This window comes from Melozone crissalis, unplaced genomic scaffold (genome assembly GCF_028551555.1).
Source record: "Melozone crissalis strain CALT ecotype California unplaced genomic scaffold, PUWL_Pcris_2 ptg000002l_1, whole genome shotgun sequence".
NCBI lineage: Eukaryota > Metazoa > Chordata > Aves > Passeriformes > Passerellidae > Melozone > Melozone crissalis.
In genome coordinates, this window is record NW_026535780.1 from 4,451,354 (window position 1) to 4,739,711 (window position 288,358).

Below are 288,358 nucleotides of genomic sequence, written 5' to 3' on the forward strand. Positions count from 1 at the left end.
ATCAGAATTTTCAGGAAGTTTTCACATGAAGGTCAAGAAAATAGTGTGCTATTGTCCTGCAGGAAACAGAGACTGAAGAGGACTGTGATAGAGGCTTAATGAAATCATGGGTGATATGGAGAGTCAGGACAAGGAAAGATTGCATTCTAGCCTAATAAAGGTATTAAAGGTACTTGTTCAAGTAAAATGAACAAGTGCCAAATATGTAGAAGGAGTTGTTTTTTTGCACAATTTGTCAAAGTTTTGAAACTTGCTGTGGGATCAGCTTGTCTTAATTCAAAAAGGAATTGTGAATTTCATGAGGAAGAAATCTACTGAAGGTTGTTAAGTACCATCCTCTCATTTAGTAAGAAACAACAATAAAAATTACTGAAGCAAGGGAGATTATTATGGAGAGTTTTACTGTAGGTTCATTCTGTTTTTCTTTAGGAGTGTTCTATTAGCTACTAATAAAGTCAAGATTAGTGACTAAGTGCAACACTGGTCTAACTCTGTGGAGCTCTTATATTCTTCCAATTTCTAAATAACAGAGAGTACCCCACAGTCTCCAAAACCAATCAGTAAAATCATTCTTGTGGCTTGCCACTCTGCCAAGTGACCCTACCGTCCTGCCCTAAGGTGTCTGATGTTCACTCTGTGAAATTCAACCGTCTTTAAGTGCTCCTTCAAAAATATGTTCTTTCTCCTCCCAAATTTTCCATCTGTTCATATTTTACATTGTGTCTGAAGACCAAGCTGTTCATCACTCAGCTGTTTGGTGCATTGATATGGACAAAAAAATCTTCAAAATTGTTCTTCTCCCTGCTTTCACCTTGACTCATCCTTTCTTTCTGATAGGACAAAACTTAAATTTTTTTTCTACCTCTTTTCTTTCAAAATGTCTCCTTTTTTTTTCTCAAGACTTCTCAAATTACATCATCTAATGCGTTAGTATTTCCTTAAAGGCATCAAAAAGAAATACATCAATATTTTCAATTTAAAAATGTATTTCATATTCATAGGGGTTTTTTGACCATATTGCTCATTCTGTAAATTCTCAGCAGCTGGGTGCAAATGTTACCATCAACATTGACATTGAGTTTTCTGTATTTTCAAGTCCAATGGAAAGGAAAAAATAGGCTCTGCTTAGTAAATATACTATGCATGAGTTATGGATATCCATGTAATAAATTCAAATATTATTTCCCTTTGACCACATCACCAGCTTGATATTCTTTAACCTTTTTTCTCGACTAATTGCAGTATTTCAAACCTAGAAAAAATACCAGTCAGTTGCCATTTAAATAAGTTTTCCTGTTTATGAATTTCTTCTTCATCTCTCAAATTTAATCCTTAAATTTTCCTTCTGTATTTGTCTTGGCTTGAGGCAATAAATAAGCTATATTCAGCCTGGGTCATTATTTTTGTCTTCTGTATATAAAAATCTACAGAACTTTATTTTCTGGAAGTCATAGGAGAAGAAATTTGACTTTATCTTCAGATAAAATGTGATTTTTTTTTCTTCTCAATGGGACATAAAATATAACTTACAGACCTAGGAGCTATCAAGATGCAAAATTATTCCCAGTGGAAAGTTATTTCTGCATTGGAAATATTATGTTGCATTGAAAATATATGGAGAAAAATGTGTCAGAAATATTTCTGGGCTTTTAAAATGACTTCACAAAGAATGATAAAGAAGGGTGGTGTAAGAATGGGAAACTGTGGTGGAGAGGATGAACAACACCAGCCTCCAACCATTTAACAAAATATCAGCTGAAACACTTATAGAGTGCAGAAAGGAAATAGATGATTAGCACTTGCTTGGGCTGCCCAGTTTCTTTATATTTTGAATTATCCCCTCATCTAAACTGTACAGTGAAAGGTTTTACACCCCCAGCACTCACCCTCAGTGTCTCCTTTGTGTCTGACATGCATAGGCTCCCATATCTGATTTACTCCTGCCTTGCTGTGGGCGAGCTCAGTTGCAGGATCTCCAGTGTGGCTCTGGAATTAGGCAGGGGTGCCCAGAACACGAAGACATTTCACTGGTGTGGAGCTGTTGCAGGATATATCAGAGTCCAGCTGGAGAAAAAACCATTTCAGACCAACTGCTTGAAAAGGGTCTTCCAGCACAAAAAGCGTCACACTGCTGACTGAGCTATCAGAATAAATTTCTGTTCTTGTAGGTATTGTTGCAAGGTCATGAGTGATGTCAAGAATCGTGGTCATGGAATCCTAGAATGGCTGGGATTGTGAGAGACCTTAATGATCATCCAATTCCAACAATCTGCCATGGACAGGGACATCTTCCACTAGACAGGCTGCTCAGAACCCCATCCACTCTGACCTTCAAGGCCAGGACACAAGGTCATCAAACTGGTTAACTGTCTCTTTAAAAACATAAATTTTTTATATGTCTCCTTCTTCTTCTTCTTCTTCTTCTTCTTCTTCTTCTTCTTCTTCTTCTTCTTCTTCTTCTTCTTTGTCGTCTGCTTCTTCTTTGTCGTCTTCTTCTTCTTCGTCTTTGTCTTCTTCTTCTTCGTCTTCTTCTTCATCTTTGTCGTCTTTGTCGTCTTCGTCGTCTTCGTCTTCTTCGTCATCTTCTTCTTCTTTGTTGTCTTCTTCGTCATCTTCTTCATCTTCATCGTCTTCGTCTTCTTCTTTGTCTTCTTTGTCTTCTTTTTCTTCTTCCATCTTCTTTCTTCTTCGTCTTCTTCTTTGTCTTCTTCATTGTCATCTCTTTTCCTAGGTAACATTGTCAGAACCAGAGGAAATGTCATCAAGTTGCACCAGGAGATGTTTAGATGGGATATTTGGAAAACTTCCCAAGGGTAAGGGTGACCAAGCATTGGAATACAGTGGCTGGGGAAGTGCTGGAGTCACATCCCTGGGGGCACTTAAAGCCATGTGGATGTGGCACTTGAGGACATGGTCTAGTGGTGAACTTGGCAGTGCTGGATTAATGGTTGGACTTCATCTTAAAGAGCTTTTCCAACTCTATTATTCTATGATTCTTTAATTCTTGCTCCTGTTCTGCTTGTCTCTAATTAAAGAATAACTCTGATTTCAATGGAATATTAGCTCTAAAGTAATAGACAATATATGTAAAAGCAAATTTAACTAGAGAGGCAGTGCATAGTCTATCTTTTCACTCAGTCTGTGTTACATTATCAAGAAGAGAGACAAAAAAGTAATTCTGCTCATGTTTAAAGGTGAAGTGCAGACAGCAAAGGATTGGTGATGTTCAGCATTGAGTTCTGTCATGAGCAAATGTTGATGATGATGGGATCTTATTAAATACTACATTTTTATATGGTTTAGGTATTAACTTATAAAATCAAAGAATAATATTTCATAAAATGGGGGTTTTTATAAAAAATATTGTAAAAAAATTATAAAATGTAAAAAAAAATCATCAGAAGTTGGTGACTGAGAGATGGATAAACATAAACACTGTGCTTTAGAGAGATGGAGAATTATGAGACTTCTCTTATATAAGTCAGGAAACAAGAAATAAGGATTATTTGTATGAGTTATCATTGTTCTTACAACCATTTTATATTAAATGGGATTTGGGTATATCTGGGGTTATCAATACAGGCACAAACTATATGCGACTCAAGAGTCAGCTGGTTTTTCTGAAGAGTAGGAAGGAAATACTGAAAGCTTTTCTCATGATGATGGTAGATTTTTCCATTTTTGTTGCCATTTTTCTTCAATCTTGAAGGTGTTATTCCAAAACTTACTGTAAGATTAGAAGAAATTTTATTTGTTTTTAAATAAAATTTATGAGTATTTCCTTCACTATAAGAATTCCATAATTCATGACTTTGTAATTTGCAACATTGGATGAAAAGTTGTATGCAATGTTCATCCCACAGAAGTCATGTCAGGATTTAGAAATTTCAAATCCTGTAATTCACTAACAACAAGAAAGTAAAATAAGAACAAGACCAAAACAGAATACTGTCATGATACATGAGTCCTATAAAACCTACAGAAACTAAAGTGTGACATGCAGCCCAATGACATAAAATATATTCTTCTGCAGAATTTAGTCTTTTCCTTTCATTGCTCTCAATGGGTTTTGGCATAGAAAATTTTACACTTCAGGGAAGAGAACATTTCTTTGCTAGGTAGATTTTTTTCTTAAAAGAGACCATTTGGATCTGCTTCATGCCTTGAAATGTAAGCCTTTAGGGACTATAACACACAATGTGCACAAGAGAATGTATATAAAGATAGAAAAGGCACAGGAGTATTCCCCAGTGATGCAAATCCTTGTTTCCTAAGAATTTATGAGTTGCCAGCACACAGCTACTGATCTGAGCCTTGACAGCACCAGAATTTTCAGGGAATTTGTGTAAGAAACCTGTCAGAGCCCTGAGACACCATTAACTGGACAGAAAGAAATACCATTTATATCTGTGATCAAACTGGATGTTACAGGAGCAAAGGCACTGTGATTTGCAGACTGCATAATTCCTGGGAGTGAGCTACTGCAGGATATGTTGCCACAAAACATTTGTAAGTAACATTTATCTGGATTCAAACGTGGCCGGTAAATTTACCAAAGAATAAAGGGCTGTAAGCAGCTGAAGTCACACACCATGACTTTGTGAGGAAATCCCTGTGCAACAATCACAGACTGAGACCCCATTCTTGAGAAGCATTGTGGAATGATTACTGTGTTCCTATACACCTGCTGAGGCATCTGTTCCTGGGAATGAGATATCAGGCTACACAGACCTTCTTCTCCATGCAGTACATCCAGCTTTTATATTCCTAACCCCAGGCTGAAAATGGAAATCAAAGGCTCACAATCAGAACAGAAAGAACTGAAAAATCGTGGGGAAATGGAGTTATGTATCTGTGCATCAATATTTGTCATAATCCCCTGAGCTGCTGATTTCAGTTTCCAGCAGAAATCCTAATAAGACAGCAGCTTGAATTGCCATCTACGTGTTTATGCTTCTTCCAGATCATTGGAGACAAAGCATCTGCAAAGAGAAATGATTCTGTTAATCACTTTGGTACATTGTAAAGAGAAGTAACAACTGAGCTTGCTGTAAGAATGTTGACAGATGATTATTACCTGCAGTAGATGAAATACTAACTGCTGCAAGATCTAAATACAAACCAGGCCACTGCTACAGATTGAGGGAGGATATTGGGCTTTCTTCATTGTACACAACACTCATCTGCCATACACCACTTGGTTTAATCTCTTACAACAGATCAAGCTATGTGACAGTGAGAAGATGCTTGTTTGAGAAAAAAATATTATGGGGAAAGTGAAGCTTTGGGAAGAAAACCATCAGCATCCCATAGGCTTAACATTTACATTTTATCAAATATTATCTTTACATCAGGTAAAGATAATATTTGATAAAATACTGGGTTGGAAAGTGAAGCAGCCTGAAGAAGAAGCTATGCAGAAAGCCAGAAATAAAACCAGCACTCTGCTATGGGAAAAATTTTGCTTTGCTGCTTCAGTCTGGAGCTGAGCCCTCCTTTTTCTTTCTATAGAAACATTAGGGTTGAAAAATACCTCTAAAACTGAGTGAAACCATTAACTCAGCATTGCCAGATGCACCAAACCATGTCCATAAGCACCACACCTACAGGTTCTGTGAGCACTCCCAGGAATGGTGATTCCACCACATCCTCAGGCAGCGTGTTCCAATGCCTGCCCACCCTTCTGATGCCATTTGAGAGGGCTGGAATGGGGTCAGTTGGAGACAGAGGATTCCTTCTCACTTTTATAGATGCATATGCAGCATTAAATACTTTATTTGCTTTCCATAGACCAATGATTTTAGCTGATTCTGATGGCAGAGATGTGAACAAACCATGCAACCACTCCAAAATCTGGGCACAGGTCAGCAAGGCTGTGAGTCCCCAACAAACCTCTCACCTTCCTGCACTCATGGATATTTTCTTTCATGCCTCTGAACAGATTGTCTAATAATCTGTGCCTAAAATGCAATCCTGTCAAGAAATTTTAAACAGCCACACAATGAACACAAACCTCAAATCCCAATTCAGTAAATACAGCAAAGTGCTTTGGTGGCTCAGGCTCTAACTTGTATGGAGGTAGAGATCCCTGAAGGAAACCTGAAAGGGAAAAGCAAAGGTGGTGATCCTTCAATATCCACATAGAAGTTGAAGAATGTGTTCTGTCCAAGGAGTGGAGGTACTGAGAGATTAACAGGTCTCTTAAAAAATGCAAAGGAAGACCATGAGTTGGTCTTAACATACAAAAGATAACAAAATTACAGTTTGTCTCATTGGCAGTAGCAGGGATGAGACTGGGCTGAGTGAACATAAAATGTCACTGGCAAGAGGGGTTATAGAACACACTGGAGACCTGCCTTTCCAGCCACCTGACAGGGGAGAAATCTGCTCCATTTAAGTACATTTCAACTTGAAATATATGTATAATGTTGAATGCATATTCCCAGCAAATTCTGAAGTTTAGCAAACTGAATTCAGTCAATGATTTCCCTTTGCAAAGCAGAACACTTTGTGGACAGGTATCTGCAGTGCTCCTTCAGCTTGAGGGTGAGGTGTAAGACAACAGAAAGGACTTTCTGTATTTGTTGCTACCGTGTGGTAGACAGACAAAAATCCCCATCAAACCTGCCATCTGCCACCAAAGCTGGGTGGGTTTTCATGGATCTGAGCAGCCACAAATCTGCTGAAACCAAAGGCCTGCTCTGGGACATTGCAGCAGAGACAGGAAAATCTTCATAACCTGGTCTAGATCCTGACCCACTGATCTGCTCTAGGTGCAACTGTGCTTATGATGGAATCAGAATGGTTTGGGTTGGAAGGCACCTTAAAGACCATTGAGTTCTAGCCACGGGCAGGGACACCTTCTGCTATCACAGGTGGCTCCAAGCCCCATCCAACCTGGCCTTGAACACTTCAGGAATGGGGCATCCACTGCTTTTCTGGGCAACCTGAGAAAAGACGTTTACTGTTATGTTAAAAAAACGCAGGGGCATTTTTTTATGCTTTGTATGTCCTTAAGGCATGATGAAATGCTTTGTACATCCTTTGGGCATGCTTTGAGAGCTGTGCTTTGGGGCAGACATCAGTTCCCTCTGATGGGCAGCTGTGAGGGGCTGTGCCAGGGCCGGAGCTGCGGGCAGCGGCACAGAGGGGACGGGGCCGTGTCTCGAGGAGGGTGAAGGAAGAGCGGCTCCAGCTCACAAGTCAGAGCCGAAATTCAAGCAAAAAATATCCCAGCTGAAGGCTACTTATTTAGACAGTGAGCTCAGGGAGGAGGTAAAAGCAGAAACCACCTGTTTGCTAAAACAGAACGGGCGTTTCCTCCCGACACGCCGGGGACTCGGCTCCCGATTCTCTGCCCTTCGGGGAGCACATTTCACTGCCCCTCGGGCCGGGACCCCCAGTGCTCTTCCCTCAAACCTGTCCCTCGTCGCTCCCAGCCCGTGTCCCCCAGCCCACACCCCCGGGCCGGTCAGTGCCGCCCCATCCCCGGTCCCCCCGCCCCCGGCCCGCAGCGGAGCCCGCAGCCCTGCCCGCCCCCGCTCCCCTCCCCTCGCTCCTTAAACCCGCGCCCGCCCTGCCCGGCCCCTCTCCGGCACCGCCGCCGGCCCGGCCCGGCTCCCGCTGCTGCCGCCAGCCCTCTGCCTTCTCTTCTCTTCTCTTCTCTTCTCTTCTCTTCTCTTCTCTTCTCTTCTCTTCTCTTCTCTTCTCTTCTCTTCTCTTCTCTTCTCTTCTCTTCTCTTCTCTTCTCTTCTCTTCTCTTCTCTTCTCTTCTCTTCTCTTCTCTTCTCTTCTCTTCTCTTCTCTTCTCTTCTCTTCTCTTTCTCTTCTCTTTCTCTTCTCTTTCTCTTCTCTTCTCTTCCACAGAGGATGCGGCATTTTGCCCATCCCCATCACTGACATGTCCCTGTGAGCGCGTGTGTGCTCGGGGGAGTGTGTCTGTCCGTGTGTGTCCGTCTGTCCGTGCGTGTCCGTGTGTCTGTCCGTGCGCTGCTGCCCATCCCCGCCAGGCTGACAGCTCCGCAGGGCGCGCCCGGGTCGGAGCCGGGCTCCAGGTGCCACTTGGGGTGGTGCGGTGTCTGTGCAGGTAAGGGGACATCGCTGGGTTTGCAAACCTGGGTCCCGGGGCACTGCAAATGAACACAACCTCTGCTATGTCTTTTTATTTTCATTTTTTCCCCCAGCAGGGAGGAGTACCAAATTCAGAGGGCTAATTTTTTTTTTTTTTAAACCATGAAAACATGTAGGAACAGGGTCTATCTTTTACAAAGGAAATATAAGAAGAGCCGTGTTCCATTATTCTCAAGCTGGATTTATTTATTTCGCCTTTAGTTAAAAAATTTTTCAGACCAGAGTGTGCTAGGTGAGTTGGTCACCTGCATCAGGTCTGGTGAGCCCTCAAATTGGGATTAGCAGATGCAGAAGAGGTCACTGCAGGTGAGAAAGCAGTGGCTGAGGGATGTGTAATGTCTTCATTGAGGAAAGCCAACGACAGGAGGTTGACAGATGTCAAGATTACACTGTAATCACTGCTTTCAGGGTTGGCTCTCCTAACACAAATACCTTGGGAGTTTGATGACATTACACCTTTTGTGTTCTGTCTCTGTGTTGGTGCAGTTTCTCAGTATGTGGGAATGCATTGCTGTGTTAACAAGGTGTTTTCTCCACATTTATTACAAATGTGCTGTGGGTCACCTTCTAGCTGTAGCCTATAAGTCTTCCTCTAAAGTGCCTAATTCATCAGCTCCTTCTCTTTAAGTTTTTACATAGCTGGAGTTCTTAAAAGAGTGTAGTGACTGCTGACACTTCACAGCATTAGCATGCACATGGTGCTGTGCCTGTTTGCATGTATTTTGATTAAAACCTTAAAATAACACAGCCCATCTGTGCAGTGTGGACACTTGTGGGATCATTCTCAGGAAGATGCACCTGCAAAATGTATCTGTGTTACTCAACATGCTCAATTAGCAACCAGAATTAGTGTAGATGCATGCCTGAATTTCCCTTTTCTCTTTGATGAATGACTGGTTAGGCATCTGTTTTGGGGGAGTTTGTATAGATACTAATTGATAAAATAATAGGGAGAAGTGTTGACAAATAGGTCAGGCAGACAATTGCAAGGTTTATGCCACTTCAAAAGCTAAATGGCTCCTTTTTTTTTTTTTTTTTTTTTTTTTTTTAATAATAGGCATTTAGTAGTTTTAACTAAATTTTCAATCCCACCAACTATCATACATATTTTCCATTAAGATGCTGCTATTCTGAATATACAAATGCTATTGTTTGGACAGCTGGGGCAGTGTCCTGAGTAACTTCCAGTTAGACATATCAAATACATGAAGGTAGATTTTATATCAATGAAGCGTTTATAGAATGTTATTGCAAAAGAATCTCCTGACTATGTGCTGTAGATTCACTGTGCATCCTCAGTAAGTGCATTGTGCTCTATTGCTTCTAGCAAGAGGCAGTGTTGGATGTTTTGGCCTCCTTGCTGAAATGGAGAAGAGTCCAATTCTGAGCTTAGGAATGGGCAGCCCACCAGCTGATGAATGCCATCTGGCTTTGTGGAGAATTACTCCAAGTAGCTTGCAGACAGGCAGCTCTCAGCACACTGTGGAGCAAAGGGAGGAAACCAGGTCTTTTGACTTTTAAACCAGCAGATGACAGTGCCTCTCTCTCTCCTGGGATCAGTTTGGGGCCAAATCTTGTTTGTTTCAGCGGAAAATAATATTCTCTCTGGTTTGAGTGATTGTTTCTTGAATGTGAGTGAGACCTGTGTCATGAATGAGCTCTTGGGTTGGAATAGCACATCTGATGGAGGACTCATTGCAGGGGAGGCATCTCTGACTCATGTTGCTCTGACTCATGGTACTACAGTGGAAGGAAACCTCTCCAATGGGGATCCAACAGAGGAAGAATGAGGTGGAAGGATTAGATATTTTTTTTGTCTGTGGGAAGGCTTTTATGAGCTCAGAGACCCAGACAATGAGTGGGTGAGCATGTCTATAGCACCTATACATATACATAAGTATTTTCTTACTTCTTCTTGCATTTCATACAGTTTTAAGGCAAACATCTTTGCTACATGCCTGAGATAGCTTTTGATTCTGGAGATTACGATACTGGAAATAATAGGACTAAAAGAACCTTGTTGTTTCCAGCATGTGATAACTGTTTTGCTAAAATATATTCCTGAGATTTGTTCCATAATTACCTTGGCTTCAAAGAATATTTCAATTTGTCATACTGTAATGCTTTCTTCTAAAACTTGTTTTGATTAATCAATGCTGAGTGATTGCAATTCCTCCTGTTTAAAGACCATTCTTGAATTCTCCCCTTTTCCCACAATGAGAAGAAAAAGCTTTAAGAAAAAACCTACATTATATTGACATCTTGTCTGTACCACCACACCTGAATTATACAGGTGGTACTGGGCTATTTCAGCTCTTCAGGCAATGCCAAATTCCCCAGTCATTCTTACATGAACTTTAATATATATTGTCTCCTATGACACTGAAATATCTCCTTCCAGGCTTCCCAACCCCATTTTCCATTGCAATGAAATGTAGTGGTGCATTTCTTCTTTAAAACTGCCTCTTTAGAGAAGAATGATTCCTGCAGGTCTTTCCATGGCTGACTGAGTCTAAAACCAGGAATGTTGGGTGGTGACTGGGTGCTGGTCACGTTGTTTTAGGCACTACCCACTGTTACCAAGATGTTTTGAAGTTTGAGAACTCAGATTTGGGAGAATGAGGGAAGGAGGAGACAGCATCTACAGAAATCACTGAACTGTAACTGAGGAACTAGGAATTTATTTTTTTTTTTAATTCTTGTAGCATATGTAGGAACAGCAGGAAAATGGACATATTGGAAATTGGTCCTTTTTGGACACAAACTCATTCTGGCAAATTTCCTCATCATGTGCTTTATTTTATTTGGTGTTTTCCTAGAGGCTTCTTCCAGTTGCTGCTGGGAGTTTAGTGATCCCCTTCAGTGGAAATCACATCAGGCTTCTGCAGCTGGCAGGAGCAAAGGTTGGCTGAGATGGCAGTCCCAGCTCTGTGAGCAGAGCCAAGCAGAGAAATGTCTTCTGCAGAAAGAAACTTCTGCAAAGATCTCCTGTTGTGCTTTTGGGAGACTTGCAGGTCTTAAGTCTTGAAATTATTTGCTCAATGTACACTTAGACTTGCATTCTCTCTTGCAAACAAGTATGAAAACTCGTAAGTCAATAATCATAACATTTATTTTACAGTCTTTGATTTCAAGTTTTGTTTAAAATATACTGCTGGGTTTTGGGGTTTTTTCAGTGGAGATGAGATCTTAGTCCTAATGTTCTTGACTTATAAATGTCATCAGGGGTCAGTAAATTACAGGTGAAATCAAGGATTTTTACCTTAAACTTGCAGCCCACTTGTGTGTGGTCAGGAAGCACAGTTTGAGGATGTTGCACTGGCAGCCTCTGGCAAGTCACTGTATCTGTGAGCAGTCAGTTCTTCCAGCTGTGAATAAGAGATAATATCAGAAGGAGGTTTTATATGAATTGTGACCTTAAGTTCCTAAAAATAGCCCAGACAAATCAGAAGGTTCATATAAGTTCAAAGCATCCTGATTTATTTTAATTGAATAATATTTTCTCTAACAATTGGCAAGATTTCTATAATTTGAGTGGTGAAGAGAAACTAGCTGGAGCTGATTTTTTGAAAAGTATAGAATCAGAGAATAATAAAACTGTTTAGTTTGGAAAAGACCCCTAAGACCACCAAGTCCAGCCATTAACCCATCACTGTCATGTCTATCACTAAACCCTGTCCCCAGTGCCACATGCATTTTAAATGCCTGCAGGGATGGTGACTCCACAGCTTCCCTGGGCAGCCTCTTCCAACGCTTTTCAGTGAAGAAACCCTTCATAGTCTCCAATCTAAACCTCCCCTGGTGCAACTTGAGGCCATTTCCTCCTGTCCTATCCCTGTCACCTTGGAGAAGGAACCAGCCTCCTCACAGGTCTTGTACTCAGAGATAATAATGGAGCACAAAGACCCCTCTAGCCCTCATTTTCTGTCTCAGGACTGCTCCTTTATGTGATCTCCTTTGCCCGTGGTGGTGCAGGCTGCCCTGGGGGTTCTGATCAGCAATTGCAAACCCTGGGCTGGAAACCACAGCAGAGGAGCTGGGGTAGAGGGAACCTGCCCTGATTTCTTCTCCCTGCTTCACTCCTGATGTCCAGCTCCACCAACTAGGCTCAAAAAATTTATCATGTGAATGTGAGCCATGAAACAGGAGGGATAGCTCTGCTTGTGGGACAAGTTGCTTATTCTTTTCTAGTCAAAATATGAGAGTGGGAGTGGGCTGATAATATTTATTTTTCAGCATCAGTAAAAGGTCAATTGAATAGCTCCTGCTTCACCTAGGAAAGAAAAAGCATGCACACACAATTATTGCCCTGAGAAAACTGTCAGTAGGTGGGTACTTCACCTACCTGGGACTTGTGTTATAGCTTAGAGATTTAATCTGGAGTGGGGAAGAATAAGAAACCACTCTTCTCTCTAAGAACCATTGTTGATATACAACAGGTATGTTTATTGTGGACAATTAATTTCACAAATCAAGTGATGCAAGTAGTGAGATATCTTTTGATTCCTTGTGCTGCTAGGTGCAACCTTAAAAATAAAAGGTTTGTTTATGAGATCAAAGTGGGCTGAGTTGCTATTCTTTATTACATTGAGGTTTTCATGGCAATTACCTCCTATCTTTGTGTGCACTAACAAGGGTGTTAGATTTACAAGGCTTCTTTCTGTAAAGCAGAATGAATTCTCTCTAAAAACTTCCCACTTCTTTACCAGTAGGGAGGAAATTCAGCAGTAAAGACTGGGCAGGTATCTGTGAGCTCTGGCACTCACTTGCAAACTGTTGCTCCACAGAAAAAAGCAAAGCAGCCTTTCCTGGGAGCCCACTGAGGAGTCACAAATCCCTAAATCCCTCCCCAGGGTGTGTGGGGCTGCCCAAAAAGTGCCAAACCTGGACCTGGTCTGATCACGTGCCACAAAGCTTCTCCAAGCTGTGTTAGCCTTGATTATTCATGAGGAATGAATGAAACTGAGTTATGGGTCATGTTTTGCAAGTGCTGTCAGTCCTGATTATGCGGTGGTGTAGATTTCCTGTGCTCAGGGAGTGCTGTTATCACAGAGCTCATCTGCTATGCAGTAGATGTAAGTTATCCTTCTCCAGCTCATCAGAATCTATTTACTTTGCATTGATTCAGTTCCTTAGAAATTATTCTTTGAGTCTTTGCAGAACAGAAGGGTCCCTTGAGTTTGGTTTAAGCAACTTGATTTGATTATTGTTATGTCCTGAATATTGATTCTTAAGTGACTTTAATAAGAGATGTCAAAACTGCCTTATTTCACTTCACATTTGAGGGCAAGTTTAAACCATTGACAGATTAAAATATTTTTGGACTGATGGTCTTTGTTCTAACCCTAGCCAACACTTGTTTGTTTGGTTTGACTATTTATTGCCCAAGTGCAATTTTTTCAGTGCTTAACCATGTTGAAGTATTTGCCAATTTTCAGCACCCAGGTATTTCCTTCCAGAGCAACCTGGTTAACATTGATTACCATATGATATTTGCATATTGATTGCAAAGATTTTCTTTGAGCTATAAGGTTTAGAGGCACTGGGGGATTTCTGTTGGCTCCATGCTAAGTGTAAAACTAATTACCTCTTGTATGACAAAACTTCACTGACTCCAATTTCAGCAGCAGATAAAGGCTACAAATAATCTATGTGGACTGTCTTGATTGCCAATGCAGTTCTTAGTAATGAAACAACGGCTGGTATCTGTTTTACAGCACCTCTTGTGGTGGGCGTTCCTGAAAACCTTTATCCATTTCAGTGGCAGGACGTGTTTTGTTCACATAACTTAAATACCTTATTGAATCTTCAAGGAAAGGAGCACAAGGTTTTCAGTCCTTTGCCATGCTTGATAAAAAAATGTTTTTCAGTGCTTATCTTTGCAAAATATACCAGAAAATCTGCAGCAAACCCCACAGACTAGGTCTAGACAGGGTGGTCAGGCACAGTGGGATTAAATTCTGACTGGGAAATTAACTCAGCACTGGCCAAGAGACAGCAAGGCACAGCCCTTCTGTAGCACCTGGAATTCCTCTGCTCCTGTGTGAGCTCAGATCTGCCTCATTTCCCTGATCTGCTGCAGAGGATGCTCAGTCTGAACACGGGACCTGATGGTGTGGCTCTGCAATGGGCAGTGACTGCATGTTCCTGCAGCAAGAGGAAGGAAAAAACCCATTCCTTTGTAAAGGACAGTGCTGTAACATAGATAATAAACCTGTTCTGGGAGGCTGGGGCAGGAGGGAGTTGCTCATTCCTAACAGATGGGTTGACAATCCTTGCTCAAGTCTGATATTTCATAAACCACCTTGAGTTGTTCCAAGCCAATTTCCCTTGTCCTGCTTTGCTGTTTAGTTATGGTACCACCTCTAGAGTGTTTCTGAAAGTGGTTTTTATGCTTTCTAGGGGCTTTTCTTAATTATATGGATAAGTACTTTTATGATTGATTCCTGAAATTAAAACAGTTTACAACTGGGCTTATATTATCTTCTTTCTTTGCCATCCCTTGGGTTTTTTTACTGCGTACATTTTCTGATCAGTTTGTACTCAAGCTATTTGTGTATATTTGACTACATTTCTTCTTCTTTTAAATTTGCTGTTCTGCCTTTATTTATTTTTATTGCTGCCTTTGATTTTTTTTCTCCTATTCAGTACATATTTCTACTGCCATATTTTCTTCACTTAGCATCCTTTTCACTTCCCTCAGCAGCTGTTCCCAGACTATGGGCCATGACCCCAGGCAGGCAGTGGCAGTTATGAGTGGGCTACAAAATTAAGTTGCTAATTTTGGATTTGGTGACACAGGGAAGTCAGAGAGTTGTTGGTTTCCTTCGGCAGTTTTCTGAGCTAAGACTGATAACACGCAGGAAAACAGATAAAGCATCAAGTACCCTTATACCAGATGCCACTGGGATGATAAACAACTTAAACCTATTTACTCTTGCTTCAATTTCTCCTCATTTCCATGTCAGTGGTTCTGTTCCCTGTGTCTCTCCCAGAGGGATTTTTTGAAGGCAATAACCTGCTGAGGCAGGTCCTGCCCAGCCAAGGAAGCCACAGAGGGTGCACTGAGTTTTGGGGAGATCTGGGAAGTCTATCCCTCAAATTGAAAGAGTTGCTGGCAGTTTTGTAGGTCTTTAGGATTCAGAAGGAAAAAAACCAAAAAAACAAACCAAAACCAACCAAACCATAAAACCCCACAAAACCAAAACAAAACAGATCAAGAAAAATCCCTCCAGAAATAAGCAAGAATAATTCTGGTTTAACCAGTGTCAGTTTTCCCCTTAGCTTGATGCCTTTGTATTTCTCTTCATTAATGAGCTGCAGATGCTGCAGATGGGCTCAATTCCCTTAAATAATCACAATGGCCCATGACATGGGTGGACACAACATGGGACAAAAGGCTGTGCCACTGGTTTGTGTGGCATTTAACCCGCCTGCCTCAGGCAGAGAGGCTGAGTGTGTGTGGAGATGGGACTTTCTGGCCCAAGATGTCATGCTGGGTCATCTCACCTTGTTTGAGATGTCTCTTGTTGATCCTCACTTTCAGCCAGACATCCCTTGCTGCCTTAAAAATGGTGGAAAAAATACAAAGTTTTAAAGGGTAATTCATCTGATCTGTTTGAAATAAATTACTGCCTAGAACTGTCTGTTTGTCTTTATGGATTATAGAGGGCTGGCAGGTGGTTTACTCAGATTTAGACAACTAAACTGTAAATCTCTGTATTGGTCAGATGAAACCCCATAATTTCAATAAGGCACACCAGAGCCTTGGCAGGACTGGTTCCCCATGGCACTGGGAGTGACCCAATGTCAGTCAATAAATTGAAAAGTTTTGCATTGATTAAAAAGCAGTTTGGGTGAGGAGGAGGGTATGGAATAGCTGCAGAGGGGTGATGTGACTATTTTATCCCAAGTATCAGGTTTTTAGGATCTTTCAGGATATGTGTGATGTGACAGTGATGTCACACAGCTCAGTGTCAGGCACATGTAAAGGTGACAGAGGGACCATGAGGCAGTTGGGCTGCACATCATCTTTAAAAACCTCTTCTCTCTCTTGTCCAGGCCCATGGAATAGAAGGGATTGCCCTGGTTTTGGGAAATACCAGCCTTTGGGTTGATTTAGTGCAACTTTAGGGACAATTCTGACACAAAGCCAGTGTTTCTCCTGCATTGAAACCCAAATAATTGCTGGGACATGGCAGGGAACAATTTCCTGTGAAACAGACACTTGCGTAAATGATCATTTCACTTATTCCTGTAACAAATAGGACAAGGTTTATTAATTCTCATTTGTCATTAAGAAGCTTCACAGACCATGGATTTTTTCTTTTGTCAGTCCGATTCTGCCTGCAAAAACTTGGCCTTTATATGCTCGAGTGTCTCAATTAAAAAGTGGCCTTTACTATGGAGTCTTTCAATTAAATAGCAGTATTATGAACACTCTTGATTCATGCCTAGGTGGGAGGATCTGTGCCATTGTGCAAACAGCTTTTCTGCCTCATTACTAGCTCTTCTTGTTTGGCTAACTTGTTTGCCCTGTTCAGATCAGATGATAAATGCTAATCCCTTCTCTGTTCTGTGACATGATGCTGAATTGGATGGCTGCAAAGCTCATAGAAGAGTTTTTCTCCTTCAGTACCATCAGGAAGAATGGGAGATTTGAGGAGGCTCTCAGCCCCTTGGACCTTTAATGCTGTATGCCCATGGGATTAGGGAAATCCTGTTTATTACAAGGTAAATCTTTCCACACGAGGATCAAGTCTGGCAATCAGGGCACCCTTTGCTCCTGTCCCAGCTGAGATGATGGGGGACAGGAAGGTCTTGCTTTGATGCACAACTTGGACAGCTGAACTGAGCTTAATTCTGGCTCTGTCACAGTAAATTTATACAAAATAAACCATAGAAATATCAGAATGGTTTGGGTTGGAGGGAACCTCAAAGATCATCTTGTTCTCACCTCCTGCCATGGTCAGGGACACTTTCCACTAGTCCAGGTTGCTCCAAACCCCATCCAGCCTGTCCTTGTACACTTCCAGGGATTGGGCATCCACAGCTTATTCATCTGAAATCCACCCAATTCCTCATTCCCATAAAAAAATAAAGTCATTTTAAAGGTGACAGGTGAAGAGTCTGGTTGTAACCCTATTTGTCTCACCACCTGCCTGCATTTTTTATTCTTTGCCTAAATCTCCTTTCTTCATGAAAATCTCCATTTTGGTTGCTTCTCAATTGCTTGGGAGATGAGACAATGGCAAGAGCAGCACCCAGACTCCTGAGCAGTGGCCAAGTGGCTGAGAGGGTCCTGTTGGTTTTACACCAGGTCCCTGCTGTCCTGCAGGGTTTTAAGGAGAGTCACTTATCAGCATTTCATGTTTCTGGAATTGCTGCTGCCTCAAGTGTGTTGCCTGCAGTCAAGAGCAGAGTCTTCTTCCCAAGAATTTGAATGGCTATTGGATTAATCATCATCTAAACCACCAAATTCACATCTAAGCAGCATTTTCACACCTGCTAGGACTTGTGAAATATTTTCTTTTACAAGGGATGGTTCTTTTTATCTTATGATTTTTCAAAAAAGACAAGCTTGTGGCCTTCTTGGAGAAGTCAAACTGAATCACAAAACACTCTGAATTTCATCCCCTGGAACACAAAATCACAGAAAGTGAAAAGAATGGGAGTCAAAAGCTAAAAATTGCAGAAGGAGCTTATAAAATGTTAGATACCAGGGACAAATTTTCAAATGATTGTGCCATTATTTTCTAGGAGAAAGGAGAAATATGATACCTGTTTCTTATTAAATGAAAAAAAAAATTAGTCTGATACCTGAAGGAGAGTAAAAACTCACATCTTCCACCAGTGGTCACAGAATATCTGAGCTGGAAGGGACCCACAAGGATCAGTGAGTCCAGCTCTTCAGTGAATGGCCCAGACAGGAATGGAACCCACAATCTTGGTGCTGTCAGCAGCAGGCCCTGGCCAGCTGAGCTCATCTCAGAATAGTGCAATAAAGGAAACAAATTCTGAAATAAAATAATTCATAAATTATAATGAAATAAATCCTGAAATAAAATAATTCATAAATTGTAATTTGAATAAATTCTGAAAACCCTGGAGAATGCAGGCACTGATCCCACTGCCCACTACTTTATATTCAACTCTATACTTAAGGCTCAAAATTTCTTTTGCTAAAGTCCTTCATTTTATCACCTGAATTTGGGGAAAGGCCTCTGACCCTGTTCACACTGATGCTTTCTTAGACAGTAGAAATCAATTCTTTTGGATCTGTTTTAAACAATCTACAAGCAGAATGGGAACTAGTGTTAAAAAAATTATTTAATCTTTCCCATGGGCTTAATGCTTTCTGGGAATAAATCCATGAAGCCTAAGAAGAATTCTGTCACTAGCAATTATTTTCAGTGATTTAAGGTTTCATCGGTGTCTTTGAAGTTATACAGACTTAAGTGGAAAAGGACTCTCGATTTATTGATGTTCTTATTGTGTTGTCTGTATTTAGGGACAGATTCTGTCATTCCAATAAAAAATTATGGAGTACTTTAATCTGCTAAGAGGTGTGCTGAGAGGCCAGTGGGATTGCCTGAACATTGATCCTTTTGTGAGCTGTGCTACTAAATCAGCAGAGCCAGTAAAGACTGAATCACATATCTCAGGGTGTGATATTAAAAAAAAATATTGTCTGTGTTGGCTTCCACTGATGTGGCGAATTCAGATGAAATGCCTGAACTATTAAAAATGCATAATATTTAAAATTCATAACTTTTAAAATGTATATATTTTTAATATTTCAATAATTGTCAAAACCTGTAGATTTAAAATTATGAGTTAATTTTTTTTAAAAAAATTATATGACAATATTGTGGGAGAAAAAAATGCCCTCAGACTGCTCTATGTGGCAAACCAGGTGAGCTGGAACATTTCTGGCCATATCCTTGCTAGGCAATTTCTTCAGGAAATACTTGAAATCACAGACTAGAACTCACTCACTGACCTGTGAGTGCCAGGCAGCATCTGAATTAAATGAGAATCTGCAAACACCAGAGAAGCCCCAGCCCAGGAGGGCTGATCCTGGCACCAGGACAGGCTCTGGAGGCACTCCCAGACCAGGAAAGGGTGTTAAGCTGTGCCCATGTGTTCCCCCGGGGCAGGCAGGAGCTGAGGGCAGCAATCATGGCAGGGGTAGCCCTTCCTTACCAGCCCTCTCTTCTGCATTTGTGGTGGCTCTGAGGCTACTTTGGTCCCTGGGAGGGGTAGAGAAGCTCCCAAGTTCTGCCCACATCCTGCCCGTCCCTGCCTGTTTACTTGCAGGGCTGGAGCCTGCAGGAGAAGCATTCCCAAAGGCAATCCTCTGCTGCAGGACAGAGATCAGGAATAAGGTAGGTCTGAAAGTGCCTCAGAGACACAGGGAGGGGAAAAAAAATCCTTTCTCCTCCTCTCATTCTTTTCCTAAAATCAGAAACAGGATGATACAATCCATTCCTAGATTAAATCTCTGAATTTCCCCTGGAAATGTTCCCTTTGTTGGGAGATTCACACTATGCAGAGGCAATGCTCCTATTTATAACTTGTGGCTGAAGAGAAGTCTCTCATTAAGTAGAACAATGTTAGAGTAACTGTTGAATGCATTTCAGTGCTTTTGTAACATTTATTTTAAGAGGTTGTCCTCTGCTGAAAGGTGGGTCAGCCTCAGCACCAGGGTCTGTGTGGCTTTATTCTTACTTTGCACTTGTGTATGTCCCTTGGAGTTTGGGTTTGCTTTTTTTCATATATATTATTTTTAGTTGTTGGTTGTTATCATTTTTTCTTTCTGATTTACACTAATAGAGTTGCAGCTGCATATCAGGATGGAGCCAGGCTCTGAGATATGAGAGCTTTGCCACGACAAAAAAATAATTGGTTCCTGCAATTTGGAATCTGATGAAACTGAAGCGTGTTAAGGTTGAATACTTAGCCTGCTCTTGCATGATCTTTCCAATAACTCATGTTCCTTTGAAGTCACTTCATTGTCCTGACTTTCCTGGGTTTGAATTGTTGCCAGTGAAACTGAGTCCTCCTGGTGTAATTCATAGGCAGGAATCATAAAGCTGACACTCCTGCATGTTGGTATGTGGGGAAAAAAATCCTTTTGCCCCTAGGATGTTATTAGGAACAAGATGACAACTTGTGAATATTTTCCAGGTATCATAATGTTTTAATATATTGGAAAGTTGAATAACATCAGTGATAAGATCACAGCAATGTGTGACATCGTGTTTCTGTTGTCCTGAATTGCAAATCTGTTCTGGCCTATGGTGAACATCAAAAGTTTTAATGCTAAAACTTTTATTATAGATTTTAATATTATTTATGTCTTTTAATACTTTGAACCTTACAAGGACTTTACTCATGAAGTACAGAAAAACAGGGAAAACTGTGGTCTTATGGATATCCAATGGCATTCCTATGGACATAACTGAATACTTTAGAAAAGTAATAGACTGGTTTTTATAAATAGCATCCCAAAGCAAATCTTATGGAAAAAATCTAATGGTCTATGAAGGATTTATTTGTGCATATTGCTTTGTTTTCCATGGTGAACTTTTCATAAATAGTGTAGTTACAAGCAAGGTAGACAAGCTGTTTCATGTGAATAAATGAATCAATACATCAAACTAAGGCAGTGGTGTGGAAAAGCAAGGAGTGACCTATTGTCAGTGAGAACAGACTTGGGGGTGTGAGGCAGGATATGCTTTTCAATTTGCTGCAATAAACATTTTTCCAAACACTTCAGAAGTGGAAGTTCAATATAAAGACTGAAGACTTGCATTGTGCTCTCAATCTTTTGTTTCGTACGCCTCAGAGGGAAATAAAATTCTGCCTTCTCAAAGGAGAGGCCAAATGTGAGGAGATAGAGCTGCTCTCTCTCAGACTTGAGAGTCAAAGCTGTGGTTCATGTGGATGGGAGCACCAAAGAGAAGAGTTAAACCCACACCAGTCTTCTGCTGAGATGGTTGGTTGTAATACAGGGACCCAGCAGTGCTCTCATCTGTCTCACAGACATTTCAAAGGTGGGGAAATCCCTTTCAACAGATAAATGTCAGACCTGTCTGTTGTACTGTATGGGGCCAGTCCTACACAGAAGACTGTGCCATGGAAAGACATCATTTATGTGAGATGAATTCAGTGCAGTGGCTCTCCAAAGCTTTCATACCCCATGTAATGTTGAAGTTTTGTAGCTTTGCAGCACTTGCTAGTGAGTAAATGCAGCAAGACCAGAATCCCCATGCAGCAAACCATAGAATACAGAGTGGTTTTGGTTGGAAGAGACCTTCAGGGTCTTCTGTTTGCAAACCCTGCCCTGAGCAGAGACACCTTCCACTAGATTGGATTGCTCAAAGCCCCATCCAAGCTGGAACACTTCCAGGGATGGAGCAGCCTCAGCTCCTCTGGGCAGCCTGAGCCAGGGCCTCACCTCCCTCCCAGGGAAGGATTTATTCCTAATGTCTGATCTAAATCTACCCTCCTTCAGCTTAAAGCCATACCCCCTTGTCCTCTCATTGCATGCCTTTGTAAAAATTTTTCTCTCCAGGCCTAGCAAATTGGAGTTCTTATAGATTATTTCCTTTCCCATCCCTGTTGTAATATTTTGGGGCATACAGCAGTTATTGCTCACAGTGTAATTCTCTGGGATGTCTGATTTGCCTGAGAGATGTAAGTATTTGTGCTGGCATGGGACTTCACTGGAAATGAAAGCCACAGTTCAGCAGTTTAGATTTAAGCCTGCTGAATTTTTGAAAGAAAATTCCTTCCCTGAATTTGGGAGTAACCCCAGCAACCCACATGCCATGAATGCCAAGGGGAAGAGGGGGTGTGAAGGCTGAATGGGGAGCAGGAGGGCATCAAAAACCCTGGAAGTTGGATACAAGATAGCAGCTGAAAAATGCACTTTCTTACCTAGCTTTAAAAAGTCTTTCCCAGTAAAAGAACAGTGAATGCAGTCACTATATCTACCAACAAGGTTTTGTGCAGAATTTCTTGAGGTACTTGCTGGGTAGTTGTACAAAAGTTTTTCTCAGTTTTAGGATAATAATATAATATAATAATATAATCTTGTATTTAGTTTTTCTCCATTTAACCAGGCACTGTTAAGCACCAGCTGTGTTTTCAGTTTCTGTTCAAAGCAGAAGAAGGCAAGGAGCTTGAAAATTTTTATTTTCTTTTTCTCTTTTTTGTGCAAGCAAAACATTGTTGATGCAGTTGAGCTAATCTGTTATTTAGTTTCTTACTTATTTCTCTGTTTGGGATTATTTTTAGGCAAAGAAACAGCTGATAGCATTGTGGCCTGTTTACCTTAGTACAGAAAAAATTAAAAAACTTTCATGATTAACCACCAGTCAAGCAACTTGTTCTGGGCCCTAGAAGTCAGGGAAGGGTTTCAAATTAAAACATGACACTGCAAACAGAAGAGGAATGCATTCATTTTAGAGATCAAGAGCATCAGGTGATGGTAGCTGAGCACTCAAGCAGCTTTCTAGTCCTAGTGAGGGAATGCTCTGTCTTAAATCAAAACAAATAGTTCTATAGATCAGGAAAAGTACTGCAACTTTGAGCAAGGTAGAGATGATATACCGGGATTGTTAGGAATAATTTTGGGTTTATGTTGGCTGGGAGGTGAGACTGCACATTATTGTCTCTTTCAGCTGCACTTATCTATAAATAAATGTTGGCCTCTGAATACATTGACATGAATATGACAAACTTTCACACATCAAATTAGATCTCATATGTATCTGTGGAAAACAAGTTATAACACCTGTTTTATCTCTTAAAGAACAGACTGTCAGTCTTGTTAACAAAGACAAAACAGCAAAACAAGCACAATCTCATCTTTTTTTTTTCTTTTGTTGTTTATTTGGCAACAGATAGATTAAAACAGTTAGACTTCAGACAGCAACTGTGCTGAAAATATTTGCTTATCTGAATATGATGTCAATTCCTGTGCATGTCTGCCCATGGCAATGTATTAGTTAGTATTTTGGTATTTTCCTTGGCATCAAAAGGAGAAGAAAGCAAAGAACCTTCTTGCTCCTGAGTGGAGCAGGAAGTCTAGTGCCAAAACAGGTGTAGAAAGGCCAAAGTGCTCAGGGTCTTTTTGAACCCTTTATTTTCTGGTGAGGGCTCCTGAGCCTCCCTGCAGTCAATGAGAGCAGAGCATCCCCCGCCGGCATTTGGGCCAGGTGAGCCTCAGGGCTGGCTGCATCCAATCCAATTCACAGACAGAGAAAACTCAGAGTGAAGTTTAACAATTTTAGGCAATCCAGAAGTGCCCTGTAGTTTTGGTTCCCATATCTTTTATAATTCACTTGAAACAAGACTAAACTCTGCACAGAATGTTCTTAAGCTCTCCCTGTGGAACCACTGCTAAAGTTCAAAAAGACATTGCTTTTCCTAGCTCCAATTTGGTTCTTCTTCCCAAACCTGCTTTTCTTGGATAATTTTCTTGGACAATCATTCAGGAAGGGGGGTTTCTGTTTAGAAGTTGTGCTTCTTCTGTTCCCCATTAGGCAAAGACTTTGCACTCAAGTCTACTCCTCCTCTGCCTCTGAGCTTGATAAAGTTTCCTATCATTACCTTTATCATCTTTAGTTGCTTTTGGCTGAATTTCTTATGTCACCTTGACCAGACAGACATTTGCTGAAATATTGGTATCTGTTGGAACACCAATATCTAAAGCTTTGCTCTTTGTCTAAGCTTCTTCTATTGTGTCTGGGGAAAATAATCACTTCTTGTGACTACTTAATTTATTTTACTCTTCCTCAAGAGAAAGAGATGAAATCAATTTGAGTATGGATTTTTTTTCTTTCTTTTTTTTTTCTTTTTTCTCTCCATGAACTTGAAAGGAGCTTAGTACAAAACCACACAAAATGTTAGTTAGACACCTACAGCCTAAACCTAATTGAGATAAATCTCAGCCAGAGCTCTGCTATGTCTTAAGAAAAAGAGTATAGTGTGAGACCATTTGAAACTAAGCTTTACAGTCCAAGAATGCACAGATTTAATTTGTTTTAAGTTCTAGCACTGCTGCCTAGTAGGCATCTCTTTTCCATTTCTACAACTTTTCCATGTTCTTTCTTCTCCTCCAAATTTTCTAATTTTTGTTTTGTTATTATTTTCCTGAAAACACTCAATGTACCAATTCATTTCAAAATATTCTCTCCCCATCAAATACAATCTTTGATACCTATATTATCTATGCAACAGCTCGCTTTTCTTTTAAAATAAAAATTCAGGATATTGTATAGGAAGAGGTAGGGAAAAGGGAATTAAGTAATTTTTGAAGTTTCAGGTATTTTTGAGACAGTATGAGCCACTTCCTCCTACAGTTAATTGTGAAAGCTTTAAATATGAAGGAATGATAATGTTAGGAAGACCTGAGTGTGATGTTTCATTCATGTGATCTGAAAATTCCTTTTTTTCTTTTTTCATCTATTCCCTTTTTGCTTTCTCTTTTCCCACTGCTGTTTTTGAAACTTGTGTGAAGAATGACAAGGAAGGAAGCAGAGTGGAGAGGATGGGACAGGGTGAGAGCTGAAATGGCCCCAAACCCTTCCAGCCAACACCAGAATTATTGATCTGATGCTGTCACACCCCTGGCCATAAGCACAGACAGGCAGACCCAGCTGTGTTTCAGGGGTAGCTGCAAATCTCTTATCAGTTCCTAAGTGATAAGCTCCCTCTTGCCTCTGTCAGCTGCCTGACATGAGAGCTGTGTGTGGGCTGTAGAGCACAAGCTTTGTATCTTATCCTTTCTGTGTGAGTGACAGTGGTGAAGAGAGCCCTTCCTGTAAGAAACTAGGGATAATTTATATGTTTTCCCCAGGTACATCTTTTCCTGTTAAATTTACAGCTGTCAGACCCTTATTTGCTGTACTTCTCTTCAGCATCTGCAGATCATCTCCTGTTTCAACAGAATCATAAAATGGTTTGGGTTGGAGGGGACCTTCAAGCTCACCTAGTCCTGACCTCCTTACCATGGGCAGGGACACCTTCCACTATCCCAGGTTGCTCCAAGCCCCTCCAGCCTGGCTTTGAACACTTCCAGGGATGGGATATCCACAGCTTCTCTGGGTAACCTGTGCCAGTGCCTCACCACTTCCAAAGCAAAGAATTTCTCCCTAATATCCAATCTAAACCTGCCCTCTCTCAGCTTAAAGCCATTATCCCTTGTTCTGTCACTACATTATCCTTGACAAAATCTCCCCTTCAACTCTTTAGGTGCTGAAAGACTGCTATAATATCTTCCTAGAGCCTTCTCTTTTCCAGGCTGAACAATTCCAATTATCTCAGTCTCTTCTCACAGGAGAGGTTCTCCATCCATCTAATCCTCTTTGTGGCCTCCTATGGACTCGCTCCTACAGGTCAACATCCTTCCAGTGTTGCTCTAAGTGGGGTCTCATGAGAGTGGAGAAGAGGAGCAGAATCACCTCCCTTGGCCTGCTGGCCACTCTGCTTTTGATGCAGACCAGGATATGGTCGAATTTTTGGGCTGCAAGTGCACATTGCTTTCTCATGTCCATCTTTTTTATCCACCAACACCCTCAATTCCCTTTTTGCAGCACTGCTCCTGATCCATTCATCTTATTCATCCATTCATCCATCCCATCTTATTTAGTTTTCCATCTTACTCACAGCCCTGGAGGCAGAAATGACAATAAAAGTGAAAAGGCAGAATTTTCCTGCAGGTCTCCTTCTGCTGGGATCATGGTGAAATCATGGAAGGATTCACAGTCAGTGATTTCCTGAGTGTCATATTCAGAAATTGAGAGGAGTAGAGCATGGTTTTTATCTCAGTCTTGGACTTAGGATCTCTGACGCTTGATAAACTCTGCTTCTGCTTGACTCCCCTGTTTTCCCCATACCTGCCTGTCCCATGCTGATGGACACAGTGGTGGGCAGAGATGGCTGAGACATCAAAAATCCAACTTGTCTTCACTCAAAACTGTCCTGCACTGAAGCCATGCTTCTTATGTGTCTCATTTTATAGCAGTCTGTGTTGATGGTGAAGACATTCACAATGCAGAACTTTGTGGTCAGAGGAGATGATTCTTCCGGCCCCCTCTTAGCCCAGCTCCTTTCATAAGAAAGAGAAACCTTTCAGAGAGCCATAAGGAGACTGGAGGCAATCACTTCCGGGATTTTCAGTCTTAAATTCTCCACGCAACCTCCTCACTCTGCAGACACCTAAGCTGGGTAAGGTGTCTAACCTTAGGGTTCTGCTGTTGAGGTTTCCAAGATTTTCCCCTGCCTTAAATGATTTGAGTTGTACAATTATGAGAAATTAAGTGGCAATCCTACATCAGTTCCAGTACCACCTTTTGTTTGGGTCCATTCTCAAAATGTTTTGTTGCAATGTCAGCTGTGAATTGCTTTCTACCCTGAGGCCCTGCTGCAACAGGTGGCAAAGACTGGCCTGTTTCTACAATACCTGGAGAGAAGGGGCTCCTTGCAATCTCCCTATATCTGTTCAATTGTCCTTTTTCAGTCCAGTGTTTTAAAATAGAAATGGTTGTGCCTGCTCTCAGTGAAGGAGAGCATGGAGATTCTCAGCTTGGGTGGGTTTCAGGCAGTGGATACAAAATCTGGGAGTGCTGGATGGAGAGGGAAAGGTTCAGAGCTGAGGATGCAACCCTGCTATCTGTTCCTCCATAAGTAATGACAGATACCTCTTATTTTCATGGCCTTTATTCACAGATCCTACACTTCTGCTGGTGTGTTGGTGTCCACAGCAGAGTTCTGGGTTTCATTACAGAGGTCAAGACCATGCAAATTTTGCCATGGAAAGGCTCTGCAGTACTGAATCTCTTAATCAAATGCACTTGTTGTTTCTGAACAAATTTTCATTACATTAGATGTCCATCATCCTTTTGGAACACATGGAGGAGGAACTCAGCCACGCGGTTCAAGAAGAAGGCATTTACATTCCTGTATTTGGGAAATTTTCTGCCATTTGGATAGTTCAGCAGGAATGTTGGGAAGTGGTAGGTGAGTGTGTGGTACACATCCAATTAGCATGGCCCTGTTAATAACCCTGAGAGTGACAGACAATGGGCATGAGCTCATTTCTGGAGTTTGTAGGGATTCTGGTTATCCAGGCCATTATCATAAGGCAGAGAGCAAGGAATGCACAGCAATTCTTCCTTGCCCCAGTTAAGAGTTCTGGGAAATGCGTTCACCAGGCTCCTCTTTGTTAGAAAGTATGTTGTCTATTTTCCAAATAGATTTAGGCTCTTACCCCATCCTGATTTCTTGCTCCAGCTCTGCTTGCTAACTATATAAAGCCATTACATATGGGTCTTTTTACTGACATAATCCTCGACTGTACTAAAAAAGAAAATATTAAATTTCATTCCAAGAGCTGTAAGAACTTCCATGAGGATATAAAAAGCAGGAAATTGGCCCTGTAAGAGTGGAGTACTCTCATATTGAATAGCCTTCAGGGGCTCAGTGTTAAAGGCTTCTTCCTAATAGCTAATGTAGGTTGGAACATTTTGGCCTCTGCTTGAGAGGAAATGGGATTTGTAGGACTTTGCCAGTACAGGTTTACAGGGCTTAGGCCAAAGGACTGGTGTTCTGTGACCCTGCACAAAATCAACATGCTCCATACATACACTCAAAGAGAGTTTGAACATGCAGTACTGAGGAAAAAAAATCTCAGGATTTTCCACTCCATCACAAACTGGTGCTACTGTAACTTCTGGACATCATTTTGGTCTTTGTCGTGCTTGTATCCCTCTTCTTCAATCTGGACCCCCTGGACAGATGTGGAGTTTAATTTAAATGTACAAAACTCTGAGAATAATGTTATTTATTACCCCAAACAGCCAGTGTGATGTGTATTACCTTCAGGTGATGGATTTTCCATTTCCAGGATGTCTGCTTGCTGCAAACCCTGCTTCAGCAACAACATGAGAGACATTTCAGCATTGTGCTAGGTTTAAAAGAAGACAAAAAAATATGGGCAAAGTTTTCTAGCTTAGCCTTGTGCAATACAGTCATTATTAGGGTGGTTGAGCTGTGCACCTGCTGCTTGGTAATGTAGGTTGGAGTGTGTTCTTCCAAGAGCATTCCTAAATTTTTATGTACCTAATAATATTGTGTTAATATCCACAAGATTCAAGTAAATTTGCATCCCAAAAGATGAGCCACTGCAGAGGCAGAAAATCGACCAGCATGTTTTGTAATTGACTTGCAATCTCTGGGACTTGAATTATATACTTCAGAATCTTTTGGGGGTAGAAGAGGATAGTGCAAATGAGATTATGACAAGTCAACCAACCTCTGAGTATCCTGTTCTGTTGCTAATTCCCTGGTCCATGCTAAAGAGGCTACAGCTTTGCAGAGGAAAGTAAGTAACAATTAAGGGGAAAATTTATCTGAAAAAATTCAAATAAAATGCAGCCCTGAGAAGCTACTTTGCTATATTTTTTTAAAGCATCTTGAAGTATTGAACCAATGCTTCAGTTTCAAGTTCAAGACATTCTTCCTGCCTTTGCCAGTGAATAAATAAACACAGTGAGAGAAGCTGTCAGTACAAGTGCTGCAGGTGCTGGTGCCTGGTTCTTGGGCATAGTCTGTTTCCAGGCACTGTTTTCCCAGATCAGATGTGCAAAGCTTCCCCTTATCAGCCTCTCCTTATCAGCTTTTCTAATCCCTTCTAACTCTGAGACACTTCCCATGGGTCTTTTACTTGATAACTATTTCAGTAAGATTTACCAAGATGCTTGAGCAACTGTGTTTTGTACAGAACCAGCCTTTTAGATGTAGAACTTCTATTTAAATTCAAACTCCTTGTTAGCTGAAGTGAGAAGGGGTCACCCTTTATGGGCTTGGCTGGTCCATAAACACATTAATTCATAGGATGCAGCGCAGATTTTCCTGACAGTCTGGTCAATGATGCCAAAGCTAAAGAGGGAGTCTGTCACAGATTTTGATTGTAGATTACCTTGGGGTTTCCTTGGACAATGAATAGAAAGATTTCTAAGCTTGATATGCAAGAGTACAATTTAAATCTGGAGTTACTTCCTCTGGGCAAAACACGGAAAAGTTATACTTGGGAATATTGCCTCAAGGTTTCAGCCTGCAGACACTGCGTGGCTGCAGCAGGCAAAAATATCCTGCAAAGTCTTCCTCTAGCAATGAGGATGTTTTAGAATAGCAGGGATTTGGCAGACAACCAGTAAGGGCTTGTTTTAAAGCGTCTGTGGTAAATGCATTTATGAGGGGTCAGCTTGTGGAATGCCTGATCCAAGCATAGGTTAAGGAGTCAAGAGTAGCTGTATTCTAATTCTGACCTTGCCTCAGGGCTCCTTGTGTGGGCACGTGCAGCACCACAGAGGTTAAAGGAACATTTCTCAGGCTGCAAATTAGGAAATGCCCATGTTGAGTTAATCCTTGGAGTGTGCTTCATGGCCCTCTAGGACTCTTGGCTACAATCCTTTTTGGGATTTTTTCCACTCAGCTCCTGTTTTGTTGTGTCTCCTGGACAGGTACCTATCACTTAGGGAACATCCATGTATTATTTTTCCCCTCCTAAATGATCAATTTGTACTTTATTTCTCACACAATCAAACACTTCCAGTTAGAGCAATATTAATCATTCATGGGCCTGGCCAGTTCCAGCACCAAGAGCCTCAGGGCAGTAATAGAGTTCAGCAAAGGCAAACAAATCGATGGGTGGAATGGTCTGCTGTCTTTCCCACTGCCCTATTTCATCTCCCATAAAGCTGAAAAACTGCCTTGGCTCACAATCATGTTAACCATCACCCTGCATCTGATCAGATTTTTAGACATTGGGGATGGAAGTTGCTCTTAAAATGGATGTAGCCCAGAGAAGCTGTGGCTGCCCCATCCCTGGAAATGTTCAAGGCCAGGCTGGATGGATCTCTGAGCACCCTGGTAGAGTGGAAAGTGTCCCTGTGCATGGCAAGGGTTGGAATGAGATCATCCTGGAGGTCCCTTCCAACCCAAACAATTCTGTGATTTTATCATTGCAAATGAAGAGAAGAGATGTCCCACTCCCTGCAGCCTCACCAGCATTTAAAGCAGATGTTGAAGAGATTTTTGCTAGCAGGGTGCATGAATGGCTTCATCTACCATACTGTGGGTCTGCTGATACTCTTCTCCTTGATTTCAGCAGACTTTGGCTCAGTTGTGCTTGAGCAAAGTACCTCAGGAATAGCTCTGGTGTTAGCAGAGAATTTTCTGCTCTATTATTCACATGGGTTTTTAAACAATGTCCACTGAAATCAATGTGCCTTTTTTCATTAACTGCAGTTGGCTTTGAATCAGGCCTGGGAAGATGCACATCTTCCAGAAATGCCATTGGACAATTTCTTTAAAAATCATCGAACAAAGATATATGACCCATGGGATGATCAGCAGGGAAGAAAGTCCCATCTCTCTTTTATACAGTTGGCTTCCTGCTCATATCAGCAATAATTTAGATAATTAAATTGCTTAGTTCAGTAGTTGGAAGAAGCACAATCAACAAGCTGACTCCACTAAGATGTCAGATGTATTAGTGTGCTGGGTTTTATATTTGGCTTTTTTTTTGTGTGTGTGTGTGAAAAGCTGTATAATTAGACACTGTCTTTTTCACCCCCAGCTAACCTCTTCTTCAGAGGAGCATACCAAAGACATTTAAAATCACATTATGAATGCCAGCATAGTTACAACATTTATATGACATATGGTGATGTTCAGTGGCAGCAGACGAATGGATGAAATCAAGCACAATAATAGAATCAGCCCCCCTTGAATTTAACAGTAAGACAAACAATTCAGTAGTATAATTTAGTAATATGCAAGCAAGAGCTTGAATATTTTAATGAGGAGTCTAAAGTACATAACTGGGCATACTTTTAACATTTAACTTTGATTCAGTGGTCTTTGTTCTGTCCCTGTAGGGTCTTTGAACTTTTGCTCACATGAGGTAGGAAAAGTTTTATTTAATCACACTCCTGAAATGCTCATCTTACTGTGACTCCAGGTTTATTTTGTTTTGTTTTATGAATATTTGTGGCTGAATCACTGCTCTGAAGAATGAAGGAGATCAGAGAAAGTGTTCTGTGTTGTTCCATCTCTAACTCATCTCTCAAACCAGGACAGAGGAGCAGTATCTGGAGAGGCTGAGATTGGGTATATCCAGAGCCAGTGCAAATTGCTTCTCCTAGAAGTGCCATGAAGTTTTCTTCTCTGCCACATTCTCTGTGTCTGCCCCCCTCTATGTCTTTCCTTTTATCTTTTCAAGATGCCACTCCTAAACAAACAATTTTCCTTCTCATTTTACACAAAAACATTTTTCATCTTGTTTTCTGAATTGCAGTGTTGAGATGAGAAATCCAAGTTCCCCTTTGGATGTTTTTTTTTTTTAATGGATGTTTTTTGCCCTGCATTCCCCAAAGAGTATTTGCTTATTGTTCAAAACTAAAGAGTCCTTACCATGGATTCCAAGTGACCTAAAACTCCACACTAACCCCCCCAAAAAGCCATCCTGAAGCTTAAAGTTATATAGAACTCATGCCTATGTTTTGCATATTGTTTGTTCAGCTGTGAGATGGTATGAATAGCTTTATGCTGTGCTTGTATTTTGAGTGTAGAGAGCTCACTCTAACATTCACCAACTTCCCAGCCAGGATGCCATTCCCACATCATGTTTGCATGTAGACAGAAGTATTCACTTCTTTCTTTTTTTCCCATTGAACTATTAAAAAGACAGACACAGAGTCCACAGTTCAGTAATAAACTCGGACGTGATAGCATTTGTCAGTTCTTTTTGCAATATCCCTTAATGCATCACAAGGGAATCCCAAAGTGATGTTTGTGAAATAAAAAGAAAATGGGAGATATTTTTAAATGATGTACATTGACTTAGGCCTCTTTGAGCAAAATTATTCCCACATGATAGGCTGAACTAAAAATAATAATAATTAAAAAAAAATCCATATTGGCCATTTGGAAATAGGGTTAAATATAGAGAATTTCTTAGACTTGGATCACTCTGAAAACTAAACTGTCTCAATTTTTGGCTCCTTTTTGACCTTTTCTCCTGGAAAGGGAAATAAATAGTGATCAGCTGCTGCAATTTCAAACTGGGCTCAGTCTCAAAGTGGCTGACTGAGGTGGGAAAGAAACAAGTGTGGAAAACACATAGCTAAAAATATTTTATTTCCAACCTTTCTTATAACACCTCTGAACACTTCATTGCCATGACATGAGTCCTGTTGATGTGAAAGGGGCAATTTCTGTCACTGGTATATTTGTACATAAAGTAGTTGCAAGTTAAGAGACTTGGTTCAATTCTTTGTGCTATAAAAGTGGATAAAATTATATATTTTTGCCTGAATAATATTGAACCATAAATGTGTATTAAAGCCACCACAAGTTATGATTATAGATTTTAAGCAGATGTTCTGATTTGATTTGTGGCTTTTTCTTCCCGCACTATTTTTAGCCTAAATGGCTGCTCTGAGACACCTTGCAGCACTCAAAATGCAGAAATGAGCCCTTGAAGTGTTCTGGCAAGGAGAGGAGATGAATGAGCCCTTAGAGACAGAGCCCTCAGGCCCGGCTGTGGAGGAAGTTCTTCTGCTGGGGTGGAATCTCACATGCACCCAGTGAGCCCCATCCACCCAGTGAGCCCCATCCACCAAACTGCATCTGCTGCTCACAGAGCCCGGGCTGTTCTGCTGACTGACACCAGCTGGTGCTCTGCTCCTTTTATCCTGGCCTGCTGTGGGTTAGCAGCTGGCCAAGACTGTTTTTAAGAGTGTATTTATAAAACTTCACAGTCGTGCAAGCCCAGATACGGAGCGAGGACGTTTTGAGCGTGGCGCTGGAAGCGCAGGATGTCTCCTGGCAGATCTGGTTTCCCAGCTCTTGCTGCTGCTGCCACAAACCTGCTGTCCCATCACTTGTGCCCAAAAACAACGTTTCCTAAAAAAATCCAGGGGAGCAGAAACCTTGGGCTGAAGGCTCCCATGGATATTTAAAGTCATGCCTGTCCTGATCACTCTGCTGATTGGTATTTCAATAACATGCTTATTTAGAAGGAAATTCTAACTCCTGTAGGGCACAGTGGTATTTTCATGCCTTTTTTACCCTGCAGCCTTTTCCAGCTGGCTCAAACCTGAACACCTCACTGTCTGGTAGGGACATCGTCTGGCTGAGGTGTAAACTACAGCACCTGATTGTGTCCTTTGTATTTAGGGTTGGTACATGAATAAATATGATTTTTTAAAAATCTTTCTTGTGTTTATATTCCACTGCTGGCAGATACTTCTAAATTTTATTTACAGTGAATGGTTTATTATATGTATTGCTTTTCTCCTTGTCTGCATAGGATACAGACTTCTGAAAATAACCTGGTTTTTATCTTTTGGAAAGAGCCTGTATTTTTTGTTGGGATAAGGATTTATAGTGACATCTTGACAACTTCATAAAGTTTTTTCCCCTTTTTAATTTCCTAAACCAGCGCAACATGCTGAGATACATGGTTGAGATAGGCCCAACATCTGAGTGATCAAAATGGGTTTTGAACAAATGCTGACGCCACCATTCTTCCTGTCTGTGATTCCCACAGAACCTTATTGCTTTGAAAAGAAATACCCTAGAAGGCATAATTGACTCTGCAGCAATGAACTACATCAGACAGTGTCCCCTTCATGACTTCTACCCAGCTATCAACAGTGAGAAGCAGACGTGCATGTTAAAAGACTGAGAAGGCACAACTTCCCCAAGAAAATGGACAAAAATCATTAGAATCCTTAAAGAGGAAAAGAAAGAATCAGGAGATGGGGAAAAGTTTTTGAAAATAATGCCTCAGGCAGTGAGAGCTGCAGAGTGGAAGCTGGTTGCTACCTTCTGGGTGTTCAAACAGTAGATCAAACTGCAATGACTTCATGATATAATAAAAAAATAATAAAACAAGGGCAATAACAGATTTTTTTTAAAGTGTCAATCTAGTGTTAGAAAACACAGCTTAACTTTTAAAAGCTCAGCTACTTTGCCTGGCTTCTTACAATACCTGCTGACTTCAGTGACTCCACTCAAAGTCAACCCAAACCAAAGACCTTATATTGAAGATAACCCTGAGCTTTTGTACATCTTAAGCTAAATAGTGGAAAGACATGTTTTGAAACTGCTGAGTTTACTCTTGCAGAGAAGGACTGATGTCAACAAATGCGTGCATGAAAACAGTGGTGTATTTTTAGCATTTGCCATTTTTGGGGCTCCAGAACTGAAAGCAGTGATGGGTGAAGTGGCAACGGGTTGTGTGTGTGATTTGTAGTGGTTTGTATCTGGGCTCTGTGTTGTGTATCTCCTAATGATGAATGCGTGGGAGGGCCAGGTCAGGAATGGTTTCCACTCCAGTGCGCTGATTGTGTAGTTGGCAGTGGACTCAATTAAAGTATAATAATCTGGTAATCTCTCTCCTGTTTCCATTCAGCTGCTTCACAGTGAATAGAGCCAGTGAACAAGTATAGCTTTTGAAAAGTAGGTGAACTCCTGCCTCTTTGTCTGAGCAGTTTATGTCTAGTCAAGTAAAATGACAGGCAGAGGAGGCGACTCTCCAGAACGTTGCTCTCATGCCTCGCATCATTACTGCCGTTGGCGCTGCTGTGCGATAACACTCGCTCTTTATTTCCCTTTCCAGGCTGCGGGTTGGATTTCCAGCAAGCGTCGCACCCCGGAGAAAAGAGGAGCTGATGTGAGAGAGGAGAAATGGATACGTCCATGGTGGGAAGGTGCCGTGTGCCCCAGCTCCTGGTTCTTCTCACGTTGGTGCTCAGCGGGGAGAGAACCACGGCACAGAGAGCAGGTACGCGCTCCGCTCACTGCCCCGGAGCTGCTGGGCTCTCCCATGGTGGGAACCTTCAGTTCCAGGAGGAAATCTATAGACAACCCATGACATTTACTGCTGGAAATACGTAAAACAGGCCTTAGGGATGGAGAAAGCTCAGGGGTCAAGGCTGTGATAGACCTGGGGTCTTTGGTTCTGCTGCAGGCGTAGAAAGTTTAGCTCAGCTGCCCACAGCAAGAGGAGCAGCTCAGCACAGCTTGCTCTGGATGTGCTCCATCTACCCCACACTGGCGTGGAGGTGATCACTTCTTCCACTGCCTCCTGTGGGTGTCAGAGGAGACCTGGTGAATCTTCTGCCTGGCTGGGACTTCCCTGTGAGCTAAACAGGGCCAGGGCACTCTTCATACCCTCCCCTGATTCCAGACACTTGAAGGATGCGTTGATGTGGTGCTTAGGGACAGGGTTTAGTGATGGACTTGACAATGTTGGGCTAATGGTTGAACTTCATGATCTTAAAGGTCCTTTCCAACCTAAATGACTCTAGGATTCTGTGTTTCTCTCTTGTCTGGTTATTAGCATGGTTTCTGGCACAGCTTTTGGCCTGGGCTCATGAACCCTCTCCCCCAAATGCCACTGAGTGCATTAGAGGATGGTATAGCTCAGGGACTGCTCTTACAGGGATCCTTGATAAGGACACGTTGGTTTTTGTGTGGCAGCAAGAAGAGTTATCTGACATCAGCGATGCCACATCTCAAATGAAAAATGGTTGTAGACCCACACAATTTTTTATAAGAGTCCAAAGGCATTGTGAGATGGAGGTTTTTTGTCTCTTTTTCTAGGAAACCTGGTATTCTCTGGGCTTGGGTAATTTATAAGAAAGGAAAGACTTTTTTAGACCTTTTTCAGTTTAAGGAATAGCTGCTTTACAGCTTTCTTATATGATCTCTCTATGTTTTTTTTTTTTTTGGGTGAAGTTTACCAGAAATAAATACCTAGTAACCAAACAAAGTGAAATCTCACTTTTTTTTTTCTGTTTCTGAGCCTGTCACAGGCAGAATATAGTGAAGCCATTTATATGTTCATTCTGTGCTTACTTAAAATAGTTTTGAGCTTATGGCTTGTTTGTGAACTATTTTTAAAGGAAATATTGCAAAACAGTTGATTCAGTGTCTGAGTAGATGAGCACAACTCTTTGAATCGTGCTCCCAGAGAGCATTTCTGCAATTACAAAACTGAAATTTTTCTTTCTGTGAGTTGTCTCCCATATTCCCTTAACATGAATGGAATTGTTTCTGCCAGTAAAAAGTACTCTTATGGCATTCTTGGAAAGCAATCCATTTTGTCTAGCAGTGGACATTAGAGTGCTGAAAATGTAGATTAATATTTACTAAAAGCAATTCTGCAGCATTTCATCTCACTGCCACCAAGTCTGTAAGCAAAGAATCACCAATGCCAAAAAAAATGATCCTGAAAGACCATGCTTTTCCTCCCTGCAATACTGCCTTGAATAGGCATCACTTTTTAAACCTTAACTCCCCCTTGTTTTAAGGCTCATTGCCCTTGAACACAGACAGGATTCATTCTGTCTGTTCTGTTTGTTTTGAAATTGCTCTTGTCTCACCTGCTGAGAGTCATTAAAATAAGTAACAGGAAGGTCTTGTGGGTGTTGCTCTCTAGTTAGTCTCACCTAATTAACATTCTTTCAGCCAGAATAGATTAATATAATAATGAATTTAGGAAAGAGGCAAGGTGGAGAAGTGTTAGCTTCTTTCTTACATTTTAATGTTTATTTTTTTTACCTTTTATATTCTCCAGAAATCAAGCAGAGCCACAACTGAGAGCCCAGCTGATATTCACAGCTGTAACTTGCATGCCATAACATAAAATGGTTTAAACCATCATCTCCACTCTCAGATTGCCTTTGAGAGAGTTTTCCCAGACAGACTTTTCTTGCTCTGGAGTTAGAGACAAGCACTCCCTCATTCACAAAATGCCATCACAGAACACGGTCCCACATGCAGGTTTTGGCTGGGACACAGTTAATTTTCCTCACAGTCGCTGCTCTGGGGCTGTGCTTTAGATTTGTGCTGGAAACAGTGCTGTTGACACAGGGATGTTTTTGTTACTGCCGAGCAGAGCTCACACTGAGCCAAAGCCTTTTTATTCCTCTTCCCACCAGCCAGGAGGCTGGGGAGAACAAGAAATTGGGAGGGGACAAAGTTGGGACAGCTGCCCCCAACTGACCAAAGGGATATCCCAAACCATATCATGCTTAGAAATAAAACTCTGGGGGTACACTTGGCTGGAGACTCAGCCAGTGGTGAGCAACTTTTTCATTTGCATCACTCCTCTTTCTTGGGTTTTATTTATATATCTCTGTTATTTTGCTCTTCATTACCACTTTTTTATTTAAATTTTATTTTATTTTATTTTATTTTATTTTATTTTATTTTATTTTATTTCAATTAATTTCATTTCAACTTTCTTCTCTCAACCCATGAGTTTTCCACCTTTCACCTTTCCAGTTCTCTTCCCCCCAGTCCTGCTGAGGGCAGTGAGCGAGGGGTTGTGTGGTGCTCAGTTTGCAGCCGGGGTTAAACCACAACTACAGGTTGTTTCCAAAGAGATCCCCTGTGGATGGGCTGGTCCCAATGTGGTCCCAATCCCATGTGCAGAGGTTGTTCCCACAGGCCCTGCGGCAGCTGGGATGTGCTGGGATGGGCTCTGCTACAGAAATCAACACAGCAGCAGGTGATGCTCCTTTCTCATCGCCTGCCACACTCCAGGTGTACATCAATCACTCTCATGGTCATCATGCAATGCCTTGAGCACTGACCTACTCTTTTATAACACTTTTTTCTGAAGGCAAATCCTCTCTGTGTAGCTGAGCTATCCACTCCCTCCTTTCCAGAGCCATGGGCTGTTGTGGAATTCTTCCATTCCAAGGCAGGGTGACAATCCTGGGATAAGCAAAAAGATCCAGAGATAATTTGTGTCAAAATCTGAGTGTGGGAGAAGAATCTGTGACCTTCCTGTAGGTTCAAATGCTGGAATTCAGTAGGAAATGTGTTACTCTACCACTGGTCAAACATCCAGTTGTACTTTTTGAGACAAGGTGAGACAAGAACTTCTGGAGAAGCAATGGTTGATAGCTGTGACAAAACTGACTTTGTGGAGCAGGTTTCAGTCTTAAAACTCTATGGTCTAAAATATTGTTTAAATAAATATAAGCATAATTAATATGCCTAATAAATATAAGCATATTTATATATATATATACCTTTTGTCCAGTTGGGGCATTATATTGATAACTCTTGGCCACTTTTATGGACCTTGTGCTTCCTGACTTGCGTGTATCCAGAAACAGCTAAAAAACATCTCTTGAGAGATCCCCTTTTTTTGGCAAGTGTCTGACAGATATGCAACCAGTCTGGATTGATATAGGGCAAGCAAGTTGCAATTAAAATAGCTTTTTGTTTTGGATTATACAGGCCTCATATTGCAAATATCACGGCTGGAGGCAAAGGGATGGTTGTGGGGATAAGTGAACTTTTCCCTTACAAAGTAGCTGCCCTTTGTTATTGAGGAACACATTCCAAAATTCAGTAAGTCATCCTTTAGTCAATAGGCAGTGGCAGAAAGCCTCAAATTTGAAATAATCTTGTTACAGGCCTGCTACACCAACATATCATGCTGGGCAAAAGAACTGCTTCTAGCTAAGCATAAATGAATCATAACATTAGTGCAAGAGGGGACATGAAAGCTTCATTACTCAGGGTCAGGATTGGCTTAGGCAAGGTCAGGACAGGGCTTTTGATCTGTCCAGGTCATTCCAGAGCACTGCCTGAGCAAAGGCGCTGCAATGAAGTCAGAGAAAAATATTTTCATGCAGGGGGTATAGCTGAAGGATTGAGCTGAAGTAGTTAGAAACAGAAAATGGAAAGGGTTTGCATTTCAAAGCTGAGTCTGTGCTGCTCTGTAGATGTCCTGAAACTGATGAGGTGAATCACAGGGAAGAAGAGCCTGGAATCTGCTCTTGCTCTGCAGGACAGGGAGAGGGTTTGCTGCCTCCTCCAAACTGCTCCCTAGGGAGCTGTGTCAAGGGAAGATTTGCTATGTCTGGTCCTCTGCGTTCATCTCCCCTTAACAACGTGTTCTACCTCTCCTGCAGGTTGCAAGAGCGTTCACTACGACCTTGTCTTCCTCTTGGACGCCTCCTCCAGTGTCGGAAAAGAAGATTTTGAGAAAGTTCGTCAGTGGGTGTCCAATTTGGTGGAAACCTTTGAGATTGGCCCAGACAAGACCCGAGTGGGGGTGGTGCGGTACAGCGACCGGCCGAGCACAGAGTTCGACCTGGGCAAGCACAGAACCCGTGAGGAGATCAAGGAGGCTGCACGACAGATCCAGTACTATGGGGGCAACACCAACACTGGAGATGCTCTCAGGTACATCACCACCTACAGTTTTTCCAAAGAAGCCGGTGGGAGACTTAGTGATCGAACTGTTAAAAAAGTGGCCATCCTTTTGACTGATGGAAGGAGCCAGGATTTTGTCTTGGATCCAGCCACTGCAGCCCATCAGGCTGGGATTAGGATTTTTGCTGTGGGTGTTGGAGAAGCCTTAAAAGAGGAACTTGATGAGATTGCTTCAGAGCCCAAGTCTGCTCACGTGTTTCATGTCTCTGATTACAACGCCATCGATAAAATTCGGGGGAAGCTGAGGAGGCGTCTCTGTGAGAGTAAGTAGAGCTTTCCTTTCTGCAGAATTAGGACAGGTTCAGTTAGCATAGATATGAATATTAGATATGCTAATTTCATGTAGATATGAAAAGGTATGATTTTATTCTTTCATGCTTATACTTCTTTATTTTCATGTCTTCTACCCAGTTCCACTCTGTAAGAGATCACTGTTCAAAGCCAGGTTGGGCGCAGCTTTGAGCAGCCTGATCTAGTGGAGTACTGCTTATGGCAGGGCTTTGGAATTAGGTGATCTTTAAGGTCCTTTCCAGCCCAAAGTATTCTCTGATGTTGTGATTTTATGATTTTACTACAGGAGATGTGATGGGTTTTTCTGGCAAGTCAGTACTAATTATAGGTCAGCTTCCAGAGTAAACCATGAATTCCCTTTTGGCTCTGATATAGTTCAAATACTTTATAATAATTTAGACTATTTAATACGAATAGTGACATCTTATTTATATCCAGATTTTGGTTTACTTTGTAAAGGACCCTTTCCCCCCTTATTTTCTGGCACTGTACCATGAAGAGAATGCTCTGAGTGCTGCTGGGAATAATCCTTAAGGAAGCAAAGGGATCTTTGTGCTTTTCTGCCTCTCAGCATCCCAACTCTACTAACTGGTGTTCTCTAGTGCTCTGGCTGCCAACAGCATAAGAATTGGTGATGTTTTGAATGACTTTTAAGGGAGAAAAGTGTGGGGATTTGCACTGCATAAATGACCCTGATTTTCCAGCTCCTTGATGAAGAGGATGGGAAGGCATTGTGGCTGCTATCTCCCAGCATTTTAATAGGAGCAGCAATCACACAGCCTGCTCTTCCACCACTGATAAATCACTCTCTTGTTCTTAGTGACTACATGAAAGCTGCCTGGTTTTGCTGCTTTTTGCAGTGTTTGTTGTGATTACTGTGAACAGGCCATGATGTTATGAAGATCTGTTATTGCTTTCTGGAACCTCCCTTTGCAAAATAAAAAAAAACCTCCCTTGGCTTATGTACAGTCCTTAAAGAGTGGCAAGTGCAAGCAGGCAGAGTCTAGTTGACATTGTCCAGCAATATCAAGATGTTTCTGCTTTTTTAGCCTAAACATAAATGGGAAATGGAGGGTGTAATCTCAATACAAATGGAAGTCATGGGGAATAATAACTGTAAACTATGCAGACTGAAGGAGCTTGGTAATTTTCTCTGAAAATCTTATGTAATCATACACACTGTGACGGTGTTCACAGGGGTCTTAGGATGAGGGAAGAGACAAGGATCTGACTCCATGTTTCAGAAAGCTTGATTTAATATTTTATGTTATATATTATTTTAAAACTGTACTAAAAGAATAGAAGAAAGGATTTTATCAGAAGGCTAGCTAAGAATAGAAAAGGAAGAAATAACAAAAACTTGTGTCTCGGACAGAGAGTCCAAGCCAGCTGACTGTGATTGGCCATTAATTAGAAACAACCACATGAGACCAATCACAGATGCACCTGTTACATTCCACAGCAGCAGATAACCATTGTTTACATTTTGTTCCTGAGGCCTCTCAACTTCTCGGGAGAAAAAATCCTAAGGAAAGGATTTTTCATAAAATGTGTCTGTGACATACACTCAATTGGGCTCTAGTAGAAAATGGCAAACCCTTCCAATTGGCACACTTGACCAACTCAACATCCTGTTGCAGCTGCTGAACACTATAAGTGTGATTTTCCTTTGCAATTCTCTCTCTTTCCTTTTCCAAATCAAGTGTTTACTCTGCTTTTTACCTGGGACATCATTTGTTGCCTGCTCAAAAAAATATTTTACCTGCCTGTTAGAGTACAAAACCATCTATCTGTGGCTTTCTGAGCCCATCCTGTGTCCACACAGGCCAGGATAACCCTTCTCCTTGGATTGCAAAGGATCACTGGAGCATCCTTCATCCTGGATGACAGTCACTCCCCAGGTGTTTGCTTCCACCTGCACTGGTGAGCTCAGTGAGAAATGGGGGCTGTGCTCAGTTCAGCACATCCCTGCTGCTCCTTCCTCCTGGGGGAAGGACTCCTCACACTCTTCCTCCTCAGCTCCTCCCTCCATGTGTCCACAGGTCCTGCCAGGAGTTTTCTCCACATGGGCTGGGTCACAGCCCCCTTCAGGCATCCCCCTGCTCCTGTGTGGGTCCTGCAGGGGCTGCAGGGGGATCTCTGCTCCCCATGGACCCCAATGGGCTGCAGGGGAATCTCTGCTCCCCCAGGAGCTGCAGGGGCACAGCTGCCTCTCCATGGGCTGTGCAGGGGCTGCAGGGGAACCTCAGCTCTGGCACCTGGAGCATCTTCTGGGCCTCCTTCTGTACTGGGGCTACTCCTCTCTCATGGTCCCACTTCTCACTTCTCACCTCTGACTGCAATTTCTCCTGCATTGTAACTTTTTACCCTTAAATACACAATCCCAGACAGGGAAGGTGTTCTTTAGCAGAATCAGTGTTATCATGCTTATTTAATTTATTGCTTTGCATGCAGAAAACTTCCAAGAGGCATGATGTCTAGACCAGGTCTTAAAAGCCATGAAAACATTGCTGAAACAAAGGATGAGCTAATGAGAGCACCTCCAGCAGAAATATTCTGTTAGAGATCAGTTAAATTTTTTTGTTGCCTGCATGTGTGAGGTAGAAATGTTTTGGGGGGTGAGAGAATGGAGATGGAGAACAGGACCTAGAGATTTCTTGCGCCTGTACCACTTTTAAATTCCATGTTAATGCAGTAGGAACAGGAAAGGAGTTCACTGTGATGGCTGGGCCTTCTACATGTTTAGAAGATCAAACTTTTAACAGCTGTTGCAGTTAACTTTGAGTGGTTTTAATGACAGCTCTGCATAAGACATGAACATACAAACCATGGGGTGGGTGGAAAATGTGACCAGGGCTGATGCCAAGCTGCTGTTTATTTTGTGCACATTCTGAGACAAAAGCATCTATTGCCACAGCCAGGCTCTGGTTTTAATAGACATAATCCTGTGTAAGCTCCAGGGAGACACATGAATCAAAGGGTGGAAATGGGAGGAAGATTTTTTTTTGTACTGACCACTGATGAGTCCTCCAGCCCTGGTGCTGCTACTGAAATGTGGAGGGTTGTGAAGTGCTGTGAATGCTGGATTTCATGCCAGCAGCTGTTCAGAATTGCTTGTCTCAGGTCTCCCTGGACATCTGGCCTAGACTGTCATTCATTTTGCTATATTTGACTGAATTTATTGCTAGGAAGATGTCATTGAGGGCATTAATGGCATTTTAGCTCTCATTTGATCTTGTGGCAGTAAGCATAGCATAATCAAAAAAAACCAACCCATGTCTGCTCAGTAGGACGTTGTGGCAGGGGGAGATATTTTTGCCACACATCTCCATTACATTCTGGACTATAGCTGGCTGGCAAGAATGGGTGATGCTTTCACAGGAAAGCAGGAGAAATACATTCTGCTAAAAATTCCAGAGATGCTACGTTTCCTAAATACAGTTCCTGTTTATATATTGTAGGGATAACAACAGGCAGCTATGGAATACTTAAAAATATACTAGACCAAAGGACTGTGATCACATGAATCTCAGATACTTTGCAAACAGGAGGAGATGAGAATGAATTCTTTCAATAATGAGTTGGTACCAATGGTTTGTCATTGATTTCTGTTGATTTAGTGATGTCTGTGATAAGATATCAAAAGCAGTCACATGTCCAGATGATTCAAAACATTTATATTTCTGTTTTTACACGTCTTTGTTGACTTTGGGTAGGTATGAAGTGCACAAAATATAAGACATATGCTACCCCTATTCTGTTACTGATGATGAAGGGCTTCCAGCCTTCAAAGCATCAGCTTGAACATCCATCAAAAGGATAGTCTGAAAGCTTCAGAAATGTCATTTTTTGAGGTTGTCTTTGCCCAGGTTCATGATATATTCACAGAAGAACAGTAAGCTCTTTCTTTTTGGCCTTTATTGCTAAAAATACCTCATGCACAGAGACCATGACAAAGGGGAGGCATCTGAATTGCCATATCTTGACTGACACTTCCTAACAGACTTATCAGTACAGTCAAATCTCACAAAAGTACTGAAATATTGGAACATATCAACACCTAAGGATATATTCCACATTTTGCTACTTAAGATGATGTCCAGATTAAGTGCAGGTACTAAGAATTTGACCATCACTTGAAAATCTAGTGGCTTTCAGATGGCTTTGGAAGCCTGTTAAAAGCTCAGCAGACAAATGCTGCTTTTTAAAAAGCTGCATCTGGGCAGTGACCCAGCTGATGTCACCTCTGATATGTCCTGCTGCTTCTTGATGCTGCACTCCCTCAGCTGTCCTGGTGCCTCTCTGTAACATCTCCATCTTCCAGCAATCACTCGTGGCACAGACCACAGGATCACTCATCCTTTCATCACCACATTTGCTGGCTAATTGCAGCTTCCTCTGAAGGCATGAAAGGTCTGTGACAGAATTTCCAACTGATTTATCCTTTCCTTGAAACTAAAGGGGAAAAAAGACTTTTCATGGATGTCAGGAGACAAAATGTTTGTTTAGTGGTGATCTTCTGCCATTTAGTTGAGGGACTGTCTGGTATCTTTTGGCTCCTGGAAGCACAGCACAGATACTCAGATATTCTTTTTCTCTTACAGAACCTTTTATTTTCAAATCAAATGTCTGGAACTCTCAGATCTAATTTTCCATTTGGTCCAGTCATCCCCAGCTTAGACAGAAAAGGTTCCAGAGCTGGTGTCTGGCAGGCAGCTTTGAACTCTGTGGATGAGCTGTGGCTGCTGGTTGTCCCTCACTTTCTCCACAGATCATGCAGAAGTGATTGTTCTCCCAGGTCATAACTACAGCTCTGTTCTGGCACTGTGTAATCTCCACATCATTTAAATGTTGCATGTCCAAAGAAGGGCATCAAAGCTGGTGAAGGGTCTTTATTGTGAGTCCTTTGAGTGGTGGCTGAGGGAGCTGGAAGTTTAGCCTGGAGGAGAGCAGCTGGGTTGGAATCTTATTGTTTTCTACAGCTCCCTGAAATGATAATGCCTTAAGTTTCTAGCTTTTATATTTTTCAGATTCTGTACTGCATTAATGTAGAACTGAACCCCATTTAGGGTGTTAGTAAGCTCTCTTCACATTTTGGTCAGACAAAATGATCCCTCCAGGCCTGACAGCCAAGGACAGCCCCAGCCTCAGACCCTGAAAAGCAAAAATAAAAGTGAATTGAGGGGAAGCAAACTGGGGGAATATGATTTTGTTACCTTAAGCTGTAACTGAACAATTAACCCCTGATATATTAATAGACCAAACCTATATCTGTCTGAAAGCCTTGTGACCATTGTCCATCTTGGATGGAGTCTCTGTGAGGCTTTTGCACTGCCTAAGGTGTATCTACTGAGGGCCTTTAATAAATATCTACTTTATTTTCTAAGGTGTATTAAGGTGTATCTACTAAGGGCCTTTATTTTCTAACTCTGTCCAGCCTCTGTTCTAGGCAACCATTCCAAGGCACCACAGCCATGTGGGGATTTGTCTCTTCTCCTGGGTAACAAGCAAGAAGACAAGAGGAAACAGCCTCAAGTTTCACCAGGGGAGGTTTAGATTGGATATTAAGAAAAATCTTTCACTGAAAGGATTGTCAAGCAGTGGAAGAGGCTCTCCAGGGAAGTGGTGGAGTCACCATCCCTGGAGGTATTTAAAAGACATGCAGGTGTAACACCTGGGGACATGGTTTAGTGATGGACCTGGCAGTGCTGGGTTCATGGTTGGACTCAATGTTCTTAAAGGTTTTTTCCAGCCCAAAGAATTCCATGATTCTAAATAAATTCTTGTTTTGCTTGGTACTCTGAAATTAATGGGTTTATTCTGAGATTTACAACAATGCTGTTTTATGACCAGCCCCACTTCTAAAAAGGAAAATCTTATTCTTTCTAACTTCCTTCTCCCATCTGTCAGCACATGCATCTATGTGGCCCCACCATGAACTATAGCAGGAAGCCAATGAATATTTTTGTTTCCTTTCCCAGATTAGTTTTTACTCAGATTTATTTCACCACGCTGTCCCAGGGGAAGAACTGACACAAGATGAGAGCAGCTAATAGGAGCAGAAGACCTGGATTGTGTCCTTTGGTGCAGTGCTAGCTCATATCAGCTTGATGAACTTTAGTTAAGGACTTCAGAAAATTGAGAAAAATCCTTCATGTGCTCCCAACGCAGACCTGAGCTGGTGTGCTCTGGTTTATGCTGTGCATAAAGTGGATTTCTGGGTGGGTTTTTCCTATTCAAACTCCACTTCTAGTCTTCTTGCTTCTCTTGAATAAACATCTTGCCTAACAAAAATATCCCACTGCAGATGGATCTCTTCAGGAATCCTGTCCCATTTTCCTCAGCCAGGCTTTCCAGCACACACAATTGTTGCTGTTTTACTGCTGCCTCAGCTGCTGCTGGTTCAGGGAGGGATGGCAGAGCTCTCTGCTCACTCAGGCTGTGTCTGGCTGGCAGCATCCTGCTGGGGGCTGTTGGTGGGAGGGATGAGCAAGCTGCCACCACCTCCACTTAGACACAGCCTGTCTGTCAGTGCCTCCAGGCAACACTTTGATATTTCTGTGCACTTGGGTAGCTTTTCTCCTCCAGAATGGATGTTAGCTCTGTTAGAGTTTCAGAGAGTGATTTATTGATTTATTTTCATTCCCTTGTACGTTGGAAAAAGCAATGTCTTAGACATTGCCTTCAGGTGATGAGGGCATTTCAGCATCTGTGGCCTGATTTCTTCTTTTTGCTGAGGGACAAAAGATATGAATCCAAAAGTCATCCAAAATTCAGAGTTTTAGAAATAAGTCTGGGACAGAAAATGGTTTTACTTCTTTTCTTTGATGCATTTTGTGAGAAAAGGAGTCTGTTCCATACCTGCAGCTTCATACAGACCACTTGGAATATTAATATGGGACCCTGAAGATAGGAATATAATAAAATGAGATCAATTAAACCTTTTTCACTTGCCTTTCTTATCTCTATCTTCTTTCTTTAGCAGTTACAGACAAATAGTAGCATCATAAACCACAGGCAATCACTTTATGTAAAAGAGTGAATCTCTGGACTGCCAACAACATCTTGTCTGAAATCACAAAATCTGTCTGGATGATAACATCTCCCCTAAATTGTAATAGGTTTTCTTGCATTTCAGACAAGAAAGCTCTCTGAACACTGTTTGATGCACAGTAAAAATAATTGTAAAGACAAAGACTCAGATTAAAGTAAGTTCCAGATTTAGAAAGAAATATTGAGACAATCAGGAAAAACTTGGGTCTCAAAGCTCTGTAAAAAAGTAATGTGCTATGGAAGCCATTTCTAAATAATGTAGAAGTGAAGGAGAAATACAGAAATAGGAACAGGCAAAAAGCTGGAACACATTCTTATATGCTGGAAGTATCTTGTTTTTCATCCCTTTCTGCAGCCCACATTGATTTTGCAGGAGCTGTGGATGCTCAGGACTTTCAATATTCAGCTGTGGAGCCCAAAACTTCTCCAGCTGCAGTCAGGAGGAGCTTTCTGTCTGCTCCAGGGGAGCCCAAATGATGGGGTAAAAGAGACAGCTCATCCTTGGGGCAGCACTGTCCCTCCTGGTGGAGCTGCTGAGGAATGCTCAGCAGAAAGAACAACCTCTGAAGATGCCAGATGCTCAGCAGGAGACAAGGGCAAGGCACTTAAAAACCTCTGAGGCTTTAGGTTTAGTTACAGGTTTTTCTGGCCAAGAAAAACAAAGCAATGAGGAGAAAACCCTTGGCATGTGGCCCTCACAAGTCTTAAATACTTTAAATTTCAGCAGATTTGTACAGTCAGGCTTTTCTTCCTCCTTCATTTACAACCTCTAAACTGACCTCACACTGAAAGGACACCAGTTACTTAAAGTCTCAGTGTTCTAAGCCTGCTTTGGGGTTAATTTTTATGCTTTATGTGACTATTCACATCAAAATCTAATGGTAAGTCCCAGCACAATCTGTAAATGGAATAGAACATTGCCTGCTGTGTTTAGGTGCACCTGTAAATTAAAGATTTCCTCTGCTCTCCCTCAGTTTGGGGATGTAGTTCTTTTTAGGATAGGAAAAGTCTGGAGTGGTGCCATGGAGATTAATTCCCAATTCTCCTGATGAACCTGGTAGAATTTATGGAAAATTATAGAAAAGGTTGAATCTGTATCAGAGCATGCAATGTAATAAAGATTTTATACTTCTAAAACCCAGTGGGTTTCCTGAAATCCCCAGCTTCTTATAAAATGAATATTTCTGTAAACCCATTATAGCATTGGTGAGCTTGGGCTCTCAGGGCTGGTGGTTTTTTTTTCTTTTGCTCCTGGCTCCATAAATTCCAGCCTCAAAGTGTTATGAGCAGTAACTGCAATGGGAGCTGCAGATCCTGTGATTCAGCCTAATGAGGGAGTCTGGAGGTACCATGGCAGGAACTGGATTTCATGGAAGGATGAAGTGTTTGCTGAAAATGGGCTGCCCGTGTCACCTGGGAAAAGGTTTGGCACAAAACCTGAGCTTTCTCTTCAAATAGATTAACCAGAAAATTTGTGACTTTTCAAGGTGTTGAGTCAAGTGCATCACCTGATAATTGAAATTATTTTGGAAACAGTTTCACAGGCAGAACAGAACTATAAGACAAATTATAACACAAAACCATGTTCAGAGCTAGATAAGCTGTCACATTAACACCTGGAACAAAATGGGCAGGACCACCTATTTTTAAGATCTGGAATGAAACCATTGCTTCCAGTTCTGTGTTCAGCTGAGCTTTCTTTAGAAGCCTGTGTTATTTATTTCTGTGAGCAAAGCAAAGCTGGGCATTTAAGTTTTAATGGCTTAATTTGAAGCTCTAGGTAGATCATAAAATCATAGAATGGCCTTGGAAGCGATCATCTCATTCCAATCCCCTTGTCATGGACAAGGACACTTCCCACCAGACCAGGCTGCTCAGGACTCCATCCAACCTGGCCTTGAACACTTCCAGGGATGGGACATTGGTTGAACAGATCTTTGATACCTTGAAACCTTGCAACAGAGAGATTCATGTTTTTGCTCGAGTTCAAACTCAAGTGATAGAATGATTTCTTATCCTTTGGCAATATGAAATGGTGTATCTCCTGTGGAAGTTTGTAAATGCCACTGAATTTCAATTTTTTTTTTCTTTTTTCTTTAAATAAACCAAGCCAACAAACAGAATTGAATTCTAATGCGCCAGTCAGTTGAGAATATTTCTTGCTCAGTGGTAGAGCTGCAGTGTGGTTTAACTGGTGGGCTATTTTTGTTAGTAAATTGTAGGGTTAGTGATTCAATCCCATCAAGTTCCCTACAAGTTATACCCAGATACCAAATTCCTTTTCAAATCAGTTAGCTTGTTTATGATGCAAAACAAAAACAGTGGGAGTGCTCTGACACCTTGGAGAACTGCTTTTTTGATAAAGTGCTAATTAAGTTCTTTAAAATGCAATTAAGAAATTGTTGCAAGCTCTGCTGTATTCGTGTACGTTAAAATGCTGAAGAATAGTTCTAAGTTCTGCATAAAATGCTTTTTGGCATGCTGGATACTTTGGGAACTGTGAGTACTGCTGCTAATCCTGGCCAGAAGTAGGGAAGGTACCTTTCAAGTGAGGTAGCTCAGTTGGATAAGGTGATTTCTGTCACTTGCTGTCCTTGTCTATTGAACAGCAGAGTCACGGGACATCAGATTCCTAAACTCCATTAATTTCCTTATGGATTATTCAGTTTGGCTATAACTTCATCTGTACTCTAGGAAACAAAGGAATTTATATATAAAATGCACATAAATGCATATATGTTTGGGTATGTGCATAAGACATATGTTTGTTTCTATATGTATAAACTCTGAAAAAGAAACCTGTGTCCTTTCAGCCTGAAGTATCAGCATTTTCTTACAGTGAGGTAAATAAAGCTATAAGATGTTAAAGCTCTAGAGAAGATGAAATACAGGACATTTTTACTGCAGATTACACACAATCAACTCAATCCACCACCTCTGGGTGAGACTTCATTGAGCTACACTGCCATAGGAATCACTGTGCTTTGTTCCTCCAGGGTTTTACAGAAAAATGGAAAGCATATATTAGTATGGATAGCATATTATCTATATTTTAGTTCTACATCTACTGTAAAAGTGTCTCTGATTTGGCACTGAAGATGCAACACCTCTGCTAGAGGCTGCAATGCTAACATGCCACAGGTGGGATGGTGCAGCAGAATTTTATTCAGTGGTGTTAAAGCCTTGTGGCAAATGACTCTAATAGCTTAGATCAAAGGGTGTTCCTGAGCTGAAGACTGAGGTTGGATCAGAACTGAAAGCCATAAATAGAATTAAACCATTTTGTATCTTTATATTCAGGTATCTTTAGTAGGATTCATATCATCTAACTGCAGTAGGCTGAAAATTGTCTGTGCTCTTTTGATAGTCAGTGGAAAGGAGCAGACATCTCAAGAGAATGTTTCATCCTCTTTGAGGATGACTGTTTGAGACAGGTGACATGATTCAACCTCTGAGCGCCTCTTTCTTTTCACTCACTTTTGAGAGAGCTTATATAACTTTCTCATTGGATCCTTTGCTTTGACAGCCAACAGCAAAAGAGTTGAACCTTTTCCTGTCACGTTCTGGGAATACAATAATGTTTGTTTCCTTGTGCCAGTAAATTCAGACTGCTGGAATTTATATTACTGATGGATATTCAGGCCAGTGTTGCAAGCTGAGGTGGATGTGCTGCAATTCTCACCCAGCTCCCTGGTGCTGCAGGGTTGGTGCAGTTGAAGGAGACAGTGTCAGTTTACAGAGCTGTTACCAAGTATTACCATATCTTTAGGGTCAAACATAATTTATTTAATCCCTAAGGGTCTACTCTTGTGAAAAGAATGCTTCGATCTCCCTCATCTTTGGTTTCTGCCTAAATCTTGTGATAAATTGGTCCTTGAAGTTAGCTGTGCTGTGATATTACCTGCTGCAGTCAGTTGACTCATTTATAGCAAGGAGATAATACTTTGAAAAACAAATAATGACTGCAATACAATTAAGAGTAACAGAGACAGCTTTTTAAATTGCTATTATTGAAAGATACCTTTGTTGCTAATAGCTTTGTTGTTGTTGTTGTTAATTGAAGCGTGAATCCACTCGTGCTTAATGATCTTTCCAGTTCTCACTGTAACAAAGTCAGACCCCAAACCAGACTGTGCTTTACTGGAACCAAAATGGGAAGGATGCCAGCTCAGACCAGCTTGAATGTAAATCAAACCCATGTCGCTGGTGCATCCTGGTTGTCTTCCCATAGAGACAAGCTAAAAATTCACTTGGAGGACCTGGTGAACAAACCCAGTGGAAGAACTGCTGTGATAAAGTCATCCTGCTATGAATGGCATTGAAAAGCTGACTTTGAGCCAGTGGAGTTCTGAGTATGGGTTAAGGTAATTAAACAATCTTTCTTATCAGATTATTATCTGATAGAAAAAACAGAAATGGCTTTAAACTGAAAGAGATTGAATCTAGATTAGATAGAAGGAAGAAATACCTTGAGGGTGGTGAGGCACTGGAACAAGTTCCAATGGACCAGAACTTTGGTGTAGCAGAAGCTGTCCCTGCCCATGGGAGGTTTGGAGCTGAATGATCATTTATGTTCCTTCCAAACCAAACCATTCTATGACTCTATGATTTATTCAAACTTTCATTGAATTCACTCTGAGTGCCTTTTGCCGAAGTGTCCATGTAAATGGCACCTCTGCAGTAGACTGCTGGTTTTGGCTGGGATGGAGTTAATTTTTTTCACAGTGGCTGGTATGGAGATATGTTTTACATTTCTACTGAACACAGCATTGAAAATGTAGAGATGTTTTTATTATTGTTGAGCAGGGCTTGTCTGATGGAATACAGAATGCCTTGTCTCAAATATTTTGACTTGTATAGAAACATGGCACATATAAGGATCATGTTAGAGAAGGGATGCGCTCAGGACTAACAATCCCTCAGGGGCTGAAATGATCCAGAGCAGCCTTTGAGTCACAGATTCCTGAAGGTCTCAGTGCTCTCTGGTGCAGCACACTGATCAGGCACTTTGGAAAGGTCACTTTGGGGTCTAGACAAGGAAACTGGATGTCCCCTTTTTTTGTCAGTTCCTGACACCATATTTCCCTATATATTTTGGCAGTGTCCAGCCCCAAGAGTTTTGCAAGAGGGCAGATGTTGGCCATAATGTTCCTTCCCTAGTCAAGCTTATTGACAACCTGCAATCACCACTCCCACTCCAGGGAAATAATCCCACTTCTACACCTGTGGCTCTATTGGAGCTCACGGCTCTAGTGAAAAGGGCAAGAGAGTACTAAAATAGAAGGAAATCATCATTATTCTTGCTAGGATATGAGTCTTGTTTGAATTGTGAGTGTATAATACTCACAAAATAAAATGTACTGGAAAATTTACTGTGTTAGTTTATTCAGGGATGTATCTGCTAACTGTTCCTCCAAGCTATCAGAGCTCTGTGCTGGAATAGTGAATCATGCATGTTGATTTTTGACAAAGTTGTTTAAGGACAAGTGTAACATTTACAGAGCCACAAATCTTTCAAAATTCAACATAATTTACACTGGCTGTTCTGATTTCTATTAGCAAGCATAGAAGCAGATGCCTGTCTAATTTACCTGCCTGATAAACTGTTCTTGTAGTGACCTTAATAATATCCTGAAGAATTAATTTCCTGGGCTAATATTATATTTATAATTTATTTATCACCAGCTGAGTATTTACGTGCTCACAGCTTTACAAGCTGTAAGACACTGTGGCTTCACACAGTGTAAGATGGTACACAGGAATCTCTTTAATGTATGACTGGCTCAGAATCAAGGATTTTCATCATCTATAATTAGGAGTTTATCCCAGTGGGTGGGATGGTTTTTTTCATCGTAAATCCTTTTGCATACTATTATTTAGTTAAAAATACTGTCCTGTGTGCTTGCTGACAGCAGAAGAAAGGAGAACAGGAACTGTAAATAAATGGAATTAGTGGATGGGTTGCTACACCCTCCCACTACATTCACCTCTGCAAACTATTTTTGAGTTGATTATAAATAATTTGGCTTTGGAGGTCGATATTTTTATTTGTTCTAGGTGGCCTGTAATACAGAAAAGTCTCTCAGCTTTTTACTTTGATTTCTGTGGGCGCATGCCTTGACCATAAAATGTTACGTGCTACTGAAATGTTGAAAAATATCTCTCACTCTCACAGGGCCAAGAAAATTCTTCTTTGTTCAGATCCTAGAGAAGGCTGTTTTTTCTTTTTTTTTTTTCTTTTTTTTTTTTTTTTTAGGTTCCTTATTTTGTCTTATAACTAGAGCATTGATTTCTATTTTGGAGCATTGAGTAGTTTCACTCCTCTGTATTTATGATCAGTAATATATTACTGCTAATTATTTTCCACAAACTAGTAGTGTGCTAGATAATAAATGTTTAATTAACCAAACACCTGAGTAAGTATTAGACTGACTTGTCACTACTTTTTACAGATATTTGCATACATCCTCAGTTGTTTCTAGTGAATCCAAAGGTTTTCTTAAGCTTACACAGCAGGGCACTAAAAGACCTCAGAAATAAACCTTGGCTGAACAGGTTTACATGTGGTGCAAATCCTTTCCTTGTGGGGTGCTCTGAAGATTCTCCATGAGAGGTTTGATGCACTCAAGCATAATGAAGATGCCCATTGGGTCACAGAGATCCAACTCTTAGTCCTAGAACTCCTGTCCTCCCAGCAGGGAAGGTATGAGAAACAACTGCAGAAATTCTTAGCAGATGGTTCCTCACTGCTGGCTGTATGCAGAGGTTTTGTGGGGAGTGGGGACAGGGGTGGGGTTGGGGATGTTCCTACACCTTTTTCCTGTTCTCAGCACAGCCCAGCTCTCAGGATGGACTGAGATGCTGTTTCTGCTCATGTATGTTCACTCCTCCCTGACAGGCACCTCCAGGCTGAGGCAGTGCTGGTGCAGCTCAGGAATGGTGCAGGAGCACTTGAGGCTGTAATTGTGCAAAGCTGACCCTTTCATCTTCTGTTCTTTCCTTTTTTCTGCTCAATAATTGTCTCCCCTTCACCACAAAATGCACAGGAGAACAGCAGCTTTTCAGGAAAACTGTTTTCTACCCGTAACTCTGTGGTGGAGTGAGAGGGAGAAATGCCAAGGCGAGGAAGTAAATTGATGTCAGTAAGTTCATAGTCACAGAAGTTGTTTTGTTTGTGTTTTCTCCTTCCCCCACCACCCCTCATTATGGAATAAGCTCCCAAGTAACCTGCTATCACCAGAACACAGGGGATTGAAGGCACCGAGGGCCCTGTCCCCTTCATCTGCTTTGTCCCAGGGGTTTGTGACTTTTCTCCTGTGGCTGGATGTGGGTTCAAACTGAGCAGGTTTGATCAATCACTAAGGGGAAGGGGCTGGCTGCTCATCTTATTGTGGATTTCTGGTAAAAAATGGTCACTGATGGAAGACTCCACAACTCCCATGGACTCAAGCATCCCACAATCCATCCTTTAAATAAGCCTCTTTTGGAGTACAGACATCCTTTACTTTCTTCTCTTCTGGACTCAGTTCTTTTTATAGCATCCACCTTTTTTTTTTTTTTAATGTATGTGTATGAACACACACATTCACATATATAACTGGAAGTGAATGGAGTGATTTTCTCTCAGTTAACACAAATAAAATCTAGGGAATGGAAACCACAGGGGTGGATAAACATGCTATTCATGCTGGGTGGATCTGTGCTCCCATGGGGGGAGGTGAGTGTCTTAATTTCAGAATAGCACAGACTGAGTTTTCATTAAATCAGTACATGTTTAATTATATAATTTTGAATGGGAAAGTGGAGAGTAAGGACATAGATCTGCAATGAATCTAGAATTATATTGTAATTTCTGTAGTTTTATTGGGTTTTTGGTGGTTTGGGCTGGTTTTTTTTGACATGTTGATGATTTTCCTAGGGTTGGTGGGACCCATGAAAAAGGCAATATAGAGAAAACATTGCATGTGTGTTTTCCTGCTCTTGGGCTGAGCTTTTAATTTCATTTTCATCTGGAATTCCAGGCTGGATGCTAAGTTTGATTCTCCCTACACTTCTGGGTTTGTAGGTGAGGAAGAGCTCTGCTAGCATGAAGAATTGTTTAATGTTGACTTTCACCAAGGAAAACAACATTGTGCTTGCTCCCCTGTGAGTCTGCCAAGCAGCATTTAACCTTACCTGCTGCATTCACTCATTCTGCTATGGCAGCTCTTTTCAATGAAGATGGGAAATAAAGTGATGAATTCCAGTTGTTGGATCCTCTCTGGGTTAAAATGAACCAGCTCAGGTGTGGTTCTAGTGAGGTACACCATGGCAGCATTAACTCAAAAGCAATTACATTTAGAAGTCTATTATAGAAATATGGAATGGGTTGGAAGGGACATTAAAGATCATCTATTTCCAACTTCCTGCCATGGACAATGATACCTTTCACTGGATCAGGTTCTTGGAGCTCCATTCAGCCCAGCCTTGAACGCTGAGAGGGATGGGGTATCCAGAGCCTCTCTGGTCAGCTCATCTCAGTGCTTCATCACCTTTAGAGTAAAAAAAAAATAAATTCTAATATCTAACCTAAACCCACTGTCTTGTAGTTTGAAGCCATTCCCCCTTGTTCTGTCCCTCCAGGTTCTTGTAAAAAGTCTTTCTCCATCTCTCAGGTGTTGAAAGGCTGCAGTCAGGTCACTCTAAAGCTTTCTCTTTACCTCCTGAAGAATCCAAATTCTCTCCACCTTTCTGCATAGGAGAGATGTTCCATCCCTCTAATCAACTTGGTGGCTTCCTCTGGACTTACTCCCACAGGTTGATGTCCTATCTACATATATAAAGAGGTTAATGCAAATAATCAATTGGATGTACATGAGCAGCTTTATTTTTGTCTGGGAAGATGAGTGATGGAAGCTTGGGCTTGCTCAGTATTTGTGCAAGATGTCAAGAGAACCATGACACTGAATCTGATCTTTAAATTACTCTTTTATTTGGACTTGTACATAATCCTGCACTGACTAAGAAAATTAATGTCATATTAAATTCTGACATTGGTAATGATCAAAACTCCCAAACCACCTGTGGAAAAATATGAGATACGACCATCAGTACTCATCTTGCCTTAGAAAAGTATGGAAACATGGAAATAGAGGGCACATCATCAGTGTTAAAATTTGTTGCACTGATTGTCTGAATCCCATCATCAAGACAAAAGTGGAAACTAGAAACTGCTTCTTAAGGGACATGTAAGATTCATTTTTTTCTAACTGAGCAGGTTAATGGCTGAAAAAAGATCACCTATGGGGCTGGAATAGTGTGCTCTGGCTTCTTTAAAATGCAGGCTGATGCCTTTTTAAGAGATGAGGTCTTGTTCATCTCTGCTGGCTTTAACAGCATTTTCTTCAGAGAAAGGAAAGATTATTTTCCAAAAGAGCAGATATTGCTGTGGAATATGAAATGTCTGATGTTGTGTGCAAGAGGCCTTGACGCTGGTCATAGTTTTCTGTAGATGTAAAATTTGTGAGTGTGGCAGACAGATGGAAAACAAGCTTTGTTGAGAGATCACCAATATATTTTCCTTGTGCTCTGTCCCAGCAAAAAATTCACCAGAATCTCTCTATTAGACTCTGAGCTTTCAGACCTTGGAGGAAGGATATTTTAATCTCTAAGTGTCTACATATATAGGAATGTTTGCAGCATCTTGGTCCTGGCATGGGTGGAAGATGGGAAGAAAAATAAGATGGAAAACGTGGCCTTTGATTAGAAGGCAAACTGTGCTCTAATGGAGGTGATTAGAGACAAACTGTAAACTTTGTCTGGCCATAAGGCAATAGAGTGATTTTCTTGTGTGGTGGCCTGGAAGGCTGCCAAGCTGCTTCCCTGTAACTGATCCCGAGTCAGTTATGGGCACAGAAAACAACACCACATATCCAACACTTTCCAGGGAAAGGGGTCAGACACTGGTGGTGGTGATCACTGCAGGGAACAAGTTTCCCAGCAGGAGCACCAGGTCTGTGTCACTCTCCCCAGCCCATCTGCTTCCCAGAGAGGCAGTAGGGAACAATTCAGGAGAAGCTGCCCTTGGATCATTATGGAGACAGTCAGTTCTTTGAGAAGCTAATGATGTGATGGCTTGTGAATGGCTGGGGAGAAACAGATCCAAGCTGGATCAAGTCTAACTACTAAAAGGGCTCAGGGTTTCCTTGTCTTACTTCTTATCTCATGTGAAAATTCCCTCTTTCTGTAGCACTGTATAAAAGTATGTCCTGCCCAAAGAAATGCACCTGTGTGGGCCTTTGTAAGATGGAGTCACTGTCGGGAAGTCATTCTGGCCACAACAGCCAGCACTATGAGCTTAAGTCAGCTTAAGACACCCTGTGAAGCTGAAACTATCAGTGTCACTAGTGACCATTGGTACATTCTTGTCTCCTTTGTGCTCCACTCTTATCATGGAATCGCAAAATGATCAAAATGAGAAAAGACCTCCTGGGATCATTGAGTTCAACTCTTAACCTATCACTGCCACAGCCACCACCAACCCTTGTCCCTCAGTGCCACATGTACACAATTTTTGTGCCCTTTCAGGGATGATGATTCTACCATTTCCCTCCGCAACCTGTTCAATGATTGATCACCCCTTCAGTGAAGAAATTGTTCAGAATATCCAATCCCTGGTGCAACTTGAGCCCATTTCCTCTTGTCCTCTTTGCTCCTTACTTGGGAGAAGAGACCCACCCCCTCCTAGCTACAACCTCCTTTCAGGGAGTTGTAGAAAGTGAAAATATCTCCCTGAGCCTCCTTTTCTCTCTGAACACTGTGAGCTCCCTCAGCTGTTTTTTATCAGACTTGTGCTCCAGACCCTTCCCCAGCTTCACTGCACTTCTCTGGACATGCTCCAGCAACTCTGTAATCAACACTTGAGTAACTCAGACAAATATCTGCTGGTTCTGGATATTTCCATATGAGCTCTGGGATGGAAGGAACCCCTTTGAACACCACAGCTCTCTCTATGGATGCTTGTGCTGAGCAGCAGTGATGGAGGAACCAATGCTCCATGTGCACACACAGTGCAGCCAGGAGAAATGCCACCCAGAGGGATGTCCTGTGTCAGCACAGGCCCTTGGATGCCACACCACTGCCAGCAAAAGTCCTGGGCCCTGGCACTGTCCCACCACAGCCCATGGGACACTTGGTGGGATGGGTTCACTCTGTGCTAATGAGCTTTTTCTAAACAATGACCTGACATGGTTCAGGGAATAGCAGAGTCCAGGCCAGGAGCCTTTCCCTAATGGGCACTGGGAATGTGGCATCCCAATTTTGGGTGGATGGGAGTAGGGAGAATAGTTTGGCTCTGCCTTCCTGCCCTCCTGGCCAAAGAATGAGTTTGGTTTGTATAGAGATATGGAAGTGCTGAGCATTGTGAAGCAGACAGGATGTTTGAATGGGGAAGCATTGGTCCGTACTACACTATTTTGGGCTGGGTGGGAGTTCCTCAGCTAGTCATAAATGCTGTTGCCAGTTTTTGTGTAGTGGCACAGATATCAGGTTTGTAAGTAGCTCTTAGGCAAATCACATTCTTCATATTGGTTTTGCTCCTCAGTGAATTAGGGATTTGGTACAGTGACCTGTGAAATCCCATCTGAGATATTGCTGGGATGACAATCTCAGTGAAATAAAGAAGTTCTGATCTCATAGCCAAAGCCAACAATGTGATAACAGAGTCAGAGAATCACTGAATTGCTAGGGTTGGAAGGGAAATTATAAGATCATCTAGTTCTAACCCCATTTAAGGGCTAGAGACACCTTTGAGTCAATCAGCTTGCTCGAAGCCCCATCCCACCCAGCCTTGAACACTTCTAGGGATGGGGCAGCCACAGGTTTTCTGGGCAGCCTGTACTAATGCCTCATCACCTTTATAATAAATATTTTCTTCCTAATCCTCATATCTAATCTAAATCAACTCTTTTCAGTTTGAAGCTTTTTCTCCTTGGCCTGTCACTACCTGCTCCTGTAAAGAGTTCCTCTCCAGGTTTCTTGTATCTGGAGGTTTTTCTCTGCTTACCAAGCCAAGGCTGTCCTTGGCCTCTTCACATAGGGAACTTGAGGGAGCTGCCTTTGTTTTCTGCTTTTATTTCTGTGTGATTTATCCAGGTTAATCTCTGTTCACCTGAATGGCTTCACATCCTCAGACTGAGTTTTGGAGGCTCACAAGTTTAACAGGACGCATTTGTTTGATAGCAGGCCTTGGTCATTAGGGATAGACCTGACTTTGAGGTGTTCTGTGCTGTGCTGTTAGCTTTGTTTCTTTGTGATCAGCAACAGCAGCAAATGGGTGTACACAAAACAAAACACCCAGCTACATTTCTCACTCATTTACATTGATCTAAAACCAGATTAATTTCACTGTAATGAATGAGCAACTAAGCAAGAGAGTTGCCCTATCACCATGCTTTGCACTAATTAGTATTTTTTGTGACCAGTGCCTGCAGAAAAGCCAATCTGTTTTGTATTCTGAGCTGAAAAACACCCTCCATGGTAATTTTCATCGCCGGCATGTATGTCATTCCTCTGGGCTTCCACAGCCTCTTAGAAAACCTGTTGCAGGGCAAAATAATTTCACCAAGCTTCTGGTGCTCAGCAAGCGTAGGGCACAGAGGGCTGGACATGCTCTCTGCTGTGGGGACTTTCCTGGAATTCCTGCTGGCCCCCATTTGCTCATGGCTGGGTTTTGTGGTAGCTGCTTTCCATGCAGAACAGCTCAGCTTTTGTGGCATCCCAGCGCAGAGCAGCGTGAGTGGCAGCTGTGCTCTGTGCTGAGGGGAGCTCTGCCTTTGTTGGAGGGGTGGGCCCTTGCTCCCAGTCATTCAGAGCCTCAATTAAAGCAGGCAAACCGTGGTTGTTAGTTGTGCTCACTGGGGCAGAGCACAATGAGGTCGGCTCAGTGTGCAGGGGAACCCCCTGGATGGCTCCAGCAGCCCAGGCCTCCCAAAGAGGGGCAAACAGGGAGGGGAGAAGGACAAAGCTTGGGGTGCTGGTGCCAGGCAGGGACACTGGGGCTGGAAGTGTCAAAGGCAGCCCTGCTCCCTGGAGGGATGAGGTCGATGCGTGGGAATGGCAGCGGTGCCAGCAGATCTTGGCAGTGGGGCTTTGTTCACCGGCGGGATTTGCTGAGCTGATGGATCCCATTTCCACTGCCCCGCAGGAGAAGGTGGCAAGGGGCCAACTGGTCCACACTGGGGCTTGTGCAGCGTGTTTTAGAGTTATTAAAAGGTTCTTTTAAGAAATGGATTAACTTCCTCAGCTCTGTTTTTTCCATCTTCTGCTTTCCCCTTTCATGTGTGTTCTGCATAATTTTTATAATGAACTTGCAGTCTCACCACTTCAGGCTTTTGGACACTCTAGCTAATGGTAATTATACAGAATATTTATAATCTTATCAGAAAGTGCTAATGAAAAGCTTTAATGTGTCTAGCCATTTTCTTACAGCAGACTTCACTGCTCCTTCCTTCACACAGAAAGTCCCAGCCCAGCATCTGCCCTGACACAGTTCTGCAAGCACAAACTCTTTATTCCATGGTTCTCACCTAGAAACAATTTCTTCTTCAGGTCAGCACCTGAAATATCCACTCCCAAAGTCAGTGCCTGTCACTATAGGACATGAAAGAGCACAAGCTCACACTGCTGTTCTCAAGGTGAAGGAAAAAGGGAAGTTTATTTTCTGACTCGACCATTTATAGTTTTCCAAAAGTGACAGTGGATTGGAGGGTGACAGTGCCACCTCTCCAATGACACTGGTCAACTTAACAGTCTATCAACTTTCTCCTCCTCCATAAAAGAAGGCAAAACAATGAGTTATTTACAGAAAGTGTGTGAAAAAGTTCACTACAAGAATATCAACATCAGAAGGCTTAGAAAATCTTAAAATACTAGGGTGACAAGTACCTCAGCAAGCCAGGTCAGATAAACTTGCACAAGCTTTCACCACATTCTCTTATAGGCTCAAGTTTCTTTTTAAGAGGGGAGGAGCTGCAAAAGGGAGCTGGGAACTTCCTTAGGATTCCAGTTCCTATGATAACATTAGCTCCTCTTCCAGTTCTCCCTCTGCATGGATAACACAGAACTGCAAGTCAAACCTTGTTGAATAGGCAACTTCCCCAGGAAGTAAAGCTGAAATGTCATTTTTCCATCTTCCTTGAGGGATAGAATCTGTGATCCAGGTGAAATAACAGCTCTGATTGCTCAGTAGTAGCACAGATATCTAACTCCTCTGTGGCATGCACCCACACCTTCTCCATTGCCTCTGGATCTTATGGGCACCTGGAAATGACCCTGCAGGGTTGATTTTCTCTATTTCTCCCTGATAAAAAACCAAATCTGGTTGCTCTGTCCTTTACTGGGTGTTTGTGAGCCCTCCTGGTTGTTTTCTCTGTGTGCAGAGACACATGGATGTCCCAGCCAAGCTCTGGCCCTGCTTTTACTTTGCTTTGTGCCCAACACACTCCATTATAATGTCTGGGAAACAACTGTTAAAAAGCTCCAATAATCACTTTTTGAGACATCAACCTATTCAGGTTATAAACTACTTTTTTGCCACTGCAGAAAGGGGGAGGATTACCTAAGAAAATAGGTTGAATATTAGGAAAACATTCTTCACTGAGAGACTGTTTAAGAACTGGAAGAAACTTCCCAGGGAAGTGGTGGAGTCACCATCCCTGAAAATTTTTAAAAAATGAGTGGACTCTGTGATATGGTTTAATGGACATGGTGGTTAAAATGTTGGAGTCAATGATCTTGAAGTTCTCTAACAATCTTAATGATTCTGTGATTCAGTTCTTCTATAGGACAGAGCTAAAAAACATTAAAGAAGTGGAGTCTGGCTGGTCCTCAGTGTCTGTGTGGCTCTTTGGTGCAATGAGAGCATCTTCACTTTAGCACTGAACAAAGGTGAAAGCCCCAAAGTGGCTGTGCTGGAGAGAATCCTTGTGGATCCCCATGCCAAGTGATGCAGACTGAGGATGCAGAACTGAGTGTGAAATTCCGCTTCCCATCTGTGCAGCCACACCTGATGCAGCAATTCCCAGCATATCCTCTGCAGAAGCATCACTTAGAGAGGGAAAAAAACTCCAAGGGAAAAGAAATGAATTGGTCTTTGGCCTAAATTTGAAAGGCGGGTTTCAGAGATCCTTGAAAAAATTTAGGGATTTGTTAATTATAAAATTTTAAAAAAACCCAAGCCTGTTGGACGTGCTTTAAAATGTTTAGTGACCTTGAAAAAAAACTTTGTGGGGATCAGTTTTACTACAAAAAACTCACTGAACTGCAGCTGAGGCATCTGATACAATACAGTAAATCTCCTTATCTCCTTTTCTGAGGCCACAAGATTTTTTCTGAAACACCCCTTTCCTTCTCAGGCTGGAGAGGTGCATGCAGAATGAGCACCATGCTGAATGTTGTCCTTCAGGACTCATCAGAAACTCTTGAGCTAAGACACTGTACTTCTGCCTGCAATTTCATTTTATTTCAGATTGAAATGTCAATTCCAAACCTCTCATTCCCAGCTGACAGCAGGTAAAATTATCTCCTTCCCACACCATATACCCCTAGGTGCATGGGCCAGCAGACTCTGTGTTTTGTAGAAAAAAGGAACCTCTCAGAACTGATTTGGGATCTCTTAATTAAATGCCTGTCATAAGGAAAACATTAATTCATCACGATCAAAACTTCTGGGCAAAACCAATTTAGATGAGTTTTTGATCATGGGAGAAGGGTTGGGAAAAAAATCTTTGAAGCTATTAAAATGCTTTATTTTAAACTTGGGTGGTTTTTTTTTTTTTTGAAGTGGAGAACTTCTGGTTTTGGTTCAAAATATCAATTACTTAATATGTTTTAAAAAATCAATGCAAACCATGTTCCCCTTTGGAGAGTGAGCTCCCTGGAGAGGGACAATGGGGACAGGTACCACTGGGCTGACTTTGCAGGCCCTCTGGAAATAAAGATTCTCTCACACTGGGATGTCCCTTTTGTGGCTGTGCAGCTGGAAGTTTTACAGCATTAACTCATCCTGCCATGCCTGTGGAGGCTTGGGCTGTGCTGCTGGCAGACTGGCACAACAACAGCACAATTTGATTCCAGGTATGTGAATAAGACAGCACAGGTGTATTGCACAGTGTGGCAGCCCTGTATTAATGTAGAGGGCTTGATAAATGTTTTTTTTCCTGGCACAGATATTCTTTTAGTGGGGATTGAAGATCTCAGTACTCAGAGGTGGCAGGGCTGTAGATGCTGATTGATACCCATGTGCTTTCTCCCTCTTGACTCCTTTCTTTTTTGTGCTTGGTTTAGTTCTTTCCCTTTTCCCTTCTTGCACAACTGTCTTGTCTAAAATATCTTCTTGGACCTCCTTAAAAATGAGTGGTTGGCATTTTTGAGCAGGGAAAACTCTGTCAGGGGAAAGAAAGGGGAAATCAGTCTTTGAACTATGTGCACCTGGCTTGAGTAACAGACCAGGTTGTGCCTGCTTTTATTTATTGCTCACAAATCCTTATTTTCCAGGCTCCACTTGTCACATCCTTTGTTTAGCAGAGTGTGGAGGGGTCAGATGCCCTCAAAACCACTTCTGGTTAAGCTGCTTTTCTTTTGGCTGCTTTTAGGCTTCTGAGGATAGATTGCTGAAGTGCCCATGGGAAGGAAGCACCCAGATCTTATACAAACCTTCTTAGAAAGTGTGGGCCTGGTGGAATGTTTGGAACTAGCAGGTGAATCAAGCTGTTTGGATAAAATTAACATAGGACTGAAGTTATCTTTCAAAATTTAAGTCAGAAGTGAACCCAGTGCTTTCAACCTGGCTATTTTTGAGTGTGTCTGAAAGCTGAAAAACCCAGATAGGCTCCTAGAGGTCTCTATATCTGTTAAGACCTTCGCAGATATCAATGGTCTGTTTAAACTCTTTGGAGGTAAAGAAGTGAACACTGGGCTTGCTCCTGCCATCCTTCATTCATTTTAGGTAATTTCTTTTTCCTAATGGACTCTGTAGCACCCTGGAAGGCAGAGAGGGAGCTCTGAGAGCCAGCAGCTTGTGGTGGCATCTGATCTTGGACAAGTCCTTTTTCCCTACATTATGAGTCATCCTCAGCCTGTTTCCATAGATGTCCCAAGATTTTACCCCATGAAGATTATCAGGAGGACGTCTTCCTCTTGAAGGATCTCTTCTGAAGAGCTGTACCACCTCAGAAGTGCCCCAGTGCTTTCTCTGGCTGCTCTTGGCATGCCTGCCACCACCTTCTGCCTCTGTGTGGCCAGTTCCATGCCCTGCCCAGGAAAGGCCAAATTCAGCAGGATGTGGACAGCAACCAGACAAAAATCTGAGTTTGCTGAGGTGCATCCATTAAACAGCATCCTTCAGCCAGGGTGATTTTAACCCTGGTTTCTTCTAAGAGGAAACTAAAGTCACTTACTTTTCTTGAACCCTCTCCATTTTGCAAAGGCGATGCTACAATTCTTTACAAAACAAAACCAAACTCTTAGCCAGAGTCATGTCTTGTATTTATACAGAAATTTCTTTCCTTTCCTCTCATGATATATTTATACTGCTGCTGGTTAGAGTCCCGAAGCCACAGTTAGAGTAGCCCCCAGAAATACCCACATGGAAGAAGATACTGTTCAATTTGCAGTTGTATAATTACACCAGAAGAGTAATGGCAGACAAAGCCCTCTTAAACTCATCCTTGAGCTATATTTCTCTCTTGGAAGTTATTTGAGAACAGCTAGTGTATATTTATTGATCAGCTGAAAAGCCATGAGCTTTGAAGCAAGTTGCTTCTAATTAATTCACTTTTGGAACTCCTGTGAGGGAACATAATGCCTTACCTGGATTTCTCGTTATTATTCTGGACAAGTAATTGCTTTTACAGAAATTTAACAAATAAAATAACATTTGTGGTCTGCCCAGGATTTGCTTTTTTTTTTTTTTTTAAATCAATTATAAACTGTGACTTGGCATCTCAGCTTTCTGGCAGTGCTCAGATGAGGAGAGTCCACGCTCTTGTCTCTGTGTTGTGGCACATGGGAGGATAATGGACAGACTGTCTTGTCCCTCCAGCCAGCAGCAGGAACTGATGGCTTGAGCAGATCTGTAGCTGCACTGCTCCATTGGGCTCATCTGGGGAATGTGCCTTTGGTGAATGCCCAGTGCAAGTGAGATTGATGGGGTTTTATAGCAGAAATTCTGTATTGTTCCTATTCAGTGAGAACCAACCTACCGGAACTTCACACCGAGTTTATTTTTAATCATCCCAGTCGTTTCAATTACAGCACTAACAGAGAATTGCTATTTAAAAACCAAATAAAAACCCCCACCTCTCATATGTTGATGGCATTTTACAACGTTTGAGTCCATCCTAAAATCAGTCATTGCTCAGTAAGAGATTTTGCATTTTTTGCTACTGCTGCTACCAGCTCCCTTGTTGTGAAATTTGCTGCTGGCAGAGTTTTGCTTCCATATTACTTAGCACAGGAGAAAAAAATAAGAGAGATCTGCTTGAGTTTGCGAAATGCTTCTCCTGTTTCTACAACCAGCATTTGCATGTGTGGTACTGATCTTTATAAGTTTTTAAAAGACTTTAAAGCACAGATGTTTTACCTTGGGTCTTCTTACACACCATAGAAATCTTATTGTTCATTAGACAGGTGGATATTGGAATTGATCCATGTCCAATGGTGCAAAATCCAAGAATATAAAAACTTTTATTTTCTAAACCTTAATGAGTGAGAAGGGCAGAGAGAACGATGGAATTTTTTATGCTTGGCTGTGAGATGGTGGGCAGGTGAGACAATCTACCTGGAGTGCTCTCTGTTCCATCCACAGACTCATTCCCATCTGCACCCCTAGAGAGTCCCTTTGTGCTGATCCCTTCTTTCTGCACTCTTGGGATCCTCACTTTGGCAGGTGGGGTGGCTTTGTCTCCCCACAGCCAGGTGAGCTGCACCTCTGATCTTTGCTCTTCATCTGGGACACACGGCCAAGCAGGAAACCCTTTCAGCCTTGCAGCATCCTGTTGTCTCCAGCCCCTGAGGTACAGGCAGCAAACACCTAAAATTGTGCCAAAGAGCCCAGGAGCTGCATCAGGAGTGACGCATTCCATCTGTACCAGCAGAGCAGCCCCTGGGGCAGGGCTTGCTGCTGTGGCTGCTGGCTCCTGGAGGGTGTGCTCCACTTCAACTCCACCAATATTTAACTGCCATCCTGTTAAATATTTGATGGGTCATTAGCATGAAGACATGCTCATGGCAATTCAGCTGCTAAGGCAATGGTTGGCCACTCAGGAGAAGCCCTGTGGCTCACTCCAATCAAGGATACTTAGCATGGTGAAGCTTCACCTCTTTCCCAAAAGAAGAGAAAGAGGTGGACTCCTGTCCCAGAGCAGCAATCAGCTCCTGGCCTGGATGGAGAGCAGCTGCTAATTGCTTTCCTCAAAACCTTGTGCTGTTTGCTGACAAGCTCCTTGGCACACAGTCTCTGTGTTTGTTTAGGGGCAGACACAAGCAAATTAGCTTGGAAGTGCCAAGGCCTGATGCTATTTTCGTAGCTCCCAGAGTGCCACTTATTCCCTGTGGGAGCATGTGCAAATTAATTCTGTATGCTGCTCACTTAAATGGTGCTAATTGCATCAGTCCTCTTGACAATATACTTGTGCTGCCAGTCATACCAGGAGTTTCTAGCATTTGTGTGGGTGCATTAGAGAGGGAGAGGTTCTCTGAGCATCCTGAGGTGCAGGTATCCTTTGGAAAGATGAGTCCTCACCAAGATTCAGGAACTTCTCTAGAAAATTCTAAACAGCACCTGAAGCTGACTTTATGGTTGGGTTATGGGATCAGCCTAGAGACGGAGCTGATGGGCTGTAAAGGATTCCCTGTGCTGGTGCAGGTGTGTAATTGTCACTTTTGTGTGCTGTTGGGGTGGGAGCACCGCTAGGAGCATTGTCTCTTTTGGAATCAAGTTCCAGAGCACAGGAGAGAGAGAGAAAGGAAAAATAAAAAAGCCAGTTGATAGTAACACAAGGAAAAGAGAGAGATCCTTGGATCCAGGCTGAGAAGATGGTATAAATGCACAGTGCAGCCTGCCACATTGTGGGGAAAACAGTATTTTTCACATCTCTCTGATGTGAAGCTCCAGTGTAAGTAAGACAGGACAGGAAGAAAACTGTAGGAGAAGAATTTAACCTTTTTTTTTTTTTTTAATTTACTTTTTCACCTTCAAAAGGACTTCAAGTGCTTTGCAAATGCCAGAACTCCCTGCATTGCTGTCCCTATTTAAACAGGATACAGTATTGCTTTGCTGTGGACACAGCCCCCTTCCCACTTTCCCATTTGCACTGAATGCATTTCAGGATTGGTGCCTGTGACCATAAAATCAATTTAGCATTGTTGCTTTTGATCTGTATTAGAGAACTCTTAGCAAAGGATGAATTTTATGGGCTGTATCTGAACTAGTGACTGTAAATGTGGCCAGAAGCATTCCTGGGCAGTGGAATGCGCTCCTCTGCACTGGGGTTTGGCATGTTTCATCCCAGGCAAGCTGACACTGCACTGGAACATGTCTGGGCTCCAGATGGGTATTTCCAACATGCCAGGGAGTGTTTCTGGTCAGCAGCCCTCTTGTTTTGGAGGCTAAGACTATTTGCAAGCAGAGGTATGGGCTTGAACATGCCTTGGCCTCAGTGCCTGGGAATGCACCCAACCATGCTTGTTTTAATTGGATGGATGTAACTCTGGTGCCTTTGATAGATGTCTAATTTGGGAACTGTGTGTTCCTAGATTTCCCCTAGAAACAATGGGAAGAAAGTGGCTTTTTCAGGGCTACATCAGGGCACCTAAATTGGGTTTCTGCTCTGAATTGCTCTTTGAAGGAGCTCTGCTTCTCCATATAGAAAGAGCCTTTCAAAGAAGAGTGTCCTCTTGCCTGGGACCTTAAATGAGTGTTGCATGGGAGCTGTCTGGGGTATAATACCCTGCAGTGATTTTGCTTCCTCTCTGTGTGGAACACACCATCTGCTGAGCAGTGCCAGCACTGAATGAATGGTCACACAGAAATTCACTTTTTCTGGCTCCTGTGCTGGAAAAGGGGAGGGAGCCCTGTGGACACAGATCCCCAGAGTCCCACTGGAGTCACTTGGGACTTTCTCAGCAGACAGGGGAGCCTGGGGAGCAGTTCAGCTGGGCATTGGTGCATTTTCAGAACAATATTTTAGTGGAAAAATGTGACAGCTTTATGAGGAATAGGATGGGCTGTGGCAGTGTTTTCTCCACCTGAAAGCTGTGCTGTGGTGACAGTTTGCTATTCCCTTTTCATTTCACCATCAGCATTTATGAGCTCTACAAGGGAGATGGAGAGGGTTTTTTTGGCAAGGGTTTGTAGTGATAGAAAAATGATAATGGTTTTAAATTGGAAGAGGACAGGTTTATATTAGATATCATGAAGAAATTCTTCACTGTGAGGGTGGTGAGGTACTGGAACATGTTGGCTATAGAAGCTGTGGTTGCTGGATCCCTGGAAGTGTTCCAGGCCAGGTTGGATGGGGCCCTGTGAAACTTGGTCTAGTGAAATGTCCTTGCCCATGACAGAGGAGTTGGAAACAGAGGATTTAAAGTCCCTTCCAGCCCAAAGCACTCCAGGATGCTCTGATTCTATCACTGTAGTGACAGAGAGACTTTGTGTGACAGCAAATATGGAAACCTCATCCAGCATCACTGTAGGCATTATTTAAAGGAAAAAAGACACAAACAACAGCCTCAAACAAGTGATTTTGCTGGCATTGATGGACTTCAGACTCCATGGTGTGAAGATTCAGTGTGATTTCAGAAAGGAAAGGAGAGTTGCACAAGGCATTAAACTGCAAGGTGTAATCATATAATTGCTGTGATGCTCTGTTGTACCTACACCTTGCTGTAAATTGTAATGTTAGTACAGACACTATTGCAGTATCATTGCACTGTCAGGGCTGCCTGCCTCTGTAGCTGAAAAAAAATGCCACATTTTTCTTTATAAATTTGTTTCCATGGTGGGTGGCACTTTATGGATTGTGTTATTTTCAGGGAGAGAATATCTGACAACAAACATTTGCCAAAAAATATTCAGTAATATGGGCAGAGAGTGGAGACATTCTTTCATTTTTAAAAGACTGAGGGGAAAAAAACCTTAAATTTGGAAGCTATAAAATGGTCTATGTGTGATGTTCTGTAAAAGAAAAGAAAAGAACAAATAGAGGTAGTACTATATATAGGAATCATCAACTGACTGCAGGGAATTAAATGTGCTGGAGGAGCTGTTGCACAGAGAACTGCCTGAGTAATTAAAGAACAGAGCTAATGGGCTCTGGGAAAGCTCCTCTGAGAAACTACTTTCATGAAATATTCTTGACTTTAGGAAAAAATTTTCTCACCAGACCCCTTCCCCTTCAAGAGCAATCTTCAATGGGAAAATTATTTCAATGCAGAGAAAATTTGCAATACTATCCACGTAAGAATATGAAACTCACCCACTCCTTAACCCAAATTCCTCTTTCTTACCAGGCTGCCTATAAAGTTTTTCTGCCTGTAAAGTTTTGGGAGACAACTTTTAGGGAAGCCTGCATTTGCCCTGCATTTGCCTTATTCATGGTCAGGATTACAAGGGGCTAAACTTCAATGTCAGGGATGAGACAATTCAAATATTTGGCTTGGGAGTATCACACCTTTTGAGAGAAACCAGAGAATTTCTCTTGTGGGAATGGAATAATGATGGAGATTCAGTGTCTGAGTCTCTGCCAATGCACTGGGTGCTGCTGAGATTCTGGAATCCTGAAATTGTGAGTCTGGAAAGAAAAAAAGTAAAGAAACATCATAATAAATAATGTTTGCTTTAACCTTCTTGTGTTTCCATTCTCACCTCTCTACTTTATTCTTGTGGAACTTGACAGCTACACATGTTCAGCATTCATTATACACCAGTCCCCAGAGGAGCCCTTGGCAGCTGAGGGCTTGCTTATCCTTGAAAGAATTAAAATGAAATGTAAGAAACTGTTTCAGCAGAGTCCTATGGACACAAGGATGGAAAGCTGGCAATGGGGATTTGTGTTTGTCACTCCCTTCCCTTCCCTTCCCTTCCCTTCCCTTCCCTTCCCTTCCCTTCCCTTCCCTTCCCTTCCCTTCCCTTCCCTTCCCTTCCCTTCCCTTCTTTTTCATTATCTTTTATTTTCCCTTTTGTTTTCTATCCAATTTCCTTGAATTTCTTCTTTAATGGCTTGGAGGCAAAGAAACTCAGACAATCAGATCACTTTCCCAAACTTGCAGCTCGATTGTTACATTTTAATTGCAGTAGGTTATTTAATGTTATTTTAGTGGTAGTGAATATTCCTGAGCCAACACATTCTTCTGACACATCTCTTTGCAGAACATGTATTTGTAGGACATATTGTGTCTTGCTTTTAAAATATTTGAGAGCTTTGGGATTTCTTTTTTCATAGGGAAGGTTCTAAAAAAATTATGCTTGAAAGCTTAAGTCCCTCCTCATCAAACATATCTCAGTGTGATTTGTTTATAGAAAAGGGGGGATCTGCAGTTAAATTATTCTCAGAAATGCCTCCTTCAACAAGAAGCCCTTACAAACCAGGGACACAGGGGGTACCTGGGCTGTCGGTGCCCTTGGGCAGCTCCTGCCCAGCCTCTCACCCACCTGCACCCCCAGGTCCCTCTGGGCAGGGCTGCTCTCAGTCCCTCCCGTCCCCAGCCTGGATGGATACCAGGGGTTACCCCAGCCCAAGTGCAGCACTGTGGCATTCACATTCTCTGGTAAAACCCCTTCATCCAGGATTTTTCTCTTGGGAAGCTGAGAAGCCTCAGAGAAAAAGGAAAACAATTCTTATCTCATTTGCTTCTCCTCTGTTGTGCTCATGTGGAATGTGTTTGGAGAGTGTTTACCCACAGGTGATTGTTTCATTGGATTCTGGCGTGAGTTGCTTTGACTCTTTGGCCAATCAGGGCCAAGATGTGTTGGGACTCTGGAGAGAGTCAGGAATTTTCATTATTACCTTTTTAGCATTGAGTAAGTATCCTTTCTGTATTCTTTAGTATAGTTTAGTTTAGCATTCTTTAATATATTATAGTATCATAAAGTAATAAATTAGCCTTCTGAGAACCTGGAGTCAGATTCAGATTCATCATTCCTGCCTGCCTCAAGGGTCCCTGCAAATAAAATTGATGAGATTTCCATGAGCCACTTTTGTCCAGGTCCCTCTGGATGGTCCCATCCTTCAGGTGTGTCAACAGCACCACTCAGCTTGGTGTCATCTGCAAATTTACCCACACAGAGATTCCTAGTCCCTCCAATTACGGGCCTTTGAAATGTTGAGAATGTAAGGCTATTAGAAGTTGAAAAATGATCCATATGTATAGGTATAGAGCAATTTTCCTGATCTCACTCCCAAAAAAGTAATGTTTGATATTGAAGCCAGTGAATAAAGTGTTACAGGGAAGGAATTATTATGTATCCCTATTCAAGAATTATAATTTTATGAGAAAGAGGTCATTACTAACAAAACGAATTTTCTTCTGCAGAGTTACAGTTTGGTTGATATGGTAACTACCTTGATAAAATACATTTGTTCTTTAATAAAGTACATTTTTTCTTAGGCATGGTTACTATGTATTGAATTGAATTTGCATTAAAAAGTAGCACTCTACAATGGATTAAAAGCTGACTGATCTCATGTAGCAGGTGTCACTGGAAAGTCATCATTCCTGGTGCAACTGTAAAAGAATATTTAGCACTTCTGGTGCTATTAAAAATTTCCATGAACCCCATGGATATAAATGCAAAATCTTTGCTGATAAAAATTTTGGATAAAGCAAATGATTGACAGAATATTATATAAGGTTGCAGACAAGAAAGAAGTTTTAAACAATAGATATTTAAAGGCAACTGCAAGCAGAGGATGTAACAGGCAGGAGAGGCTGAAAGCTCAGGTCATTCAGCTGTACTTTCTCTTCTGTAAATCTATAAAGATTCACCAATTAGCAGAGCCTTAGCTGCAGTGCAGATTTTTTTACTGTCTCTGCCATTTTCAGTGGGTGTTCATTAGTGCAAATCCTCTGAGCATCACAAGTATTTGCTCAGAATTTTGCCTGGCAGGAGCAGAAAAAATGGGCATAAATGCTCTTTGACACTAAAATGTTCACCCGTGTCTGGGATTTCACAGAAAGGCACCAGCAGAAGGAGGGCAGCTTTGTCTTGCCTTCCCAACAATGCAGCCCTGGGTGTGGCAAGGAGATCTGGTGGCTCCTTGGGACTGATGGATGTGCTGTCAGTCCAGCACTCTGCTCCTCTGGACATACAGAGCTGTGCTGATAACTGGGATAGAGAAGTACCAACCTAGTCTGAGTCTCTGTGAATTATTTTGTGGCTGGAAAGTCACTGGAAAGTGAGCATTGCAATAAACTCTTTCCCTTGCCAGCTATTTATGCTCATTCTTTAGATGCAGGCAGGAGGGGAGGAGTCAAAAGGAGCACAGGACATTTGTTAAATACAGGCAATAGTGAGGCTACAGTTCTTTAAGAGGTAATGAAAGATTGTCCCTATCACTATCTGCCCAGGTGAAAGGTCCCTTCCACACTTTTTGAAAGCCCCTTTTAATTAGTGGAAGGTTCTTTATGGTCTTCCTGGAACTTTCTCTTCTCCAGGCTGAACAACCCAAGCTCTACCAGCCTGTTTTCACAGGAGAGGAGCTTCAGGCCTCACATCATCTCTGTGGCCCTCTAATAAGTCTAGTGTTATACATATAATGACATATATTTGTTATTGTTATTGTTGTTACTATTGTTGTTGTTGTTTTGTTATTGCTATAATTATAATATTGAACAGACCTGATATCTCCACCAGTTCTTCTCATTAAAATGATCCCTTGAGCTACCTGCCTCCATTGTTTACAAGTATGCAATAACCTATTGATCTGGGAAAAGAAAGCATAAATAAAAATTATTTCAAAGATTTGGCAGGAAAGGGGTGGATACGTAGACAGTTCTCTGTGGAGAAGCATTTATCTGCAATTGTGTTGACACTAATTGGGAGCATGAGAAATGGCTGACAAAGGCTGGGTATTCTCATGACTCTTTAAAACCTGTGTGTAGGGGTGAATACTCTGCAAAGTTTTAGTCATTTAACTCCAATTTCTGCTTGAAAAAAATCAGGGAGGTTTTCCAGAGTAGGAGCTGTCCTTTATGAAAAGTTTGGGCAGCACCTCAATGTCAGCTGCCCTTTAAGAGCTTCCCTTCCAGCCAAGCTGAGAGTGGAAGCGCATTTTGTATTTGGGATTTTCATGCAGATTTCCAGACAGAAAGACACAAACACAGTGTTGTCCCAACTGATGGAAAGGCTCAGTTCATCTGTTCTGTCTTTCTGTCTGGTCAGGCAGAAAAAAGTGGCTCAGAACCAGACATAGTGTATGGGGTTTCTTGTCCATCAGGAAATTAGGCTATAGGGGAGAGGAAGGGTATTTAGAATGTGCAGATGGGATGGGATTATTGCTGAGGTGCCACGTGCAAAACCCAGCAGATCAGATCAGCCTTTGTTTGTTCTGCAGCTCCCACAGTGATGTGTTTCCTTGGGATAATTTTGTCCTGGTTCTTTTGCTTTTCAGATGTCCTGTGTCCAAATGTCCACGTGGAAGGAGACCGGTTCAAACACACCAATGGGGGCACTGATGAGATCCCAGGTAAACAGAAACACATTCTGCTATCCCTCTGGGAACTGAAACAGCACAACTGTGCATTTCTTGTGTGATGCTCTGATTCATTGCACCTTTCCTAGATGGAATTTTTTTATTCCAACACGTGTGCAGTGGTGAAAAAGTGTATTAGAAACTGTGAGGCTCCAAATGAGTTATCTGTTGACAGCCAACACCAAATTAATCACAAACTTTCTTTTGATATGGCATCAAATTAAAAAGCCAGTGGAGCTTAGTGGAGTGCAATAAGTCTTGGAGATAATTTTTTTCTCACCACTGCACATTTAGTGAGTTTTAATGTCCATTTATTTGATCTGTGATTGTTGGGGAAATCCAAGCACAGTGGTAATTACCACTGGAGAAAGGTTTATGTGTGCATTTACTTAAATAAATAATTTTCTGAAGCACTGGTGAGAGATCAAGGGGAAATACAGTCTGGTGATAGCTCCACTTTTCTGTGAGCTCTGATATATCTTCTCAGCCAGCTGAAGGACCTAATGTTAGATATTTGTTTGGGCTGTGCCTCTTTTCCAGCCTCCCAAGACTGCTTGAGCTGCTGGCGGAGAAAAGATGCCCATCAAGGTTGCATTGGGGATAATTGTGACTGACCCAAGGACACAAGTCACTGCAGTGGGAGGCTGAAGGTTCTTCTGCAGCTTGATTATGAGTAGCAATGCTCAGTGTTTGACAGCTTTGCTACTCATTCAGAATTTTTTCATTGGGGGATTTTCACTGCCTGCACAAAATACCAGCTCCAGCTGTGCTGTCTGTGGGAAGCTTATTTGGCTGAATTCTGATTACACCTGAGCCTGTGATAGTGTTGGGTGGTACCATTTTTGTGACCATTAGACCCAAGCAGATTATCCTCAAACACCTATTTTGAACTGATGTCTGTTGGAGGGTCTTGCATTAACGTGTTCTGAAAGTCCTTTTGTCTCTGGGCTGGCAAACCTTGGAGCAACTCAGTCTGAATGAACCTATCTGCAGTGGAAGCTGCTGCTCAGAATGAGTGGGAGGATTGTGTCCCTTCTCAGATGATCACCTTCTATGAGATTCTTTCCAGAAGAATGCAGCTACAAGTGGATTCCTATTTCCAGTTCATGTTTATCTGAATTTTGATTCAAGTGCTAACTAGTAGACTCTATGCTTTTATTTGACTTGTGAGAAATATCTTTTGTTGAGCAATGCATAGGACAGGAATCCCAATTCAGATCTGGCACCAAAGTTTTGGGTAGAGTGAGGTGCGTATGCCTCTATGCAGTAATATTTACATATGTGTGTATATATATATATATATATATATATATATATATTTATAGATTCTTAGGCTCTTCTGTAATATTTTTGAGGTATTTTTCATATTATCTTCAAGTCCTTCTTCCTTCCTAGGAAAGAAGTCAATATTCAGAATGTTGAGACGTTCTTTTGTGTTCAGAACATAAAAGTTGACTTTGCTGTCTTAGATCTGTATGTTAGTTCAGGATGGAAGGGTCCTATGGAAATCATCTAGTCCAAAATCCCACTCAAAATAGGGTCTCCTTCACAATTTGGCCCATTTTAAAATTATATAAAATGTCTCAGGACCTTGTATAATTGAGTTTTCAGTTTCTCTAAAGATGGACAATTCATTGATCCTCTGGGCACTCTTCCAATCTGGTCAGTATCACAATGATTTTTTTTCCCCACTATGTTAGCGAATTCCATAAGCAGAAATTAATTTTTTGCACATCTGGTCAGGCTGATCAGTTATTTCACCTAAGGGATATCTGTTCACTGTAAATGTTTGCTGTTGCATTCAGTGTCTTAACAACAGATTAGTTACAGCATTTAATTAAAAGTGACAACTTCAGTCCCTTACCACCAATACAGAGGACTGTAGAAGGCTCCTGACTACTCCAATATGGTGGGAAAATTATTTATTTCTCATCTTGTTACTGATCAGGAAAATGTGTGCCTCTTTCTTGGAAAAAATGGAACAGATAGTCTGGGTCTGCTAAGGATTGTTTGCTGCTGGAGATGGATCGTATAAATCAAAGTGCTGTTCCACTCCTTATGTGCTCCTTACTTACTCCATAGCATTTCCTGAAGACTCTGGGCTCCTGGGTCTGATTCCAACAGAAAAACATTACCTTCCTCCAGCTAAACTGGAAAATATCAGTTGGCCCACTGTGCTGTGCTTCCCATTCCAAAAGGATGTGTTGTGCTGAAAGGTTTTTGTGTTCCACCCCAAAAGGGATTGCCCTTTAGCTGTGAGGCACAGCCTGTGTCCTGCTCCCTCACACCTGGGAGGGAGGCTCAGCTCTGGGATGTGTCTGTGGGTGACAGCACTCAGGGGAGGCTCTTCCTCTGCTGTTGGAATTCAGGACATCCCTCTGGCTGTCCTGGATTGCCAGGAGCCCTGCCAGGGTGCTCAGAGACCCAAGACTCCTGTGACTTTGATTATGACCCATGGAGCAAATTGCCAACCTTATATGAGGATCTGCAAGCCCCGAAAGTCTAAGTAGAATAATAATTAGTTTGTCACAGGGTGGAAAAATAGATTTTTTGGGGTTTTTAGAATGGGGGTTCAGGAGGCAAGATGGAGGAATCTGGGCATGTCCAGCCTTTCTCCTTCTTCTTCTTGGCCTCCATTTTCTGCTGTGATGTTGGCACTTTTAGATTGGTTTAGAGTAGAAGCTCACTGTCTAACATAGGTGATAGGTATGGGAAGTTATGGTAAATACTGTACATGTAATTTTTAGTATAAAAACATAACACTGCCCCAAGGACGTGCAGAGTGCCTCTGTCTGACCTGCTGAACAGACCTTGGCAGGCCAGAGAAAGAATTTTACAGATAAGAAACAATAAACAACCTTGAGACTGAGAACTGAAGAGTTCTGGCACCTTCTTCAACAGCCAGGCTGGGAAAAAGAGACTTTCTAACGTCTCTTGGGGTCACTCTGACCAGCAGAAGTCCTGAGACTCTGCCACCCAGCTCCTCATGTGTACAAGGATTTCAGGTTAACACCTGTGCCTTGAGCTCCTCTAGGAACCAGAACTGCTCCTTGCCCAACAGTCTCCTAACACTGAATTTCAGAGCTGTACCTTGCACAAATTTGTTTATAGATGGACACAAAGTGCAGTCTCATGGAGTAAAAGTTGCAATAAATTTCATTTTGGGGACAGGAAAACAGATTTAAAATCTTCTTGGATTTAACACCTTTTCCTCTCTCAGAGAGGGACAAGACCTCAGAACTGAGGGTCAGAGTGCCAAAAATCTTTCTGAGGATTTTTAATTTTATTTTTCTTATATTTTTATTGGGTGAAATGTAGCAGCAGAATGCACAGACAATTGTTTCACACAAGGCATCACCAATTCCAGCCCATTCTTGCCTACCCTACCTGCATACAAGTTATATCATGACCTGCTACATTTAGTTCTGGGTTTGCATTTAAGTGGATGAATTGAGTCACTCTGTATCAGCAGAAGTAAAAATAGAAGCTAAAACATAAAATGAGCCATAAAAGGAAGAACTCTGTGAGATAAAGGGAAACAATGGTGTGGCTGAGGTGGAAGATTCATAGGATTTTGTTAAGTCACAGGCTGAGAATAGGAATGAGGTAGTGAAAGTAGCTCCATGCAGAATCAAATAACTGCATCAAAAAACCCCATTGTGATCTGGAGGAGAGCCAAAGCTCTAGATTAGTATTTTCCTATAAAAGACAGATGATTTCTTTTCTTTAGACAAACTGGACTAAGTAAATCTCATCTATCTGCTTTTGTTGAGTACTGCATTGAAAGGCACTGTTAAAGTGAAAAAGGGTAGAGATAAATAAATGTAAAATGAGCCAGAAACTGCCTGGCAGGGAGACAATCAGGAAGTTTCTAGGAAAGGGAATAATGAGTTAGAGTGTGTGCAGTGATGAAGTCCTTCAGGGTCCAGTTTTAGGTCTAATCTCCCCTGTGAGTTTCCACTCTGTGGATTGGGATCAATGGTTCCAAAACCCAGGGATTTTTTTCCAACTAACTTGGTCAGTTTAAAAGGCCTGTTTTGGTAGGGATGGATCAATATCAGGACTATAAACTATAAACTCCTCCTGTGTGAACTGATGGGTCTTAGCAGCAGTTTGTACATCACAGTCCTGCAGAACTGGGGAAAATGCAGAGGTTGTTACTGGAGAAGGTAGAAAAGGGAAGAATTTCTGAGACTGGTCAGGGCTTTTGGTTACTGCTCATCTAGAAAAGTTTGCTCAGACTTCCTGAGTTCAGGAAGGATGGATTCAGCCTTGAGGAGCTCTTAGTGTGTTCAGGAGCCAGGGAGAGGCAATTAAAATCCTGGGTTTGGTTAATCTTGCAGTGTGCAGGTGGAAAGGGGAGATAATATTGCTCTCTGTTCATAAATCAGGAGAACAGCAGGAGGGAGGTAGGGGGGCCACTGAGGCTGAAGGACAAAGGCAGCAATAGGAAATGGCTGTCAGCTGCTTAAGACATACATCCAAGACATCAGAAAAAGGTTGAAGCTGTCAGAGATATGAAGCACTGGAACAAGAGGTGAAGTAGCACTGATGGAGACAAGCAATCAGTGATGGATGGTCCCGAGGCCTCTCAGAGCAGAGGTTTGTACTCTCTGACCCTCTGGTCTCAAAGCATTTAAATAAGAAATCTCCAGCTGTAGCACACAGGAAGGGCTGCCACAGTGAAATGGGGCTGCAGGAGCAAGAATATTTAGGCAGCTTTACTCTACTACTGAGAGAATTTTGTCAGTGAAGTGAAGCAGCATCTGTTTAACAGTGCATAACATGTGAATTCAGAATATAACACTGAATACATTGCTGAATGCATTAGAAATCAACAGGGAATTTTGAAAGAAAGGAAGGAATTTGCTTAGAATATCACTTTATCATCCAGGAAGTCTGATATTTTAAACTAATGTTTAATAACGGTTTAAACAAAGTCCTTAGAGCATTCTTGTGGGCACTGTGTTTTGAATGGGTTTTTTAAAAGAGAAATAAAGACAAAAGAGGGTTTAACTCATCTGCCCTAAAATACTCAGTAACACCCCCCCCCCCCCTCACCTTTATTCTATTTAATACCTCTTATTATGCTGAATTGTCATTTTCACTCCATCAGCATTTAAGAAAGGATCATGACCAAGCAGGAAAACACAATTATAATATTTTGCATCCTGCAGATGTGACCTTTGTGTATTTTTAGGAGCCGTAATATTGCATCAATGCTACACCTGAATGTTATTTAAAATGAATTATACTTCTTGTGGTTTTAAGACTTCACATTTGAATTATCTGTATTTTAGACTAGACCTGCTGGATATGGGATTTGGTTGCAGAAATCTGGATGATCCCTAGAATTAAGAGTGAGCTGAGCTCTAGTCCTGAACATTACCAGAGGAGATAATACTCCTCAACAGATACTGGCTGCTGCTTTCAGGGGATTCTGCCATGGAAGTAAAGAAAGGCCTGAAGTGATTTCCACAGAATGCTAACAAAAATAAACCCTGGGGAAAGACAATTCCAACCAACACATGGCATCAAACATCCCACACTGGATGGTGTTAATGGGGCAAGGGAGGAACATGAAAGCCTTGACTTTAACTCCCAAATGCCACATGGGCTGTGTGATTGAACAGCAGCAGAATCTGCATTATGGGCTCTACCACAGACTGACCTCAACCTCCAACTCTTCCCTGTCTCCAAAACCTCCATGAGAAAATGACCAAAATTCCAAAACATTTATGACCATGGTGTTTTTCTGTGACCCTATAAAGGGTGTTTGGGCATTTTACAAGGAAGGCCCTGGTGGTAAAACTGGTCCCCTGCAATTACAGACTGCAGTGGCTGCACTCAGCTGTCAGTGTGTCTCCAGCTCCTGTGGTTTGCAGCACAGGGCTCACATTCCAGAGATGCCAGTGACTCTCTAGCTAATTACAATATCCCTGGGACTATTTATATTTGCCCACTAAAGCACGTGGTGGCATGAGAGAACTGGAGTGTCCAGGCTGCTGGACCTGCAGGACAAGCGCATTCGACCGATGTCCTCCTGGGGAAAAAAGTGTATTTGTGGTGCCTGTGTGACACCACATTGTGCCCTCCCTCTGCACTTGGCAGTCTCCTTGGGAAGCCCCCAAGGTGCCAGTGAACAGTCCATGAAGAGCTGCAGAGATTTGTGAGGGGTCACTGCCTGGGGACAGAGGATGCAGAGACACAGTGGTCACCAGAGACTGCCCATGTGCAGGGCTGGTGGAGCAGGTGCAGACACCGCCACTCTCCTCTCCATCCCTGGGGTTGTGCACACACAGGCAGGACTGGAAGCAGCTGTGACATTTGTGAGAGATGGGGCAGAAGGATGAAGCTTTGCTGTGCTGTGGCACACTTTGCACTCGTGTTTTTCAGTGATCCATCACTAGGCAGTGCTAATAGGACAGGGCTCAGGGCTTCTTATTTCCTCCTCTCCCCACATTTTCTCTAGAAAGTGTGGGGAGAGGAGGAAATAAGACCTCTTAAAAAAAACACCCCAGAAAATGTTAAACTGGTCTGAGCTGAATTTGAAACTGAGTTCCTGATGTACAGACATCTGGCAATAGTGACTGTAAGTCCTGAGAAGCAAATAGGGAAAGGACCAGCTGACCTGTAAGTGCAGTCACAGGAGTTATGTGAGTCTCCTGTGAGCTGGAGAAAATGGCTGGACTTGGGCTGTGAGGTGGATTTGTCCTCTGGGCTGGTGGATGAGATATCTGCAGTGCAATTGACCTTACTGAGGTCCTGTTGGCTCATTTTTTAGGAGTCCATGTACAATTCTTATGAAGAGCAGCTGAGGGAACTGGGGGTGTTCAGCCTGGAGAAAAGGAGGCTCAGGAGGGACCTTTTTGCTCTCTACAACTCCCTGAGAGGAGGGTGTAGTGAGCTGGGGCTCAGTCTCTCACTCCAGGTAACAAGAGACCAGAGGAAATGGCCTCAAGTTGTGCCAGGGAAAGTTTTGTTTGGATATCAGGGAAAATATCTTCACTGATGGGATGATCAAGCACTGGATCAGGCTGACCAGGGAACTTGTGGAATCATTATCCCTGGAAGGATTCTAAAGGCATGTTGATGTGGCACTTGGGGGCATGGCATGGTGACGAACCTGGCAGTGTTAGGTTAATCGTTGGGCTTGATCTTAGAGATCTTTTCAACCTTAATAATTCTGTGATTCTATCATTCTACTATGCAATAATTAATCTTAACACCATAGCCTAGATCACTGCACTTAAAATGTCTTTGAAGTTTTTCAAAGGTTGAAAAATGGTTCACCTGTTTCAAAGGCATTTTAATCTCCAGTAACTCTAAAAAAACTCAACAAGTCAAGCAGGCCAATAATTACCAATAAATCATTTGTGGTTTCTAAGCATGGCCACTGCAGGCCTGTGGGCTGGCTGTAAGCTGTGCATGCCCAGTGTCCAGACCCACCAGTTATCCAACAGGGGGACCTTGGTTTCTCTGGGATTTGTGGTCAGCCAAGGAATTTCCCTTCTACAGGAAACTGAAGAATTGGTGAGTGAAAATGCCCAAGCACCCCAACAGGGAGTAGGGAGTCACCAAATTGTGCATTGGGATTAGGAGCCTGGAAATACTGGAGCATCCTCTGCAGTATGCACAACAGGGTAGCACCAACAGAGCTGGGATGAGTTCTTTGAATTAGAAAAAAAACATGCTTAAAATTAATACTTTTTTCTTAATATGGTCAGAGTTGTAGCTCTTACACAAGGCCATGGATCTCAGTGGATTCCTGACATAGTGAATGACCTGACAACATCAGGTCTGTGCTGGAGCAGGTAGCCTGGCTGAGCTTCTCAAAAATGTTAGGAAATATGGAGAAGGAAGGCTGAATTTACTTTAAAATGTGCTTCTGCAGGAAGTAAACTGGTAACAGCAGAGCAGTCCCTGTGAAAGCCTTTCTCTGGTCTGAGTCCCAGCAGTGACAAATTCTGACATCTGCATTCACAAAGAAGGTTTAGCAAGAGTTAATCATGCACATGAAAGTGATTCTTTGGCTTTCTCCCAGAAGTTAAACAATCCAGGTAGTTTTCTTATTCCAGTGCATTTGAGATTGATGAAAAGGAAATACATTCAATTTTGACTGTTCATAGCCCAAGAAGCAACTAATCCTTTGGCTATAAAAAGACTAATAGCTTGTCTAACTGTAATATACTTTTAGATATTTTTAAGTCCAAATATTTTATATTAATTCTCCTTCAGAAACCATCCCATGGATTTTTCATCAGGGCAAGCTTTCTGGTTATTGTGGACACATGAGGGGAAGAAGGCATATATAGAATCTGAAAAAAATACTTCTAATTCTCAGTGTTAAATTTGTCTGTCTGATGAGAATTCTTTCTGATGACAGCAGTGCACAGGATTTGGGATAGGTCTAATCTGTTTTGTAGTGGTCATCTGGCATAAGCAACTTTGACAGTCTCCCAAAGAGTAGTCCCTACCTGCTTTCATGTTATTCCTTGTTCATCACACCTAAAATTAATAGAAATATTTTTATTTTCACAAAAAGCTTATTGGTCGAGTTTTCTTACAGCCCAGGTAGCATTACAGGGAGAATCTAGCAGGTCTTAGTAAGATGCTTTTCCTTAAATGTATTTTCTTACCTTAAAAGTAATACTAAAATTACAAAGTAATTGCTTGTACTGAGGTCCTCCCTTCCCCACTGCTATCCCAAAGGATGGCTTTCCAGATGTGCCATTTTATGGCTTTGTGGAAGAACAGAGAGCACCTTGACACCTGAGGAACTCAAAAAGAGACTTTCAAAATAGAGGAACTAATTAAAACCAGAACCTAATACAAATAGTCTCAGGTAATTCAGCTGGTACAAGCCTATCTGGCACACAAAGGACATCAAAGGAGTAATGAACTCCTGTTTAATCTTGTAAATCACTGGAGCAGGAAGGAGCTGAAAGAGGGCCTGTGGCACCAAGCCGAGTGTCCATTACTGAGAAAATGGAGATGACTTCAACACAAGAAAAGCCTTCAGTAATGAGCCAAAGGGTTCAGTGTCAAAACCAGCTTTCAATGTTGCTCAATATGCCACTTGCAACTGTGTGAAAACTGAAGAGGCAGAAGGGTAAGAGAGAAGCAGGGGACAGATGCAGACAAACAGAACAATGCACCACATAAAGTGTTGTGGTGTTAACATGGGATCAGGTGTTGAAAGGTGCTGCCTCAGAGGCAGCTGCTGTGTACATGAATTTATTTCCTGTTTTTACAGCAGGCTGGGGGTTAGATTACAACAGCCTTTACACAAGGTGAGGTGGCTAGGATTGTGTATTCACTTACTTGCTTCTATTTTTAATTCTCTCTCTTATCTTTGGCATAATTTTCTTTCTGGTTTATATTCATTTTATCTTTCCTGAAGTGTTAATCTTTTCTTTCTTGTAAAGATACCAAGTGCTGTATTTTTCCCCCTCTGCTTTGGCTGAAATTTTAGACTGATGTTTTTGAAAGAGTGGCCCCATATTTCAGTTCAGTGACTGCCTGTTCACCTGCCTCACTGCGTCTGGAAGATTGCTCCTTTTTGAAGTATAACTCCATTGAACACCTCAAGTAAGGTTTCTGCTCTTCATAACCCCAAATGTGGACTGGTGCTTGAGCTGAGATCAAACTCCTTTTTGTGGTCTGCATGGGACTCTTGTGGTTTGTTTCTTTCCAGGGGCCAAGGAAAAGTAGGAATTGTATTTTCCAGTGCTGTGAAGGAGAGTAAGCAAACCAGGAACAGTAAATCAACAGCCTGAGTGGTGGCATCATGTACCAGGGATGAATCTGACATATAAATTTTATAAAACTGAGACCATCTAAAATGTGCTCTGAGCCTTATTGAGTATGACCTAGAAGGTACTAGGCTTGCTGGAAGATACCTCTTTCATGCTGGAGTAAGACCTGTTCCATCTGCTTTAGCAAATCTTCATCATTAAGTTAAGCTCTTAGCTGCTCTCCCTACTGGAATACGGGGATCTGGTGAGAAGAAAGTTGGGTCAGCATGAAGTGCTGCTTGAATCCCAGCTGGAACATCAGTGGAGAAAAAGGTTAATGGCAAGAACCTCTTTAAAGCACTCTTGAGACCCTTAATCTATAGACTCTGGAAAGTTTTATAGTTCCAAAATTCCCTTGCAAGCTAACTAATTTTTTAAGTGACCTGTTCAACCCATTTAGTCATCACTGCAGTGCTTCATGCAGGGCTTGTGGGCAGCCAATAAATCTCTGGTTTGTTCCTCCAGAGGTGCTGTCCTTAATGTTTTGGGGGTAAGTCAGGGAACCGCTGCTGACTGATGATGATGAATCAAACTTCTGGGAGAGCTGAATGTGGTGGGAATTGTCTGTCCAAAAACTGACTGCTTCTTTTTCCATCTTTTCTGGAGAGGTAGAATACAGTGAAATAAATGGGACAAGAAGAAAGAACTCTTATCTTTTGTAAGGCTTTGTAAGTAATTTTTTCTGACAGCCAGAGACAGTTGGAAAAACATTTTTACAAACATTTGCAATGGCACAGGTCTGAGCAGTGTGAGCTGCAAGACTCGTGCACCTGCTCTGGTGCAATGCCTTTGACACTGTGCTGCATGACAGGCTTGTCTCTAAATTGGAGAGATGGGAATTGGACAGGTGGAATTGGATGGGTTGGCATTCAACTGGTGTGGTCAATGGCTTGATGTCCACGTGGAAACCAGTGGTGAGTGGTGTACCTTGGGGGTGGTGTTGGGGCTGACACCATTTGACATTTTTTTAGTGACATGGACAGTGGGATGAGCTGAGCACACCAAGCTGTGAGTGCAGTCACACACTGGAAGGAAGGGATGGCATCCAGAGGGACCAGGAGAGGGTGGAGAGGTAGGACTGAACCTCATGAGGTTCAGCAAGGCCAAGTACAAGGTCCTACATGTGAATCAGAGCAATCTCAAGACCAAATCCAAGCAGAGAATGTACTGATTGCAGCCCTTGAGGAGAAGGACTTGGGGGTGCTGGTGGATGAGAAGCTCAACATATCTCAGCCAGGAGCACTTGCAGCCCAAAAAGCCTGAAGTGTCCTGGGCTGCATCCAAAGCCCTGTGGGCAGCAGGTTGAGGGAGGGGATTCTGCTCCTTGGTTCTATCCTTGTGAGACCCCATCTGGGGTCCTGCATCCAGCTCTGGGGTACCCAACATAAGAAAGATGTGGAACTGTTGGAGAGAGTCCAGAGGAGGCCACAAAGGTGCTCAGAGGGCTGGAACACCTCTGCTGTGAAGATGGGCTGAGAGATCTGGGGATGCAGAGCCAGGAGAAGGGAGGGGGCCAAGGAGACCTTCTTGCAATCTTCAGTACTTAAAGGGGGCTGAGAGGAAAGCTGGGGAGAGACATTTTAAAAATGCATGTGGTGATCAGACAAGGATAAATGACTTCAAACAGGAAGAAAGTAGGCTTAGATTAGATGTGGTCAAAGATCCTTTGAGATGGACACTTCAGTGAGATCTTACAATGTGGTACTCACTCAGCTCTTGACAGGGTTTCTTTACCAGTGGAGGAAGAATGTCAGGAACAGCAAAAATGCTGTAGCAGATAATGGCTACAATAACAATAACAGCAACACATTCTGAATAAAGTAAATAGTCTCTCCTTTGGGATTTGGAAACTTCTACTCCAGCTCTGAACTGAACCACATCTTGGCTGTCCAGAAATAGCTGCTTTCAGTGTAGAGCACTGTGGAAGATAAGGATGCCAAATGTTTAGATACAGGAGAAAAAAAATAACTTCATCTACACTCTGCCTTGATATAACTGATTGCTAGACCTCTCTCATTAAACCTTATTTTATGGCATGACAGCATATTTTTCCTCTTTTTTTAGAGTATATATTAGCACAGAAATTAATTAAGATAACAAAAATGAGAACTCCTTACAGTGGCAATAACCTTGCAGACCACACTGGAGGAGTTGAACACTGAGAGCATGCAGGCTCTTCTCTGTGGGCACAAGAAATCTGTGAAAACTTTCAAGAGGGCAGAGATGTCAGACAAGTTCATGCATTTGCTGAAAGCCTCCCAGGTATTACTGTTTTTCATAGGAATTCACACACTGAATAAAGCTCAGTGCCTTTGACCATCCTCCAGTAAAAGCAGCATGAGCTATTTTGTCACAGGCTGTACAGATTGCTGTTTTCACAAGTGTCAGTGAAGCAGCAGATGATGACAACTCCCCTGATCACGGCCATTGGTGACACTTCATCAATGCATTGGTAAGGTTTATAATTCAGCTGGGAGTTTGAGCAAGAGCAGAGGATGGAGCATTTCCTGCAAAAGCTGCTTTGTTTGATATTAGTGCTCGTGGCTGGCAATTCACTGTAGTAAATACATTCCAGACACCACACTGCAGGCTGTGATGTCCAGAGCCTTTCCTGATCCCTTTCTCACTTTCCACATTCCTCTCCAGGCTGTTGTCTCACCAAAAAACTTTCACAATTAGAAGTAGGCCAGTTGTTCCCCTGCAAGTGTTATCTTGGGATCCTTGGGGACACAAAGCAAGAGACGTTTTTCAGAAAGCTGCTTTGGGCAAAACAAGAAGTCAATGGCTCTGTCCTGCTTTGAGAAGCTTTTCCAAATGTGCTCACTGCTATGTTTTCTGGCTAATAAAACTTAAATTTTTTATCTCTTTTTCTGGTTTTTGTGGGTTTTTTGCCTTGAAGACAGGAAAGTAAGAAAAATAGCAACATTCACATCAGCTTCCACCATGCTGCCCATATCAGATCTGTAATGGAGCCAAGCAGAAATACAGACCATACTCAGGGCAACCAACCATGGCTCAAATAAAAATCTTGAAAAAACATTGTAGGAATGAGTATAGAGCTGTTGGATCACCCTTTGGCTATGAGGTGTTGGGTGCACTGTGGACATTTGTCCTGTAAAAGAGAACCTGGCTGCATGTTGCAGTTAGATGATGTATAAATTGTCCAGTGCCAAGTTTTACCATCTTCTCCCTGCAACAGAAAGGTCTGGGTGTGTTTTCTGCTTCTGGAAAACAGGCTGCTTCCTGTAAGGGGGTTATAACTCTCAGGCACTGAGACATTCAGCTGATTTGATCAGCAGAGCAGTGCATAAGAAATTACTTTTCAAGCCAAGTATGCTGTTACAAATCTGAGCTTCTCTTTCAGTTCACTATTTTAATTTTTATATGGACTAGGGTCTGCTGGCTTTCAGGAGATGTAATCATGTTAGAGGGTTTCAGTGGCCACATATTGTTTTAGAAGCTCTAATGAAGTAAGAGGCTTAAGATCAAAGAGTATTTATTAAATGCCATGTTTATGGCATTACTGATTAAGCAGTTTATGAGCCATTTGAGAAACCACACCTGCCTTGCTACACAAAAAGCCATCTTTTAAATCAAAGCAGCTGAGAACAGGAAAATCCTACCCTTTCACCCTGTGCTTGGGCATGGTGCAAGAGGTAACAGCATCTTTGCACTTGCTAATTTGGGCAGGTCCGTTCTTTCCCATTCACTTGCAGAGAGAACTGGGAAATTACATGTGGCATTTCATTTTCCATATGCTACTGACAATGTGGTGCCTCCTTGGTGGTGGGAAAACCAAAGAACAGACTATTTCTGCTGTAACTTCAGCACAGAAATGCTGTGTGGCACATTTAACTCTTTGGGGAAAGATCTCACTGAGCAGTTTTCACTGCACTGTTAGTGTGCAAACACTGCCAGGTGAAATGTCCTGGTCAGGTGTTGCAGAAATGATCACAGCATTGCTTATTTTTAAAATTAATATTGTAATTCAAGACTAAAAAAATAAAAATTAAAACTTTCATGTTGTCTCCCTCACAATCCCAGTTCCTTTCCTGAAGTCAAGGGAATATAATCCATGCAAAGGGCTTCCAGGCACACAAACTAAACAAAATGACAGTAATAATAGGAGTAATGTTAGTACTAACAGTAGTAATACTACCAGTAGCTGTAATAGTGATGATAACAATATATTTGCTTGTCCTTCAGATGAAACAATCTTAGACGTTCCCTTAATTCGCAAAGTAATTTGAAGGTTTGCCAAGGTTTGTGTTTCTTTGTGTGTTCCACTTGGGTAATCTGCCTTGAGTACTTTCTCAGCTCAAATAATAATATTTTAGGTTTGCTTCTTTCTTGTTCTTCAGAAGAGATTTTGAAAATCATAGAAGGTTGATCAAGCTGAATTTAAAAATCTGCAATCTTAATGCAATTGTGATGGTAAATAAAGCAATGTGAATATAAGTTATGTGGGATCTGTTAAAGTTTTTGTCTTCTTTACCTCTGCTTTGCTCCCTGCACAAAATGGATAGCATTCCCTGTAAGCAGAATGCATGTGAGACAATTTTAGTAAAAATTCCTGCCTGAGCTCCCTTTTTGCTGAAAAATGGAGGCACTCCAGGTGGGGGTTCAGCCTGTCTTCAAGATGAGTTGTCTTAATGACTCCTAAATTTCTCTGTTGACTCACAAGGAAACTGAGGAAGCCTCCATCTATCATATGTCTCCTTTTCAGACAGCTAAAATTAGGTGAGATACATCTCATTCTTGGCAGAGTTCATAATTTTTTAGTGTATGGCCTGATGACAAATTTTCTGTAATTCTACTGAAATCTTTCAGCAACCAAAGTGTCTCTTAACTTTAAGGTTGTAAATAGAGTATCCAAGAGTGGAGGTTATCTCACCAGCTGGCCAATATTTATATTTGGCACAGAATAAATTAATAGTGGGATTAAAGTAAAAAACCCTTTTCTTCTGAGTGTGGCCTCTGACACACCTATGGACTTAACTTTCCCCTGGATCTGCATTTAATTTTTCAAAGAGCTATCCTCGTTCATCAATTAATTAAAAACAGAGAAAGCAATTTTTAATTTGTCAATCCATAGTCTATATAAAAGAAAAAAATCCTACTATGATTTACTTTTGTGCTTTATCCAATCCTAAATGTAAATGGGATTATATTGTAAGAGCATGACTTATTTTCATTACACCAAATTATGTTTCAAAAAAGTAGTTTCGATAGCTGTGTTTATGTTTAACAGTGTTGTTTAGGCTTTTAAAAGTGCATTTTGATAGGAAATTCAGGAAAAAAAAAGAGGGTGAGTGAATCTGATGCTTGTTTCCACCGGAAAAGCATACCAGTGTGCACAGCTTCAGAGCTGCTCATTTGAGTTGTCAGAGATAACAAGAGCAGCTTTGGGTCTGAGCTAATGATGGGAACACTTGGCAGGAGCTTCTTGTCACTGTATATTGCACTTGTGCATTTTTGGCAAGGGAGTTTTAGAAGACTCGTGAAATGAGCAGGATTTCATAGCTTGGGGCCTCTGGTGAGTGGACATTAGGATGTCACCTGGGCAGCATTTCAGCCTCCTCCATTCACAACTCCTCTCCTGTGAGTGGTTGACAATTCCCTTACCCAGTCAGAGCGGTCTCTCCCTGCCAGCAGCTCTCAATTACTTCCCTCAGCTCCTGTGGCAGTGTGGATGAGGGATATGGGATATGCACTGAGTGGGGGAATGAGTGTATGGACAAGTCATGGTGCTGTTTGCGACAGCCAGGAGGGAGCTCTCATGCTCTGGTGGGGTCTGTTTTCCCTGATTTACAGCTGCAATCCTGGCTGATTGCAGTGTGTCAGAGGGGTGTATCACTGGAGTGGCTGCAGAGGTGATTATGAGCTGCAGCCACGAGGCCCTGGAGCACTTTAACTGCTTTATTTGCCCTCCCAAATGCCCAGTAATAGCTGAAAATAGAGTGGACAAATAGGAAAAGCTGTTGACAGCCAGGAAAGTTACTGTAATACTAAAGGGCTCAACTTGGCACCAGACAGCCATTTCTGTCTTTGCAAACAATTAAGATTATATTTCCTCAGAAGAAGCAATTTCTTCAGAAAAAAGGTCCAGAAAATGATGGAAGCTTTACATTTTATTTGCTTTTTGCTAGTTTGATTTGCCTAGGTATTGGCCCACACCGGTTTTTGTACCTATTTATTCATATAAATGTGAATAATAAGAATAGTAAGGTAATATCATTAGGAAGAATAATATCATTAGTTTGGTGCCTTTTCCTGTTGAAGCTGTTTTCAAGCTCTGCAGTGCCTTTCAGCCTGAAAGGTTGGGGAGGACAACTAAGAAACCCAAGAATCATCAGGCTTAATTTCATCACATAAAAATGTTTATCTATCCTAGAAAAGTTTCAAGAGCTCGCTAACTGAACAAAGTTGAAAGAACTGCCATAGTTTAAAAGCAATTTATCCAAATAAGCTACACTTATGCCACCAGGTTTGTGTGCTGGAATTACAAAACCAGGAGTTAATGTGTGTAATTGTGCATGTGTGAGGGGGAGATAATGTTGGAAAAGTCTGAATAAAATTAAAACACATATTCTCTGCTCAGTTGCTCACAACTGCCTTTTACAGCGCCTTTGCCTCTAACTCCACAGTGTGTTTGGTTCTGGGAGTTTGGATTTGCACCCTGTGGAGCCAGTTTGGAGCTAAAAGCAGGATGTTTGCATCCACACAGTTCTGCACCTCCAGGAACTGGAACCATTTGTGGCACCATTGTACCCCCACTCTCACAGGGTTTAGCACCTTGGACTTCATGTCACAAAATCGTGTTCCTTGTGTCTGGGACCATGTTGATACTGGAGCTGCATAAACTCACTTTTGGGTTAAGATTTAAGCTTAAGATTGAGCTAAATCTTTAGCTTAACATTAAGCTAAAAATGCCTTGTTAGAACAAAGTCAGAAACTTTAGGCAACTGTCTTCCAGCAAGATTAACAGCTCATGATAATGATAACTTGATTGGACTAAATTGTATTAAAATTATATGAAAAATGTATGTGGTCAAGTTTCTTGGACAAGGGGTTTTCAGTAAAGGCCTGGACCATTGGAGTGGATACACAGTGGAGGTCCATGATAAAGATGAGAGAGCTGGAACACCTCTGCTGTGAAGAAATTTGGAGAAAGTTCATTTGGGGATGTTCAGCCTGGAGAAGCGAAGGCTCCAGGGGAACTTTCTCATGGCCTTTCAATATATGGAAGGGTCTTGCAAGAAAGAAAGAGACCTTTTATCAAGGTCCATAGTGATAGGACAAGAGGCAACAGTTTAAACTAAAAGAGGGTAGATTTAACTTGGATATAAACCATTATATTTTTACAGTGAGGATGGGGAGACACTAGGCCAGGTTGCCCAGAGAAGCTGTGGATGCCCCATTCCTGGAAGTTTTCAAGACCAGGCTGAATGGAGCCTTAAGAAACCTGATCTAGGGGAAGGATCATGGTTGATCACCTGCCTGTTGGTGATCTCTGAGCTGGCCAGCAGTGGAGCAGCCAGGGATGGGTCAGAACAACACCCTGGGGATCCATGGGGTGCGTGGGGAAATGCTCTGGTCTTGGTGGTGCGGCCGTGTGGCGCAGCAACAGAGGAGAGACAGGTGCCACTGAAGAGCCAAACCTGAAGATATTTATGATATTAAATAAATAAAAGGGTCACAAACCTTTAAATTATTATATTAAATAAATAAAAGGGGCACAAACGAGGGTGCAAAACAAAGCATAAGATTTCAGAATGTTCTGAAACATTCTGCTTCAGAAGACCCCGAAGTGGGGTCGACACAGATATACAGAGTCTCTCATAGAAGGTTCTGGAAGCCTTCTGGCCAATCATGGGCTGTTGGTCTGCATGGCCACTCCCTGTCAGTCCCAGAATCCTTTTTTCTTCATGATGTTATCCATTGTGATTTCTTCCAAGACTTGGTGTTGGTATTGGGACATTGAAGCACCGACTGCCTGCTGTGTGCCTGTATGGTCACATATATCACACTTATCCTCTCCAGACAAGCTCCCACACCTGCCCATGGCAGAGGGGTTGGAACAAGATGATCTTTGAGGGTCCCTTTCCAACCCAAAACATTCTGTGTTTTCTCTTATTCTATGAATAAATGCTTCAGTCTGCACCTCTGCATTTTTCTGCATGGGAGTTAATGAATTATGCAGCATCTTCAGGACGTTGTGGCAATGCAAAAATTAGCCACTGATTTCTGGAAATCTCTGTTCAAGCTTGTGACAGCTTGAATTTAAGCTTGGTTTTGAGTTTTTGGGCTGACAGGACTAGATCATATCAGAATTCTGTTTGGCTTTTTCCAACAAGAACAAGGCTCATTTCTGAAGTGCTGTTTGTAGGCTAAGAGATCCATGTAAGTACAACTGGAGGCATGTCCCACTACCTGATTAATGTCTTTTATTTATATTTCTGTAACACATAGGATTGATTAATGTCTTTTATTTATATTTCTCTAACACATAGGATTTGACCTGATGGATTCATTCAGCGTGAAGCAGATTTTTGGAATGAAAGAAGATGGGGTTCAGAGTGCTTATGTACGGCTTGGAAGCTTTCCTGTTGTTCAGAAAACTGAGTGAGTACTTTGAGTTTTCACTTTATTTCCATCTGAACTTCTGCCTTACATTATTTGGTTCCTCTAGGTTAACTTTGTAGTAGTTATCTGGTACCTACAGGTATATTTCTGCTTTGAGCAGCTGTTTGAGTTCAGCTGGCACAGAATATGCACAACGTGGACAGGAGTCTCAGCAGTCACTACAGGCTCCATCCTGGCAGAATATGAGTTGTGCTTGGTGTAGCTCAGTGGTTCTGAGGAGCAGTATCAAGACATTCACCAAATAACTTAGGGCTACCTAAAAAGCTTCTAAAGGGAATATTGAATATCTCACTCCCATTGAGATAGAAATGTGCTAAACACAAGAGACCACTTGCTGCTAGATGCTGTGACCAGTTAGCAAATGTGGATTCTGGCCTTGTAAAAGAATGAGCAGTTTTTAATCCTGTGTCAATACGGAGTCAGTCCTCAGAGTCCTTTAGGACCTGAGGCTGTCAGTTATGTCACAGTTTATCACAAATGTTTCTTTGGGTTGTCACTTGAGCCCTGCTAGCATTAGCCTTGAAAAGAGTGAGTGCATAATTTCAGTGTGTAACTATGAGCCATGGATTGAATTGTCATTATTAACATTTTTGCAGTAAATTTCTCAGTGCTGGTTTGAACTTCAGCTTAAAAAAAAATCAATAATACTTCTTTTCTTTCTTATGGACGAGGCCTGTTATTTTTTATTCTGTTTTTAGCTCTTTTTCTCAGCTCACTGCATTTTTGAGATTGTCCTATGAATTACATTTCCTTGATTTTGCAATATATTTTTTTCATCCTGGAACCAACAGGATTGACGTGCTCTTTTTCCCTCCCCCTCTTTCTCCATGTTAATACAATTTAAAAAATATATATATACTGAGAGGAAAACTGTTTTCTATAGAGTCTATAAATGATAGCAAGTCTAAGGGTTAACAGAGTCATGATCAGTGATTTGATTCAACATAGCCAGCTAAAGACGTCTTAGGCTTGGTACATATATAACTGGTCTGAGTGTGGATGGAAATAAACTATAAACCTATTTCACTGGGATGGTAAGAAACCTATTTCATTTGTCTCACTGTGATCTCTGGGTTCTGGGTGATACTATGAAAAATTGAGCAATTCTTGGAGTATAAACAGGAACTGTCAAGTATGAGCTGATAATCTTCATATCACACGGCTCAGTCACCACTGCTGCTGTGTCCAGCCTTATTTTCCATAATTCAGTCGGTAGAAATGGAGTGAATGACAGTTTGAAGACCTGAGAAGCAAGTGTGATGGTGAGAAATCCAAGAACTGCGGTGTAGACAGGTAAATTTAAGAAGCAGCCAACAACTGACGGGATCATTCTCTGTAGGAACCTCTGGGAAATCAGAGCTTGGTAAAGGTTCATGGTAGGCTGAAAGGCAGTGGCTACTTGGCATCAAAAACCAGCAGGGAAGAAGGGTGTGCTTTTAAGGATGAATTTAAATAACCATTGGAGAAAGCACAGATTATACAGAGTTGTCCATTTGAATTCCTTTTTCAAAGTAAGGGTAGAAGAACTTTTTTGTTGTTGCTGTTTCTGTTGTTGTTTTCTCAGAAAGACTGAGGGAGTGAAGCCAGACCAACCAGCTATGACGGCTTTCCATCTGCTCACATTGCACCCATTTATTTGTTTTTGCTGGTGCCCTTAAATAAGCAGAATATTTTATCACCCAGAACAATTAGAAGTAAAACATCCCTAATTTGTAGATTGAAGTGAATAAAATTCCTGTTGAATTATTCTGAAACATGGTATTCAAGGAGGATTTTCACATTTTCAGCCTTATGTATTGTAACTTTCACACTCCTGTGGTTTGGGAATGAACCCAAATGGGTATAACACCATGGAAGGTGTTTGCATATTTGGTTCATTTCAGCATTTGTATGCCAGGACTCTGAGATGTTGCATATGGGGTCATTGCTCACAGAAAATGAAATCTTGTAAAGCTGCTCAAAACCGATAACTGGAATAATAAACCAAACAAAAACATCTGTCGTGGCTCACAGATAACCTCCAGCAATGTTTAGCAACTGATAGCAACAACTCATAATTAGATACAAAATCATTGACTGAGTAATATATGTAATTCACTTTATTATCTGCTTAAAGGATTTATATTCTTTTATACAAGCAATAGTACTTTTACCAAGCGCCAGATTAGCTGTCTGGGAAATGTGCCTACTCATCTTCTGATCTGTAACCTACAACTATGAACTTTCTTCCTCCTTGTGGTGAGGCATCATCTGTGAGCAAGCAAACCCAGCAGCCAGAGGTTGGCTTCAGTCAAGGACCTGATCACCGAGGGACTCACAGGGCTCTGCTGTTGTCTGAGGACTGGTCCCAGAATCTGGCTGGTGTTTTTTCTCACTCCTCATGTAACTGGGGCTTTCCTACTGCTTGTTCATGGCTTCTCAGTGGATCTTCTGGCCAAAACTGTGCTGCAGAATTCTGGTTTTGGATGTTCAGGCTTGTTTCTCATTACTGGTGCCTTGCCAAGATTTTGGCTCACCCTTTTGTTCTGTATCTCCTAGTTGTGGCTCCAGCCCTTCCTACGGGCCATGTCCATCCTCAGGTTTCTCTTGCCTGGTCTGGTTCTGCCTGACTTGACCATGATCTTGGCTACCAACTCACAGAATTACCTGATGCTTGGCCAAGCTTCTGGTCATGATCTATTTGCTCTTTATATTGGCACAGTGTTGTACCAATGCAGAGTCTTGTGTTGTTTAGGGCATGATACCTTGGTGTGTTTTTCTGTGTCTCCTGATGTCAGCTTTGACTTCAGTCACCTGCCTTAGGTCTCTCCATGAGCTCCTGCCCTGGTGTCATCATTTGTCCCCTTCCAAGAGAAGAAGTTGTACAAAAAGCCACCAAAAACTCCCACACTGAACATGGAACTGGTTGAAAGCTTCCTTTTTTCTTACTTTTCCTAAACAAATATTGCATTTTAAGAAGAGCAGAGACAAAAAACCTTGTTCAGCTTAGAGAAGGGAAGACTCAGTGAGGGAGGATCTTACTCATGTGTATAAATATCTGATGGGGAGGAAGCAAAGGAGACACAGCCAGAATCTTCTTAGTCATATTCATTCACAGGACAAGAAGGAATGGGAATAATGTCAATCAATGAAATCTAAGCACAAGAAAAACCTTCTTTAGATGAGATGATCTCAAGAGGTCCCTCAGTGTCTCCTGTTTCTAACAAAGTGAAGGAGATAAAGCATGGTGGAGGTGGAATTACTTAAGGCTTTTTTGGTCTTGTAGTGAGTAAAGGACTGCAGGGAGAGCTGAGAAACGCAGAGAATACTGCAGCAAGCACAGGAGAACAAGTTGCTCACATGGTTTCTTATGGAAAAAAAGTTGTTTTGGGAAAATTAAATGACAGCAAGTGAGATTTAGGACAGATTCCTCTTTTTTTACAGATGTAGGACAGAGAAAGACAGGAAGAAATTACCTAGAGAGGATGTATCTATTCCATCACTGAGGTTTCCGAAGTAGAAGTCAAAAAGATGTCTGCCAAGGATGTATGAGATGCATCCTTCTGTAGCTTTTCCTTTTCCTTTTCCTTTTCCTTTTCCTTTTTCCTTTTCCATTCCCTTTTCCTTTTTCTTCTGATTTTTTTTTCCTCCTGTCATTCTGAGAGCCCCTCGTGATAGGAAGCATGTTTAAAAGAACTGGCTTCCTCCAACTTGGTTTTGCAGATCTTATGGGTTACATTTCATATTAATGGGCTTAGCTGTGGTAAAATTGGTCAAATTACTCAAGTACATAAACTGCATTCTTCCTCACCAAATGTAAAAACCCTATTAAATGTTGTTGGATTCAGTGTTTGAAATGAGAACTGATAATATAATTTTTTCCATAGTGCTATTATAGATGTAGGACCTCATGCTTATTGTCACAGATGAAAGCTCTTATTGCAAATTAAAGCATGTGAGAAGGTTGCTGTATATTGAAAACCAGCAATGGTTAAAAGAATTTTCTGCCTTCTTACTAATATTTTTTTTCTTGTAAAAGTTGTGATTCACCTGACCTTGTAGTTGAGTTAATTGACTCTTGGACTAACCTGCAGCACTGGGGGATTCTTTTGTCTTGGAGTTTTATAAGGGCCTTTTTTGCAATCTATCCTGTTGTCAGAATTATAGACCAAGGAGCTGGCAGAATGCTCCCTGTAGGTACCAGGCATCCAGCAAAGTTCCACAATATCGATCATCAGTTCAATTCAGCCTTGTGTGAAAGAAGAACATAAAACATTTCTGGGGACAGCAGCTCCTGCTCTTACTTCCCAAGTAAAGCTGAACTTGTAGATGCAGATAATTTTTAAGTGAGGAAATAAGTTAAAACTGCTAAACAAAGTTTTTGTTATTTATGTAGCAATGCAGCTCTGTAAAAGATACAGGGACCAATGACTTCAGAAACAGGTGTTATCACATCTTCAAAGCAATGAGAGTGTCTTCAGATTTGCTTTTGGCATGAAACCTTTGTCTGTTGGGATCTTGCAGCTGGTTCCTCAGCAGCTTTAAAAATCAGTTGAGGATGGCGGGTAATGGGTCATTATGGCTTTCTGTCAGTTTAAATCTACCTGATGGGCTGTTTGTCAGCCCTGTGTGATGAGGTGTGGCCAGACTCACTGGGATGTTTAGGTACCTAACTCCCAGTTATTTCTCTGGGTATTAAACATCTGAAAACCCTTTTTGAAATTAAACTTGCATAATGATATTCATGTTCCCAGCTCAGAGCTGTCCAGAACCACAAAATTGAAAAGTCTGGAAAAGCCCTGTAAGATCAATGAGTCCAATTGTTATGCAATACTTCCATGTTCACCTAAACCATGTCCCCAAATGCCACATCCATACTTTTCTATGAACATTTCCACAGATAATGAATCCACCACTTCCCTGAGTAGACTGTTCCAGTGCTTGACCACATTTACAGTAAATAATTTTTTCCTAATATCTAGTTTAGGCAACTCTCCTTCCAGATCCTACTTCTGTTTACTTCCAGGTGCCCCTTCTGGCCCTTCTTGTAGATTTGCTAAACTCCAGGCAAATGGGACCTCCCTGGTTAAAAAAACTAATGCCAAGAAGTGAGAGAGCTTTGTCTGCTCTCCCAAAGGAAGGGTTTCTTAAGGGAGCTAGCTAGTGGGAGCGTTGTTCAGTTTTCTTTTGTGTAGGAAGAATTCAGAGAGTCTGTGTCTCCTCAGAGGGAAAACCAGCTTATACTGGTGCATATCCTGCAGGGGCACTTTATACAGCAAAAGCCACATAAGTGGATGAAACCAGAGTGTTCTGAATTTATAACTTGGCTGAAAAGATGGGAGATTCAAAGCACAGAATAAAATATAATCGGGTATTTTGGCATTAGGAAAGACTGGATCTCAACATTTGCTGCAACTGCAAAACAGTATTCTGGAAATTTAGAGGACTTTTTGCTTTTAATACAATTAAAGGCTTCTAGTTTTATGTGCCTTGGACTGTGCCAGTTTTTGCATAGTGATGGATTATGTTAACTATTCATTAGGACCACGTTCCATAGTTTGTTCTTCATTAATTGCTGCCATTATGTTTTGTTTTGTATTGAATGCTTATGCCTGACTGCTCAGATGTTCTGATATTTATGAAAGGTTTATTTGGGAATGATTATAGAAGCAGGCTGGCTTGGGCATGAAGAACAATGTTAACTGTATTCTTCAGGTGGGAAAGGCATAGCAAGCAAAGTTTGAAAAATCATGGATGGCATAAAAGATAGAAAAAGAATAGGTTCATTGTGTTTTCCCTGATAAGAACTGAGTTAGGTCCTAACAAAGAGGAGGAGGTTCATTATGCAATGGGCAGCTGTGGGTGATTCCTTGTCAAAGGGATGTTGTGAGTGTTGTAAGTTTACCTGAGTTCAAGGGGAGGATGCAGAAGTTTATATGAGATAAATCGATTAAAAGCTATTGATATAGAAATTGCATTTGTGTCGGAATTATACACCACATTCCAAAGATCTGGAGGTACGAGAGAGATGTTTTTTCATTCTCATTCTTAGGTAGCCAGTAATGGCTAATAACAAAAAAAAAAAAAAAATAGTGATACTGGATTAGTTATTCCTTTTGCATCCCCATGACAGGCTTTTATGATGGAGTAGAGAAAACCAGTGTTGGATTTTTGCTTACTTTATGTGTTTGCTTATGTGCAGGGGTTGTGGTATCACACTGGGTAAATCTCTGCCTGATACGTTTGCAATGTTTGATTTGAGAAACTTCTGCTATCCAGGGTTGCCAGCTAAGGAACAAAGACATGAGCTGTCGTGCCTGTTTTGGGCAGACATTATAATATTTGTTGCTATCATTTGGTACATTTAGAGAGTTTTGGGTGTTCCTGGCCATTCTATGAAGTCACAGGTCTCCAGTGCATCTGGAACAGAACAGAATTATTTACAGGTTTCATGAACAGAAGCATGAAGTGAAAAACAACCTTTTTAAACTGATGGATACTCAACTGCAATTTCCATTATATTTTAGCCAATTTGAGAGCTTCGCACTATTGCAACGATGAAAGGGCTCCACAGAGACAGAACCTGGAGGGCACAAGTTCATGTTCATCTCTCTTCAGGCTTCCAAATAAAGCAGATTTTTTAGGAACTACAATGATACTTTTAGAAAGCATTGCTGGGACATGGAGAGAGTTTTAGAAGTTCTGCTCTTCACTGCTAGGCCTGATACATTGCTCTCTTTCCCCTCCTCAAAGGGATGTATTTCCACAAGGCCTGCCTGATGAATATGCCTTTGTAACAACCTTCAAATTCCGGAAGGCTTCCAGGAAGGAGGACTGGTATATCTGGCAGATTATTGACAAGTATGGCATACCACAGGTAAGAGGCTCTTTTACAGCCAGCATGAACAGCCTTTTTTTTTTTTTTTTTTTTTTGTCGTGAGCCAGTTTTCTTGCCTTAACCTCCCACTCATTTTTCTTGTGAAATGGTAAAAATTCTAAAATCCTGTTACTTTTTCAGTAGATTTTGCTGCAAATATTTTACCTTTAATTCAAACCCCAAATAAATGTTTGTTTATACCTTGGTTGTTATTAGGATGCAAATGAATGTGTTAGTTGGAAAGGGGGACAAAAAAATACCATCCTTACTCTTGAAACTACTGTTGAGTTTTCAGTTGTTTTGTTCAGATAGTTCTGCTTAGGGAAAATATTTTGCCCTTTTGGAAAAAGGTTGTCACATGGATGTACTACAGAGCAGTGATTTATGTCAGGTTTTGCACAGTCTTTTAGTGACTTGTAAATGCATTATGGGTTCCTGCTCTGGGTGTGGGTGTGACATCTGTTACAGTTCCAAAACCCTGAGTCCTGGCTGCTGCACAATTTGATCAAATAATTTTCTTTCAAGTACTCTCAGGTTCTCAGAAAAAAAAAAAAAAAATTGTAAGTGTGCACTAAAGGGCTGTCTGTCCCTACACAACAAGTTTTTAGCAGCTTGGTAGAGTTTAGGGTTTTCAGGGTGCTTGAGGAGAGAGTGATTTGGGTTGTACGTTTTTCTGCTCAGCACCAAATATAGTGGTGATGGCATTACCCAGGACTCCAAAGTGAGCTGTCAGGATGGGCTTACATAGCTCTATAATTCAGTATTGCTGCTTTGGGACTGGTGTTTAAAAGGATTTTGGGAACTATCAGTGAAGAATAGGTGCAGTTTGAAGAACTAGATAACTGGGTTTGAGACAGTGGTAAAAGGTGTATATGAAAGTTATTATCAGCTGAAGCTTCATTAAATGAAATGTGATTTACTGTGCCACATACATTCCTAGCTGCTGCAGAGTGAGAATTATCACTTGGTATTTCTTGCAGGAAGTTAAAAACTTGAACTGCTTAGGTGTGGAGAGAGAAAAACACTCAATATTTCCAGCAATAATTTCAAAAGTGCCTTAGAAATTATGGTGCCAGAAGTGCCTTAGAGCCCCATGAGCCTCGTTTCATGTGGAGTTGGTTGTGGTTTGGCTGCTCCCTTGCAGACCTGCACATCTCAGAGATGCAGACACTCCTGGGCCAACTTTGATCCAAACTGGCATTCCCAGCCAGCACAGTGCTCAGCTGCAGGGAGAAGTTGGGTCAGAGGTGGAGTCAGCCTACCCTGGGCTGCTCACAACACTCACAGCTCAGGGCCAAGGTGGCCCTGCAGCTCATGGGCACACCATTCCTGTCTCTGTCTGCTCCATTCCCTGCTGCTGACTGGCTTTGGTAAAAGAAGACACCATTTTGTAACTTAACTCAAAGTTGCATGTCTTCAAACACCTATTTTTGCCTGCTCTGTAGCTTGCAGTACAGACGCTGGGGTGTAGTTTTCTGTCCAAAGCAACTGAAATAAAAGTGTGGGCAGTGCCATAGCTCAGCAGACTGGTTTCACTGGTTTCATATGAGGTATTTTTCCATATCCCATGGGACACCTGAGGACATGTGATGGGAGTAAAGAGCCTGCTGGGAGGCAGTGGAGGAGAACATGGGGTAGAGGGATCCAAACCAGGTTCACCTTTGGGGAAATGCCTTTGGCGAGGTGCCCATGACCTGCACCACCACCCAGCCATGGCAGCAAGGTGGCCTGTGCTGAAACCATGCCAAGGGTTGTACTCACACGAGGAGGCTTTAGCTGCTTGTGTGAAATAGGAGTCTCATAAGAGAATAGCCAGATCTCATAAGCTCTTGGAGATCTATTTCACACCCAAGATAGCTCAGCTACCTTAGAAGGCATAAAATCAGCAGGATGGCTTTTGTGGCAGTGTTGGGAACAAAAAGATTTTAATAAAAGGCAAAATAACAAACTCTTTATAGAGAAAAACCAATTTAGGTGCAAGAGGCCCTCCTGCCCCTGGTAAAACACCCCACAAAAGTGATTAGTTTCTATGTTCTCTTCTTTTTCTAGTAAATTTCCCAGGTGGGACTTTTTGGCTCTTATCCAGTTAGCTATCCTTAAGGTTGAGGGGAAGTCTCCTAGGTCTTATGAGACTTTTCACTTAATCGAGGAGAGAAACTTCTAAGCTCATAGGGGGACAAAAGATTGCTTTGTCACTTCATCAACAGAGGGCACATTCCTATAGTCGTGGGTCTACCCCAAAGCTTGTGGAGCCCCATCTTATTTACCAGCCCAAGTAAATGAGAGCAATTATTCACTGAACCCAAGTAGGCTCCTTTTCCATATCCCCCACAAAATTCCATCCTCTGCTCTTCGCTTTCTCACTGCAGCCGGTGCCACCCCTGGCTTGGGGCTGTGGGTGCTGATGGAAGGCAGTCAGGAGGAAGGAGGAGGCTTTGTTTCTCAGCAGACCCCCCCTGTTTGCTCGCAGGTGTCCATCAGGCTGGATGGGGAGAACAAGGCTCTGGAGTACAACGCCGTGGGGCTCACCAGGGACGCCGTCAGGGTGGTGTTCCGCAATGCGCGCGTCAGTGACCTGTTTGACCGCGGCTGGCACAAAATCGCCCTCAGCATCCAGGCCAAGGCTGTCTCCCTGTACATAGACTGCAAGCTGGTGCAGGTGCTGCCCATTGAGGACAGGGAGAACATTGACATTCAAGGAAAGACTGTGATTGGCAAACGCTTGTATGACAGCGTCCCCATTGATGTAAGTACTGTGCTTGCTGGTTAGAGCTGGGTGAAGGCTCAGCTTTGGGTTTGCAGCCTGTGAATGAGGGGGGTTGTGTTGTAATTGACCCTTTTCCTGAGGCAGCATTGCTGAAATGGGACCAGTGTTACATAGCTAAGACAGATTGGCACCTTATGATGCACAGGATTTTCTGTATTTTTATGTGATACTATATCTCCAAAATAGGGATTAAAAATGAGAAATTTATTTCGTATTTCTGTCTAGTCACAGAATGTGCTACAGTTAGAAGCAAAATCAAAATTGTACACAAATGTCATCAAACTGGGTACTGGCGAACACAGAAAAGTCTTCATCTGATCTTGGCATTATGAATGTTTCCACAGGTGATAAAAAGAGTTAGAGGGAAAAAGAAAACTTTTTAATTCAAAAGAGTTGTGATATATTCTCCATTCCTCAGATATTAAATGACCCCTAGTACAAACGAACCAAAGTCAAGACACACACGCTGATTGTCCAGCAGCAGTGTTACCCTGGTATAATTTATGTGTGGTAGTTTGATATTTCAGACTTGTATAATCTTTCTTGGCTGTGCAAAATGGATGGAACGTGCATATCAAATGTGTTCATAGCATTTCTCATGCAGGAATAAATGGTCAGAAGATGCAAGGCACAACAGGAGGAAAATAGACTTTGTGTCTAGATGAAATTCTAGGAAGGATAGATGCGGCCAGGATATGTCTTCTCAGACAGAAGTTTGGCCAGAACATGGGGATTTGCACAAAAACCTGGACCAGAATTTGAATAGACATTTTCAAAGTCTTATTATCTCAGCTCCTGTAGCATGCTGAGGTATTGGTCTATTATTGATAGGGAGAGATAGAGATTGACTACAGGATCCACAGAACCGCTCTGAAGTTTGCACCATCTGTTTTTTGTTTGTGTTTGCCTGCTCTGTTTGTGTCCAAGCAAAAGGACACAGGGTCTTTAATAATTCACTGTGTCTGAGATGGTGCCTCCCTTTGTTTCCCAGTTTGATCTTCAGAGGATGGTGATTTACTGTGACTCCAGGCACGCCGAGCTGGAGACCTGCTGCGACATTCCCTCTGGACCAGTAAGATCCTTTTTGTCATTTATTCATTTTCACATGAACACTTTCCACTGAAATCTATTACATAAACCAGGGAATATGTGGCAGTGTGGGATTATAATTTTTGTTTAATAAGGGTGATTGAAACCTAACTGTGTAATTGGCAGTGTAGCAGCTCAGAGGAGGGCCACTGCAGAGGGATGAGTATGAGGAATCTGAAGTTTCCAAGTTCCTCTTTCCTTGTCAAACTGTCAGGGGAAACAAAACCCCAAAGTGATGACAGAACAACAGAAATGCAGCATGAAATATTCAACATGTTTCCCACTGGCTTTATTTGGAAACAGCTAAAAACAGTGCCAGTTGCAGTTTATTTTCCTGTGCCCAACTCTCACTAGAAACTTCCACCCTCCTTTCACTCTTCTCCCCTCAATCTTGGTTAAAGAGGTGCATTGTTCATTTTGCCACATTTTACCCTTTTGCTTCGATGAATGGCTTTTGTGGGATTTCATTCCTCATGAGGACACACTTGGCTGTGTGTTACACAGTGGTGCCTGTGGGATTTGTCTAAAGTGGGTGGAAGGGGAAGCTTTGCAGCGTTTAAGGCTTTGTGCTGACCTTGGGTGTCTGGGTGCAGTGCCAGGTCACAGTCCTGACGGAAGCACCTCCCCTGGAAGTGAGGCCCACTGTTGGCAGTGAGCAAGTTGGACATCTCAAGATTTTCAACTGCTCCTGTCCTCCTGGACAAAAGGTGAGTGCTGAGATGGGAATGTTTCATTTGGGATGTCTATAGAGGTAAAGGAAGTTTCTCTGGTGTTTTCTCTTTGCCTAATTCAGTGATTCTGGTCATGCTGGTAGTCCTGGTTGCAACATTGAAAACAAAGTGATTATTCTTATCTAGTTCAGTTATTTGATCCTTCTTCAAATAAAATAAAACAGATTATGAAGGTAAATGTGGCTACATTGAAAAAAATCTCACGGCTTTTAAAAGGAATGTGCTTGCTTTCTCTGGCTCTGACTGGGACCTCTGAGAAACCAGCTTCATTGTCATTGCTCCTGAGGGCATGTCAGCTTTATTATGTTCTCTGCTTAAACCTGAAAACATTTTGTTGTCCTCCTGTCCTCCTAGGATCAGGCCCCTTGCTTGAATATAAAATGAGAAGATAAGTTTGATTAATCATGTATTTTTTATCTTAGGGGGAGAGGGGTCCACTTGGCTTTGAAGGTCCCAAGGGTCAAAAGGTCAGTAATACGTCCTAGTTCATTTGGTTAATAAAAACAGCAACAGCTAAACAATTTCAGAGTAAATAGAGGATTTGAAAATTTTGAGAAATGAGAGTTAATTTAGTATATAATTAAGTTCAGACAGTTTTGGATGAGCCTGGGACTGCAGAAGTTTTTTGTGAACTTTTATCTTTAGTTTATGCTCGCATTTAGGCTTCTCTTTTGCTGCTTTATGTCATTCTTAGAGTAAATGTGTTGCAAAATCCTTTCCTGTAGCTTCTAAACTGGCATTTTTGCACGTTACTGTTATTCACTAGGTCATGCACAGCTTCCATGGCAGGTCACCTGAAACAGAGGTGCTGCTGCCATGCTGTGCCTTTCTCACAGTGATACACGTGCATAGTTGAGGTAGCAGCCTTCCAGTCACACTTCAGAAAGTTTCTTGAGACTAAGGGTAAAGGATCAGTCTCAGTCTTTTATCCTTAGCAAGACTGCCTAAATATAGGCCACTTCCCCCAGTACTCTTCTTCCTAGATAAAAGGGTAGGAGAGTGGTTGTGATGTCTGCTTCAAGTTTCACAGTGCAGCCTTTGTATTCCCCTGCCTGTTCTGCAGGCCTCTCTGGTATAGACGTGTGTGCATTCAGCACAAACACATTTTCCTTCTGTGCCTGGTTACAGAGAGAGCCATGAGGCAATAGACTCAAAGTAAGGGCTTGTACAGGAAGAAAACAGAGTCACAACATGGCAGGAGAGGTGAAAGTTGGTGGTGTTGGTGGCTCCCAGTTTTACTGTCTGTGAAAAGATGTTTAGGGGAAAAGTTATATTCAAAAATATTTTCATCTGAATTGCTTCTGCAAATTAAGTCACTGAATTTATACCTGTTTGGTGAATAACTGAGTAGCATCCCACCAAAAGTCACTCAGTTATTATGAAAGACTGTGGGAGGGGAAATGAATAATCTCTGGGTTTTGGAGGGTCAAACACCTTCAGAGATGTGCTGTCTTTTGGCAAAGCTTGGTCTGCTGTCTGCAGAGAGAAGTTTTGGGGATAAGAATATGCCTTTTGGAGGCTGGGATGAAAGAACATGGGCTCATTACTGCTCAAATGTGCAGATAAAGGCTCCTTATGCCGCCATGTAAATATATATAGGAGCTTTCTATTTTAATCCATGACAGCTTCAATAGTGATGGGCTATTTTAAGGAACAGCAAAGCCATGGCTGTTGTGAGAAGGTTGCAGAAAAGACAATGGTGATAATGACAAAAGGGCCCTGCAGCAAGATCCCATTGTCTTCCCCTGCTTTGCCAAGGTCTGTGTGCTGCTGAGGGTGCCTCAGTGTCTCACATGGGTCAGTACTGGGTGCAGGACACACTGGTGGATACAGAGGAGTGTGTCTACAAGAACAGCATCAGGGGTTTTCTGGAACAGACCCCAAAAGGACTGTCCCACTCCTGCAGATGCGAGTGACTTTGCCCTGGCTGTGGTGGTTTGAGACTTGTACAGAGACAAGGCAGGACTGTGTAACAGTCTCAAGGACCTGGGGATGATGCCATTTAAATATAGGATCTGACAACAATTTACTGTAAATATGATGATTTGAGACAAATTATTTAGCTTCTCTATCTGCTAAATAAGGCAAGTTGTATGTTTATCTCCCATCTTGCAAAGATGTTGAGATTCAATAACAAATACCACTCTTGACAGCAGTTCTTACATTGCTATTGCCAAGGACCAGCTTGTCACAGTCCTTTCTCCATGTTCAAAAATAAATTTTAGCTCTCCTTCTCTCTCTCTGCAACATTACGGAGCTACCTGGGCTAAAATTCTGCCCTTGGCAAGGAATTTAGTGCTTATTTGCAGCTTGCCAACATTACCACCTGGTATTTATTAGAGACAGATGAAGATAATGTGATTCTGATCTTCTCTAAGCTTTCAAAGGCTGGGAGAAACAGGAGAGCTTGCAGTTATCAAAAAAAGTGGAAAATATTTCTGGGAGATAAACACCTCTGCCTCAATGACCCACACTGCCAAAGTGAGGGTAATGCATGGAGACACAGCTGATGTGTTTTGGAATGAGATATGGTAAAGAACTGTATTGGGAAATAGCTAGGCAGGAAATAGCTGTGGCAGAACTGGCTCATATGTCTGAGGCTGGGTCCTATTGATAAATTTTAGATGCTAATGACAACCCAGTCTGATTTATTTTCCTTCCACAGTCCCTCTGCAGGCTGTGTTGTTTGCAGGCGGCCAGGATGGCTGCTTGGGGCACTGGGCTGATGATCAACAGGCTGCTTCTCTCTTCCAGCACTGCTATTGATCCAAGAGTAGACAAAATCCTTGCTCTGTGAGAGGTGCTTTTATCCACAAAGAAGTTACAAGTCTTACCTACCATTGTGAAATTTGTGAAGTCCAGTTTATTTAGACAAGCTCTAGCAGGATGTATCTTTTCCTCCAAATTAGAAAGTGACTTAAAAGAGATGGTCACATAAAAATTTTTGTGAATTTTACCACAGCCTTCTTAATTGACAATGACATAGTTTTTGTGTATGTGCTCTGTGAGTTTTCTTTCTTTCAGCAAAAAAAAAAAAAAAGGCAGAAAGGTTAAAGAAAGAAACTTTCATATTTCCTGTGCTTTCAAAAGCATTTCTTCACCTAGGGAAAAGAAAGGATGATCCTGGCAAATGTTTTCAGTTCCTGGTGTTGCTAAGCAGATTTTTTTGAGGGGGCATAGGTCAGGATAAATTCGATAGACACAAAATTAAACCCTGCTGTGGTCCCTGTGGGGAGATATGGGGAGAGCAGAGGCCATCAGACATATTGATGCTCTGGTTCTGGAGGGTCCTGCTCCAGGTCTGAGACTTTTCCAGCTTGATTTTAAGCCAGTACTGAAGTCACAGTGCACAAATAGGTGAGCACATTGCATTTGTAAGTGAGAGATGGGGTGCTCAGCACAGCACGTTTCTGGTTTGTACATTTTGGGTGAGAATCGGGAAGGAGCTGGGCAGAGTGTGTGGACAGAGCCCTCTGCTCTCCAGCAGCTCCCAGTGCTGCAGGAATTGAAGAAACTGGTGGCAGCACAGCACATAGCCTTAAACTAGTCCAAGTAGTGGATATATCCCCCACTGGTCTCCTTCCTCTAGTTTTGAGAGTGCAGAGCAGTGTTTGAAAATTATGTACAGGGATTTTTTCTGCAGTTGCTGGGTTTGGCACCATTTTAAGTTCTATATCTGATAAATATTTATGAAATTTTGGATCTTCTTTGATTCTTTGTCCCCTTTACTCCTGTCCTTTTTAGGAGAAAAGTAAAGAAAAAGTTTTGCTTGGTTTTTGATTGACCATTTTTCTCTTCTCCTCCCTGTGTATGTCCTTCTCCAGTTATAACTTTTCCAACCATCATAACTTGTATCTTTTCAATTCTCTTTTCTATGTTACTTTCCCTCTCTCCCATTGGAACAAGCAGGAATAATGACTCTGTGTGTTGCACACTTGTGGGGGGGAAGAGAAAGGTTAGCTGATTCTAAAAATTTAGTGAAAATTTAGACTGAAAACAAGGGGTTTGGATTGCAAAATAAAAAAAACCTCTAAAATCTTAACAATATTTTCAGGTTATTTTTTTGCGCATTTTTGGCATGTACCCTCGAGGTCTTCTGCAAAGCACCTTTGCAAATATTTCCTCTCTTAATAAAAAATAAGGGCATTTGAAGTACTTCACAGGAGAAAACTCTCTGCCTTGCCAGTGCACTCCAAAGGCTTCTGCCAGTATTTTCACATGAAAAATAAAAGGGAAAATAAATCTGAAAACTTGGATGTTTACAAGACATGCAATTAGGTACACCCAGTCCTTAGGGCAGGAGCTGAAATCTTGGCTGTAGAGACTGGTGGAACCAAAAGTGTCCATTATTTCAGTCAAACCCTTGTTGCATCACTTTCCTTCTATGTCTAAGAAAGGAATGAATTAACTATGTGATATTAACACATTTTCTGTTTCAAGGGAGAAAGAGGCATCCCAGGGCTTCCTGGACTCCGAGGAGAAAAAGGAGAGTCAGTAAGTAAGAAATACCCAATGATTTTGCTAAAGGAGATGAAAATGTGAGTAGTTGTTTTCTCCTTCATGGTGAGAACCTGTTCACAGCATTGTGTGCCCAATCCCAGGAGGAGCCTGATCTCCCTGGCACTCACTGGCCTCTCTTGGAAAGGGGCAGATGAAGGTTTCATCCCTGGGTACAGCTGATAATTGACTGAATATTGACCTTCTAATTAAATATGGAACTTGGATGCACTCGATTACCACAGCTGCACGTCTGCTGGGGGACAATATGAGGCAACTGAGCACAAAGAAGATGCAAATCTCTCTTGACTTTTTACATTCAGATGACCAAGACACAGCCTCCCCCAGCTGTAATTAATGCAAATGCCAGGCTGAGATTTTAGGCAAAAAAAATCTTTAACCCTATGTAAAATTCATACCAGTAAGTGTTGTTGGCAACTTCACATTTGGAAATGTAACATCATGCTCTTCCATGAATAAAAAATAAGATGTTTTTCTGGCTGCAGTAGGAGAATTTGGGATAAGTTTTTAGTTTAATTTGTCACTGAATTATTATGCCCAAAGAAAATTGCTTTCCCTATAGTAGTTTTGAAGTGACTTGTATGTCTATATATAAAGAGAGATAGATCTTGGATGCATAACAAGGAGAATATGAAATATGTATCTGTAGTGTTGTTTGATGCCCTCGTTCTCAAATTTACATTTTTAGCTCTTTTTTTTTTTATTTCTAGGGCAAAGCCTATGGCATAGGAGAGAAAGGAGAAAAGGTAAGATCTAATCCTTCACTGGCTCAACAAATGAGTTGCTTGCTGTTGCCTGATGTAGTTCAGAGGTTGCTTTTGGAGTGCATAGGATACAAAAGATGTTGGATCTTTGTAGGGAACCTTTATGTCTCTTTCTGCAGACAAGCTTTAGAGTGTTCATTGCTTTCTCCCCTTCATGTTGTTTGAGTTTCTTTGTGCATTGAGCATGGAAAATCTGATCAAATTCAAATAATAATCTTTCCTTTGTATAAGCAGCAGTGAGTTCGTGGAGGATAATGCACAAAAGAAATTGGCTGGAAGGATGAAAAACAGAAAGAAAGCATAATTTTGAGTTTATTGAATTTTTCAGCAGGATTAAATTTGGCTTATGAGGAGTCTGTCATAGTCTTTCTTCCAATTGGATCAGTTCATTAATAAACTGAATGAAAAAAAGCTGGAATATTTTTTTACTTCTAATATTAGGCAGGACAGAGTAATAAGACTTGGAGGTTAAAACTGAGGATACGGAATAACCGCTGAAAATTTCTGTGTTATCTATCTTGGAAAACTCTTTCATTGGTGATCAACAGTGGGAAACAAGTAGCAGGACTGGATTAATTTACATTTTAAAAAGATGGTGATTTCAAGGCAATATTGGCTACAAACTTTCCATTCTGCACAAAAAAAAAAAAGTCTCAATGCCTAGACTTCAGAAGAGAATGAGCTCTTTCTGTCTGTAGCTCTGTATCACACCTGGTTGAGGGTGTTTTCCTTACGATCAAAGGGAAATTTCAAGTTGCAAGGAACAATGGGAAAAGATTGACAGGATAGGAGACGAACATATTGAGGAAGAAGTCAAGGTTTGTGTTGAAAATGAGATTAGGAATCTGTTGAGATGTTTTTCAGGGAATCTGTGGCTACTCAATTGCTCAGAGAATTTCAAACTATTGGATTGTGATTGGAAAGGAAGAATGCTGCACTAGAGAGAACATGGCATTTATGCCCATTGCAGCTTCGCATTTGCTCTTTCTATGGTTATGATATATTGATTGTATATAGTGGTAATTCATCATGTGAAATTACAATCGAAATGCCAGTTGCTCATGGCAGGAAATTTTATTGAGCCAGGCTAGAAACATGGGGGCCATAAAAACCACATCTCTGCATTCATTTTCCTGCAGTCCTCCCACTGACAGACACAATTTAGCCTTTGAGACTCAGGATTCAACCTTTGGAAACCAGCTCGTGTTTGTCAGGTGGTGAGAGCCAACAGTGTGGTGGGAAACATAATGTTTATGGTATTAGTTGTGCTGTAGTTGAAGCAAGTTCTTGTTTTCTTCTGTTTTGAACTCTACAGAAAAATGTCAGAAAATATATTTATCTCTGTATTATTTTCATGCATAGACAAATAGGTCTGCAGGTCTGGAGGGGGAAAAATAGAGAGATGTCACAGTATGAGCAGAACTTCTTCAGCTGGAGTAGCCAAACAGCATTGAGTGCCCAAAGAAATGTGTAGGCTTTGGAGGATGCTGAGTTTATGGTCAGCTTGTTGTGCTTATTTGGTACCTCTGCCAGCTGGGGCAGCTTGTTCTCATCTGTTCAGGGAGGGTTTACGGGACCCAGGGTGTTTGTGCCCCATGTAACCCAATGGCTCAGTGTCACTGCCGTTCCTGGTGCAGGGCAAAGATTTATCAGCTGTATGCTGCTGGCTTGATTAAAGAGAGCCTCAGGATATAGAATCATAAAATCATGGACTATCTCAGGTTGGAAGGAATCCATATGGATCATCTAATTCAACTCCCTGCTCCTTCCAGGACTAAAACTAAACTGTGTAACTAAGAGCACAATCCAGATGCTTCTTGAGTTCTGACAGGCTTGGTGCTGTGACCATGTCCCTGCACAGTCTGTTCCAGTGCCCAAGAACTAGCCAGAACCACAGGGAGCAGGGCTGCAAGTGCCTGCAACACCAGTTGCCATCAAAGTAGAATAACCTGTGAAATTAAAACCTTCCCAGAGAGGAGAACACCTGGAAGGAGAGGATTCAGGTGCTTCCTTTGTTGGCCTGCTGCTCCACAATGGATGCATGAGCAGGAATTCTTATTTCTTTCTCACTTTGGCTGTGACAGGTTTGTTTCCTTGATTTATATGGGTAAGAGCCAGTTCTGGAAAGCTGGATCAGAGATGCTGGACTTCACTAACAGCTGCAGTCCGTGTGGTTGTTGCCATGCATGTGCTATGGGATCCTTTAAAAGGATGATGCTCACATCCTAAATGTTGGTGGAACAAAGTGGTCACACCTTTGAAAAGACCGAGATGACAAGATTAAAATCACCCCCTTATTACAGTCCTGCTCTCCAGCTGTGCCAGTGCCAAACACCTGTCAGACCACACTGTTGCCAAGTTCTGTTTGTATGGCATTTATGTGAGGTCTGAGGCATTTGTCAGAGGGAAAATCCTGTGCTTTTCCAGAAGGACAGGAGAGGTACTGGCCTTGCTTCTCCAGGTCATCACCTTGGTTATATCACCAAGTTAAAGCCAAAAGGATGCTTGTATTAGCATATATAACATGTCAAGCACATCATTAGTGGCAAACTCCGAGATAATAGCAGCTGTGGCTGAAAACCTAATTCATGTTGACATGAGGACTTGTGTAACTTTTATACCCAGGAAACTCACGGTTCAAGCAGCAGCCTGGCATGTTCTGCCAGGCCTAAATAGCTCAGAATGATGGAGGATACTTTTTTTGTACAGAAACATGCATATGCAGCCAAGTTATTGTGCACAGATATAAAAAAAGAGAAAATACCATAATGCATCTACAGGTGCTCTTGTAAACCACTCCCAAGTGGATTTCCTGGAGAGGTGGGATTCACCTATTGCTGCTCTATATTGGATCTTAAATATCCATTATTTACTGTCATCTTTCAGCCCTTGGAGTTCTTAATCCCTTTCACCTTAGATGTAGTCTGTCATATTTCTGCTCATAAATCTGTGTCCCTTTACTGTGTGTTCATTCACTTTTGCAAATGCTTCTGTTGTTGAACTGATGGACATATGTGGACAAATATCCAATTCTGTAGCCTCATCACCATGAAAAGGAATGCTTTAGCTTTATTCTGGAGGTTATTCAAGTGGCTATCTGCTAAACCAGAAGGGCTGGTTCTGGAAGGGTTATAACTCACCTCTCAAATCCCTATTGATTCAAGAGGAGCAGGGGCAGGAGAGGAGTGAGGGCAGCAGGAGCAGCTGGAGAGCATTTCTGAGGACCATTCAAGCAAAAGGGGGTTTCAGTAACTTGATCAAAGTCAGAGAATTCATGTCTGACAAGGGAGGTTCTGTAGAGCATGAGGTCTGCATTCCTGGGGCACAGCCATCCACATCACGAGCCAGCCCTTCTAATGCCTCCATGCAAAATTTAACTGGGAGGCTCTCAAAAACTTCTGCCTTTGTCTTGCAAAGGACTGAGCATTATGCAGTGGTGCTGAGACACCCTTCCAGCATCCCAAAGGCCAAGAGCACTGAAAAGGTTCTGCAGGCAGGAAGGTTCTTGGAAATGTGATGACTTTAGGGGGAGTAAGACACAAATCTGTCAAACTCTGAGTGGTATGGAGATATTAGCGGGAAATTATTTTTCACCCTTTCTTTTGTTATAAAACTGAAGGGAAGGCAAACCAAGCTACCTTATAGCAAGTTTAAAATGAACAAAATGAAGTTGCTTTTCATCCTGCAGGTATTGAAACACCTCTTTGCAGACTGTTCTGGAGGTTACAGTTTTCTATTTGAAACAGTGCATATGAGTTAATTAGAGAGAGACATCTGTAAACCTCTAGTGAGTACAAAGACATTCTCTGCTTCAGGATGTCAGTGGAGCTCTGCAAAATGTAACTGGTGACAGGACAGGTCTGAGAGGTCTCCCATGAGGAGAACTGAGGCAGATGGGCCAGGAGCTCACTGCACCTTTGTTTTGACTGCTGATAGCTATTCTTAGACTTTTGTATAACTCTTGAATATTCCTCACACCTTTGTTGCCCAGAAAGGGACAGAAATTTCCATAGTTTGCTCAGGGCTTAGACCAACACTATTCACAGCTGTTGAAGAAGAGCAGGAAGCATGAAAAAGGTGTCATGACACAAGTGGATCAAGTGATGACTACGATGATTTTTCCACAGGAAACTAATTAATCAGAGGAAAAAAATTCTAAGCATGAGCACCCATCTTTCGCAGAGGTGGTGGGTGAAGGTTTCATTATGTTTTGCACTGAGACTTCCCTTACTAATGAGTTTCCAAGAGTATCCAAGCTTTCCTTTTGTGTGCTTTATCTGTTTTCCTTCATGCTAATACTCACACAAGCAGCAATGAATATGAGAAACAACTTTAGTAGATAAAGTCTATATTCTCCTAGCATTTTTTTTTTTCATGCTAATAACTCTGATAGAAACGCAGAAGGACTATTATAGTATTTCTAAGGAGAATAAAATCTCTGAAGTGGCTTGACTTATTAGAGATGCAGTGACTGCAAGGCCAAGCATAGAAAGGAAAAGCAGGCAGATAGTTTAGGCTCTGGGCTAGACTGTGGGACATCCAGACTTGGAACTTGGCTCTAATGACCTTGAGCAGAGCAGCTAGTTTTTGTTCACCCAAAATTAAGCTGAAGAGCCTTTTTCCCTCCAGCTCTGTATCTTTTGCCCACTAGATCCTTCTAACAGAGGCTTTGCTTCCCCTTCCCTTCTCCTCCAAATTGGAGTTACTGCCATTTTTAGGGCTTCTGGAAAAGCTGTGGAAATCTGCTCTGTTAGATACAGTGTCTCCACACACAGCCCAGTGCTCTGTCTGCCCAGAGGCAGCTGAATATACCAAAGGCCTGACCTGAAAGCCCTGTTGCTTTTTTCCCCACTGTGCTGTGCTGTCAGCAGGACTTACCAAATTAGCACGAGCTCTGTGCCTTTAGATCAGCATCCAGCAACCTGGGACACAAGAAAATGAGTGCAGTTCTGCCTGCAAAAAATGCTGCAAGCTGGTTCAATGGAGAAAGAGAGCTGTCATCTGTGTATTTTTAAGGGATGCATTTTGGGACCAGGAGGATGGTGTGTGTGATTTAGTGGCAGGTAAAGCTCACACTGGCAGGTAAGACTCAGGCTGGCAATGATAATTTAGATCCAAGGGCCAGAGGTGAAAGCTTGAAAACAGCTTCAGTACAAAGGAGGGGAAGCAACCAGCTTGAACTTCTAATAGCAGGATGTGTTGTCTGAGCTTTTAAATGATGTGGGGCCTAAGCTCACATGAACCAAGAAATAGTCTTTATTCCTGCAACTTCCACAAAAATATCACTTCAACAGAAATGTATGTCCTTTTCATTGCTGAAATGGTGAGCCCAGCAGGGAAGATGCTCCAGTGAGGTTAAAGACCTTGCTTGGGCTGCTGTGGTGTTCAGGCAGTGTCACCAAGTCCCCAAACTCACCAATGCCACCCAGTTTACCCAGGTCTGGAGAGCTGAAGGGTTTCCCCAGAGACGCTAAGGCAGAAGCAGGCTGCAGGAACCTTGGTACATCAGCATCCACGCTGGCTCCTTCAGTGAGCACTTCTTGACAGTAACAAAATGGGAAAACATCTCCAAGTTTAGAGACAATATTGAATTGAAATTTGAAGACAAAACAAAACCCCAATGCCCTGTCACTGATGTTCCCTGGAGACGGTGGCTATGGAAACGTTGCCTCCTCAGGGTTGAGTTCTCATGTTGTTAGTGCTCAGGTCTTCTATTTTATTGCAGAATAAAAGGTAATGTGAGTAAAACTGACCTGGTAAGGCAAAGTGAAAGCACCATCTGCAGGGATTTTATATATATATGTTTTGGGGTTTTTTTTAGTTTGTTGGTTTTTTTTTTTTTTGGTGCTGGAACTGTTCTTTGGCTCAGGAACTATTCTTAGCCACTGAGCACTGGTTAAGAGCACTTAACCTCTCACTCCAGCACTTAAACATGTGTATAATATTACCTCATCTACTTCATAAGGCTGTCATGCAGTTCACTGGAGTTTTTAATATCTGTGATTTCTTCTCAGAATCCTCATATTAAAAGATGAGTTCTAGTAAAGTTACTATCTGCCTTCCTCAGTATGTTCTGAATCCTCCTGTGTATGTGGCCAGTTTTGGTCTGCATGCTGAGTATTTTTGTGTCCCCTTAACTGTAGTTAAAGCACATTCTACAGAGCTAAATAACCATGGTTTGCTGGAGTTCTTTTTCTTAACCATAATTAGAGGGTTTTAGATAAATTCTGTGGGTTTCTGTGACCCAGAATAACAGCTGCAGATTGCAATAAACAACTCAGAGTCAGCTCACATACTTATTGTGATTGTGACAGCTTAATTCTCAGCAGTGTAAGAGTGCTAGTAACTTGGTTCCCTTTTTTTTTCCCCCCTTACATAAACTTAGAAAACATGTATTTCTTTCCAGCATTGCCCCCTGGCTGGCAGGTGCATTGCTGGTATGCAACGACATCTACTGGCAGCCAGAAGTTTGCAAAGTCTCCAGCACTTGTTTCTTTAGAGGATTTCTCTGCCAAGATCCACTGGCAGTGAGGAAAGGAAGCATGTGAGAGAGATTTGCCAGCTGCATGTTTCTTCTGAAAATAAACTGGGAAGGGGAGGTGGGGAAAAACCAGATTGTCTTGATTCTGTAATTGATAAATCTTGTTGGAGTGGAGGATGCTCCTGAGAGTGATATTGTAGTGGATAGGTATGGATTATCTGCCTGTTAGGTGGGAAATAAAACAGCTTTCCCAGCGGTCTGGAGCACACCCTCTGAAGTGCAGCTCTAAGCCTAAGAAATCACAGAGAGCTGAACCCTCACACAAAGCAAGCTGCTATCACTGGTCCATCAAAGGTACCCTAAGCATTCCCTGCCCTTCTCCCTGCTGGTTAATCTCTCTAGTTAAGCTGATGGGTTTTCCCCTTCCCACTGATCAAAGCTCTTGCTGGGCTGTTTCTGGTTTTGTGCTGGCTGAGAAGGTGCAGGTGCCTTGGTCATGGGTTCCCTGAAGGGGCAGGTAAGGGCAGCGGGGACAGGGCAGCGCTGGATTTTATGCTGTTCTTGACTTGCCCAAGTGCAACTCTGGACACCTTTAATTTCCTGTTCTGGGTCTCTCACCCTTTTTCTTAAGCACTACCTTGAGATTTTGTGTCTCCCAAAGCCCTCCTGTCTCTGGCATTGGCAGGAAGATGGTGTTTTGGGTCTCAGGCTCTGCTGAGTACAAATGTACACATAGTACTAAGTGCCAGATGAGGAAAATGTGAGGATTTTTCATTACAAAAGTTTGCTTTCCTGTTGAAGCAGTGTATGGACCCTTAGTGGTTGTTATTTCAAGAATATCTGATACATTTGGTGTTGGGAGTAGGTTTGAGTCTCTGGAGACTGGGTTTTTTCTGTCCTTGTCACTGGCTCCAAAGAAGATCTTGACCAGAGCTTTTCCCCTTCCCGTACCTCAGTGTCCAAGTAAAATGGGAAGAAGGATCATGACCTTTGTCATAACCTCTGAGATGTAAAAAGACCCAGGGAGCAGCACCACTTCATAAAGAAATAGCATAAATAAAAAACCAGTTTGGGTTGGAAGAGACTTTAAAGATCATCTAGTTCCAACCCCTGTGTCTGGCTGGATCAAAGAGATTTATACTTTGGCAAAGGCTTGACTGAGCAGCCTCAGGTATGTTTGGCAGTAAACAGCAGTGCATCACTGCAAGTTATAAGTAGGTGGTGATAAGACTTCAGGCAAAGGTTCCCTTCAGTTTGGGTGTGACATTTAAAGAGAGGTGTGGAGAGATGTTGCTCTAAAACAGCAGTGAGAAGAATGATCAGTGATTTGGCAAATTTAATCAGCAGGGAGAGATTTAAAGGTAGGGACTCTTCAAGGAGGAGAGGAATCATGGACTAGATGATGCAGTTAATCCTGAGGAAAAGCTTTGTACATATTTCAGGGAAGCACCAGAAGATAGACTGAGGGGTGAATGTGGAATATCAGTAGCAGAAGATGGATAAGAGCAGATCAACACCAGAGTTTGGAGTGCTCTGACACATTAATCCTCTGCCCTAACAAGCTCTTCTTGGAGCTACTGAAATTGTTAAGGGATATGTGATCTGAAGCATCAGAAACTTCCCAGAAGCAGAGGAAATGGATTTTATAGATTATTCTTGCAAGAGAAAGTATAACCCAGTATATGTCAATTCATCCACAAGACTAGAACAATTTTCTGTGTACTTTTCATAGATGAAAGGACTTTAATTTATCAATGCCATGATACATGACTGGAATACTTTTCTGTTTCAATGAACACTTCCCTCTGGTACTTGGCAAGCTGTTTGTCTGGTCTTGAGTAATGTCAGGTGCTAGTAAGGAGCATCAGCTTGTACTTCAAGGCAAAGAAGTTCCTGGAGCAGAGTTATACTTTTCATATTTTAAAGTTTCTAGGAAATGTGTCTTTAATTGAAGACCCTCTTGTCCCAACCACGCAAACATGAAAAAAGGAACTTTTGGGATCTATTAGTCCTACTTCTTCAAACCCAACTCACTGTAGCCCAGTGTATTTGTCAGGTTATTCCTCTGTGCAGTGGGATTATAGTACTGATTGTTTCCAATTATATTTTACCTCCTATTCATTATGTTCAATCATAAATAGCTCTGCAAACTCTTGACTGTTTCTTAATTTGAACGTTTCAGCAATTGTTGAACAGGAGAATTTCAAACAGAAGAGCTCCCTCTTGTACTCCCCTGTGCTCTCTGCTTTCTTTAGTTACATTCTCCACTTGGCTCAGCCTGGGTTGGAGATGAAGCAGAAGTTCAGGAGCTGCCAGGGGTGTCTGACCACCCTGGCCTCTCAGAGACTGCAAATAATATGAAGCTGATGGACAGGATTCTAGGCACCAGTGACAACTTTGAAGTCTTTAGGAAGTTTCTGTGTTATTCTGAACTCTACACTGACCTTGATGATTGTAGAGCTGTGCCACATGAGTGAGCTGTGATGCATCTTTTCTGCTGCAGTACCAAGCTTATAGGTGACCATGTGTCAAATTAGTTACAACCCAGCTGTTGCTTTACCTCTTTTAATGAAAATTTGGAGCATCAGGTTTCTTCAGAGAAAGATATCTGTTGGAATCTCTGAAAAATGGGGCATCTTTGCACTCTAGAAGAACTGTGATCATAAAATGGAGGGTCAGAAGGACCCTTCTGGTCTCATGGGGGGGCATTCATGACATTCATTATAAGATTCAAGGGGTTAGAGAGCTTTTGAAAATTAGTATCTCCGGGGAAAGTACCTTTTGGAGACAACTGAATTCTATGTAATGGATTAAATGAAATCTTTCATACATTTGAAACATAAAATCCACAAATAGTTATCATTTAAACAGTTGTTTGCACTAGGCTGGATTTCCTGATAGTCCTGCAGAACCTATGACTTCCTCTGACCCCTGTGCATCATGTCCACATTACAACTCTGTTTATTAAATAAGGATATCATATGAAGACCCAGATGAGAAGATTTCCTTCATTTCTTCCTTCTTCTTTACTTCAGCAAAGTCCAAGTTGAGATGAATGTCTTATTTTATGTGGAAGAAGAAGATCAGGCCAGCTTTGGTATCAAATTTGCCAAGATATTAACAGGGCTTTAGGGTTATTCAGCAAATACAATCCTGCATCTGGGGACTGGAGAATGGCAGTCATTTGTGCTGCCTGTCTGGTCAGCAGCTTTTGAAAATGGAGTTAGGTGACATATATCCAGTGTAGCTCTGCCTCTCAGCTGATCTGCAGATCATCCCTGGTTTTTAATGAAGACCTGGTGTTTGCCCTGCCTCTCTAAGAAAAAAACCCTCAAAACCACCCCACCTCTAAATCTACAGTATATTTCAATAAAATATTTATTATGTCCTTGGTTGGTTCCCTTGAATAGAGAAACCCTGAAAAGAAAGATACAGCATTCTTCCAGACCTTGAGGTCTCTTGGAAATGCTCTAAGACATTTGAACCTGAAGACCCCACTCAGCATCTCTTCAATCCTCCCACTTCATGTGACTCATCAAACACTGCTAACAATCCAGTGTGTAACCATGGATCAGCAGTAGGACAGCTACCCATCATCTCCTCATTTATTCTTCATGAGCATCAAGCTGCCAAGGTAGATGCAGACCAAAGAGCCAGGAGAAATAATAAATTTATGGTTAAAGCACTGACCTGGGTCATAGGAAATCTAGAGTGAGTTTCTGTCTTTGCCCCAGACTCTGGGACCTTTGCCTGTCCTCTCCTGTGTTGTACCTCTGACTGATCACCCTTGTGAGGTGACAGCAATATTGCAGTTGCTGTAACCCCCTACTCATTCCACAGGGATGCTGTGAAATTAATTAACAAAGGAGAGAGGGGGGTGTTAATGGTGAAGTGCCACCACTCCACAGTTAAATTCTATTTCTGTTTCCATTTCATCATGCCCAGTTTGTTTTGTTTCTCTTTAAATCTTAATATTTTTTCTCCTACTTTGGCTCTAGACCCCCAGTTTGTGCAGCTGCCAATACACTGAATGTGTGATTCGTGGGGATCTGCTTGGCAGATTTTTTGCAGGTCTTCCATTGACATTTTGTGACAGGGTTAGAAATTTTAATTTCATACCAGGATTAGAAAAATGTCACTTTTCTAATGAAAAAGTAGGTGTAGACCAGTTTGGAAGATAAACAGAATGCATGGAATTGACCTTAGAATGATCTGTCTTCTGTTGTCTGGTCTGTGTGCTGAAAGAAGAGACCAGTGATTTATTTGAATTTGACTGGCAAATGAGAATCTAACCATGTGTTTTGGACTAACTTTTCCCCATTTTATTTTTTTGTTTAGCTTGCTCTATTTTCATTAACATAGGCTGCAACCCAGAGTTGCAAATAAAATATGTGATTATAGGCCACAGCTGTTCTCCAGTTAGAAGAAATATTTGTAAACTTGGCAGCTGCTTGAGGAGCTGCAAATGGGGGAAAGAAAACCATTTAAATGTGAGTAGATTGCTTAAAAACATCACTGAGGAATTTTTCCTTTATGTGCTTTATGTCTCTCTAGGATCAGGTAATACTGAATTGTTCTATCTCTACATCTCTCCTTATACCTGCAGATTCCTTCCTTCTCTGTTTTAGGTCACTTCAGAAAAAAAATTATTAAGAGGTTGGATATGGCAAAATCTGTGCACTAGTTTCTCCCACTCTGATGAAATAAATCATCTAGCAATTAAGGTTATTTTTTCTGTAATTTCATCACTATCTGCACTCAGACATAGCAGGATCTACATGGGATCTTGTACTGGTTTTTGGCTGGGGTGGAGTTAATTTTCTTCATGGTGGCTGGTATGGGGCTGTGTTTTGGATTTGTGTTGATAATACAGAGATGTTTTTGTTATTGCTGAGCAGGGCCCATACAGAGCCAAGGCCTTTTCTGCTTTTTGTATGGTCACGTTGGGGAGGAAATTTGGGATTTTGGGAAGATAAACAGCCAGAACAGGTGACCCAAACTGACCAGAGGGATATTCCAGACCATGTCACATCAAGCTTAGTGTACAAAGTGAGCGAAGGAAGGGAGGGACATTTGCAGTGATGGTGTTTGTCTTCCCAAGTAACCATTACCTGTGGTGGGGCCCTGCTCTCCTGGAGATGGCAGAACTCCTGCCTGCCCATGGGAAGCAGGGTAATTTCCCTTTGTTTTGATTTGGTTGTATGCTTAGCTTTTGCTTTGCCTATTAAACTGTCTTTATCTCCACCCATGAGTTTTCCAGCTTTTACCCTTCTGGTTCTCCCCCCATTCCCTCTGGTGGGAGAGTGAGTGAGCAGCTGTGCGGGGCTTGGCTGCTGGCTGGGGTTACACCATGGCAAATGTGGATATAATTTGGTCACTGACCATAAACATAGGGTGTTCCATAAACTGTAGGGTAGTGGGGCTCACTGTAACCCAAGTGAGGTGAATTTTTGCACAACCCACAACAAATTAAGGTACACGTGCATATGGTGAGTATGGAGGGATCACTAACCTGGAGCTGGCATGGTCTGGTAAATCCACAGGATGCTGGTGTACCAGGCAGACATCCTTCTTCAAATATAGAAATGGAATAATTCTGCTAATGCACACTAACAAAGGAACTCTCTGAGTGTGTCTGTCTTTACTCAGATCACCTCTTTTTTTTTTTGGCTGAAGCCAAGAGGGGTATTTTTATTCTTCATCACCCCAATATTCTGTCTGCAGCAGCTGAGAGTTGCCTGTGCTTTGAAATTCCTCATCATGTGACCCTTTCTTCGGTCCATTGAGACTGGAAAACCCATGTGCCCACATAAGCCCTGCTCTGAGAGTCCCTGAAAGAACAGAAGCAGTGGTTACCCTGTGCTTTGTATCCATTGTGGGGCTCTGAGTGCTTTCATTTAAAAGCAAATACAAAGAAATTCATAATTCTATCATTTTTACTGAATTCCACAGTATTGTTTTCAGTATGGCTCAGAAAACCTTCCTAAATTTCTTTCTTGCAGAATTGTTATCAATTCTTTGAGGAATGAAGGATGGAGTTTTTAGAGTGACTTTTCTAGTGCTGTATCCTCAGAGCTTTCATTTTTTTAAGAACTAATTCTCATAAGTATTTCATTTTTTAAGAACAAGCCAAGCTTGTTTGTTACTGCAAAATACCTCACAGGTACCACTACCTGCACATTCAAGTTTTTCTCCACAATACTACTGACCAAAAAATCAAAGGGCCACACCATCTAAAGTGTAAAATATACAGAAAATATAGGCTAAGCCAAAGGGAAGATGACTTGGAAGCTATAGTCAGTTCCTCACTTTATCAGTAGCCTCCTCTTTTCTAGAGCTTCTCATTTCCCAAGTCCTCATTACCTTCCTATTGTGGTCCTGGTGCTTCTCCATAAAAAGACAGCCTTGGAATTTCAGATATTCATAAAATAGATGGGTGACAATAGGATTGCATGGCATAAACAGCTACATGTGGTTTACATGTCACCACCTGATTCCCATTGTGTTGAAGCTGGGAGTGCAGCCAATCTGTGGGAATACAGAATTATTTTAATCCCTCTCAGTGGCACAACCAGGTTTGGCCTTTGTGCAAAGAATGTGATGCACTTTTGTTCCCCAGGGCTCAATGCCAGCTGCCAGAGCCTACTTGATGTCCCAGTGTGCTTCATCCCAGAGCATTTGTAGGGCGTCTGCCTGGCAGTTATTCCACTGCCCTGTGCTCTCTGCCTCTGCTCTTTTTAATATTTACACAATGCTTGCAATTTTAGATGGTCAAACAAATGGAACAGACTGCCCAGGAAAGTTAAGGCTTTTTCACTGCCCCTGGAATTGTTGAAAAAACATGCAGATGTGGTTTAGTGGTGGGCTTGGCCATGCTGAGTAAATGGCTGGACTCGACCTGGGAGGTCTTTTCCACCTTTAATGATTCTACTGGGGCTCAGCAGGAGGAGCAGAAGTAGGAGCTCTTCCCACTCTGTACATTTCCAGTGGTGTTTCCCAGGGGATGTTAAACCTGTCTCTAGAGTCTGGGTTCTGTGCAAGTTTCTCCTTAGAGAAAGACTGGAAAAGCTGGTGGATACTCACCTGTCCTGCTTGAATATTTCTCTGAACACCAGGCTTCAAACTTATTGACTGCTCCTAGGATTAATTTGTTCAGTTTTGCCAAGCAGTTGCTATTTCATGGCAGAAAAAAAAAAAGGCAAGAGAAGAAGCTAATTAAGTGGACCTTATGCAAACTCTTTTTACTTTGCACAGGAAAGACACAAATTGTTCTCCTACCTGTGTGACATACTTTGCCATGGGACAACCCTCTTAGAGCAAATTATTTCCCCAAAAATCATGTTTTCTATTTGATGGGTTTTCTGTCTCATTAAAGAGCCATTCCAATAGAGCAGAGCTGATTTTTACCACCAGCTGGATTGCAAATTCTGGATTGCTTTGTGAAGGTTCAGTTAGTCAGAAATGTGATTATAAAGACTTTAATTTGCAGATACAGAACAGATACTTTTCAGATACTATCTTTTGTTTACCTTTAAGTGCCAAACACACCTATAAATAAATAAGGCTGAATTTGACTCTTCCTATTGTCAAAATAGGGAACCTTGCCCTAGGAATACATCCATCTAAGTCTGCTAGACTAGACTTATGGAGAAAAAGTCAGAAATAAGATTGCTAATGGTAGAATTTGGCCTGAATTTATCTACATATTTAGGTAGTCCTTATGTGTATGCAGACAACTTGGAAATATATGCATCAACTTCTTAGCCAATTTAATGCTCTTGCAAAAGGATTTTTCTGTGCTAGTGAGTTACAAAAGCAGATGGGGAAAAAACTCCCAGTCTTTTGTCCTAATGAGAATAGCTAGAGGGAAAAAAATTACTACATTTGAATTTTTCCAAAATTTTTCATGTCAATGTCCATGCCATTTATTTCAATTAAAAAAAAATAAATGGCATTGGGGACTTGGCATTGTAGTAAATTTGCCAGGCCAAACTTTAAGTTCTTATGCCTTGGAATATGGCAACAGGAGTGTGTCTCAAGGAAGAAATGCTTTGAATACATTTTTATGACAAGGGTGGGTCTCTAATCTTTTTCTTAGAAAACTTTTGCTTCTGGATGGTAATTACAAATAGGAAGGGAAGGAAAGCACTGGGATAGAAATCTGAAAGTGAACCTGTTCAAATATGGGCAAGTGACAGGTGACTGAGCACAGCATTGCTACAGTGAGGGTGAAAAGCTGGACTCAGTTCTCAAGAGATGACAACTGCACTGTCTAAAGAACACAGATATACCACAGAATGATATGGCATTTGATATGGGGTATTTCTTCCACTGCTGTTGTAGGGAGAAGAAGGCTTTCCTGGCTTTCCTGGACTGAAAGGGGACAAAGGAGAAAAAGTAAGTCCAAGTCTTTATTAATTATACTCTGAAAAGTTAAGGAGTTTATAAAGCTGCAGTGGAAGTCTAATGAAAACTGACCCTCCTCTAAGTCTTTTGTTTTACCTCTGTATTAGATTTTGTTTCATTTTGTGTAAGCAAGGTGCTCAGAAAATTATATTGTAATGTTGTACTGTTTTTTATCAATGTGCAGCCACACAATTTTTTAAGTTTTAAAATTTTATTGATGATGCTCAGCCACATTTGACAAATGTGTGGAGATCTCAAAGGCATGAGCTTTGACTAAACTTTGTAAAACTCCAAAATACTTAAATGTAATAGAACAGGAGCTCAGTGCTAATACACACAGGAACAGTAGAGTCTCTTCAATACGAGACACAGAAGGCCAAAGATTACTATGCCTTTACTTGCACTGAACATAAATAACTTTTAGACTGTGGTGGCCTTTAGCTGCTTACTGTGTCATCATCTTAAAAAACCCAAAAATTAAATCCAGTCACTGAGATAATTCTGTTGACTAGTATTGAGTTTGGACACATTTATTGGAAATCCCTTAATCAAATCCTAGTTTGCATGAAGAGTTTTAGGAAATTAAACTTTTTCCACCTCTTATAAAACAGCAAATGTTCCAGATCACAGGCAAGATGCCTCTCCAAGTAACATACAACAAACCAGCCCTGAACAATCACAGCCTGCAGTGCCCATGTCATTTCTCACTTGAGCCTTTTTTTATAACACACCTAAGGCAAAACTGCTGCTGTGCCTAGAAGTGAAAACACTAAGCCAGTTCCTCACTGTGTTGACTTGTCTGTTGTTTGTTCCACTCTCCATTTGTTCTTTAAATTGCCAGCTGCAGGCAGAAAACTTGCTTTTTCTCCACATTAGCTGCTGATCTTGTTAGCTGGGGAGCTGCCAATCTCAGCATATTTAGTTCCATTCATCCTGGTGCATAGGAAGATTTTTAAATGACAAAATTTTGAATTTAAGTGGTATTTGGCTTTCTGTTTCTTTGTCTTCTACACCTTTGCATATTCACAGCTCTGGGACTCACTTCCCAGTGGCCAGGGTCATTCCTGAGGACTGCTTGAGTATATCAAGGCTTCTTTTCCATTTGCTTTTAGGCTTACCACTTATGTATATTATAGTTTTGCCTAGAGGCTTCTGAGCTTTGGGATGAATGCTGTATAATCAAGGAGAAAAAAAATTGCAATTTTTGAGACAATGGAATGGTGAAGAAAGAAGCTAAGAGAAGATGATATGATAATATTAAGATGACTCAGTTGTTATGTGTCTAATTAGCTCCAGAGCTTTTATATTAATTTATTCTTAACTGAGTTAAGTGGACTAGAGTGCCTAGTTCCTCATTAGCAGCTCATCAATCACCCCTAGTGTATTAATGTCAGCAGCAGCTCCTCCAGGAACTGTAAATAATAAATGTTTGTGTTGAAATGTTTCTCCTCATTTCTTATTCTTCTCTAGATGTGCTGCTCGTGTCACTGCACTTGCAGTGGGTGTTAATGCTGTGCTGATGATAACTCTGTTGTTGTTACAGGGTTCCCTGGGCTCACCTGGCCCCCCTGGGAGGGATGGAGCAAAAGGAGACGCTGTAAGCCTTTTTGTTCCTCCTACATAATCCTGCTTTTCAGTGCGAGGCAGGCAGTGGGCATCAATCTCCCTGGACTGGAACCTGTCTGGGGGATTTGTGTGGCCATTTTAGGAGCAGCAGAAACAAATGGCAGGAGGTTAATAGCCCCAAAACTCTCCCTCACATGTCTGCAGCCCAGGCAGGTGTCCTATGGATTAACCATGGCTGGAGGCTCCAGGGCAGCTCTGCTGTCATTCATTAAGGAGGGAGAGGGAGCAGCCTGTGGTTTGGGACCTGCTGGTAAAGAGCTGCAGCTGCAGGGCCTGGCCACGAGTTTTATGGCTGGCAAGGAGGCCTTGGCTAGCAGAGTCAGCAAAGGGACCATGCTGCTTTCCACAGCAGGAGAAATTGGAGTCTTGGTCACAGAAGAAAAATACCTCAAGTCCTCCTGTGCACTGATAAACCCTAAGAGAAGAGGAGGAGGGCAACGTTAGTTCAAGGAAAGATGCAGTGTACCAAATACTGCCTGTGAGAGGACTACAGTTGAAGCACAAACCCACAAATATGTTTTTCAGTATCTCATAGAAGGGTGGCTTAGAGCCTTACATCTTTTCCCTTGCTTGATCACCGTCCCTCAGAATTATCTTCAACCTAATGTTGAGCCTTCACCATGTCATTCACTTTGTGGCAGTCACTTGGTGGCAACTGAAGGAGCTTGGGAAAGGATTATCTGGAAGGAAGATATACACAAAAGGAGAGACACAAAGCAAGAAAGTTCCTTACATCCTGTTTCTTCTTTGTTCCATGACTGTCCGACTTTGGAAAAACTGTGACAATTTTTCAATATTGCTTCCAGAACTGATGCAGCTTCATCACATCACACATGGCATGGGATTGGACAGTGTTGTACTAGCAGAATTCCTTATAAGATGTATTAATACACTGCAAGGTGACTATTCAAGAACAAATGCATTATGCTGACTCCAAGGAATCCATCTTTGCACACTGTAATCAGCGTAAGCTGTTCACAACTTAGAGAAATCATTTTTTTACTATTTGGTTGTGTTTTGAGAGTAGATAAAGAGCTGCTCAAGTTTTCATTTTCTTTCTGCTTTCATTTTTGTGAGGAAAACTCATTGCAAACTTTCAGATCTCTGTATAATAGCACTCAGGACTGTCAATATTTCTAACTGCATGCACTGACTAGTTTGAGCTATCCTAGCCTTTATATATAAAGATTTGTGTTTAGCAGTGATATTTCTGTTACTTGCAGGGTGAACGAGGACATCCAGGAGCCTTTGGACTGCCTGGGCCACCAGGTCCAAAGGTAAGCTTTCCTTTCTTCTTTGCATGAACAGGCATATTTTTTTCACAGATTTTTTATGTTTAGATGGCTTGAATTACTCATTGTCGATGACATTTGATATTCTCACTGGTGAATTAAGAAATTCAAAATGCTCATTTTCATCAGGAGTCTGCTAAGGTATCAGCAATTATGCAAAGTGTGTAAGAAGAAGAAATAACTTTTGTTCAAACAACAGTGTAGCTGAAAAAGGTGAAGAAAACGTGTTTTGGGACACATAAGCCTTGTGTCATATCTTCTGTAGCTTTTCCAACTCTCGCAAAGATGCAGATGAGAATTACTACCCCTACTCTATAACTTGAAAAAAAGATCATGTAGAGATCCTATCCTGAATGTTTCTGTATATTTTGAGCAGTGCCTGAGTAATCCAGAACTTGATCCAGTGCTTATATCACTGGGTTTGCTTCAAACAAGATGCGTCTGAATGCAGATCTGGTGGGACTTAGCTGAGCATCAGACATGAAAATTTTGAAGCAACAATTCTTTAACCTCCTCTTAAATCTTAGCTCTCCTTGCCTTGTTCCCTGGTTATTTAGTGGATAAATACTAAGTGGTTTTAGCCTTGTTATAACACAAAAAGTAGATGGTGACAAGTGTGTTTTTGGGAATATCATTCACAACAAGTTCAGCTCATCTTGTAAAAGGTGCTGCAAGGACAACAATTTGATTGCCTGAATTAACTTCACTCAGTTCTGTTCCTGTACAAGCCAAGACCTTTGAATATCTCATATTTCTGGAAGAGCCATTTCTAGTCACCTAAATCTCACACTGAGTTCACCGATGCCATTATCCTCAAATAGGAGTTCGGTATCTTACCACCTTTCTGGGTGTAGCCTTGACTGTCCCTTGGCTCTGTCTGAGAGGACTTGATGAAGCAGGTCATACTCAGGTCCTCTGTGTTCCTCAGCTGTGCAGAGCCCTGTCTCCAAAAGGTGTTTTTGCATAGAGGAAAATTCACTCTCTCCCAAAGTCCCATCAGGAGACTATCAGAACTCATGAGGAGTTTGTAGATTGGCAGAAATACTTGGCAGCCATCCCAGGATTCTCTGTGGAAACCACATTGGCTTCATCAGGGGATAAATGACACATGCAAAGCAGGGCTGGGCTGAGCTGAGTGGAGGGACACTGAATATTTTGCCCTTAATAGGATTTGGATCTTGGATGAAATGAACTAAATTTATCACTCACAAATGCTTTTTATCTGCATCTCTCCTATCAAGTAAATAAATACATATTTTCTCTCTGTCCTGCATGTCTCATGTAGTGGTGTTACAAACAGCAGGCTATATGATGCTCTTTGTGGTAAGAATTTCCTCACATTTGCTTTGCAAAGCTTTTACAAACCAAGCTAAACTGAGGCACCTACATTTTCCTCCAAGTGGACTTGATCCTGCTCCGTATTTCCCACCAGTTTCTTCAGGAACATCCAGTTCAGCCAATTAATGTGGCAATGCAGAATAGAAGGAGTTCAGATCTATGGGCTGGGCAGAACAGGTGCTGGTGGGGATGGAACTAAAGATATCTGACTGGACAGTGCCATGTGCTCCCAGGGAAGACATGAGCTTGGCCAACCCCAGCCTCTCACAGTGCCTAAATATAAAATTATTGTGTGTTTTCACAGTGACTTTCATTTACCTCAATGAAGCATTGGCTGTGAGCAGTGTCCTTGAGCTGGATTCTGGTCTGAGCTATTTTAAGAAATAACCCTGAGTTGCTGACAGGGCTTTAAAATCTAAACTAGGAATCCACATTACTCCTCAGTGTAAAGCCTGAGCACCTCATCAATGTGGAACAAGATGTATAAGGATGGGTAGAGTTGGCAATTAGAGGTCACATCTCCAATTACTGGTGTAATGATTATTTAGACATTTTTTGCCAGATCACTTATTTTTGGCATCAATACAGCAGCTCTGGGCTCTACCCCAGGCTCCATGGTGAGCAACGTAGCAGTTTGTATGGTTGGTTGGGCTGTGATCCTTCCTGTCTCAATCCATCTTCATTAGCATTGAGCCAGACAAGCCCAGTGTGTGCTCAGCAATGATACCTGTGCCCCAGGAAATTCAGCCCCTTGTTTATCTCCTTGGCTGAGGAACCTTTTGCTTCAGTGGGAATTGCCAGCACTCTCTTTTAAGACATTGTGCTTTTTACAGACTTCGTTAATTGTGTGAAGCTTCCAGTAGCACAGATAAGAGTCCTCCAGACTTCTGGTAATGGAATTTCAGTCCAAAGAGTTACAGAAATGGTCGTTGAGCCCATTAGGGTTCATGTACAGGTTACAGGAATGAAATGGCCTTGGTATATCATCCCTGTTTTTACTGGTTTTGCTTCTCAGTGGTGTCTCTAGGGGAGATTGTTCCTAGCTCAGTGTGTTCAGCATAAAACTGTAGGGTTTGGAGTGGGTTTTTTCTTTTTCATCAAACTTGGAGGGTAAACTTCTTTGTTCCCCAAGAAGGATGCGTGATCTTGCTGGCTACAAGCTGGACATAAAGAAGAGTTATCAAAGTCAGCCTTGGGCTGAGGTGTTGGAGCTTCTGGTTACAGATGTCATGGTAATCTGAGATGGCAAGAAATATTCACTGGTCAGTGGGGAAAACTCCCACATAAATATGTGGGACCTTACAGGTTAATTTAAATGGAATGAGTCCAGAGAAAAAGGGTCAGATCTCAGATTGTTCACTGTACGATGTTACAGCAGAGAAATAAAGTTTGGATTTTTGAGATCAGAGCCTTTAGCCTGCAATATCCTGCAGCAAATATTCAACCTTTTCCTTTGTTTTTCCCCACTGTATCTCTAATAAAAGGATAAAGAGGTTTTTTGTGGTTGTCATTGCTGTGGCACAGACATAGCTATAGCATTCCCATCTGAACTGACAGTTATCTGCACTTAATAGAAAAAGCAGAGGGAGAGGGGGGAAAAAAATCAATCCTTTGAAATAAAAAGTATTAGGTAAGAGTTTCATTTTGACAAATTTCCTTCTTGCATGCTCGAGCTGTCGAAGGTCTCACGCTTCTCTGGTTTACCAGACATGATCTCAGCACAGGCCTTGAGTGGGTTCAGCACATCTCATCCAGACAAACCCAGTTTCTCTATAACTTCTGCTGAGTGTTACAACCACGTTTTATGTAACAGGACTGAGTTAGACTTCTGCAATTTAGATGACTTGGATCAGGACTGTTTCTCTTGGGGTTTTGCCTAGACTCTGGTAGCAGTATTTCTCTGCAGGCTGAAGGAGCAATTTAGGTGCATGCCTGCTATTAGAGGACTTGCAATGCTTCCTGACCATGAAGAGGTCTGATCCCAGAGCCATCTTTGCTTGTGCTTGAACCCTACTCTTGTTAACCTGCACTGGGGAAAAAAAAAGCCTCAATTCTGCTTCTAATTAATTGCAAACATGTCTCGCATTTTTAATTTCATTATCTTTTAATATCAAGCTTCTATTAATACAAAATCTAGTAATTATTTTAAGATTATTTAGTAATAATGTCTCTATCTGTTTTGAAGCCTTATCCATTACAGCCACCCAGTTAGTGTTAGACAGGAGTTAAACAGATGAGAGTGGTGGGAAGGGAAGTGATGTAAGTAAGAAAATAATCAGTCAAATGTGATATAAGATGCCAACCCAATTCTCTAGGTCAATGTCCCAGGCCCAGGCTGTCTCCATGGGACAGTTCTGAGGGCTGAGCCTGTTCACCTGGGGATCCAGATAATTTTCAGGCATTGCAAGACACATAAAGGCACACTGTGAGTACTCTCCCTTACAGTGTACCTTTTTCAGGGAGAGTCAGTGCACAACCAGCTGAAAGACTGATGAAATGTACCTGATCCTCTTGCATTTTTTCTTATCAGTAACCATAAACATTGGAAAATTTAGTTCTGATCTGTTTCTTTGCATTTACTCTTCAAAACATATAACATTTTGAAGACTATGGTCACTTTGAAGCGATGTATACCTTTGCTTTGTTCCATTAACACTGTGTTCAGGAGCACCAACAGGTGTTGTGTGCAACAGCTGACATTGCTAAAACTTCTGAAATAACCTGTAGAGAAACTTGCATGGGACAGTTTGTCTTTGTAGGTTAAGTTTGAAAGCAGAAGGATAAAACTTGCTAATGTCTGAGGGGACAGAGGAAAATACTGGAGTGTCAGTTTGGGTAAGTAGTTGGAAAGTAAGACATGACTCCTGTATCAGCACTAAGAGAGTCAAGAAGCCTTTATGTAAGCCTGGAAGAGCAACTTGCATTTCTGACTAATTAATTCTATTCTTGGTCTTTTATGTGAAAGAGTTTCTGGTGGTTTACTGTATCTCAATTCCTTGCCAGGGATCCGAGGGAAAACAGGGTCCTCCAGGCATCAAAGGCTATGTAGGAGCACCGGTAAGTCACGGCTCTTGTTCAATTTCTAATGCTCTAGAAACTTTCTTTACTTTTTCAGTGTGTTCTGCCAATATATGTTTTTTTTTTTTATTATTATTAAGCAGTCCATAGTCTGACCAGTTACCTGCACTAAGTCCAAGTGGTGAAATTGTCTTGACTTCACTGAGTTTCTTCTGTCTTCTTTAAATGAGAACAGACCTGTAGCCAGTACAGAGGTGTCAGAAGAAATTACTTGATTACTGAGATAACAGCTGGTGATTTTGTGATGCTCCCACTGTAATGCAATTGCTCTGGTCTGTGATGATGCACCATTTATAGGATGCTTTAAAACTTCATCAGAACACCAAGAAAAAATACCACCTCTCAGCAAGTTTCCAGTCACATTTTCAATGCTCTTTCTTGTGGTCCCAGCTTGGTAAGCAGCCTTTAAGCTGGTGTTGCAAAGGCTGACTGGATTTTCTGAGATTTGCTGACCCAGATGGGGGCCACCTCCCACAGGCTGGGGGATGAAAGGATTGTGAGCTGCCCTGCCAAGAAGTTCTTGGGGTGCTGGTGGATGAAAAGCTGCACATGAGCTGACAGTGTGCACTCAGACCCCAAAGGCACCATGGGCAGCAGATGAGGGAAATGATTCTGCTCCTCTGCTCTGCTGCATCCATCACTGGGGTCTCAGCACAGGAAAGATTCGTGGACCACTAAGAGCAGGTCCAGAACAGGGCCATGGAAGTGGTAGGAAGGCTGCAGCACCTCTCCTGTGAGATAAGGCTGAGAGTTGAGGTTGCTCAGTCTGGAGAAGACTCTGAGGAGACCTTAATGTGGCCTTTCAATATTTAAAAGATAGTAAACTTTTTAATAAGACCTGTTTTGATAGGACTAGGGATAATGGTTTTATGTAAAAGGGGTGAGATTTAGATTGGATATAAGGCAGCAGGTTTTTACTACAAGGATGGTGAGACTCTGGAACAGGTTGTCTGGTGAGATGGTGGATGCCCCATTCTTGGAAACATTCAAGGCCAGCTTGGACTGGGCTCTGAGCAACCTGCCCTAGTATAAAATAGCCCTGCCCATTTAGATGATTATCTAAATCAACGTGAGGGCCAAATATACCCAAACATGGAGCTCTCATTAGCTTGGAGGTAAGACTCCACTGTAGTGTAAAGTAAACTGAAGTTTAAATTATTACAGCAAGAAGCACTATAGGCTTTGGCAGTTTTAGAGAGGTCACTACTGTCTGAGCATATTTTTCTCTCTATAACTATTAGCTGATTGCTCAGTTTCTACAATAAAGATAAAATACAAGGTATTTGCTGAGCTAAGGAAAGGTGAAATCCTTTTGTACCCATTGAGTCAATCGTCTGTGCTAGTGCCACATCAAACTGAGCTCCAGCAATGTTCCTGGTGTAGCTGGGAGATGAATTATGCAGTCCTGAGGAACACTGGCATTGCATCCACAGCACAAAAAAGTGCTGGGCCCCCAGGACAGAGTGTATCTAACCTTTGCCAGTTCTCAAAGCTACCTGCTGTCTGTCTGGCTACCACATCCAAACCCACCAGGAACGGGAATTCTTGCTTGTTTGTGTGATAGGTTTTCTCATCAGTATTGTCCTTTACCAAAGTTCTCATTGTTTACAAGAAACTTGAAAAATGCAGAGAATTGGTTGTTTTCCAGACCATCTGCAGCTGTGGTGTGTTCCCTGTCCCTCCACTCTGCTGTTGGCAAGAGGGTCATGTGTCTGCAGGCAATATAATATTACAGATGTTCTTGGGCTCACAAGCAGTCCCTGCTCTGTGAGTCTGCTTAGATCATGCTTGTGGCCAGCTCTGAGGACTGGCAACACAGAAAATGTCCTTGAGGTTCACTTGAATTGATTGTGCAGATGTGCACACTGGTTTGGTGACTAATTAGAGGAGATAACTATGCCTCTACTTGGATTTAACTTTATAATTTTTGTTTCTTTTTATTTTTAGGGTCTACAAGGAGAAAGAGGAGAAAAGGGTACACGAGGAGACAAGGTATTTCTGCTGCATGATAGGAAAATCCAGGTCTTTCCTTTGCCCATTAGGTGAGGTGGACTACCAGGCCAGCAGCTCTGGAGAGGGATGGATTTTCCTCATGCACTGCACTTCCAAGTGCTCCCCACCTCCCATGGGTGTGCAGGAGGGTTTTTGGGATCTGTGTGGTGTACTAAGCACACATTTAGGGACTTAGTGTGTGTGTTTAGCAAGGGATGGAGGAGAGGAGTGGAGGTTGCCAGTGTGGAGATCTGAAGGGGTCTTCACATTGTGAAGAGTTCAGGTTGTGTGAACTCTCACAACCTGAGAGTTGAGGATGGTCACTGACTGCCACTGACCATGTCTGCATCTAGAATTTTCCCATCTCATTCCAGTTTTTCACATCAAAAATCCTATGTTTCTTTTTTCTCCCATCCCCATAAACTCACTAGTAGTAAGTACTAGGTAATTTGTATTATGTCAAAGCTTCAACCAAATGGAATTGCTTCCCTGTTCCATGTTCTCTCCTGACTGTGAAGAGCTGCTTTACAGAGTACAGGTCACTCTGGGATTTGAACCATTTTTGTGGCTCAAGGAAAAGACTAAATGCTCGTTATACCTGGAATGGGCATTTAGAAGGAGAACTGGGCAGGCACAAAGCTTTAGTTATTTCAGTTTGCTCATTCAGTGTTCAAAGAGACCTCAGATGTGCACCCACTTCTGCTGTAGACCTGCCTGGCAGTGCTCAGGGTCCCTCAAAAATGTTCTGTCTTGCTTATGACTCAAGCCAGTCTCAACCTTTCTGCTGTTTATGATAAAGTAGCCATGATCATATTTTGCATTACCCATCCTCATTACTGCAGCTAGAGCAAATGGCTGGATTGTACTTTATTTCTGTCATGCTTCTCCTTCAGCCCTTTGAAGAACTACATAGGTGTTCTGTGTCTAGCCAGTGCCTCTGCTGCTTTTCCAGAGGCAACATTGTCTAATCTGCTGGAATATTTGGCTCCTGGAAGAAAATCCATCTTTCTGACATCACTGTGATGGGAGAGGAAGCTGGAGCTGTGTGTGGGCAGGCAACTGACTAAGCAGAGGAAGATCAGAGTGGGGAAGAAATGAATTAGGTTTTGTTTCATTAGAAGGATCTGCACAATTAGAGATGCCCCCCCATCCTTTTTTTTTTTTTCTTCCCTGAAGCAGCCAAATCTCTGCTACAACAATTGTGCTTCAATTTTTTCCCAGGTTTTAATGATGGTCTCAGTGCACCTACTGCCAGTGCTTTAACTTTTACCAGTCAGTACTACTGTGAAAACAGTGGGCGTAAATTCAGTGGGCCAAATATTTTCTTGTCTGCTCTTCAGTCTGTACCCTCAATACTGACACCTACGCAACCTGTGCTTCTTTGTGCCTGAAGAGAAAAGGGGTTATAATATCAGAGGGAGAACTAGTTCATGCACTGAGTATTATTTTATCAAGTCTTCTCCCTTACTACCAAAAAAGCCCTAACTATCCCATCCATCTTGCTGCATTATTCACATATCCTGGGACCTCACGTGTAAATGTTGAGGTTTTATAGTGAGGTTCCCAAATCCAGTAGCTACACCAGGTTTAGGAAAAGCACAGCACCATATGAGGGTTATCCCATGCCCTTCTGCATCCAATGACCCCATTGTAGACCCCAGGACAGACTCCAGACAGGTAATTCTGATGCACTGCCCTTCTATCAGGAGCCATATCTGTATGTGATACTTGGCACTCTAATTTAGGCACGTCTAGCAGTTCAGTGTGACAAAGGGCATTGCTTTTGTTGCATAATCCTGTGTCCATCCTGCAAAGCCTGTCTGTTTTATTGAGAAGGGATTGTGTGAGGAGGCAGCAGGACTGGTCTGTGGTTGCAAGATCCCTCTGCAGTGGGTTTTTTTCTCCTCCAGCCTTTCCAGGGCCCTGCAGACTCCTGGGCAATCATTTTTCCAACAAATCATTAAATTTTCTAAATGGTAGAGGTCAGAGAGCAGCACTGAAGTTTTGACAGAACTGTTATTACCCCTAGTTGCTTGTGAATCTTCACCATTTTGTTCTACTGGTTAAAAGAAGAAAAAAACAGTAGAAAGAAATGGAAACAGAAGAAAGAAATGGAATCTTAAAATGAGAATTTGAGAATGAAACTTTAATGTGTTTGCTCTTTCTATTGGGAGAAAAGTACCTTTCACTGAGTAGCCTTATTTAAAGAATGGAAAAATAATAAAAAGTATTTATAATGACAGATTTTTCTGAAGAAACAGCAGAAAACACAATTGTTTGGAGTGTTTTCAAATAGCTTTTTTTTTATTTGCTTGTATAAATAATACATTTGCCTGTTCCAGCCCCCATTGGTAGCAGTAAGAACATCGACACTTTTCTGTTTTGGCAGCTAAAGCAGCGTGTGTGAAGTACTCATTGCTGCAGTGTATTGATGTTAAAAATTCTCCTGGGGACACACTGCACATTTTGTCAGCAATATATCAAGCTGTTGCTTGCTGAAAGTCTTAAATTCAGGATACTTGTAGTTCAGGCAGTACAAAGGAAAGCATTAATGTGGAAGCTATACCTCCAAAGCAAGTGGATCTGGGTGTCCGATACTGGTTTTCAGTGGCTTTCCTGAGGATATGGGTCTCTCTAATTTCATTCCTCGAATACATAATTTGAAAAAAAATTTATGTGTAAGACTGATTGGCTTTCTAAGGAGGAAAAATAAATAGTGGTTAGTAAATCCATTTCTGACTGGGCAAATCAATGTAGTTTACAAAAGAAGCTAATTAAATCCAATGCCGTAAGTGCGGGTTTGCAGGTAGTAACGGTGATCTAACAGAGTTTAAGATATAAAAAACCACTAAAAAAATAGCCTAAAACTATTAGTTTTCTGTCACTGCTTGTACTTGTAGAATTTGTTTTTACATGCACATTCATGTTCACATTGGCACTGTTGTGAGTGTATTTGATAGTTTATATTCAGCTGTATTCATAGTTTATATTCAAAGGAAGGATCCAAACAAAATCTGTGTTTCATTTTTCAGAGATTTAAGGACTTTAGAGAGTACAAGTCCCTGTTTCTAGTGTTTTTAAACTAAAGAGATTGAATGGTCAAAGGCCACAATCAGTAGGAGAAAAGTGAAGTTCAGCAGAAGTATGTAATTGATCCAGTTCTCTCTATCAAGAACCTTGATTATAAAATATGATGTTGAACTTGAATATGGAAGAACAGTACAGATCAGGGTCAGAATTCAAAATTAATAAACACAATTCCCCAAAGCAGAAGATGGCATTGAGAAGGGGCAGCTGCAGGATGTTTCACACTCATAGGACAACAAATTGCAGTTATGGACTGGGAACAACTGATCAAGGAGCTGTCTTGTGGAAGGGGGTTTGGTGTAAAGTAAACATTGTCCTGTGATTTAAACAGAAAAATAGTCTATAAAACATGAAATATATTCCTGCTCAAAGTTAGCCTCAGGTGTATTGAGTTTCAGGCACCTAGCTACAATAAAGACGTGCAAAAATTGGACACTGCAGAAAGGGGAGCAATAAAAATGATCAGAGAACTGACAAACATGCCCATGAAGAAAAGTTGAAAGCATTATGGTTGTTTAGTCTAGAGAAAGTTGAAAGGGGAGTTTTGTAAATTTTCAAATACATAACAGGTCATTGCAAAGAGGAAGGAAACACTTTCCTCTGTGGGAGGTTAGGGAAAGACTTACTAGTCTAGAACTACAGCAAAAAAAAAAAAAATCAGGTTTAGGTTCAGGAGGGAAAAAAAGATGTCTTCAAGCAATAAAGTGGTGAAATCCATTGCATATGGACTTTGTGGACTGTCCAGCTCTGGAGACATATAGAAACAAATTAATTGTTCCCCCAGGTTACAGAAAGGAAAGGTGAAAAATGAAAGATTTTTCATTACTGGGTAAAACCGACCTATTGCTGGATTGCGTTATTGGTTTTGTAGGAGCTGTTCTGGGCTGACATTCTCCTGGAGCACATTGTCCAGTTTACACAAACTCACCTCAGCAGGCAGAGGAAGGATGCCAACATGGAAAGCTAGCACACACTTGCTTTTGGTTGCAGCAACTTTTCATGGTAGAGATGTAGGAATTTCAGCTATTTTCTCTATGGGACTGGCTGGATTTCCTCTCCTTATTCATTACTCTTGGAGCAGATAGTATGGGCATCACCTTCAGGGCAGTGACCTAAACAGCACAAATTTAAATTATAGTTGTTCTTTCTCTTCGTTTTCCAGGGAGACAGAGGCCTGGATGGATTCCCTGGAAAGCCAGGTCTGGAGGGGAAACAGGTATGTGGCAAATACTCAAAAACTGGAAGTGTTTCTTTGGAAAGAGTGCTAGTTGACCCTAAAACTGAGACTTATCCTGGGTGGTTGCTGAATCATGGCAGTACCCAATCATGTCCCTGTTCTGAGGATCTTTGGTACAGTTTTCTTTTTTTTTGTTTGTTTGCTTTTAGAATTAAACTAGAATGCAACTTACACTCACAGGAAATGTCAGTCATTTAAATATGACAGTCTAAATGTTTGTCTTAATTTTCATTAAATACATAAGAAAGCACTCAGAAGAATTCAGTTGTTTAAGCCCACAACAGGAAAGGAAGAGAACTGGATTTAATATATTGGGTTTGTTTTCAATAAAAAAATTGCTTGGAACTATTTATATTTTTAGAACAAAAAGAAAACATAAAGAAGAAGATCAGTACATTTCTGCTGATCAGACACACACTGCTTTGTCTAAAACCACTATCTGTAGATTCCACAAGACTGTTTTCATTACCCAGGGAATGATACCTAATGAAAAGCATCCTTTTCTTCCAAGGACCTTCTGGTCCAAATAGCAAAGGACAAAATAGGAAGCAGAGGACAGAAGTGATTTGCCAAAAGCCATGCAGCTAATCACTGCCACCCTTGAGCCTGATACCTCCAGGGTGCAGCATCTGCATCCTGCTCTGTTCCTCAGATGCAGTTTGCCTTGTACCAAGAAGTGTGTGTCTAGTTAGTGTTTATCACTATCCTTGCAAGATGGAAATGTATTCCGGTGTTACAGATGGATAAAGAACTGGTTTATACTTGCAGCAAATGTAGATGAAGTAGGAAAATGCACAGGGATGTCAAAATGGATCCTTTTTGTTTAGTACTTCAAAGGAACAATTTCTCCAAGTGAAACCCTGTTACAGAAATTGGGTTTTCTGAAGCATTTCTTCCTTTTTCATGTCTAGCGACTTAGAAGGGGGTAAATCTTCATGCCTGAATTTTATACTAAATTTTGTGTTTGACGCTGATATACTCACTGAACTGCAATTCTTCTGAACCAGCTGAAATTGGATTGGTGTTATTGTGGCTACTGTGGCATCTCCATTCTTATTCTCTTTCCTCTCTGTGCAGCAGAGTCAAAGCAGGCTCATGTGTTCTGTTAGTTCCTGCCCAGTGCAATAGGACATCACTGTTTGTGCTGCCAATACCTGCAGCCTTATGCTTCTCCTGCACTTTAGAAACAAAGACTTTTCTCTCAATTTTACCTCTTTATAGGGCCCTCCTGGCAGCCCTGGCCCTCCTGGTGCTAGTGGGACCAAAGGAGACAAGGTAAGTTGGGATGGGATGCATAAAGTGGATTTAGAAACACATTTGTTAATTCTTCCTTGGGCCCTCAGTGCTGGAAATATCAGGGCTGTTGGACTAATATTTATCTCATTTTTATATAACAAAAGTTTATATATATTTAAATATTTCACTTTTTTGACATGGCTTCAGTCTGAAATGGGTGTGAGTGTTAAAATGTATCTGTTTATGACTACTCTGCTCTTAGTTTAATGCTGATAGTGAGAATAGAAGGAAATAGACTGTAGTGTGGGTCAGGAATCTTCCTCATCTAAGAAATGTGGGTAGAAATGTCAATATGTTTGTGTAGAAACTGTTTTTCTCACTCAGAAGATGTGGAATTGACTCAGAAAGTGACAACAAAATGTCTCTGAGCCTTCTACCTGCAAAATAATTATTCACTTTTCTCAACAGCAGTTTTGACCTTGTTATTTTTCAGAGTTGTTCAAATATTCAGGGCAGCCTTATGTTTCCCTCTCTGTTAGAGATGATGCTGTGGTTTTGGTATTTCCGACCCAGGACTGGAAAGGCATGGCCAGTTCTGGATTTCTTTCTCTTTTTCTCCTCTGGATTAAGTCAGTGACTCTTATCCCAAGAATGCAGAGATTGGAAGCGATTCCCACTATTTTCTTCCGGCAGTAGTGATCCAGTCTTGATCACTTCATTCATATTTCTGAACCAGCTGCAACTGGTGCTTCCAGAAAATGTTTGTCTCCTTGGTCTGATATTTTCAGAGGGGCTGGTGTGTATCTTTTCACTACTTCTCACGTAACATGAGCTCTTTTTGGAATAGGCCTGTTTGGATGGGGACCTGGGCAACCTGATCTATTGGGTGGCATGTCAGCTTGAGGCACAGGGGTGGAACCAGATATTTTGGATTGATGGGCCAAGGCCAATGGTATCAGGATCAACAAAGCAAAGTTCCGGGTTGTCACTGTGGCCACAACAAAGTCCTGCAGTGCCCCAGGCTGTGGCAGAGTGGCCGAAAAGCTGCCCAGTTGGAAAGGCCCTGAGAGTGCTGGCTGACAGTGGCCAAACATGAGCTGGCAAGTGCCTAGATGGGCAAGAAGGCCAGTGGTCTCCAGGAATTCTGTGTCAGCACTGGTGTGGCCAGCAGTACAAGGGTGGTGACTGTACCTCTGTGCTGGGCACTGGGGAGGCCACACTTCAAGTGCTGTGTGCAGATGTGTGGCCCTGTTGAGACTGAGATTAGTGAGTCCAAATTAAGGAGCCAATGGGACCATCTACCAAAGTTAACAACTGGATTTTATTTAACAATAAATGGGAGGAAGAGAGGTAGAATGGAATAAAGAAGAGGAGGGTGAGAAGGGAAGTGGAGGCAGAGGGGGTTAGGAGAGAGATGAAGCAGAAGACAGTCCAAGAAGATACTTGGTTCCAGTGGTGTTATGTCAGTCTTTCCTTACCATGTGCTTGGGGTCTCCATGGTTCTTGTGGAGGGTTCACACCTGTCTCCAGTCCTTGTTGTGGGTATCCAGGGAGGTATTTTCCTATTTGCCATGTGAAAGGAGGATGCCTTCCTTTGCCTGCAATGCTGAGGCCCACAGTGCATTTCTCAGCTCTGAATGCAGCCTTGGGAGCAGGGTGGGGATGCAACCCCGCCAAGGCAGAAGGGGCTTAAAGTCAACTTGTATTGGATTTTACAAGGCAGTGCCTTCCTCACCCGGCTCTCTCTGACCATGTTGCCTTACTAATTTCTTATGGATGCCGGGCTGGGGCTGGCAGGAGCTACCTTAGCAAGTGGTTGCCTAAGGGTGAGCACTCATCATGGGAATACGCCTGCTGCTGGCCCCGGGCTCACTCCTCCGGCTGTCCCCTGAGGCAGCTGAAGGAGAAAAGGCCACGCAGAGCCCGCCGGGCCCTCTTGGCCATGGAGCGCCATGGCCGTGGGCCCGGGGGCTGCGGGACGGCTCCGCTGCCAGCGGGGCAAGCAGGAACGCTGCGTGCCAGGGGCTGGGCAGGCCCCGGGCAAGTTCCTGCCAGCGGCTCATCCCCGCAGGGCTTTTCCTGGGGAGGGGCGGCCTGGGCACGCCTAGCCTCCATGCCTGCTTTGTCAGCCTCGTCCGAGGAATCGGGAGTCGAGACACAAACCGCAGACATATTTGTGTCCTTGGCAAGTGCCGTAGGAAGATGCTCACTGTGCCCCTCGTCGCAGGGATCGCTGTCCAGGGGAGAAGCTGCTGGCTCCGCTCCCTCCTCTCGCAGTGGGAGGGACAACTCGCTCTCTGGCTCACTGTCCTCCTCTCCTGCACTGTCTCTGTCAAGGAGCTCTTCTTCCTCCCACTTTGCCAGCAGCTGGTCTGGCCGACTGTCCCTGGACAGCGCTTGGTTGTTAGAGAGAGACCACAGCTCTTCGAACAGGTTGGGAGGCACGAGCTGTGCGTAGTTTTCAGTCTCTCTTGTAGAGTCTATGGTTCAAGAAGCAAAAGCAGTGCTGGCCCGAGGGACTTTCTGCATCCAGGGAGGAGAGGATGTCTTCCTCCAACTTCTGCAGCTCCTCTGCCTCGACATTCAGAAGATGCTTTGAAGCATCCTCAGGCCCCGTGCATAGCAGCTTGCCACGTGCAGTTTGCTCAGGCAGCTGATGAGTTTCCCTGTCCTCACAGGGCCTTCCAGATGAGGGAGAAGCTGAGAAGTCTGAGCATTCCTCAGGCAAAAGCCCATTGTGCCACTTGTCCCAGGGATCTTTGTCCAGGGCAGAAGCTCCTTCCTCTCCCTCTTTCTCTTTCAAGAGGGCAAGGGATGTGCACTGAGGATTGCTGTCCCTGTCTCCGGTAGCCTCTGTTTCTGGGAGTTCTTCCTCCTCCCACTTTTCCTCTGGCTCTTCTGCAGAACTGTCCCAGGGCTGCAAACAGACTGCTGCTCTGCCAACTGGGCAGGAGACAGGAGCTCAGAAGAGTTTCCAGTCTCTTCTGTGGCATCTTTGGTCGAGCCAAGAGCACTGGGCATCACCTGGGACTCTGCCTCTTGGCAGACATTTGAATGCTCCTGGGTCCAGGTGGATTTGGTGGACCTGTCTTCACACAGGCATGGGGCAAGGACTCTGAATTGCCACTCTGCTCTTCCTGCACCTCAGGGAGCTCCTCCATCTCAGTGTGCTCCAGATGGTTCCAGGCAGGCTGGGTCCCTGTGCAGAGCAGCGTGCCACCTGCTCGTCGCAGGGGTGGCAGGCCATGGCCCTGGCTTGCTGGTGACCCTTGCCAGAGCCTTTCAGCTGAGCTGTCTGGGGATGGTGTTTCCCAGGCCCCATAAGCAGCCTGAGTGCCCCATGGAGAAGGTGGCACTAGGTCTCGGTGGCTACTGCCTGCAGGGCCTGTGCACCATGCTCTGCCTCTGGGAGAAGACCCAGAGGCTGCTGGGGCTGCTGGCAGAGGGGGCAGCTTGATCCGTGCTGAGGCTGCTCTTGGCATGTGCTCTTGGAACGGAGGTGACCCAGTCAATGGAGGGCCATGGAGAGGCAGCAAGTCTGACACCTTGGTGGCCGTGTGACTGTGCCACTGAGGGGCACTGAGTGCCCTCTTTCCAGACTGCCCTCCTGTGTATAATGTCCTGGGAGGCTCAATGAGGTGACTGGTCTGGGGAGCAGTTTGTCCCCATGGAGGGGCGTGATGGTTGTCCAGCTGACCTGCAGAGCTGCTTGTGGCTGCCTGTGAGTCACCTGTGAGAAGCAGGAGGAGGTGGTTGATGGAGGCAGCGGTCTCCATCAACATAGTTGCAAACTCAGCCCTGGCCCTAAGGGCAGCGCTGACCATGGCAGCCAGGCCAGGCTGGGTTCCCAGCTGCGCTCGCTGTCTCTGGGCCATTCCCTCACCCAGACCATCCTGGCACCGGCTCCTCCCCAGAGCAAGGCCTGAAGCCAGGCCTGGCTGTGGCTCTCTGCCCCCAGCCCTCCCCCAGGTCCCACTGCAGCCTTTCCCTCCATTCCCGTCCCTCACCTGTCGCCGCTTGGACAGCAGCGGCTGCCCCTCACGGGACTGGCTGTGGGCGTTTGCCTCATGTGTCTTGGACATCTTGGCTGTGCTCTGACAAACACTGGCCAAGGGCACCCAGGAGAGCTGCTTCCTCCTGAGGAGCTGCTGCCTCGTGAGAGAACTGCTGCCTCCTCAGAGAGCTGCTCTCCTGAGAGTAACAACACGAGGGGTTTGGCCCTATAAAAGTCCTCTTCACATGGACCTGTGTCACAATGGCCTCTGGGCACGATGGAACTGCGGGTCACAAAGGCCTGGTGCACATGGCTGCCCCTTGTCTCAGAGGCCTGGGGGTTTCCATCGAGATGTCGCTTTCTTAGGCCTTTGCCCCTCTACTTTGACTATGCTTGTTTGAGTCCCAGTGATTTGCAGCACTCCTTTGTCTCCCCCCCTGAGTTTGTCCTCCAAACATCCCCAGAGAAGCCCTGTGCCCAGCCAAACTGCTTTTCCCACCCAGCCCACCATGTGTTCCACCCCTTGGCCCCACCTCATGTAGAAAGATAATGAGGAAGGCAAAAGCTGCAGTAGCACTTCATCTGGCCACTACTGTAAAAGACAAGAAAAATGTCTGTCTACAGAGATCAACAACACCGGAGGGCAAATTAAGCCTTCTGGTCCTAGCCCTGATGTTTGACCAGTGGCTTCCCTGAGAACCAGCCCTGGCAACTTTGATGAAAGAGACTGCCTGATCCAGTTATTTGGAAAAGCATCTTTAATGTAACAGCAAAACAACAAACTTAACAGCATGCATAGCACAAGGAATGAACCAGAAAAAGCCAGGATTCAGAGTCTGCAGAGACACTTATACATTTCAGAAAGGGGTGGGGTTAGGGCGGGGTCTGAGCAAAGGATCCAACAGGAAAGAGTGATTTGGAATATTACAATCAACGCAGCAAAAATTATCCAATGACAACACAAGGAACTTAGGCCTTTCTAGTAGTAATTTGAATAGCTAAACTGGAGGATCATGGGTGGGAGCTCCTGCTCACCCTAACTTAAAGAGGGTTTTCCCACGGCCTCAAATTGCAGCCTCCTTCATTATTTAAACTGACCCAAACAGACCAAGGAAAACTCTTTATTTGATGTGGAGGGGAATATGTTCACAGAGAATGAGGAAAAGTTTTCCCTACCTAATGCCTTCTTTGTCTCAACCTTCAATAGCAGACTGTTTATGCCAAAGACAAGCAGCCCCCTGAGCCAGCAGACAAGGGACAGAGAGCTGACCAGACCTCTGCAATTCTACAGGAAGTTATTAGTGACCTCTAGAGCCACTGAGACACTGACAAGTCTGTGGGGCTGGCTGGGAGTCTCCCAAGGGGGCTCAGGGAGCTGCAGATGAGGTTGCTAGGCTGCTCTCTATCCTTTATTATCAATCCTGAGCAGTCGCCAGGGTCCCACTTGACTGGAGGTGGCAGTGTGACATCCATGCCCAAGAAGGGCCACAGGGAGGATGCAGGGAATTGCAGGTCTGTCAGCCTGACCTCAGGGCCCAGTATGGTTCTGGTGCAGGTCATCATGAGGGGGTCCCATGGCTCAGAGAGGACAACCAAGGGACCAGGTCCAGTCAGTGTGGGTTTGGAAAGGCAGGTCCTGCCTGACCAACGTGATGTCCTTTGGGCAGCAACTGACCCTCCTCAGGGCTGAGGGAAAAGCTGTGCATGGAGTGTCCCTGGACTCAAGCAAAGCCTTTGACTCCATCTCCCACAGCAGAGTCCTGGAAAAGTCGTCAGCCCAGGACTTGGGCAGGGGCACTCTTTGCTGGGTTAGGAACTGTCAGGATGGCTGGGAACAGAGAGTGGCTGTGAATGGTGCCACATTCAGGTGGTTTCTGGTCATTAGTGGTGTCCCCTGGGTCTAGTCCCTTTCAGTGTCTGTCCTGATGTGAACAAGGGCATTGACGGTACCCTTAGTAGTAAATTTGTGATGGCACTAAGTTGGGTAGGATTGTCAATGTACTGGAGGGTAGGAAGGCTCTGTTGAGGGGATGTTCACAGGCTGGATAGATGGTGTGAGGCCAGTAGGATGAGTTTCAAGAAGAGCCAGGCCTGGGTCCCACCCTTGTGTCACAGCAAGCCCCTGCAGTGCCACAGCTGGGGCAGAGCGGCTGGAAATCTGCCCAGTGGGAAAGTCCCTGGAGGTTCTGGTTGACAAAGGCTGTCCGTGAGCTGGCATGTACCCATGTGGGCAAGGAGGCTGGTGGCCTCCTGGCCTTCTGTGTGAGCACTGTAGTGGCCAGCAGGACCAGGGCAGTGACAGTCCCTCTGTGCTGGACACTGGGTAGAAATCTTCATTCAGTTCTGGGCACCTTATGAAAAGAAAGGGGTTGAGGTGCCAAGATTGTTGCCAGAGAAGGGTAGTGGAGTTGATGAAGGGTCTAAAGGGTAAATCCTTTGAAGAGCTGCTGTGGGAACTGGGTGTATTCTGGGGAAAAGATGACTCAGGGGGGACCTTACTGCTCTTTACAGCCTCCCTGGCAAGCGGCTGTAGCCAGGTTGGGATTGGTCTCTATTCCCAGACAAACAGCAACAGGACAAGAGAAAATGGCCTCCAGCTATGCCAGGGAACATTACAGTTGGAAAGCAGAAAGAATTTGTTGACTGAAAGGTTTGTCAGGCATTGCAAGGTTCTGCCCAGGGAGGTGGTGGAGTCAGCATCTCTGGAAGTGTTCAGTGAACAACTGGATGTGGCACTCAGTGCTCTGGTCTTGTTGCCATGGTGGTGTTCAGTCAAAGGTTAAGCTCAATGGCCTTGGAAGTCTTTTCAACCTTAATGTTTCAGTGATTCTATCAGTGATGGAAGATCCCTTCCAACCCAACCTATTCTATGATGCTCTGAATAAATAACAAAGAGTAATTTAACTTAGGAGAAAATACATGAAATATATGCTGGGTCATTCAGAGACCTACATGAGTAATGAAGAAATAGAGTGTAGAGGGAAACTGTGTGATAAATGTAACACCAGTCTGTGCCTAAAGTAAAGGATAAACCTTCTGTATGCACAATCTTGGAGCATAATAAATGGTGGACATTGCTGGAGAAAAATGAACTGGAACAAATTGATAACCTAGATGGCAATAAATTATGGGAAGAGGATGTAGCATCCCAGTGTTCCACAACCACTATGGTGTGAATTGTTCTATAAAATGACTTGGGGAAAATGGTACCATTTCTCACTTTTTTTTGCAGTTATTTTGGTTGATAACAAATAGAAGTGTTTTGACCTCCTTAATATCCATCTCCTTGGGGGTCTTAGGAATCTAAGCATCAAACAGTTTGTTTGTGTGGTAAGTGTACAGAGCAAATACAAGATTTTTTTGAAGCACAAATCTAATGCTATTGTGCATCCAATGCATCATTCATTTTAAGTCACTGAATATTATTAAAATGTATGTAAAACATCACAGTAAGACAGACCACAACCAGTTTCTGCATGAGCAGAGAAAAGAGAGTTAATTGAGATTGTATGTCCAGATCTATTAATTATGAGATGGTTGTTGAAAATAAGAATGTACAACAACAATCAGAAAATATGCTCAGGATGTTGCTTTTACTTTGCACTGTTGTATATTCTGCCATGTTGTGTTCTATGTATGTTTTTTCATTTCTTTCTCGTTTCCCTGCAGGGTGAACCAGGACTTCCAGGATTGCCTGGCACTAAAGTAAGAATTTTTTTTTTAGCTTTCCCAGACTTTGTAGCATTATTGCATGAGAAGTAGAAATGCAGGTTGGGAGGATCTCACTGAGAGATGTTCTTAAATATTTTTTTAAAAGAAGTTTTTAAAAGAAAAGACTTTTGAAGAAGGCATGTGACAGGTTCCAATGAGGAGATGCTCTTCCACAATTCTGGGAGATTGTGAAGTGTGAAGACCAGAACTTGAGGCAATGAAGGAAAGCATTGCCTCAAGTGCATCAGACAGAGCAATACTGTGACAGGACTGTGTGGTTTCTGACAGTTGTTGATTCCAAGTGGCCTTTGGTACATAGAGTCTGGGCAAGTTATAAAAGCAAATGAACTTTCAGTATTGAGTAGCTGAGTGTCTTTGATATGGACTAAGTGTAAGAGTTGGGGCAGGAGAAGAAAAAGGCAGTTTCTGATGAGAGGGAATGATCTTTCCTTAGCTTGTATCTGGAAAAGTCCTGGTGGAATATTAAAACAGCTAGAACTTTATGTTCTGAAATCAGGAAAGCATTAATGAAAAAATGAAACAGAAAAGAGAAGAGTGGGGCTTATCTTTATTGTGGCACTAGATTAACATCCTTTGTGCATCCCTCTGCCTTCACTGATGCCAGAGACAACTCTGGCAGGGATGTAAGGATGTCCAGAGACTAGTACTGTCTGTATGAAGAGGTTATCTCTGGGTGAATGGAGAAAGATTCACCACTAAGTATGCAGAGGAGAGGTCTAGAACTGAGTTCAGTATGGGCTGGTAAAAAAGCAGTTAGGTAGTATCCCTTTAACCTTAAAACAAAACAAAACAAAAAAGATTAAAATTAGGAAATAGCACTCTTCAACTATAGACAGGAATGAGAGGCTCCCTGGTAATTGTGGGAAAGTCAGCAGGCTTTCCCTTACTCAGAATGTGGTAGAAAGTAAAGGAATTAGAAAACTATGAAAAAAACCCTGGCTGTTTGGGTAAGAACATTTTGCTGTGCTGTTCAAATGTGATATTAATGATGGGACAGCAATTACCAAGAAATTTTGAAAGATGTGTATAACATCTGAAAATGAGTTTAACTGATGGGGCATATCCCCAGCCAGTCTGCTTGTTATGTGATTCCTCCTGCACTCAATAGGTCTTTGTGATTTGGAATAAAACAAAATCTGGGGAATTTACTAACTTATTTATATAATGAGATGATTAATTAAGTTCTTACTGTTTATACAGCCACACAAATCACTTCACAGGTGAGAGAAAACCTTGTGATAGTCTGAGCTCTTTAAATAGAAAGCATCTCTCAGCCTGCAAGAGGATTTGAGGAGCTGTAGGAGTTATCATGCAACTTGAAGGAACAGCAAGGGCAGAAAAATACCCTGTGGGGGCCCATGATACCTCTGGCATCTTCTGCCTTGTATTTACTCTTTCCATCCTTTCTGACTCTGTATTTCCATTGCAGGTACATATTGAAGGCCTAAAAGGAGAGGAAGTAAGAGACTCAAAATCTCTTCTTTCATTGCAAGGATATTTTAATGTAATTCTGTTGCCTGTTAGGTTAGATTTTGCTGTAAAATAGTGCTTTAAAGGGAAGCTGGATGGAAGCATTATCAGGAAATCAAGAAATAAATTTTCCTAATTACAATGGCAAAAATAATGAAGAAAGGAGAAAGGGCAATGCCATTTTTAGATGTGAATCTTACATAAATGAGAAATATGAACTGTAGAGTAAGCTATGCAATTATGTAAGGACAGGGATGTATTAACATTAATGTTAAACTGTATTTTATTTTTTGCCTAGTTTGTCTCTGAACCTGGGCACTCAAATAGGGGGACATACCCATTGTGTCAGTCTGTTAGTCTAATGTATAATATATATATATATATATATATATATATTTAAATTTTTATTTTTTTGTTGGTGGATCTGTATTTTGCATTTAGCTGTTACTTAATACAATTGTATGCATCATGTAAATGATACTTTGAAGCCCTTCAGACCTCTGTAGGCTTGGGGGAAATGCTGGTGGGAGCTGCTTATGCAAAAACTGTTGTTCTCCACTACCAAACACCACCCCAGAGAGTTCTAGTGGAATATCCAGGATATCCCAGTGTCTTCAGTAGAGTTACTACCTGTGAAAAACAGAGAACCAGATACGGATAAGTGCCTGTTGAGTGTGGGTGGATCAGTCTGTCTGCAGCCTAGTGAGTGCTGATAATTTGAGTAGTCAGAGATTAAGGAGAAAAACAGCTGGTTCTGCACTGGTTCTTCAGGACTTGTGGGGAAAGTGGTAGTATAGGTCCTGTAAAGACAGTCAATGTGTCTAATGTGCCCATGCACATTTTCATAAAGATACTTTAAAACTTTTATTAAAAAAAACCCAAACATTCCTGCAGGGAAAGCCTGGGCCACGAGGACCACAAGGCCACCCTGGACTTCCTGGACCTCCAGTAAGTTGTTTCTCTCACTACTTGCAATTTCAGAAGCTGAAACTCAGGCTGGAGTGAGGCATATGAAAATCTTATACATTATTCAGGCTCCAAAATATTTAAATAGTGCCCACAGCCTCCAGTTTTCTTCATTGCTGACAGAAGGTGTCGTGCTGTGGATCACCTGTCTGAACACAGGGAAGTGACAACCAGGACATGGACAGACTTTGCCTTAAGGCTGTTGTCATGCAGAACCTGATCATTTTTCTATTTCTAATGTCCTGAAGAGCTGTATGGGCACATCTCAGAGAGGCACTGACTGATAATTTGTGAGCTGTCATGTCATGAAGGTCAGGGAGTAGTTGCTGTCAAAGGGGTTGGTGTTATGCCACAAGGTCGTGGCTGAAATACTTTCTGGATGAAAACTAAGAATTGAGTATGTGTGTTTATATTTCAACACAATTTTTACAACAGTTTGTACATGCCAACATTCTTACTTCTGACTTAGATTGCAGCCTATGCTAGTTATATTTTATGACCCAGCTCTGCAGGATGTCTCAGTTCAGACTGTCACTGCTGCCTCATTTGTAAACACTTTGTGTTTCCTCTCTTTTGAATTGCTTGTTGTGTTTCACTGTTGATTGGCTTTTGTAAAATTGACGGCATTGTGAAGGTGTGTTGCTTAGGTAAATCCAGTTTGAATTATGTAATTTAAATATAGTTGTGTGCTCTGTATTTAATCAGGGCATTGTCACTTTATCTTGTTTACTCATTCTCTTCTGCTCACAGGACAACATAATCATCAGGTAAGAGTTGTCTAGGTAGCCATGCAGTAATGGTAGCACAAAACAGCTAGGAAATCATATATAGCTCACTAGTTTTTTCTTATTCTGTTAACTTTCTAAATCTTCTCAATTTTAAAGGGAGAGCCTGGTCTGGAAGGCAAGCCTGGAATCCCTGGTTTGCCAGGTCAAAGGGTGAGTTGCTTCTTTTATTTAATTTGAGTCTCAGGAGGCTCGGGACAGATTTGTTCAATAAGGTTTGCTACTTTCACCCACCTTACATATATTTGTCTACTTATATAAGAATCCTGAGTCCCAGATCCTTTCCCATATTCCTTATTCATTGTCCAGGAGCTTTCAGTACCTCTTGGAGGTTGAATGCAGTGCAGGTTCTTTCTTGCCATGTGCTCTCCTGTATTTATATCTGCTCCTTACTGCTGAGGGGTTGCTTGATATGACTCTGAGTGTGCAGAACCACTACTAATGTGGTCAGTTTGAAATTTCAGAGAAATTCTGTTGTCCTAGAAGTCAAATGAGTGTAAAGATTCTTGCAATACTTATTATTTTCTGTCCTGTTTGGTCTGTACTCAAAAAGAAGATCCCCAAAAATGGTAGCTGGTGTACTATTCTCTGCCAGGAGCTTAGCTTTCCTATGCATGAAAAACTCATGGATTTCTTTTTGACATGGAATTATATCTTCACATATTTAAGTACTGCTAAAAGGTCAATTTCATAGTGGACCTGATATTGTTGCACTCGTACTCTGAACCTGCTTTTCCTTGCTTGAGCCTGTCCATATGAAGAACATCTCATGAGACAACTCAGAATCAGAACATCCTGATTTGGAAGGCACCGATCAGGATCATCGAGTCCAAATCCCAGCCCTGCACAAAGGAGCCCCAAGAATCCCACCACGTTCCTGAGGGAATTGTTCAAATGCTTCTTGAACTCTGGCAGGCTTGGTGCTGCAATCACTGCCCTGGGGAGCTTGTTCCAGTACTCAGCCACACTCTGATGAAAACCTTTTCCTGAAATCCAGCCTAAATCTCCCCCAATTCAGCTTCATGCTGTTTCCTCAAGTCCTATCAGCGGTCATCACAGAGAAGAGATCTGTACCTGCCCCTCCTCTTCCCCTCACAAAGAAGCTGTAACTGCAATGAAGTCTCTCCTCAGTCTCCTCTTCTCCAGGCTGAACAGACCAAGTGTCCTCAGTCACTCCTCACAAGGCCATTCTCGTTGCCCTCCTCTGGACACTCTCTAATACCTTTATATGTTTCTTATATTGTGGAACCCAAAACTGCGCCCAGGACTCAAGGTTAGGCCACTCCAGTGCAGAGCAGAGCGGGACAATCTGTTCCCTTGCCCAGCTGGTGATGTTGTGCCTGATGCCCCGAGGACAGGGCTGACCCTCCTGGCTGCCAGGGTGCTGCTGACTCCAACTTTCTACTTACCAGGACCCCAAGTCCCATCCCACAGCTGCTTTCCAGCCTCATTTCTCAGTCTGTCTGTACATCCAGGGTTGCCCCATCCCAGGTGCAGGATCTAGAACTATGGATTCACACCAATCACCACACAACTGGTGATTGCCCACCATCCAATTGGTGATTGCCCAGTCTAGGTGTCTCTTTGTCAAGGTCTCTCTTCAGGGCCTCTTTGCCCTCAAAAAGTCGACAAATGAGAGTGGAAGTGAGATCCCTGCTTAGTGTTTCTGGAGGCAGTCACTTGGGTCTCAGTACTGCTGTTTAATGGGTCACTTTTTTAAGTAGCCACAGAGACTTTATAAGGAGTTCACTCCCAAAGGAGATCATGGGGTTTGCCTGCAGTGCTTTGAGTCAGCACCAGAGCTGTTATCAGCCTGTGTGAGAACCTGTGAGCATGGGAGGGTGATGAGGAAACAACAGCACAGGGAAAAGATATACACCTTGCTAAGAGGCTTTCTGCAGACTGTCCATTGGATTGTGTGCTGTTAAATTTAGCTGTAAGCATGAATTTTAGGAATCTTCCTAAAGAGAGTGCAAACAGCCTTTAGTCAATCCCTCAGTGGAAAAGGGCATTTACTTGCTTTCTTGTAATTTCCTAAACATTAGAAAATATCACTTTAGCAAATAACTCTGCAGTGCTTTGCCCCTAAGTTGGTAAGTTAGGAGTTATCCTGGTTTTAAAGCCTGCTGTGAAACACCGTTTCTTGAATAAGATTAATAGAGCATATTAACTGGTAAAGGACAGTGATCCGTCAGGATTTGCAATAGGACAGAAAATGCTCCTGCTAATGATCATTTGATTACAGATGTCCTTTGATCTGTTCTGTCTTTAAATTTTTCCCTAGACTCTGTTGTGTCTAGCTAGTTAGACTTCTCCTAAGGGTCTTTATTAGTCACCAAGCATCTTAGATGAATAGATATATTTTTTTAATTAAAGGCCATTATTCAATGACTGAATTCTTGAGATGAATCAAAGTACTGGGCTTGGTGGATCTACACAGATCCCATCTGGGGGCAGGAGGTAACAATTCCAACCTGAACCAAGCAACTGGGTTGTGTTCATTTTATTAGTCAGAAGTGCCTGGCAGCTGATGTCTGCATTTTGACAATGATACCCTCACATCAGGAGCACACTGTGTGAAGAAAAATGCTCTGCTATTCCCATGTGACCTGCAAGACCTCTGAGTGACAGATAATGCTGTCCTGATTTTATTAAAACTTCCTGAGAAAGAACTCTGAGAGTCTGCTTTCACTTTTAGGGTGGTCTTGTGGTTTTCTTCCCTCTTCCTGTGATTCTTTTTCTTCTGTCAAATTGAAGAAAATTGAAGTGCTTTGGTTCTGCTCTTAAGTCTTTGATACCTGATCTACTGAAATATTTGTTGGAAATAAAACTAAATTTTTTTCTTGATAGGTACAAAAGGTGCAGGCTTATGACATGCTCCTGGAAAACATGCAGATCTGTGTCCAGTACAGACTAAACATAGGGTTCCTCTTAAGTGTACCCAATAATTTGGATTTCAAGAATTTGCCTCTTTCTTAAATGCTACAATTTCATTCAAGTGATTGAAATTTCAGAAAGAGGCCAAGAAAAAACATTTATCCTGCAGCAGTCATGAGGTAGGAGCTGTTTAGACCATTTTGAGTGTGATATGCGGGACTGCAGCTTAGTTTTATAAAATTACATTGATAAACTCTGTCCAAGTTCAAAGTACAATCAGTACAAACCAAAAAATAATACTGGAGTATCATGGGGTAATAAGAATAAACTTCTGGAAAGAAAATTAATGGAAAATACATTTATAATATAGTAATATTTAATGAATGTACTTCTCCATGTTTAAGACTCAATGTATGTAAGTCAGGCAGATAAGTAATAATAATAATAATAATAATAATAATAATAATAATAATAATAAATAATAATAAAAGTTTAAAGTGGGAACTCCTGGGTTCAGGGTGCACTCTCCACCCAGAGGAGCAGTGTTCAGATTTGTCAATGCAGCAAAGGTTTGTCCCTGTCAGCTGTCCTGGGAGATTAAAAGTTAACAAATCTGTGGAGGGCTGCTGAGTTCTTCCTGTGTTTGATGGTGGAAGAAATACAGGTATTTGACTTTCCATTCTTGACCCATCTCTCACCTGAGTGGATTGTTGCATATGATTTTCCTGTTCAGGCCAGTCACAACTTGAATTTGGAAGTCAACACTATTTCAACTCTTACTTCTCTGTGTGTGAACTGCCCTGGATTTGAACCATCTTAGGCTCCCAGAATCCAAGGAATGGAGAGAGCTGACTGGTAATTCCAGGGTGAAATGGATAAATAATCTAGAAGAGAGGAGAATAAGCTTGCCTAGAAAATTAAGAAGGCATTTTGGAAGGAGCCAGTCTCAAGCTGCAGTCTCTCTCCATGTCCAGAAGTCTTTGTAACCCTTGACTTTGCCACAACTGCCCCAATAATCACTCATGATCTGGCCTACCCTGGTGGTATTTTTATCCTCAAACTATGGAGATGGTCTCACTTCAGAATTTACCTGTGTTATCTATCTAATGCATATGGAGACTGCAAAAGGCTGGAGCCTTCAGGGAGCTCAAACATTGATTAACGTTGCTGGATTTCTTCTGGTTTCTCTAGTATTGCAGAGGCAAACAGACCAGATAAAATGGGTAATCCTAGTATCCCATTCAGGTTACAGGGGAAATAAAATTGGCATTTATGCTAGCAGTTATATTCATTCACAACTAAAGATGTTTTCTGCATACTTTGTACCAAATCCACCTGTGTTTCTGGGCCAAACCTCAGAGAAAAACATGCTGAGAGAAACATGCTAAGAAAACATGTGTATTCTGGCTATTGGACAGCAAGATGGGAAACAGTCTTGGGCTGAGGTACCTTTCAGAATTTCCCCTCCAGCAGAGTGGAAATGACATTTTTCCTTGATTTCCTGTCTTCTGTATAGAAGATATCGATTTGATGGATGGTTGTGTTCACATTTATTTGTGAGTATTTGAAATGTTCAGATGACTTTGCCTGCCCTGGCAAAGTTCAGCTATGCAGAAATCAAACTGTAAGCAAGTTAACAAAAAAAAAAAAAAAAAAAAAAAAAAAAGGAGAGGGAATTAATGTCATAGACCAAATCCAGAGTGAAACTGTAATTGTCAGTGAGGTAAATACACAAATTTCCAATAAAACATACATTTTTAACTGTGCTTTTGTTCAAATTGCTGATAAAGACAAATAGGATGTATTTCCTATTGTCAAAAAATACACAATCTTACCTGATTCCTACTGTAGGTAACAGAGCATAATTTATGGGTTTCTCTGTCATATTATTAGGCAATGTGACATTTCACTGAGTTTTGCTCTCATAGGTATAATTTCTCCCAGCAAGTATTTCTGTCCTTTACAGACAGACTATAATGCTTTGGAGGAAATCTGTTGTAGTTGGATTTCAGTTAACCTCAGAGTGGCCCACAAGTCCCCTTCACAATGGGAAGTCTCTCTCAGTCTCTATATGTTGCTCTAAGAGATTTCTTAATGTTTTAAAACAACCTGAACCTTCTCAACATTGTACCCAAGGAAAGAATAACCAGCTGCTCTTGCATCTCTTCTGGAGACAGAACAGTTGGTTGGTGGGACACAAAGGCATCAGTAACACTGGGTTGTTTTGATGGACACAATTAAGGATGCTTCCCATGTGCCTGCTGCCAAATCCACCTCTGTTCCTGGGACCAAGCCTCAGAGGACACTGCAGCATCTCTCTTCTGAGGAAAACAGAGAGCTGGGCCTGTTCAGCCTGGAGAAGTGATGACTGAGGGGGGACCTCATCCCTGTCTGTCAGTGTCTACAGGGAGGGGTCAGAGCAGGGACCAGGCTCTGCTCGGATGCCCAGCAATGGGACAAGAGGAACAGGCAGGAACTGATGCCCAGGAAGTTCCACCTCACTATGAGGAAGAACTTCTTTAGTCTGAAGTTACTGAGCACTGGAGTCTCCCTCACAGGAGATATTCCAGAACTGTCTGGACACAATCCTGTGCCTGTGCTCTGGGATGGTCCTGCCTGAGCAGGGCCATTAGACCAGATGACCTGCTGTGGTGCCTTCCAACCTGACCCATTCTGTAATTCCATGATTCTGTGATTCTCTGTTCTGGTCTCAGTGTTGTAACTCTGGAAGTAGCCACCTTGACATGGAGCTCCCACATGGATAGGAAGCTGGAGGCGGCTCATCTCCTGTGTCTGGTCCCCCACACCACATCCTGTATGCTTTATTCATATTAATATTCATATTTAAATGAGTATTTTAACAGTGCCATTTGCATGGTCACCTTGGCAGCGGGCAAAATGATCATCTTTAACTAGAAAACATATGTTAAATGATGTGGTGACATGAGTCCTTCAAATTAAAAATGAGGTCTTGTTGGCTTTGACAAGAAAATAAATGATGGATGTTGGAAAAGTAGAAGGAACATTTAGGAAGAGTGGGTGTGCTGGAGTATATAATTCAAATTTTTATTGATATTGAGTCCTGCAAATGATTACAAATTTCTTCTGATACCTGAGGACCCTATAATCACTCCTTTAATATTCTTCTTAAATTCTTCTGTATATGAATGCTGATTTTCATTGTTTTAGGGTGGAGAGTTGCTGGGAATTTTTTAATGAGAAAAATAATTAAAATAACTGATTCTGACACATCAGATAATGAATCTCAGTCACAGCTGAGGAAAACATAATGAAAACTTGTTTTCTTTTTGATGGTTTAGATTTTTCATTAAGTCAGCAAAAAACTGCTGTTAATAGATGCTGTTTCTGTACATCTTTCAATGAAGAAAAATAAAGGGAAGATTTTGTATTTGACCCTTCATATTATCAGGGACATTAAACTTTTTAAATTATATTTTCCTTCTAAAAAGAAAATCAGTCTGGAAGAGAAGTAGAAATGAAGGAAGAAAAAGTCTGTCTCTTACATGTACCCTCCCCCACTATATTACTAACAGCCTTAGAAATATTTATGATTCAGTGTCGGTTACGTATGAGGGAAGAAGAGATAATTTTTATAAAATATGTGACTTACCTAAAGCAACACAGGAAGTCACCTGTTGGGTTAAGAAACAAGTCCAACCTCTGCCTTAACTCCAGTGCTTGCTCCATCCTTTCTTCCTCATTTTTCTCATGTTGGATTTTTTCCTTTTGAATTATTTGAGATCAAACCCATGGGGACAGAGAGGTCCAGCATCCATACAGGTGATCTTGTGTCAGGGTTTTACTCCAGCTCTTTGCTTCTCTTTGCCTTGCACCAGTGGAGTTCTCTGGTTCCTTTGAAGGGATATTTTTTACTTGCAGAGGAGTCCATGAGCTCTGCCCTTTGGTGCTAATGCCACCTTTACCCAGAAATGCCTCATGGATTCCTGTTTCCCATCTTAGAGATTGTGGATCTTTTCTATTCAACCATGCACCAGAGTTCTCAATTATTTTATTTCTTAATGCAAGAAGCAGTGCAAGGGACCAGAGGGCCACTGCTTTACCTCTCAGCCCATGTTTACACTTGGCACTTCCCTTGGTTGCATCGCGACACCATGACTTCCTTATCCCTCTGTAGGGGGAAGCCAGGTGGGATTGCAGAGTGTAGGAGATGCCACCATGTGTGTGAGAACAGCTCTCAATTTTACAGCTATTGCCACAATTTGGGAGATACAGGATTGTTAAAGACAACTAGAGTTTCATTTCCAAATGGTGTTGTCTTCATTTGTAGCTTTTGTGTTTTGTGTACCCACGTTACATTGATTTACCAGGTTGGTGGTGAAAGGCTTTGGAAAATCAATAGCAGTCTTTGGTCTGCTCTCTAATATGTGCTCCTCTGTTGAACATGCAGGGTAAAAAGGGAGAACCAGGATTCCCAGGAATCAATGGTCTGATTGGCCCTCAGGTAAGTGATGACTTCTTATTATTATTTCTTATTGTTATTTTCCTATAATATGTGTAAAACCAGATTTGGTGGAAACAGAGGACATGGAACCACACAATGCAGCATGTGTGATCTTCCTCTTTATCCTGTATTTGAAGTTAATGTTTCTCCTTTTAAGATGCAAATAATTTATCTTGTTGAGATTGAGAGATGTCTGTTTGTCTGACAGCAATTTCATTCACCTTCCATAGTTTTTCATCATCTTGGAACCAGGACAGCTGTGTTGTATGGGATTTCCCCATTGCTTGTGCTTAAAGCAGGATCATCCCAGAGGAAAATCACTGATTTGCATTTAGTGAGGAAGGGGGATTTCTTAAGTTAATAACCCCTTAACTCCTTCTTTTTAAAGCTTTTGGCAAATTAGAGCTCCAAATTGCACCATAGCATTATAAGGGCAGCACAGAGTGGTTTATGTTAAGAGTTGCCAGAGAGGATTCAGCTCCACCATGGATCAGCTCATTTGGCCCTGTGTTATAATAACACTGACACCTCTGACATAGTTTCTTGTTAACTTTGGAGACAAATTCAGCAGACCTGAATCACTTTGCAGGGTCACCCCTGCAGTAAGAAATATATCCATGGGGATGTCCTAAAGCTGTAAAGGTGCAACCTCACATTGAGCTGACTGCTCAGAATAGAACTGAGCGTTTCATTTGTTTCCTTTTCAATAGTAAATTAACAAACTGGACTTCAGCTTTAGGATTACGTTTCAATAATTGCTAAAGTGTGGGGAAGAATTATGAGCTTCCATTGCTACAGCTGTTGGTGATGTGCAGTAACTGCTGTAGCTGTGTGGGGTTTAGATGGTGGTTGCTGCTCCCTATACTTATTCCCCAATAAGCATCTCCTGTGGAAAAGCCACTTGGGTAAGCATTCAGGCAAAGCAGTCAAGTCCACACACACCACTCATCATGGCTAGCTCAGCAAAGAAAGGCAGAAGGGCCTTTTATATGGCCAGTTCTAGTGAGGTTTATTTTAGCACACTGAAGGGAAACCAGAGTCAAAAGACTGGACCGTGTGCTCTGCACAAGGTTAAGTAGGGGAGGGCACGGGGGCAGTACAAAGGGCAGGGCAAAGGGCATTGGCTTTGGGGAAAATGGGGCCGGCCACCAAGGATACTACAACCAATGAGGGAACAGGGAAAGGAGAGACCAGGGGAAGTTGGGACAAATGGGGAAAGGAACTGGGATGGGTCCGTGTTAAGCAGGAGTCTGTGAGGAAGTGTTTTCCGTCTGCCCAGGTGGGGTAAACTCTGTGGCATCTCCAAGGGAGGGCTCTGGGGATTTCCCTGAGGGGGGAGGAATCACACTGCTAGACAGCAGATTCTGATTGCTCATTTATTTGCTCTGGCAATTTATGCCCTTGAAAACAGGAGGAATGATCTAGATGTGGTTTGTGTGTCAGGAGTTTTTCTAAAGAGCTGATCACCTGTCTGTGGAGAATGTCAGAGAAGTAATCCAAGACCTTAAGGCCCCATGCAGGTTAAATCCCTTGTGTCCAGCAGGGAACCATGCCCAGCAAAACACCATTTGATACTGGTTTTCATACTTTAAGACTTTTTACTTTTGGTACAGTATCTAATCTGCAAGTATTTCAGCAGCAGCCTGCAAGAATGAAGACAGTGTTTCTAATGGATTTAAAAGATTTTAGAATCATAGAATATTTTGAGTTTTAAGGAGCTCAGAAGGATCATCAAATCCAACTTGTGAGCCTTCACCCCAGGAATCCCTTTCTATTCCTAGAGCATACAAGAACACTTCTTGAATTCTTGAATTGTTGAGTCGAACATCCTGCTTTTGTTGTGTTATTTTTCTTAGGCTGATTGGCTGATTGGTTGATTGGTTGTTGTTGGTGCTTTTTGTTTTTTGTTTTTTGTTTTTTTCTTTTCCTTCAGTTTGAAGGAAGATTTTGTATCCATGTATTATTTTTAAGATACCTGACAGTATCCATCCAAATAATGTCACACTTACTTAGCTCAAGTCCCCTGTAAATTAAAGATATATATGCATGTGTTAGCAATTTTATAAATGTATCTGTGAAAATTGCTGATATAGGATTAAGTAATTTTCCTTTTTGCACAAGCTAAATAATGTTAGCAAATTTTATGTTAATTAAAACTGCACAAAATGCTTGCCCCATCAAGGGATACTTAAATTGACTCTTCCTCCAAGCTAACTGCATGAAAGGTAAAATATTATTCCTATTCCTGCAGTGGCACTCTGTTCTAGACATATTGCTGCAGATTTCAATGTTTCTCCTTAATGAAAATGCTTACATTCACTTTATGACAAAACTATTCTGCTTAACAGCACTTTTTGTGACATTAGATTTTTAAAACATTTTATCAGCATTTTCTCTTCTTTTTTATTTTTTTTTTCTTAATTAGACTATGTCCCAAAAATGCCCAGGAAGAAAAGTGGTTTTCTTACATTGTAGTTACATGGATATTCATTCGAATTATGCATGGAAGCCTGTGTCAGCTCTTCCTGTGCTGTCCTGGTGGTGTTGAGGGACAACTGATTTGAGTTGGCTGCACATAAACTAATTAGAACACAAAAATAGTCTCTCTTTCCTCTGCAATTTTAAATTTATGTTTTCTGACCTGATTCTTCACATTGATACCTGTATGGACTAGAGGAAGGGGTTGATACAGGAGCTTTAGGAGGTTCATTGTTGCTGAAGGACACAGGAAAGATTTCCTGAAGTTATTATTTGGCTTTGCCAAGGAAAATCATTGCTGAAGTGCTCAGTCCAACTGAGAAGCCACAGATCAGGCAGCTGTGCAAGGGAACTGACTTGAGGGCTGCTCTTGTGGGTCCCTTCCAGCTCAGGTTATTCTGTGATTCCATGGCCCAGTGATGAACTGGAGGTGAGATGAGTTGATCCAAGTCTCAAGGGTCATTTGAGAGATTATTTGTCAGACCCTGAAGCAGCATTTAGGAGGCAAATTCCCTGCTGAACCAGGGATGTTTTGTGGCAATAGGGTAGCTTTGTCTCTCTTTACACACCAACTCAAAATTATAATTATAAGCCAAATTTTATAATTATCAACCAAATGATAATATAAAAATGTTTTTAAATATTTATTTTTCCTTCCAAATCAGCTGTGGTGGTGAACCTGTCCATCTGCTTATTTGTTCCATGTTTTCTGATCAGCACCTTTAAATATGAGCATTTATTTTCCAGTCATTTTTATAAGAGGTGCATCTTGCAACATCATTAAGCCATGGAATAGAAATTCTGGATAGTTTTTCCCGACTGGACTTGAGCAATTTTCTGGCAGCAAGGACACAGACACCTGAAGTTAATAATGTGTTAGTGTTGTTATTATTTATTTGTACTATTTTAGTGCCCAGGAACTTTAATCATAGGCCCAACTTTTATTGCAGTAGGATGTTCAAATGCAGACTGAAAAATGAGCATTTCTGTAAAGAATTTTAGGCTGAAATAATTGTCTCAGGCACTCTGAGCTGTATCACTGAGTTACCAGGGCTGGGGTTTAGCTCCAAATACAGGCACTTATTGGGTTGAGAATGGATATGCAGGTGCTTGCTCCTGTTGATGAAGATCCAATTAATATCATCAGTGGATCCTGAAGCTCTCTTAAAACAAGCACCCACAAATGGGCCACTGAGCCACTGTTGAGGCTCCTGAGCTGAGTGGGTACTTCCTGGCCACCTGGGAGACAGCAAAACACATCAAAAGTCTTGGAAATTGAAATAAACATGCCATAGCTCTGCCTTGCCATACCTCTGGGCTGTTGCTGAGGCTTGCCTTATGCTAGATAACCTGGTAGTGTAAGTCAGACCTGAGAGGGAGACCAGTACAAGCTGTACCTGTTGTGGTCCTGGCTGGCAGTGATTTCATTAGTATAGACTTGTCTGTAGGGTGTGAGCTCAAGCCCAGCTTTTCTTAAGTAATTCAGGAAATAAATGACCTCCTCTGAAACACACAGTGTCCTGAATGTCCTTTTTATAATGCAAGTTAATACTGCAAAAAGTAAGAAAAGGATGTGGGCCCCAGCTGCAAAGCTCAGATTGAATTCAAACTTTGCCAGTGCTGCTTGGAATTGGAAGGTATTGCTCAGAGCAATCTTTAATAAGATCTATACCTTTAAAAAATAAATTAAAAAGGTCTTCACCTGTGAAGATTGCTAATAGTGGTGAAACAAAATACATTAAAGGAGATTTTTTAGTTGTTTTTTCTCATTTGCTGCACTGACTCAGTAAACCAACTCCAAGCAAACACATGGGGAAATAAATCTTCCTCTGTAGACAAAAGAGATCATGTCCATAGCTTACACTAAGTGATTAAATTAAACAAACACTGCCTTTCACTGGAAGCAGGAAACTCTCCTAGAAACACTGCTATTTACGAAGTCAACTTTATTCCATACTTTTAAAGAGCTGCAAAGACAGTTTGGAGAATTTTCTGTTGACAGAACTTTTATTTTAAATTTAATGTTGGTACTTCAGTTCCAATGCCACTTGATGAAGTGACTGGAGACTGCATCCGTGTATGAATTATGGCACTGTCACTGATGCTGACTACAGGACATATATTGTAGACAAATGCTCACATCTGTTGGCTCTTCAGGCTTTTGATTTTTAGTGTCATCAGCAGCAGCTTTTTTTTATAAGTTCTCTTACCTTTGTATTGATTTGTAAGGCAGGATTTAAGCAGAGAGAGAAACACGGTGCTCTTATGCAGCATTACAGAAAATATCTCAGTAATAATTTCCATTTCAGATTGGATATAAGGAAAATTTTCTTCAATAAAAGGATGGTCAAGCGCTGGATCAGGCTGCTCTTGGAAATGGTAAAATCATTGTCCCTGGAGCTATTTAAAAGAAGTGGCACTTAGAAATGTGGTTTGGTAGTGGCTGTGGCAGCCCTGAGTTGATGGTTGGACTCAAGGGTCTTAGAGGTCTTTTTCAACCACAGTGATTCTCTGATTGTACAATTCCAATTCACAGCAGAAGTGGCTGGGGTGAGAAATGAAAAGTGGATTTGAGGAGGTGATCCTGGAATCCACTCAGATGCTGTGGAGGAGAAGTGGAGCTCTGGAGTAGCAAAGAACATAGTGAGACACATGGGCTGCTCCACAAAACTGCCTGCAACAACTTCACTTCTGATGGGGAAGGAATGTGAATAAAGGAAAGACAGCACAAAGGCAACAGGAGGAGTCTGTGGGGTCTTTCTGAGAGGTGAAATTGTGCGGAATGTCTTTGGAGCCAAGAAGAGAGAGTGGAAGGGGAAAGGCTGTCAGTGCCTCAGTTACTCATTTTGCTCTCATTTTGGCAGCAGACATGCACAGAATGCTCCTGTGTGTCCCTTCTTGTTTGTGAAGTGCTAGACTGCATTAACAACCCACATCAGAAACTGTTTTTATATGTGCTAAGGGCTTATCTAAACCTTTGTCATAGTGTAAGAGAATCCAGACAATAGCATGGAGTAATACACAGATAATATGTCTGTTTAGGCTTTGCCTTCAGGTGTCTGGGAAAGCCATCAGACTTCAGTTTTCATTGTGGAATGTCATTTGTTCACCTCCCTTTAAGACTTAATAATCCCTTCTTCCATGGAAAAGAGATTTAGGCCCAGCTGCCTACTGATGGAGTCACAGACAAAAGTTTCTGTTCCTTCTCAGAGCCTCCTTAGGGAGTCCACAACCTAAATCTTAAAATCTTAAAATCCCTGCCTTTCCCAGCCCATCTTCCAGCAAGGTACAACTGGAAGAGGAGAGCACCAGAGAGTGAATTCTAGAGGACATATGCATCTGTGTCTCCAGTATGAACAGTGTCAGATTTCTCTCCTGAGCACTGTCACTGCATTACATTGTCTAAGAAATGAGGCTGGATGAAACACAAGCCTGAAAAAAATCCACCCTCCACAATGTTTTTAAAGATATCCTATCCCAAAACACAGATGCCTCTACACAATATTTAGATTTTTGATTTTAATGAACATTTGAAATATTTTTGTTTCAGAACAGCAGTTTGAAAATATTCTGGTCTAAACATGTTATTAAAAATTCCATGTTTTGCATTTGTTTTCCAAAGTGAGTTTGTGTTGATCTGTTCTAAAATCAAGTTTTCATGTATCACTTCTTGCTTCAACACTTAAAAACCACATGTCAGAGTGTTTACCAGATGGGAAAAAATACACCCTGTGATTATTTTCTTCTGGTTCAGAGTTTTAACAGAACAACACTGTGCTCTGGATTTGGAATAGGGACTCTCATCTGTAGAATTCATCAGATAATCTTTGAAAAAGGTAGTTGTGTAAATCAGGTGCTTTAATCTGGATTCACTTAAAAATGGAAGTAAAGAAAACAGATGGTGTGAGATTTTTTGGGGTAAACATTACACAGTCCTGCTGCTGTAGTTTTATCATGTTTGGTTTTTTAAAACATAAATAGATTCTGTCAGTTTGGTGAATTCTAATATTTAAAAAAATATTACTTGCTCTGGATTATACTCAGAAATCAGGAGAAGGGCTACAATATGAGATGTTGATATACAAGTGAAACAGAAATTCTCTGCACAGTAGCAGAAGGGAATGCTCTATAAGGGTATTTATGATGTCTTTCTGCCATTTTATTTCACTTTGTCCCATCACTTGCTGTAGCCAGGCTGCAGAAGGCAGGAAACCCAGTAGGACAGTCAATGACTGCTGTGTGCAGTCAGCTGGAGCAGGCTGCCAGCACCCTGTGCATCTCCAAGAGATAATGCTGGATATCCCATAAAACTATTTTTTCTGTGTCCACCTCTGAGAAGATTTCATCAGAAGAGTTCCCATTAGTGGGTGTAGCATTTGTTGGTGCAACACATGGTGAGGCTACCTGTAAACCAGTTTGGGCATGATATCCTGAATAATTATCTCTTGGAGGACAATGAAACTGAATTATTAGTGGTGATTTAGGAAAAGGATCAGTGGGATTCAATTTCAGGACTTACGGTTGCATAAGGTTATTGTGGTCTAGCATATGGAAAGTTTAAGAGGGTAATTAGAAATTGTCTTGGGTAGTGAGAATATCAGGAGTTACTGGGAGAAGGAGCTGGGATGAGGAGGATGTAACACTTCACATTTTAGAGATTATAGTGGTTGCTGGCAGATGCTGGAGTAAGACTGCTTTTAGATCAGATTGACCCTGCCAATTCATTGTGTGGGGTGACACAACATGCCTGGGATTGCTTGGGCTGAGGCTGGGTCCTGGCTGGGGTTTTCACCTCGTGAGAGAAATTCCCTGGTGTAGGGCTAGGAAGGATGTGTTTCCTAGTAGGAGACAGTTCACTTACTGACAGAGAACAAAATTGAGTTATTAGGAATGAACTGATGGAATTGTCAAGGAAAGTCTGCAAATTTGCACATAGTCCAATCTGAACCCATTTTTAGTTTTTCTAAAGTTTTACCTTTTTCTCCAGTGCTCCCCCCATTCCTCATGGAAGCCCCCTCTTGGAGCCCATACCTTCTGTAGGGCCTCCCAGCAGTGTCTTGTGGAGGTGGAGCAGGGCCAAGCAGAATTTCCATGTCCTTGGTGTGTGTTTGCTCCATCCAACTGTGGCTGCACACAGTTGTGCCTGTGTGTAGTATTTTCTCCTGTGCTGAGCTTTTTTTGACTGTTGGGTCTTTTCCTTGAATGGTGAAGCCTTTTTAAATGGAGGATGGTCTTGGCCAGGTGTCTCCTGATGGATGTAGAATCTTTAACTGCAGGATCCAACTTCAGGACTCCTCAGGAATTAAATAATCAGCATCAGTGCATCTGAAGGCAAATCTTTTTGGGATATTTTCCTGCATTCACATTTCAGGCACTCTACAAGTGAGAGTGCTGTTGACAGGAGGACTCCATGTCTGTTCGGAGTTGCAGTGAAGCAAGTGCAGCTGCAGTTTCCTTTTCTGGTCTCTTTGCCCCATCTATTGGTGAGAAGAGACTGTCTTAGCTCCTGGCTGAAGTTTGTGAGTGTATTTTATAAGATCACTTATCTGCCATCTCTGCCGAGCCACGCCTCAAATGGATCCTTCACCTCACTTTTTTTCCCACCATTTTCTTATCATCATCTACATTTTTCATTAAAAATAAACTCTAATATTGATCTATGGCTTGTAATACCTTAATATTGAATGACAGGGAAAATGCTGTCTGGCCAATTTCTGTCTTGTATCAGTTGCTCAGTTTCAAATCTCTACAGAGTTTTAGGTGGGGTGGTTTGTTGTTTTTTAAAGTAGAATTACACCAGAACTCCCCTTATGCTGAAAACTGAAAATTAGTGAGATTGTTATGTTAGAAAGACAGAAAGAGGCATCCAGGGTCAGATTTCAGCTCACATACCCATTTCTCATGCTGTTTGCTCAGATCCTGATCCAAAAAATGCATGAACACATTTCATTCTGAGCATAGGAGAGAGAAATCCCGTCTTGTCTACAGGGGAAGCTGGCAGTAACAAACACTTTTGTATCTCAAGTAACATACTAGGATTTGTCAAGGCTGGAAACAAATATCTCATAGGAAGCTAAATTTAACAATTTGCTTGATGCATAAAAATAGATCCCTCTTTAAACCAGGTGGCTATTGAGAGAATATTTCTTCTAAGAGAAACAGCTGTTGCAGGGAAATGAGTAAGAATGTTAAGATATTTCCAACTGAATGTGTTAATCAAACTATGATTTTGTGAGAATCTTTTACTACCTACCAGGTTGATGTCAAGCAACAAAATGGTGGCAAATTTTGTTTACGACACTTGAGTCATTGCAGCATTTCTCCATACTCTTGGATTCATATTTTTAACCCCACCCTCCCAAAAAAAGCAAGCTCGAATCACAAATCTGTTCATTCATTAGTTGCTTTCAGCAATTTTTTTTTTTTTGGAGGTAAATTATTCACTTTGAACTGTCGCAGACATTTTTTCATAGAAATCCTTTCTCTGGAATTTGTTCATCTTCTGGGAAGCTGAGGCCTCAGAAGAAGAATGTAAACAATTGTTATCGGCTGGTGTGGAATGTAACAGGTGCAGCGGTGATTGGGCTTCTGTGAGTGTTTGGATTTGCTGACCACTCACAGGAGAGTTTGTCCTTGCTTTCTGCTGGACACAGAACTTTGTTATTCATTCTTTTTATTCTATTCTTAGCTTAGCAGCCTCTGCAACTTCTCTCTTTATTCCTTTTAGGATAGTAATAATGTATTATATATCATATATCAATAAATCTAGCCTTCTGATCATGAAACAAGATTCTCGTCCACTTCTCTCACCCTGAAGATCCTCATTAGGTTGCTGTAATATTGAACCAACTTTAACCAAGGTTAACTTTGTTTGGGTGCTCCAAGGAATCCCACTGGTCAAGCTTTGTGTTGTGGGTTACCCCTGATGGCCTTCCACTCCTCCTTCTCTTGTGCTGGAGTGGAGGATGGAGCTCTCCTTGTGGCAATGGCAGCAGTGGTTTAAGCAGAAGAAAATGTTCAACCTGAATTCATGGCCCCTTGCTTTGGCATCTTGCACTTTTTGGGTAGAAGTTAAGCAAATAAAGCTCAGTGCTTTGCCTGTTTCCTACAGGGCCCCTGTTACATAGGGGAGGACCTGAGGCTTTCAGCTCCTACCAGAAAATTTGATAAATTTGCTTTCTTTCCTCTCTTGCAGGGACCTCCAGGGCCCCCAGGCACTGCTGGACCCCCGGGACCACCTGGGCCACCGGTAAGAAACCCTGAGGGGTTTTGTTTTTTATCAAGGAGAAGAAAAACAGCTGGAGAAAATTTTAGGTCATGGTTTTTAGAAGGAACAGAGTTAAGGCCTCTTGAAATGTGGTTTTTCTCTTATATTTTCTCTTATATTTTCTCTGCTAAAAGCCACAGCTGGTCCTAGAGCACAGCTTCTCCCTGCTGAGCCTTGGAACCACATTGGTGCTTCATGGGGATAATTCAGCATCTCCAGGGCTCCCCACAGCAGTGACCTGGCTGCAGTGAAAGGGAAAAATGTACTTGAAGTGAAAGCAGCAATCTGCAGTGAGATTCCTGCAGAGAACAGAAATACTGATTTATTTTTTATCCTGATTTCATTTCTCAGGGACTGCCAGGAGAGATTGGAGTTTCTGGTAAAACTGGACCACCTGGACCACCTGTAAGTGTTGAGGAACTGTTTCCCTCACCTCAAAGTTCTTAATTACTTCAGATAATTTAATTCTGAAGTCTGCTTTGTTTCCCACATCTTTTTTGCACATCGGGTTTTAACATGAGCTCCAGTGCTGTCACTTTTAATCCAGAAATAATTCTCAGATACCTTTTTGAATAAGAATTTTACCAGGTGCAGCTCCACTATTCCAATGCAATTGGATCATGGTATTTTCTTTATGTGATACCTTTTAAAATTCCTTTTGCATTTGACACAATATTGTTTCTCCAAACCTGGAATTTCCTGAACAAGGCCAAATTACTCATGATTAAAATCTCAGATTTAGCAGACTGTAGCAATTTCTGTTGTTCTTAAGTCACAAAAACTGAATAATTAAATACTTAGTACAGAATTGCCACCTACAGTCTGCAGTGTGTGTGGATTGACTAACACTTGGAAAAGGGAAGAATTTTTTTTTTTTTGCCATTTTAAATGCATGACAGGAAGTAATTTTAATTCTTATCTTGCTGAACCACTCTGTCACTTTGTGCTATATAATTTAATTTTAGGGGTCTATTTACTGTATAAGAAATTACCAAGATTTAAAAGGAGAAACAGATGTAAAAGAAAATATATATATATAGCTACAGGTAATAGGGACTTATAGAGAATAAACTAAAATTTAAGTAAGGTACATTAAAAAATTTAAAGATCCTCAGTACCTAAAAGCTCTATACTGGAGTTTCTCTGTAACAATGCTGACATCCAGTGGTCATTCACTAAAACTGGGATACTGGAAGAAAAGGCAGAGCAAATATGTACAATGTGAGAATTTTTGTGTCTTTTAAGACAAAGTAGGAAAAAAAATCAAAACCCGAAATACATGAGGGGGTTTTTCTTTTCTTTAACTTAGGTGGGTGGCAGGAGAGAGGGGCTGAGCATGTTTATGCTGAGTTTGCTGGTAGTAATTTAAAGAATTGGCACTTATAGCTTATGTTTTCCTTTTGTTTAGGGGCTGCCTGGCAAAGATGGACTCAATGGGCTTCCTGGGCTTCCAGGTCAAAAGGCAAGTGACACCACAGACACTGGGATTAAGCTCCTTACCCAGGTAGATCAGTGGGGTGAGCAAGCAAGGGAGGCAGGAAAAACACAGCTGAGCATTGCAAACAATCAATGAGGAAATCCAGTGACTCTGGCAAGTCAAGGCACACATCCAGGGCACAAAGAAGAAGAGTAAAGGACTGTAGAGGGCTCCAAAGACGTTCCTTTCTTTCCTCCCTGAAGGGCTGAAAAGAAGAGATGCCACTCCCCTGAGCCTTCTCTAGGTCTGTGTGGCAGAAAGTTGGTTCTTTATTATTTCCTACTTCTTATGCCCCATTTGAAATCTTTTCCAAATTATGGCTTGCAAAGGGAGTTGTCTTCTCCATTGTGTATGCACTGGGAGCGGGGAGATAGTAAATGTAGAGATAGAAGACACTTGACTTCTCATCCCCCTGCAAATAAGGGACAAAGAAATGTACCATGTTTTGGCTGCAAAGGCCAAAATAGGTTTTGGGGATGATGGTTATATTAAAAATTACTATATTTAAGAAAACAGCTCTTAACCATCTATTGCCTTGGGAGAGGTTTTCTTGCTTCTGATACTTGATCTCAGGTCTAGCAGAGTCCCCAGTTCCCATTTATTGGTGAATAAAGGTGAGGAATTTGCAGCCCATAACATATTTCTGATGTTAAACAAACTTTCGATTTTATCCACACATCTGTGTAGCACTTACTGCACTTCCCAGCTGGGTAGCTACATTTCAACCACTGCAGCCTCTGCTGTCCATGCTGATGCCACCCACATTGGAAGATCAGTTTTAAAGTATTTACACAATGGATACAGTGACCAAGGCTCCAGTTCCAAAATTTTATTTTTTTTTTTTAAACACTTCCTAACTTTCTAACCACATACAGTTTGAAGAAACTGAATGGAGGTGGTTTTTTTTCCCAGATAATTCACTATGGACATCTTTAATGCAACAGTGATTGTGTTTTTCCAGAAATTCTCCAGTAGGATGCTGCAGATGTGATTGCAAATGGCACTGGAATGAAAAAATATTCCAGGAAGCATATTCTCATATGGCTCAATTTACACGCTCAAGGTGATCTTGAGGAACTGAGTTAAAATATTCCTCACCATTGACTGCAAATGTGCTGCACAAACACCAGAGGAGTTTGTGAATTGACCTGTTGTGTTCCCTGCAGGGAGAACGAGGGGAAAAGGGTGAGGAAGGCTTTCCTGGAACAGCTGGCCCTAAGGTAAGGGATTGTACTTCATGGTCTGCTGAGTATCCACTGACTCAACCAAGGTGTGATTTTGGAAGGTCTTATACTGAAGTAGGGAGAAGATTCCTCTGAAGTTGGAGACATAAGGGGATGAGCAGATGGGGTTCACTGACTTTGATGGTGTTCCAAAATACAAACCCTTGTTTGATGCTCCTCTCTCAAGCCTGTGTGCAAGGAGATCTAACCTGGACCTTGCATTGGCTCCCTCCAGGCTGCATTCCCAAGCCATCAAAAAGGCAATTTCAGAGCCTTGTGGAATGTAGGTAGAACAACATGGACCAGTAGGGTCCACATTTTGCTAATGAGGACGTGTTCTCACCAAATGATCAAGTCCTTACAATGTTACAGATTTGCTTTTGTTTTTCCAGGGTGAACCAGGGATCCGTGGCCAACCTGGTGAGCAGGTGAGCAGAAAAAACAGTCTTAACAGCAAACCTGACCTGTCAAAACCATAGCAAGTGACCACATGAGATAACAAAGCCATTTGCCAATGACAAGATCTGTGCAGGTCACTTGCATCTGTGATTGAAGGTGCAACAGTTGTATGGGTGAGACTTATGGTTGATTTTAGAGGGCTTTTCCAACTTAAAGATTCTGTGATTGGTGGAATAAGGCTACAAGTCTGAGGCACAAATTGAGGTTTACTGGGATAAGGCACTCATTAAGTTAATAACAGTTACCCCACCCTGTGAGTCTGGACTGTACTGCTGCTATTCCAAAAGTCCTTGCAATCTGCCTGATAGGTATCACTCAGTTCCCAGGAAAGTATCCTTACCTGGTGTCCCAGGTAAGGGGAAATCACCACGGCATGGGCAAATGATTCCTCTGGAGTGTTTTCATCAGGCTCCAAGGGAGGAGTGGTTTCTGTGCCCTTCCTTGATGTCATTTCACTGGGCAAGCAAACTATCAGGCTTGAAGTTTCCAGGCAGGCTTGGTCCAAGTGCCACAAAGGGCCAGACCCCAACCAGATCACTGTCCCTAGGTCTGAATCATCTCCCCACACAGGGCTGTTTTGAATTTTAGCACCACCTTCCAAGACACTTGTCCGTCTCTCCACAATGTGACGTTCTCCACATGTTTCATAAGTGTTGTCTTCCCTGTCACAAGTTGAATTGTGCTGTCCCTGAGAGGACTTCACTTCATACATCCTCTGAATTTTGACAGTAGTTTGCTAATAGCATGTGTATGAATGCTGTTTCTTCATTCAGTTGTACACCACCCTCCAGGTACCATTCTACACTACATTTCTGTGGTTATAGATCAGAACATCATTTTGGCTTATGTCAGATATTTTACTAAAGTCAAGATACATCAGGAAAATGCTTTCTTCATGTCTGCTTAGTTTTCATGTTAAAAGAGGGAACTGGATGGGTTTGATACGATTAAGTTTTAACAAATCCACACTGGCTGTTTTGTATTATATTTCTGTCCTTGAACTCTTACAAACTCAATGATATTTTGCTTCAGGGCCTTTTCAGAGGCCAAATTTAAACTGTGTTTTTATTTTCCCTCTAAATTCTCCTCTGTCTCCTTCAATGCTAGATGCTCTGATTACTCTCTGAATCTCTGGAATGGCTGGGATCTCATGGTCATTTCCATTCCTGGAAGTCTCCAATGCCAGATTGGAGCAACCTGGGATAGTGGACAGTGTCCCTGCTCATGGCAGGGGGCTGGAACTAGAAGATCTTTAGGTTCCCTTCCAACCCAAACCATTCCATTATTCCATGATAGCCAGGATCCCACAGTAGCTCTGAGAAAACATCACTCCATCTGCCACCAAATGCCACTTTCTTTAAAATTCTGCCAACATCATCTGGATGTAATCCCTAGTTACTACAGTATCTTGTTCCTCACCTGATTTTATCTACAAACCCATTGCACCTCTACCATGATAATCTTGTGTTCTCTCTATACTTAAGATAATCTCTTTAGAGAAGGAATTACCTTTTCTTAGTTCAATATTTGTACAAGACTTTGGGAATTTGGGTCTTATCCATGACTGATCTACTTTGTGATATTGCAGTATAAATTCAGATAGAAAAGAATTATAAATAGAAAGCCACATGGTTATTTTCACATTACAAACTGGGTCAACTGGGAGCTAAATTTGAGAGTACTTGATATATTTAGGGGAAACCACATGACACAGAGATCATAGTTACTCCAATAACAAGTATTGTAAAGCAGAAACTCAAAGGTAATGTTCAAACAGAAGTAAATCCAAATGTGCCATAGTGCACTGAGATAATTCTATATCTGTTCATCAGGTGACATCTGTACTGTTCAGATTAATACACTGCAGTTTTTGCATTTCCAGACTACACCAGATCATTAATGGTGAAAATAAAAGTCATATTATATTTCTTTTTCTGCTTTCATTTGCTTCCTTGGTCCTGATAAAGAACAGCATGAAGGAAATACATCCTAAATTTTGTGGCATCAGTTAACAGGCAAAAACCAGAGAAGATTTACTTGCTGCATTAAGTAATGGTTTAAAAAAACTAAGAAATTATTTGATAATCAAACTAATCTGATTCTCTCTCAGCAAACTACATCTACAGTCAGTCTCATGAGAAAAATCAGGCAGGATCTGTCTGACAGCATTCACTTTTCACACACTTTGTCTTATTTTCAGGGTGAAGCAGGTTTTCCTGGTCCTAGGGGCTTACCTGGACTGAAAGGAGAAAAAGGAGACCGGGTGAGTGACTTGGAGCCACAAATTGATCTTCTTTTGGCCATTTAGCATCAGGAGGACTTACCTGAGTGTCCCTAGATGATGTTGTCCCTTGGTGTGATGGCTGTGGTAAGCAGCTGATTAGAAACCACAAGGTTACCAAGTACCCAAAAAAGGTGTTCCCTGCCTAGTAACTGTTCCCAATTAACACAGAGGTGCTAATGAGCAATATCTATCCCAAATGGGAAGAGTTGTGCCATGCTGATTGTGAGGCAGTAGGAAATGTTAGAACTCTAGAGGTCAGATTGCACTTTAGAACTCCCTTTCAGAATTACTTGCCTGATTTAAGGACATTTAAAATTCTTGATAAAAAAATTACTAATTCACCTTGTCACTGAGCCCTGGAAAAGGCTTCAGATGGCTGAATTATTTTCTGATGGCTTAACTTCTACCCAAGTCCTTGTGTCTACTGCTTCCTCTGGGTAGCTGCAGAACTCTGGAGACGTCTTCATGCCAGGAAATATTTGGGTCAATGTCCTGACAGTAAATTTAGCCACATGAGTGAGGTTTATAACCTTGATTACTGATGACATGCTTGAATGTGATCAAGAAGGATCTAAAATCATCTGAGGTTTTTCCATGCAGTTTGCTCCATTTTATGCCTTGTAGAGCAGAGGTTACAGAATATATTCATGGCAAAGATTTGAAACTAAATGGTCTTTAAGGTACCTTCCAACCCAAACCAAAAAAATAATATAAATATTCATTCTGGGTCTTAACTGCTGTTTTGCTGGCTCTTTTCAAATTGGAAAAAAACCCTCTGCTTTTTATAACTACATCAGGCAGTAGGATCTTCTACAAGCAAGTTATTTTAGGATTGATGCTTTCCCTTCTGTGAGGTCAATTGACAATCATTGGTTTTGAAAATATTGTGGATTTTTGAAGCCATCTTCAAAATGTTACATTTTTAATTGCTTGCTCTACATCTTGGAAGATAGATAACTGAGAGTGTAAAATGTTTTAGTGAGGCCGATGCATTAAAATCAAAATGTGCATGTTTCTTGCTTTCTTTTCCCTGCTTATAGGGAGAAAAAGGAAGAGACGGTCTCCCAGCAATGAAAGGTGAAAGAGGAGAAAAAGTAAGTCATGAAATGACCCTGATCTTCCTTAGACAGGAGAAGAAAGCAGAAAAAAAAGGGCAGAGACAAGTGATAGAGGAGGCTGAGGAAGACTAGAAAATTTGGAAAACTTTTAGCTGAACTTTACAAAGAAGCAGCAGAAATAGCTGTGTGTGGGATGGAGACAATAATTTATTGAACAATGAAATCTGATGAAATTAAGGACAATTTTGTAAATTCAAGATTTTTTTTTTCTTTTTTTATTTTGTTAAAATTTTCTCTTTTTTTCAGTTTTATAAGTGGCTGATATGAATGAGCCTAGAACTAAAATCTAGAAAGTTTTCTGTGCCTGTCTTTGGGGGATAGAACAATAACTTAAGGAACAGTTTGGGCTTCTGCCATCACAACACCTTTAATTTTAGGGAAAGTGAGAGAAGTAGACAAAGGCAATGTCCACCAAAATTTACATTCAACCCTTGTGAACTTGAAGGTGAAGAAGAAACACTGACCTTGCAGATGCTTGTGAGGGTATAGTGGAAAAACTGCCCTCATTACAGAGGCAGTGCTGTTCAGGATGTGAGTTCTTCCATCAGTCCTGAGTTTATCAGTGACTTTCACCACCTGTGGAGGGGGGAATTCTTTCATGGGTGATCCACTGACATCAATAAGGCACCTAAACCTCCTTTACCTGGGAGGTTAACAAGTGTTGTTGGTAGTTCTTGGCTTTCAAGTGTCAGGGGACTGATGTTTGTGGAGCACAGCCCACAGGCAGGTCAGTGCCAGGGCTCAGGAGATCCTCCAGCAACAGCATAGTTTTAACTATGTTTTAAAATTAGAGGGGAACTGGATTTAGCAACTTAAATATTTGATGAAAAACAGATTTTTTTTTTTTTCAATGAAAGAAGTTTAGCTAAAACATATTGTTCAATCCAGACTTTTGGTCAACTTTAATTGAAAAAGCAAATTAAACTCCATATCCTAAACTGGATTGGGCAACTTTAGAAATTCATCAACCTGTGAATTCAGGTTGATGATAGAATCATAGAGAGATGAAGACAACAGAATGAGAATCCTGCATGCATCAAAACAAGGACAGCAAAAATTCAGCCCAGAAGTGTCACAGAGCTGGGGGGTTGGGTTACATCTCATCTGGTAATGCTGCATCTCTAAATGATAATGTTGAGTTTTATTTGGGAATCTTTTTATATAATTAGTTACATTTTTTTCCTCTCTCCAGGGTGACACAGGTTCCCCTGGACCCCCAGGCTTACCTGGAACAGTAAGTAAGATTGTGTTTGGTGCTGTAACAATATTCAAGGTGTCATTCCTCCTCATAAATTCCTCAGAAACAATTTTCAAGTTTCTTACTTCTCTGCAGAAACCTTGGGACCTATTTACTCTGACATTATCTCCTTTTGTTTCAGAGAAGCAATACCAAGGTTTATTTGAGCTTTTTATTTTTTGGTGAGGTTGTACCTTCCTCTGCCTCTTTGCAAAAACAGACCTAGAATACATAAATTTATTGCTTTCAAAATCAAGATGCAAAATTAGTTTGAGGAGCCTGAGTATAATTACAAGTTCACTGATGATTAAATCAGCACCCACTGAATGTAAATACACAAACCTCTGAGTTCCCTCTGAGAAGACCTGAGTAAGCAGCTTGGAATGAGCACCATCATTGCAACTAGAGGATTTATGCCAATCACAGATCCTCCAAGACATGGCACACATCCTCTCATCATCTCTGCTCACCACAGCTGGATACAGCTGCCTCATTCACAGATTATGGACAAAATCTGAATCAGAGTCTGTTGGTTGGTGAAAATCGAGTGCCTAAAGACTTTTAAACAGCAGTGGAGTGCTGGAACCTGAAATGCAGGGAATTCTCAGAACTTTGGACCTGAAAGCCAAAGCTTAAACACTGGATTTGATCTGAGACCTTGGAAAAGGCTTCCAAACTTAGATGATAGAAGCAAGAATGTGGATTTACAGTTTAAAGCATAAACATGTTAAGAAGAGGAAAATTTAGAGTTTAGGATACAGAAAAAAAATAAAAGGAGTTACAAAGGTGAACCAGAAGTTTAGAATACAGTACTGTAGGTTTTTGTGTCATAATGTGATTGGCCAGGAAAGCTTACGCTGTGGCATGAGTCCATAAGACAAAATATTTAAGGATTGGGTCAAAAACATACATATCCTTGTTGGCAGTGTTTTGTTGGTCAATAAATCTTTAAAAGGTCTTGTAACTAGAGGCCTTGTGACCTTCTGAACCATGCTATGAAGATGTGAGCCAAACTCACCCTTCCTGCCTGTGTAGAAGTTAAAAATAAATCGCATAATCTAAAAGCTCAGAGGTCCTGTCTCTAACTCATTAAAAATTCCTTCAAAAATCCCCATAATGGAGAAGGTGATTTAATTTATTCTCTGCCATTACTTGAGCCTCAGTCTGTGCCAGAGCACTTCATGGTGCTTTGTGTAGAAAGACTCCACTTGTGTCAGGCAAGAATGACCCAGTCACAGCACCAAAGATGGATCTTTGTTGGTAAAGGCAGAAAATGCAGCTCACAAACAAAATACAACATGGCTGGACATGGAAATGTGTGTAACTGCTCAAGCTTCCTGTGTTTGTAGGGAGAAATTATTTCCATTTGTCATGGTTTAGGAATGGTAGTCCCCAGTTTGGCACCCCTGATCCCCCAAGACCCCAAAATGACCCTCACTCCCCTTTCTCCCCTCTTCCACCCACGTGTGCCCAGAGAAGAGAACTGGAGGCACAAAGGGCAAAGATTGAGGGTTGGGATAAGAACAATTTATGGAAACAACAATAAGCTAAGCAAACAAACAATAGCAAAACAAACAATAACAAAAGTGGACAAAAGAGGGAGTGTGGAGCTTGACCTGACTGCAGCCATGCCACCCAAAATGCTCCCTCTGGTCAGGACCAGCATTATCCCACTGCTCCATCTGCCTTGCTTCCACCAGCAGAAAGGAAAGTCCTTCCCTTCTCCAAAGTGAGAGAAAGAAGCCCTTTCCTCCACCCCTGGCAGTGGCCTAAGGTGGTATTGAATAACATAATGTCTTGGCCATAGTCCCTCCCACAGGACTAGGCTGGAACCAGGGCCTGTTTCAGCTGTTAAAGGTAGGTAATGCTTTTCAGAAGTCTTCATGTCATCAAGGTCAGTTTTTTTCTTCAAAATTTTATCAGCTTTGAGAAAAGATACTGTCTCATTCTACAAAACTTTATAATTTCTTTTTGTGGCTACCCCTTCAGAGAGACTATGTATTCCCATTGAGATTTCATGTACATGGTACAAAGCAGAGGGAGAACACACCAAGCTCATTCATGGTATCAGGAAATTTAATAACACAGAAGATGGCTCTAAGTGGGAAAGTGAGCTGGAGATTGCTAGCAGTAAAATTGCTATAAAGTCTAAAGATTGATTGTTTTTTCATCATTGTAGGACACATAGGATAGTCTTGAGTTTATGTTCATATTTCAGATATTCTGGGAGATTTAAGATATTTGTGGGCTTCTTTCCAAACACCCAGATGTTACAGTGGGTTGCTCTTTTATAAACTTACTTATGGAATGTATGGAATGTGCAATCTGTAATGACAGGAGTATGTGTAAACTATTGCATTTTAAGGAAAATAGGCTATCCTGTTATTAACACTCTGGTTTCTGTTCCAGCCAGCCTTCTTCACCCCACATCCCAGGATTCCTGTAAGTAACATCCCTAATAAATATGGCCTCTGGCTTATCCCCTCTTGTATCTGGTAGGCACACCCCTTAGGGATTTCTGTGTTTTTGAAATGTTTCCAGTAAAGAACCCAGATTGAGTCTGGGCATCCTCATCAACTGTAACCAGCTATGATGAGAAGTCCAAAGCTGTGCTGGTAAGATCAGCAGTGAAATCAACTGTGGCTGGGACAGAGCTGTATGCTATCCCAGCCTCTTAAACCAAGTGTAAAGAGAAGATTTTGTTCCCATTTTTAGCACCTAGTCGGAAATAAATAACAAAATATGATCTGTGAATAAGTTTGTTATGGATCAGGAGGTTTCATGGATGACGGAGGTAGGCTGTAGTAGGAGTGCCATTAGAAAGAGAAGCATATATGCTAGGTTCTTCAGAGGCTGAGGAAGGAAATAAGGATGTGAAGTAGTACTGGAGAAAGAGATAGGATTTCTTTGGCTTGCTCTTCCCCTTTGCTCAATACTTATATATATCTATATACACTCTAAGGAGACATACAGAACAATGACATCTTTCCTGGTCTTTATAGTGCTACAGTCACATAAAGAGTTTTTCCTTTTGCTTTGAGTACATTGCTCTGGTAAATGAGCTGCAAGACAGTAAGAAATAAAAGGCTTGAAGTGTGTCAGCTGTTCCATTTGCTGGGATTTCTCCCTGTGCAAGACGACTGTGGTGACACCTGCCACAGCACAGCTCTGCACATAGCAGTTTGAGGGAGGAGAGGGTAGGAACAGTTGGATGTACAGGTGTACACATTAAAGTGTCAGAAGGAGGTGATGAGCCTTAGGAGAGTGTCTTGGGTAATGTTACAGAGGTGGCAGGACCAGCAGGGTGCTGACAGGTGCACTCCAAAAACCAATCCTTACCACTGCTTCCCATTGAGTGCGTGCTGTATTGTACCAGGGAGCTATTTCCTATGTATTTAGGCTAGTCAGGTAGGATCATGAAATATTCTTGGAGATGGGGTGAGAGAACCACAGTGGTGGTCAGGTATAATGGCTGGAAGGAGGCAATAGCAGTAAGAAAAGAGGTGGCTCCTCACTTTGCCTTCTGTCTCCCACTGTGGCCAGGCACAGCTGGACCCCCACTGCACTTGCTTTCCTTTAAGTAGCACAGGAATTGCTGAGCCATAATTGAGGCTACAGGAGGACACTGCTGAGAGCAGGTCATGGGAGCTGTAAGTCCTCTTCTGGGCCAGGCTGGTGGCAGCTGGCAGCTGTCACTCTGTCTTTTCTGTGCACTGAGATGTGGGTAAGAAGTGGGTGGCAGTGGACTAAGAGCATCTCCCAGTGGGCAGCACTAGCAGGCAGTGGTAACAGCTTGGCAGAGTCATGGATTTGGCAAACTGGAAAGGACTCACAGGCACATTTTCTGGTGGGTTGTGTTACCATTTGTGTCCTGGGCTGCAGCTATGGCCAGCAGGTCAAGGGAGGTGATTCTAATAATCTGCTCTGGTGAGACCCCTCCTGGAGTGCTGCATCCAGCTCTGGAGCCCCCAAAATAAGGAGATCTTGGATCTCCTGGAGCAAATCCAGAGAAGGCCACAAAGATGATCAGAGGCTGTAAACTGTCAGATATCAGTTTAGATTAGGTATTTGGAAGTAGTTCTTTATTGTGAGAGTCCTGAAGACACTGGCACAGGTTGTCTAGAGAAACTGTGGGTGCCCCATCCCTGGAAATGTTCAAGGCCAGGTTGGATGGGTCTTCAAGTGCCTTTCCAATGGCAGAGGGGTTGGAAGGGGTGATTTTAAGGTCCCTTTCTCCCCAAACCATTGTATGAATCTGGGAAGAAATCCTTCTTCTGCCCATGTCTGTGTCTGTAAGACTTTGCACTATTCTGCAAGTCAAGTATCAAGGAAAAAGAGGAAGAAAGGAAAATGTTAAAAACTTTCCCCATTTCCCTCTTGCGTTAATTCTTCGCTTTGCAATTTTGTTTTCCCTGGTAATGTACATCCTTATCCCCACTCAGTAACACCATCCCTGCCTACAAATGCACTGACCTGTGTCTGTGCTTTGTCCTTCTGCTCTCTCAAAAGTTTCAGAATTTTAAATGTCATTACACAACACAGCTTCCAGGCACAAACATACAGGTTTGCAGCTTTAGCCCTTTTGCTTGAGCTGCTTTAGGTGATCCTGATGTTTTTCTGAAGGACGCTAGATGGCATCAGGGACTGCCTGGCTAAAAGTCGATCTAATGGGATGCTGTTTGTAGGGTAAAATTCCTCCCATTATTTACCACAGATTACAATATTTATTCATAATGCATAATTAATACAAGCATAAGTAATATTTATGCAGCTACACTTATTTTATCTGTTAGAGAATAATTTGAAAATGGTCTGTGAATTCCCAGGTGTTGCAGAAATGATTGGCAAACAGCAGACGTAAATAAAATTCAAGCTGATTTGTCTGGCTCTGCATTTTGGCTGATCACTATTCCTTCCAGCTTAAATCACTGATGTTCTCACTCTTCCTTGATTGCATAATTGAAACACTTGGTATGATAAATAATGAATAAGTAATGATTGCTGTTGCCTGAATACCTACGTTCATAACAATATACAGGAGTGAGTATTGGTGTAGTGCCTCCTTTATTCCAGCTAGTTCCATAATTGTGCGCTTTCCTTTTCAATTTATAAAAAGCAGACATATGGATTTATTGATTATTGCTCTAGACCACAGGACAAAGCTGATGAACTTCTGTCTGAATGCATATTCAATTTACTGTAAGGAGGAAGAACAGGAATAAATTAATCTTATTAGGCAGTGATGGTGGTGCGTGATAAAATGTACTGACATTGCAGGAGGGAGAGGAAGCTGCATGGATGTATGGAGATGTTAATAGAACTAGAGATCAGGAATTGCTGTGTAGTGCTCACCTCTGGAAATGCTCCAGATGATCACTGAACACTTCTCTTTTATAGATGGAATAGGGAGCTGTATCTGGGATCACTGTGGGATGACATCAGGGCTCTGGTCCTACTGAGAGGTAGTGCAGTGGCACTGGTGCTTTTGCTATTATTCACATCATGTGGCCTTTAAAAATGTTAGAGATTTATTTTTCTATTTTATGTATAGTCTTAGGTACTCTTCTGCATGAGGGCAAAATGTTCTCCTTTTAAGCTGAGTGTTTTTCAGTTAGTATCAGAACAGACCAAGAAGTCTAGATAGTGATCTCCCTGTTTTAGTGTGGCATTCATTTTTGACTCATTGACCTCAAGGTCCTTTGAAGAAGCTACTTTGTGTCAGAAATGGGTAACTGATTGAATGAGCCCACTTACTAAACAGGACTAGTGTGAGTTCCAGCCCTGGAAATAGCTTTTATTTCTCTCTTTGTCTTACTGTTTTATATCAGGGTGAACCTGGACCAAAAGGGGACAAAGGAGATCGAGGAATGACTGGAGAAACTGTAAGTACAGCCAAGAGAGGACATGAGAGTGGTCAGTTTTGGAGGGAGAGGGTGGGACATGCTCCTTCTGTAGCTGGGATGCTTCTCTCATCAGAAATAGCCACAGTGGTGCTTATCTTTGTGCTGCCTGTAGAGGAAGCTGCATGACTGCTGGAGTTTAGGCACCTAATCTGTAGTTCTGGGCCTTAGTAGATGAAAAAATGACTATGGGATTTTCTAGGCAGAGCTTGGCTGGCAGTAATTTATGTGCAGGATCTGTTAAGGGATTTTGAAGTGATGTGGCCCAGCTAAATTGTGGATTTGGGTACTGCATTTGTATTCTGGAGTTTCTTGTTCTGGATGGAGCTCCCAGAAGAGACAGAGCCCTGTGAAGTGGCAGCCTCTGTAAAAATTATACTTCTCTCAGTGGAAGGAGCTCCTTTACCTCTCCCTCTGTATTTCAGGGATTACCTGGGGTCCCAGGTGAGCAAGGTGTGCCAGGACCTGCAGGAGTACAGGTAAGAGGGACCTTGAAGAAAACCTTTGACATGAGTAGAGTGGAGTGCCCTCAAGGTCTGTATCACTGTAAATAATCCTTCCTGTACACACCAGCAGCCCATTTCTTTTTTTTTTTTTTTTTTTTTGTCTTTTTTTGAACCTAGTGTCATAGATTCAGGGAGTTCTGTAGAGGTTTTTACTTCTGTTGGACTGCAGGAAAACAGGAGAAAAATCAGCTCAGATAGATACATTATCTCTGTAGCGTGGTCAGTATTGTCTGAGGGACTTTGTCCAACTTCATGGTCCTTCAAGAGGGCATCTTGTATTGCTGCTACCAAACCACAGGTCTTGCAGATAAGTCACGTTTCCAAAACATTGCAGAGCAGTCAGATTCAACCCTAGCTCATCTGACCTGGAATGAGCAATGGCTCGTGTGAAATGGTTCTGTGGTCTCAGCCACCTTCAGAAAAATTATTGTGTCACACAAAACTATTTCCAATCTACACTGAGGTGTTTCCATTCAGCATGGGTGGGTGTTCACTCTGCCCTCATATATGCTGTGCCCACCCTATATAATCAGCAGTACTTGGGCATCAACACCAAACCAAACAAAAAAAAACCAAAACAAAAACCAATAAAAGCTAAAAATGCTTCCCAGGGAGGGAAAGCACCATGTAAAGATAAAAGTATTAGTAATGATTCAATTACCCAATATGTCTTAACAACAACCACACAAAACCAATCCCCCAAAAAATCCAAGAAAAAAACACTGTGATGCCATGCAACTTTTAACTAACATCTGCTAAATGGGGGACAGTTTAGTGAGCAGACTTTGTCCTGCAAAAATTCTTCAGAAAGGGCTCTCTAATATGTAGGATTAGGACAAACTCTCTTCATGGGGATCTCTTATTACCATTTCTAGATGATTGATGTTTCTATTTCAGAGCTGTAAGTGAGCCTTCTGTGAAGGGAGTCCATCAAAGTTCAGCTGGAAATTAAGTAGTTGGTAGGCCTGAGGAGAGGAAGGAGTTTCACCCAGATGAATACCTGCAGGTTTCAGCATCCTGTGCTGAGTATCTGAGCTGATCTGTCATTAGTAACTCTTCTGAAGTCTCAGAGTTTTATTTTTATAGTTCCCTTTCTTGCTGCATAGAGAACTGGGAGCTGTTTCCTCAGCCATTAACTCCTCTGTGAATTAGTTAACAAAACCAATTCCTATTACACATTCAGGCATCTTGAAGCCTTTTTGTCTGGCAAGAGGTCTCCTTCCATATCTAATCAGCTGGTATCTCTCCTTTCTGCACAGGGTGCAAAGGGGGAGAAAGGAGCCCGAGGAGAGGCTGGAGCCCCTGGAGAGACTGTGAGTAACTCTTCCCTTGCAGCATTTTCCCCTGGCAGTGACACACCTGAAGGGACACTGACATCAACATCTTGTGGATTCGCAGTCCCAGGCTGCTTGATCACAGAGCACATCCTCATGCACAGCTGGAAGAGGCTGTTTGTGGGCAAACAGGACCATCTGCACAAAACAGATCAATGCCCCATTCAGCCCAGCTCAAGTCTGTGCATCTTTTCCTGCTCAATCTCTCCCTGCTTAACAAAACACCCTTTTGTGAGTGAGTGTGACTGCACTGCAATGTCAGCCCAGCTCAGGCAGGCAGCTGGAGCAGGGAGCTCACTGCTCAGCAGCAGCAGCAATTGGTTTTTCATCATTGGTGCTTTTAGGCTTCACTGTCTATTCTGTTGGGCTTTTTTTTAATACTGGCTCATCCAGAAGACTCATCCCACACCCCTTTTTGAGGCATTTGTTGTAGAGAGTGCTGCTCTTGTCTGTCTGTGTGCTTAAGAACAACAAAGGATTCCAGTCCAGTTTTATTATTGTAAAAACACATAAGACCTTTGCAGCTGAATAAAAGGCCTCAGACTTTTTTTGCAAGCCAAGAGGAAGAAACACCGAAGAACTGTTTGAAATAATGATTGAGAAAGGGAATGACTGATTAGGAGAAGGAAGGAATAAGAAATTCAAATCATGCATCCTGGAGCACTGAAATTTTTTCTTCCACCTTTGTGTTCATGGTTTTCTTTCTTGTGCTTATGCTTGGTCTCTAAGGAGTGCTCTAACACTAAACCCTGAACTGCCTTTTTTCAGGAGTCTTTCACTCTTGGTTGAAGGACCCCTTAGTATTTTGGAGAGGAGGAAAAAAAAAAGAAAAAAGAGAGATGGCAAAAACTATCCCACTTCCACAAAAACCCATTCCTTGGTTTTATTTTTATGAACCTGGTGGTTCAGAGGATGTTTATGATATGGAAATGCAGATATTTGCAGGCACCTTCCCTTTTCTTGCCATCCTTTCACAGACTGCTGCTATTCCATATTTCTATTGGCTCAAAGACCAGTGACTGTAAATAACATAGAAATGAAGAAACCTTTAAACCTCTGCTATGAGAAAAGGCTGAGAGGATTGGGATTGTTCAGCCTGGAGAAGAGAAGGCTCCAAGGAGATCTCAGAGCCCCTTTCAGTGCCTAAAGAAGGAATGCAACAGAGCTGGAGAGGGACTTTCTGCAAGGGCATGGAGTGATAGGACAAGGTGGAATGGCTTTAGACTGAGAGTAGGTTTAAATTAGAATTAGGAGGAAATTATTTCCTTTGAAGGGGATAAAGCACTGCCCCAGGTTGCCCAGCACCAGCTGGTCTAGAGGAAGGAGTCCCCGTTTATAAGAGAGGGTTTGGAACCCAGTGATGTTTAAGGTCCCTTCCAACCCAAATCTATGATTCCATGAAACCTCTAAATATAGCCTGGTAACCCCAGACATACATCTCTATTGGGACATAAATCCCCAAATATATGTCCTCTAATGAATATATGTCTCCCATGAAATTTTGGAGACACACATGGGCTTTTTCATGCTACAAACCTTTATCTTCCAAACAGATGAAGACCTGCAATTCAAAACTCTACACTCTGGATGGTTTAGGCTATTTCACTTGTTTAGTGCAAAAGGATGTTTTCAGGTTTTGTTCCTCACAGCAGAGAAAGGTAGAATTGTCAACAAAGCACACTTTGTTGACCTACATTTTTTATGATAAATCAACAATCTTTACTCTGTTCTTCTGATGTTTCTGGCCCAGACTTTCCTTCCTGTATCTGAGCTAGATTTAGGATTTCTTTTGATAGAAGGTAGCTTTAAGCTCCCAAAGAGAGCCTTCATCCATATTGTATTGTTTCATTACTCTTTACACTAAAAAGTTTCAAAAAAATGTGCTATTTTTTGTCTTCTTCATGTACAACACCTTGTCTGACATGAAATCCAATCTCACTTGGAACATCTTGTTCCTATGGTGATACAAGTTGTGAGATGCACACACGCACTCTTCATTTTTCTTAAAACAGGGTTTGAGTGGACCAGCAGGGCCCCCAGGTCCAAGAGGCTTGCCAGGAAATGTGGTAAGTATGCACCAGTGTATTTGTTTTCCCATCTGTGCCCTGATTTCTTTATTTAATGTGCTTAGTTTTCCCTTCCATGGGGATTACTATGATGTTCAAAAGGCTGCGTTTGATTAAACTGTTTCTTATGGCTGAATTGAAAGATCTGGAGGCACCTGGGAATGGTGTATCCATTAACTGTCTTCTCATATTCATTTTATCAAGGGGAGGAAGAGTGCTGCTTCATTCCGCACTTAATTGTTACAAGCAAATTTTGCTGCCAACTCTTCAAGAGAAAACATTCAATGTTTATTGCCTCTTTGGTTTTGTTTTCTTTGCCTTTTTTCGTTTGTCCTCTCCTTTTGTAAACAAGACTTCTTGGTATAAAAATAACATAGTAAACTCCCACTTTTATTATGGAAGCTTGTAGGCATTTGAGCCTAAAGACCCTTGAAATCAATGCAGTGTCCCTTACTTGGGGGTTCATCATCACTATTAATTTTGCATGACAAAATTTTTCATATTCACAAAAAAAATCTTTGGATTAACTCCACTCCCAGTTCCACTAGGGTAATTTTCTCTCTAGTTCTTGGGATTTCACTGGGCTTAGACTGGAGTAGGTGAAAAACAGCATTTAGACCTCAGGATATGATGTATTCAGGCACAGGGGTTAGACCATAGCACTGTTAGAACCAGAGTTTATTACCTGGGCAATCCAAGAAAACTTAAATTGCCCTTCAACTAATTGTTAAGATACATTTGATTTAATTGTATTAATGTAGTGATTTAATTTGAAACTGAAAGGTGATATTGAAAATTAAGAACTTTTCAATTTCATATTCCATTAAGCAAACTTCTATACCAGTAATACCAATATATTACCTATAAAAGCCAATATAGATGGAAATAATTTTTACTGGTGCAGAAAGGAAAATAATTACCACATCCATTCTGAGGTCAATCCAATCTTAATGGTGCCAAGACATGATTTCACGTCTTAAAATGGAGTACCATTCTAAGATATGTTTTGGTGGGTTAGGAAGTTACAGTACTTAATTTAGAGCTCTAAATCATCTATATTTTGACACAGAATCCTTTGAGACCTGCCAAGATGTTAAAAGGATTGAAAACTGAAATAGAGGAAGAAATGAACACAGCTACATTTCCCAGTGTTGGGAGGCTTTTGGCTTCTGATACAGGGGTGATGATTGGGGGTTGTTGGTAGCATATTAGGAGCTACTGAGAATTTCACAAAACAAAAGAAATAGTTACTGGTACAATGCAAAAATCTGGTACAAGCTTAGTTTCTGCTTTTTCTGTTCAGCTATTTTTTATATTGAAAAAGAAATTCCTCCTTTAAGGACCTGTTATACACCTTTCTGTGGTATTCTCTGGATTACAGATTCTCTGTACTGGGAAATGTTGGGCTGATACTGATCCTTGAGATAAACTATACTGAACCCTCAGGTCTGCCCCTTTGTTTAAAATCCAATACTGCCTACAAAAAAACTTCTGAGCTTTAAAGTTCTTTTCAGGGTGTGCCTGGAGGCCCTGGACTCCCAGGAAAGGCAGGAGAAAAAGGGGAAAAGGTGAGTTGATTCTTTGATGGATTTGTTTCTTTTTTTTTTCTTGAGCATTTTAAGTAATAGGGACAGATACTGTCTAAACTGGGAAATTATTTCATAGGTTCATGGATGGTTAAGACACATGGGTTCATGAATTCATCTTGTCTGAGCTCCTCCATTACACGTGCTGTAAGATTTTCACCCAGTTGCAACTTTAGAATTTACCTAATAAACCACTGAGATATGAGTGGATATAGTAAAGTCTCTGCTACACAATTGTGGTCTTCATTACCTGACAAGAGTGGGCATTTGGTGTTTTAAAAAACTCCTATTTATGACAGAAAATCCAAAACTGGAAGAAAAACTGGCTTCCTGTCCCCTTTCATGAGCTTTCTGAAGTCAGGGGCTTTTGTTTTGGTCATACACCCCAGAGTGCCCAGCATGCTGATCTTTGTCCTGATCTTTGTTTTCTGGATTAGGAATGATTAATCAGAAACATGATTATCTATATCCGTGCATTTGGGGCTTAAAAGGGAATGAATCCCAGCTCATTCAGTAAAATCTTCTTCCAAGTTACTGAGCTCTGCCTCAGGGTCATGTGAGGACCAAGGACTCTCTCATTGAGTGTTGCAGAAAGAGTGATGCACTTCACTCACAAGAAAGAAGAACAGTATATTTTATTGATGTAAGACACCAGGTTAATAAAGTTCAATGGTAAATGCCACAGTGGTTTAACAAGGTTCAATGCAAGGTACACTTGATTATTTACTGCATTGAGGACAGGGAGAGACAAAACTGTCAGGGAGACCCTTCCATTGAGTCATGAGCTTCAGAAAGGATCCCTTTGTGTTCTAAACTCCTTCTCAGAGAGGAATTTAGGTGTGGCTGCATGCAGAGTTAGTCCTAAACTTGATCAATATTTTGTCTAAAGCATTATATGCGTGCAACCAATCCTTTGTATCACTTAGCTAAGGTTTCAGAGTTTCCAATGCATTTATTCCCAATTTGTTTGCTGAGTATCTGATGTGAAAAGGTGATAATTTGAGGGGTTACCTTGAGAGGCATCCATGCTCAAGGGGAGATCTGGGCATGCAGCCCACTGCAGGCCCTGGGCTGTGCACTGTTCTTGGGGTAAGATGGTTGGCTCATGTTTTCATGCTGGCTACAAATTTCTCCCAAATTTGTGAAGGTGTTGACTAGCACTGTGGTTAGGTGAGCACATTGCCCAAGCCATCTGTCTTGGGTTTGAAAGACAGGGTGTCTGCTAAGGAAGGCAGGAGCCTCCCCTAAAATGGAAAATGTAAACCCCCTCCCTCAGAATTGCTATAAATTTTAAATTAAGGGGCTCACAGACAAAAGATATGGGAGCAGGAATAACAATTCTTTACTAGGAAAGAAAATAAAAAGATAAAATAAATTATGCAGTACACTAAAACAACACTGTCAGAGTCAGAACCCAACCTGGCACCCTGTGGGTCAGGTGTTGGTAGCAGTCCAACTGGAATTGTGGCTGCAGCCCTCCTGGAGTGTCAGGGGTGGTTCTGTTGGAGCAGGGATCCTGTACAAGGGTGTAGCCTTCCTCTGAAGATCCAGTGGAAGAGGCAGCTGCTGTTCCTCTGGGAAATCCAGTGGAGAAGCTGTGCTGGTATTCCAGAATCTCAAGATTAAATCCACGTAGGAATGCTTGGCTCCTCCCTCTGGGCGGAGCATCTCCCAGTGGGATGCCATAGTCCTTATCAGCCATGCAGTGACATTCAATGGCTGTTGTCAGCAGATGTCTCCCCAGAGGGGGAAGTTGTGTAAGAGATAAGGAAAACTACCCACTTAACAGAAGACAACTGCCATACAGATGGCAAATAGAATACAATTTGCTTGACAATCCAGGGGAGCAGCCCTCACATGTAGGGTTGTTACCTGCCTCCCCAGAACCCACTGTGAGTTAGGAGCAGCCATGACAACCAGAGACATCCAGTACTGCTGTTGGGTGTCACTTGGGCAGGGTTATGGGAAGCAAAGGTCAGGTTGGGATCAGGGCTCATTCCAACATTTCTCAGTGTCACAGCAGGGATAACCAGTTTTGATGAGTTCAGGTTGGGGTATGCTCCATGGAGAGAGTGCACCACCACATATAGCTGCTTCCAAAAATGTTTTGAAGCCTTCTTTTACTTTCCTTAATGGAAACTACAACTGCCTTGAGATTACTGAAGGAAAAGTATTCCCACTAATGAGGTTTTCCTATGATACCAAAAGAAATCCAGGTAAGACAGCTAGGAAAATATCCCTGTCTTTCAGTTCCAATGAAAGATCTGAAGTGGTAATTGTCCAGTATTTTAATGATTCTGATGGTTTCCCTTCTACAGGGTGATCCTGGAAAAGAAGGAAAAGTGGGTTTGCCTGGGCCACCTGGTGGGCCAGGGCGTCCTGGAGAGCCAGGTTTGCCTGGGAAGGGTAGAGATGGAGAAAAGGTGAGTACTGTTGACAAGTTTGGTGTTTGACTAGTTCAATATGAGACAGGCAAGCATGACATCTGCAGGAGAGCATGGATTTACCTGAATCCATGGAAGGCCTGCCTGTGGAAAATGCTCCAGATGCAATCTGTGCATTAAAAAAGGTCAGAACTGAAGATTTCTGAAATTTACACTGAAAACAGAGACCTCCACAATGAGTAACCATTGTCCTTGTGACTAGCACAAAAATGATTAGCTTGATGGAAATTCCCTAAAAGCTTTTAATTCTTGCCCAATTAGCAAATTGTTTAATTTGGTTACATGTCAGTAAAATATTGCCAGGACACCGTGAGCTCAGGAGGGCAGTGACGGGAGAATTGCTGCCTTGACTATAGCAATGTCCAGGCTCTTGTTTGGCTGGATGGTGACTGTTTTCTTGGTTTACTTTTGTCACTTTAGGGGGAAAGAGGACCACCAGGCTTGCCAGGACCCTTTGGACATAAGGTGAGGATGGACTTTATTGTGGACTGCTCATCTTAGTCACCTGAACTGGAGAAAAGAACATGGTGCAAACATGGTCTGTTTTCCACTGGAAAACGGAGTTTGCAAAGCTCTGACTCAAAAATACACTTCTAGCCTTCTAGAGGATTCCTTTCTTTATTATTCCACCATCTCTGTGAATGTAAATGCTCAGCTATGAATTAGCTGTGTTCACTTCCCATATTTACAATATCTTCCAGCACTATAAGAATTCAGCACAGATGGAGGTCTCAGTGCAAACTTTTTCAAGGAAACTGGGACTGGGACCCTTTAATCCACACAACCTGCATGGCTCAGGGGTGATTTGCTCTCAGGACCACCTGTCAGCCCTCAAAAAGAACTTTTCCCTTGCCCTCATTCCCTTCACCTCTCTGCAAGGAGGATGTGAAATATTTTCCAGTAGAACCAGGTAGTCCTGGTTTCCCCTCCTGTATTGAGGCAAAGACTGGCTAGTTGAAGAGGTTGATGACACTAACTTCTGCTGAAAATAATGTTTATTCCCTTATAAGCACACAGAAAAGAGAGAAAGGAATAAAACAGCAAAAATCTTTGATTTTGGGAGGATCTGGATTGTCCACTTGAACATTTAATCAGACATTTCAGAAATTGTCCTCTTCAAAATGACCATTTTCTCATCTGGACTGGAAAAAGAATCAGATGTTGAAACAGATTCTGTAAATGATAAGAGGAATATGAGACCCAATCCATCTACATCCCATGTTTTTGAAATAACCAAACTGCTGTGATTTTTTTTTAGTTTTGATGCATTTTGTACAAATGCATTGTAGTCTTTTCTATATATCTTTGACAGTTCAGAACACAGACCTACACCCACACAGACATACACTAACAGACTGAGAATTAATATAAAAGTCAGAAAAAACCACTAAAAGAAATCTCATTAAGTATTCTATTCAACAGCAACAGAAGATGATAAAAGTCTTAATTGTATGTGGGAAAATACTATTGAAATTTTTGTATTAAAATTATCTTTCTGAATAAAATAACTGATAAGGGATGTGTGGAGTGTTTCAACTAATCAGAACACATTTTTCCTCAGTGGCCTTGCAGTATTATTTCTTTGTAGTAAAAGATTAGCTTAAGAAGAAAGCAAGAAAGGGGGAAAATAGGAGATATTGCAGATTTAATTTTGAGTGGGCAGAATCCACAGGTAATAATTTTTCTATCATGCTTCTATATGGCTAGAAATAATGTCATAATAAATAGCATAAATAAGATTGGTTGTTATAAATCTACTGCCAACGTGAGACCAAATCTCCCAACTGCAATGCAATCCATAAATATCTTATTGATTTCTCCCTATAACTAGAAAACAGATGTTAAATTAAAGTCTTACAGCTGAATTCTTTCTTAGCCCTCTGTCTGCAGTGTACATTGAACAATGTCAAGCTGTTTTCTGTGCTATTCAAGTTTTACTTTGAAAATCTGTTTTTTAGAAGGGAAAGCTCTCCTTTTGTAGTACAGTGCTTGAGAGAGAGTGGTAGAAGTGTTGACAATTATTTTACCAAAATAATTATTTACTTACTCACTTCTGTGAGTAGGCCTATGTTGGTAAAGGACAGGAGAATATTAAGATCCAGCAAAATTTCCCTAATCCTGTCTTCAACAGATAAATGATCTATGTTCAGCAATTTTTGTGCCTTAGCTTTCTACCACAGAAGCACAGAGAGAGAAAATTGATTTTTGGTGCTTAGTGCTTCCCCAAGCCCAGGCAAGTTCCTGCTACCCTGGTGAAGTCCTTGGTTCTGGAATTGTTCTGGATGTGGCTCTTGGGAGTATGGTTTGGGGTGACTGAGGTGCTGCTGGGCTGGTGGTTGGACTTGCTGATCTTGAAGGTCTCTTCTAACCTTGGTGATTCTGTGAAATGCTGGAAATTTGATGCAGTGCACTAAAATAAATGAACACACGTGCAAAGATTGTGTTTGCTCTCAGTTCTGTGATGTGATGTGAACACTCTGAGCCTGCAGAGGGGAGCTGGGGCCCCTGTGGGGGAAAAGGACACTCATGGCACGATGAGATAGTAACTGTGCCATGTCCCCATGCTGCCACATGCTGTCCCTCTGTGGGCAGGACCAGGACCAGATGTACTCATGTGACATTCTGGTGTACCACCTGCTTACATTTCAGCACATTTTCTCATCAGTGCACAAAGCTTTTAACTCTTTCCTTTGTTTCAGGGTGAGAGGGGAGCTCCTGGCCTCCCTGGACAGCCAGGAGACAGAGGAGTGCCAGGAATTGGCCTGGCTGGACCCCCTGTAAGTAGCAGATCCTGCTGCAACCTGTAATGAGGTGAAAAATCAGGCATTGCCACCTGGGAAATGCATTGCCTGTGCTCAGCTGTGCTGAGAGCCTGTGGGACATTTTGCCTTCTGAAGGTGCAGATTCCAGAAGAGTCCAGAGGCTGCCATTTGTGGCTCATGTGTCACATCTCTGTTATGAGGGCTAAAAGTGCTCTGGGATTGATTGGTGTCACTCCTGAATTTTATCAGGACTGTCATTCCTGAATTTTGTGCATCATCCTGGCACACTGGCTGTGGATGTGAGAGGAGATCTGTGCCAAGGCAGCAGCTCTGGTCTCCTGCACAGTCACAGCCTTGCTGTTGTATGAGCCCTGTTGGAAGGGATGAGTGTGGCACACATGCCCACATCAGTGACACAGAGACATTCCAATAGCAAAATACAAAATCAGATTGCTTAAACTGCTGTGTTCCAGGAGGGGCCTCCTGCCCATAATTTCCCCCAAATATTTGGTAGGTTTGACCTCATCCAGCTCTGCCCTCCTGACTATCAGTTGGTCCCATGGTGTATATGGGAGTCTGCTTGGAAAATTTGGATTTTCCTCTTGCTGGGCTTTGATCACTCCAGTACTTGTCATGTACAACTCGTCTAGAAATGAGGGGGGTTTGGCAGTGCTCTGGCAGTAGTCCTGCTCAGAGACCCCCAGTTATGCCCTGAATTTGCTAGTGAAATATGTTTAGGAGGAAGCAAATGCTATTTCTGGCTGTAATTGCAGGAGGACATCTGAGCCCTTGCATTCTTTTGCAATACCTCATACATGCGACGATCCTGAACCAGTCATCAATGTTTGGTTATTATATCTGTTTATCTACATATAAATGTCCCAATTAGTAGAGGAAGTTGCCTTGAAATGATAAGTCATATTGCTGGGTAATGAGTTGAAAAATCTGGCTTTCTGAGGTGTATGTCCACTTAATATTTGCTTTCACCGTGCTGAATTCTGAGTTAGAGCAGACAGGGTTGATCCTGTTTCACACTGTGATCATGACTTTTATGGTCCTCACAAGTTTACCAATCACTGCAGGTTTCCTGGGTGTCCTTTGATTTATCCAAGGATCTATAGATTTATCTATGATTTATCTAAGGAGCAGTGGTGTTCTTGCATTTCTCAATGTTCAGCCATTAATTAAATTAAAGTTAAATTAACAAATGAGTATCTGGCTTGTTTGAAAATCACTAGCTAGTGGATCGTCTTTAATTACAGATTTTTAGATTCAGTCCAGGGCTAGATGAGTTCATGTCTGCATCTTGATGTACACAGGATGACAAAGTTGTTCTTCATTGGGGATTTAGCATCCTCATCTCCATAAACACAAATGACTAAGGACTTCACTCCAAATGCAGACATCTCTTGTCTCACACCAGAAGATTGGTTTTTTCAGTGTCTTCATTATTTGCCCACTGTCAGGATGTGTAGCCACCTACACACCACACTGTTCTCAAATGATATGTTTTATTTATTTAATTTGTTTTACTAAATGCTTCTTTTAAAAAAAAAAAGAAAAAAAACCAAACAAAAAAACAACCAAACCACTATTATGATGGGCTTTTTTCCACTATAGATTCATCATAACCTCAGCTCCAGTGCAAAGACTGGAATTGGAAAAAAAAAAAAAACTCTGTATAACCTTGAATCTAGCAGACTGTCACAAAGACTGAATCCCACAGTAAAAAAAAGCACAGAATAAAATCAGTGGAGTTGCTTCAGTGCATATTACACGCTGAATTAAAGACATCAGCCTCTACTCTTTTTAGCAATGTGACAAAATTGTGTTTATAATACTTCAGCTTCAGAGTTGAGAGCCAACAACTCTTTTTAATTGGAATCCTCACCCTGTTTCCTCCTCTGCCCTTAACCTCTCTCAGGCTTTGCTTCCTGCACAAAAAGTATATATAGATGAGGATTTTTTTTACCTTATCTGCTGAAGTATTGAGTTACAATTTACATAACACTGAGCCATAAACTTGAGCATTAGCAGAGTGTGTTATTTCCAACAGAGTAGGGGACAGCTTGGACAACTGGGGTGAATTCACATGTTTATGCTGAAGCTGCCTACTGCATGGATGCACAGTATAAGTAGAAACATTTCAATTTTGCCCTGTCTTGCCTTGTGGGCATTAATTAAATTATGCATTAAGCCATTTCTTTAACATGCACTAAGGTGTCTTCTCTCGTGGAGACACTGTGAGGATTAATGAGTTGCTGTGCCTGAAACAGAAAGCAGAAGGAGAGCAGAGTTATAGTGGTAGCCAATTTATTCAAACCTTGTTTTGGGTGTGTTTGGAATACCAGATTGAGTCTCCCATGATGGATGTGGCACTGCATCACTTCTGTGGTGTTCCTGTAGAAGTGGGTACCTGCCAGGGGCTTCCTCTACTCAGCTGCACGTTTTAAGTTGCATCCCCAAACAAACAGCATGCACAAGCCCACTGCCTTCCCCCTGCTTTGACCTAAATTAAAAAGCACAGAATTCCTGTGGGATGTTTTTCCTTGTGTAAGAGGTGGCTGAATGTAGTGGTCTTCAGAACCTGGGGGATTTGTCCTGTCCCAGCCCAAGAGATGTGTGGGTACTGTGGTTCTGTGTCTCCAGACCCAGCCAGGAGCATGGAATGTCCATGGGCACAGTGCACACCCATCCACACTCAGGAGTGCAGAGTGCAGTGAATAATGCCTTAATGCAGGACCCACCCTGCTAAATGAGAATTTACAGTGTTTTGATTGCTGTGTCTTTTCTGTTTGTAGGGCCCTGCAGGACCCCCAGGAGACAAAGGGTCACTGGTACAGTATGTCTTTCTAACTATATCCAAATTCTCTGGGGAGGGGACAGCCACACTAATTATGTTTTTGCCAGTCATTTCATGAGGGCAGATGTCATTGCTTTGGTTTTTCTTAAGGAATGGTCACAGGGTGGCTGATCCACCAGAACCTCTGTGTATTACCAGTACTTGTCTGCTCTGTTGGGTTATGAGAAAGAGTTGATCAAGAGCCTTGGCCTGGTGGAAATATTTCTTTACCTGTCAGTAGTCCTAAAAGGGAAATAATGAGTGACTTGCTTCACCCTTCTTTCAAAAAATTATTTTAAGGCACATAATTCAAGGCATATTTCTTCTAGCCAAGGCCTCAAAGGTTTAAAAGAAACCATATTAGAACATTTTTCTTACTTAAATCTTACAGATTTCAGTATTCAACAAACACACTTTAGTCCCTGAACATTCAGTTTTTCAAGGATGCAATCCATTGGTGTGGCACAAACAACTGTGTTCCATGGTCTCAGTAGACACTGGCCTGAATTTCCAGCACAGCAGCCAGTCCTAGCAGAGTCATAGCCTGGAACTGAGGAGATGTGTGCTGTTTTCACAGTCCCCCATGGCAGGAAGGAAATTATGAATCTGACTCCATGTTCTTAGAAGGCTAATTTATTATTTTATGTACTTATATTACATTAAAGAATGCTATACTAAAACTATACTAAAGAATAGCGAAAGGATACAAACAGAAGGATTAACAAGATACTAATGAACAACTCATGGTCTCTTCCAGAGTCCCACCACAGCCAGACAGTGATTGGTCATTAAATAAAAACAATTCACATGAAACCAATCAAACAACCACCTGTTGGATAAACAATCTCAAAACCACATTCCAAAGCAGCAAAACACAGGAGAAGCAAAATGAGATAATTATTGTTTTTCCTTTTTCTCTGAGGCTTCTCAGCTTCCCAGGAGAAGAATCCTGGGCAAGGGGATTTTTCAGAGAATGTGGCAGTGACAGACATGGACCTTCTTTTTTCCTCTACTATCCTGTGCTCTTTCATACTTTCTCCCTGTTCAAAAACCTGCCTCCTGTAAAGAGTCATTATTACCTCTCCAATCAATGTATGGAACGATTGACTTTAGTGATGCACATGAAGTCCCTTGAGGCACAGAAATTATTGATATCAGGATAGTGCAGTGTGAGCTGTAATTATATTTATTCTTAAACTCTCTCATACTTGTGTAGGTTCTGGTTAATTTTTCCACCAATTACTATTAGGTTAAGGATTTCTTCTCTTCAGCTAAGAAGCACCTCACAAATACTGCTCACATTACTGGGTTTGTCTGTTCTCTCCCTCTCAGGGTCCCCGTGGTGTGCCTGGGATCCCTGGACCACAGGGGCCTCCTGGCCAGGATGTAAGTAAAATTAAAGTGTAAGTGCTCAAGAAGCTGGTCAGTGCTTGAATCTAATTTCCTTAAAAATTTGTGCTGATAATCAACTGCAGTTTTTGAGTGCTACTAGGATTGTCCAAGGGACATGATTTTCAGAATTGGAGCTTCTACAATTCAGGATGTCAAAGGGGAAAATAGTTGGAATAAGGAGGATTGCTTCAAAGAAAGTAGGGTTTATCACTGAGCCATTTTAAAATGACACTGGGGAAGGGACTTGGCAGCATAAACTGGAGAAAGATCCCACACTGGAAAAGGATGGTGGTTAGGCTCTCTAGGAACTTCTTAGAATCCACTGAGATAAGTACCCTTTCTGTTAAAACAGGGCCACAGCTGTTAAATTCTCTGTGAGTTCATTTTGCTGCTGCTATTGTGCATTTTTGAGGACATTTTAACCTCTTGGTGCATTGTGCTCCCACTGTCTCAGTGGTGAGTCATGGAACTGAGGAGCAGAGAGGAACGTGGCAGACTCCCAGCGGGAAAGCTGGCCCCTCTCTCTGCTTCCACTTCAGGGCTGCATCAGAAAGAGGAGAATTTTTTTTTCCTCTATGATGTGGAAACCAGTCCTCTGAAGGAGCCTCTGAAGATTTGGAAGGGCTTGATCTTTGGGTTTAAGGGAACACTATGGAAAGGGGGAAGTGACCTCCTGGAACTCTCCTTCTCAGCACTGCTCTGTGATGCTGTCATGTCTGAAATGGTTCCAGCTCTCACCAACTTCACAGCAAGCACTTTCCAACCCTGGTGTGGCTTTACTGACATCCATCAGGTGGCCTAAAGGGGGTCCTTTCCTGTGGAAAGAAGGTCTTGTTTTCTTCCCACCTACTTATACCCAGAGGGGTTGTGGATGCCCCATCCCTGGAAGTGTTCCAGGCCAGGCTGGATGGGGCTCTGGGCAGCCTGGGATAGTGGAAGTGTCCCTGCCTCTTGGGAACGATGAAAGTTTGACAAGAAAGTCTCACAGATATGTATGCTTAGCAGAAAGATTTTTGAATGTAGAGTCTGATGAAGGAATAGAGATGCAAGCAAGTTTTGACATAGAAGAAAAGATTTGCTGAGCCAGTTTTACTAGATAACTAAGGAGACAAAGGGTATGTTAGTTAGAAGGGGGTTTTATGACTTAGGGCAAAGGATAAACCCACCTCAAACAGCAAGATGTTTTTACCAAACAGAAAAATAGCACAGGCAAACAAGTCAGCAAATGTTGCAAACAGAAAAAAGGTCTCAGAATTTTCCACTGCAAGAAAACTGAAAAACAACTTCTAGCTTAAACTGTAATGTACTAACTTCTAGTGATTGGATAACAGTAACATGAAAATGGTAGTTACAGTAGTTATGATAGGCTGTAGATAATAGTTAAGGTATAGATTGGTTCTACTGTATTAAGATGCTCAGCAAAGTCTATAATGCATTGTAACCAAAACCAAAGGGTCTCCAGGCCTGCCTGCAGCTGTAGCTCATTTAAGGTCTCATTTAAGCTCTCACACCTGCCTATAGCACAAGAACTGGATGATCTTTATGGTCCCTTCCAACCCAAACCATTCCAAGATTCTCTGACTCTATTCTTTGTCCCAAGACCAATGATTGAGCCAGGGTTTTCTTCCAGAGCCCCTGATAGCTGAAATGGTCCCTTGTGTCCCTGAGCAGCCAGAGATTTGGGATTGACTGTGTCTTGCTGCCTGTCCCTAGATCTCATCCCCTTGCCTCAGATGTTTGAAATTTTTAATGAAGATGTTTTGAATAGGAGATAAGATAGATGGGTTTATTAGAGCTGTACTGTGTGAGGAGAGTGCCTAAGGCAGCTTTTTGGAGTCTGTTTCTAGCTCTGCTCTGATCAGCATTGGCTGGTCAACTCTTGGAGATGCAGCACTGAGGTCTTTACATTTTTCTTTTCCCTGCAGAAAATTATTCCAAACACAAACATTCCTCAGGCTACTTATAAAACACATTTTCTGTTACACTCACTGTTTTAATTGCAGTCAATATGTCTTTTAGAACCTTTCTGCATTGTGTGATCACTTGTTAAACCATTCTGTCTGTGTTTCAGAAGGTATAATTGGAGGTACAGGGCACATTCCAACATTTCTTGGTGTGTCAGCAGGGATAACCTATTTTGACAAGATCATGCATTTGCAGTTCCCTGATCTCTGTCTTTATTTAACTAGCATAAGCAACTTTTTGTTCTGCTTCTGCACTCTTGTGTGCCAATGCAGTGTTCCTGTATCCTCTGAAACATGTCCATTTTTGTACTCTGCTGTGTTCAAACAGGATATCATTGGATAGGAAAGCTCCAATTTGAATTGCTAATATGAATTTGCTGTGCAACTCCCAAGCCATGCAGTGTCAATTGCCTGAATGACTTGCCTCAGTGTCTTGTACTTTGCTGTGGCCTTTGCAAATGTATTCAATGGTTTTTTTTCCTGAGACTAGAAAATTCTTTTAAATCACATTTACATACATCAAGTTACTCTCTGAATTATTTTTCCAGTTGCAAACTCATCAGATGCTTGTGGAAGTGCCTGCTATCAGTTGCATTCTCTGATATAGCAAATCAGATTTACAACTGCATTTGGGGAGATGAAAGAGTCAATGCTATTTTTGCAATAGCTTTGGTCAGAATTCTCCCCCACTGGTGAATACATTGGATTTTTTTACATGACCACCTTCTAGATTTTTTCTGGTCCCCTAAAACCATGTGTCATATATTTTTGGGATAGCCCAAAGTCACCTTTTGAAACATCTGTTGGCTACTCAATCTAATATCAAGAGTTCTCAGGACAGTGTCTTTGTTATTAAAATTTAGGTTTTGAAGATACTTGCCTTGTTTTGCAGTACAATTGTGCTGCTTTGGCCTTGTTCTGTTTCTCTTAGAAAAAGCCTTGCTATTTGTTTGTCCTCTATAGTTCATTATGTCCATAAATCCCTATGAATTATCTTTTTCTGTGACAAAGCTGGGACATGTTGTCTGCTTCCATATATATAATATTCTTGTCTTTAAATTTGCATCTTTTTCTGATTAACCAAAGCTCCAATTCTTAAAGCCTGAAAAGTGTGCATTTTTAAGGTTCTTTTTCCCTAATAATATAACTACTTTTTTCCATAACAGAACTACTACACATTGTGCCTACTTTAAGGACCTCAGTCACTTAAAAATTACTTTCTCTTGCTTTTGGAGAAAAAAAAAATCCAAATCACATTTTAATCTGTCAGTATTCCTGTATCAAGCATTAAAATAGTGTAGCCTTAAGTACCTTCTGTTGGAGAAGTTAGCCAATCTCCTAGTCTGAGAATTATAAAAAAGTATTTCTCCATGTTCAGTGATGTTATATGCAGCAGGTCCCTCCTGCCTGGTTAAATTAGATGTATGGAGGAAATTCTTAACTGTGCATGTAGTGAAGCACTGGAGCAGAATGCCCAGAGAAGCTGTGGCTGCCCCATCCCTGGAAGTGCTCAAGGCCACGTTGGATGGGGCTTGGAGCAACCTGGGACAGTGGAAAGTGTCCTGCCCCTGGCAGGGGCTTGGAATGAGATGGGATTTCAGGTCCCTTCCAAACCATTCCATGATTCTGTGAAAAGGTTTATTAGAAAATGTAAAATGACAGGACAAGCCACAGTGGGCAGGTGCAGGGCTCAGCCAAACAAATGCTCAGCCAGCTCTGGTTTACCAGCCCCTTTTATACCCTTTTGTGTCTACCCTCTGTTTGTTTGTTCCTCTCTCTCCCCCTGCACAGCCCCTCATACGTCTCCCCAGCTCTGTCAGTCCCTCAGCTCTCCCAGTTCATGTCCCCCAGTTTACAATCTGATCATTGCAAGGTCCAGTTTGCTCTCCCAGCAAGTGCAGGCTATGGTTTTTGATGACCCATCAGTTACTGCCAGTGACAAGATCTGCTTCTTCTGTGTGTCTCTGAAAATTTAGGTTCTGATTTCCTCCTTTTCCCTTAATTTCCCAGTTGACAAGGTCCTGGATGTGGTAACCTTGCTGCACTAAGCCTCCTCATATTTCCACATGCCTTGATCAATTAGTGTGAATGTCCAGGTTTGCTTCCCATCACCGCCATCCTTTTTCTTGGTCAGGTTTGTGTCCTTGAAATTCTAATTTATGACTTTCTCCTTCTCTGCCTTTGTTGTATTCAGAAAGATTATTGACCAGATACCTCTAAAGGAGCAGATATTCTCTGGCCAGCCGCTCTTACACTTCATGTTGTGGAAATCATCTGTTCTCCCCTGCCTGTCTGCTGGGAGATAAAATGTTTCTGTTCAACACACCTATTTAGTGTCCTTAGATTAGGAAACAATCTGAATGAGATATTCTCTTATCCTCCTATTAACAGTGAGGGCACCTGTTAAATAGGATCTTTCTGTATTTTGATTATGATAATTTGAATTAACATAAACACTGAATTAATCACTTTTTAATTAGGTTAATTATTTATGGTAACTAAGTTCCAGCATTACTGAGAAGTTCATCTTCCCCCTGCATTTGCTTTCATAATTGCAGAACCTTTGTGGATGCATAAATTAGTGCCAATGGATTTGAAAAGCACAGTTTGCTATTCTGAGGTTGATTTTCCCATCCTGTTAGAAGGACAGTTCCAAGGAGCCTTTGTGTTTGTTTTACTTACACCCCAAACCAGGGTACACTTATTAACCCACCTATTGTCTCTTTATTGCTGTGGCATGTAGCAGCAATAAAGAGACAGTAAGTGGGTTAACAAGATTTAAGATATTGCATTTCAAGTTTAATTTTCAGTTTTGTAATAGAACTATCCCACCATATGTCTGTGTGACTGACACACTTCCTTCCCCTATACACTTATTTTTCCTTACAGACTTTCTTTGAGTATTTTCACAATCACCACTGACCTGAGCATCATTTTCCCCATCATAGGATTTTGCCTGTTAACTGCACCAGCATTTAATTCAGAATCACAGAATATTCTGAATTGGAAAGGACCCACAAGGCTCATTGAGTCCAAGTCTGGAGTGAATGGGCCATGAGGGGATCAAACCCACAACCTTGGCATAATTAGCACCATTTGCCAACCAACTAAGCTAAATATTGTTTTTTAACATTATCAGCAGCAGGTTCCATCAGTTCCCATTTAAAGACCATTCCTGTGTGTCAGATTTTGCAGACTGATGCTCTGGATATTGTGCATCACACTTCCTCATGGCCGACATATTTTTCCTGTACTGGTGTGCTGTACCACTCATTGGATGTTCTTCTTTGTTCACTCTTGGCTGCAATCTCCTGAAAGTGTTCAAACTTTTTGAGTTTTCCAGCACTGGTTGTTATTTGGGTCTGTGCATTTCCCCACATCGTGTTAGCAACATTTATTTTCTGTGCCATGCAGGTTTTGGGTCAGACTGATTTCCTTTTTTCTGAATTTTCTGGCTTTCTCTTTTCCAGTTCCTCCCCTATTATCTTGTCAGATGCAGTTTTAACTTCCATATCTTCATTCTAACATTTTCACTCTGCTCTGAGAAATGTGAAACTGCATGAGGGGAGGTTTATGCTGGATAGTAGGAAAGGTTCTTCATCCAGATAGTGGCCAGACACTGGAACAGGATCCCCAGGCAAGTCACACAGCACCAAGACTGACAGAGTTCAAGGAGCATTTGGACAGCACTCTCAGGCACCTGATGTGATTCTTGGGATTGTCCTGTGCAAGACCAGAAGCTAGACTTGATTTTTTATGGTTCCCTTACAACCCAGGATGTTCTATAATTCTCTATTTGCAGCTTGTCTGTTTTTGTCAGCCTTTTCAAACTCCAGACCTCTACAGACCAGCAATACTTCTCTACTTCTGACTCTGCTTCCATTGGCCTGTTCTCTGATAATGCACCATGCTGAAATGCCATCATCCACATCTGGTTTGTTCAATTTGGCTCACAAAAGCATTCTTCAATGGACATTCTCTGTTTGCAATCTTGTACCTTTCTCTTTTTCTGGGGAACTTTTCCTGGGGATTCAGGGTTTTTTTTCAGATTTATCAGCCATGGCACAGAGCTTAATCTCTTTTTCTGTCTCATTTCCACCCTTTTAGAGACATCACCAGCTCCACATCATACAGCATGCAAGAAAATGGGTTCATCCCTTTTTGTCTCTAGGCACTCTGATACCATGTGGACATGATAGCTGTGCTTAATCCTTTCCAAGGATTTCCATTTTATTCACTCTCTCCTTGCATGTCTTTTCACATAACTAAGAAGTCTTTTCCTATATTCTTTTTTTAAAAGATCTTTAAATACTCAGATTACACCGCTAGTGCCATGTTCATATTTCAGATCCCAAAGCAGAAGGCTGTCAGTGAGCCCTATGGCATATATTTATAGCTGTGCTACTAGTCAGCATGAAAGACATTTCTGAACTGTCTTTTCTGTCTTGCTTTCTGATCCAGGATTGTTCTCATGGCTCAAGTTTTTGCTTTGCATCACACTTTTTAGAGCAAGTTCTGTGTGAGTCTTCCTGAACAAAGTAGGTCTGGGAATATAAGATCTGTGTAATTGTTATTTAGCCATCCCCCTTCCCATTTGCAGAGGTGGCTGAGAACACAGTGGAGAAGATGCCAAAAGCATGACCTGACAGCATCTGTGAAAAAGAAGGGACTTGGGGAACAATGCACAGTTCTCTGGATTCACCTTGAAATTCTGTGGAAGAAGGAGGGCTATAAATGACTAAAATGATTACTTATATTTACTCAGTTCCCCAGAGGGAATTCTGGGAAGAAATGTGAGCTAAACATCTTCTTCAGACCTTGTCTTCTCTTTGTTCTCACCTGCAGAGGGTTTAATTCCTCAGGAAACAAGAGTTCATCCATGAACTTCAGGACTACTTCAGCTCCACTTTAGGTCCATTTCAGTGTGTGTTTAATTTTTGTCTCTTAGAATGACAAGGTAATTGAAAGGTTTTTGCTCATCCAGAAGCATTTATTGTGGACATGAAAAAGAAAATTGATATATTTTCCCATTTTTTTCTCTCCTCTGGCAAGACATACAGGATTTAAGTACCAAGTGAGACTCAAGGATGAAATTCAAGTTTGCCCTGTAGCTACAATTGTGGTGTATCATGACACACAGTGCTCTTCAGTCATTAATCCCCATCTGGTTGTCTGTGTAAATAATGCAAGGAACTGACTGGCAAAGTGGAATAACCTGAGACAAGGTGGCAGAAAGAACACCCAGTGCCCTTCCTGGCTAAGCATTTGACCAAATTTTAAAGGAACTTTCCATAAGGAAATACTAGATAGTCTCAAAGAGTAGCTCCTGCTGAGCCTAGACTGATTGAAAGCCACCTGTACCTTGATCAGCATCCAGGTGTTGATGCAGCCCAAAAAGCCAATCAAGTCCTGGGCTGTATCAAAACCAGCATGGCCAAGAGGTCAAGGGAGGGGATTGTGGCTCTCTATTCCATTTTGGTGAGACCCCACCTGCAGTGCTGTGTCCAGCTCTGGGGTCCACAGCACAGGAAGGATGTGGAACTGTTAGAGAGTCTAGAGGAGGCCACCAAGGCAAGTGAAGGGATAGAGCAACTCTCTTACAAGGAAAGGTGGGGAGAATTTGGATTGTTGAGCCTGGAAAAGTGAAGGCTTCAGGGTGACCTTTTTGTGGTCTTCCAGTACCTGAACGGAGCCTTGAAGAAAGATGGAGAGGGATTTTTGACCAAGTGTGAAAGCTATAGGTAACCAAGACAGCCAAAATCCAGAGCTGAAGTGTAAAGAATAGATTTATTCCATTACCACTCTGGCAGAATGGGGACACATGCACTACTAAGTTTGTTCCATCTTAGCAGGGGCAAAAAGTGCTCAGGGTAACCTCATAGCTCCTTATCTCTCCTTCTCCAGCAGGCAAGCCCCAGCCTGTGAGTAATGTCTTTTAAGTTTTTTACAGCATTTTGTTATCTTCTATAAAACTTCCACTTTTCAGGACAGACAGAAAACAACGCAAAGAAAACATAACGTGAAATTTTCCACACTGAATATTCTTACCATTCTCTAGCTGCAAGGTCATCTTTAGTGAAAACAACTCTGTTTTTCCCTTCTCATCAGATCTTCCACTTTCAACCTTTTTCTTGCCACACAAGGGGAGTGGCAGTAAAAGGGATAATGGCTTCAAACTGGAAGAAAGTAGGTTCAAATTAGGTATATAGAAGAAGTTCTTTACTGTGAGGTTGGCGAAACACTGGCACAGGTTGCCCAGAAAGCTTTGGCTTCTCCATCCCTGGAAGTGTTCAAGGCTAGGTTGGATGGGGCTTGGAGCAGCCTGGGATAGTGGAAAGTGTCCCTGCCTATGGCAGGGGGTTGAAATGAGATGATCTTGAAGGTCCGTTCCAACCCAAACTCCTCTATGACTCTATGAACATCCTGGGTGACAAATCTGGAACCATCCAAGAGAAAACCCCATGTGGGGCTTCTGTAGAATCAACAAAGCTGAACACAAATAAGATCTTTTTAGATAGTCATTAGAAACTGTTCCTTTAGAAACAAAAATGATCAGTTAGGACAGCTTTTGTAGTAGTAAATTCTGTATGCTCTTTAAGGTGCTCAGTATGAATAGAACATGCACTTGCTTGAGTGATGACACAGGGTGATGGACCAAGTGGATACAGGAATTCAGCCGAAAATGGTTTAGGGAAATTTCACTGAGTATCTTAAAACCCCTCTGCAAGGATTATTGTCACCATCTGAGCTATAGCCCGCTGTCTTGTTCAAAATATTTGGTTTCCCAAGTGAGCATTACTTTATGCAAAGATTTTACAAAAATTTTTAGACATGGTTTTTGATTTGTTTTAGTAATCGACATGTAAGAGATGCACACTGAGGGGTGGAGGTTGTCCCTTTTCCTAATCCTGCCTTTCTGAACATAAAATTCTGAGAAGCTGGTATCTCAAGAAAATGGATACCACTACACCTCAGCAAACAAAAAACCAACCAAACAAACAAATTGATTTTGCTTGTTGACAGGTGCCTTCAGAGATTTAAAGCTTCATCCTTCACACCAGTAAAGTTCATAGTGTTTCCTATCACCAGAAGACAAGCTAAAGCAATTACAGTCTCTGTGTGACTCAAATGAATTTAGCAAAGGTTTGAGAGGATGTTCAAGTTGCAGATATTTGGAGGAGTTTGCTTTCTGTCTCATGCAAGGAGTAGTACTGCTCAGCAGTAGAAAGTAAAATGTGTGCTCGTCCAGATGAGTCAGCAGAGTGCAAGAGCAACCAGGGGGTTATTGTATAATAATTTCACAATATTTTTATTTTTCTTGATCTATAGGGTGTACCTGGAAATCCAGGGGAAAGAGGACCTCCTGGAAAACCTGTATGTAACTTCACTTCTGTGTTACATCTTCCTTTTAACTCAGTTTCCACCTGTACACCTCACCTCAGAAGTGCACTTGGGTGCTTTTCCACTGTTGTTTTTCCCAGCAGAGCAGTAGAAAAAAGACTAAGATCCACTAAAGGCTTAGCTTTGGAATGGTATCAGAACAGCTGGATATTCTGCATGTAAATAAAAGCCAAAATTTTAAAGGCACTTCCTTAGCACCACTGTACAGTACCAGCAAGAACTCATCTCAGGTTCCAATGAAAAGCATTGGTAGGGTAGGATGGGAAGTACAAGTTTGGCCCATTGAATCCTAGACAGGATAAAGAAAACCAGTGAGAATCCAAGAACATGTTCAGGAAAAATTCTTATGTCTTGATGCTTCTTAAAATTGCCTGAAGTAATGAATTTCTCATTCCACAGGGTTCCCCACCCATGCTTACTCCAGAGGACATAAATCTCCTGGTAAAGGTAATCAGCCTTTAATGAGGGTGGGAGTTTATGTCTCTGTTTGATTCAGACCTAACACTCTGTGATGGCAAAATGTCTGAACTACAAGTGCAAAAGGTGTCTTTAAACACTCTTTTGAAGCTCAAGAATGACAAGTCTCCTGCTTGCACTGGTATTGGGACACGAGCTTACAGTGGAGATGAAAATCCCTTCCCCAGCAGTGAAATGACCTAAAAAGTTCTCTGTAACATCTCTAAGGCTTTCTCAGCTCTTCTTGAGGCATGCATTCCAAGGAGAGATAAGCATTATCAAGTTACATTATCTAAACCAGAAAATGGAAACCACTTTAATAAAATGCTGGGTTTTTTCACGTCCACCTTCAACAGTGACTGGAGTAATTTTGGGTAATTGTGGGTAGGAATTGAGTTTGCATTGGGAATCTAAAAGGATGCAGGTAATTAACCCCAGAAATACTTGTGATTCAAAAGTGATAATCTGTCTGCCTTTACTGTCCATGTAGAGAATTTTGGGAGAAATTAGTCAGTCTTTGATAGGTGCTGACTGAAAAATCTCTACAGATTTACATGGGTTAAGTTGTGAGTTTTGTAAGCTGTCTTAAACCTGGCAAGAAATCTTTTCTTATTGATTGAAATAAACAAAAAAATTACCTTCTCTTACCAACCTCATTAACCAGAGGGCCCTTTTAAGATTGCTGCTGTAGAATTACTCTTCACTCCAGAGTTGTCTTTGTTTTGTGGACCCCAGTATTGTTCTGGAGGTTTTACTGTAAGGTGTTTCTTGGGACTTCTGATCTGGACAAGAGCAAGAGACTCATTCTTGGGTACAGGATTGTCATTTTGATGTTCTTTCATTTCCTTCCTTTGGTTCTATTATGGTTAAACACATTTGTGCATTTTTTCTGCTTGGTATTTTTTCACTCCACACTTGGTACAGAAAGCAGCACCTTGAAATCCCAGGTGAAATTAGGGCTCTGCTGTTATGGGTGTTTCTCAAGCACTTACATTGTAAGTAGACAAATGTGGGTGTAGGCACTGAGACTCAGAAGGACAATTTACCCCACAGTTTTGCAACAGATTATTGACAGAGTTGGGTGTTGTAGCAGGGGCTCCTGGCTCTCCACCTGATGATCTGTTTTGTAATATGCTCTTATGGGCAGGATTCCCCCTTTACTGATGGGAGTCTGCCTTTGAAATGGAAATGTCATAGATGGATTCAATTTCCTGAGGATAGCTGGAATGTAAAGACTGCTGAGACCATGCTTCAAAGATGTTTGGAAGGAGGGAGGTAGTGATTCTCCCTGATAAAATTTGGCCAGGACACTGTAACATTCACAAACTCCATTGGATGAGTTGTCCTTAGCCAAGGTGGCTGCTGAATAATTTCTCCTGCAGAACCCTTTCTGACATTGTGTTGCACCTGATTTTTCCCTAGAAACCTGCCCTCTAAGCAGTAACACAGATCTTTCAGCCTGGAGCAGACAAAGGCTTCTAGTGATTTTGTAAATTCAAACCAAGGTTTTTCTTGATAGTCTTTCTAGTTTTCCTGACCTCCCTATCAGGAAAAACTTTTCCTTGGTTTCCTGATCCTAGGTTACCAATTAGGACCTAGAACTGATAGGAAACTTCCCATGGGAGCAGGTGTGAGCTCAGCTGCTGACCCTCACTCTGCTTCACACTGCCCTCATTGGTTCTTTAAGGCAAATTCACCCCAATCCTGAGGTAAAACAGCAAAGGTTTAAGAATTACATCAGCAGCACAGTGCTGCATTCATAGTGGGTGTCCACAGGGTCTGCTAAGTGCCTGCAGCCTATTGCTGACGTGTTCTCCCATGTTCTCTCCCAGGATGTGTGCAGTGAGTGCCCTCCTGGCCCTCCAGGACTGCCAGGCATCCCAGGTTTCAAAGGGGATAAAGGTCTCCGAGGACCACCAGGGAGAGATGGCCAGGATGGGAAACCGGTAAGAGAGCTGAGGGGGTCACCATGCCTGCATCTGCTGGGACCTTGTTCTTCTGTTAATATGGTTGATGGTTTCTCTATAAGATGATCGGCTTTTTTTTCATCAACAATCTGCTGAATCCTTTTTAAAGGCCTCTGGAGTCAATGAACTAAACTAGTGTTTACCTCTGCCTCTTGTGCATTGCAGGGAATTGCTGGTCCCAGAGGTCCTCCAGGCCCACCTGGGCTTGATGGCCCAAAGGTTGGTTGGTTTTCTTCACTTGTCTGATGAAAGCTTATTTGTGACTAATTAGTCACACTAACTATTTTGGGAGCAGGTTACCCAAAGAAGTTGGGAATGCCCCATCTCTGGAAGTGTTAAAGGCCAAGTCGGATGGGGTTTTGAACAGCTTGGTTTAGTAGAAGGTGTCCTTGGCCATAGCATGAGGGATTGTCTCACTTTAATAGTGTCTTCTACCATCCCTTTGTTCACACACAGACAGGCAGCCACATCTAAAAGGCCTGATTCTTCTTGTTGAATTTCATTACATTGATGGATAGACTTGAGAGTAAGTTTCAACTCAAATTAGGTGAGCAAGAAATTAAAGCCTCAGCAGTAGCCACCGTGCCTGTCCCTCTCCTTTTTGAATCTTATGTCCTGGAATCACTTCAGTTAAGGCTGCAATGAGCTGCTGGGCTCCAAACACACCATCTGCCCTGGTGGTCTTACCAACAACTCCAAGTATTTCCTGAAACATAATACAGGAAAAACTTTTAGCTATATGGTGCTGCTTCATGGTCTAGGACATAGGTGAACATAAAACTTCTGTTGTTTGAAGTATTCCAATAATGTCATATTTAAAGCATTTCTCATAAAGAGGGCTGCCACAAGTCTGCTCACAATGCCAGTGCCTGGCCACAGTTAAAACCTTTACAACTGCCTAATGTTAAATAAATCAAAACAAATCAATGAGGGAGAGGTAAGGTGATTTAATGGTCGACCACAGTTTCCTTCAGACATCCTTTCACTACCGACTTACTGTCTAAAATAGCTCCTGCTATTTTAACATCTTTGTATTTGCACTTGTTAGAGTGCAGGACAAGCTAATAGAGTTTCATTAAATAATTTCAGATCTTGCAATTAAAAATGTGGTGGGGAGAGCAGCACAATCTCAAAAGTAAATAGAGTTGATCAAAATGAAAGTATGTTCCAGGATAAAATTTACAAGAGAATTAGTAACCCATAAAGCCAATAACTGACAGAAATGCCAAGCAATCTGAGACATACCTGGCCATCTCTCTGCTGCTTTCTTATATTTCATAAGGAAGCAGAGATTTAACCAGAAAAATGCATAGTTAGGTAAAATAACAGGATACATTTCAAACTGTACATGTACATAAAGTCAAATCAAGTAACTGATAGGTAGTCTAACTTGAATTCAATAAAAACAGTTCTCAAAAAAAAAAAAAAAAAAAAAAGCATTTGAAGACCCCTGGGAAGGAGCAAACACAAGGTCAGTCTTTGTGACTCTTTTCTGCGTATCTTAGGAGGATCCTTGCAGTGGAAAACCCAAATTGTTCTGCACTTTTGACTCTGTGGTATATTGTCCTTACCAAGCTATTAGGTCCTGCTCTGAAAGAAGAGCAGTAGAATTGCAGATCTTTGCTCATGAACAGCTTCATTCCTTCTGGCCATATGCATTAGAGCTCTTTTATTAATAAATTGCAACCCTCTTTCTCCCCTTTGTCTCCTAGCTCTCATGTAGCAAACCAGTGTATTATTTCCATGGCCAGCAATTCATTATTGCTCTGTGCATTGTTCACACCTTGCTCACCTTTACCTCAGCAATTTTCACTGGCTAGTCTTACTGTGAGCACTGGTAATGCACACATGCACATTTAAGTCAGCTGTCTCTGCCTGTGTCTCTAGAACAGAAAGAGGGGAGCAGTTTCTGGTTATGAATTTTCTGGCTGCACCTTAGAAATGCTGGTTTTATTGCTGTTGTCCCTGAAGGGTGTGGGCACCTTTGTTGGGCCAGATGATTCTTTATCAAATGTGATTTAGTGAAGTGCCTAATAACCTGCCTGGTCTTTAAGGATGTGCAATTCATCTTTATGCCTATGATAATAAAACATTAAAAACCAGCTATGCTGGCTCTGCTCAGAGGCCATTTTCTACATATATTCCTGGCTCCAGCACTGGTAGTGAAAGTCTAGAGAAGAATTTAAGAGGAGGGCTAAGAGGGCTCAGTCCTGATTCTTGAGTTTTATTCTTGAATGTCCAAGTGCTTTATGAGAGAGGTCAAAAAGCTGTCACAACACTGAATCTCATTGACTTTCATTGGCTCTTTTTTTATTACTAGGGTGCTAAAGGAGATCGTGGCATGACTGGGGAAGTAGGAGAAAAAGGTGAACAGGTAAAAACAGAGTGTGCTTTCCAGCAGTGCTGTCACTGTGATTGGTCCTTCCTCAGTAACTCCTATGATGCCTGTACAAGAGCATCCTTCTTAGAGGCAGAGGAGGAAGATGGGAGCTCTTCATCACTGACAGACCCCAAATGGGCTCTGTCAAAGAGTGGAACCATAGCTCTACAGATTCCATCCTCATCTCCAATAAAAACTTCCCAGTATCATCTGTTTCCTCACCTCTGGACTGAATGCTTTAAATTTTCTACATTACCTAACACTTCCTCATTTCCTTGGATAATCCCTAGATGATTTCCAGGAGTTCAGGTGTCCATGGGGTGAAAAAGCCAGTGTGTCTGTTTGTCTTAGAAGATAAATGTAAGGAGGACCTCTTTTAGGAGGGACTGAGATGCCACAGGAAAGATGAGAATGGTTTAAATTAAACTTTCATAGTTAATTTTGCCAAGAGCTGAGTCACTGGTTTAAGGTGCAAATCAGCACCTCTTCAATGACATTTTTAGGACATTTTAAACAGGCTTAGTTTCCCAACTGACCTCCTGTCTTGTGCAATTCCACAATATCTGCTCTCATCTGCCATTAGCATAGACTAAAATATGCATGGGAAGAAGTACACCTGAAATTTAACTATGTTATTTTTGAAATGCATGCTTTGAAAACCAAGGTTTGACTTTAAAAAGCCTTTATTCCATTATAATCAGCTCTCTGTGAATTGACTCATTTTGGTGTTACTTCACAATAATCACTAGTTAACTTTTATAAAAGTAGATAGGTGAGTAATACATAAAGAAAGTCTCTGATTTCATTCTGCAGGGCCACCCTGGAATGCCTGGCTTCTCAGGAGCTCCTGGAAACCCTGGTCCACCTGTAAGTTCCTCTGTTGCAAAGATGTTCCTGTAGTTTCTGGCTAATAAAGGATGTTGCAAGCTCCATGTGGTGGAAGGAACCATTCCCATCTGTCTGTGCAGTGAATTTGCATTTTCCAGTGGGTTCCTCATGATCCCCTGAGTGTGATTGAGTTCCCCACTCATGGTAATTGCTATTTAATACATTGGCCACTTTCCACTGATTGCTTCAACTCATTCTGTAAATTGTTGCTAAGCTTCAGTTGCTCTCTTTATACAACATAAAGATGATGATTAAAACTCTTCCATAGGGACTATTTAGTGCATGTATAGGTGCTTTCCTGTATGTGGGGTAAGTTGTTAGTCTAGAACTAGCAGATCTAAGACCATTTTAGTTCTCAGTTATGCACAGTGGCATGAGACAAGATTTTCTCCAATTTTCATTTTGTGGGAGTTACTTTTGAATTAAAAGGCCTTTTACATGTCCCTCTCCATCACAGTCCTCATTCCTAGATTCTGCTGTCTCCATGAATAAAATTATGCTTCTTTGTATTTAAAAATGGGTGATAGTGCAGGATCAGGGATGAGATCACTTGGCTCTCCTGCTGGCTCTCCTGCTTTACTCCCTTCAAATTTGGGGATTTTTTCTGAGTCAAGGACTTTTCTCTCCAAACCACCTTTCATTGCCCAGAGTCATCACTGCTCATATTGCTGCTTACAGTGCAGTTTGGTTCTGCTGTGCTGAGGATGTGCCCCCTTCATCTGTTCTGGGGATCAGCACAGCCTGAATTCCCATTGCACTGACTAAATGACAGGACATACCAGAAAGGGGGATTAGATTAAAATTCTATATTCAGATGGTATCAGTGCCTAAAGGATGCTGGGTGCTTTGCTGCTGTGACAGCACATGAACTTGCTTTGTGAGTGATTTGAGCTCCCATGAGCATTATTTTAGGAGAAGTTAATAACAGACACATTTGCTGTGTCTCTATTAACCTAATACTGCTACAACTACAGAGCTGAACCAGTGGGATTAAAACACTTTAAATTGTCCTATGAGACCTCCTGAACAGACTGACAGCCAAAGGAAAAGTAAAACTGAGCTTGTCAAAACAGAGCAAAATGTGATGTCCCCTATACAGTTTTGTTCTTCAGCTTTTGCTGACTTTTCCCTCTGTCTGCATTGACTTGTGGCTCCAGGAGTTTGCCTGCCACAGTGTGTGCTTCATAATTTCTGCTCTCCCACAGTTGCTGTTCTTCAGAGTTATTTTTGTCATGATTGGCTTTTTCCTACTTGTCCCCTGTTTTCAGAAGGAAGAGCCAAGACCAAACTCAAATATCTGACTATTTCTGGCTTTGGAGGCTGATTGAGTGCAGAGGTTGGCACTGCTTTTCAGTGATGGATGAAGAAATGGAATGAATGTTAAGCTGAGTGATTAAAGAAAGCTCCAGAGTTGCCAGCTATGATATGGAATGTGTTGACAAACATATAAAATGCATTAATCATTAACGTTGTTTCTGCTTTATTTTGTTTAGGGATCAGATGGGGCACCAGGACCAATAGGACCAGCAGGAAACCCAGGAGACATGGTAAGCTCTGAGCTCTGTGCTTGACTGCTGGCTTCACCTGAATTTATGTCTGTGAAGTAAAGCCGAGCTGGCATCCATGCATTGTCCCTTGAAAGCTCCCCAAAATATTCAGCCTGCAAATAAAAGTTCCACAAATAACCACAGGTTACTGTTCTAGCACTTTTTTTACTCACCAATGAAATTCCAAGTTAGCCAGAAGATAGTCCAGCCCATGGGACCTCTGTGGAGGTTTTTGTACCTCTTGTCTGCCTCTCCTTGCTATTAACATCTCTTAGCTGCCAGAACAGGATTTCTAAATCTGTTAGGATGCTTCATGACCTAAGGCTGATACCTGAACTCTGTGTGGGGATTGTCAAAATATAACCAGCAACCTGTTCAAGGATGTCACAGCACAGACTGCTGAGATGCTGGAGCCTGGCACTATTTCCTGGCACCACAAAAAATACCAGTACAGGTATAACTTTTTGAGAAGCCCATGAAGAATTTTGGCATTGCTGTTTCATTTTAAGGGTTTTCAGATGCTTCTATGTGAATGCATCAGAAAATCCTGGGAGAAACAGGTAATCTGATTGATGCTAATTTCAGTTTGAAAAGTTGAAAATGAACTTTCCCTAAAGAATACTCCCTATTGAGTTGGAACGGTGTAAAACTGTGTAATTCCACTATAGATTTCTAGAGCAAGGTTTCCTAAGGGACAAGGTGCCTTTTGCAGAGCCATTTCACAACCTGAACTTCATCATAAGTAAACAGTGATGGTCCTTCTGATGGCTGTTATGAAATCAGTGAGCATTCTCAGAGAGGCCAGAGATGAAATGAACAGGCTGGCTGAAATTCCATTTCAAATGGATGATAAGATTGTGACACTGTGAAAGATCTGGAGTGATATTGTCCAGTCCTGTGGGGTAAGGAGATTTCTTGAGATGGTCAGCAAGGCACTTCTGGTAATTACTCATTTAAAAGGTATGAAATACACATCTGCTTCCTGGCAGGACTCCTCACCCAGGAAGTTAAGGATGAAATATTAAATATAATTAAGCTTCAGAAAAAAAAAAATCTGAGTGATTTCAGAGGTTTCTCAATTGGAAAGAACTCAATAATAGTGAATTTTTTGTGTTTAAAGAGAGCCATCCATTCTAAAATAGAAGGAGTTCAAGAAAATTTCATAGACTGTGTGACATGGGCTACAAGACCACCTTCTCACAGTTGTCTCATCAGACTCTACATGTGATAAATCTTCATCTGATAGAAGCCTCTGAGGAACTTGCCTGACCCTCAGTGTTTGTTCTTTCTTTCCAGGGCAAAGATGGTCCCCCAGGTCCACAGGGCCCACCAGGACTGCCTGGACTTCCAGTGAGTGTGATTAAGCTCCTTCTAATTCAATACATTAAATTATTCATGCACACATAGGTATGTAAAACAAAGGGGTGACACTCCTGAGGTGCTTTGAGAGCCATGCATGGTCTGTAGCAGTGTCTGTCATGCTGATGCAATGTCCTCGTTCCAGGACAGTATTTGTTTTGTTCCAGGATCTGTTTTTGATCACTTTAAAGCAAAGTGTTAATAACAATGTGAATCAGGACTGTTCATTGCTTGTCTTCTCACTGGAAGGAATACTCTTATACAGAGCACAGAAATCAAGTTATAACTCCAGTGTAAGGGCACAAGGATTCAAAGACTGGGGCATTGACTTTATCTGAATCCAGTCAAAATTATTCCTTTGCACTGACTCAGATTCAAGTGCACCTTGGGCATAGACTCCTCTCTTCTGGAAAATGTAACAGTACAACATTTTTTGATTTTTTTAATCTGTCATAAGGATAAAGCCAGAGATAATTCTACTGTAAAGTAGCCTACCTGAAGATAATGGCATTATAATGATTTATAACAGTTGGTTTTAGAATCATGATTTAAGATTGTTGGCCTGCTCACCTTGCTGGACAGGGAAATATTGCCATATGGGAAAGGGAAAGAGGTTATGCCATTACAGGGTGTAGCAGGGAGAGGTTTATGACTGAGCTATAGAAGTAGGGAGGGTTTGGAGATTTAGGCAAACATAAGCATGTCATGATGAGCATACTTCTCACACTGACAAAACCCCCACCAATCATCCTTGTCAATTTTACCCTGTTTTGCATTTCATTTTACAGGGCATTGCTGGGAATGATGGCAAAGATGGCAAACCAGGATCTCTGGGGGAGCCGGTAATGTCATTTAAAACTGTTTTGCTCAGTCAATCAGAAGCTGCATCCAGTTGTTGTTTTTGAAGCTGCCTATCTATGGACTCCTTAGGGGGAACAAGGAGCCTGTTTGCACATCTGTTTTTAACACCAGAAGAACTGTATTGTCGTGAGCAATTTATAGGCATGACACATGAGCAATCTTGAGAAGAAACTGTGTTCTTTTACTTTTACAACTACCATAAATACACTAAAACTTAGTGACTCCACTTTTACAGGTCTTAAACACTGCAGAGAAAGAAGGTTGTCTTGTAACATTAAGCCTAGTGATCCATCCTTTTGATAGAAGTTTATGGGGCATAAAAAGTTTAGAGGAGTCTTTAAAGAAGCTTTTTTCTGGATTGCTCTGAGACAGTTCTGTTGCCCAGAATTAGAGTTTATATTTGATTTTCTCTACTTAGTCTATTACTTGCATTTGCTGAGGGAAAAAAGCTGAGCTACAAAGTTAGCTAAAAGGCCATGTTAATAAATTTGGCAGTGGATGTAATTTCTTGCAACTGTGTGTGTTACATGAAGAATGTGCTTCAAGTATCAGGCATTGTCAGCCTCTTCCTGTGACTTGCCAAATGGGACTTAGTGGTTTTGGGAACAGCCAAAGGCATTAGGATAACTGCTAGGTAGAGGAGTGCTTCTCACAGAAGCTGCAGATAGTTTGTGTTTGCACCAAACCATTTCTGTGTGCAGATGCTAATTCTGCATGTGCTGATTAGGTGTTGGTGCAGCTCTGACACTGCAAACGTGTGCCAATCCAGAGCTGTGAGGTGCCTCAGGAGCTCAGAGTGCAGGTGACAGAGCAGCTCAAAGTGTGTTTGGGAAGGTCTGTCCCTGCTGCTCTCCCTGCAGTCTTAAACTCTGCTGGACAAACCCTGGGCACTCACAGTTCTCAGTGATGTTGTGTCTGAGGGAGGGGATTGGGAGGTTTCCAGCAGCAGTGAGATGGACCTGGGGCTCTCTCTAACACGAGCATTATTGTTTCCCACAGGGAAAGCCTGGAGAACAAGGGCTGCCAGGCCGGGAAGGTGCCAGAGGATTGCCGGTGAGTGCTGCTCTGAAGTGTTCCACCCACTCACCCGCTGTACTGTAGTCAGGGAGCATTTCTTGGGATCATGAGGTTCTTTACTGATGCAAACATATAACCAGTCCTGGCATTGGGACTAAATAAAATATATAAATAAGCAGCAACAATAGAACAGAGACATTTCTAAATCCTTCACATTGGAGAACAGTAAATCCCTAATCTAGAAATTAAAGCATGTAACCTCATGCCACGCCTCCACCAGAAGTCACAGCTGTAGCCCTTGTGTTCTGTTACAGATCCTCTGAAAGAGTGGGGACAGTAAAGTTTAGGGTTAAATGATATATTGGCTGGACACACCAGGGATACACAGAGCACAGCCTTGGTTTTACAGCTCAAGGAGCTGTGGAAAACTTTTTCTGTGATGTGGCCCTGCCTAATTGCTCCCTGGGACACAGCTACTCAATGCTGACCAGTCCCTAGTAACTTTTGGCAAATCTGGAAAGGGTATTAAATGAACATTCAAGCTAGAGTTTTCTTAGTTTTTCCTGCATCAGGGTGATGGATAATTATTGATTTCATTCCCTTGTGTAGGGTTTCAAAGGACAGAGAGGAGATACAGGTCCCCCAGGTCCCCGGGTAAGTAACAGGTACCTCATGCACAATCCTTTGGAGAAAGATTGTGGGAATTGAAATTGCCTTTTCTGAGGCAGTAGGTAAAAATGATGACAGCATTTCATGTGGCTGATGACAGTGTTTTCAACTGTGGGCCACATCTATGGCACAAAAATGACAGCAGCTGGCTTCATTCGCTCTGCTGAACTTCTGATTCCAGGAAAGGTGAGGCAGCTGGTGGAGCTCAATCCTCTGATGCTCCCTTTGAGATACTCCTTTGTGAGTAAGTCTCAAGGATGTCTCCATGCCACATCCTTCTGGTAAAATGCTGGCAAAGTGAGGACCCCTACTGCACTTGTTGGACAAGTGCTAGCTCTCCTCCACAAATGCTGAAGAAGTGCAAAATAAGTTCAAGTACAAAACTTACAGAAAAGTGAATAGAAATGTCCCTTTGGCTTAGTTTCATGTGGATCATAAAACCCAAACCTCAAGTCCTGCATGAAAAGTTGTTCTCCACTCTGTTTGGAGCTCCTTGGTTTAAAAGGGGGAATACAAAACTGATTGTTCTTCTACGTAATCCTGCCTTTTTTACAGGGAAATAAAATTCTCTGCTTTCAGAAGCTTATGTGAAAAATCCAGTGCTGGAGATCCTCATCTCTTCCTCATTATGATAGCTTCTGTATCATGGATGTGTTGGTGGTTTTCAGTGCCTGCAGTAGCAGTAGCAAATAATTTGCTGGAAAGCAGAGCATTGCTGTGTGCATCACTTACAGGAGATGTTTCTGAGTTATTTTTATAAGATGTATGTCATATAAGATGAACGAGGCTCTTGCTGGCTTTAAAAAAATTTTCACTGAGCTCAGTCACACCGCAGAAATCCCATATCACTTCTAGTGGTGATACTGGTCTGAATTTGACCTTGAGCTGATCTCTTCCCTTTTTGCTGAATTGCAGGGGGAGCCAGGTGTGACGGGTCCTGCTGGTCGTGAGGGGCCACCAGGGAAAGATGTAAGTGCACTATTTTGAGCAGAAATGAATCTCCTTCTCCCAGACAAATGAAAATTTTAATTCACAGTGACCCTGACCTGAAACAGCTGCAGAAACTCCAATAAAGGGTGAATTACTGCAGGGAATGATTTGTGCAAAGATCATTAGGGGAAACCAAGAATTAGAGGGCCTTTGTCACTGCTCAGCTGCTGGCACTAAAATGTCAGCTATATCTTTGGGTAAGCAGAGAAAGCAGCATTGTGTGAAACCCAGGCTATGCTTGGTAGCCATGGACCTGTCTTCTGGCACCCATCTCTGAGCAGAGCTCTGCTCTGCAAGTCCCACCAGGCCAGGCTCTGTCACGCTTCCTCTGCCACAGCTGCACCTGACTGACTGTGTCGCTCCACTGAAGTTTGGGAAATACCTATGGAATAAGTTGCTGCTGCTCAGAGGAAAGAAAGATGGTACAAACAGTTCCTCTAGCATGACTAGTGTCAAGTGCAGTCACATAACAGAGTCCTGGGAGGGAGCAGCTGACGTGGGATCCTGCAGCAGCTGCCGAGCAATGTTCTGAGCAGCTGATGTGCCACTGCCATGGGACCTGGAGAGTTAGCTTCTCATTTGCACCCCTTTGTGTCACTGGAAGCTGGTGTGCTGAAAATGGTACCCTATAAAGCAAAATGTAGGGCAGACCAAAAGGAACCCCTCGGAGGAGATGGAGGCAGCTCTGAAGCCTCCCTGCAGAGAGAATAGGCTTGTCAATTCTTGAGAAATTTCAGAGAATCTCTGTCCCTAAGAAATACAGCTTTAAGATAATCTGATAATAACCTGATAGAAATGGTTTCTGCCTGTAATCAGGTTGCATTTAGTGGTAGGTGTTTAAAATTCAAAGGGTTGATCTTCCTCATAAATAACTGAAAGAGGGTGGTGGGATTCCTTTAATCCTGTTTTCCCTAATACGTGAACAGTGTAATTTAGCAGGAGTATTTTAAAATGTTTGTTCACTTGCCTCTGTGCCAGATCTTTCTCAGTCATCATAATACTTTTCTTCCTTTCAGGGTGATCCTGGTCCCATAGGACCACAGGGCCCTCGAGGGCTCCGAGGGCAGCCGGTGAGTTCTCTCTCCTGACAAGGAGAACCATAATAGTCTAGAGGTCCATAATAGTTCATGGAATGGTTTGGATTGGAGGGAACATTAAAGATAACGTAGTTCTAACCCCTTGCCCTGGAAAGGGATGCCACCCACTAGACCAGCTTGCTCAGAGCCCAATCAAGCCTGGCCTTGAAAACTTCCAGGGAAGTTGTGTATGGTGGGAATGTTCTGTAGTCCAGAACTCTGGCTTGAAAGAAGAGAGTTTAGGAAGATTCAGATAATGTTTGATTAAAACACTTTGCCTTTCAGAAACACAAATAAGAGTAATATTGCTAGGAACTGATGATGACTTATAATAGTGCAAGGGACTGATGGTTGCTGACTGAGTGGGAAGAACAGTTCAATGGATTCTGTCAGGATGCAGAGTCAGAAATACTCATATTTCAGTCCTGCCTCTGGGATCCCACTCACTTCTCACATGGTCTCAGTTTTCAAAGGTAGACACTCACTGTGGGCGCCCAGGCTGAGTTTTGTGGGGTCCAGTTGTGATGCTATTCACCTGTACTATTTTATTACAGCTTCAGTGGAGAAATAGAAATCTAGTTGACATTTCAAAAAGTTTCATTTGGGATGGCTCAGAAATTACTTTTATTAGTTTCACAGGGTTTAAAATTCTGTCTTAGAAATTAATCCTTATCAAATCTGAATCGTTATCTCTGTTGCTGAACCAAGGCACATGTTTAGTGTGTTGCAATGAGTGAGTTCCTTTCCTCTGTGGAAGACCTGGTGGTGAAACAGATTCCACAGCATGATTGTGGGGGGGAAATGCTGACTCAGCAATGCCAGGAGTTGGAGCAGCCGGTCCCTCCAAGCTGGGGGGGTTGGGGTTAAGATTAGACCGAAAGAACATAAGGAGACCTCCTGTGTCTACCTCATAATTGATCTCATTACTCCTGTGCTGCTGGCATCACTCACTATCGTGTCATGCCCCTGCACAACACTGGCAGTGAGTAAAAATATTTGAAGAGATAGAAATCATCATAACCCCAAGCCACAGTCTTCTTTGCAGAAGAGTTACTCGTATGTTGGAGGCCAATGTATCAGTTTCTCTTGTTCTTCCTTTTCTTTGTTTTTTATCTAAAAAGGAGTGTGAGGTATGATTTTGAATATTGACAGTACAAGGGCTGGTCTTTATGGTCAGCTCCAGTGAAGGGAAAGACTCTGAATGTTGAGTTGAAAAAAAAGGAGTGTAAAACCTAATCTCACCAAACTTTGTGTATGATTAGCTCAGCTGCTTTCTTAAGGAACAATGAGAAACAGGTTCTTTTAAGGGATGATTTGGCTCATTCTGAATTGTCTGGTGTCAGGTATCTGTCAAATGTTAGAACAAGTGTTTCTCTCCATTCCCCAAAAAAGGGGAAGTCTGAGATGATTTAAAAGTCTTGTGTGAACAGTGGTGACCTGGAGCAGCCAGAGGAGGTGGCTCCATCCACCCAGAAGGGTGCTGCATATGATAAGGACAAGGGTGCAGGGAAGGAGAAGTGCTGGTTTGGTCCTCCTCAGACCTTCTGATTTGGGTCCACATATTGATTTTTTTTTCCCTGAGATCAGCCATGCAGTCAGGGATGCAGAAGCTGTGAGGTCAGTTGGAAATAAGATACTTCACAGTCTGTCAGGAGAGGAGACTGAACAATGCTAAAGAAATCCCTGCTGGTGTAGGTGTAGCTGAATATTTCTAGTTTTAGCATGCATTACATCACTAACCTTTTTTATTTTGACACAGGGCAAAAATGGAGTGCCTGGATCTGCAGGAGAACCTGGCCCAGCTGGTATCCCAGTAAGTACCACAAAGGGAGACTGGTGCAGCCAGGAAAGGTGACTGATGAAGTGTAGGTGGAGTGGATTAGTGTAGCTGGTTACCATCCCTGAGGTTTCCATGTCTGAAGATGGGTGATCTGAAAATCAGTAGCTGGCCACAATTTTGAAGGGTGTTTGGCTACGTTCCTGGAATTGAGATGCTAGCTGGGTCATCACTTTTCCCAGTGAAAGTTAAGTGTTCACAGCAAATGGAAATGATTGATTGCCTAGCATGGAAAAAAGATTGGCATGCCTCATCTTCACCAGTGGATTGAATTTTGCCAAGCAGAGAGCATGCAGCCAGCAGAGAGTTGTCACAAGGAAGGAGAGGGCCTCGGGGAGTTGGCTGGCTGCCATTGAGGGAGAGTGGCAGCAGAAAAATCCTCTCAGGCACTTGAGGGAAGAGCAGACAGCGGGCAGTAAACCAGGATCAGGAAGCATAATGAAACTCCCCTGAGTCCATCCTGTAAGGAAGAACAGCTTGGGAATGAAGAGCTATAAGAACGACGGTGGTTTGGTTGTTTTTTGTGTTTTTTCCTCTGTTCTGCTGCTGAAAATTGTCCAGAATTCAACAAATCCATGCAAACATTTCTTTGTGCCCAGTAGCATCAATCACAATTCAGAGCTCTTCCCTCTCTTTGCCCATGGAGACAGTACAGCTTGCTGGACTGTGGGATTAACAGGAAAACAAAGGCAGAGCAGGAGGAATGTGAAAAGCTGCAGCAGGGCTTCACTCTTTGTGACCTTGCAAAGTCATAAAGCCACTTCAGCCTCGCCACAGACTTGTGCCCTGATCAAGCATCTGCAGAGATGTCTCAGAGAAGCAAACACCACAGAATCACAGAATCACCAGATTGGAAGAGACCTACAAGATCATTGACTCCAACCCATGCCCTGACACCTCAACTAAACCATGGCACTGAGTGCCACATCCAGTCTTTTTTTAAACACATCCAGGGATGGTGACTCCAACCCCTCCCTTGGGCAGACAATTCCAGGACTTTATCACTCCTTCCATAAAATAATCTTTCCTCATATCCAACCTATATTTATTTCCCTTGGTGCAACTTGAGACTTGACTCTGTTCTGTCAGTTGTTGCCTGGAGAAAGAGACCAATCCCTTTCAGGAAGTTGGTTTCTGACTAGAACCACCTTTCAGGAAGTTGTAGAGGGTGATAAGATCACCTCTGAGTCTCCTTTTCTCCAGGCTAAGCACTCCCAGCTCCCTCAGTCATTCCTCACAGGGTTTGTGTTCCAAGCCCCTCACCAGCCTTGTCACCCTTCTCTGGAAGTGCTCAAGCATCTCAACATCCTTCCCAAACTGAGGGACCAGCACTGGACACAACCTTTCTGTGTGGGGAGGTGGGACAGGATGCTGCAGTCTGAGAGCCCTTCTGCATCAAAAAAAAGTGCCACAGGCTTTTTGTCCTTGACATAAGCTCTTACCTTCCTGAGACTACTGCCATTGCTTCTTGCCCTGTGGATCCTTGCTCTTGCCTTTTCAAACTTATTCTCTCATTTTTGTTACACCTACCCTTGTTCCCAATTCCTATCACTGTTTTTTTTTTACCTTCTGGGTCTTTCTCAGGTCACTGTGGCTTTGGGATGCCTTGTGAATGCCAATTGGAGATTATTATTTTAATCATCATAATGTTATCACAGTATCTATGTGATGTGACCCAGGGACTCACAGGCAGCTTCCTGCACAAACAGCACCACAGCAGCCTTTGCTCCAGAGGATTTAGAGTCCAAAAATAACATAGGAGATTGAAAAAGGATAAAGTCAGATGGATGAGAAAGGGGAAACAATGAGACAGTGTTGGTCAGCAGAACAGACAGTCATCTCATCATTATCATTCTCTGTCATTAAAATGAATCCTCTCCTTTTCATAAAGGTTATTATGGGAAGTGTCTCCTTGTGCTGTACATAAATCCATTTATTTTGAAATGCACTAATTTCCTTCACAGTGTGGTGTGACAAGCCAATATTTTATATTTCTGTGTTGAAAAAAAGGAAGGTGAGGAAGGTTATCATGGCAATAAGGATTTTTTTTTCCACCTTCACCATTGTTGACTTGAAATCACAAGGTAAAACCTGCCAGGAGCCTTTTCCTTTTACATTTGCTGTTTGACAAGTGCCCATCACAGTTCACACTTGCTCATGATTAAGCCCACACACAGCAACACAATCCAGCCCCTGAAATCTTCAGGGCAAGTTACACACCCCAAATCCATGTGCTTTGTGCCTGAAAGGCTCATTGGTGCTCACTTTGCATGAGTTTTACTCTAAGAAGAAAAAGGGCTGTGTTCCGAACCAAAATTAGGGGACAAAGTTCTGAAAATAAAGGTTAAACTGAGAGTTAAAACCGCATCAGAAGTGTGCATGAGACAGTTCTGTATCATGAGCTGTCATTTCAACTGCCCTGATCTGCAAGGAAAAAGGGACAGTTTGACAGAATATGACAAGAGATAAGTGAAAGAGATATAGATTGAACCTGGAAATAAAGGCAAAGGAGAAGCCCTGTAGCTGTCTGTTGGTTGTATTCTTGGATTTGAGCAGTATGACCACCTGCACTGTTTCCCTGTCATCACCCATCACAGCATTTCTGCTCTCAACACCCCCTTATAAACCATGTGTCACCACAACAGCCCTGGAACACACCTCCTTGCCCCTGCCATAATTGTCCCTTTTCATCTTCTCCCAGGGACCCTGAAGAGCTTATTAATAAGGCAACCACAGTGCCTGCACCCTGCTTTTATAAAATACTTTGTTCTTCCTTGTCATTTTGGGAGTCCTGCTGCTAAAATGAAATTTCCCAGTTCCAGTGTATCTGTAAATGAATGTTCTTGGAAAGAGGTGTTATGAAAAGGTGTGCTAGTGTCTGTCTCATTTCTGTCCTAAGGGTCCCAAAGGAAATAAAGGAGAAACAGGCAGCCCAGGACTCCCTGGCTTTATAGGACCCCGAGGACCACCTGTGAGTATGTCTGGGGATGGATTAGATCCTCTCTTTACCTGATTTTAAAGGTTAGAGAGGAAGATAGGACATGCTTCTCTTCAGTTAGGTAAAAAAAAAGCATAAGCAGGATGTATACCAAATCCAGAAGCCATAAAATTTTACTTCCAAAGGAAACTGGACTGCAAAACCAGCATTTTTCATATGGATGAGCAACCATAATCTCATGTATGGAGCTGGTACCTGCCAGTCAGCCCTGATAATGTGTGCATTAATCAGAATGCTTCAGTAGTCTTCTTAATACAGGTATGGGGTATTTAAGTTCTCAGACTACACCTCTGCATGAACCTTAGATGGGCTAAATAGGGAAATTGTGAGTGCTGTATTATTAGTGCAAATTCACTATTGATACAGGTATTTCTGATACTATTCTGAAGGAAATTCCTTTGTTGCCAGCAACAGAGGTACATTGCAATTAAAGCATTCATATATCTCCCAAAGTGATCTAAAATAATAAATAATAAACCTATACCATGACATTATCACAGCCTCAGAATTCAATCTCTTTGCAAGGTGAGTAAAAGATCTTAAATTCCACTAGAAGGATGGAAAAAGTGATTGCTAGGTAATTTTTTTTTATTTCTAGATTTGTTGTGACAAAAAATGATAATTTAAAAGATTTTTGTATGTCTCTAGCAGAGCTGAATCTTCCACAGGATGATTCTTTTTTTCCTTCTGTATTTTTTATAGTTAAATTTTATGATTAGGAAGGTTTTAGATGAAAAGAGGAGAAATAAATATTTCTCTGGACAATGAATTTTAAGCAGCAAACATGGTATCCATTTAAAACTGAAATGGGCCTAAGGAAAACTCAAGTGAGTTTAATGCAGCCTTATTTGGATCACACATCTCTGATTAGTTCATTCTTCATGGAGATGTGTATGGGTGCTAACACAGCTGAAGATGTTATGTTTCCAAGGGAAAATATCATGTTACAGATATGATCATGTGTGTTGGCTGCAATCAGACTTAGAAAGTTGTTTTTTTTCTATACATGATATGGGAAAGTGGCCAGAATTTCAGCACCAATTAGGTTAATGTTCACTTTGCTTTACCTGCAGTTCAGGACTGCAGTGATTTTTTTTTAATTGAAATACTAAAATGGAAACTATATGGTCTAATTTTTACATTAAAAATGCAAAAAAAAAAAGATATGTGTAAATAATTCTACAAGGGTACTTATTGAAATTAAGATTATTTAATACAGTTCTGAAAGACAAGTGAGCACTTAGCTTAAAATTCTTTAAACCTCTGTGTATGTTTTTCCAGCTGGTGTAATACAAGATGGTACTTCTACTGACAAAATTTACTTCACTTACATCTTCAGACTCTTATGGGTATAATGCTGATGCCATTATACTTATGGGTGTAATGCTGGTGCTCCTTAAGTTAAACAAGACCATATAAAGTGTATGAAACTTCGGGAATTGTTGGTAAGAAAAAGGAGCAAAGTGTGTTGGAAGCAGGAACACACAGTGAAAGATCTGCCCTCAGCTGGTTTGTTAGAAATTACTTCCTGTTATTTATATTTACATGGGATGCAAATTCACTAAAAAATGCTTTCCAAATAGCAGGATGTGTCTATCCAGGAATGACCAATAGCAGTAGGATAAGGATAAATCATGCAAACCTGCTACTGTGTAGAAAAAACTTGTTTTGTTAACACAAAGCAACACTTATGAGTATTAGGTAGAGTCTTTCTTCCAGCTCCTCCAGTGTGATGCTAAATCCACTTTCTGTGTGTCTTAGGGAGAACCAGGAGAGAAAGGTCCTCCTGGAAAAGAGGTAAGTTAAATTCACAGTTGTTTCAATATAAGACTGGTGTCACAGGGAAAAAAATCATCAAGGGTGTTACCAGGGTTGAAACAAATTGTTGTTTTTTTCACAGAATGATTTGGGTTGGAAGGGATCTTAAATATCATCTATTTCCACCCACCCTGCCGGGGGCAGAGACACCTTCCACTAGACCAGGTTGCTCAGAACCCCATTCAACCTGATTTTTCAACCATTCCAGAGATGGGACATTCACAACCGCTCTGGACAACCTGTTCCAGTGCCTCACCACCCTCACAGTGAAAAATTTCTACCAAATATCACCCTTTCTGATTGTGAAGCCATTTACCTCTTGTTTTGTCACTACAGTCCCTGACAAAAAAGTTCGTCACCATTTTTCTTATAAACCCCCTTTTAATTCTGGAAGGGACTCTGAGGTTCCCCCAGAGCCTTCTCTCCTTCAGGCTGAGTAACCCCAGCTCTCTCAGCCTGAATCCACAGAAGAGGTGCTCCAACCCTTTGGGCATCTTTGTGACCTCATTTGAGCATCTTTGTGGCCTCATTTGAGCTTCTCTAACAGGTTCATGGCCTTGCTTATATTCTGGCATCACAGCTGGGCACAGCACTCCAGGTGGGGTCTCACCAAAGGGGAGTGAAGAAAATCACCCTCCTAAACCTGCTTGTCATGTGGTTGGGGCGGGGGCTTTTGCTGTTTTTTGTTTGTTTGGGTTTTTTGTTTGGTTGGTTTTTGTTTTGATTTATTTTTCTTTTGAGAGCAAAAGAGAAAGCTCTCAGTAAACTGTGGGGTTGTCATGGAAATAAATTTTCCTGGGGTCACAGGAATCATTACAAAGGCATATGTTTCATTATTTACTCTTATTATGGATGGTTCTTTTATGCTTACCTTTATTTTCTTGCAGGGCACACCAGGGAAACAGGGTGCAATTGGCTCCAAAGGAGAGAGGGTAAGTTGGAGAACATTACCAGTTATTTGATTATGATGAAATAAAGAGAGCTATTCTGAGTTAGGGCCTGGGGGCAGAGGTCATTCAAAAGTGAAGCCAGTGCTTCTCAGTCTTCCAGGTCTCTTTAATCATTCTCCATCAGAACAATTTGTGATTCATTTGTAGTGCACCAGATGTTGCACTCAGCAACTTTGCCAGCTCAGCTGTGAGTGTTTCTCTGTGTTTGGAAATCAAAAGTTTGCTTCTTATTTTGTGGTGGTAATGTCCTTCTCTTCACTTAGGGAGAGCCTGGCATCAAAGGTGAAAAAGGCCTTCGAGGAGAAAAGGGTCCTCCAGGTGATCCTGGGATACCTGGTCACAAGGGCCATCCGGGACTGATGGGTCCCCATGGACCTCCAGGAGACACTGGGCAAGTTGGTCCTCCCGGTCCTCCGGGGCAGCCAGGATTTCCAGGACCAAGGGTAAGGTTGCCAGAAAAAGGCTTTGTACAGTAATTTTGTTGCCACAGGGATCAGAAAAGTGCCTCAGAGTACATTGAGGATGACAGAAACTGGAGCAGGAGTATGTTTTAATGGGGAGGCAGAGCTTTTAGCTTTTAATACCCATAAAGGGGAGCTGTAGCACATCTCAGGGAATCATGGAATCATAGAGTGGTTTGGGTTAGAAGAAACCTTGAAGACCATCAGTTCTACCCCCCTGCCAGGGTTAGGGACACCTTCCACTAGACCAGGTTGCTCCAAGCTGTGTCCAGCCTAGCCTCAGACGCTTCCATGGGTGGAAATTAGGAAAGGCTTATGTGGATGTTGACTTGTACTTCAGGGGAGCTAAATAATCCAGACTCATAGTCAGTGTGTCCAGTTGCTGACAGTTTTTACCCCTAAATGCCTAAATCCATTCCTGTGGTATTGGCCTTGGCATTGGAGTGTAAAAAAAGATTCTTTCTATGAGGACAATAATGTGTAGCACTTCATACAGAGGACTAACACCTTCCTCTGCTGCTGGTTGTTACGAGAGAAAAAATGCTGAGCTGTGGAAAGGTCACTGCTCTATTCCTGGAAGTCCTGTAGTCAGCTCATCAGAATTCATGAAATACTATTTTTGTTTAATATTCTCCCTCTTTTTTTTTTTCCTCCCCCCTGTTGGGAAACAGTCTCACTACTGAGAATGCCTGAGGGTGGTTTATGTTGCAGAATGAGAAAAACTACCAACAGCAGTGAAGCCACTGTGCCCACCCTGAGGATGAATTGGAGATCATCTCTGAGGAGAATAAACAGAGAATAATCTCTGATGTAAAAACTGACTAAATTTTAGACAAAGCATTTCTTCGTGTTTGAAATCAAGTGATGATTATGGAAACTTAATTTAACTAATGTGGTTAAAACTTGAAAAGATAATTTGTAAGCCTTTAAATTATGCTCTGCAATTATGTTTACTTAGTGGGATATACACTAAGAGCCATCAAAAATGCTTAGTACTTAATAATAAAATTGTTTCTTTTGTCACCAGTGACACATCTTTTTCTCATGCAAAATTTGTGTCAGGAAGGAGGCGGTAAATGGACCAACTCTGTATTTATCAGCTATGCTATTGATTAAAATTGAAATGTCACTTAGCTATTTAATAAGATATCATTTTTTAATGAAGAATAACTTCTGATTCAGAAGAACTCACTAGGTTTTCATAAACATAGAGAACACAAACTGCATCTTTGTATGTTAAAAGTGTGAGGGAAAAGCAACACTTTTGCAAGCAGTTGATGCACAAAAGAATGTAGTCTTTAGGTTGACCAGAAGTATTTTCAGAACTGACAGAAATGCAAAGAATTCTTTTAGCCAAAAAAAATGAAAAGTGTATTTCGAGTGGAACATCTCACTTTCTGATTTATAAAAGAAAATACTCGATCTTTCTGCTTGCAAATGGTTTATTGTTTAAGCATGGCTACAATTTTCTTTTGAAATCTTGCAAAGGCAAGAGCCTGACAGCCCTAAAACCTCTTTTTATTTATTATTTACAATCTCTCACCTATCAAAAATGCTTTCATAATTTTTTTAGTTGCATCATCCAGAGTTGTAGTTCACATTACTTTGAGTTTTTACAGCTATTACAGCTCTACAACAGCAGAAGTACAAAAGAATTAAGAGAAAAGATGAAAGATACTGTGCCTTGGGAGCTGGGTAGGGGGCCAAGGCCAGACAGCCACATGCCCTGTCTCTGTTCAACAGCCTGAAATCAGACAAAACTTTCTACTGGTTTGGAAGAATAGGTATCATATGCATAAACTGGCTTCTGTTTCCTGAGATAAGGCCTGCTGGCAGGGGATACATCCAATATGAGTGTTTTCAGGAAGTCCAGATAGCCAGCATTAGAACCTTTGGAGCACATGCACTCTCTGCAAGGAAACATGCCATGATGAAAAAGAACATAGTATCTCCACTGTGATCTGGTAGGGGAGAGATGTTTCCTAATGTGACTTCTGCAAATTCTCCTATGAGTGCATAGGAAGGAGATTTTCTTAAGGATGGTGATGGGAACAGTGCTTCAACTAGTGCCCTCAGACCAGGCTCCCTGCTTAAACCATTGACCCATGGTTTGCCAGAAGGCTGGAAACTGAGAATGCCTTTTGGGTCTGTTCCCACAGCACATTCCTGGAAAGGCTGTCAGCCCAGGGCTTGAGCAGGGGCACTCTTGGCTGGTTTAGGAACTGTCAGGATGACTGTGACCAGAGAGTGAAGGGGAATGGAGCTGCAATGCATTGGCATCCAGTCACTATTAGTGCCCAGTCCTGTTCAGTGTCTGTCCTGCTGATGTGGGCAAGGCCATCAAGGGTACCCTCAGCAGTAAATTTGTGATGACACCAAGGTGGATGGAGTATCTGATGGGTAGGAAGGCTCTGTTGGGGGGATGTAGACAGGCTGGATGGATGATGTGAACCCAGTGGAATGAGGTTCAAGAAGAATGAGGCCTGGGTTCTGCCCTTGTGTCCCCCCAAGGCCCTGCAGTGCCCCAGGCTGGGGGCAGAGCAGCTGGAAGGCTGCCCAGTGGGAAAGGCAGGAGCCGACAGTGGCCAAACGTGAGCCAGCATGTGTCCACTTGGCCAAGGAGGCCAGTAGTCTCCTGGCCCTCTCTGTCAGCATTGTGTGGCCAGCAGGACCAGGGTGGTGACTGTCCCACTGTGCTGGGCACAGGGGAGGCCACACCTCGAGTGCTGAGTGCAGATGTGTGACCCAATTAAGACGCCATTAGTGTGACATGCTGATGCGCCAGTTCAGGTGCCAATGAGATCATCTACCAAAGTTAACAATGGGGATTTTATTTTAAAATGAATATGGGGTAGAGTGAGATGGAAAGAAGGGGAAAACAGAGGGTAAGGGAGAGATGAAGCAGAATACAATCTGAGACACTTGGATCCAGCAGCATCCTGTCAGTCTGTCCTCACGGTGTGCTTCTCCGTTCTGGGGACCCCAGTTGTTTTCTTGGAAGTGTTGGTGTTCCAGGGTCAGCACCTTTCTCCATTCCATATTGGGGGTATTCAGGGAGCCATTTTCCTATTTTCCATGTGAAAGGAGAATGGGCATGCTTTCAATTGCCTGCAATGCTAAGGCCCAAGGAGCATTTCTCAGCTCCTAATGCAGCCTGAGGGATGCAGCCCTTAATGCAGACTGGGCCTGGAGCCAGCTTCTGTGGGATTCTACAGGGCAGTGCTGTCACCCTTCTTCAGCCAGCTCTCCTTGACCAGGCTGCCTTGCTGCAGGCTTGGGGATAAGGGATTCTGGCTGGCAGCAGGACCTACCTTTGGCAAGTGGTACCCTATGGGTGAGCAGTCATCTCCTAGGAATCCGCCTGGTGCTGGCCCCGGGCTCACTCCTCCAGCTGCCCCCTGAGGCAGCTGAAGGAGAAAAGTCCACGCAGAGCCCGCCGGGCCGTCTTGGCCATGGAGCACCATCGCCGAGGGGCCGGGGGCTGTGGGACTGTGGCTGTGCCAGCAGTGGAAGCAGGGACCTGGTGTACCAGGGGCTGAGCAGGCACTGGGCAAGCCCCTGCCAGCACATCAGCCCCACAGGGCTTTTCCTGGGGAGGGGCGGCCTGGGCACAGCCAGCCTCCATGCCTGCTGCATCGGCCTCCTCCGCGGTGTCAGCAGGCGAGGCACAAACCACAAATATCTCTGAGTCTTCCAACAGTGCCATGGGGAAAGGCTCACTGTGCCCCTCCTCACAGGGATCCCTGTCCAGGGGATAAGCTGCTAGCTCTGCTCCCTCCTCTTGCAGTGAGAGGGACAACTCGCTGTCTGGCTCACTGTCCCCCTCTCCTGCACTGTCTCTGTCAGGGAGCTCTTCTTCCTCCCGCTCTGCCATCAGCTGGTCTAGCCGAGTGTCCATGGACAGCGCATCCTTGCTGTTAAAGAGAGACCACATCTCTTCAAACTGGTCAGGAGGGACGAGCTGTGCATAGCTTTCGGTCTCTCCTGTACAGTTTTTGGTCCAGCTGCAAAGTCTGTGCTGGACCCAGGGACTTTCTGCATCAAGGGAGGAGAGGATGTCTTTTTCCAACTTCTCCAGCTCCCCTGCCTTGATTTTCAGATGATCAGAATCATCTTCAGGCCCCATGCACATCAGCTTGCCATGTGTGGTTTGCTCTGGCAGCTGATGAGTTCCCCTCTCCTCATAGGAACTTCGAGATGAGGGAGAAGTTGAGAAGCATGAGGTTTCCTCAGCCTCTGACATGGGGAAAAAATCACTCTGCCCCTTGTCCCAGGGATCTTTGTCCAGGTCAGAATTTGCTGCCTCTGAGTCTTCCTCACTGAGTGGAAGAAGCAATGCACCCTGTGGGTGCATGGATGTGTCACTGACAATGGAGGGCCATGGAGAGGTGGCAAGTCTGACACGGAGAGTCTTTTTGGCCGTGTGACTGTGCCACTGAGGGGCACTGAGTGCCCACCCTCCAGGCTGTCCTCCTGTATTCCATGTCCTGTGGGTTTCCATGAAATGTCCTGTCTAGGGATGAGTCTGTCCCAGTGTAGGGGCGTGACGGTCACCCATGTGACCTCCACAGCTGCCTGCAGCAATTTCTGGGGCACCTACAGGGAGCAGGTGAAGGCGTGAGATGGAGGTGGCTGGGCAGGTACACTGTCCCTCCTCATTCTGGCAAGCAAAGGCAGGTTCTGGCCACGGCAGCCATGCCAAGCTGGGTTCCCAGCTGCGCTCGCTGTCTCTGGGCCATTCCCTCACCTAGGCCATCCTGGCACCAGCTCCTCCCCAGAGCAAGGCCTGGAGCCAGGCCTGGCTGCCGCTCTCTGCCCCCAGCCCTCCCCCAGGTCCCACTGCAGCCTTTCCCTCCATTCCCGTCCCTCACCTGTCGCCGCTTGGACAGCAGTGGCTGCCCCTCACGGGACTGGCTGTGGGCGTTTGCCTCATGTCTCTTGGACATCTTGGCTGTGCTCTGACAAACACTGGCCAAGGGCACCTGGGAGAGCTGCTTCCTCCTGAGGAGCTGCTGCCTCGTGAGAGAACTGCTGCCTCCTCAGAGAGCTGCTCTCCTGAGAGTGACAACACGAGGGGTTTGGCCCTACAAGAGCCCTCTGGGTCACGGCATGGGTCTGTGTCACAGTGGGCTCTGGGCACGATGTAACTGCAGGTCACAAAGGCCTGGTGGGCACATCCAGTCCTTCTCATGAAGAGACATGGTGTCCTTGGTCACAAAGCTCTGCTTTAGGCCTTTGCCCCTTGACTTTTTCTATGCTTTTTCCTCTCCCAATTACCTTCCACTCTCCCTTTTCCCACCTTGGATGTTCCTCTTCTAAACATCCCCAAAGATGCCCTTTGTTCTGCCAAGCTGCTTTTCCCACCCAGCCCACCATGTGTCCCACCACTTAGCTCCCACCTCATGCAGAAAGACAAATCAGTAAGGCAAAAATCAATTAGCACTTCACCTCGCCACTACTGTAAAAAACAATTAAAAAGTGTTCATTTAAAAAGATTAGCAACAAAGGACGGCCAAATATTCATTCTTTATTGGATTTGCGATGGGCATATGGTTATGAAGGATGAGGAAATGGCTGAGCTACTGAAAGCCTTCTTTGCCTCAGCCTTCAACAGGCAGATCCATTCTCCAGAGGACAAGCCATCCCCTGAGCTGGCAGACAGTGACCAGGAGCAGACCAGACCCCCTGCAGTTCTCGAGGAAATCATTAGTGATCTGCAGAGCCACTGAGACACTGTTAAAGTCTGTGGAGCGGGCTGGGAGCACCCCAAGGGTGCTCAGGGAGCTGGCAAAAGAGCTCACTAAGCTACTCTCCATCCTGTATTATCAGTCCTGGAGTGTAACGATGTCTCACATGGCTGGAAGTAGCTGTGTGACACCCACGCTCATAAGGGCAGCAGGGACGATGCTGGGAACTGCAGGTCTGTCAGCCCGACCTCAGGGCCCAGCAAGGTTCTGGAGCAGATCATCGTGAGGGGCATCACACGGCCCAGAGAGGACATCCAAGGGACCAAACCCAGCCAGTATGAGTTTAGGAAACGCAGGTCTTGCCTGCAAAACATGATGTCCTTTGAGGAGCACGTGACCCTCCTCAGGGCTGAGTGAGAAGCGGGGGATGGTCTCTCTGGACTTGAGCAAAGCCTTTGACTCCCTCTCCCACAGCACAGTCCTGGAAAAGCCGTCAGCCCAGAGCTTTGGCAGGGGCAGCCTTGGCAGACTTAACTGTCTGGATGGCTGAATCCAGACAACAGCTGGGAATGGAGCTGCAACAAGCTGGCATTCAGTCACTAGCATTGTCCTCTGTGCCCTGTCCAGTTCAGATTCCCAATAAGGCCCTGCAGTGCCCCAGGGTGGGAGCAGAGTGGCAGGAAAGTGCCCAGTGTAAAAGTCCCTATGGTTGCTGGTTGACATAGGCCGAACGTGAGTCAGCATATGTCCAGGTGGGCAAGGAGCAGGGTGGCCTCCTGGCCTTCTGTGTCTACACTAGTGTGGCCAGCAGGACAAGGGACATGATTGTCCCTCTGTGCTGGGCACTGGGGAGGCCACACATTGTATTCTGTGTCCAGTTCTGGGCCCCTAAATTCAGCAAGGACATTGAAGTTCTGGAACAGTTCCAGAGAAGGGAACTGAGATAGTGAAAATTTGGAGCCCAATTCCTGTGAACATTGAAGGTGCTGGTGTTGTTCATCTTGGAGAAAGGGAGGCTCAGGGGAGATTTTATCGGAGGCTCTATAACTGCCTAAGTGGAGGATCTATCCACATGGGGTTTAGTCTCTTCTCCCAGACAGCTGGTGATAGGACAAGAGGACATAATCTCAAAATGTGTCAGGGAGGTTTATTTTGGATACTACAAACAATTTCTTCACAGAAGGGATAATTAGATACTGGAATGGGCTGCCCATGGAAGTGGTGGAGTCACTGTCCCTGGAGACATTTAAGAAAAAACTGGATTTGTCACTCAGTGCCATGGTTTACTTGACATGGTGGTGTTCAGTCAAGGGCTGGACTTCATTATCTCAGAGGTCTTTTCCAGCCCAATTGATCTGTGATTGTTTTGAGTCCCTTTACATTCCTCTTTTTGGCAGACCCTGCGGCCCTGTGTGTGATGGGTGATGACATGGCACCTGCTGAGCCCTTTGTGGAGCTCTTAGTTTGGACATCATAGAACCACAGAGTGTTTTGGGTTGAAGGGACCTCAAAGATCATCTACTTACAACTGCCCACTCAGCACAGGCAGGGATGCCACCCACTAGGTGAGGTTGCTCCAAAGCCCACCCAACTTGCCTTGAACACTTCCAGGGGTGGGGCATCCACAGCTTCTCAGGACAACCCATTCCAGTGCCTCACCACCCTCACACTAAAGAATTTCTTCCTAACATCTAATCTAAATCTTTCCTCTTTTAGTTTAAAACTGTTCCCCCTTGTCCTGTAAATATCTGATCCCTTTACTGTGGTTACCTAGTCTCATCACTGTGATTCTGACTCTTTAGGGGGAGCCCCCATCTCTAGAGACTTTGAGGAGACTTATCCAAGAGGAGTTATCCAAACAGCTAGATGGTAAGTAATCAGTACCAGGAAGCCAGAAGATAGATCTGAGAGTATGAAAGATGCTTTCCAGAGCTGTGCTGGCACCCAAACCTCTCCTGCTTAAGGAAGATAGAATTGCAGCAAGCTTGCTTGGGAGATGTATGAAATGAAATGTGCTTTATGGTTCCCCAGGCTTTGATTTTCCCAGCAATAGCACAGAAAGTAATTAGAGTAGATCATAAACTTTCTTTTGAGGTCTCAATTGGAGAAGAAATGTTCATGATTTTTGCTTATGACTTTTGATGCTTATCAGTATAAGAAGAGGGGCTGGAGGGGATATGGGCTGCTGGTTCTCTCAAAGTATGAGAATTGCAGACCACTACTGATCCCATTGACAGTGAGATGCAGAGCTGTAGTCCTTCTCACACAGCTCTTGATGCAGCTGACACACAGCTGCAGGCATTTTGTTCTGCACTAAAGATCACAGGTAAACAGGGTGATCATTTCACAGATTTTATTTACACAGTCTCAGTCTTCAATATCCACACCAGTCTGAAAGCATTTAAGATCAATGAAGAGAAGAAAGAACACTCTTCTCTCGCTATTCTGTAGAATGTTTATGTGATGCTAAATGCTTTATGAGCTCTCAAGTTTGCTGTCATGGTGTAACCCCAGCCAGCAGCCAAGGCCCACACACCACTCACTCACTCCCCACCAGCCGGATCAGGGAGAGAATCAGAAGAGTAAAAGCTGGAAAACTCATTGGTCAAAATAAAGACAGTTTAATAGGTACAGCAAAAGCTGCACCCAGAAGCAAAACAAAGCAAGGAATTAAGTCCCTGCTTCCCATGGGCAGGCAGGTGTTCTGCCATCTCCAGGAGAGCAGGGCCCCATCACAGGTAATGGTTACTTGGGAAGACAAACACCATCACTGCAAATGTCCCTCCCTTCCTCCACTCACTTTGTACACTGAGCTTGATGTCACATGGTCTGGAATTCCCCTTTGGTCAGTCTGGGTCACCTGTTCTGGCTGTGTGTCTTCCCAACACCCAAATTTCCTCCCCAACGTGGCTGTACAAAAAGCAGAAAATGCCTTGGCTCTGTGTGGGCCCTGCTCGGCAATAACAAAAACATCTCTGTATTATCAGCACAAATCCAAAACAGACCCCCATTCCAGCCACCATGAAGAAAATTAACTCCACCCCAGCCAAAACCATCATGATTGTTCAGGGTCTTAGCACTGAAATGGCAGGCAGTGTGTGCCTGTCTGGAACAGCCTGGAACAAGACCAGCCATGTAGCATCTCTGCATCACAGAAGCAGTAGGAAAAGGCTCTCATTTTCAGAGCAGGAGTGGTCCCAGTTTAACAGGGATCCACCATCTGCACAACTAAAAGAAAAGACATTTCAGATACTTGGAGGACAAGGTGCAGAGGATGAGAGAAATGTTTATGATAAAGTATGGAATTTAGGAGAAATTCAAGGCTACCAAGAAAAGAGATTTAAATAATTTAGAGAGGATCAGAGAGTCACAGTCATGGATTATGGAGGGACAAAAAAATGAGTGGCCGTGGAAAATTGATCTATGACAGTACTTGGGACTTTACTGGGCCCCTAGTTCTGGTTTTCCATCTCTTGGAGCATAGTCCTTCTAGTCTAACAAACCCATTACCCTCTCTTCACAGCAAAGTTACCCTATATCCTGGCTCAGATACAGCCTGCACAGGTAAAAGCATCCCATGGCAGACCAGGACCTCCTGGTCCCCCTGGGAAGGAAGGACTCCCAGGAAGAACTGGCCCTCCAGGAGAGCCTGGTCGGCCTGGACAGACTGGGTCTGAAGGGCCACCTGGACCAATTGGTCCTAAAGGTAAGTGAAACTTGGTGTGTTGGGGCAGTCCAATAAAAGGATGTATCCACTGGACTTTGGCATCCACCTTTCCTTTTAGTAGCTTATAAATTGTCCTCAAAATGCAGGTGTTTGAGGCGACCTCAGTCTCTTGAACCAGAGGTGTTGAATATGACCAGAAATTGCTGGTATGTTGCACCTCTGGCCAGAACTAGAGTGGGGCAAGTCTTCATTTCCCCTTAATGTCCTCTCTCAGAGGATTGGCCACAATTAGGAACTGTTATTACCAAATAAATTAGCTTCAATGTGGATGGAAGACCTATACTAGTGCTTAGTTCTGTAGACCACATTAATCAGTTCATATTTTTTCTTTCCCTCTCTACAGGAGAAAGAGGAGCAAAGGGTGAAAAAGGAGACACTGGCATTGGTCAACGAGGGGAAATGGGTCCCCCAGGAATTCCAGGTGTGTTACTCAGAACACCCCACAAAACATATCACTTAGAACCACTGCCAGGAAACAGGTCTCTGCTGTACTAGAGAGATGACCAGGATGACATAAAAACAACAGACACAATTTCTGCAGGATGTGGCCCAAAGGGAAGAACTGTATCATTAACATCATCTCTGGCCACCTTTATTTCCTCAGCCTGATGAATGAGTACAATGAACCATGTCAGTTACAGCTAAGTTAACTGACCTTTGGGTCAAATCCAAAGTGAAGCTTTAATTATTAGATGCACTGTGAAGTGTTTTCTCTGTCCTTGGCAGAGTCTTCCTGTGACCAGGGTGAACCCAGAGGTTCAGGCAGCTTCAGATGTTATGAAAGGTCATATTGAACACCTGTGCCTTGGGGATACAGCTTCTGCTTTACTATTATTGCAAAGCAGCAGCAAATACAGTTTGTCTGCAGTCTGAAATTAGGCACCATTGATAAGTTTTGCCTTCACTGCTTTCTTGGGAAAGGAACTATGGGAAGCCCTCCTAACCCCATTGTGTCTGCATCTGGCAGACTGGTCTTGCATTGACTTCAAATAACAATGTGCCCACTATGCTCTGCACCACTGAATTATCTCCCCAGGCTGGCTCTTGCCTCCACTTTGCCATTCTCACCTCCTCTCTGTGAGGAGTATGTCTTTAGTTGTCTCGTGCATCTCCATGATGTCAGCATGGAAGTAGAAGAAGAGCAGCCATATCGGAGCTGAGCATCGTAAGGTCACCATAGGGAGTGGAAATCTTTTTTCAGAGGAGACACTCTGATTGTATCCCTGAGATACATCCTAGCCAAATCCAAACCTATGGAAGCTGCTGTCTGCATCCCAGTTTGGCAGCAAAACCATCTCCTGTGACGTTGCACTGCTGAGTACTGCGCGCTGGGCGTGTCACTCTGGTGCCACTCACCAGGGCATTCTGTTTCTCTTTCAGGCCTCCCAGGGGAGCCTGGTTATGCCAAAGATGGGATGCCAGGACCTCCTGGCCCTCAAGGTGAAGCTGGTGTGCCGGGCCTGGCAGGTCCCCAGGGGCCCCCGGGAGCCAATGGACAGTGTGACCCCTCTCAGTGCGCTTACTATGCAAGCCTGGCTGCCCGGCCCTCCAATGTCAAAGGGCCATAGTGTGCAGAGAGCACTCCCAGACTTGTTTTGAAAACTTGAATTCCTCACACCTGCCAAGAGCTCTCCAGTGTCTTCAGCTGCGTTTCTTTCGCAGGACGCCTTCTAAAGCCAACAAATGCTGCCGGTCGGTCAGATTATTTTTATGAATTATAATAATAATTATTATTATTATCTTTGATGTGATATGTGAACTTATTTTTTTGTTTGTTTTCTTTAACATCAGGGCATATTAAAATGCTAAAAATATGTGAGTTTTTTCCTCTTTTGAAAAGCATATAATAGCAATGTGTTGTGTGACTGTTTATGCAAAACCATTCCAATGCCAAATTTTTTATCTGTTATCTGATTAATTTTTTCCAAAGCTTTATCCCTCACCCTTTTAGCTCAAATCAAATCCTGCAGCCTGGAGCATTAACTGTGACACACAGGCACAGGATTGTTGGTGCTATTTGCCATCTGCATGGCAGGGAGGAAGATAAAGTCATACCAAAGCTGGAAAAGGTGTCTCCAGTGCATCCAACTCCCAGTGGACAATTTTGAACAGCTAGTGTGTGCTTTCCAGAAGATCCCTGTTAAATTTAATATTCTTCTGCTGATAAATGAATCAATATTCTATAGGAGCTACTTTTTCATGGAGTCATGTGGGATTTCATAGTAAAGGCCTGAAGGGATGCACAGAAGATCTCAACCTCTCTGTACTGGAGAGTTTTTTTCCAAGAAGTGGAGCTTACTTACCTCTGGCAGGGAGATGCATTTGCAAGGTTATCCTCTGTCAGGTTAAGGATGCCAAATCCCCTGTGCAATGTCAGCACATGCACAGCTCCCTACCACTGCTTCACCCAAAAATCAGCCAGAGCAGCATAGAAAGCCCCCTGGTATTAAAAACTCAGGAAGCCAACTGTGACCCAATTCACTGTTTTGGTTGATCCATTATGACCATAACTTGGCAAGTCGTGTTACTTAGAGGGCTGGTGCATAGTGCAGCCTGGTCTGGGAGGATGTTGATCTTTGATGAAAGGATCAGAACAAAGAAATGTTCATAAACATGGGGGAAATTGTATTTGATGGTGACAGCAACAAGCCAGACAGTGGCCATTTCTCCCTATCAGCTAATTGCCAAAATCAACCTGAGAATGCAAAGACAAAGTAAAAAGGGTATGGAGTCTTAAAAGACCTTCACAGTAGGTAATTAGTGAGCTTAACCCTCTGACCAAGCCATGCCCACCCACCAAGTGCAGATCTGAGAAGTAATCAGGCCTCAGATATGTGCCAGCCAGCAAAGCAGCTGTGTTTTCAAACCTCTTCTGCACAAAGCAGTTTGTAGTGAGAGATGGGAGTAATGGACCTGACACAGGCACTAAGTGCTGAATGTGTTTGGGAATCCAGTCTGCTCTTCTGGAGACAGAAAACAGGCACCCTGCCCTGCTAGCACATTCTCCATATGGCATGGTGCTTCCAAACTGGCCAGCCCAAGCAGAAGCCACAGTTATCTGTTGATAACCAGCCCAGAATCATACCCTGAGGCTAAAGCGCTGAGATAAGCTTTTGCCAGTCTTGGAGTCTTTTCTCACCCAGTAGCAGATAAAATTTGCCTCTGCTTTACTGAAAAATGAAATTAAATAACAAGTACAAATGCCAGGGTTAAACAAAGTCTTTACTGTGTAGCTCATAATGGTGCTATTTTTGCTATTTCCTATGCAAATAAACTCTTTGACTTGATTTTACTGTGTTTCTTGCTATGGAAAGACCAATTAAAGTGAAAATACCATGAAGTGAAAACCTTACCACTTTTAAGTAACTTTCAATGATATATGTGTTACTGTAGTGCATCTTGGGTTAGCTTGCTGGATTTTAGTATTAAGCAAACATGCTGATCACATGTTTGACAGAAGCATTTTTCTTAGTTCAGGCTGACATTTCCTCCCTCCAGTGGTGAGGCAAAACAGGATCCATTTTTGAGAGCACCTCCTAACATGGGAAGAGACATTGTTTTGGGTAAATGTGGTGGTAATGAACAAGTGTTATGGAGGTCAAACATGTTAACTGAGCCATGCAAATGTGACATTTAATTCCTGTCATGATGGTGACCCCTTCATCTCCACAGGCTCTCATCATCTGTGTCTGATGTGCCATGCAGGTCATAGAATTCAGTACATTCTAGTGCATCATGAGAAGAGAATCTACATAATGATGTTCTGTTAAACAAATTTCAGGGTCTTTAACTCCTGTGAGGTCATAGAATCACAGAATAATTTGGGTTGGAAGGGAACTCTAAGGGTCATCTAGTGCAATCCACAGTAGGTGAGATGGTGCAGTGGCATCCAATTGAAAGAGATGAAAGAGTTGTTTTATAACCTCTTTCATTTGAACTTCTGTGGGAGCCATTTCCAAGAGTCAGTATTGGGAACACAAGGAAAGCACTTGCAACTTTAATAGCAACTGAAAAATCTGCATGAGCTAGACACAGACTACATCTCTGAGCATTTTCCACCCATGAAAGGGGACACGGCCTAATTCCCTGTGCTTCAGCATATTCCCTAGCATATGGCTATCTGCTCAGTCTGTTCCCAGAGACATCCCAGACTGTCTCTGTGCCTTGAATTCAGTGGGTGCCATTTCCCTGCTTTTTCTTAAACCTTGTTTTCTCTCCAGCCAGTTAAATGACATTTACCAGGCAGAATCTGTTGTTAGTGAGCAGAGTACATGAGCTGCAGACCCAGATCAAGACCCGTGTTTGTACTCACCCAGATTTTACTCATCAAAGGGAGGTTTCTGTAGCTGCCACCTCTTAGAGAAGCAAGCCCTACAAGAATGTGCCTAAAAGGACACCTGAAATAACAGGTAAGAAAGGAGGGTGTATTTGGAGGATTTCAAAAACTGCCACAGTTTTTGCTTCAATCTGTTTGTGTGTATTTTCAGTCTTTGTAAAAGTGGCCTGAGATTACTTTGCAAAGTAGGTCTGCCATCTGGGAAGCCAGCAAACCTAAAAGTACAGCCCTGGGCATGGTCAGAAGCTGCTCTCCAGAAAATGCAGGTGCCTCTGTGCCTGAGCAGGTGACTGTGAGTGCATTGTCTGTCCAGCACTGTGCCAGGTGAACACACAGCCAGGACGTGGCAGGCAGGACAGGGACAGTGCTGGTGGCTCTCTCCTAACCAGCCCTGAGTAAGGCAAAGTTGCGGCTTTGGCATCTCAGTGTTCCTGTGTCTGCAGCCAAGTGTGTGGTAAATCACCATTCTGTTCTGAGTCTGAGGTTTAAACCAGGGAATAGACTGATTTTTCGGCTGGATTTTGGTTTGGCCCTGTGGCAATATATTGCTAAAATTGCATTAGAGAGCAAGACAATATATTATTCCGATTTTTAAAAGGAACACATGGGATTTATGGCACCACTGTCAGTTGCTCTTTTTTTTTCTCTTTTTTAAAAATCATTTGTAAATTACAGTAATTATAGCAAACAAACCATTATTTCATTCAATTGTTTGCCTGTCAAATAAACAAATTACAAAGACAAAACAAAGCAACAGGATCATTAGGGGAAAATATATTTTTTTGTGTTAAATTATTTAACAATTTCTAAACAGTTTTGAATTAGCTGCTTTTTGGAAGCTGTATCAAATGCCTGTGGGCTTTTTCTTCTTTCCATAGAGACAATAAAAATACTGTGTCAGCTAAGCCCAAACTCTGTGCTCTGACCACAGAAGTGGTTAGGAGATGAACACAGATTTTACATTCTGAGAAATTATTTTAAAAAAAAGTTTAAAAATTATATTAAACCGAAAATAGAGTCTTCTGTTTGTTCAGCCTTTTAATGTGGAAAATGGCCAAGCTCTGCCTGTTAAAGATTTCATTTGACAGCTTCTGGAGAAGGACTGGTGCATGGGAATGGCTGTGTGTCACCAAACGCAATACACGGGGCCAGAGACGCTGCCAGGGACTGGCAGGTGTGATGTAGGACCTAGGGGAGCCTTCCCAGAGCTTCAGTGGGTGACCCCAGGGGAGAGCACATCAAATAATATAAAATGTCTGTGTCTGGGTGCCTCAATCCCATGCTCAGTCTTTCACAGTGAGATTCAGAGTCACAGAACATAGAACCATAAAATATCCATAGTTTGAAGGGACCCATGAGGATCATCCAAGTCCAGCTCCTTGACTTTAAGGAGTCAAGCTGTGGTTTGACCTGCATTTTGGTAGCTCCAGTGAGAGCTGTAGAACCTGGAGATCCATTCAGCTTATCCTAAAGTATTCAGCTGCTGCACTCTGAACCATGTTACCTACATTAACTATATCTCCATGGAAAAGAGATCTTCTGAGAGCTGTCTTTATCTTCCACCCTCAATAACTCACATCCCCTCTGAGCTGGTGTGGGGATATTCATGTTACAGGTGATGGCATGTCGGGTGCTCTGTGACCAGCAGCCAGGCTGCTCAGGGGGAGAGGAGCAAGGCAATGGCAGGAACTTGTACAGTCCTTAGGCAATGAAAACTTCCTTAAAATTACTGCACTCACTCAACAGTTACAACATAGACTGAAAGTAAATCTACTTTCAGCCTCTGTGAGCTGGAGCCCCCTGCCAAGGAGGGTTAAGGTGGCTTCTCCATGGCATGGCAGGAAGAGCAGCATAAGGATGAAGGCAGTTTGGAGTTGAAGGCAGGCTCCTGCTCCAGTCTGCAGCCCCGTGCAGGGGTGAGCATCCATCAGAAACCACCAGCAGTCCTCCTCGCTGCTGCTTCTGCAGAACTGCTGGAGGAAGAATCTCTTCATCAGCCTCCCCGTTGCCTCCTATGTACTAAATTTAGTAGCTGAGGCCTTTAGGGCAATATGGGTCCATCCGGGTTTGGATTTTTCTTTCAAAACCTTTGTAAATGGTGAAATTTAGAGCTTAAGAAAAAGCCTGCTTAATTTTGTTGATTTGGTTTAAACCTGGAAGTCACATACATGGTAGATACTGACTTGTGAAATGGGAACAACTTAGAAAAGTGTGAATATGTGATGAAGAGGAGACTGCTTTTGGGAATTGCTTTACAAAGCAGATTTTTGTTGTAAGGGTTAACATCTAAATACCTTGCAGGACTTGGCTCCACAATATTGATGCTGGCAACATTGTTGTTGAAGTTTGTCTGAACTGAGAATGAGACCATCCTTCTGGGTCTCTAGGGGATTATGTGTTGAAAATGCAGGGTCTTTCTTGCTACTTTACATTTTGTGACATTAGTTTTATATAGAAAGTATAAGGGGACAATTAGGAACATTAATCATACTCCAAACATCCCTATCAGCATCAGGAAGATGGATGTCCTGCAAGGAGAAGAGAAGAACCTGCCACCTTCATAAAGGAAAGCATGAGTTCAAACTCCAGGTTTGAAAAAATGCAGCAAGAGAATAGTGCCAAAACCCTCAGAAACTTCTTTCTGACAATACCTTTGTCTCTGCATGACATGCTGTCTGAAACACTTGGGTTTGGATTTGAAGAGAAAAGCATGTTCAAACAGAAGGCAGCACATACAGCAATTTGGTTTATTTCACAGGACAGATGTATTTGACAATGTGTTCTTAGAGACACATTTTTCCCCTTAGCAATGTGGGGGATGGTTTTCACCCAAGTCTGAAATTATTGTCAGTGCAATAACTTCTTCAGCACCTTTTTGATGGGAGTTGAGTCTTATTTTTACAGTTATTGGTGAGGTCTGTTGGAAAACAGCCTTCTGCAAGTGAAAATCTCACTTTTCCTTGCACAAATGCTGCTGCATTTGTTTCTGATGCACAGATATTTCTAAGTTATTGTACCCATTCATGCTTATGAAAAATTATTAGACTCTCTCAAGTTCTGCTGAAGTTTTTTCATGTAAAATCCATCCCTGGAAAGTTTCAAGACCAGGTTGGAGGGGAACCTGAGCAACCTGGTTTAGAGGATGGCATCCCTACCCATGGCAAAGGGCTTGGAACTAGATTGTATCTACAGTCCCTTCCAACCCAAAGAATTCTGTGATTCTATCCCAGGAGCCTAAAATGGCTAAGCAGCCTCACAGGCAAAGTGATACTGTTTTCTCTTACAGATGCTGTAAATTTATCTGGAAGAAATCCAGGGCTTGATTTCAAAATTATTATGGTATTTGTACTCTAAATCCAAGTCAAGGGTGATAGCTGGTATATGCCAGGCCTTAAAATGTGTACTTCAGGGTGAAAACCAATTAAAAAGCATTAGAATCTAGAAAGTAGGAGAGAGAGCTGAACAAGAATCCCCAAATCCTCTTGCCAGCATTGTCTGAATAGACAGCTACTACCACTCACCTGTGCAGCCACACACCCCTGGTGCTGGAACAAAGGTTCCAGCAAATTTAGGAACATCCTGGCCTGAGATGATCAGAACTGAGGAGGCTGGGAAAGCAAAGCTGATGTGCAAGACCTGACCTGGTAGACCTGCTTAGACTACACCTCTAACACATTGTCTTCTACATCTAATGGCCTGTGGGTCTCCATCTCAAGGAGATCTCTCTCTTTGAGAAGCATTTGAAATGGCTGTCTTAAGCAGTTTTTTAGCTGAAAGGCTTAAGGATTAGAGGATGAAGTAAAAGAGGTTGGCTTTCTCAGCCTGAGGCTTCAAACCCACAATTTTCTCCTTCCAGAAAAATGCCTTGCTCTAAACATCAGATGCTGTACTGAGTGGCTTGGGATAAACATGGCATTTTACACATCTACAAAACCTTTGACAGCAAGGAATAAAAATTTGCTTTTAAATATGCCAGAGCAAGTGCAACACAAGAAAAATGGTATCTCCATGGTGTAGGGGTTTACACATTTAGCAGCAGGGAGGAGGACCTCCAAATTTCAAAACTGATCCTTTATTGTGTTTGTTGAATGTTAAAGGCACAAACTGACCTGAGGACAAGATTTGTTAATGGTTCCCAGGTCACCAGCTGTTCCTCTGTTTTCTACTTGTCCCATTTAGCATGTTCTTGTCCCATTTACCATGTGCCTTATCTACTCTGCCTTGCTGCTTCCCTTGCAATCCCAGGCAATGTGAATTCTTCAGGCAAAGGCAACCTTGATCCCTTGATGTTTCCAGAAGGACAGAGATACACACAAGCAGAGATTTGAACACAGCTGCTGAAAAGCAGAGGCCGTTTTCCCTGTCTGACCACTGCTCACTGCTTGCAGCTCTGAGAGGCCACATCACAGCGCAGGAGCTGGGTTTGTGTGCTCTGCAGAGCAGGAGGGAAAACACCTGATCATGTGGTAATACCAAATGTTTACTCAGTGGGATGTATCTGAGCAACTCTGTGTGTTGGTAACGTGCCCAGCAGAGCACAAAGCTGACAGAAAACCTTGATCCATCAAAAACATCAGAGGTTGCCTGTGGAGCATGCAAGTAATTGTAACTGACAGTCCCTGTCCAACCAGCCACTGTTCTGGTGGGATATGGATGCAGTCACCTCTCCCAGATGTGCCTGTCCAGGTCCTGATCCACTCTGGAGGTACCTCACAGAGCACGATCCAAAATACGAAGGGAAGAAGAAACTCAAGATCTCTGGCAGGGAGCTGCTGTCAGTTCCCACACAGGTCTTTGGCTTGGAGCAGCTGCAGGTGCTGGAGATGAGCCCAGAACGAGAGAGCTGCCTGAGGTACAGGATGGAGCTGCTGCCCCAGGAGATTGGCCGTCTGAGGAACCTCACCTGCCTCTATGCGGACTCCAACAACTTGAAGAAAATCCCTGCTGAAATTGGCACTTTGAGCTGCTTGGAGAGGCTCACTCTGAGCAACAACAGCCTAAGCTCGCTGCCCCCAGAGATGGGGGCACTCCAAAGGCTGCAGAGCCTCCACCTTGCCAACAACAGCCTCACTGAGTTGCCTGAGCCCCTCTGCCAGCTGAGGAGCCTCACCTTTCTGGATATGAGTGACAACAAAATATATACCATCCCCTCCAGCATTCAGCATCTGGAGAAACTGGAAACGTTGCTATTGCTCTTCAACTCACTAGAGAGCCTTCCTGAGGATTTCTGCCTTCTGAGGAATCTGCACACACTTTGGTTGGGAAACAACCACCTACGGTCCCTTCCAGCAGCCTTTGGGGAGCTGGTGAACCTGGACTGGGGTTACAACTACTGCTCATGCAACTTTGAGGGGAATCCACTGGAGAGTCCTCCCCCTGAAGTCTGCAGCAGAGGTGCTGAAGGGATCAGAGACTATTTCTCATCACTTCATAGGATTTGGAAAGACTAAACCACTGGTGTCCGTCCTCGTGAAGTGACTGGGATGGATTTCTCCTGTGCAAATCATCTGCACAAGCAAAATGTGTTTCAGACAGCAAGGTCTGCTGAAATCACTCTAGGGAGCTCAAAAGCTTCCTCCCTGCTGTGAGGTGATTTCTCTGGAAGTCTTTTTTTTTTTTTTTTTCCTTAAACAAGTATTGAACAGTGGTATACACCTTTTAAAAACTCATCCAGGGACAACTGTAATTTTTTTTTTTATTTATAGTTGCATAGGATTATCTCAAGAAATGTTGCAGACAATCATGCAGTCTGAGAAAATAAGCAAGTCTGAAAGGATAGAGTCAGGTAAACAAGTGGTATGTAAATAGCAACAATCTGTACTCTTTGTTTGCACACTGGGTTGGGGCTCAAGTCTGGATTGGAAGTAAGTGCAAGCTGAGATTCTGGAAGCTTTTAAGGTCATACTAACCTGTGAATTTTGCTTTGTTCAGGTAGCCCAGAATCTCATCATTTTCCACACAGGTTGAATCAGCTCAGGCTTCTGTCTGGCTCTGTAAAAAAAAAAACACAACCTGTATCCATATCCCACAAGCTATTGTGCGAACAATGTCTCCATTCCTTTGGCAGGACTTAGTGTATTCCTCCTGAAGAGCAGCATCAGCTGGCTCTGCAGAGTACAGGCGGGGCTCTCACACTCTCTAGAGGCAGCATGGACATGGGTTTGATGTGCCAGCCCATCCTGAGCAGACCTCAGAGATTCAGCTCCTTGGAGCTTGGTGCTGCACAGGGGTAGCTCAGATTTAGAGCAGGCAGCACTAGCAGAAAAAGTTTCCACTTTCACTGAGTCTGGGAAAGTGTTCAGAGCTATTAAAGAATGAGTATGCAAACTTCCTGCAAGGGAACATTCTGAAAATCCCTGTCATAATCATAAAAGGCTTCATCAGTGTTACATTATGGAAATTTGCTGAGACTCCTTTCTGCTTCATTTTGCTCTCTCTCCCCCCTATCATCAACATTTTCCTCCCACCTCTCTTTAACTTTGCTCTTCGTGGGTGTTTTCTCTGTGGCTATTCCCTCTGACATTTATGTTTCATTATTTTCTTATCATCAAAAGCCTCTCATTCCCTTATAATCCTTTTCTTTGCCCTCTGTCTCCTTTGTTTCCTAGTTCTCCTTTGGCCAACACACAGAAAGATGCAGTTTTGTGTCTTTCCTGGAAGGCAGGGCTGAGTCAGGTCTTGTGGGAGCTGAGCATGTTCTTACAGCATTCAGAGAAAAAGGGAGAAAGGCAGAGACATTGATACACAGGCCATTAATTCTCTTGTTCAGTGCCCTGTCATTTTCTTCTCCTTATAGCAAAGATCAGCACAAGGAGATCTGAATCAATGCTGAAAATTTTTCTGGGTGACAGAAGCACAACTCCAGATATGCTTAACACAAACTGATTTTTACATTGCTCTGCCCCTGACCTCTGTGAATTTTTCAAACCAGCTGTGACTTTTTGGTGTCATGGTAACCATATTCATTTTATCAGTGGGCTATCACACACAGATAAATGAGTGCATGGCAGTCACAGGCACACAATTACATCACACCAGGTCATTCAATTCTCCTGCAGCTGATTATTTCTAAGACATGTGACATGGGAAAGAAAGGAGTAAAGGGACTGCAGTGCCTTGCTCAGTTGCCACTTTCTGTGGCATCATGGAGAAGTGGAGATGAAAGAGCAGGAGAATGAACTTCAAGGCTTTTGCCATTCAGGGTTTTTTTCAGAGGAGATTTGGGACAGTGTGTGAAGTAGCTCCTGAAGCTGATGCCAACTCAGGCAGAGTTCAGTATCAAGCATTGAAGATGCTGAATGACTGTGGTCTCACTCCTGTTCCTGTCATTGATGCATTCTCCAGACTCATACTGCTCTCATTTCCTCACTATTTCTGCTATTTCCCCATTTCTGTCACCCCATTTAATATGTGCAGGCATTGAGCCTTCCTAAAGCTTGCATGGTACAGGAGATGAGGTTAAAGGCAGTATGAGCAGGGGGCCCCAGTAAAGACAAGGTTATCCCCCTGGTTTTGGACATGTGTGAGAATTAAATTCTAATAACTGTGGTATTTTTAGAGGATTGAGTCTAACACACAAAATCCTTCCAGAGCAACCTCCTTCATAGGTGCTAAGGGGGACAAACTTCTCATGTCCCATGTCAAGCCCTTCAGATTCCATGTTGCTGTTTTTCTTCTACATTGCACAGGGTTTGGGCTTGAGATTCCATTTCCAATCTTGGTTGGTGATTTCTGAAAGGCAAGCTGACTTCAGCTTCTTTGGGGACTGCACAGCAATTCGAAGCTTTCACATTTGGTTTTAGCCAATGAGGATTCACACATTTTGCTTAACTAATCCTGTCTCCAAAACCCACACACACAATTTGTGAAGCCTGATTGTGTCTGTTAATGATACACCTGTCATAGCTGGGAGTGAATAGAGCTAAAAGGTGAGTTAAAAAAAAAAAAAAAACAACTTTAAAAAACAGTGGCAATATTGCCATTATAATTCTCTAGTCTGTTGGGAACAAGAGAAATTCTGTGAAACTAATGCAAATGAGGGCACTTTGACCATGCCATCAAACTGCTTGAGCAGATTGAATATGTTACTGAGATATATCCTGACACCTTGCTGTCTGTTGCCCCTTCCTTTCCCTTTGTCCTGATTGTTTCCAAAATCCCACTTCCCAAAGTGGAAAATCCAATAGTTCATATTCTTTGCAGTATTCTGGCATCTGTGTTAATGAAATAGTTATGCAGAGCAATAAGTAGATCCCGGTGTTGTCATTAAGATGGCATTAAAATCTAATCTCACACTGCTTATCCTGTATTTGTTGTACTTTATGTATTGTTTCTAAGCATCCTCCTTTGCTTGTGCTCATTAAAACTTCAGGTGCTAATATCAGAGAACAGTAAACTGCTAGGATATGGGCCCCTGGTGAAGAGACATGGATACAATCCATACTCAGGGGTTAGGGGGAGGAGGGAGAGGGGGAATTGTTAAACCTGTCATTTTCAGGGTTGATGGGAGTTGTGCTTGCATTTCCCTTTACCCTGTGTTGCATTGCAAATAGCCTGGCCTAGGAGAGCATCATCCCCTGGAACCCCACAAGACTTTCACTGGAAAACTTTGAACTCTTGCAGCAGAGCAGTAATGAAATGTAAAAGCAGTGAGGGGAAATAGCTCCAAATTTCGGGGAAATATTATAAATAAGGGCAGAGGGCTTTTTAATTTAACATACAAGTACATAACACTTCACAGGCTGGTAGCTCAAGCTGGACAAGTTCTGACTACAGATAAGCTGCATATTTTTAATGTTGGAGAGTTCACCTCAGGATATGGCAGATTCTCTATGCCCTGAAATCTGAAAACCCCACAGTCTCCCTCACCTGAAAGTATGACTGTATAACACTTGCCTTGTTTTATGCAAAGTCAAATTTACAAATTTACAAAGGCTCTTTCTGTCTTTAAAGTATATGTTTACAATCTATGGCTACTATAAATCTAAAATATTAGATCCCAGCATTTACTTATTTTTCCTTCATTTTGCCTTTACATGAAATTCAGCTTTTTAGTTTTTAATGGATATGAACAGTACTTAAAAAGTCAAAGGTTTCATGATCAGGGCTCTTGTGGCCAGTGATGGACTCTCTGAGTTGGCAAAACAAAATTTAAAAGCACTTGCTGTTCTCCTCATACCTGTTGGAGCCAGCAGCAGATTTCCAAGCTCACAAGTGAAAGGCTGATCCTAAATTCACCTTGGGTGGACTTTGACACTAATCAGTTTTCCAGTTCTTTTAAAGACCACCAACACCACCTGCCCTTCTGTCTTCCTCTGTCTCTGCAGCCTCATCTCAGTCAGTGCAAGAGGCTCAGGTCTGACAGGAATGCAGAGGATCAACAGGTTTAGGAATCACTGAATGCAAATGATTCCTCACTGCCAGAGGAACCACATTCAGTCCCTACACCTGGGCCATGGTACCACAGGAGAAACAAAACAATCTATCATGGACAAGTGCCATATCCTTCAGCACATTAAACTGCAATGAAAGCCTAAGTAGCATATCTAATGAAGATCACTCTAAGCTGTACAATGAGTGGGTTTTGACTCCCCAGAGTGTTCTGCCCACGAACCAAGAGACAATGGTGTTTAAATAAATGTGATATCCAAGCCATTGATTTCTTATGTTTAATAAATATCTCAGCAGTCATCAATAAGCTTTTTATTTTTCTGCCACCCTATGGAAATTGTAAAATGTGTTGCCATTCTCACTTCCATGCAAACAACTTTCTTTGAACAGTTCAGGCAGCAAGAGGGGGAGAGACTGATGCCACAAGCAAAGCCCAGATGGAGTAACCCACACTGAGATTTTGTACTGAAACTCAGTGGGTATTGCCAGACTTTAGACACAGCCAGTCTGGAGCTCACTGTTGCTGAGATTCCCAATGAGATCCCACTTCCATCCTTTGGTGCGTGAAATTTATGAGGATTTGCTTTCAGCAGGATGCACTGACACCTGCATCAAAGGTATTGATCCAGCTGAGGTCAGACCATCAGCACAAAACTGTGTCTAAGAAGAAATCTTCCAAGTGCTTTGTAAGTCTAACTGTTAAAAAATTCAAACTGAAACTTCCAATATAAAGAAAGCTGCTTTTTGTTTGTTTTGTTTCATATTCCCTGGAGACTTAGAAAACAGATTATTGTACTTTTGTTCGCAACAAGCCCTTTAAATACATGAAGCTTTTTGAAGAGCTTCTTGTAAGACTTACTAAAGTTAAATAAACAGAGAGCCTGCACGTCTTTCTACTTTACATCTCAGGTAGTTCTCCTCTGGACTGTTGCTGCACATCTTTTTATTGAGCTGACACATACAAAACAGAAAATGACATGGTATCTGAAGTCTTTCTAGTGACAAAGGAAGGACTGTTGCACATCCTTAATGTCACAACCCTGTTTGTTCACTCCTGTGTGGTAGCAGTTTCTTTTTTTTTTTCCTAACAAGGAATTCACTTTGTCATCTACTGCAATTCCACACTTTGCTACAGAGCTGCTATTGGCAAATTTTGGTATTTGTGTCTAGTGTACACTGAAGTCTGTGGCTTGCACTTGTCCCTGCTGAATTTCAGCTTCCCCTTTTCCACCCCAGACATGTTATACAATTCTTCCAAATCATTCTGAATTCAAACCCCGTCCTCCTGCACTTACGATGTCTCTGAGCCTTATGCCATCTGAAAATTTAATAACCATACTTTCTTTTCGATCATCTAATTCATTAATGAAAGCATATGCCAGGACTGTATCCAGAAGAGACCTGGCTGAACTCCATTTCTGCATCCTTCCACTCTGACAAAGCACCATTGATAACCTTTCTGATATGTTATCAAACCAGCTTTGCATCCAATCGATCACAGTCTCTTCCAGACCAGGCTGCCAGGGCTCCCTTATGAGAATGCCACATGCAGCCCTTTTGAAAACCTTAGTAAGGGGGTAAGATTTGTGACAGCTCCTTCTCCTTTATTATTAAGGCCTGTTACATTGCTAAAAGTGGATATTAGATCAGTTCAACACAATTTATTCTTGACAAAGCCACATGGGCTACTTGTCCTTGCTGCTGCATGAAGCAGTTGTTTCACATTTCAAGCTGTGACTTGTTATCTTCCAAAGGCTTATGAAATGTGCATTTGTTCCAGAATCTGTGCAAGTCTCAAAGGCAGGTGAGGATCATTTCCCATCCCTATCTCCCAACAAGAAATTAATGCAACAGTCTCTTGCTCTTTCAACCTCAGGGGGAAAATTCAGGGCTGGTGGGGGATCAGGACTGCAGCAAAGCTCAGTAAAACGCAAACACATCCAGGCTGGGAGGATTTGGTGGGGTCTGTTCCATGTCATGGCCAGTCCTGATATGCTCTGGGTGGCCCCACAGTGGGAGTGGAGGGCTACTCTTGCAGTTTGGGGAATGCAGCTCAGAAACATGTGGGGTAGCACTAATTTCCATTTGCCTGCTTGTCTGCTGTGCAGAGGACTTGTCTGATCATGACTTGGTGAAAAGACAGTCAGTGGGAAGGGGAAAAGACACAAGTATAAGGTCCCTAACCCATTTTGGTCTTTTCCTGTTAGCTGGGAGCTCTCCTTGACTTTTTTTCCTGTGTCCTATTTTCAAATGGATGTCCTTAATCCTATTTCTCAGACTCAGAATGGGCCTGAGCAGCATGAAATTTCTCAGAAGGCAGCAGGAAACTGAGAGTTTTGATCCTGAAGTAACTATCTTCCGTAGCTCACAGCATGTGTCTGTGTGTGTTCCCTGGGCACCTGTGTCAACTGGATGATATCTGCACCCTTCCACTTGTAAAAAGGCTGTGGCTCAGACATCTTCTTTTGATGTAGTTCAAAGGAGGATTCCTTTTTGTTCTCAACACTAGCGCTGCCTGTTAGGAGGATGTCCCTTTGCATTGGGTCTGTATGTTCAGAAAGAATAAAGGGGGAAAAAATTATCTCACATGGTTTAAATATATGCCAGACTGATTGCTCCTGCATCATTTTCACACATAAAACACTTTTGCACTTCAGCTATTTCTAAACATCCACACAGTGATAACAGCAGGGTTCTGTGTCTATATTATTCTGTGTCTACACTTTGGTATTGGCAAAATTTCCTTTTCAGGTCTAAAGTAGGCCTTACCCAGACTGAATAACTGATTGGTTCCTAGAGCACTAATGAACCTAAATAATTCTTTTTTCAGTTTGTTGGGTTTTTTTTTCCAACTACGAGGTTCATTTGGGCATGCCCTTGATTCACCTTTCTGTTTGGTGCTCTCTGGGTTTGCACAACTGTGAAGGGAATATGGGACTGAGAAGGCAGAGCTTCTCTGAAGACTCTTTGATGACTCAAAAAGCTGCCTGCTCTTCCAAGGACTAGACTTGATGACCCTGCTTATTATTTCCAGTTGTGTGTTCACAGTTGTCTCTTTGTTTATTAGATGATATTGCTTATTTGGACCATGCTAAACTAATGCTCTGTATATCTTTTTCTGTTTTAAATGTTATTTTTCTTTAGCTTTTTGTTCTGTTCTTTGTATTGTACAGGCTGACTAGTTCTGCACAGTTCTGCCACATTCTGCACAGTCAGACACACTGGGATTTTTTGGTTGTTTCCTAGAAAAATTTTGACAATCTGATTGAATGAAACTATTAAATAAAATAAGTTATATGATTCCATGTGTATGTATATATTAGGATTCTGCATCCTCATTCAGCAGAGCCATTAGGCAGATGCCCTGTACAGATCCCAGTTCTTTGCCCTGTTTTAATATTCAAAGCACTTTATAGACTCTTCTGGATGTCATTGTGTTCATGCCAGACCTTCAGAGAGAAAGGATAATAATGGTCTGACATTATACAGGAAAAATAACATTTGCTTTATTTGAATTAGGTAGATTGTCACTGGAATGTCTTGCATTTCAGACTGGTAGAAAAAACATAAGCCAAAATAATTTTTCTGTCTAGAGAACACCACATAGGGTATTCGGCAATTTTCTAAGTCAAATGTGCTTTTCAGTTTAAAAATTTTCCCTTGTCCCCTCTCAAATAGATTTAAGTAAGAACAATGCTTTATTTCAGAATTATCAAACATTTGTCAGTAACCCAAACCATTCTATGATTCTTCAATTTTACCTGGGTACCTTCTGCCTCCTGCCCAGGCTGCAGCTCCCTCCTGGCTAAGTTTCTTCTCTGCCCATTCCACATCATCTTGAAAACTTTTCTCTTCCAGGCATGTTTAGTTATTCTAAGGGAGGTACAAGCTTTTCCCTTCTTGGTGCTTTTACCTGGCCAGGTGGTTGCATCCACAGCAAAAGAAAATCAGCAGGGTTGACTTTTTACTTCTTACCACAGCCTTTGAAAGGAAAACATATAAACATGTGAATTTTTCCTCTCAGTCAGAAATTCTGAATCCCTTCACTTTTTTACAGCCCCCTCCTCTCCAGCAGTTCTTGCTCTAAAAAAAGTGTTTGTTTTTCAATTAAAATCAACTAATTTTTGAGCTAATATATTAATTAAAACTAAACCTGTTTGGGGCTGAATTACAAGTCTCTGTGGGGTAAAGGACCCCAGTGCTAAAAGGGAAAGATGCAAAGTCATTGAGTATGAAAGAGCAAGTTTGATCTATAGTGAAATCTGCTTTTGTTCCACTTGCTTCTGAACAACTGCAGCAATTTAGTGCACTTGACCTTTACTGTGAGATTTAGAAAGGAAATGTTTGATATTCTGTTCTATTTTCAAGAAACCTATGAGGCAGATAAGTAATACTTCTGCCTTTTCCAGATTGTTCCCTGAATAATTTCTTTGATACACAGTCAGAATTCAGAGACCTTGATTTCTTGCTCAACAAACTCTTAGAAGTATCAAACTGGCACTGAACACAGTGAATTTTGACATCACAAGTCCCTCCACTCCAGTTTTCAATAGGTGCAAATCTGCCTACCCTGAGTGTTAGTATTCTGACTTTGTTTCCTCTGTAGTTTGTATGACTTGAGGATCAGTTATAATTTTCACATGAAATTACCTCTACGGGAATCTTATCAAAAACCCCCACAGAGTATGCAGCACAGAAATTAATCTTTTCTGCCCTGTTCACTGGTGAGCTGTACTGGCTATTATATAAGGTAGATGAATCATGGATGAGAAAGACATTGATTTAATTCTTTCCATGTTTGTTTTACTCTTGAATTTCAATACACATCTCTAAATACCTGCACAGAGCATTCCTTTTTGAAAGACAGAGTTGAAATGTTATTTCCAATTTCCATTAAAGCTTTACATCCTGAGCAGGATCACCACTATATTAGAGCACTATAAAATATCTACACAACATCTATCCATAAACAATTGGATGAAGCTCATATACTGGGAAATGCACTAAGAAAGTGCTGTAAAGCTGCACATACAATATTTTAGGCCATGATTCAGAACCACATGGTGATGGTGAACATTCAGGGGATGTGTTCAACTTGATGGTGAACACTGAGAGGAAAGGACTGGTTTTTAGGAAGGAGCCTTTTGAGGGTAGCATCCAGGCCTTTAAGAAGCTGAGTTCCATCCATGCAGTGAAGTAATTCCAGAATCCAGTCTGTGGCACTGGCCATTTTGAATGGTCAAGACTGATCTTTCTCACAGAATAACATCTCTCATTATTAATGAAGAACACAGGCTTTCTCTTTTACCCTCCCACTCACTTAATTTTCAGGGATGTTTACTGAGTAAATCCCAGGTGTATTTTTTTTTCCCATTCTTATTTTGTGTCTTCTCTCCTTCCTTGCCTATTTTCTCACTAAGGAAGTCCATGAGGCAAAGTGCAACCAACAGTAACCCAGGCAGTGGAGTTTCAGGCTGGATTCTGTTGCACCTATTGAAGGATGCTTAACTTCTGTACACAAATAGCTTTTCCAAAATGGTTTCCAAAATGAGAATGAGATTTCATAACAGCAGGGGTTCTTGTGTCTCTGTATTACTGCTTTTTTTTTTTTTTTTTTCCTGATGCAAGAGAATTTTATGCAGTGTTCAGTATATATTATACTGTGGATTCATAGACTCCCCACAAATAACAATGCTAGAGATAGCAGCAGGGATCAAGAGCTACAGCATATTTGTGTGGAGAAATTTTAGAAATGAAAAAAGTGCCATGAAAATGCAAGGCGTGAATACATTGCAGCCTCCTCAGCTTACAGACCTGTCAAAGGTCTCAGTAGATGTAATTACATCAGTCACATGCTTTCTTCATGCCATGTTAACAGAGCAGAAGGAAGACACAGAGTGGCTGATAAACTCCTTGGTCCAGATTTAATTCAGTCATTCACATGTGGAAAATAAACTGCATACAGAAGTAATTTTTTGCTGCCTTTATGGTGAATTATCACAACAGTAAGTATTCTGGATCATTTTGTGTCTGCTTCAATAACTGAACAAAAAAGCACACCCTTGCCTCCAGAAATTAAAATCAACTTAGTACAAGACTATGGTCAATAAGCATTCATGTTCACACTTGTCTGCCTGGGCTAATGCCAAGGGATTTGAGAAAGCAGCAAGTGGAGAGAAGATACCAAATTGCAGGGACTGCTGTTAAAATCTCTGCTTACTGGACCAAGGCTTGAAAGGTCATCAGGTAACATGGTGAAGAACAAGTCCTGCACAGCGAGGGTCACAGGATGCTTGTCTTTGTTAAGGGAGAGGAGTGATGTGCTGAATTAGGTACAGAGGAAGACAAGGCAATGACATTACACAGGCTGCTTGATTTAGCTGCTGCTCACTCGCCCATCAAATGAGTCTCAGGGTAGACTTGATTCTGTATGCTGGCCCACAGCAGCATCTCATTTTATACAGATTTTTCTGGCTGCTGACTGTTTTTATCATCATCTCTAGAACAACAACAAAAAAGAGCCAAGTCAGTAAGATAGTGTGCAAGTTATTGAAGAAGCTTAAATCCTTTGGTTAGCAGCAGCAGTTTCTATCCATTTTTTATATAATGACTGTGGAAGCTGTCCGTGAGCAGCAGAAAGTGTTTTCAGAAAAGATTGCTTTTATCTAGTTGACAGTCTTCTATTTATAGTTGGCAAATATTTCATGGTTCAGGTTTATGAGCACACTGTAAACTTTGGTATCATGACTTTAGCTTAAGCCACTTACAGCCATGCAGCAGGTTGCACACGAGGCCTTTTGCTGGGGGGAGCAATAGAGAATGAAGCACTTACCATCATTTCAAAAATTCAGAGCTGCTAGCAATAAAGCCCAATAATGAAGAAAAATATGTGTAATTTCTCAGAAAGTTAAGCTTAATACTTTGCTTTGTCAATAGGTAACAAAAAAATTTAAAGTAATGTACCCAAAAGCTGTGAGTCCCTTTACTTGAATGCATTCAAGTATAATGCTGAGGAAAAGGATCCCAAGCAGAAAGTCAACATTCTGCATCTCAGACTGTGGGTCCTGCCTGACTCTAATCAGTGATAAAGATTCATTGTGCTTTGTCCCATGGGGTGCCTTACCCAGAGTACCCAAATACTGTTGGACAGGTCTGGAGAACAATAACATTACAAGGCTGTGTTCTTCCCTGGGTGCAAAGCAATACTGCACTTGTGTGCCAGTCAGACTGCTAGGGGAAAAGAATTTTTTAAAAGTACCCTAAAACTTAAGCAATGAGGAAGGGATCTTTTTCAAAGCTAAGACAAGAATTAGGATGTGAGTTTTCAGTGTTTCCCACTCAGAATTGCAGGGGTTTGCGTGCTATTCTTAGTAGTGCAGGGAATACCTTTTCCCAAAGAGATTAAGCTGTGCCCGCATCTGTCATTCATATCAGCCCATTATTTACGACATGGGAGCTGTCAGGTTAGATCCTAGACATGTTCCCTGCAGGCTTAAGCCTTGTACCCCAGGCAAGCACACACAGAGAGTGTCACTGACATCCCACGGGAGTCCAGATCTGCCAGAGATGGATTACAAGATCCTTTTAGAATAGACAGTGAGGGATAATAAGGAGAGTCATCATGGCAATGTTTGGAATGTGCATCTTTCACATGCCTTGCACTCTATCTAATATGTCCACTTCTTTGGGAAGCTTTCTTTGGGCTATTAATTTGTGTTGAAATAACCCCCAATATAGACCCATAGTAACATTTTTAGGGGTGGATATATGAAGCTTGTGAGAGTTTGCCAAGGGTGAGATGAAGTGTTCTATAACCAGTAGTGTCTCTTGTTGCTGGAATCTATTTAAGAACCATGGAGACAGGAATTTTTACCCTACTTCATTATCTCAGACTCACACATGCACTTGGCCACACAGTGTTTGCACTCATCAGGATTCATCTTCCCTTCCCTGCAGGGAGGTCACTGCTGGCCTGGGATATTTGGGAAGGAAGTCATGTCAGGCTGCACTGAGCTGGTGCTCACATGTACAACCCTTGGGAGTTAGTGGTGAGGTCCCTGAGTGTCCCCCTGGACTTGGCCTCATGCATCTGTCCCACTTCAAGGCCTCCTTCCACTCTCAGGGTCTTTTCTCCAGTCAAGATCTTCATCTTCTGCTTTCCAGGTCTCCAGCTTCTCAAAAACATTTAATCTTTTCAGGTGTAAGTCTCCTCTTTTTTCCAGCCTGGGAGCCCTCAGTTATCCCAGTCTGAATGGTCTAGGTTCAGAACTACAGCAAGTGATCAGCCTCCTCTCTCATGGTCCTTTTTCATTTCCCTTTACTCATAGGAGGACTCAGGATGTGCCATTTCTGTTTAGATCAGAGCTTATAAAAATTTACAGCCAGCCTCTACTGTTGCAGCAAACAGGTTTCTGCTTGAGAGTTCAGTCTGATCTCAGACATTTCCCCAAAACACAGAATCATGGAATGGTTTGAATTGGAAGTGACTGGAATCACTAGATGAGAAGTGTGATCACTTAGGATATTTAAGCAGCCTTAAAATGTCTCCAGAAAGTATCACTGCTACTCCAGAAAGAGTACCATTTTTGAAATGTCTGTTTATGACTTAATAAAGTTCACCCACTTCTCTCATCTCAAAAGCTGCTTAAATTTAATACTTCCATAAATCCACATGAAATAAATCAAAACCAAACAGCCCTTACTCTTCTTTACTCCAGCATATTTTTCTTCTTTTTTCTTCCTTTTTTGTTGGAAACACAAATAATGACATTCACTGTTTTGCCCCATGTTTTGTATTTTCAGCTACAGGTGAGGTCTCTGACCATAAATCACTCACTTGTTGCTAGAAGGTTTAGCCCAGAGCAGGTCCTGTCCCACACACACTTGGAGAGCAGAAAACTGAGGCAAAAGCAGAAATCTTTGCTGATTTTCACTTTAATTATAAGCTCCTATAGGCAGAGCAGAGTAGCATCTCTTCGTTTATTTCCATGTATAGGAGCCTTGAAAATGGTTAATTAATAATGGTTTTCAAAAACATTAAAATGGTTTTAACTGTCAGATTGTTGTGATGTTTGAGGGTGATATTTCTGGCATGGAGTGCTTGGTCTCTGCCTTGTCCTCACTCTTCATTTCTAACAGAGGCCACAATGTTCAGTGTGAAAGTAAACATTTCAAAGTTCATAGCTCAGCAGCTGGTGAGTCACTCCTGAGCCAAGGGGAATGTCAATGAGAAGAGATGCTCTGTGAGAGGTGATTAGTTTCTGTAGAGAGATCCAGTGATTCATTATCAGGTCTGGCTGCATTTTAATTGCAAAGGTTAGGAAACTGTGTTTTGACCTAGGGATTAATAGGGAGAATAACACATTTTTGATGGCTGGAATGTCTTAGCTGAAACTTTTGCTAAGATCTGCTTGTAGCCATTAGTTACACGTCTTTCTTGTCTTTTATTGGTGTCTATGCACTGGCATTTAGAAGATGGGTCTTGTGCAGGGATTGCAATGGAAAGCTGTGGGAACAGAACAGAACAGTGGTTGTTGAGCTAAAAAATATTATCAATGTAGAGCATGAAAAAAAAAAATTAGGTAACTAGCTATGTACAGGTGATGGGGAAGTACAAGCAGAAAAGAAACCAATACAAGATCCATGGAAATCTCTGAAAGAGGCAAGGATTTGAGAAGCAGTCGTGTGGGTCACACAAGGGTAACCTAAGAGGAGGTCAGATGGAATGAGTGGAAGTACAGTGGCAGAGCAGAGAGAAGATTGACTTTTCATTTATTTAGTCAAGAAAAGCCATTTTTCTGCTTTTAACAATAAGGTATAAAAACAAAGACCTTCTATCTCCTTGAGAAGGCTGTGAAAACATAGAGGAGGAGAAAGAACTGTGTGTGGTTGATTGAAGGAAAGTTTTTATCCTCATAACTGAGCTAGTCTAGCCAGATAGGGTTAAGATTATGCAAGACTTGTCCTCATTTCTGTTACTTGTAACTTTGCCAAAGTTTAATTATCCTGGCTGAATTTTTATGCTGGGTGTGTGCCTAAAACTGAAGGGTGTGTATGTGTCTCTGTGTGTTTTACTATTTCAGTCATTCTGAAACCTGATAAGCGAAGAAATATTTTTTTTTTTTTCCATGGGAAAGAAAGATGCCAACCTATTTCACTTCCTCAAGAGGCTCTAATACACAGAGAACCTGAAAATCCAGTTGTTAATATTAATGCCACAGATGTGTTTTTGGCTGGCTGGAAACAGATACCCAAGTTTGTAAATTTTTGAAAACATGGCAGAAGCAAAAAGTTCCCAAGACATGGGAGCTCTCCCAGCACCACCATAATTTGGGTAGCACCTGCAGCTCCCACACACTGAGCAGGACTTTCTGACCTTATCACAGGATTATCACAGGAATCAAGGTGTTCCTCAGTGTCACCATCCACATCAGCTCGGTGAAGCTTCATCAGGTAAGTGTTAACCTGCACAGATAGACCTAGAGGAGAGAGGAACTGTTCTCTAGGCTTGATTGACTGATTGGCCAAATCTCTGCTGACTCCAGGGAAAGTTGGACACCTACATGCTGACATCTATATGTAGGTGCTTGAATCTGGAATTCAATCCCATCCCTCCTATCTCTGGAAAACTGGAGATAAAGGGTGTTGACAGCAGAAGGTGTTGACAGAGAGTGAGTGATGACAACAGAAAGCCTGTGGCTTGTTTCAGGGCTGCTTTTTGTGCAGGGACCACAATGAAGGAAAGGAGATTCTGCCTAAAACCAACAATGGAGGGTTGCAAGCCAATAAATCTGAGGGCAAAGTCCAAGGACCCCAGATCCCAAGAGACATCAGACTGAAAGGAAAGAGTTGGAGTCGGCAGGCAACAAAGCAGATTAAAACAGAGCCAATAGTAGAGGACTATTTTTACTGAAGGAAATTACTTTCCATATAGAAGGATAGGAAAAGTTTGATGGTTTGGTTTTTTTTCCCACAAGAAAAGCAAAATAAGGCTCAAAAGATGCCCTTGTATAACATGCAACAGAAACAAATTCCTAAACTTGAGAATATCTATGTCATAACCTCATTTCTTAATAAAATAAGGGACAGATGGAGGAGAAAATAACTTTCAGAATTGTGGTTTTCATTAAAAGCAAAACAGAAAAAAGATCATCAACAACAAAACATTAAAAAGTCTTGACAAAAGCTCTTACACCTTCTCTATAGCCACACAACACATGGTGCTCCCAGCTGGCAAGGATCCTATGGAGGGTCTTGTATCAGATCAGAGGCTGGGAAAAAGCACAGCTCTGAGCAACTCATCACTCATCTCTCCATCATCTTTACATCCAGAGTGAATCTTTGGACAATCTACATTTCTTTCTTAGTCTTTCAAAAAGAAATCAATTAATTTCATTAACTAATTGTTACAACACACCAAATCACAAGCAATTATTTAGCTGAATTACAGCAAATCTTACCTAATATTCCTGCAAGCCCTGTAGCACTTAACCAAAACTTGACTTCAGATACCTTTACAATTTTCTGTTTCAGACTGTCTGTTGTTTGTTCCAAATGTGAGAAAGTTACTGAGAAGGGCTCCAGCTTGTGTTTTTAGACTTGTATTGTCATATAGATGGATTTTATAATTAGTATTTTGTAATGCCCAGGAGCCCTGGTCATGGATCAGGAACCCTCTTGCCTTAACAGCTGTACAAACACAGGCACAGTGAGCTCTCCTTGTGAATATCATCCCTTCCCCTTTAATAAGATGTAGTTCTGTTGAAGTCAGGTCAAACTCTGTTGTCAGCTACCCTGGAGTATATCTAAAGCCACTTTGTTGTTGTTTCAAAAAAAACACAGAGTACACAGCAAGGTTTTTGCTTCAAAGTAAATGCCCTTCATCAGTGTGAAATTGCCTCCCACAGCAGAAAGCAATCTCTGAGCTCTGCTGCTTAATCCGCCGGGCGCTGACAGATAATGCCGAGTGCCAGCAGTGCCAACTGGCAGCCCAGTCCTTGGGTGGATTAAACCAATTATTGCTGCTCTCTGTCTTCCTGCTTCGTGCCCTCCCCTGACTTCCCAGGTCGTTCTGTTTACACATGGATTTATATGAACGCTGCAGAGTTTTGTTGTCTCTGTGGAAGGGTGTTCGTTGTGGCTCAGTGCTCGGCAGACACTGTTGGTGCTGTGCAGACTGACCAGCCAGAGGTTCTGGTGCACTGCAAGATGCCCTGTGTGTGGCTTTCTGCTCCCTTTCCTCTTTAAAAACCTGATGTTAGGTTGTTTTTCTGATACTGAAGGCTGAACCACTCAGTGATTGTCCTCATTTGGATTTTTCTGCCTCTCTGTGTGTTCCCACAATCAGGTCCGTGGTGGGGCTGCTGAATGGGTGTCTGGAGGTATAAACAGAGGTTGATTTCTGGGAAGTTTTTAGATTTTCTTTTCACCTCTGGGGTAGAAGAAGGGGGGTTTCCTAGTGAGGGACTGGGGAGGGTGGTGCAGCCTGCAGTGGTGTGTGCACAGCACAGTGCAGCCTCACCATCTCCTCCTCAGGATCCATTCACTGTAGACCTTCAGTGGGCAGAAAAATCTTCCCAGTGACACTTAGAGGTGGTTTAAATATTTTTAATATCTGAACAAAGCCTACATTGACAGAAGTATTCTGAAGACTGAAAAATTATCTGTTTGATATGGTAATTTCTATTGAATGGTACAGGGGCTGTTCTCACAAATGAAAGAACAATAATGATGCCAGGACTGTGCTCTGCTTTTAATGAACATTTTTGCTCTGGACTCTGCATAACTAGTTTCAAATAAATAAATAAATAAATAAATAAATAAATAAATAAATCCAGTACTCCATTGTGTGTTCACTTCCTATCTTCAAGGCATTGATTCTGCAAGCATTCAGTTACACAACCTGTGGCTGAACTAGGGAGCATTTTCAGTGCTACACCAATCTGATGTCCCTAGGCCTTCAGCAAATAGATTTAATCATGTTTGTAGGTACACTTAGCTGAAAACATCTAGAAAGTTACTCCTACAGGTCTCCAGCATGACAGTCTTCCAGTATTCCTTGCCAAATGGAATGTTTTAGCATTGATGAATCCTTGTGATTTAACAGGAGCCATACCAGGTCTTCCAGAAGCAAAAACATGTTCCTGAAAAACCAGAACATCCATGGATATTCCACCTACACATATCCTGTGTCTCTTTGCCATGCAAATAAAAATCTAAGGGCTCATACTAGACACAAGTCCCACAGCAACATGAGAACTAATATTTGACACGATTTTTATATTTTTTTTCCACAGACAAATGATTTTATCACATATTCTCCAGTGGATAAATCAAGGATTGGAGGGTTGGTTTCGAACTGATTCTGTACCATCAGTGCTACAGCACTGACCTCAGGATATGTCTTCATCCTAGCTCCTCCTTTTCCCAGATCAAAGTTGGTTAACATATACTGCATTGAGTCAATAAGCCCCGCTGTGATTTCATATCTTTCATACATGTGGCAGCAAACTGGGTGAAAAACTGCCTGATTCAGGATTTTTCATCAAACATTAGGACTTCTCAAGAGAATGCCCTACCTACAACTGATATGTCTCACACATTTGTAGCATCTTGTAGTCTTGTTAATGGGAGTAAAAATTGAGCAACAAAGCTCTCATGGCAGAGAGCCAAGGGACTCAGGATTCATGATGAGCACTTGAACTTTACAGTTTCTACTTGTTTGGTCTCCATCTTAACCCAAATGACCACCTCTGTGGGAAAGGTGCCAGACCAGGTGATGTCCCACAAATTCAGCTGTCCCAAAAGCTGAACCCACAAATTCAGCAATTATCCATTTAAGCTCATGCTCAGTGTATCACCACAGAATCATGGAGGGGCTTGGGTTTGAAGGGACCATAAAGATCACCTCATTCCAACCCCCTGCCATGGGCAGGGACAACTTCCAGTAGTTGAGGCTGGTAAAAACCTCATCCAGCCTGAACACTTCCAGGGATGGGGCATCAACAGCTTTTCCAGGCAGGCTGTGCCAGGACCTCACCAGTCTTACCCTATTTGCAGACCCCTGTATGAAGCACCTAAGTCTGCCACAACATCTCCTCTCAGAGGAAGATGCTGATCTAATCCTTTGTATAGACTGGACATAAACTGCAGAACAAAGAAAAGTCCATGAAGGAAACCAAGGGGCTGTTAAAGTGATGGCACTGAGCTGGCTGGTGACTTTTTCATCAGCAGCCTAATGACTGACAACAACTTGCAGCTGTTCATCAGCATTTACAGGTGACACCTCAGTGCAAAGCATCTGAAGGATTTCCTCCAGGTACAGTAATTAGAGCATAATTAGAAGCATTTACAGAGGAAGCATGTTCCCTCCCTGGGCACAAGGAGATCTCCCTTCCCTGTGCTCAGCTGCATTCATCAGTGCAGGGGCCAGGCTTCCCACTGCATTTATTTCCTATTTCTGACTAATTCTTTAAGGCCTCTGCAGCACGGAGAAAACAGAAACATAAAAAATCTGGGAACACAAGATTGGCATCTCTTAGCCACTCCCTTGGCCAGGTGCTGAGCCTTTCCCTTTGATCTGTCTCAGCAGGGAAGAGGCAGCAAATTTTCCACCTGTTCCAGCTTGAGACCTTGTTAAATCATTTGAATTCACTGTTTCAAGTAAATAAATATATGTATAATAAGAGTTTCCAAAGGAAATCTCATTAACAGTGTTAGCAGCTGAAACTAGAGGACCTTTTCTATCTCACCAACCACAGCCTCCTAGAACTTAATTTTTCCCCTCTGAAGGTGGGTTTTTCGCATTGATCTCCTTACATGGGTCATAATGTCCAAAGAAGACATCTTGTATGTTTAATGTATTGCTTTGGTCTTCATATTGGGGGAGATGGGTTTTTTACTAGTCCAAAACCTTCATCTTCAATCTGATAAAGTTTCCATACTTCCAGCTGTGGAAGAGCAGAGATATTCCTTGTATTGGCCAAGAGTTGGATGTTTTTCATTCTCGCTATAAGCACTTGCTTGCTTGAGGGTATTGATCCTGCACAATTCTGTTGATGACATTTGCTAAATCCCTTTGAGTGCTCAGCAATAAGAACAGCACACTCGGAACCAAGAGTAGCCTGGGAGTTTTGCTGGATGCCTTTTGATGATTAAATGGCTTTCAGTGGAAAATTATCCCTTTTATCAAAGTGTCCTCACCAAATATAAGGCAAAAACTTTCTGGAATGTATTTCAGGGCAGCCTGGAACAGATTGCTCTTGCCCTTATCTAATTTTCTCTTGAAAAATTGTCTCAGATTTTCATTTTCCCTCTACCTCACCTACCCTGCATTTAAACTGTGTGAGCTAAGTCTCTTTACACTTCCTCCCCATTTCATGCCTTGCAGGCCTTTTGCCACCTGTGCTATGGATGCTGCTTTGTTTCAAGTTATTTTAAAACTTTTTTACTTTAATTTATTTGACTCTGAGCAAAACACTGCCATGGCAGACATCATTAGCAAGATTAGGTCAAAACTATCCTTTCATAAATTGGATGTTGCAGACAGAAGCATTCAGCTCTCTACATTCTTTGAAACAGGTACCAGTTGAACATCAGAAGAAGAAGTTGTATAACATGTTTTCCTTCTCCAACATGTTGCTTTTACAAATACATAGCCCTGCCAGGCATGCCAAACAACAGGCACAGAGCAGTGTTGATTAGCATGTGATTAGTTTCACAAGCCTGGGACTGTGGGTATGCTGTGAGCAAGCCCGGAGATGCCAAAGACAGCTGTGAGCAGAGTGAAGATGGACCCTGCTCAAACATCAGCTCTCAGCGGCTTCATTGGAGCAGTTCAGGTGTACAGCTGGCTGCAAATGGAGCCTGGACTCAATAGGACACACTCTGCCAGACTGATTCAAATCTGTGCTGGTCTGGAGCAGCCCCACTGAATTTAATGTACATCAAATCAAAGAATCATTTAGATTGAAAAGGACCTCTAAGATCATTGAGTCCAACTATTGACCCAGCACTGCCCATTCAAACACTAAACCATGTCCCCAAGGACCACATCTACACAGCTTTTAGATATCTTGAGGGTTGGTGGTTCCACTATTTCCATGGACAGCTTGTTCCAGAGCTTGACAACTTTCTGGTGAAGAAATTTTCCCTAACATCCAATCCAAAGCTCCCTTGGTGCAACTTGAGGCTGTTTCCTCTTGTCCTATTGATTATTATTTGGGATAAGAGCTAACCCCCACCTGCTTACAACCTTCTTTCAGGTAGTTTGAGAGAGCAATAAAGCCCATCCTGAGCCTGTTTTTCTCCAAAATAAACATCCCCAGCTCCCTCAGCTGCTCCTCATCAGTCTTGTGCTCCAGACCCTTCCCCAGCTCTGTTGCCACTCTCTGGTGCCAGCTGATATTGTTTGATTTGAATGAGCTCTGTCCCAATCCCACTATCTCTCCTCATCCTCCCCTTGGCTTGGCTCCTGTAGGGCTCTCTTAACCAGACTGGATGCACTGCCTTCCCTTCTGCTTGGAAATTTTCTGTAACAGGGAAGAGCAGAATGCTGCAGTAAATAGAACTCAACAGAAGACACTTATTAGGCCAGGGAATAAGGCTGTATCAAAGAAAGAGAGTGGATCTGAGAAAACACAAGTCCATTTGTTCTCCCCTAGCCCCAGTCTCCCTCTCAAAAGCAGCTCACAGACCAAGGAGGTTAACACAGAGGAAAAAGCAGAAAACAGAAAGTAACATTCCAAGGAAGTAATAATTTTAGCTTTTTCCATCGTGGCAACTCAAGACTGAAATATTTCAGGGATATCTACAATGAAAATTATGGTAGTAGGCTCAAATCCACAAGATATGCAGGAGAAAATGACAAAACCAATTAACCAGACCTACTAAAAAGCATTCCACATGAAAATGAAGTTTGATCTTTATAATGTTTAATCTAATAGCAGCTAGAAAATTAATCTACTTAAAGTTCAAGAACTAACAGCAACAGTTATTTCAGGTTCAGCTAAAGATGGGAACTTTGTTTTAGTGGTCTTTTGCACTAATTCTGTGGCAATTCACATCCCTAAGAGGCAATGACAAGCCCTGCTCTGTTATGGGGTGGTTACAGCACATCAGCTGTCATGACAGGGGAAATGTATGCTCAGAAGCAGCAGTCCTTCTTTCTACCTATCATTTTAGAAAAAAAACAAAACAAGAAAAGGTGATAATTAGGCCTCTTTAGGAGGTCTGGGTGAACATCAGGTATCTTTTACACAGGCTGCTGGGAAGTTTTTATTAGGAACAGATTTAGTTCATGACTAATCTGAACCATATTTAAACCATGACCTCACTTATTCATTAATTTCTATCTCAATAGGATGCACTGGAGTGAGGAAAATCATCCATGTGCTATTTCTTCACATCACTTGTTTATATCTGTAATCATCCTTTTCTATGGAAAACAGTGAAAACAACCTACAAACAAAAATTGCTAGCCCTGGGAAGAAGCCCCTGCTGTAAATCTGAGGCCATAGCACATTTCCTTCCCTGGAAGCATTTCTTTCCCTTTTAGGTGTAATCATGCAGGAAGTTTAACATGAACACCAACAAAGGAAATCTTCATTGATTTATTCAACACTATGAAGGTGTAACAGCAAAGCAAGAAGACATCCCTGAAGTACCTTTTAAAGGTGTGCGCTGCATAGCAAATGGATTTTAAAGTGTAACTCTGGAAAAAAATAATTAATTCAAAGTTTGCTCATGATACCTGAAACAAAAATACATAAAAGGAGAGAAAGTGAGGGGGGAAAAAAAAAAGTTTTTGCAGGCATTCCAGCGTAAAAGTGTCCTGCTGAGGAGAAAAGACAGAAATCACAAATGGTTATATCCAAAATTGAATTTTATTATGGTTCATGAATTTACAGAAGTTTATATCCTTAAATCTCAACTGTAAAAATTAATGACTCTCTTGAAAGTCCAGAGTCATACTGCTGGATTTCAGATACCTACTTGAAACCACTGCACATGTCTCTTTCTTCTACAGAGAGACAGAACTTTCCTCAGAGTAATTTATTCCATCCTGGGCTCTGGAGGAGCCTGGCTCTCCCCACTGGCTGCACAGGCTCCTCAGAGAGAGAATAGATCCATGTTTTTCTACTTGTTGGGTAGAGTCAGGACCTCAGTATTGCTCTAGATAATATTTTTTCAGAGTTCACATATTAATCCCAGATACAAAGACATTGGCTGTGAATTGGAAATTTTCATCTGACAAGGCAAAGTTTGTTCATGTCAAGCTTTGGTATAAAAGTTACTCAAATAACTCACAGATATCCAGTCAGATTCTTAAAATCACACATTTTCTAATGCAAATAGAGTCACTGGAGAAACTTGTAAAGGGAAAAAAACCATAATGAGACTGGCAACCTTTGGAACAAAACATTTAGCTTTATGTCTTTGGTTGGTGGTAACAGCAGGTGGGTTAGATAAAGTGTGATTATCAACCCCTGTGTGATTGCAACTCTACCAGTGTTTGAATGGGATGTGATGGCACCATGGAAGAGCAGCAAACCTGGATCCCTGCTCTGGCAGCATCCTGCTCATCCTGGCAGAGCTAGAGGTGGATGCCATCACCTGCAGGAAAGCTGGGAGCAGCACTGTGCTTCAATCTGTGCCTTAGTGTTAAAGCTGGAGGCAGGACCACAGAAACTGTTTTGGTTTTGAGATGTTAATGATAGAGTTAAATGGAATGAGGCATAAATTATCAGTCTGCTCCAAAGATCTTGTTTCCGGTGTGTAGAAGATTAAATGATCAAAGGGAGCTCAATGAGAGCAGTGTGCCCAGATTAGCTGCAGCAGGGTGTAAGTGCAAAAGGGAACCTGTGGCAGCCAAAGAGCAGAAAGGAGATGAAGAGAGGGAGGGTTTTTACCTGTGTGCACAGCAAAGGTAGTGAAAATACCATTTGAGAGAGTTTTGTTAAAAAAAATAACATATATGGAAAGAAGAATTTTCCTCCTGGCTAAAATTAAAAGGTAACAACCCTAAGTAACAACAGCTGAGTGCAGTTCTGCGTCAGAGGCAGGATGGAGAGAACAATCTGATCAATGTTAGATCACAAGTTTAGCTGGGATCATTATGAAAAAAAGAATGATAATCAGCCTTGTGGGATAAACCTCAGTAAAGCACACTTGCTAACACCATATCCAGCTTTTCTGGTGCACAGCTGAGAAGCTGCTTTCATTCCCACTTTCCCAGGACAGTCACATGGAATAACCAGCCAGTAAATACCACATCAAATGGGCAGTAGCATTAGTTGCTCTTCATGGTAGAACAGTATTTTCACACTCCTCAGATATAAGGCAACTAGTGCAGAGAACTATTTCTGTTAACAGCATATGGCTACTTGAAATAAACCACAAAGGCAGAAAGTCCAGCTCTGGAAAACTAATGGTGAACAGAGACAAGGGAACAGAAGGATTTTGGTGAGTAAACCTTGCTACCTGCTTGCTTTAGTGTGCCTGCTCAGTAATCTCTGCTCAGCTGCCTTACTCTGGAAGTACCAAGGCTGCAGACACTGAGTTTCAGGAGGTAAATTCCTAAGGCGCTCACTCCTCTTTTCTTGAATGTGTTTAGAAGTGTCCCAGTTTTGTAAATCCTGATTTACTTCAATGTTAAACCAAATCAACAATCTCTCATGGCGATCATCTCCCTGTGTCTCTGAGTCTGGTGGAAAGGCTTGGAGTGTCCCTTGCAGATCTGTCCTGGAGCAGGACACATAGAGATGTTATAACATCCTTTCATCCAACACATCAGTAGTTAGAGGTTTGAGAGATTAACTCCTTCTTCTGCCTAAAGGGAACATAGAATCAGAACTCCAAATCTGAGGCAAAGGGTGTAAGCACCTGGTATTGCTCACAAGAGCACTGTGGAGTAGCTCCCCTCCTGTAGTTTGCTGAAGTACATTCAGTAGTGATAAATTCTTTGGGTTAAAAGAAATACATTTAAATAGTGATAAATTTTATTTTATTTAAATAGTGATAAATTCTTTAGGTTAGAAGAGAATAAGTGTGATCATTTTGCTTAAAGGTAAAACTCCCCTTGGGACAAAGAAGGGAAAACCTTTTCATTCTTTGCTTCACTGACCACCTAAGGGAGAAAATATAAATTAAGGAAGTGTTGGGGGAAGGTGGAGGGAGTTCTGTGTAGTCACTGGGTTCACATAATGTTTTTTAGACTCTGTCTCCAAAATTCCAACTTCAATGTGAGGTGCACACACTTCCAAAGCTGCTCTTAGTATTTCAAAACCCTTTGGGCAGATTGAGGTGAGGAAATGTGGGTTAAGATCAACAGAAGCAGGGCAAGAGAACTAATCTTCAGAGTCTGCCATGTGATTGTGAATAGTTTATTCACTGAATTTTTGAATGAAAGAAGTCACTGTGACTGCTCCAGCAGCCCTTTATAAGGAGCCTGTATACAGAAAATAGTTTGAAGTGCTCATTTCTCCCTTGTGTTTTCTCCAGGAAAACCTCTTTGGTAACACTGGGAGAGGAATTGCTAACTTTTGTGTCCTCTCCAGATTAGATATCATTTAGAACTTCAGCTACTCACCCCTCAAAGCAAAAACTGTATACAGGACACAAAGGATGCTGTGACTTAAGTGCCTGAAGCCACTCCTGTTATTTCTGGAGCATCATGGATAAAATAGGAGCAAAAGAAGGAATTTGCAGCTTGTGATTTTGAGGGCTCTCATCCTGAAATCCTGTTGGCTCACAGTACAGCATATGCAAGCACAGAGCATGTTACTGGGAATTATATTTATGTCCAGCAAAACACTGGAATGTGTAGGTAACTGGAAGGAAACACCTGGTCTGTTCAGCCCAACTAAGAAAGGTCAAATCAGTGTTGCTTTTAGATGAGACTGCAGAAGGTTTCTGGCATGGATGCAGTTGCAGTTTGTGTGTAAATACACATGGTTGCACCTGCAGTACAGAGGTAACAGTACTTCCAGTCCTCATGTGCAAAACAAAGGGATCAGAGATGGTTTTGGGATGGTGAGCTCCTGCAGGAGGAAGGAATTAGCTGCTGGAAAATACAGCTGGGTGAGGGTAGCAACAGCCTCTGGTTAATCATGTGTTGGGCACACCTTAGCCACCCAAATGGATCCTGTGTAACTCATGGTGGGTGATTCAACTGCAGGTGACAATTTTAAAGAGAAACACTGACAAGGTAAACAAGAGAAAGCCATGTGTGGTCCAAGAGTCATTCTGGAGCAATTCCTACTGGTGCAGTGTAACCTGCTGCATTCCCCCACACCACAATATCAGTGATAAACATGCTTTTAGCTGTTTCTTCCTTGCTTCTGCTGGAGGCTCAAATCCACAAGCTATGCAGGAGAAAATGACAAACCTAATTAACCAGACCTACTAAAAAGCATTCCACTTGGAAATAAATTTGATCTTTATAATGCTTTATCTAATAGCAGCTAGAAAATGAATCTACTTAAAGTTCAAGAACTAAAGTTAGCAGTGTTCAAGTTTGCGCCGTTTCACTGAGGGTTCTAATTTCTGCTGTAACGAAGTTGCATGAATTTTTTTTTCTTTTTTGTCCTAGTAGGAAATGAGTTTCATCTCTACCTGTGGGCACACAATTGATTTCTCACCATGGTGGTGTGCCTATCACCCTGTGCTAATTGGCACCCCAAGGAGTCAAATTAAAGAGGGAGGAGGTTTGTTCTGTCTTTCCTGGTAGCAGCGTCCCCAGAATCAGAGCAGCAGGATCAAGGCAGGCTGTGTACAAAGCCTGTGCTGTAACCTGTTTGGAAGAGCTACAAGGTGGATCCTCAGGGAATTCAGTATATTAATTTGCCCTGCCCTAAACTGACTCCAATCTGTTTCAAGGTATTATTGATCTGAATGTTAAAGCCATTAGCCTCAGCATTTAGCTGAGGATATGAAGGTGTACAGTGAAGTTAACATCACCTGGTCAGAGATACCTGTGAGACAGAAAACACTCCTGGAGTTCCCATGAATTGATCCAAAAAAGATAAATATCTCTGCATTGAGTCCTTGTTCCCATACGTCACACTTGTTCTATATACAGTCATGTCTCCATGGTAAGCTGCTTTGAATTTTATTTCTTTTTTTTTTTTAACCAAGTCAGTAGCAAGCTAATGGGAAACCAGGAAGGTGAGAAGTTTTGAAGAGAAGCTATTTTAAAGAGAAGCTAGAAATTCTTCTATCTGAGAGGCCAACAGGAAATAATTGGATACAGTTTATCTTCTATTCTGGGCTTTGGGCTGACAAATAGGCATAGACAATTGCTCATGGAAATGTATTTTGAATTAATAAATAGCAATGTGTCCTGAGCACCTGCAGTTCTTGGGTACTCTGGGCACAAGGACAGTATGGTGTGGGGCTCAGAAATTCCAATTAGACCAAGAGAAGCTGAAGCCCAGCCCTATTCATTTGAAACTATGGGGTAGGATGGAAATGTTAGAATTAACAATTGAAAGATGTGAATAATCAGCTCTGTGAGCTGGGACTTGTCCAGAGCCTGTAATATTTGGAAATTCTTTTAATCCCTACAGCATGAGATTTAGCGTCCTTTCTTAATATTTTGACAAGGTGAATTATTTTAATTAAAAGTTTTAATCATCAATAAAAATAACTGTGGATGCTTCTGATATCTATGTAGATGTTCTGTCCCATTTAAAATTCTGCCAATTTTGCCCTCATCCCCATCCTACAGATATTAATTACAGTTTAATCACATGGGTGAATTAAAAATGACACTCCTTTGATCTGCCTTTCATTCTTCACCTCTTAATTTCTTTGAACAACTATCTGGACACATGAGAAAGGAGGAATCTTCTCCAGAGCATTCATTATCCTATATTATTTTACCACATCCAGTCCCAGCCATCTGCTTTCTTAAGTACAAAATTGCAGCCTTTCAGGGGTTAGAATTCAGAGTAGTCTGCAATGTCCTTTGAAAAAAAAATGGAGCACTTGCATGGAAAATCTTTTTCCTGTGAACAGCAAACTGCTGCTACATTCAGCCATGAGCTACTGCACGTATTTGCATGCTGCTTTCCTTTGATTTTCATGATTCTCACTGCTCTGGGTCATTTGGTTGGAAGGGATGTAGGTGCTGACTGACAGCAGCACTGAGGCTGAGCTGGTCTCTGATTCAGGTTTTAGCTCTCATCTGCTCCCTGCAGTCTGCTATACCTTCTCCAGGAGCAGGAATGGGAGTGTCCTGGTTGTTTTTGTGTGTAGGGGTCTTCTCTGACACAGATCTCCACTCCATAGCAGTGCCCAAACCAAAATCAACCAAAAATCTTCATCAGAGCAGATGATTTAATTGTTTCTTTCCTTCCTAGCTCTGGTCCTGCATGACTGATAAAATCCATGCAAAGCCCATGACACAGGAATTACTTTTAAAACAAGTGTTTAATCCATCACTTCATTCACACACACTGGAAGTTCTCCAGGCCAGGCTGGATGGAACTCTGAACAGCCTGGTCTATGAAAGGTGTCCCTGCCCCTGTCAGGGGATCTGAACAAGGAGATCTTTGAGAGCCTTTCAAACCCAAACCATTCTGTGATTCTGAGTCTGTGATTCAAGCTCTGTTACACAGGTGAAGGTGAAACTATGAGGGTGTCTTCCCAATAAAAAGATGCTGTTCTGGGTTGGAGAATTGAGCTGTCAGCAGCTGATTTGGGACTGTGAGTGGAGTTACTGTGGCACCAGTGATGTGCTCTCCTTTGGACGCAGATAGTGTGAGTCTGGGCTGTGCCTGCTGGAGGATGAAAAACATGAGAAGGAGACTGTACAGCTGCTTCCCTAAAAAGGGAGGGCTCTTCCACACTCTTCCCAGGTGTCAGGTTGGCTGGAGAGCCATGCTTCAGCCCTCAATTACGGGGCTATGAAGAATAGGATGTGCAAATACACTGAGACAATTGGGAGTCTGAGACCTTGCTTAATGAAATTAGGCTGGAGATAACTGCCTATAAATATACTTGGAAGAAAAGAAAGGTAGCACCACAGAGGGAACAGAGGTAGTTAAGCCAAGTAATAATGCACATTAGTAAATAAATGTTAGAAGTTAGGATGATTCTTTTTTTTAACCAGTGAAAGTACACACAGGTAACCCTCTCTAAAATGATCCAGAAAAGCACAGTAAGGAAGAAATTAAATCCTCCAGGGGGACAAAAATTGATAAATTTATCTTCCCTGTCCTTCTGTTTGCTAAAAAAATAAAAACCACAGAAGCAGATTGGTTTATGTGACTGAAACTTGAAAAACTAGGACAGGGATAATGAGGAGGGGACAGGAACACTTGAAAATTGTTTCAGGGGTAAAAATAAAGAGCTAAAGGTTGAAAAAAAAAAACAGAAACAAAAGTTTGAAATGCGTTTCTTTGGAAATACAACCTGCCCTCACAGCAGGGAGCAGAAAAGGAAAGCTCAGCACCTGAAATTGGAAAATGCAGGAGAAATACAACAAATGGCAAGTCCTGACACGGGGTGCTTGCAGAGAGGGCAAGAGGAAAAGTCACATTGCCCGGGAGCAGAGCAGCTGATCCCACCGGTGTTTGCACATCACCTCATTAACACCTGCAGGTTCTTGCCAGGGCTGGCTTGTTTCAGGGCTGGACGCAGCCCTGTCACCACCGTGCTATTTTTGTCCCTAAACATAAGATTTCTGAATTAGAAAGAAATTCAGCTGGCAAAAGGTATCACATCCCTTTGATTTCTGGAAACACAGCAGCTCTCCCAATTCAGGTGCAACAAGCAGCCTTGATGCTCGTTTTATTCTCCAAAACTGCTGCATGTTGTTGAAAATGCAAAAAAACCAAAAAAATATTACAAAAGACACCAAAACCCCACTGTATAGTTGATTTTGTGGTTATTTTTTCTTTTCTAGAGGAATTAATCATGTACAGCTCCAACTTTGGATCTCAGACTCTCAGTTTCTCAAATATCAGGTCTGACACATAAACAGAAAGCAGAATAGTTCTGTTCCACAAAAGAGAAAGAAGAAAAAGAAACAACAAACACACCTGACTGCTGTTTTTCCAGATCTAACTCAGGCTGACAGTCACTGTGGTCTTTTATATGTTTTACCAGAATCTCATTATTGCAAAATGTAGTTACCTCAAAACAAAATTTTATTCAGCTGCTATCCCCACCTGATTTCAGAAGAAGAAACAAAACAAATCCAAGCTTCAGAATGATGCCCATGAACGAAATGCTTTGAGTGAGCCACCACCTGCAGCAGGACAAGCTCACCTAATGCTGCCAGGGATGCTGTGGGTGTGGATGAACATGCATGCACATGCTTGGGATCTTAGTCCTTCCCACCACTTAACATAATCTAGATTGTGGTGGAGCTTCTCCTATAAACACTCTGTCTCCTAAGGCAGGTATTTTTATTTTTAAGAGACGCCACCCAGAAGAGCAAGCTTGCTGAAACTGGTAAGTTATTTGAACTAGGAAAGGATGAAGATAGAGAAAAACAGATTTAGAAAGGAAAAAGTTATTTTGCATTTGAATAGGATAAAGGGATAAAGTAAGGCTTGGAAATAGATGTTGTAGATCAATATTGTTCTCTGTGCAAAGAGACATCTCAAATCTCCAAGCTGTCAGTCAGTCTTGACATTGGCTCATTATTGTGCTAAATTTTGGTTATTGTCTTCCTGTAATTGAAATGAATTGAAGACTCCTCTTTGAGTGAGGTGTCAGGATCAGCTGTCAAAAGTTGACAAAAAGGTGAAATACCATATAATCTGTAACTTCATTTATGTATTGTCTTCCTCATTGTGTTCTCACCATCCTATTGTTTCAGTTGTCTACTTGAGACAAAGGTAACAGTGTAAGACATTTACTGATAAATAAGGGTTGCATGAAGCTTCTAAAATATTATTTCTTTTGTACTGCATGTGAAAATTGGGATGTTAGTCTATAAGCTTTCCTTGAGGACCTTGGTATATTAGCATCCATAACGAGGCGTGATGTAATAAAGCCTTGTTGAAACAAATTATTCAAACAAAATGAAAAGAGTAATCTGTTTGTTTGTTTATTTGCTGATTCCCTGCTTGACTTTCCAGCTCAGTGGCTTGTGTAAAGTTGCCCTGTAAGTTGTGGGTTTGTACACAGTTGTATTATGCTAATCATAGAAATGGAATTAGACTTTCTAATAGGAGACTGTTCAGATCTGTTTGGGTTTTTTTTTTTTCCCCTCTTCCTGGGAAAATTATTTGTATGTCTGCTGTTCTGGAGTAGCAGAAGTTATTCCAGAGAGTAGCTGGAAAAGGAGGATTGCTGTAGTGGTAGGTTGTTGTAGTGAAAACTAAGGGAGGAATAATGATGCAGCTTGTGGAAGTGTAGGTTGTTTGTCTTGGCTGTTCAGACTTTTTAAGGTGTTTTTGTGTGGCTCATTTGAATTTCCTGGAGTGATGCTGGGACAGCCATGGCAGAATCACTTCCAGAAGGAGCAGAATTGTGGGCAGGTACTCAGATGGTTGCACAGCCTGCTTGTGTCACCAGTGCTCACAGAGGAACAGGATGTGGCTAGAGGGATGAGTGGGATCCAAAACAGACCATTAAAATGTTTTTTATTGTGGAGGCCTGTCCCACAAGAGAAGGATGACCAACTCTGCTCCCAGGGAAAGCATCTGCTCACCTTCCCCTGCAGCAGAATGAATAAACTTTAAATCCTGTTTGACTCACCTGAAGTTCTGGCCTCTGTGGAGCTTTTGCATTCCCTTTATCTGGCTTGGCTGGAGTTTGGAGGTTTGCTTATTCTGGGTGCGCTCCTTGCTGCTGTGAGCTCAGGTAACTTTTCCCACATTCCCTTCAATGTTCACAGCTGTTGTTTGCAGGACTTGGCTCACACCCTTCTAATCAAAGGCAATGTCAGGGAGAACTTCCTGGGGTGTCTGTGGTGGTTTGAACACAGTGAAATGTGTGTGAAAGGAGACACTTCAAAGCATGTTTGAATTGATGAATGTTTCGAATCTTTACTGATGTTGCACTCCATAGAAACTGCCAGAGATGTAGGGGCATGGCAGGAGCTACTGAAGGGAGGTTGTGGGTGCCTTCCTGGTGTTTGGGATATCCATTAGGGAGCTGGGATGCTCCAGCAGTTCTGATCTTGCCTTGCTCCTGTTAACTCTCCTCTGGAGATCAGCCCTTCCCTGATAAGGTATTCTTTAGCCCTGCCATCTCTCCTGCTGATATTTATTTACAGATTCATTAAGTACTATTTTCCATACTTAGTTTGATTGGGGACTGCTCAGCTCTGATAGAAGATTGTATTAAAGCTCATATAATCCCTGCCTGGCTTATTTGTTTGCAGGATAATTCTCCAGTCATGTTCACTTAATAAGACATCTTTTAATATTCTGCTCCCCCTGTGTTTCTGTGATCCTGGTGGAAGGCTGTGCTGGGAAACTCAGCCAGCCTGTAGGAAAAGAGACTGATTCAAGCCCCAAATTCCTGCACTTCTTTCAGACTTTCTGCCATTTCCCTGTAGCACTGAAATCAGCAGAATGGACCCTGGCATTGGAAAGGTCCAGGAGCTTCCAAGGGATGGGATCTAAATTAAACACTTGGATATTTTTTAATTGCTTTTTTGTTGATTTTTTAAAAATTCAAGATATGTTCTAGATAAGATTTATGGGATGAAATCCTGGCATCTGAAGACTATTTATTGACTCTGATAGTGGCAGATACCATTGTTTCTCAGGCCCCTCACTTGAGTGTTGATTGTTCTGCTGTTGATTGTTCTGTTGTTCATGCAGAGCTGGATATGACACAAGACCTGTAGGAGCCCTGGTCTCCTCTGGAGCAACAGCTGGAGGCCAGCAGGGAAGCCTGGTGCATCTTCAGTGGCATCACACATCTTCTGTAGAAAGCTGAGTCCTGCCATGGGCCAGAACCCCTCTGATGTGAAACCACTTTCTCTCTTGTATAAAAGCAAATTCTATCTAAATTTGATAGTTCACATTTCAGATTGCATACACACTGAAGAACAGTGCTCTGCTGTCCACTGCTGTGTGGACTGACAACCAACACAGCTCTTCTGGAAAAACAAAAATGCATTATGATGTGAGGTTTTAATACTCTGACCAGAGTAAAATGTGTTGTATTGCAGTACTAAAAGGGGCTTACAAAAAGGAGGGAGAATGCTTTTTTACACAGGCAGAGAGTGATAGGACAAGGGAGGCTGTTTAAAACTACAAGAGGACAGATTTGGGTTAGGTGTTAGGAGAAAGTTCTTTACTGCGAGGATAGCAAGGCTCTGGCACAGGTTGTGGATGCCCCATCCCTGGAAGTGTTCAAGGCCAGATTGGATGGAACCCTGAGCAGCCTGATCTGCTGGCAGGGGTTTGGAACTAGATGATCCTTAAGGTTCCTTCCAACCCAAACCATTCTATGATGATTCTATGCTATTCAACATTTCTGTGCATGCCTTTTCAATTTAAAATAGCAGCCATGTAATCAGAAGACTGTGTAAAATTCCTTTCTTATCTGAAGTTTCAAAAAAGAAAAAAAAACACAACCCAAACACATGGAAAATAACATGAATGAGGTAGGGGAAGCAGCAGAAACCCTGGGGGGTTGGTTTGTTGGAAGGCTTTCCCAGGCACTTTACTTTTAGATGCTCTCTTGCATAAGCATCTTGTAATGCAAGGTTGGGCTGTGTTGTCATGGAGACTTTCAGGTTACCTCATCATTTTGCTAGGAAAGACAAATTTCAGAGTGGTGTCATTGTACTAATTTTGTCACGAGACCTGACTTCACACTGGTTTTATGCCTGCACTCCTCATCCTTGTTTACAGTAATTCTTGTTTATGCCATTGCAGGCATAAGATTGGTTGCATGTTCTTTTATGAAGCTGTTTTCATGTGAATTCACAGTGCTCAGCACAATAAATTAGTATGAAAAGGGATTTATGGCCAGGCTGAGAAAAGCCTGCAGAAAGACCTCAGTCTGAGGAGGGGAGAAATTTGCATCTGCCATCATCAGAAACGTGGTGGACTCTTTGCTCTGTCAGGTGGTGCTGACTGCCCAGAGCTGGGGGAGGAATCATCCAGACTCTGGATATGTGATGTCTAAGCTCTTACCTGGATTGCATCATTATTTCTCTCTGTGGTGATTCCAGGTTCAGCACTGCAACCAAAGGATCTCCAGCTGACCACTGGAAATGATGGAATTTGAATGCATTCTGTTGCAAAGTGGTTTGTGCTTTGTGTTGGGCTTTTTCTGCTCTCTGCCTACCTCTTCTTCAGATGGGATTTGCCCTGCAGTTAAGTGGCAAAATGGATTTTACTCCTGGTGTGTGCAGGGCTGGCCTCAGGCAGCTGTCCACATAGAAGGGTTTAAGAGAAAATCAGCATCTGACCGCCACAAGCAGCTTCCAAGCATGGTTTTTGCTCTGACTTGCCTCTCCAATTTTCAACTCCCCTCACCTCAAGGTTGCTGTAACATCCACCCCAACCCTCATCATTTGGAATTCATCAGTCCTTCCTCATTTTATCCCTGGCTTTGCCTGCTCCACCTTCATACCCCCTCAAACCTTCAGGATTCTCTTGCTTCTCTCTCTGTTTTGCCTGTCATCTCCCGTCTGCAGGAAACCACAGAGGTTATCAGATGCTGCTGGTATCAGACAGTTATGAAGAATTTTCCGGGATGCCAGTCTCTATCTGTGCCCTTCCCCAGGAATTTTGTGTAGGTGGAGGTGACAAATAACATGAAGCCCTCACAAAGCTATTTCAGACAGACAATGTGGGAAGAAAATGGACCTCTGGTTGTCTGGGTTGCTGTGTCCTGTCTGCTGTCCCTCAGATTTATATCACCTTTGTAGGATATAATGATTATGTGAAACCTATTTCAGGCTGATGTCCTAAAAGGACTGTTTGTCCCTAGGTCTGGTTTTTTTTTTTGCCTTTTTTTTTTTTAATTGTTGTTGTTGTTGTTTCTTTGTTTATTTTTCCCTGTCTTCTGCTAGAGGCAAATCAAAGGATGTTTCTGGATTGTTGTAAATGGTCAAATGGTCAGTGCACATCCTCATTTCACTTTTCCAAGTCAATTCATCTCAGGACTGGTGTAAGACACCCCTGCCCTCCTGTTTCATGGAGCAAGGGGTTACACTTTTTTTATTTACTTAATAAAAAATATCTTTGCTTTCCCCTTCTGTATGATGCTTTTTCCATGTTAAAAAATTGAGAAGGAACCAAAAAACCCAACTGACTGTAGAGAGATTAAAGGTTCTCCAATGGTCAAAGACTCTTCCCTTCCTTTTTTGCCATCTAGTCTTCTCTTTCAAGCATTTCCCCAGATTTTTAATCCTCCTTTGGATTTTTCCAGCACCCCAAAACCACCATGATGTAAGAGAGAGACTGGGTTCTTTATGGGTTGGTTGTGATTGCTGAGGTTGGAACAACACTCAGATCTTCACTGTCCAGGGCTAAGGAAATAAAGGAAAATTTTGCCTGCTAAAGAGATGATAAATTTTGTGAGTCTCCCTGTGGTTCCTTCTTAGCTTCCTCTCATGGTGCTGGATGCATTGGCAATGCTGAGGGAAACATCCTCAACAAACGGATCTGGGAAGACCCTGCCACCCTTGAATCTCAACTGGAGAATCTCCCAGGAATTGACAAACAGCTGTTAAATCTCCTGGGATCTGCTGCTGGTATTCCCACACACAGTTTCCCACAAGTCTGAAATGGCACCACATTCCTGGAGGGGTCACCTCCATGGGAAGGAGAGTCAGGTCTGAGCTGTCACCCTGATTGCTTCTGTGGATCACCTTGGCCTCTCCCAGCTTGAGTCAGCAGTTACCTGCCAATTTACATTCCCTGGGAATGGATCCCAGAGAATGCCATGTTCTGCTGAGCAGCCTCATCCCATTCATCTTTACATCAGTGTTCAGCATCAGAGAAATACAGTGAGGTGGGGAGGGAAGTATTTGAGATCTGTCCTGACTTGCAGGAGTGTTGTGCTCTGAGAGCTCCTACAAAGGATGGATCCCCACATTTCTTCTCAAGGGTAACCAAAGAGCAACCCAAGCACTATGTAGGATAGTAGTAGTAGTAGTAGGATTTCAGTAGTAGAATGCAAAAGCTTTTATTATGCCTTTATTATTTTTTTTTTTTTTTTGGTGATGTATATGGGGATTTTCCAGCAGAAAGTGTTTCAGCTGCTGCTTTGCTGGCACATGTCTAAGCTGGTCCCAAAGCCAAAGAAACAGTTATACAGCAACAAGAGAAACCATAACAACTGGTAAAGGTTTCACTGCAAGATCCTAGGCAGATTGTTTCAAGCCCTTTTGACATGATACTGTTGGCAAAAGTATTCTGAATTTAAATGTTTTGAGTTTCAAATGTGTTGCCAGTTCTTTGTCCCACTAAAATGCTTCTAGGTCTCAGGAAAGATAGGCTGGGCTAAGTGCTTGATGGTTATTTTAAGCAATCTTCTGCATTTAGCAACCTGCCATAAATCTTAGAAATGCCAGCAGACACATTTGTAAAATATGGACACCATGAAGCAGACTGCAGCTTTTAAGAAGTGACAGTAAAGATAGCTCATGTCAATAAAGATGGCTTTACCTGACCCTTTGTTGGTCTTCTTCAAATGCAGCACATTAACCAAATTATTCCACTAATGCAAGGTGTACTTCTGGAGTAGGCAAAGATATTTCATAACCTCTAACACTGTTCCTCTGCAAGCAGTATGTATTAATGTATAAAATGTAGAAAATCCTGCAGTAATCTGTTTCTTTAAGAGATCTTTAAATCTCTTGTATATAGCTATTGACTAGAATGTCCCAATTGCTTTTGCCTGCAAAGAGCTTGGAAAGAATGGATTAAATGATTTTGTTAATTGCCCACCCTGCTTGGCTCAGATGGGTGCATATGTACCAGTTATATTTATTTGGCAGGTGTTCCTTTCCTCTCTCTCCTTTGGACTTGTTGTTCCCTGTTCTGTTACTCAATCAAGGCTTATAGGGAAAAAAGGAATAAATAAAAGAAATTAGTATGATGCTTGAGCACTCTGTACTGGCACAGCAGTGCTGAAGGTACACAAGGAGCCCTGCACATCTGACCTCTCCTTGAGATGCTGCTGCACTCAGTGCTAGATGGGAAAGCTGAGGTGGAGGAATTAGGGCCACAATGATTAAAGGGTTATTTCACACTCAGAGGTATCAAATGCAGAATTTAGGTAACATTCAGGTCATCAGTACCTATGCAAAACTCATTAATCTAATGTATGCTGCACTTCAGAGCATGTCTACATGCAAGAGAAGTTCTGTTGCCACATTTTTAAAGCCTGGGTGTCATAGTAGGTGACAGAGAAGTGGCTCAGCTCATATGAGCAAAGAAGTCTGGCCTGGGCTGGGATTCAGAGCTGTCTCTGGAGCAGTGAGCAGGAAACTGCTACCAAGCAGATTGCCAGCTCTGCTTCATGTCATGGAATATGGCAAAGCTAAAGATACCAGCCAGAGATGCTTAGAAACCCACTGTGAGCAGACACAAGTCTCATGGCTCTTTTTCTTTTAAGCCAGCTCTGCAAACCAGTGAGTTACCAGAAATGTCAAGCAGAAAAAAAAGGAGAGGTTCAGCAGGATTTGAGGAGGTAATTTCAGACACAAAGATTATGATGAATGGGATGTGTGGATGAGTTCTGATTTTAATAGCCAGTGGTCTGAGACTTCACTATAGAGCATGTGTAAGATCACAGTGTTGACTTTTGTCCTGTCCTTCTTTGTGTATTCCAGAGATGAACATATATGTCGTGGACATCTTTTATGGAAAATCCTTTCCTTAGGATTTTTCCTCCTGAGAAGCTGAGAGGCCTCAGGAACAAAATGTAAACAATTATTATCTGCTGCTGTGGAATGCAACAGGTGGATCTGTGATTGGTCTCATGCAGTTATTTCTAATTAATGGCCAATCACAGTCAGCTGGCTGGCACAGAGAGTCTGAGATGAAGCCTTTGTTATCATTCCTTCCTATTCTATTCTTAGCTAGCCTTCTGATGAAATCCTTTCTTGTATTCCTTTAGTATAGTTTTCATGTAATATATATGATAAAATAATAATAAATCAAGCCTTCTGAAACATGGAGTCAGATCCTCATCTCTTCCCTCATCTGAAAACCCCTGTGAACACCGTCACAGATATATCTGTAATTTACTGTGACAGGTGCTGTGCTGCCATAGATTGTGGCAGCCCAAGGAAAGTCTTAGAATTGCATGTGAAACACCAGCTTCCAGCTCCACAGCCAGCTCTGCCAGCTCGTGTGGGCGAGGGTTTGACCTTCGGCTTTGAGCTGCCATTCTGGATACCAGAACAGAACACTTGGGCACTGTGATCATCCACAGCCTCTTCTGAGATGGAGAATAATCTTATACCCTTCTGTCCTTCAGTGAATGAAGGCAAAGGCCAGACTCTCTGGCTTCTGTCCCCTGAAATCCTGGGAAGATTGCCATAACACACTCTGTTTCATCTTCCTTCCTAGCAGTCAGCTTTGCTGCTGCCTGACATAGCACACAAGACACTTCAAAGTCAGACAGCTCTCAGGCAGTCTCTGGAGAAGTGGCAATGACATTTCTGTGGTCCCACTGATGCCCCTAACCTAATGATCAGGTTTTTGTGTGTCTGTGTAAGTCATTTTAAGTACCTGATGCTATTATGAAACACCTACCTGCCAACCTCAATGGGACATCATAAGGATTAATTAAATGCTTGCAGTGTATTCTGCCATGCTGAGAAGCAAGGTACTGCAGAATGCAAAATATTATTACAATTAAAAAAGTCTATCACAATATGCTTTTTTCTTTCTTTTTTGCTTTTTTTCCTTTTTGTGTTTTTTTCTTTTTTTTTTTTTTTTTTATTTCCAAATGCATACCTTGTCGTGCTTAAGATCTGAGTGATCCACTTAACCTCTCTCTCTAGCCAGGGCAGATAGATGAGTTCTTTTGCCACAATATCCCTTATCACAGACATATTTTATGAAAAATCCTTTTGCCAGGGTCTTTTCTCCTGAGAAGCTGAGAAGCTTCAGCTTCTCCATGTTTTGCTGCTTTGAAATGTGATTTGGAGAATTGTTTACCCAGCATGTGAATTGTTTTTACTTGATGACCAAAGACAGCCACCTGTGTTGAGGCTGTGAGCAGTCACAAGATTTTATTATCATTCCATTCCTTTCCTTTCAAGCCTTCTGATGAAATCCTTTCTTCTATTCTTTTAGTATAGTTTTAATATATAATTTTCTTTTAATATAATATATATCATAAAATAATAAATCAGCCTTCTGAAACATGGAGTCAAGACTGTCATCTCTTCCCATGTCAAGGTTGCCTGCAAATTCAACCTTTGGTGACCCCAAGTGAGGGACATTGCCACAACCCCTGGCTGGTTTGGGCTCTTTATTTTGAGCAATATGAGTTTTCACATAGTTGTGACTAGAAAAGCTTAGGTTTTCATTTGTATTTGTGTATCTACGTTGTACATATCTATTTACAGTCTGTGTCTGGAAACATGGATTCAGTCAGCCAACATGCTGTAGAAGGATTTTGTATAATGTATCTGAAGTGCCCCAGTATGTCAAAATATCTTCAAAAAAGGTGAAATCTGACTCATGCTGAGACCCTGAATTTATCCTTATCTCAGCCACTGTGTCTGAAAATGGCTTGCATAGAACTTGTCACCCAGGACATGGGGTGGACATCAGTGTGCCGCTCAGATAGTGCTGGGTTTTTTCTGTAGATGGATATCTTCAGTTGTTGTATATCATATCAGCAAAATGCTCAGCTTGCTAAGGATGAGACCCATGGATTCTGCTTGTTCATTCACTCTCCATGCTGTGACTTGTTTTGCATTTGATATCCCTCTCTGGGTAAAGCAACTGGCCCTTACTGAGCGGTGGCCATAAAAAAATCAGCTGTGCTTGTCTCTGCTGTCACCAGAGGGGAGCAATCCTGAAGGCAAGAGAAGATAGTGTGAATCATAGGAGGAAAATAAAATTCCCATCTCCTTCTGCACAGTCTCCAGGCATCATTTGTACTCCAGCACAATCACAGCCAGTGGGAAAACTCTAGATATTATTACCACTCTTGTTTTTATTAGCAACAATCTGGAATTAGAGCTGTAGGTAGTGTTGTCTGTCACAGTGCTATCTGAGAACAGATTACAGACATCATGATGGGACACTGGGGCAGATAAAGTGAGGATCATTTGAGGCATAGCTCATGTTCTCTTGCTGGGACAGGAAAGCTTGTTTTGATCTTTAATATCTTTCAGTTTCAGAAGCCAACAGGTTCATGTTGTTCAGAAGGCATTAAATGAAACTTTTTCCTGTCCAAGGGGGAGCTGTGTAGTGTAATTTTTTGAAAGTTACTATGGAGCAGATGGCAGTGGAGAAGGAGAAAATGGTGCTGAAAGACTGGAGTTGTTACAAGCAGCATTGGGAAGAGATAATGGCTGAAATGGTGGGGTCAGGTAGGGGGAAATAGGCTTGGACTAGTTGGTAGAGTCAGAAAAACATCAAGATCTGATGTGTGATCAGTGATGTTGAGCTCCTGTTTGTCCAGCACAACCTTCCTGAAGGAGACTTGATTTTAATGGGGAAGCTTCCTGATGTTTACTGAAAACTGAACTTATTAAATTAGTTCTGATTGGATTTTATTAGAACTTCAAAGCAAAACATCTGCCACTGTTGGCTCTACCAGTACTGAAGAGTTTTATAGGACAATAAAGCTACAAACGCAATAATATATGCACTAATGCAGAAGCTGTAAATATTTTCAGTCCAGTGAAAGTATCTTAAACAGCACTTACAGCATTGCTCTTGGTGTTACTCCAAGAAGACAATCATAATTTATGTGAACAGGTGTTAAAAGCATCAGTGCTTCTAGAAGCATTTGGGATTATGATGATTTGTTCTTTTACCCTAGCCTTAATTTTTTGCTTTTTTCACTATATGTGTAGTTTAATCCAGAGTACCCAACCAATAAAGGAAGAGATATGACAGGAGAAAGGGGCGGCTTGATAGCTCAGCTCCCTTATTCCTGTTGCTTCTCATGTCTTCATTTCTCCAGGGAGGAGAGGGGTTGGGGCTGGGAGTCATTTGCTGTGGGATCTGTGTCCTCACTGAGCCCCACCTCAAACACCCAGCCCAAACCAGGTGAGCTGCAGGTACCTGAGCTCTGTGCTTGCTGTTCCTCTGCCCCCATCTCCACTGACTGCCAGGGTCACCTGCTCCTTTTGGAGGTGAGAAGAAAACAAAGTGTGGGGAGAGTTGGTGCTCTGGGGAGAGGATGTGGATCAGGAGATGAACCTATGAACCTGCTCAGACAGAGATGGTGGGAGGAATTGGAATGGATGGACCTCAGAGTGATGGGGATAATGGACTGTCAGGGAGGTTTGCTCTAAAAAAACTGGGAACCACTTGACTAAGAGTTTCTTTTTCTCACCTGGCATGTAGAAATATTCCAGTGGTGTGCACCATGAGATTTTACCAACCACAGATACATCTTTTTGTGAGAAATGCGTAAATAGACTTATTTTTCTTCTGATCTGAGTGTTTTTAGAAAGCAATCTTTTTTTGACAGATGTAATAAACCAAATTTTTAAGCCCCTTGAGTCCTTCACTTCAAACATTTATTTCTAAACCTCTTTCCTCTTTATCACTGTGTTCAATTCAATCTGTTCACACACTAACTGAAGTATATTTTGTAAAGTGATGGATCATATAAAACTGCATTCCACAGTGTGTTGTGCATCCTGAATTTGGAACTGAACTGAAACTTAAACCATCTCAAGAAAAGTTCTTGAGAGTTCAATTAGTAACAAAGATCATCTAGCAGAGATGAAGATAGACACATTGAAAAGGGACAGAAATCAATGAATGCAGAGATCCCTGTGTTTGGGGGGGGATTTCTTTTAGAAGAAGCTGTAATCAAGTACTGTAATTTCAGAGTTGTCAATCTAAAGTGTTAAAAATTATCAGAGCCAAATTATCCTGGGTTCTTTTTCTATCTATTCTTTTAGGGATTACATTTGAAAGATTTTTCTCTAATAGTAAGTATTAAACATGCTATATGTGAACAGAATTTTTACTTCAGATCTCTGTTTCTACAGTGGGATATTTGAGGAAAAATGGCAAATATTGTCACATTCTAAAAGAATACAGCTAATGTGTGACAGTAGTACTGCAGTTTGTTTGAATTTCAAGAAAATAATTGCTAACTAAAGCTAAACTACTATGTTTCATCAATGCCAGCTGTTAATGATGCAGAGGAATAGTGTATGGATGTGTAGCCACGTGCCCTGGAGAGCAGCTGTGTCACAGTAATGACCAACACACGTGCTGTGCCTGTGGTGAACTCAACCTGCATTTAAATTGCAATAATTGCCACAGATTTATCACGGCAGAAAAGCAAGTCAAAAGCTGAAGGCTTGGTTGAAAATGTGACTATGTGAACAAGTATGTGGATGAGGAAAACAGTCTTCTACACAAAGTTTGTCATTGTGATAAAGGCACCAGTTCAGAATGTAATAAAAATTAAAATTAGAAAAATACATGTAAACAACAGTGCTTTTTTGATAGCTACACCTTCATGTGAGTTTGATATGGCTGTCCAATCTGTTCCAGACATCCTTTTATATTAAATGTCTCAGTAATAGAAGGTCATTTCCACATTTCCATTACTGCTATGAAGATCTACTACATAATCAATATGAAGTGAAAGCAAACCAATTATTAATGACCATGTTAATGAAAAAATGGCTAGAAAGACAGAGATTGCATTTTTCCATTTATTTTGTGTATTTAAATTCCAATGTACCATGTGGAGCATCCTTCAGAGTCCTCTAGAAAAAAAAAAGAATAGGAAAAAAATTTCTTGAGAGACTTGAATATGACTTGGGAGATTTATTCTCAGTCATTTTTAACTCAAACCCAATTTCATTTCTTGATTGAGGAAGAGGTTTTATTGTCTTATATCTGTGAGGAAGAAGAGTGTGGACATATCAGAAAGAACCCCAAAAATTTGGTATCCTTGTCTTTGTTAAAAAGTTTTTTGGGAAGAAGTCATTATTAGAACCACAGCATTCCTCTAAACAATAATATTTTACAAACCTCAAAGACTAAGGAAAATGCTGACTTAATAGCTTTTTCAGAGCTAATCTGTCTCAGGAAGTTCTCTGGAACATCTTTTCCACATGCAGTTTCTTCAGAAGAGTTTTTTGTGTTAGTTAACGTATGTCTGCTCAGGATTGAACTTGGAGAAGCATCAAAAAGTCACTTGGGGCAGGAAAGCATCAGTGGAGGTGGTTGGGAGAGATGGGCTGGCTGTCCATTGCTGGCTTTCACCTTGAAACAACTTTCCTGTACAGCCCAAGATCTGACCATAGCCAAAATTAGGTTGTCTGGGAAAAATTTGCTTTTACCATTGCAGGCAGAAGGAGGATGCAGTTTTCCATGTCTTTTCATAGAATTATAGAATGGTTTGGGTTGGAAAGGACCTTAAAGATCTCCTGCCATGGACAGGAGCACCTTCCACCAGAACAGGCTGCTCAAAGCCCTGTCCAGCTTGGCCTTGAACACTTACAGGGAGTGTTCACCACTTCTCTGGACAACAGTCTGCAATCTGATTAATTTCATTATGTGCTAAAGGTATCAAGAACCACATTGGTTTCTGTATTTATCAGAACTAAAAATGAGTTTTCTGCATGTTTGGGGCCTATTTCAAGTCATTCAGCTCTAGGTGTATCCTTAGTAAAATAACAGTGGGTTTAACCTCACCCTCAGACTAATGCTTGCATGTGATACACTCCTTCACTCTTAAGAAGCATTTTGCAGGGGGAAATCTTATGAAAGTACTCATATTTCTTGCACAATTTTTTCATTGTGTTATTCTGGCAGGAGTTCTTTTACTACTGTATCTCAAAGATCATGAGAAAGTTGGTTCTGGCTGTATCATGCTCAGTGCCTTGCCACAGGCAATAATCCTGTGATAGCCTGAAATTCATAAATCTGTCAGGCACCAGCCTAACATATCCTCCAAATATCATGGGAGTTCTGGGTCTGTGTGTGGGATAAAGAGCAGATCTGGCATGGGATTGTGTCATTATACATTTGTGTTGCAAGAACTCTCACTAATAATCCACAGGTATCTTAGCACAAGGCTGTGTGAAAAGCAAAAACAGTTCTTGAAACTTTATTAAAGAAAAAAAGAAAAAATCCTCTCTTTTCACAAACTTACAGAATGTATTAGTCACCTTGATGTAGAGCCTACTAATCTTTTATATTGTGATTGTAAAATCACCTCTTCCCTTGAACCAAAGCTAAAATCCTTCTCACAAGTGAGAAAGCATAAGCTTTAACAATATGAGAAAAATTCATTTTGTATTGCCATCTGCTTCTGGGATGTGAAG

At 42.1% G+C, this 288,358-nt stretch overlaps 2 protein-coding genes across 2 annotated transcripts; both read left to right on the forward strand.

Annotated features, from left to right (window-relative positions):
- Positions 1–19,430: 19,430 nt before the first annotated feature.
- COL22A1 (collagen type XXII alpha 1 chain) lies at positions 19,431–236,938 on the forward strand. The gene is made up of 65 exons (XM_054281552.1): positions 19,431–19,517; positions 34,835–34,999; positions 39,153–39,719; positions 73,449–73,523; positions 91,840–91,951; positions 98,705–98,828; positions 101,299–101,574; positions 102,587–102,667; positions 103,278–103,391; positions 103,838–103,882; positions 107,856–107,909; positions 108,644–108,679; positions 123,522–123,575; positions 125,128–125,181; positions 126,434–126,487; positions 130,844–130,897; positions 132,866–132,910; positions 137,160–137,213; positions 138,456–138,509; positions 146,134–146,169; positions 147,626–147,655; positions 148,561–148,614; positions 149,517–149,570; positions 156,724–156,777; positions 166,451–166,504; positions 166,874–166,927; positions 167,931–167,988; positions 169,170–169,219; positions 169,615–169,650; positions 171,882–171,944; positions 173,006–173,059; positions 174,276–174,317; positions 176,730–176,762; positions 180,149–180,202; positions 180,646–180,699; positions 181,986–182,039; positions 184,073–184,126; positions 185,641–185,694; positions 188,031–188,135; positions 188,577–188,621; positions 190,856–190,933; positions 193,720–193,755; positions 195,093–195,146; positions 204,446–204,490; positions 204,917–204,964; positions 206,806–206,919; positions 207,106–207,159; positions 209,261–209,314; positions 210,134–210,187; positions 211,702–211,755; positions 213,052–213,105; positions 213,903–213,956; positions 214,975–215,028; positions 215,602–215,646; positions 216,577–216,630; positions 217,668–217,721; positions 219,487–219,540; positions 222,464–222,535; positions 224,324–224,359; positions 225,268–225,312; positions 225,594–225,773; positions 233,281–233,347; positions 235,002–235,184; positions 235,549–235,626; positions 236,586–236,938. Exons 2-65 carry the CDS (start codon positions 34,903–34,905, stop codon positions 236,771–236,773), a joined length of 4,851 nt encoding a protein of 1,616 aa, XP_054137527.1. The 5' UTR covers positions 19,431–19,517; positions 34,835–34,902; the 3' UTR covers positions 236,774–236,938.
- A 7,252-nt stretch (positions 236,939–244,190) lies between these two features.
- LOC128933377 (leucine-rich repeat-containing protein 40-like) lies at positions 244,191–244,991 on the forward strand. The gene has a single exon (XM_054270350.1). It carries the CDS (start codon positions 244,191–244,193, stop codon positions 244,989–244,991), a length of 801 nt encoding a protein of 266 aa, XP_054126325.1.
- The last annotated feature ends 43,367 nt before the right edge of the window (positions 244,992–288,358 follow it).

Coding starts and splice junctions, on each gene's coding strand:
- COL22A1 (XM_054281552.1), top strand. CDS start 34,903: ATGGATACGTCCATGGTGGGAAGGTGCCGTGTGCCCCAGCTCCTGGTT. Junction 169,220..169,614: donor CTGGAACAGCTGGCCCTAAG/GTAAGGGATTGT, acceptor TTGTTTTTCCAG/GGTGAACCAGGGATCCGTGG. Junction 204,965..206,805: donor ACATAAATCTCCTGGTAAAG/GTAATCAGCCTT, acceptor GTTCTCTCCCAG/GATGTGTGCAGTGAGTGCCC.
- LOC128933377 (XM_054270350.1), top strand. CDS start 244,191: ATGGATGCAGTCACCTCTCCCAGATGTGCCTGTCCAGGTCCTGATCCA.